The sequence below is a fragment of the Sylvia atricapilla genome, chromosome 13 (genome assembly GCF_009819655.1).
Source record: "Sylvia atricapilla isolate bSylAtr1 chromosome 13, bSylAtr1.pri, whole genome shotgun sequence".
In the NCBI taxonomy this organism is placed as follows: domain Eukaryota; kingdom Metazoa; phylum Chordata; class Aves; order Passeriformes; family Sylviidae; genus Sylvia; species Sylvia atricapilla.
Window position 1 is genome coordinate 6,211,383 of NC_089152.1, and position 288,358 is coordinate 6,499,740.

The following is a 288,358-nucleotide window of genomic DNA, read 5'->3' on the forward strand; positions in this document are numbered from 1 at the left end:
AACGCGAGATGCAAAGTAACTGCCTTACAGACGAAGGCAGCAGAGCTGCCCCCCTTAGCCCAGCTCAGAAGCTGGTCCCTGGGATTTTAACTGTTCCTTTATCTACTGAAAAGGAATGTTGAAAAGTTTAATTGGCATGTAATGAGATAACTATAACAAGTTAATTAGTTCTCAATTAAATTGCGTTTACCATACGTTCTGAATATGTTGTTAGCAATTAACGACACCTAATGAACTTGCAATAGTGACTGAGTTTACCGTGATAAGGGAAATAATAATAATAATAATAATGCTCACACGTGGTCTCAGAGAGCTTTAGAAGCAACAAATGATTTAATAAGTATGTGGTTAAATCACCATATCTTGTGCAGCCACTGGAAGGGAAACATCCAGGAAATTTATTCTGGCACATCTAGCAGGGTCTGGGAGGAAACAGTTGGCTTTTAGGATAGGTCATCTTGAGGAAAAAAACCTCCCTGAGAGCTGTAGATGAAGTGCAGAGGAAAAGGGAAAGCAGAGCTGCAGGAAAAGGTGGTTCAGTTTAGACCTAAGAAAGCATGACAGTTCCAGGTTGGATAAGGCTTTGAGCAACCTGGTTTAGTGACTGTGGTAGGGGAACTGGAATGAGATGATCCTTAAGGTCCTTTCCAACCCAAACCGTTCTGTCATTCTGTGATGATTTTATGACAAAGAAAGATCATAGCAAACAATTGGGATAAGGTAGAAACCCTTGTGGGTGAGAGAAAAGGGTTAAATTCTTTTCCAAGATCACTTCAGCAGGTGAGTATATGGAGTGCAATTTGTCTCTGTGCTGCCAGTTAACCTCCCCTTAATGCTTTGTGCCATTAGAGTGTCACACTGAACAGGCATTAGAAGGAAAAAAAACCCTACAAAGTAATTTACATTTTAATGAATTTTTAATTGAACCAAAATCTGTTGTTTCTGTTTAAAGATGCAGTGTTGACTTTGTGGTCTGTGCTGCTGAGAGCCAAGTGGGATCTTAATGTGATAAAAACAATGATAACGCTAAGCTTAATTAGGTTTGAAAGCATCCCTGGTAAAGTGGTGGGGAATAAAAACGTCACCTTCCCACATGGAAGCCAGGCTAGGGAGAGCCTGGACCACTTGGCCAGCCTGGCTGCCAGGAAGCAAGAACCAGAGCTGCTCTTTCTTGCTTGTGTAAAGCTCAGCCTAGTGGGTTCAGAGAGACAAACCTGACAAACAATAACGTTAGTTCCATCTTTTCCTGCCAGCTTTAGATCCAGCTTTAATGACTGGCAGGACCTCCTGGGGTTTCTCTAATCACTTTCCCCTTCATAGCAGGGTATATCAAAATGCCAGAGCCTGGTTCCATCACACTTTCCATGGCTGGGACTTGGAGATGGGCTCTCATGCCCTTGCCTGTCCTGGAACATGTCTGCAGCAAAATAAACATATCCTCCTCTCTGCATCCAGCCTGCCTTGAGCATGGAGACAAGAGAATTCCCTGCACCTCTATTTAACCAAAAATGCTCCCTAGTATTGAGATGCATGTTTTCTCTCTCTCTGGGGTACCTGTAATTCTGATCCAGACATTGTAAGGCACTTTGTTGTGGTTTTAGGGTCTTGTATGGAGTAATTTGCCAAGTTGACCGTGGCACACACATACCCAAGGAGCTCAATGAAATGGCAGCAAAGCAGCTTTTTAACACTAGTTGCACATCCTCTACTTCCATCTTTCCTCTGGCTGCCTTTGCTCCTGGGAGGATTGCTCTGCTCATAACATGCTCACAGTTTTGCATAATTAAACCTTGGTTTTTATTAGTTATCATTTATTAGGTTATTGTTGATTTGGTTGTGGCATGAGCATAAGCTGAATACACCCCTTACCTCCACAGAGATCCCGAGCATCTGACACTCTAACGAGCCCAAATAAAATCACAGCAATTGAAAACAAGCTATGGCAGCAGGTTTCAAAACCTGTTAAAATCACTTTGTGAGCTTTGTGTTCAATATCCTGCTGCTACTTACTAGGTTGTGCATTTTGCAGCAATTTGCTTCACTCTTGCTCTGTTATGACACTGAATTTATACTGCACAGGAGTCCCTAGCCTCAATGCTCAACTTTGAACTTTACATTATATACCATGTTATTTTTGGCTTTTAAAAGTAAGGTTTCCCTTGACCAATTTATTTCATATCTCCTCCTGCTACCATGGGCAGTAATTTGGTTTCCTGTTAGCATGGGCTGGAAGTATATTCCTTTCTAAAAAGAGCAAGTTTATCATTAAAAACATCTTTGCATGCATAGTGGGCGCAGAAGAATTAAGACAGAGACCTTGCACCTCATCACATGCCTGAAAAACTCCTTATTTCTAGTTGGAAGCAAGGAACTTTTCACTGCTACATCAGTTTTTCTACTGCTGCTGTTTTCACCTTTAGAGGCATTAAACCCCAAACTCACTTTCCTTACCTTGCTGCTGTATCTGAACTGCTTCTCTCTGGAGCTACACTCTCTGAACAGAGCCACAGCCCTGCTCACGTTGCCTTGGCTTGGGAAATTATTCCTGCCTGCCTTTCTGTGCCTTGGAACAGCAGGAGCTGTCAGTGCAGGCTGCCGTTGCTGGGTGTGATCAGCAGAGTGGTCCAAGAATAGCCCTTGGTCCTGACAGGGCACAATCCCAGAATAGCTGGGATGTCAGGAAGTTAGCAGAAGGGGAAAGAAGTCACTGAGAATTTTTGACTTTCAAGGAGGGACACCAGGGGTCCCAAAGCCTCACGTACTGAGAGAAGCAAGGAATTGGGCACAGGACTCAGCAGCTCTTGCCCTCACACATCACAGGGATGTTCAACTGCCTGCGGGAGGTTATTAGGACCTCTCTGGGCAGGGAGGGTGCTGATGTGTGTGACCTCCTCAAGAGCAGCTCTGGAAGGGGTCAGAGTGTTTCCAGTGTATTCCAGTAGTCTCTCTAAACTCTATTTTCATCTTGCCCACTGAGCAAGAGCAGCCCCAGAGCTGGAAGGCTGGGTGCAAACCCAGTTAGCAGAGCTGGGAAGCTCTCAGGGGACAGAGAGGGATGGAGAAGAGGCCTTTTTTTAATTGTCTTTCTGCTGTACTTGTAAAGAAACTGTCCCTCTCTAGTCCGTAGGAACTAATTATCTTGAAATCCAGGAAACAGCTGCTAAATGACAGAGATGTCTTTGCATTTATACAATGATCATCACTGGAGGGTGTGAACTCAGCTCCTGCAGATAAGCCTCAAGTGTGGGAGGGTGCCACATCCTTCTGCTTCTTCCTTCAGAAAGGGTCTTTCAACAAATTGTGTCCTTCTCTCTTCTTCTCTTCCTCCTCCTTCTCCTCTTCCTCTTCATCTTCCTATTCTTCTTCCTCTTTTCCTCTCCCTGTCTGTTGCTGAGGGAAGTTAAATGTCAAGTCACTTTAAAGGTTTTCCATTTTGCCCTGACAGTTGCAGGCACTTGAGGCCATCTGGAGATTCCATGGCCCCAAGTGATGAACCAGACCAAGGGACCAGTGTCACCTCTCAGATGAACCTAAGTGTTTCAGGTCCTGCTGAGCATCACAGAGAGTCTCTGCTTTTGTGACAGGATGAAATATATATATATATAAAAAAAGCTGGCTAATTGCCTTTTTGCATATTTAGGTGACTATGGCCCAGCTCTAGAGAAAAGGCTTTTCTGAATTGAAGCATCTCTCTAAGATTGGGTTTTTTTTACCATAGCTTTATGTAAAATCTCTCTGCTTCTTCCCCACAGCTGAATCAGATCATTGATCTTGCTCTGCAAGCTTTGCCTCTCCCTTTTCACCTGTTCCTGCCTCTGTTCCACACAGCCTGGTAATGATTCCGAGATACAAAAGCTCACTGCCTTCCTCATAATGAGTCCACTTCTGTCACAAAGCCTAATTTTGGGTATCTGGATGGAAAATATTGTCCAGATCCCATTTATGAAAATGCCTTTAATTCTGAAAGAAGGACAATTTTGCAGTTCTATTTGGGAAAAATGAGGACAACAAAGGGAATTTAGTGCAGAAGGGCCTAGAAAAGATCCATTCCACATGCTGCAGGCCACAAAACACTCTTCATCTTCTTTATCTAACTTAATGTCTACAGGAAAGAATAAGCTCACAATGCCTTGTGCTGCAGGAGGTCTCACCCTCCTAAGTCAGCATGTCTGGGAGGGAAAGGAACCTGAAAGATGGATTTACGTGAATGTTGCTGTGGTGGTTTAGGGTGTTTCCCCCTCCTCAGAAGGGCACAAAGAACTGGACCTCAGCTGCGCCCAGGCAGGCTCTGGCATCCTTCTTCATGTGTGAGACAGACCTGTTGCAGAAGAGGCTGAGGTGCTGAGCTTTGGCAGAGAGGCAGCAGGACAGCCAGGGGCTGTAATGTCTTAAGCTGTTTAAGCAGCAGGAATTCACCTGGCAATGACCTCCAGGAGGTCCCAGTGAATAGGAGGCTGTACAACCATGTCCAGCAAGACTTAGGTCAATTGTGATGATTTTGTTCCCCAGCTCTGTAATGTGGTTGGGCATAGAAAAGCTGTCTTTCTAAGTGGATTGATATAATTGACCAAAGCAGACATCAAAAATTCCTAGGAGACCACGAGTATGATCTTCTTTGAATGCAAATAGTTCCTAGCACAGCAGCCCTGACTTTGGTTAGGCCTAATGCAAATTAATAAGCAAAATAAATTATATAATGGATGGAAGAACTTGAAAAAAACACTTCACCCAAGAAAGTAGAAGTGATTTTTTGACAGCAGACTGTCCAGGTTTTTACCAGGCTTCAGCTGCTTTTTGAATAATGAAAGAGATGAACAAGTGAAATACATATGCTTAAATCACAATCCTAATTGAAATACATTATGGTCAAACAGGGCACGTTCTACAGAGGCGGAGATCAGTGTGATAAAACCGGGAACAAGATGGAATAGTGCTTCAGAGGTGTTTAAAAGCTCGTCCCATTCCGAAGGAGTGGCTCACATTTGCAAAACATTTATTCAAGTCTCAGCTGAAAATAAATCCTTGAACGTAGCTATGCTACTGAGGGGTTGCACAGTGGCAGTGGCCTCTTTAATCATTGTCCCATTCAAGCCCTAATCAGGGCAGCATATGCAGGAATGAGTGGTAGGAGCTGAGAATTCACCTCCTCAGCAGGGTGAGACTGTCTGTGTGTCTTCTTTCTAATTAGAAGCTCTATTCAAATGTTAATCAGCAACACCATGATTAAGGAGGATTAAAGAGAACACTTGGCCATCACTTGCTGATGTGGCTAAAGAGGTGGGTTTTTTTGGTTTTTTTTTTTTTTTTTTTTTTTTTTTTTTTTTTTTCATTCTTGTAACAAATAAGGATGTTCTGCTCCTGGTGGAAGTCAATGCTTTTTGACTTCACCTCACCACCGAGGATGCCACCCCTTCTCCAGGATGCTGCTGTGGTGGAGGACAGCTCTTTTACTTCCAAGACCTTCTGCCAACCATCTGAACCACGCTGGTCCTTGGTAAATACTGCTGAAGTTTGAGGAGTGACGAGGGACTCGGCCACCACAGCTGAGAGGCATTTGGGAAGTGTTCAAAACAAAGATGGCATGAGAGAAGGTCACAGGAATAATCTCTCTGCTCCCCTGACGTTAGCTTTGAGCCCTCTCCTTGGTTATTCCAGTGCTTTAATACCCTTCTTATCCCATCTTCTCTGCCAATTTGGGCTCCTAAATGGTTCTGTTTGGATTTTTCTTTAGAGGTAGGAAGAAAAATAATCACTGTCAGGGTGGAATGAAATCAAATGAATCTGAGACAAATGGGAGAAGTCAGTGAAGGAATAGTCTTATACCTGATGGAAATGGACATAACCCTGCAACTGCAAGGAACAAAACCACTGGATATTACACCAGGATGACTGCAGACCAGATGGGATAAGATGAACCACCGAGACAATGGGCACTTCTCTACTCACAATTTCTGCTCTATTCAAAGGAAAAAGGCGCTACATGATTAGAGACCCTGTCCTTCTGCAGCATCCTCTCCCGAGGTGCCTGCCTCACATGCCATGCCTTGCCCACTGATACCACGTCATTCCCAATGCCTTCCATGCCCATAATTAGGAGGAACAAAAAGCTCTCTTGTGTTTGTTTCTTCTGAGGAATAAACTCAGCTAGCATAAAATGAAACCATTTGTCTAATGGTCTTGTATTTGGAAAAAATCCCTTCAAAGGGACTGTACTGGAACTGGCTATTCCTCCAAATACATGAAATGATTTAATTAAAGGTGACAAGTTAAAGAGAAATATTAGTGCATAGTGACCTCACTGTAAGTCTGTATTTTGCCTTTACGAAAAGTTAGCATCAGGTGAGGCTGCCATCCCAGATCAAAAGCCATAACCAAGGTCCCAAGACAAAAACCTTTCTCTGAACTCTGAGGCTGGGGAAACTCCCCTCATTTGCATATTTCAAGGGAAAAAAAAAAAAATAACAAGAAAGAAAAATTGAAAGCAATCAGCTCATTTCTGTGGAGAATTTGGATGCTGCCTCCTGCATCCATGCATAATCCTCAGCACAGCATTCATTAAACCCTGATGATTCATGACTGGCTTCTCCAGCTGAGACACAGGATGGGTTCAGCCCTGAATTGCCCTTGCTGTCTGGAGGCATTTAACTCCAGGGGTGACAACACAGATTGCTGTGAATATTTTGAGGCTGGCTCTGCTCTGTGGCAAAGTTAAGTGTTGACTTCAGCTGTGTTTCTGACAATGCCAAAAATTCAATCCTGCACTATATATTGTATATGATATGTGATTGTTTGGGGCAAAAAAACCTGCCAGGGTCTTTAATTCTTCTGGGTATTGTACAGGAAGGAAAAGTGGTGGCAACAATAGGCTGTGTGCTTGCAGAGTCCTTCCAGGCTGGATTCATTTTTAAAGTAAGCTAGAGGTTAGCTCGGAGTTGTCAGGGACTTTTCAAAAAATTAGGGGTTTTCAAAGCATCCAATTCCCATGTTGAGATGCTGTTTGCAGTCAATATCCAGCCCAAGCCTTCAAATATCAGCTGGGCCTTCAGCACACCTTTAGTCACACTAATAGACGTTCAGTCCCCAGTCACCACCACTGCAAGGGTGACTCCTTGAACTGGAATGCTGTCCCATATGAGATAGGCTGTAATCATGGGAGACACATCTGTGGCAGATCTAATGTACCCAGCACATGCAGCAGCAATAGTGGAGGTCCCATGGAACAGACAGCTGTGTAAGCTTCACAAACTCACAGTCTATTGACCCATGGCAACATCCACATCCCTCCACTGTCACAGCTCACTGGGACCTGCACTGGGGAGATTAGGCACAGCTAAATCAACCTGCCCACATGACAGCACAGCTACACCGAAAAATCTGGGGAGAACTGGAATTGCAGCAAAGTGTGCCAGAGGGAAGGTGAGTAGGAAACAGTTATTTGCTGTTCTTGCAGCAGAAGAACAAGGGATCATTATGTGAAACTCTGAAACTGCCGAGTCAAGCAAATGAGCATTTTGCACACATAGTTAAACTGAAATATACTGCCACGGGATAATGTGGGGCTGAAAATATTCATGGCCAGAAAAACCTGTCAAGAGTCATTAAAAAGAAGGACTTAAACATTGCCTGAAGAGGTGCACAATCCTACAGCCTGAAGGTGAAAGGACACAGAGAGTTGCTTCCTCTCATCCGATACAAGAAGATTCTGCTGCTGTTCACTGTTAGACAGAAACCAGAGAGAAGCTGATGTTTGCTTCAGATGAGTACAGCCATTTTTATATCCTTACTAATAAAAAAAATTAAAAAAAGAAGTTCTGTTCATGGATTTGTCCTTTCTAGGGAAGGTCAGGTTCTCCAGATACCTTTTTTTGACAAATTCCGGAAACTAATCAGATAATCAAATATGCCTTTGACTGATGCTGGACAAGGAGCATCATCTTGGCAGATAGCAATTAATCCCAGGAGTCCCTCCATGGCCTAATGGATTAGCAGGACTCCCAAAGGTCATCTCCTACCAGCAGAGCTCTCCCAGGATAGATGAGCCCCACGTTAGCAATGCCATCCGTGTCCTGACACAGCCAGAGTACCAGTGACTGCTTCTCCTCACTCAGGGTGCCTGTTCCTGTCCTCAGCTCCAGCCAGCAGACTGAGAGGAGCCTGGCTCAGCCTTGCAGCTGCCCAGGTCCCTGACATTTTTCTGCTGTCACCGTGGCTGTGTCTGGGGAGCACAATTGAGCACTCTGCAGAGCTGTCTGAGCCAGCTCGGGTCAGGCAGCATCTGCACTGTTGGCATCTGAGCTGCAGGCACGTGGAGCTCCATGACACCTCCCACTATTATTTCTACCCACAGGGCTACTTTGGTGTCTCTTGCACCTTTGCTGAACTTTAATCTCGTGGCAATGAGGCTCAACATCCCCTTTCTCATGGCTGAGACTGCAAAGGACAACAGTGTTGGTCTGTGCCATCCCTGCACATCTCCCTGCTCTCCCCACAAGCCTCAGTGAGGAACGAGAGTGGCAGGACTGAGCACACCAGGAGTGCAGAGCTACAGCTTCAGGAGTGGCACAGATCAGGGGCAAAGCTCAGCAGGAACCCCCAGCAGCCTGCAGGAGCCCTGCCAGCCTGTCTGGTGCCATGCTGGTCCCAGTGGGGACTTTCTGGCCACATCAAAAGCCCACACTTGGAGACACTGTGTGTAGCTGAGTCACAGCCTGGGCCAGCCTCATTCTCTCCTTGTGTTCGCCATGGACAAGAGTGAAACACTCTCACTAGTGAGCTGGCTCTTGCTGAGATTGAGGTCACCTGGTGCCATTTAGCTTGGGACACCCAGTAGCTAACATTAGCACTTTCCTTAGGAAAGAGACTGGGAAAAGTTGAATTTCTTGTCTTCATGTCTTTTACTTAAAATATGACTTTGCATCAGAACCTTTCCAGTGTTGGGCACTTTCATCTGGCAATAAAATTCTCTTAAAGCATTTAAAATAAAAACATCACAGAGTTACAAAACACCGAGGTTTTGATCTGAAATCATCACATTCCCCCACGCTTAGTAACGTATTCATATTTTTCTTCCTTGCTTCTTTCAGCTAATAGTATCTCCAGAGGGGTTCTTCCAACATCACCTATTTCTTGGCTTGCAAAGAAATAAAAATCCTGATTGATGATCTGCAGGCAGACGTGATGAGAGCATTCCAATCAGAGGCACAGCACTGGTGCCTGAGTAATGGGTTTCCCACGCCCACGGGAGGCACAGCACGTGCCAAGTGATGAGGTTGCTCTTCTAGCAGGCTAAATTCTGCACCATCAGATCTACATAAACAGCCACAAGTTCACGTCACTGGGCTAAAGAAAGCAAATAGATAAAACTCAAAATACCTCCCTTGCACTTGTCTTTCCTCTTGTTAACACCCAGGCGTGAGCAGCAGCCTGTTGCAGCAGGTCATTTGTTTTAAGATTGTATTTGGCTTGACAGGGAGTCTAGACAGAAGAGTACTCAGTTAATCTGTCAAATTCCCATTGCTCTTCCATGCATCGAGCAAATCTTGGATGAGCTGGTGTCTCGAAGGTGAGGCAGAGGCTTTACTGCAGAGCAGCCCAGAGGAAAGGTCCTGGCAGACCATGCCAGAACTCCTCTGGATGCAGGGGAGGAAGGAGCTCATTTTCCTCTGGAGCACAGCTGAGACCTTTCAGGGTGCCACGACCACAAAACCTTTCTCCAAATCATGAGTTAAAAGACTGGTGAAGTTAAAGCTGCTCGGGCTGCTGTGAATGGATAGGTTGCTTTTTAGGGCAGCAGGGTTTTGCTTTACAAAGGTTATAAAGGATGTATCTGTGCAAGGCACTGGGTCATAGCCCAGTGGGACACAGCTGGCTTCCTTTACTGCTTAAAAAAATCAGCAGTAGGATAAAACAGCTGCAGTTTTATTGTAGTGCCCTCCATGATGCTATAATTCTCACTCCCAGGCTGCTCTTTGCCACACTCCTAATGCGACATTTTTTGGCATTTGTAGGTAACCTCTGCCATGAAGTGCTCACCACATGGCTGCTTTCTTTTAGAAACATCCATTGCCACAGTCCCAGAGAGCTCTGATCAGCCAACACAAACCCTTTTGGGGGTCACCAGGGAATCTGGATCCCCATCCTGAATGCATGGTTAAGAAACAGGCAGCCCACCACGTAGAGTGGTTCCACTTTTATGTCAGGCTCCTAACACTGAATCTGTAGTTCTCACAGCAGCAATAATCAGCCACAGAGCCTTGGAAAGACAGGCAGGCAAGGTTCATTTTAGATAAGGGAACTGTGAAAAATGACAGCATGACAGGCAACTGCACGAGGGAGAACTCTTCACACAGTTAAGGCTTTACTGACAAAATGCTGCAACTTCCCAGCAGGAGCTGCTCCAGAGCTTCATCTGCTGGTGTTCCTCAGTTCACACCCTCCAGGCAGGATTCTTCTCCAAGCAAAAGGATACAGGGAGTAGAAGTTATGAGAGATGTGGCTATTTTGGGGCAGAGATCTCTGGAGGTCCTGGAAGTAAGGATGAGCATGCTCATGACACTGTGAAATCTGGTTAGGGTTTGTATTTTGCTTTGTTGGAAGATACCAAGTGCACCTTCAGTGAGGTCAGGAACAGGGTGTTTATCTACAAGCACCTGCCCTCTGTCTTCTCACCCCATTTCTCCCTACCATCCATAAAAATGCACAAAATTTTCCAAAAATTTTCAGGACCTGCTTCTGAGGGACAGTATTAAATCCAGACCCCTGGAGGTTGGATGGGGTAGGGTGCAGCAACTTTCTCCAGCTGCTCCAACTAAAGGGCAGCCTGTAAAAACTGCTTTAGCACTTGGTCAAGGCATGAGAAGCCCACCCCTCTGTCCTGCATGATCCTGCTCATCCCTTCTCTGTGTGGGATCCAGAGCTGGTGTGTGATGCTGCTGCACCCCTGAAGGAACGTGAGCAAAGGAGACCACGGAGGCAGCTCCAGACAAAGATTTTTTGGCTGCATCTCTGAACACTCCTCTGCCGATGAAATATTTATGATGACATGTTGCCTAGCAATGACCAGATTGCCCTGAACAGGCAGAAGATAAAATATACTATGGGATGTGGGAACTATGGGAGAGATTGTGAAGGGAGGTGGGGGTGGGGGTGGGGGGTGAGGGAAAAAGAATCAAAATAAAACCAACTCCAAATGGGCACAGATTTTACTGGGCTCAGAACCTTTTACTAGCATGAGATGAAAAATAGGTTTTGTTCAGTAAAGAGTTGGATTGGTCAGACTGATTTCACCAGCTAGGTAGAAGCTCACAGGGATAAAAGCAGGCAGTCAGGAAGCACTTAGCTGTTATGTAGCAAAATGGTTTATTTTTGTCACTGCTTGGCGATGTGTGTCCAGACAGCACTGTCCTGTGGTGTTTTCTTTCCTCTCCTTGTCAACGTGCCAAAGCTAATTAAAGTGAGCTGGGTCTATCTGTGAAGTGGGATTTACTGAAACAAACTAATCAGGAAGGCAAAAAATAGCATGTATTTTTGTCATTTGGAGGGAATTGGTTGGCTCAGAAAGAGGATGGATGGATGGGAGAGCCGAGAGCTGCCGCATGTCGTCTGTTTTGCCATCTGATTCTCCTCATTCATCCTGGGGTATATGCAGAACACTCTCAGGTTGTTGTTTTTATTTTTTAACCTCCTTGATTTAACCCCATTTCCAGCAAGGTGGAGAGGCAAGAGGTGAGCCAATAGTGTTTCTGATAAACAACCACTTTAAAAAAGCTGGTGGTGTGTTTGCTGTTTGGTGGCTCTCGATGTAGAGGGGAAAAAAGGAAACACATGAGTTCTTTTCCTGTGGAAAGAGATCATCTTGCAGCAGCATTTGTTTACTGGAGCCCTTGCAGGGGCCAGCTGTTAATAGATGGGCTGCATGAGCCTTCTCATTCAATTTATCACCAGTCTTGCACAGAAAGATTCTGCTGCTTTCACGAGGGCAGTCAATCCAACCATCTCACATATCTAGAGCAGCCCTGATTGCTTTACCATCCATTGCCTGGCAGCCTTTATTCTTCCCAGACCCCTGTGGGGAAGGGATGGTTGCTTGCTCCATTTTGCAGATTCCCAGAGGAGTAGAGCTCAAGCCAGACAAGAACTTTTCATCACCCATCCTAACACAGATTGGGACATTCCGTCACTCACCTCAATTCCTTGTGCATGACTGATATCATCCTTTCTCATGACATCCCATCCCATCACCAAGCCATGGAGACTCTTTGGAGAGCTTGATGCTTTTGGGTAAACCTCCTGGACAACTGTTTAATTTCAAATCAGTGCATATCTAGTTGAAAAAGTATAAAATATAAAGAGCAAAGATGGAAGTTTCAGGTAGGTGCTTGGCAGTGTACCAGGGAGGAGAGTGGGCCCACTAACAGAATTAACCTCTCAGCAGGGAAGTTGTGGAATGGTCTCCAGTGATGTCAGAAGAGCCCATGTGTGACCCTCACTGTAATAATCTGAAAACACACCCCAAACAGATCCCCAAATCTATGGGAGGGACTTCTCTGGCCAGACCAGGCAAAGTGCTGTTGGTGGGATGAGTATTTCCCTTGCCCAGGTGTGCTCCTGGGCTCTGGTTCCAGCAGGCTCCTTCAAGCATTTTGTCAACAGCTTGAATTTCTGCACTGCTCTGGCTTCATGGAAGCTTTTTCAGCTTTGTCATTTCGACATTTCTCCTTTGCTGGGTTTGCCAGGTGGAGGTGACACAACATGCTCCAGTCGGGCTCCCAGCACTGTCTCTGCACAAAGCAACCCCCAGGCACCCGCCTGGGCTGCAGCAGTGTTTGCCAAACTTGCAGTTTTTTCCCTCAGCTTTTATCCAGTGCAGATGTTTAGCTGGGCCTTTGGGGACGTTCACTCCACTGCTTGCACTTTGGGAAAAAAATTCCCTTCCTCCAAGGTGGGTGATCACTGAGCTGTACAAAGGCATTGGGATGTCTGTGCCATCCTCTTGCAGCAGTTTTGGGGACAAGGGTACTTCACTCCCTCCCAGGTCTCACCAAGATTCAGCGTGGGGGAACTGATTGCTGCCACCTTTAATGGATAAACCAAGGTCTGTTTAACCTTTGATGGCTGAGCAGATCTGGGAAATAAATTGAACGATCTTAAACACAACAAATGATATGGTGAAAGAGAAGCAGAATGTGATGGCAGGTCCATTGAGCTGCTGAAATGGAGCCAGAACGTGCCCCTCTCTCCTCCATCCAGATAAAAAGCTGTCCATCAGAACAGGAGTTCAGGGGTGGGGCACAGATGGCACATCTGTGTCAGGAGCCAGGCTCATCAATTACCACTGACAGGCTGTCAGTGGAGAGATATTCCCCTTGACACAAAATCAGATAACGCTGAGTCAAAACCACCTCCTTCAGGAGACTTCAAAGGCCTCCACTTCCTGCCCGATGCTATCTCTGTTATGAGCAGCTGGAAGTGTGAGATGCTGTGAGAAAGCACCAGCTCCCCTGGGTTCAGTGGCTGGCTTGGCCAGTGATTTGCTGGATGCCCTTGGAAAAGCCAATTAAGTTTAGGCTGCCTTGGATTTCTCAGTTGTACAATCCAGAGCTGTACTTAAGCATAATTAACTCATGACTTGACTGCAGTTTCGGGCATGTGGTTTGTACGAGGGAGGCATGATGGTTAAAAATATCAGGAATTGAAAGTATTAATAGATTTTTAGGGCCTGAAGCAATGACTCTGCTAATTTATTTATACAGCGTTTGTTCACCAGACCGCAGAACCCCTTCCAGCAGTATCTACACTGCAGGCATGGCTGTGAGTCCTGCCTGTGCAGCTAAAGACATGCGAAGTCTTGACTCAGACATCTCAAGTGACAGAGACTCCACCACATCGGCAGGTCTGCTGTTGGAAGGTTTATTTACCTGCCTCTCTAACACACACCACATTGCCAGTCTGAGCTCGGCTCCCACTGTGATGGGATTAAAGAGCCGTAAATGTGAGCAATCTCCAACCCAATGGAGGCTGCAGGCGGTGACTGAGCGAGCTCTTTGCATTCTGGTGGATAAGCTGAATAGATTAGGGTTTAAGCCACTCACAATAAAGAAGGTTTTCAAGGTCTTAAATCGTTCTGGGAACTCTCTCCAATTTTCCCAGCACCTTTCTTTGAGTTTTAGATGCCCAAACTGAAGAAAGAACCAAACTCATCTCACTGACATTTCATTTAGATGTAACATCTCTGCACTACTTATAATCTCTTTCCTTATTCATTCATGGCTCATATTTGTCCCTTTAGCTACAGTTTTGTGCTGAGAGTTCATATTTGAATGGGTTTCTACTGTGATGCCCTATTTCTATTCAAACAGAGTTTTTGAATACTCTCAGAATACCTGTTTTACAACCTGAGCAATGTTTGGGCATAAGGATAGGATGAATAACTTGGTATTTTGATCTAAGGTAATGTAACAAGCGCCCCAAAGTCAGTCTGAGTTGGAGAGAGGGAGTCAAATTCACAGCTGGAATTGTTCAGCCAAGACTTGAAAGGATACCCTGGATGAAGACTGGAATTAAATTTCAAGGTGGGGTTTGCTGTTGGAGCACATCAAATCTGGCATTAATCTTATGAAATGTGCTTTTTTATTTTTCCTTCACTGTGGCTTTGAGCAAGAACCAGCTCAGGGAATTGCAGGGGAAATGCTGCAGACATTTATTGTAAACCTTTATTTCTGAAATGGAAATGTACGGAGGATTCCTGACCTGAGAGAGTAAAACAAAATACAGCCAGAGGCAGATGAGTTTGGGATACCCAGAGAGGAGAGAGGATGGACAGGGAGAAGTGAGTTTCACTGGTGTGCATGCCACATCTGTTCTTTGCCGGCACCTTATTTAAGAAAGCCTTTGCAAATTGCTGTGGGACCACAAATGACCTCCTGTACATCCAATAATGACCCATCTCAAGTGCATGACTGTGGGGCCACAACATAAGAAATTACCAAAAGACCTCTGACTCACCAGGCTTTAAAAGTAAGTTAGAAGTAAAGTGTGTCTATTAAAAAATAATTTAAAAAACCCGTCTGCTTCAACGTGATAAAGAAGTTATGGCACAAGGAGCATCCATCAACAAAACTGTTGTCCATGGAGGAAGACAGAAATCCGGAGAAGGAATGCAAGAAAGAGGCAGGACAGTGGAAGAACAATGGAAGACCGAGGGATGGTATCTGGGGAAAAAAAAAATCTGTGGTAAGTGAAAGGTATTGCCAGGTAGAAAAAGGAGGTTTCACTTAATAGAATGTAAATGATAAAACCCTAAAATGCCGGGACTTGCTTTACTTAAACAAACAAAACAAAAACAACAAGAACAACAAAAACCAAAGCAAAACAACAAAACAACAACAACAAACAAAACAAAGACAAAAAAAAAAAAAAAGGAAGAGAGGTGACAGAGTGGTAGAGATGCTTGCAGAGAAATCTGGAGCTGAAAATTGCTTGCTTACATGAATGGCTAATTCCACTTAATAAATCCAAGTCAAGATTCCATTTTCTTGTCAAGTGGATATATCAGGCTAAGTAGGATGGACAGTGAGGGAAGAGAGTGGGCAGAAAATAAAAAAGGAAGACAGCAGTCACTGAGTGTGAGGTGTCAGGTGTCAGACTAGGGGGTACACCACAAAAACAACACATTTGAGTGTTTGCTTTTGAAGTGAATAAATGGGAAACTGAGGAAATGGAGATGCAGAGATGAGAATTGTCTAAACAAAATGATGGCTGAAAATCAGGAACTGAAACCAGTGGAAAGGGAAGCTGAAGGGAATAGGGACAAAATCCTATTTGACAAACAGGGAAAGAAAGAAAGAGTGCTGGAAAAGGTGGAAGGGAGAATTTTTGGTGAGGGTGAAAGGGAAGTTCCTCTGCAAAGTTTTCTACTCAAAAATCACAATCAAAGATATAATGAAATGTTTCAGCCTTTGGGAAAGTCCCTGAGGAGCTTCATACAGCATTTTAGCTCCCGTGTTCAGATAAACAAACATCTTCTGGGAGGTTTTGTGCTGTGTATTTGTATAAGCTGAGACAGAGCTGGATGGAGCAGGACACGGCCATGATTTACTGTGTCATACATTAATAGTATCAAATTATGGCTCTGTGGTTATTGGGGTTCATGGTGGAGTGTGTTTTACTCCTGGCAATAAATGTAGTGTTTGCCTTGGGATGTCAATCAATAAACTATCTGCCTTAATTGGTATCGATTTATTCATTCATTATAACACTGTACAATGAAAACCAACACTCTGGCGTCCTCACAGCCCCTGCAGCAACAGAGCTCTCGCCAAATCCATTTTGCACAGCAAAATTCAGGGTTTCAGAGGGGGACAAACCTCTGTGAAACTGGCAGTGACACCAGCTCTCCCCTGGGGCACCGAGGGGCTGCCCTCCATCACTTGTGATTGCTACGGGCAGGGGACTCTTGTTCAGTTTTGCCTCTTCCCTGATCCTCTGCTGAACGGGAAGAGAAAACCTCCCTCTCCTTCCTTTGTCCCTCAGTTCAGCAGAGGAGAGCAGAGCTTTCCCCGAGTGGAGGTGTGAACGTGGATACCCCGTGGGTTCTGAGGCGTGTCTGAAGCCTGCCAAGGTGCTCAGCAGTGCAGTGACTGGCTTCGCTTAACAATGGTGACAAAAGCTCCTCATCCTGCGGGAGCAGCACGAAAACCTGCCCTGCACGCAGGGCTGGGTGGCAGGGACAGAGCTGGGGGGCTCATGGTCTCTCCCAAAAGACACCTGGAGTCTGCTGGGCTGCCGCCTGTACAAGGTGAGAAGGTTTCGTGCCACTTTTGGCTCGGTGGGATGCTGCCACTGTAACAATATCTCGTCTCTTTTACCCGGGAGGAGGCAAAACACCCGAGTGAAAAGGTGAACTCTGACACGGCTCAGATGCTGCTGCAGAGGGGCAGAAAGGATGCAGCAGTGCATCCAGCCTGGGGAGAACAGGCTCAGGATGGGGTGAGGGCTGGTTTCTCCACTGATGGATCGCTTCCTTTTAAGTTAAAAAATGATGACTGAAAAGCAGGAACTGTAAAATCAGTGGGGAGGTTAACAGGGACAATACCCTGTATGACAACAATGAAAGAAAAGCGGACTGATGTCAGTGGGGGGATGGAGAATGTTTTCCAAGGGGGTTAGTTATAATTAGTAAATAAATAAATCTGCGTTTTTTTGCTAATTCCATAATTTAAACAGTGCTCAGGATACGAGGCAGTCCCAGAACTTATGTCATGATACAGAAAGGGGAACCTCTTTTCCTGCCTCACTGGTACCCTCAGTCATGGCTTTGTGCTTTGTTCTGGGGATGCCTCTCCCAGACAGGAATGTATGTGCTGGCAATTAGAGTTAGCACAGACAATTACACTTCTGGGGTTTCTCTCTCGTCTCACCTCATCTGAGCAAGTCAATTAATCTCCCTGCATCTCAGTTTCCCTGCCTGTGAAACAGATAATCATGTGGGCATCACCCAGCGTGGCTTAATCGAAGTGCTGGCATCTCCCCTGGCCACAGAGGTACCGTGGATTCTTTCTCTGAAGCCAAGTAAAACGCTGCTGTCTGACTGGTCATTAAACCTGCCAAAGCACCAGCAGCCTCTGCCCACCCCCAGGATTTGCTGGGTCACCTCCCAGGACCTCCCTGCTGTGGTTCTGAGCTGTGGGAGACCCTGCTAAAAATACCAGTGCTGGCACTTCTGCTCTGGATGCTGCAGTTCATCTATTTTTCTTTCTTAAAGAGCTGATTTTACTGACATTTCTTTTCGGGGGAAAAAATACGAGGGAGGGAGAGTAAGAAATCATTCAATTAGGGATGAAAATAATGGCCCCATTAGGTGGTCACTGCTGGATCAGGCAGGAGGGAGGTGAACTGCAAAGTTTCTAGTGTTGGGAGGTGAGGTGTGAAGGGCTGCCTTGCAAAAAAGTGCCAGTGTGAGAAGAGCAGGGCCACAAAGGGAAAAGCCCCAGAGTGATGGACAAACCACCCCAGATCATAAAACCTCTCCATAACTCCCCCACCCACACTGTTTTTCCTCACAGCACTACAGAACATCATTCTGAGCCTCTCATATGCAGTGAGAAGTGACTCAGGTCCCAGGATGAAAATTTACCAATTAAACAACTTTTCCACAGAGGAAATTGCTGCAGACACGCCTTCCCTCTCCAGGAGATGCCCATTGGTGCTGAATGTGCTGGTGGCCCTGGCATTGGAGACACTGGCCTGTTTGGAGTGGGATGGACAAGCTTAATCCAATTTCAGTTATGTTACCAAGCAGATAGTGCCTGTTAATTATTTTAGTCACTAATTCTCCATGTCACAGTATAACCCATGATCCAGAGGGGAAAAGTTCTGTATCCCATTACCATATCCCTTGCATCAACTAACGACTCCAAAGATAAACATGTTTAAATTAATAGTAATTTCTACGGGCTTTGTGACAACTCTCTTTCCAGCACACAGTCTTTACATACTCCCTATTTTTATGCAGAAAATGTATTGTGTTAAAGCTTGGAGAGCTTTTTATTGGGTATTTTTGGTATGCAATGAGTGCTTTTCTGGCATTAGTCCATCTTATGCCCACTTGGATTTTAAGGAGAGACTAAGTGGCTCTGACATGAGTAGAGGAGGGTGAGCAAATGGAAGAAAGCATAACTGGAGATGATGAACTTTTCAGGACTCAAAGAGGACTGTAAGAAGAACCACTCTAGAGTTTGGAGAATCTCCACATTTCCCAACAGCAATGTACACTGAGAAAAAGGCTGTAGGTCTGCAGCTAGTGATGGGTACACAAGCAGCACATGGCAGCTGTGTCAGGCTGAAGCCCTTCTCTGGAAAATCCTTTGTGTTCTCAGTAAACATCTCCTTCCACACATTACATCAGCCATACTCCCAAGATTTCAAATTTTCATTGGAAAGCCACAGTTTTGTTTATAGAAATCAATTTTTTCTCCTAGTTTGTGGTTTAGAAGTGGGAAAAGGTTGGTTTATTATAAAATAAAAATAAAAACCATTCAAATTCCCGCCTCTTCTAATTTTCTCATCCAGTTCCTGTTAGTTTGTGCATATCCATGTTAAAGCACAATAGGTCGGGTTGTGTTGGGTGGGGTTTGGCTTTTTACAATGCAACCCTAACACAACATTTGGAAGTCAGGCTCTGACCTGTCTGAATGGGTGTGCTGAGCCTTCAGAACAATTTTTGTAACAGGCAGACAGGTGAAAGGGAGAAATCACAGGAGGATTCAAATGTCTCATAAAACACAAGAACCAACCTGAGAGCTCACATGGTGCTGAAACAGATGGCTTTCTGAGAGGTAATCTGTTTTCTCAATTTGGTGCTGTGGAAGGCACATAAACATTTCCTAAGGAGAAGATGACTCCTTGTCTTTTGATAAAAGGCACCTGCCCTCCATGCAGCCGCTACCTGAACAAGGACAAAGAGAGAGAAAAACTGAAAAAAGAAAAAAAAAATTTAAAAAATCATGTTGCGTTCTTCAAGCCTTTGTTGGAAAAAGGATGTAGAGAGGGTGAATATTCCTAATTATTATCTGAGCAGCATTCACAGACAGTAGCTTTGGGGAAGCCTGTGGCAGGTTAAGAGAGCACATCAGCAAGCGCACACAAATGAGAGGGTACCTGCTCAAAGGAAAACAATGCATAAAACATCCTGCTTATGCAAATGTATGATGATGACATTACCAGGCACTGATTAGAAAATAAATCTGATTTGCTTAGGGCCCTTTTTATCAACAATCCCCTGTTTTTTTAAAAGGTGTCTGGTGGCTGTAACCTTGGCTCATTCCTCCGTATTTGGCTGTTCCCTGAGGTGAGGTCCAGTCCTTTGGAAATTTGCAGAGGGAGGAAGGCTCCTGCTCTCAGGGGGTCCTGCAAGTGAGGCTGCAGGCAGGACTGATGAACACGCCAGGGTGGATTTTGTGCTTGCCACAGGAGAAATGGCTCTTTATGCATCCTGTAATTTGTGTTCCTGCTCCTAAGGATGCTCACACGTGCATCAATTCCTCTCCAGCCTCCCCTGAGTCGTGCAGCAGAGGGATAAATACTGAAACAACTTATGGAGTAGGTTGGTTAGAAGTTCACTCCTTGCTGTGTTTACAAAGGTTTAGAACTTTCCCATTTTCACTGCAGGGGCAGAGACATCAGGCCATGGCAGGAATGGGCCCAGACACGAAAGAGCAGCGCTGTCTCCTTTGATGGCATTCATTGTTAGCAAGGTTTTTCTGATAAACACTGGCCATTAGCACATCCTGCAAGTGCCTTTTCTAAGCCCATCTCTTCTTGGCATCCCTGACCTGCAGAGTGGCTCCTAGCTCCACAAATTGGCACCGGATCACATTAACAGATGGCCTCGAGTACATCAGTGCCAGGACTCATTATGCACCTCTTCTTTTCTTATTTTTTAAGAGCTGTGTATGGACTCTGTCCAAGTATGTGGCAACATCTCTCACATCTGGGATCACGGTGATGGCTCCTCTCTTGTATAACAAAGGTGTGTCTCATGTGTGATGTGCTCCACAGTCCTCACTCACACTCGAAGGGAGAGAAGCATCTGTCTGGTTGGAGTAAACAGCTGTGCATCCCTTTCGGGCAGCCTGGAGTGAGCTGCTGGCAGCCAACACAGAATGCAGCTGCTGGGATCCATCCAGTCCTCAGTACACTCCCAGCCCTGGTAGATCTTCCCAGCCAGAGAAAACCTCAAATGCTCCCACAGCTGATATTCCTGTGGCAGCCACAGAACGGGGAAATCAGGGCACAGAGTAAGAATTTTCTGGCAAACAGAAGCAGGTGACCAGCAAAGCCCAAGGAAAGGGCAAATGGAGCCTGGAATCTCCTTCCTTGGTGAGGCTCAAAAGCTCTGTGGACACAATCCTGAGTGAAGTGCTCTTGGGGATGCTGTTTGAGCAGGGAGATTGGACCAGGTGACCACCAAGTCCCTTCCAGCCTTACCCATCCTGTGAATTTGTGATTTTACTGCTCGGGGCTCCTTTCTGGGGTTGGCTCCAACAGCAGAGCTGATCAGGGAACCTCTTAGAGGAGGCAGCTAAAGGACACAGGTACCACAGTCACATCATGATCCAACAAACTGGTTTTGAAGCTTTTAGCTTAGTTTGCTTAACTTCAGATCTGTGTTATTTACCTGATGAAGAAAGACTCATCCCTTTGTCTTCCTGGAGATCATCACGACTCTGCTGCCTCCCCTTTGTGTCAACCTCAAATTTTTTTTTACCTTGGGAAAAATATGTTGTGCACTGATCTGTCAGTCACTTCTTCAGAGATATGGAATCTATAAAAAAGAAAAGCCTGGTTTTAAATGACATGTCACACTAAACTGCCTCATTACCTCCAAAGTGAGATGAAATGCATTCTCTCTACGTATTATTTTTTCCCCTACTTCTCAGTATTACTCTTCATTCATGGGAATGGTGTTTAGCTTGGAAGATTATAGACCAGTCATGACCAAAGAAAAGGAGAGAAAGATTTACTCCAATCATGTCAAAGGGACCTCAGTGAGTATTAACTGATAAAGCATACACAGGTCTGAGCACCCCCTCACAGCCCGCCTGTGAATTTACCCGGCTTGATAAATGGGAGCAGTTTACAGAGCAGGCAGAAATTGATACTGGAGAGGTTTCTATCTGGAATGCTCTGTATAAATTACTGGATGCTTATCTGTGAGTAATTCCCTTGCATATGCTAACTGTCCAGACACTTAGAGCCTATGGCAAAGACATTAGATAACTTTCGATTCACAATTGCCGGGGGCAATCTTCAAGCTAAAGAAATAGTTCGTCTCCTTCAGACCCAAATGATATATCTGTTTCCTAGCACCACAAGTACTGGTCTAGAAATGGATACTTCAGCTACAATTTTTTGAGCTGTCCTTCCTTTTTTTCCTGTGCCTGCAATTTGGATCTGCACTTTGTGTAATTTAGCAGCTGCTACTCCTGCCTTGCCTATTTTATCCATCAGGTTTCTAATGTCCCCATTCAGGTGTCTGTCAGGACAGTTAAAAATATGATTTTTAATATTTCTCTTTTTTTTGTTGCAATGCACGCTCTATTGAGGCCACAAACCACCCCAAGCACCTTCCTTTATTTGCCTGTTTGGCAATTTTGCCCACAGCTCTTCCTTGCTACAAACTTATGTGCTGAGCTGAAAAGAAAATATTTTTCTACTGAGCTTTGCAGTCTTGAGAACAGAATTCATCTGAGCAAAAAGTGAGGCCAGGATGCAGGCAGGGTGAAAATCAAGCAGTCAGTACATAAAGACAAGAGCATTTTCAGCACTCAGACAGCTGAGTGACAAATATCATCCTTTTCTGATATAAGTCCCCCACCCCACCTTAATACAGACATTGCATAGTGTTTGTTTGGCATCACCTGAATTTATAGCTCTATTTTCTAGAAATAAAATCACTATCTCTGCCTGAAAGTCAAAGCAGATTTTTTTTTTCCCTAAAGGAATTGCATTGGCACTCTCAGCCCATCTTGCAGCCCAGTGCCAACCAAGTGCTAATGAACCAGGAGGAGGAAGTTCATTGCACAAAGAGGAAACTTCAGGCTGCTGAAAGGCTGCAGGCCACGTACAGCAGCAGATCTAAACCAAATGGGTGGAACCTGCTACTTCTCCAGCCATCAAGAGCAAAGCCACGGATTCCCATCCTGTTGTGCCCCAGCTCCTGGGCCATGGAAAGTTTGTGCCTCACTGTGAGGGTGAACTGGAGCTGTGATCAGCACACAGCCAATAGCCACAGTGTGCTGGGAGATGAGAGACATGGAACTTCTGCCCCTGCCTGGAGAGACACAGCCCTCCAGGCAGGACAAGAACAAGGCTCAGGGGTCCCAGCTGCTGCCTTTGGTTTGAATCTGCTGCTACACTTCAGTCAAAATCTGCACCTTCAGGCTGAGCTGCAATAAGTTAAACAAGATGGGCTGCACAAGCCTCCTCACCACAGCCGTGAAATAAACTGGAAATTATTAAAACCTTAAGACACTCTTCACCCAGCAATATTCTTTGCTGTAACTTTTGCTGCCTAACAAGCTGTGCTGGTTTCCCTTGGCAGTTATCAGTGAAGCTGGCTCTGTTTGTGTGCTGGATTTGTATTTCTCAGCTCTGGAAGAGGTGCTGACCCCATGCCTCATTCTTGGCATTGCCAGGGTCCCTGGCAGAAAGCTGTGCACAGATCCTTCCACAGAGGAATACTTCATTAATCAAGTGCTGACAGTCCTTCTCACTGGAGTTTTTTTCCCACATGATGGTCAAACACATAATTTTTGCTCCTGAAAGATGCTCTGAAAGATGCTGCCTGCAATCCTGCACCACACATGCCCCAGCAGTGGCAGAGGATCTGGAGCTCAGTCTGCACCTTTGGGGAAGGGAGCAGTGCCTCCCAGCATGCAGCCAGGATTTCATACAGATGTAGAGACAGAGCTTGTCTTTTGACAAGCTCCTTCCAGCTTCTGGGTTTAACAGCTAGTGACAGCCCCTGCCTGCTGGGCAGAGCCCCTGTGAATGCTGTAAGCTCTGCCACCATCTCAGGTTTGGCTGCCTCTCTCTCAAATCCAAAGTTAACCCATCCTTTTCTTAATTTCCCATGTGAAACCAGCACTCAGCAGCTGTCCAGATCTGCAAGGCACAGCTGAATATCTGGAGTCCATACCCCCAACCAGGATGGGGATATCCCAAGATTTTATATGGAGGCAAAACAACTCTCTCATTTTCAATGGCATCCCTGGTATTTTGCAAGCTTTTTTTTTGGCTGCCACTGCACATTGAGCTAACGATATTGGAGAACTGTCAGAACTGAATCCAGCTATGCCCAGTCCAAGCTCAGCACGTGCAGAGATGGCCCAGATTGTTTCTCCCCACATTCATTATGGTCAGTTACCCTCATGCTCAGATTTACCTATTCACACAGATTTCTGAAATCCTTGGGAGGTTCCCTGCTATTGTGGTGTCATTTGACTGCCCAGAGGACCTGAGCTCTTCCCCCTCACTCCAGCTGTGCTGTGAGCAAATTCACAGCTGGAGGGATGCCCAGTTGGGATGGGCATTGGAGGGGCTCAGCCCTCTTTGGCCTCTTGCCCACCAGTTCTTGCTCCTAAGAACCTGGAGGCAGATTTTACACCACAATTACTTTTCTTTCATAAAAAGCTGACATCGTTGATTATTAAAGGTCAGTGAGAGGAAGAAATCTCTTCACATTTGCCTCTTTAGCTGAAATCTGGGAGCTACTGCCCATCTGCCAGGGCAGTGCTGGAGATAAGCCCAAAGTCCAAACTCAGCAGCAAGCTGCAACTCCTCTAGGTCTGGCCAGAGCAAATAACATCTCCTGCCACTGCTACATGCCTGTGATTTGGGTCAAATAAACCTTTTGCTGCATTGCTTGCAACAATTTGCACAAATTTCTTTAGACCCAGGGTCCAACAAGTGCTCTGTGCAGAAGGGAACTCGGGCACAAGTTTCTTCCTCTGTCTCAGCAGAGAAACATTTATGTTTCCATCTCACAGGAGAGAAAATCTAGATGCTATTTTTTCCTCCTCACGGCTTGTTGCAACAAGGACTCTCCCTTTTACCTTTCCCAGAGGGGAGAAGAGTTGCCTTCATTTCTAAATTTAGATTTAATGAGTGCAAAATGAATAAGGCAGCAGGGGAACCTAATCTGGTTAGCAGAGCAGCAGCAGAAAGCACAAGATGCTCGAGTACAGCGTTGGGTTGTGGTTTCCCGTGCTGAATCCACAGGAGCATTGGTTTTGTGGATAAACAGTTGGGTATGAATTCGGCAGGCAGTCCTTACTGCTGGTGATGAGAGCAGAGCTGAATTTGGCCCTGGGCAAACATACCTTCCTGCTGATCTTGCTGCTTGGATGCTGTTTATGAAGGGAGAAACAGCACAGGCTTGAATATATAAAGTCCTGTGTAAAATCATCCCCTTGGCACAGCTTGCAGATGTACTTGGCTCCTACACAGACACCCTCTGGCTGTCCCTGCCACTGTCCTGCCCTCGAGGCTGGGGGGGCCTGGGCTGCCTCTCTCCTCCACTCCTGGAGCTCTGATCATTCACTAATTCAAAGCAAAATTATTTGCTGCACTCATTCAACTCCAAGATCCCCAAAAACCCCTCTATCAACACACCTTGGTTTTGCTCCTGATTCTCCAAGCCCCTACTGATACCCTTCACTCCTGGCTTGCATTATCCTGGTTATCCTTCCCATCCCTCACAGCCCAAAAGGAGCTGAGCTCAGCTCCCCTGCAAGGCTCTCCTGATCTGCAAAATATCTAAATGGGTAGGAGGCCCTGACTCTTACAGCTGAGAGTCTCAGGAAACGTTTCCTCCAAGAACCCAAACATGACAATCCCAAATTTCTTCTTGGGGGTCATTCTTGGGGAGTAGCTCCACGGAGGAAAAGAAAAAAAAAATTGCCAAAATTTGTAACCAAAGTAGCTTCACTGCCCGAAAGTACAAAGAAGAACGTGTACACAGAGATAAAATATTCAGATTCCACTGCAGGGCATTTTAAGGCAGAATTAGCACGTGGCACTTGTCGGAAATGGCAGAGGATGGCTCGTGACGTTAAATAATCAAGGCACTTGCTTTGGTCTCCTGTGAAAGTCAAAACTATCTTCAGAAACCATAAATTCTGCTAATCCTGTGCTGATGCTGCCACTTTCTGTGGTGTCCTGGGGCTTCCTTCGAGGTCTGTGGACCAGAGACACATAAAAGATGCACAGATTGAATTTCAAAAGTATCTCTGCTCCCCCAACTTCTAGTGAAGTCATCTGAGGAGATTGCAATGCTCCAATCCTTTCCTAATTAGATCAGCAGTCTCATCACCTCCTGAGAGGGTTTGGTTTATCCTCTGGCTTTTAAAGGAATTTTGTATCAAAAGCAGAGATCCAAAAAATTGGAGCCTCCTCAAACACAGAAAGAAATGTAAAGAAAATAAAGAGCTTCCCCCATCACAATTTTGAATAATGACAGCTGGAGAAATAACACTTGTTTGTAAATAACCCATGACCCTTTTCATCCAAAGGAATCCTGGTAGCAAATTAATCAATGCTTTTCTCAAGGCATAGAGGGCATTAATAACACGCTTGGCCAGTTTTCTCACTTGAATTTTAACTTTTTCAAGGCTGTGACCACACATTCCCAGAAGAAGAAATAGATAACATTATCTTTATTTTCTCACTAATTTACAATGGACTTATTTTCAGGGGATGGAGGAGATATAATTTATTTTGGTACACACTTTATTTCAGGGGATGAATGCAAACAGAAAGCACCATCAATTACTCAATCAAGCATGGAGGCAGCAAATCAGCTGGGTATGAGCAACAAGGGTCAATTATCCCCCTGTATATTTCTGCAGTATAGAAATTAATACAAAAGCATGGATTTGTGTTTCAGTGCTTTCACATTTCCTGGTATCACACAGGTATTTAATGTTTATTTGTCATTGTTGGGATGAGGGTTCATCTGTACAAATGGGTGTAAGGATGACCCTGGGTCTGTGTCTGGGAGCATTTGCAGGGTGAGCTGAGAGGACAAGGGAAGGGTACCTGAGAAAAAGGAATTGTTATTACTCCCGTTTTACGGGTGAAGAGTGAAGGTCTAAGGGAACCTTAAAGGCTGAGTGGAAGTGTGTAAAGGACTGAGAGGTGACTCCTGTGCTCCAGTCACACTCTGTGTCTTCCCAAAGAGATCTACACCCCAGAAATTCAGCGAGCAGCTGGGAAACTGCAGCTTTGTCCTCTCCACCTCCAACAAAATGAATGGGATTAGAGATGCTCAGAGATAACAGGTGGCCCAGAGGTCACCAGGGAGCCAAACCCTCACATCTATAAACTCTGTGGGTGAGATCTGCACAAGCCAAAATGAGCAAACAACGGTGAAGTGTTTGTGAGGATTTATATAAATGATGCTTGAGTGTTTTCCTTGGGGATATTCCTGCCCTTTGCCACAAATCTTCATACAAATGGTATTTTTTATGTGCAAGACCAATTGTACAAAGGAAAATGCTCAGAAATATGCGTTTGAGTGAGGTTTCACTACAAAGAAATCTTTGTAGTGTATGAAAGTTTCAGTCCCTCAGAGGATGAATTGAAGAAACACAATCTAGGTAATACATTTTGCAAACCAGAAAATAGTAACAAAGGGCTGGCAAACAGCCAAGTGCCATGGAAATGAACTCGAGGACTGAGATACATCACAGACTGTGTTTGAATAAGGAACATTGTCATAAAAAACAAGCCTGTTCATTCATGAATAATACAGGACCAAGGGACAGGTCTGAATTTGTCATGTAAATTATTTACTGTAACTATGAAATGGCCACCTGTCTAGACTTGTTGCAGCATTTGAAACACAGCCCGTTAAATTAAAAAAAAAAAAAAAAAAAAAAAAAAAAAAAAAAAAAAAGAAAATATAAAGTTGATATAGCTGAAGAGGAACTTCTTTGGTCCTGCAGAGTGGGATGGAGCCCTGTCTGCCAAAGCCAGTCTGACCCAAAGCTGATGAGACAGCAGCTCCTAAACACAGCACCTTCACACCCAGCATTAGCAGTTGTTAAAGATGGAATAAAATCTGTGCTGTAAGAAGTCTAAAAGACATTTCTCTGGTTCTGGCTACATCCTTCTACACCTCCCCAGCCTGTTCCCACCACCTCACCTCAGTCAGCTTCTCCATGGTGACATGCAGCTCTGTGCAACCTGAGCTGAAGACAGCTGAGCTGCTCAGGATTTCAGTGTGGTCTTTTATTTCTTGGGTGAGGTTTGTGGGTTTTTTCCTTTTTTTTTTTTTTTTAACCTGTTGCTCTATAAATTGTTTCCAAAAAAACCCCAGCAGATCAATAATGAACAAGAGTTACTTCAGAAAGGCACTTGGCATTCTTGTTTAAATAACCTCTTTTACTCCTCTATTGCCTTGTTTTTCTCAGGGTTGTCATAGAGAGGAAGATATTGATGAGCTGCTGGTGTTTGAGGGAGCATGGATGAGAGCAAAGTCATTTACTCTGTTCTCAGAAGCATTTATTTTTGACCTATTTATCCAGTGTGTGTAGCTACAGTGTCCCTCTGCTCCTTCATGTCAGCTTGGTCATTGGGAAGAGCATTCTGCAGCAGAGGCAGTACACACTCTTGGTGAATGCTGCTCTGCCTGGGACTAGAGCAGTGTCTGTCATGTTTAATACATCCCGAGAAAGCAGACACCTTGTAGCAGGCGAGTCAATAGGTTGTTTAGTTATACAGAGCTTCCAGAAGGCAAAACCTCATTTCCACCTCTCTGAAGAAAGGAAAGGTCTCGGGTGTCTGTGCATTAGATCTTAAGAATGTCCCATCAAAACACAGACTGCTGCAAAGGTTGCTACCTTTTAAGAGAAATGCCTTACTGAAATCAGCAAGGTCTCTGCTCTCTCCTATGAGAAAGGAGATGAATGAAAGCAGGCAGTAGGTTCTAAGACTGCTTTCCCTAGAAATAACCCACAACTTTTCTTCCAAGGTGCATTGCAGCCTTGTTTGCGCTTAACTAGAAAACTGGAAAAGAACTAAAAGGTGCATGATGCCAGGCCAGGCAGTCTCGGAGTTTTAACCATCAAAAGGCTCCTTCAGCAGCAGTAGCATTATGGAAAGTCCAAGACAGAATGTGGATCAAGATGTAAAATGTGTGATGTGGATCAAGATTTAAGAACTCCAGCCCTTCTGGAAGCTACACTCTTTGCTGAAGACTTTCCTCTGGATATTTTTTCCCTGCCATTGCTGAAACAGGCAGTTCTATTTCCAACCCACACAACGCACTTGCCCTCTTCAGGTCTCACAATTCTTCTCTTCCCACTGGAAGGCAGCACTGCCAGCAGAAGAGTTTTGACTGTAGCAGTATATTAACCAAACATCCTAATTAACTGATTCACCCTTTTATTGTCTCGCCTCTCCGCTATCTCTGAGCCTGCTGTGCTTCAACAATGCTTTAAAAATCTAACTTGTTTTTCTCCCCTGGCTTTTAAACACCCTCGCATTCCCATCTGCAGCTTTGTACAGAGATACACATGCAAAAACAAACAAACATGCTTCTTGCAGATCTTCCTTCCCCATCTTCTGAACACGGCCCCCAAAAGGGGGCTGCCCTGCATATTTCTAAAGCTTTAACCCAAGTTATGACCACATAAATAGAGCTCCAGGGATACCAGGTAGTTAACTCCAGTAATGGCAGTAAGAGAGCAGGGAATGGAGGGATGGAAAAGGGAACCAGCTCAAATAGTACTTTCTGAAAGATGATCCTAAATGTTATTAACTTGATTCTCCTCTGCCATCAAAATTACACCAAGGGATCTCCGGTTCAATGAGATTCACACCATGAAAAAACCGACAAAATCCTTTCTGTTAACAAGCCCATAAACTAATGGCACTTGAAAAACTCAGCACACCAGGCTTTATGACCTGCAGTGAAACAGATTAGAAATAATACAAAGGCAAAGAGAACCCCCTAAAACCTTATCTTTAGTGACAGTGAGTGTTCCTGTGCTGAGAAGGCTTTGGTTTTCAGCTCAGCACCTCTTCTGCATCTCCAGAGGCATTTGTTGTCCAGCAGCATGTTTCGACAATATTGGAAAAAAATAAATCAAACTTTTTTTTGTCATTTCAGCAAAGGCTGGGTCATCTTCTGGTTTCATACAGAAATCTAGATGTTTCTCAAGCTGCTCTGCTCCTTTCCAGACTCATTTGAAAGTTGTGTGGGTGTCAGCACTGGATGAGTGCTGATTTCAGTGGGGAATTCGTACATGTCCTGAATGGAGAAGGTGATTTGTATACACCTGAGGCCTGCAGGAAATGGTCTCCAGGATTTCAGGTGAAAGCATTCCTAATTAATCCAAGGGGAAGGATAGCATTCAGCATGCTCTGAGGGTTGCCACAAAACCATCATGGTATCAATCATTCCTATTATTGGCTCAGCGGTCCCTTTCCTCCTGCATATGAAGGGAGGGTTGGAAAGGTAAGTTTAATTCCAGAAACCATCTCTAAGACAGAAAATCAGGATGAGGCTCCACTTCATAGCACACATTTCTTAGACTCCTGGATTTCTGCTTGCTGAATTTCTGTACTCAGCAGCCTGAGGACCTCTGTTCACAGGCCAGCCTGCAGCTTCTGGGGCACATTCACTCCTCACTGCCATCCTGAGTCCACCTGAGAATAAGATAAAAAATTCCATCCCCTTTGCTCTCCCACCTCTCAGCAGAAATTTTCCTAACCTGCTGTATAATGAGACCATTTTTATTCTTTCTGGCCATCTCCTAAAGGTGAAAATCATCCCTCTGCTGAGCATCATCTTCCCGGGCTCAAGGCTTTTAATGAAAACCTCAAATTCCTTTATTTAAGGCCAGTGAGGTGACTAATGGACTAAACAGCCTGAGAGGTGGAGGAAAGGCTCTGCAGAAAAGCATTGTGGCAGCCAGCAAGGTCCTTGTGCTGAGCTAATGTTCCCGACAGCCAGACAGCCCCATGGACCTCAGGCAGGGAGCAAACTCCTCTGAGCTGCACTTTGTTCTCCTCAAGCTGCTCTTTCACACCTACAAGGCCAGTAAAAACACCCCATTCCTTCAGCTGCCCTTCAGCTTTATGGATTTTCACTCCCAAAAAAAGAGAGTTTCGACTGAGAGCTGCTATTCTGAGAACTGCAGGCTGGGCTTCTGCAGGCTGTGCTCAAAGGCAGTGGGACAGGCTCAACCCCTGAACACGGTGCTCCCAGCCTGAGGATGAGCCCTGCTCAAGCATCTTCCCCTGCCACGGAGGGAAGATGCAAATTTGCAAAAGAGCAGACACAAAGCCAATTTTAAAACCAACGCTGGCCTCAAGCTAACAGGGGAAAATGCACCATTAACTTTGATTTTTAAATACATTAGTTATTCTCTCAAAGGCCAGATCAATGGAAAAAGGAAACTGGGCAATGGATAAAGCTTTAATTGCTTAGAAATAGGATTCATCCTCACACTGTCTGGCCAGAGCATGGCCTTCTGCTGGGTGGCTGTGTGCTCCTGCATGCCCTCACAGCAGCTGTGCCTGCTCCCATGTCCCAGACGATCACCAGACCAGTCAGGCACTCAAAGTATTTTTCTGGTGGGGTCTGGATTGGCAAGAGGCATCTGTGAAAAGTTGCAGAAGGTTTATGTGCACTTGTGTCTCAAAATAGAACCAAACACTGAGTTTCAGAATTTTCACAGAAGTGTAACGTTAAGCAGAAAATACTGCTTGAAGGAAATCAAAACATTTCTTTTTGATAAAAGCCCAAACACTCCAATTTATTTTATATGCTGAGGAAATTCAAGCTACAGTTTTCCAAAGAAAACTCTAAATGCTCCAATTTCAACAAGATACTGCGAGCTCATCAGCTTTTGTTTGAATGAGAAAGCACTGAACGGAGATATTCCCACAAAAAGTCATAATTTGGAGGAAATTACATTCTTTTCCCCCCGCTGGGAATACTCTGACTGGCTGTATGTAGCAGTTTGGTTTTGCATTTTGCCTCCAGAGCCAAAGGCACTTGTGTGGAAGGACACCTATTTGTGACAGGAAAACAGAAACAAGAGATAAATGCCCAACTTTGCCTTGCCATGAACAACATGAGATGGGTCCCTGTTCTCTGGCTGGCTGGAAAAGGCTCTTCAGAGAAGGTTTGTGGTGCAGAGTCACAATTCTAATGAACTGTTCTGTCCTTCCAACATTCTCCACTCTGGATCACTGGACTGCTCTCTGCAGTCACACACACAGCCCAGGGCTGCTGCCAGCCCAGGAACACCCCAGCACAAAACCAAAACAGGCTCTGCCAAGCCCTCACAACCCCTCCAGGCCATCTCAGGAGCCATCTCAGGAGCACACAGACCATCTAAAGCTTCAGGAGCTGAGCAAAGCTGGTGCAGAGTGAAGACTTTCTGCAGAGCACATTGCCTGGAGCACCACAACCTTCTCCACATGGAGCTCCCCAGACTTCATCCCCAGTCACTGCCTTAGACCCAGCCCAGGATGGCCTTAGGAAGGCTTCCAGCATCACTGGGGCGGGCACCAGAACTTACCCAAGGTCCTGGAACACCAAGGAGGAGAAAGATCAGAGAAGGCTGAAAGGGGCAGGTAAACTGATGCTGTTGATGCGACCTAACTCTGAGTCCTTTCTAATTAAAGCAGGGCTTACAGTACAGCCACACACAGACCCTGCTGCTAATTAGGGAGGGCTGAGCACCGACACATCAACCTCCCAGTCTCAAAACATTAACTTCACCAGGTGTAGTATCTTCTAGGTGACATAAAGGTTAATAGTCTGCATCCACAACAGAATTCAGCTTGGTAAATACCCAATTAACCAGATTCTGTCACAGGTAGCAGCAAAAATGAAAGGTGTAGGATGGCTGAAGGGAGGCCCTGAAATGCTGGGTGTGATGTGTGCTGCTGTGTTCACCCACTGTGGGGGACAGTGGGGACCTGCCAGGAATGGCCAGAGGAGCAAGCAGGAATGGTGCCTTCAGAGGGAGCTTGCACAGACCTCAACACAACCAGGAGCTGGGCTGAGGGAAAGCAGTGAAGTGAAATAAATAAAAAGATTCTTCGCTGTCAACATTTAACAAAACATTTTTTTCCCCCAGACATCCTCCCTCACTCCTCCTGAACTATTCTCTAAAGCTTGTGTTGTTGCAAAGTGAATTCAAAGCAACAGTGGCTGGATTCAACTAGTGTGTAACAAAATTGTGTTTCTTTTTTTGTTTTTTTTTTTGACTTTTAATCTTTGTTTTGCTCACTGCCTTTCAGTAGAGGGAATTGGAACAGGGAAGAATTAAAAAAGGAACAAACAAGGAATAAGTGAATATTCAACTCAGTTGGAATGCAATTGCCTCGTTTAGCATCATTTTGTAGAAACTCAGGAGAAAACTTCCCTTCGATAAACCAGATTTGAAGCATTTAAAATAAAGGGTCAAAGAACTGATTATTTTATTCTGAGCAGTACAGCAGCTGGAGCAAGGGGAAGTGTCACTGAATCCTCAGGAATGTGTCACCCTCTGGGCCTGGTCCCAGGGCAGCAGGAGCATTGACGGAGATGGAGAAGCTTCTGCAGCTGCAGGGGCTCAGGGTACATGGCAGGGCTCAGCCACTTCACTCAGCTGTTGCTATTTCAGCTAAAAGCTCCTTTTTTTTCCCCCCTCCACAGCTGAACTGATACAAAGAGCGTGAGACACATTCATCACCACCGACACATCCAGCGTTTTCCTGCTCAAATCATGTTCCCTCTGAGCTCCTCCTCATTTTAGTGTCTTCCAGGTGTTCAAGTTCCTCCATTCTGCAAGAATTTAAGATGCTCTTGTTCTCTCTTTTCTTTCTTCATTCATTAAACTTCATTTTGCCCTTCCCCAAAATCTGCCTTACCTTCTCTGCCACAACCACTGCCTCACTGGACGTTCCCTCTGAAGGCACAGAACACATTCATCACCACTGTCATTTCTGGCAGACTTTCAACATCACCACCAGAACCTCCAACCTGAACTCTCAACCCTACTTTTACAGAGACTGAGAACTTTCTGGAACAGTCAGAGCAGCAGCCCAGCCAGCCAACCTGGGAGAATCAGAGATCATCCAGTGACACAGGACAAGAATGAAAATAGTGTTTTTAATATCATTTACAGCAAACTTACAGTATGTATTTCACATCACATATTTCTAAACTGCTCATCTGGAAAATATAAGCTGCAAAAATACAGAACACAGTACTCAAAATATATCGAGCATGTGGCTTCTCTTTTTTTTTTTTTTTTTTAATCAATTGTACAGTGAAACATTTCCTTTTCCAAACCAGGTTTTGGTTTATTTTGGAAGAGCTGCTAAACATCTGAAAAATTACCAGCAGTCCAATTACCAGCACAGTTCAAAGACCTTTCTGAGAACCATTTTCCCTTGGGCACAGCAGGAAAACAGTAACCCCCAGCTCGAGAAGGGGCAGTGGCACGTGGGTTAATCCAGGTCCCACACAATGCTACAGACTCTTTGTGGAGAAGTTCTGTGCAGGAAGATCCTTCTCCACAACCCACAAATGCTGCTCTGCCCAGGTGACTGTGAAGGACAGCAGTGGTATGAGGGACAAACACCATGGACTGGTCTGGTGCAGAGGCAGGCAAATACTCCTCCAATGCTGTGGACCCTGCACAGAGCTCTGCAGGTGAGGTTCAAGCCACAGGTGTGACAAACTGCATGGGGTGGTCTTGTTCTCCAACAAGACAATCAGTGTGGAAGCACCATCCATGCAGTGACGGAAGATTACATCCACACACCAGCTGCAAACACTTGTCAGAGAAGTCCTGAGCTCCTGAAGCCCAGAGAAACTCCCACCAACAACCCAGTTAAAGAGATGCATCAGGATTTGGAGGGCACATGGCGGGCCTGCCTTGTGAAAATGTATTATTTTCTTTATTTACACTATGGAGAAAAAGAAGGATGGATAAAGGAGTGGGTTAAGGAACAAAGAAGGTTCCTAATATTCTTATCAGCCAAAGCTCCAAGCCCCTCAATCTCTGCCAGAGACACAGAGGAGCCAGTGGTCAAGAACAGAACTTTCCCAATCTACTCTGAATTTTAAGCTCTCGAATTTGCTCATCTGTAGCTGCCACTAAGGGCTGTCAGGGGTGGGGGATCACCAGGTTACACAGGCAAGGCATGAGCTGCTGGTCAGCCTCTACAGCAGGAAAACAAGCAAAGAGAGATCAGCCACTGAAACCTTGCTGTTTCTCTACCATGAATGAGAGATGGCCAAGGACTGGCTGCGCAGTCTCTTCTCCTCATGAAACACATCAAGAGCTGCTCTCCTCCTGCCTGTGTAAACTGCCCCCACTCCCTGCCCTCTGATTTCAGATGGTGCTCGTGTCTTGCCTACACAGGGCAAAAGGGATTTTAAAACAGCCTTACTGCAAACACGCCCTACCTAATGCCATTTCTGCATTGCTAGCTCACACAGCTCCAAATGTCCCTGTGCCTGGAATGTGATATAAGTACATACAGCAGGGGAAAAAAAACATTTCTGCAGACTGCATTTGACTTGTATCAAAATCCTAACGAACACATTTATTGTACTTTATTTACATGGTAGTCACGTATAATATAATACAATACAGCGTTCCATTTGCAGTGGTAGGCACTATGGGTTTTAAAATGTCACAGCTCTTCCCCTGCTCCATCCCACCCCCTCCTCCCTATGGATGTGGCACCAAGAGCTCCCTGTTGTGAGGTCCCAGCGCTGCTCCAGTTTCCCTCTGAGCCTGCTCTGGGATGGCTCCTTCCCAAAAGCAGGAGAAGGAAGCTGAGACTCCAAAATTTCGGTGGTTAGAGACCACTGGCAGCCCTTAGCACTCGTCAGGGGCAGTCATGTGCAGCCTCCTCACCATGCTTTGCACCAAAACACTGTGAAGGCAAGGTGGGGCTGTAGCTGAGCTACAGACCCTAGCACAGGGAATAGGCCACCTGTGATCACAGAGCACCGTTTGGTCCTGCTGCAGTAAGACTTCAGGAAAACGGCTGAGTCTCCAAGAAGGATCATCCCGCTCCTCTGATAGGGCAGGAAGTGTCATGGGTGAAGAACAGGGGTAATTTCTTCCTTTCAAGTTCACAGTTAGAGTTGTGAGGCACCAAAAACATAGCACTGTTTGCACTGAGGGGTAAGTGCACTGGTGTTTGTGCGACGCCGTACTGCAAGAGGAAACAGGTTCTGGGGGCTGAGATACCCGTGGCAGGGAAAGATGCCTTTTGCTGTCCCACCCACAGGCAATTCATTTGGGAAGAACTAAGATATGTTAGGCCATATGCAATTCTCTTGTGATGCTCAAGAGGTTTCTGCTTCCGATCCAAGAGCTGTGCAAACATCGCAAATAAAATTTACACCACCTGCTTCACCTCAATACCAATCCAGTTCTGCCTAGGTTCATACCCTTCTGCTGTTTGCTCTCAGTAATTACTCAAATGAGTGCTTTAACCAGTAGGAACACTGGGAGAGGCTGAGAATTTCAAGCATCTGTGAGAGAATATTCCTGGAAAGTGGACTGTGAGTTGGGAGCCAGCACTTTGGCTGTCCTGGAGCACTGTGTGTCCAGCGGTGCTCAGCCCACTGACACTGAACAGGGATCCTCTTATTCAATTCCAAATCATGTATTTTTGAACTAAATATTTCTACTGATGAGAAAACTCCAGCCTAGGGAACTCAGGGAGCAGGAATTTTCCCTGTGAGTTTTATGTCCATCCAGAACAAACCCCTGTGTGAATTACAAGGAAGCTTTTCCAGCTTCTCCAGACTGCAGATGGATGTGCAGAAACAAACCTGCAAATACACTGGAGGCATCTTCTTGGTTCTCTCAGCAATTTGCAAGGAAGAAATAAAAGCGAAAATTCATGAAGTTGCTATAAATTATTTGCCAAGTTGCAGCTGACAAGTTGCTTATTGCTTCCTGCCACTTGCAGACATCAACTTTGTGCAGAACAAGTCCAGCACTAGAAACTGTTTAGGGTACAACAAATCTTTTCCTTCTTAGGGCTGGACACCCTGCTCTGCCACATTTAAGCTGAATAAAGTGGGGAAAACATCACAAACTCATCCCATCCCAATGACTCCATTTGGGGTCACTCCATTCATCAAACAAATACAGATTGAAGCAAGGTTTTGACAAGCAAAACAACAGAAACACTACAAACATCCTGAAGTCCTACTCTTGCACCCATCTAAATGGATCTTCTGTCCACATGGCTTCTCCTGAATTCCCTGTGTCCTTTTGGGACCAAGAGATGCTCAGAGCCAAGCAGCCAAGCCAAGACTGAAGCTGAAAGAAAAGCAGTCCATGTCACACTCTGCCCTAGGAAACATCAGTATTGCTTCTGGGCAGGCACAGCTTCCTTCTGCTGCCCTGAATTCAGGGAACAGACAATGGCCAAAGATTTTACTTGGCATCACTAGTTAATAAAGAAGTACCTCACGTCTAAGAATTGCTGAAAGGCCATTTTTCAGCAAAGCAATTGTATTAAGACTCAGACTGGCTAGAAATATCAATGGAATGATAGAAAACATCATTTGCAGCCTAGAAGTTATAGATTTGGGGGATATAAGCAGAACAAACTAGAACATTTTGAACATATGTATAACTAAGTGGGACCTGCTGGCATCCCAGGCAAATTTAAATGCCTCTCGGTGACTGGATACCTTGTATTGACTTGGTATAGCCAAGTTGTGCTTTGTCATTGAGGGAAGGAAGAACTGTAGCTTGAGTAAGGAAACTGATGGTCAGTTTGGAAGAAAACACCCATAAACCATGGGTCTGGTGGAGGTAGGGCTCTCCAGGAGCACAGAAGGGTGGATAATCCTTTCAGACACACAAAGTGGCTCAGTTACCATGTCCTTTCCTCCTCAGATCAGTCTCAACCATCAGATAAGCATGGCTTGAATCTGGCTCCCACCAAAGGTTCCCATCTCAATAAACTGCTGCCTGTGTTCTACCAGTTGTATCTTGGCTGCCAACAAAACACATGAGGCACAGCAGCAGTGTGGGATGCTGGGAGAGGTGAACCCAGATTTAGGTGAGAAATGCCAGAACCCCTATTGCAAACGAGAGCAGGTCAGAATTATTGCTTCTAATCAGGGGTGCTCTGCCCTATGCACAGCAAGCTTGTGAGCTTTGCACGTATTAATTAGATTGAGAGAGAGAACAACAACAAACCTGCTCCTGTCTGCAAACACAGCTCACAGAAATTAGGGGGATAGATGAGCACAGCTGCATTTAAAGGCAGAGCAGGAGTAAGTCTGGAAACTCTTGTGAATAAAGAAACAAAGCTGTTATCACATCAGTCCAGTGAAGCATTTGCATGAGTATTTTATACTGACAATTCCCCACATCACCTGTCAAGAATAAAGCAAACATCATACCAAGAATGCCAAAGTCTGAAGAAAATACCAAGCCAAACACACCCAGCTGTGACAAACTCTCACAAGGCACCAACAGCTGACCTGGGGGCTAAAGCTTCACAGTGCTGGTAGGCTTCAGGTTGTCGTGGGCTGGCTGTAGAGTGAAACTGCTGGCTGTGAGATGGAGGTGCCTTTCTGTGTCTCAGGACCTCGTTTACTGAGAAAAAAGTGAGTCTGTCTGAGACACAAAGGTGAACCTTAAGCACACTGCCTCCACTGCAATGTGATGAACATAAAACTCTATGGGGATAGGGGAGGGAGTCCAAATCACATTAATTCCCTTAAATTTTTTTTTTTCAAGGAAAAAAGAAGTCAATGCATCTCAGCCATCTGGAAATACTCCAATCACGTTCCAAATGTCTGCAGACCATCAGTTCAATTTGGAAGCACTTTGAAGTGTAGCTAAGTCAGATAATGGAAGCTAATTCCTCTCTGCATCTTTCCCTTCTCACCTTCTGAGCAAGGTGAGACCCAACCATGATTAACAGCAGCAGCACCGAGGAGTTCAGTGCATCACAGAGGGAGGTCCCTGTTAGCTGAATTGCCAAGAATGGAAGGTTTGTGATATTCAAGTGATAATTCAAGTGATGGACTTTTCAGACCCACACTACATCCAAGATGTGCTGGGCAAAGCCAGAAAAATGGATGATTTCTATATGTATTACAAGAAGGTTCTGGGAATGCATCACCTTGTCAACAAGGATGCAGGGAAAACGATTCCAGTGTCATCTGCACCAATTTTAAATTGGGCCCCCTGTTTGATTGCACTGGGGCTATTCCAAAGTGGGATCTGTGCAAGGGGAAGGAAACCCCAACCTGAAGTCATGCAAGGCAACTGGTCAAACCCAGAGAGACTACAGAATCTCAAGTAGTTTGTTTTTTCAAACATCCCATTCCTTAGCAGACAGCCACGTGGGGAACACAGTGCTTGGAAATGCCAAAAGAACATTTCTGCTGAGACTGAGCCCTCAACAAACCCCTAAATTTCAGTGCCCTTGAATATGAAGAAACAACCTCCACCATTGGATCTGGACTGCACAGCTCACACCATGCCCCTGTTTCTGTTCTTGGGAATGGGCATTATTCCATCTCCATCCTTGTTTGTTAAGTTTCCTGCATGGTTAAGGCAGCTGCAGGATGGAGGCGAAGTGCTGACGGGTGAAGGCCCAAAACGCCATTTGGAAAGAAGGAGGATGTCTGACACTCATTTATTATTCTGTAACAAAAATCGGGTTGCAGGCAAAAATGGCTTGTGGTTCTGAAATCAGAAAAAAACAAAATGCCTGCTGGTGTGGATGAAGGGTTTGGTCTGTGTATTTTTTTTAAACTAAAGCTCTGCTCTTAAATCTGTACCAAAGCACTGACAGCAAAGCCCTTCACAATGCAGGCATTAGACCTAACCCTGGGAGGACAAAAAAAAAAAAAAGAGTGGGATGGGGGAAAAGCTTTTCAAACATTCTATTGTCAAAAGAAATAAAATAGCAATCATGCAGGAATTTCAAGTTACAGCTTAAAAATAATGTAAGTAACCCCATTCACCTGCATCTCCCACACATACTAAGGGAAGAGATCAAATGAAAAAAGTAAAGAAAAACAAAAATGAAAATGTTTTGTGCCTTGGAATCCTGTTTCTATAACTCCGGTCAAGGGGGACTTTTGACTCTACCAACAAACCACAGCTCGTGAACACTGGGAGTTTGTTTTACATCATATCAATCAGCATGCTATTCTCCTTCACCTTGGACTTTCAGAGGGGAAAATCATGAAATTGTGAAAGGGGTTATGAAATTTCAAGCAATCAGGCTTTTAGAAAGGTTCTATTCTGTGACATTTGTGTTCGAGTCTGAAAGTGTGTGTATAGTATAAAATTATGAGCTAACATTTGGAAAGACAGCAGTCTAAGTAATAAATCTGCAGAATGAAGAGAACTGTACAGAATGATTTCAAAGGCTTATACTTGACAATTATATATATTTTATGAGACAGTTATGCACCCTGTGCCTTTTTTGAATTCATTGTTTTATGGATGCAATATCTCTATTTTAGCAGACAGGATATACTAAACCAGTGGAATGGTCTAAAAAGCATCATTTACCACCCAATGTAACAATGGCACTGCATAGCTTAATATTTTCTTTTCCTTAAAATTCTTAATCAATTGAGTGATTCTTAACATGGCTGAAAACCAAGAATTAAATATCTGCAGTTAGAATATTTGTTGAGTGTTTGGCACAATGGAGTTTATTTGATACACCCTTTATTCCCTGCCCTTATTGTTGCTGAACATGTAATTCTGTGCATAAGTTGCAAACACACACAGTAAAGTCAGTCAAGTGGAAGCAGTTTGATACTCCACACCCATGTTGCAAACCTGGGTAAGAGCAGTCTGCTGAAAAGGGGCTGAACATGAGTCACAAGTTACCAACCCTCCATAATTGTGCCAGCTCGGGGGTGTCCACTGCAGCAATGGACAGGGATTTGGGGAAGATCAGCCCCTCTGCCACCTGCATGGAAGTGACACCCAACATCTGACTCAACAAGCCAGTTTACTCCTCTAAATATCCTCGAGTTCACAACAGCTTTGAAATTCACACAATAAAGGAACTTTTAATTATGATGCTAACCCTTAAAGCCCTTCTGACATTTAGTCCATTGGAAACAATTATGGTTCTTGGGGAAAAAACTCATCAAATGCCGTTGATTTGCATTGCCTCCCAGCAGGAATGTTTTGGAAAACAAAAACATGCATACAAAATAAGCCCGACCCTCATGCCTCTTGTAATCAGATGACAGTTTCCCCATGGTTTTTGGAGGTTTAGGTAAGACTGCACTGCAAGAGCCAAGCCAAATCCGCTTCTGCATGGATGCTTTGTGGGGAGCTGAATGGAAGCCTGGGTTGCTCAGGGCTGGCCAGCCTCTGCTCCCATAACCCAGCCTTCCAGAGGAACACTGTTCCCACATGTACAAACAAAATGTGGCATCCAGAGAGATTATTCCATCTTCCTCACACAGCTTCCACTGAAAGTCAGCAGAATTTCTCAGGTGAAAAATAAAATACCAGTTGTGAGGGTTGAAGGATTAAGGTCAGAATTCCTCTCATCTTTACACACACACACACACGCACACACACACACTTTAAAGAAAACATCCACCACACAATTTCTAGATTGCAAATTATATATATATATATCTTTAAAAACTGGAGAGAACATAAACAGCCTCTCCACATATATATGTATTCACTGAGTCACATAGAATATGAAAAAACTATATTATGTAAATCATCATATTATCTATAATTCTCCAACTGACAATTGTTTTTATAGAGACACAGTGCATTCATTCTCGTTTTTAAAAACATATTATGTGTCTTCATTGGCTTGGTAGCATATTAGAATGAAGGCGTATGGATAAAAAATGCAGAGGATTAAACAAACCCCTTGAGTCACATTACGTTTGGGTGAATTAAACAGGATCCTTCCCCAAACTAGCATAAATAAATCCTCCTCATGGAAAAGTGTCAGTGATTTAAGGGTTAACATAGATTTGAAAATAATTTCAAAAAACATCTTATTAGAGGAGTACACAGATAAGTATTTGGAACTCATCCCCCTTTAAAAAATGACAGCACGTTTGGCAAGTGTGAGCAAATGTCTTGAACTCTACTGGGTTTGAGATCTGAGCGCAGTTATTCACAGACAGCCACGAAGCTGCAATCTGCGAATAAGCCTGGGCTGGAAGGACTTGGATACCCCTGACAGCACTGCTCGCCACCGGGAAGGTTTCCAGCAGCTTTCAAGGTATTTATTGTGGACTCGTGGCTGGTGACGGAGTGTGACTGCTGGAAAGGCTCCAGCACTGCTCCCTCCATTACAGATGCAGCAGGTTGGAGCAGCACCCAAGCCTGGCCAGCCCTGCAGGGCACCACACACCCCATCTCAACTGGGAAGAAACCCTATTGCTGTTATCACCCTGCTGTTATCACCCTGCTGTTAGCAGCTTGCTGTTATCAGCTTGCTTTCTCTACGCCTCGTGCCCAAGCCTGTGCAGAACTCGAACTCTCCGGTGAACCTCTGCAGATGCCTTCCTTGGAAGCTTCTATTGTCACCAAAGGGGCTGGTACCCAGCCACAAGGGCTCCCTGCTTTCTCCATCACCTTGCAGGATGCCACAAGTGATCCCATTGAAAGATGCTGTTCTTAAGAATCCTGGCTGGGTCTGACTTTGAGAAAAAGACAAAAGTTTCCTGTGTTGCCGTTGCTGTTTTTGCAGTTGTTTCTTCTTTCATTCGTGCTCTCTCCTTGTTTTTATTAAAAAGGACCCTTGTATTATTAATATAGTTCACCCCTCCACAGTCACTATAAAACAGACTCCATGTTTTCACACCACTCGTGGTCTTCAAGGTTATAGATAAATTTTGTCCTATGTGGTTGGTTTTGGGGCACAGAGTCCCGCCCCAGATTGTCTAGGGTGAGAGTAGAGGCAAAAAACTCACTAGTGCTGAGACCACCTTCGTGGTTCTTGATGTATCTTTTATAGTTTTTCCTCAAGCACTGCCAGGTGGTTGTGTACAGGATGAATGCAAAGGACTTGAGGGCAATAGCAATGCTGACATACAGGTATCTGTAGACCACGTTGTCATACAGTGCACAGGCTCCTTGCTCGCCACAGAACGTGCTCCAGAACAGACACGTGGAGTCAATCCCGGCCCCAAAGATCAGTGGAGGTGGGATAAAACCTGCCAAAATAAGAGAGACAAATCATGCTTTTATGATCCCTGAGATAAGAGAGAGAGAACGTGACTACAGTGAGTGGAAAGAGGGTACTTTGTCAAGGTTAACAGTCTAAGCTGCAACCTGTGATTCTAATTTTTGAAGTTCTAAATCAACCTGAATGAAGTTTGTGGATAAGCTTTTAGCTTGGACTTAATGTCTACGGAAGAGATTCCTGCTGATATCAATATGCAGCAAGGATTTTATTCAAGTTTGAGTGGCTTTTATTAAGCTTCTTGTTTGCCTAATGAGACTAAGTGGAGGGGTAAATGAAAGAGGAGGAGGACAGCCTTGCAGCTCACTCTGCAGAAACTGGCAGTTCTGCACTTTAGAGTATTCACCTGAAGGATCTCACAGCACTCCAGTTCAACACCTAAAATCAGCCTCGGCACTGAGATCCAGTTTTGGACTCTAGCCTGACATAGCAAAAGCTTTTCCCTGGAACCAAGGAAAAAAAACAATAGGCTCTAATAGATGTCAAAGATGCCATCTGAAAAGAAGGAAAAATTTCAGAGTGCCATTAAATGAAATATCACAGCAGGATTCTCCCACAGCCACTGCAGCTAACTACCGATGAGTGTTTCTCAATCATAGTTTGCAGCAGAGCTGCAATCTTAAAGTAAAGTAATCACTCCAATCTCATTTAACTAATAAAGGAAATGTTTTTCTTCTCTACTTCCCCCCATCCTACAGGGGCACTGCAGCAACCAACCCCCCTGTTCCCCACTAGCCTGAGGATGCTTAGGACATCCAAGTTCCAGCTTCGCGCTCCCCAACCAGTGCACGTGCAATGAGTGCACAGCACTGGGAAGAAAATGTGAACGTTCTACATAATGTAACCATTTCTCTACCTTCTGCTGTATTTATGGGCAGAGGCTAGAAGCAGATAAAGTCTGAAAAAAACCCTGATTGATAAAGTCACTGCTGTGGGTTAAGACAGTGAGCAAAGGAGAGCATTGCGTGTACTGAAATCCAACAGCAGGCAGGCACAACACCCCCCTGACAGTATCAATGCATCCGTAGGTGCTGTGATGCCTGAGACTCTATAAATACCTGTGAAAGCAGACACAAGGACTGCAGTTTTTAGACAGGAAAGTGTTTAATCTTGGATCCAGTTTCATCATTAACCTGGATTTCCAGGCTTAAAAAAGATACCTTCCTTCAGCTTGTCACGAGCGAAGTAGTGACATTCATGACATGTATCCTAAGACTACAAATAAATTGGTTGTCTTCACTGTTCCCTGTGGTAACTGAGATCTCTTTATTTTATTTTGTTGATGACTGGAGCTCTGTAGATTTTGTTTGATCTTCCTTATATGCTGATAAATGCAAGAATTAAAAAAGGCTATATGGGCTTTTGGTACTCATTTTAACCAGTCATTAATAGCACAAATGTAGTAAATAAAACCAGATGATAAAAAAAGCAAGACAATCTGTTTGTTAGAAATACTAGTTCCAGTCATCATATCTAAAAACCTGTCTATGTTCTGGAAAAAAATATCAGCACCAGCTCTTTGTTCATCATTTCAATGACTGGAAAATCCGGGCTGGGCTGGCTCTGCTTCTAAGTTAAAAGATGCTTTTTTAGTTGAAACCTGTGAACAACCACACACTCAACCTGGATTTTAAAAATTCAGCTGGGCTCCTGCCACAAACAAGCAAGAGGCTGTGCTGCTGACTGCAGTTTGTGTGCCCACTGCTGCTGGATGGCACCTCAGGGGTAACATCTGGAGGTGGTAGTGACTGAGGAGCCACATTCTTTCTGGAGTAACAGAAAACCACATTTGGATCATAATTTTGAGGTGTGAGTCCCTACTTGTTAACATGCTGAGAGATGTTGACACAAAGCTTTGGAGACGTGCAAGCTGAATTTCAGAGAGAGCTGCCATCCCCACCTGCTGGCTTCAGCTGGCCTGCCTGGTGTCCGTGAGAATCTGGCCTGGAAAAAGTGCTCCTTGTAGGACTTGAGGAAGGACCTGCTTCCCTTGAACTTCAAAGCTACTCCCATGTGAATGAAGCCATGTGGAAACACCTTTTGCAATCAGTGAGTATTTTAGGTTGTTTTTAGCAGAGGAGAGGACAAGAGACTCACAGGAGCAAGCTGGTGCTCAGAGCTCCTGAGATAAGCAAGCCAAAGGGTTGCACTGCACACCAGAAACTCCTCCTGAGAGTGAAACACTGTGGGGTTTTGCTGTGTTAGAATAAGAGGCAAACAACATGAGCTTGGAGGAAAAAAAATCTAAGGAAGTGCCCTGGTAAGCAGAGGCTCTTCTAGGATACATGGTGAACACCACCCAGAAAGGATACATCCAGGATCTTAAAGGTCTGAAATTCTTTGCCATTCTAGACAATTCCATTCTGAACCTTTGGCTCCAATGGCACTACTTAACTCTCTTTGGCAAACTGCAGTAATGCTTTTATATGAAGACATTGTTAGGCTGCCCTCTCACAGCAGAATTCCTACGAAATGAGATAATATGTGCAGGAGGATAACGGGAGAATTCAGTCATGTTTCATGTTATTACAGTGAATATTAAAGAGAGTCAATCATATTCTACCTCTTACTGCAAAGTGTTGCAAAATTTTCTGCTTTATATATATATATATTTCATAGCAGAAACTGTAGGGCTGCATAAAAAAAGGTGCTTCTGTCTTACTGAAATCTATTAGGTACGATTGCACCTTCGGGTCTCATACCTCTTGCATTTAATTCTCTCCTTTGGTTCAAGAAGCAGCTATTATCACTGTCATCTTAAGTCAAAGCTTAAAGGTGAGCTGAAAAGCTTTTAAAATAAATCAGCAAAGCTATTCTCAAACCTCAGGCTGATAGAGGCACAATTTGGATACCCTTGCTCATATGGAAAAGTATCTTTCTCTTCATTTTCTGTGCGTTCCAGCTACATTGCTGATATGCTTCAGGATATATTGTCTTATTTCATGGGAATCCCTTAGTGACAGAGCAACACATAAAGATTTGAGTTTAAATTCTCACCATGGCTTCTTTATCAGAGTGAAAAAAAGAAATCTGTTCAACTTAAGCCTGAGCCTGGTTTTAGAGGAATTTAGGATGCTGCTATCTCAGGAGGCTTCTCTCTTTTGAAAGGAAAAAAGAAAAGCCATAAAAATCCCTCCCCTTAAGTATTTTTCTTTTGGAAACAACACCCCACAGCCTTCCTCCTTGCACACTTGCCTGCTGACACTCCACATTCAGCCAGTCACAGCTCAAGTCAGGCCAAAACCCACGAGCAGCACCAACAGCTAAAGAAAATGCTGTGTTTGCAAGGCTTGAACCAGAGCTGACCCAGGTCAACTCAGAAACTTCCCTTTGAGTTATCTGAGCTCTGGGTAAGTTAACTGGATGGAGCTTTTTGTATGGCTGCAGTTACTTCACCAAAACCAGTGTTCATCTAATGTATTTGTAAACTGGTCTGGGAGCACCATTTCCTGTTCAGCTAACAGGGAATAAGGTGTTAAAAAATTAAGTAAAAAACCGAGGTCACTTATTCGAAGCAATGTTTGATACTGCTGGATTTTCAGTCTTGTGCTTCCCAGTGTCTTGCTGTAGCCTAAAAGATGGCACTTTAGTCTCCAGCTCATTCCTCTGGGACCAAGGCAGCCATGCAGGGAAGGTGCTCCCTGTGCCCTGCTAAAAAAAGTAAATTTCACTCCCACAACATGCAGAAACCCTGGGCATGAGATGGTCCCACACAACGATGGATCAGAGGATTATGCCTTGAATCACTGAGACTAATGAGCTGAAATAGAAGAGCTTTAAAACAGGAGCCACCTCTTCCAGAGGGAAAAAAAAAACCACTCAGAAACAAGCAGCAGCCTGGTATGTTCCCTTTAATTCATACATTCACTTTAATTCTTACTGGTCCAGAGAAGGAGCCATATGGGATATGAACCCACAGGAGGAAACAAGGACTCAGCTTGTCTCATTTTCCTGATTTCCTTTCTGAGAGACCCAAAGGAAAGAGGCAAACCCACCCTGCAACATAGGTCCTCTCCCTCAAAGGAAGGTGAAAATCCACATCCCTCTGCTTCAGCAATATGCAATACAGCAGTAACTCCACAAGCTGCTGACATGTTAATAACAGCTACAGAAGAGAAACTGTTTGTGTGGGACCATGGGAGAAACAGTAATTTCTCGTGCAACACTGCATTTTCTTCCATTAGCACAACACAAATAGCAGGAAAAGCGCCTTCAGGAGCCTTGATGTGACATCCCTCATGGAGAGAGCTTGGACCCCAGTGTCAGACCCCACCCAGGACAACCACAGCCAGCAGAAATCAACTTTTGCATGTTAAAAATGGAGTGTTCCATGAGGAAACAGAGGTTGGGAGAGAAGGACATACAACTTTTGCACCTACCTAGCAACCGGAGCAGCAGGAAAAGCACCCCCAGAGCGTAAGACTTGAGTTCAGGGCTCACGGTTCTGCAGGGAGGAGAGAGAGAGAGAGAGAAATCGATTCCTGTTGTTCTGCTTTGATTAACACACCCCGTGGCCATTCTGAGCTGTCAGCCAGGATGCCACCAGCACCTCTTCAAAAAGTCATTAATGGGGCTTTTCTTCAGCCTTCTCCTGAACTGCCTACAGCCCCAAAAGTAATTGCATCGGTGATAGGTTCAGGAATTAGCCAAGTCATTAATAACAACAGCTAATGTTGTCATTGGATGGGGAAAAATGGAATTCCCATCTCATTAAATCATTGTTTGCAAGCTCCCTATCATGTTTTCAAGGCTCCAGATGTTGAGAACTGGAGGGAGAGAATTTTTGGTTCTGAAACTCCCCAGAGTACTGGGAACAAGAGAGGGAGGGAGGATGGTGAACCAAAAGGTTCAGTCAGTTGATTCAGTGAGGAAGGGCTCAACACTAGTTTTCATGCATGTGACTTCAGAATGCCACTTTTTTTATCTTGGGAAGACAGTGTTTGCAGTGTCTTCTGCTACAAACACAACCACTTCTGCATTAAGATTTATCTTTCAAAGGTGCTTTAAAAAAAACCAATCATGGCAGGGGTGGTTCTCTGTATAAATACACTGGAGGTGCATCAGCCAAAACTGATAAAACAGAGCCAGCAAGAGCTTTTAAATTAGGAGAAGATACTTCTGATGACCTGCCCTCCTCTCACACATTCACGGGCCATGTAATACTATATCATGAGTTCTGCATGAAGCCTGTGACCTCAGGATGAATTTCAGCAGCTCTCAGGCAGACCTCCATGCTTTATATAAAGACTTTATGCCAAGAATTATATGACCTTGGGAAAATGTTCCAATGGTTAATGGCTTGGCTCAAATAGGATTCTACAGTTGGGTGGGAAATGAAAGAAACAGAGCATTAAAAGTTTATTTTAATGAAAAAATAGATTATCATATGGAATATTCACAGTAGGCTTTTAATTGGTGGTGATGTCTTTTCATCCACTTTTCTATATTTAAGACAAAGCCAATGTCCATACCTTTAGGCTGGAGTAAAAACTGCCACTTGGAGAAATCTCCTTTTCTCACTGACTAGAGCAGTGACCAAATGACTTGCTCAGACAAGACATTTACTTTGTAGACACTGAGTCCATTTTTAAATAACCATGGGAGCTGCCAGTGTCACTTGTCGCTGCTCTTGACACCAAGGACACGTTCATATGCCACAACTTTCTTTAAGCAGTGGAAGATGGCAGTTGCAAGAGAGCACAAGGTGGTATCTGGCTCAGAGCTCTCCCCTGTACATTTGGCAGCTATCAGTGATTCTGAGTGAAGTTACAAATCTGGATGTGTGAATTGTTTATTTCCTACAGCTCTGAATTGAGTATGTTTAATCTTCCCTTTGCTTTTCTTATTCCCTGGTGGTGTTCTTCCTGGCTTGCTGGGATTATCTCATTTGAAGGCAACACTCAGATGTGTCCATGCAGGATCCTAAAGGTGCTGGCAGCTTCCTTGAACAAAGAACTCTTCAAACTTCAAACTGCTTTTGTCACAATATTTATCATGAGGAATTTGATTTCCCTTTAGCTACCAGAGATGCAAAGAGAGAAATGAACTAGTAGGTGGAATATCTCATTTTGTATCCTGCAGGGAGACATGCCCTCACAGAGCTGTTCTGTCCAAAATCCACTCAAGAGTGTGTTTCTAATACAGACCTTATTGATTGAATTTTATTGGAATTTTCCAGGCAGCAGAATGGATCTGCTATTTATGCCTCTGGTTATTATTCTCAGTAAGTGACAGCTTGGACAGCTAAGTAATTCTGGATAAATGTGGGCTTAGATATATATGTATATCATAAGGTGAAGTGTTCCATATGTCTGGAAAGAACACAAGGTCAGTTATTTGAATGAGCTACTTTTTCCCACCTATTCACATTGGTTTAACTCAGACATGTCCTTCAGACTTCCAAGTTCCTTATGTTCTTGGACTTGGTCCAGGATGAAAGAAGTTAAACTCCAGTCAGGCAGGTATTCACCAAAGCTAGTTTTTGCCACAGCATTTCATCTTTCTGTGGTGTCTATGGTCTCCAGACTATCTCAAAAGGTGATCCTAAGCCTCTCTATAAGCCATTATGTGCTGAGAACAGGGGGTGGCAATTCTGCCCCTCTCCCGATGCAGCTGAACTTCCTTACTACCTTGACTGGAAACTGCACATCTGTATTTCCACGTTAATCTCAGGAGAAAAGCCTCTGCCACCATTCTCTGCAATATCCCTGCAGGAATCTCGTCCATTTGGGGCCCATTCCACCTCACTCCCTCACTTCATCAAAGGACAGCTCAAGCGATTCCTGTTTTCGCTCTAGCAGCTCCAGACTGCAGGTCCTGAACTGAGGCCATGCCATGGCTAAACCAGGTGCTACCAAATGAAAAAAAAAAGTGGCTTAGATAGAAAATTGCTTGAATGGAGGTTCAGCTCGAAACCATGGGTGTGGGTACAGTGAGTTCAGTGTAAAAGGCAGAGGCCAGGAGCTGTGTGGGACCCTCAGCTCCCCACTGGGCCCTAGGGTGCTTCCAGCCCTGAACAGGACGGTCACTGATGGCCCTGCTTGGTGAGAATGAGAACTGATGGCCCCAGTGACGAGGATGGTGACTGGAGCCCCAGTGATGAGGAGGTGACTGAAGGCCTACCTGATGAGGATGATGACGGACGGCGTCTGCGCCATGGCCCCGATCATGCTGCAGACACACATCACGCACAGGAATGTCAGGAAGGCCTCTTCGCACCCAGGGCTGGGGCATTTGCCAGGAACCACGGTGGCGTTTTCGGCAGGGACTGAGGTGAGGCACGAACAGCCACTGAGGTTCTGCAGAGGGGCACAAAGAGTCAGGGGAAGGGAGAGCTGTGATCCCCACCACTGCCCTCTGTAACTCAGCAGCAACGCCAAATCCTCTAATGGTCAATTAAGTAACTCCTAAGTGCTTGTTGGAGGGGGGTTTGGAAAGAATTTCAGGAGCATCAGAGCTGATGCATGTTGCCAGCAAGGGAAAGCTGTCCCTTGGCTTGTTTCTTTTCTTCTGTTCCTTTCAAGTCTCTCCCATAAATGTCACTGCAACAAAATTATTACCGAGTTCTACCTCTTTGGAGGAGAATAAAGAAACAATCTGTGTCTCTGTGACAACCAAGATCCCCCCATTATGGTTCTAATTACTTTCTTATTTACCTCCATCCTCTTGGCTGCTGCAATTAAACTGAAGTACATTACATGCAGGTAAATCTGCAGCCCTGTCCTTGGCTGCAGGTTTGGTGCTTCCAGCACCTCAAACCCTGGGAAAGAGCCACCCACTACGGGTGCTGCAGCTCACCCAGGGCTGAACTACCACAGCCTGGCAGCAGAGATGCTGCTGGACTTCAGTGCACTCCAGGGCTAATAAATGACATCTGGTTCAGAGAGATTTGTGTTGAACTAAAAGCTTGAGTCAAGGGAGATAAACTTTATCAATATGTGATCAGAAGGAGGGTGGAATGACTGCATTTTGCTTTGATCTCTCCAGCAAGTGCAGGATGTGAAAAGAAGCTTTGTTTGCCAGTCACAGATTCAAGGATTTACTTTTTTCCCCTTATTTTCCAACTCACTCTCCTGAATTTCTGAGTGGGGGATGTCAGTGCAATTAAGGCACACAATACTACCAAGAAATCCCTTAACGAGTACAGAAAGAAACAGTCATTAATGATTCATGGCTTGTCTTCACAAGCCCGCTGGGTTTGCAGGTCACATGTTTGTATGAGGAGTAACGTCATAAAATATAACATATTGAAAAGCAGCTGAATCTCCTCCCCTTCCCCTCTACCATGTGCAAGCAGAAATTCCTTTGCTTTTCTGCTGAAGGGGTCCCCTTAGGACCATACAAAAGCACACTTTCTGGTTCACTGCCTCCAAAGATAAGGATCAGCAAGGATATCACTCCAACCTTTCTGACACCCAGTCTATTCCTTCTTCATAGGAGCTGAATCATTTTTTTCCAACTAAGTGCACAGAGGGCAATAGAGACTGTGGTGCAGAACTCCAGGAGAGCTGGAGCAGACATGCAGGTGCCTTTTCTGCTGGCAAGCAATAATTAACATAACAAATTCCAGTGCTGTGAATTAGAAGCTGACACCTGAAGGCTCCAGAATGGTGACAATTAGCACCACTGAGGTGGTATTTGCACACACGAATTTGTAGCTCCTGGCTCTTACTGCAGTGCATTGCTGGCCACCAGCCTGGACAAGGTCCTGTGGATCAAACTTACATGGACCCGTGTAAGTCTGGAAAAGTATATACCTGGACTGAATAACCCTTGGACAAAATTCCCATCACAGTAACATGAAGAATTGGGTGTTTATTTCCCATGGGCTCTCATCAAGGGACAGAAGGTACCTGTTTTGGGCAGTGGTGAGGCAGACTGTCCTCCCACTGGTGTGACTTTTTACAAAGCACAAGGCAAGTCCTACCCTCACTGCCTGAAAACTTATCCCTCAATCCAGTTTTCTGACCACTTTGTTTCAGGGTGCTGGCCCAAAGCAGTGTGAGTGGTTTGTACGAACTACATCAGCTTGCTTAGCACAGCACCTCATCCTTACCTGGGAGATCTTTGATCTTTTATTACTGACACAGTATGCAACTCACAGACATCAAACAAGGAAACATCAAAGATGGAGGTATAACTTTGTCCTGTGGAGAGGCAATTTTTTGCTACCTGTGCCAAACTTCTATAGATCCTCTTGTCTGCAACCTCACTGCATTCAACCACTTGTTATCAGAACCTTCTGCTGCCCAGCAACCTGCATACCCAGATTTATGTGTGCCTGTGAGGCTACACAGATGCAGAGTTTACACCTTTTTTTTACCATCCTGACTTTGGTGTGATTATCCACGCAAATTACCCATGTTTTTAATTACTCATTTTTTAAGCCCTGGCTCTGACAGGGAAGGGACAGGCTGGTACTTCAATGAAAAGCTGTGAGGTGCCAGCAGAGTAACTCCAGGCTGGAATTCATGTGTCTCCAGCCAAAATGCTGAGAGAGTCAATGGCATCAAACAAAAAAGATGCACAGTCCTACACGTGGTATGCAAGGGTCACTCCCAGGAATGGCCTGAAAGAAAAGTTCTTGGAGGAGCCAAAGCTCTGCCTAGCAGCACTGATATTCCTATGGCTTATTGGACAAGGGCATCTCTGGAATCAGCTCAGTAAGAGAGAAGAAATGAAAAAGAAAAAAAAAAACAACTGAGATACACATTGCTTTTAGGGATTGTTCACAGAGGAAAAGTGAAGAGAAGCAGTCAGAAACGTAAAATGTAGTAAAGTTAAATAAAGCATTCAGAGAATTTTATGTCCCAGTAAAAAGCAACCCTTGGCTCATCACAAGCACATAACATTCACAAGACCCTCCAGACAGGTCATTACCTGGATTACGGGTTTAAAACTTGGTTTGGTAATTTGGCTTTGCCTCAAGGCCATTGCATGGCCAAACTGGTCCATAATTCTTGATAATGCCCTTTCCAACAGATGCTATTGCTTCACCAATTTGTGTTCAAAATGTTACTGCAAAAAAACCCCACAAAACAAAGAGATGAGAAGAAGCCCAAGGATGACAACGAAAACGCAAAATAAGAAGGAATGAGTAAGAGAGAGCACAAGAGAGAGTGAGTTTTTTGCTGAGAGGTTTGTGCTCTTGCAGAGCACAAGGTCAGGCAGCTGCAGACTGAAGGGGCAGAGCTGAATTTTCATTACTATGCTCCTTCCAGAGGAGCCAGAGCTTTGCCCTGCACTGCACAGTGTGGAGATTGCTCCCACACTCCAGCCACAGACTCACACCAGCTGTACACTTGCTGAAGGCTCAGTGAACTGGTGAGACACAATTCTGTGTGCCTGAAACAAGCTGGTTCCTTGCTAAAATCATCCTGCTGCCATCTCAGGTGTTGACTTATTGGAAGGAGGAGGAAGAAGAGGGCAGGAGGTAACACCTTCACGTGTCACACTGATGTAGATCCTTGTAGGGCTGCTGAAAGCTCAAAACTGTGGTGTTTCAAAAGGATGCCTGGATCTCTGAGGCTGGAGAGGGAATGGAGGAGACAAGATGTTTATGCAGGACCAGCTCACAGATGATCTGGGAGAGGAGGACGCACTGCCAGCAGCAAGTGTCTGCTCAGCAGCACTCTCATGTGCTTTGTCTCCAGGGCAGGGAGGTTTGGTATCTTCTCAAAGAGGGAGGATGAAGCCATGGAAGGATAATTTCATGTGGTGAGCACTGATGTCCCTGTAGGCACAAACAGTCCCTGTGACGAGGCTCACCTCCCACAGGCTGCACACAGCAGTGGTCACCACACCTGGCACAGCCCCAGGCAGAGAGCAAGGATGAAGGAATCCCACCAGCCCCCACTCACAGGAGCAGCAGGCACCCATTTTCAGTGTAACCCAGAAGACATTAACATTTCAGCAAAAAATTAAAAAGCTGGCTTTTAAGATATTGTTAAAAATTCCCCACAGCTTCTTTATAGAGAGGTAGTTTGGTCTTTAAAAGTTTTCCAAGGGAAATAAACTCTTAGAGAGAACTGAAAAATGCAGAATGTCTTTGGATGGAATCTCTACTCCCCTGGCAACTACTCTTACTGCTGCCTCAGAACAAAACAAGGAAAGAGAGAGAAGCAAGAGGAGTTAAAGGAAAGCTTAAACAAGGGTAAATACAACCAGGATCTGCTCAGAACTGTCTAGAAAACAGATTCAGGAAAAGAGCAAGAGCAAAAAGCCAAAAAGAGTTGGGCAGGGCGAACATGGGCAGATGGAGGAGAGATGAGGAGAAGCAGGATAAAAGAGAAGCTGGTTCCTCAGCTGTCTGGGCAAGGAATCTCTTGCAGAGGATGTGTTCTGCCACTGGAAACCTGTGCAGATCTCCTGTCATGTTCCTTGGTTCTGTGCTGAGGAGGAAGACCAGAGCAGGAGGTAGTGAGATCCCACCCTGCTCTGTGGGTGACCCTGGCAGCTGCTGCTGGAGAGAGTGGGCATTTATGGAGCAGACTGAAAAACAACAAAGCTGTGAGGTCAGCTTTTGGGAGTGCAGCCACTGCTGGCTGTAGGTGAGCCACTCTACCTGACACACAGGAACCTCACTCACTTGAGCTCCCAGAACTGTTCCTACAGGTGAGAGGTGTCCAGGAAAGCCCACTCACCGTGCTGCTGCAGCCAGCAAAGCAGGCAGATAAGTATGTGACCCCGTCTGCCCCACACACTGGAGTGAAGGAATCAGTTTGGCATTCACAGTTGTTATTGCAGGGGGAATATGGGTCCAGAGATGAGGTTGGAGTTGAGCTGTAAGACAAAGAGAGAAAGAAATTAATGGACAGTGTGATATCAGCCAGCTTTTTGAACTGTTGCCTCACAAAGATGCCTTTGAGGGGGATAGTTAAGGCAAACACATTAGAAGAAAGCAGTGGGCAGGCTAGCTGGGTTCCAGCTCTAAGAAATCCAGGCTACAGCCCTCCTTGGAGACTGAAATGCCATGGCCTCAATCTCCCTTAAAAAGTGCATCTAATGCAAGGCTTGGGCTGCCCTGCTACCTCAACAAGAAGCCTCAAGGAAACACAAAGAGATGCTGTGGAGATTGCTCTGTGTTTTTCTGCAACTCTGCAAGAAGCTGACAGGCTGAAGTTGTCATCTAAAGAGTTGCTACTGCATACAGGAGCACTCAGGAGGAAAATACCAAATAACTCTCTCCAAGTCCTGTGAGTGCAGGATGTAACAGGGTTACATGAGCCTCATTTCTCACATTAAAATGGGCCTGCAGCCACAAACACTCTCTCTTCACCATATCTGTATTTCCAGGCATCTAAAACCTGGTTCTACAAATTCTCCTCAGGCACTTAAATCAATGTACAAAGCAGTGCATGTCCCTTACTGCCAGGACAAACCAGACCCAGTGCTACAGAGGTGCCTGTAGGTACAGACTCAAGTCTGGCACCTTTTGATTCAGTTTAACTGAATTTCAGATTTTAGTGAAACTCTGCTCTCATCTGCAGGTACTCACCTCTCTCAGCATGGGTGGCATGGAAACATCCCAGACTAAGAGCCCATACAACACTGCCTTCTCTGTTTGCTCTATGGCTGTCTGTCAAGGACACTAACATGGATTTATGTTGGTAAAGCTCCCTGAAACTCTCTGTGCACTCACTTGTTTCCATAGGGAACAGTAACCCCTGCCACGGGTCCTGTGTCACAGCCCAGGAAGAGGAAGGACACGTAGCAAGCTGTGGACACCAGGTTCACCAGCATGGCCATCCTGATGGCTCCCAGAGCAGACAGGCTGAGCTTCTTCACCAACAGGCCCCCCAGGAATATGCCCAGACATGCACACGGGATTGCTGTCATCCCTGCAAGAGGAAAAAACAGTTAGCAAGAGGAAAGAGCCAGGCCAAGTGAACTACTCTGTGACAGGGCTGAACTCTCCAGCAGCCAGATCTGTGCACTGGCATGAGGAAACCTTGCAATGACCAACTCCTGGAGTAGCACCAGCTGCTGGGGCTGCCCAAAAAAAGGAACAGATGCAAACAGGCATGCTGCTTTGCATGGAGGAACCAGGATCTTCTGCCAGTTCTCATCCATGCTGGAGGGAATGCCAGACTTGCTGAGATTGGCCCAGCCTGACCTAAGCAGCAGCAAATAAAGCCAAGAATTTTCCAAGGTGTCTGGAGGCTTTGGATGAGCCCTGCTGGTGCGGCTCACAGAAGTTTGATCTTCTGAGACTACACAGGAGCAGCATTTGAAAATATGACACTGCCCTAGAAGAATTTTCTTTAACTGTGAAATGCAGAATCACTGCCAGAAGTGACTCCCTTTCCAGCACAGACAGAAATTACCACACTCTGCTTGTTTGAGGTCACTTTTGCTGCCAGATCTTACCCGTCTGAACTGAGCTTAGAAGATAATCCCAGTCCTGGCATTTCTAGACTCCCTCAAAAGCCATGTGAGAAATCTGATTACAACTTTGTTCAAACAAGTTGCTGTGAGAAACACAGAGGTATGCAAGTCTCCTTTCCTACTGTCAGGTCAGAAGAAGGATGTGCTGTGGCTCATGGGTGATCCCCCCTCTTTACTGGCCACCCAGCTGCACCCACATGCTGACTGCCCAGCCAGCTCCCACCAAACAGCTTTTTCCCTTCTTCCACTTGGTCAACAGTGAAGTTACTTTCCTTTGCCAAGCCTTTAATTTTCAGGAAAGATGGAACAGCCTAACAACTTTGAGACCTCTGACCTTCTGTCAAATTGTATTAAAATCCACTAGCAAATTCCTGGGTCGCTGGGGGAAGCAAGACTGACTGCAGGGGACTGTTTCTTTTGAAAAAACCAGGCCAAAACCAGAAGATGTGAATGAGTTTAATAGGGAAATAAACAACTGTCAGGAGAGCAGCTTGCAAACTCCCTGTTAGGATATGAAGATCCACCCATTTCCTGATGTCCCAGTTTTTGACAGATCACTGCCAGCTGCCCATCTGGCGAGCTGTGGTCACAGATCATCCAAGATCAACTTGCAGATATCTTAATTGGGTGCTGCTGAGAGAAGGGTTGTCATAAACAAATGGCTGGGCCTGCCTGGGATGAGCAGCAGCAGCAAATAAATGAATATTCTGCCATCAGTGTTCTGACAGGGAACAAATGAACACTGAGAAATGCAGAACGTGAAATCACAGCAGCATGGAATGGTCAGAGAGAAGGGACATTTGAAAGACAACCAAGCTGCACTAACTCAGGTACCTGAACTGCTCATTTGCAATCTTGTCATTTCCAGCCAAGGGGAAAGCAGTAAGTAACAGGAGAAACTGGGCTTCCTAACCCAGACTGAGATGGGCTGCAGAACTGTGGGGCACCAGAACCATGAGACAAGCAGTTCAGTGGGCCACACTATCACTTGGAGAGCAACTGCAGTCTTGGGGGGCAATCAGAGGGCCAACTTCTGCTGCATGCAAGGCTCTGACAGACTCCTATCCTGGCTGCTGGACACTGGTCCCATACTGCTTCCCACACAACAGGCTTGGCCACAGGGGAAGTGATGGCAGCAGGATGCAGTGGAGAGCACAGCTGAGGAGAAAGGATGGTGGAGATGTGCTCTGGGCTCTGCAGCCATGGCACAGGTGAAGCCCAGCCCTCTCACTCACAGACACATCTCCACACGTCAGACAAGTCACTTTTTGAGACTTGAGAGTCTCAAGAGACCAGCAGCAGTTACCAGCCATGCTGAACACTTTAAACACCTTTGGACTTTGGAGATGTGGCGTCCCCTGTGGTTACTCACCCAGGAGCTGGTTGGCAGATGAGGTGGTGAGGTTGAACTGCTGCTCCAGGTACTTCCCCAGGAAGGCAGCGAAGCCAGCCACCACCGCAATCTCCATGCAGGCTGCCAGGATGATGCAGGTGAACACGGGGTTGGAGAGCAGGTGCTTAGTCACTTTGGGGATCACTAGGAAAGAGCAAAAAACGGAGAGGGGTTTTTGTGCAGACTTTGCTTGAGGTGCTAGAGGTGTCTTTCGCCTCTTCTGAAGGGTAAATTCACTTCACATCAGGAATTATTTCCTGTTCTGCACAGACAAGCTGCTTAAAATGTGGGAACACCAGAACAAAGTGAAACACCCCAACAGTGCCATCCAAAGATTCAACAATCAAGAGAGTGCAAAAAGAAATAATCAGTGATTATTTACTCTTACAAATTATTTTGAAAATAGGAAGAATGAGAAAAATTTCCAATGTTGCTCTTTGTTTCCCCCATAGGGAGGTCAATCAAAACCTGTTGTGCTCTTTCTTCCCTTTCTCGTTTCCGTATCTGCTCCCCATGAACAAAGCTGAGCGAGCCTGAGGGTGCCATCAGTGCTGTATTCAGCATAAATTCTTGCAAGCTTTCAGACACAAACTAGCCCAGCTCACATCCAGCTTTTCCTCCTCCTCCTGCCATCTAGATTTGCTTCATTTTCCTGTTCCAAACTGGCTCAGTCACTGATGGTCACCTTCTTGCAGCACATGTGGGTGTTTTCAGCAAGCTGAAACTCTGGCTTACCCATGGCACAAGGGTCCTCCTGCCTGGGATAGGCTTGTCAGTCTGTGTTTTCCCACAACTTAAACCTTCTCCAGCCAACCAACACCTTCCACATAGACCCTCCCATCCTTAAGAAGGTTGAAGAGGACATGCTGAGCTGCTCACTGTGTAGGACACACACATGTGCCTCTGGTTTCATAATCCCTTGGCTCCCCCCTTCCAAATCATCAGTGTCCAGAGCTCTCTCTCCTCCAGGCCCATCTCAATTTCCCATAAGCAAACAGGAGTTACCCTACAAAGGGGAATCTGGCTAATGAATCAGATCGCACGTTTTCTACTCCAGCGAACATTTTAATTATTGTCGAGATAACACAGCTTGAAGAGGAGAGCATCCCAGTACAGAGGAGAGCCTTGCTTTGTCTCAATACCTCATGACTAATTTCCCCCTGAATTAAATGTGAAAATCATTAAGTTTGAAAATTACCTTGATGTAGTGTAGCGAAGCCTCAATAGACCCCTATTTGCATTTTGAAAATCCATCCCCCACATTCCCTGTGGTGTACCAGGGGCTGGCAGATGATATTTCTCTGGTGCTGGCTTATGTTTCCCCTCAGGATTTTTTTGAACTGGCCTCAGCAGAGAATGCACAGCTCTTTGTCAAGGCTCTGCTTGGGTGCCCTTGGTTCTTTCTTGGGGACAGTGGAACAAAGGGCTATAATTAGGTTTGATCTAACCTTTTTGGAAGAGGTCACTCCACAGCTTCTGGTCTCTTTATATCAGAAACGTTTTTCCAAGCTTTTCCTCCTGCTTTCTGAAGATTTACTGAGTGTAATTAAGGTGCAAAAGGCATAGCAATATTTAGCAGAACAGGGGGAAAAAAGAGGAAAAAAAATACTGTGTGGGAGGAATGGGGATGGGGGAATTCAGACATGGATACATTTCAGAAGCCACCTGCTGCTTCCTTCAGTTCTTTGGTGGCCACCTACAGAATTTCCCCTTCTTGCCAGGAAAAATATAGAAAATGCAAAGGTAGACTTGGCAGTAGTGAGCTTGAAAAGTCATATTTAAGGTATTAATGACTGCTGTGCCTCGGGAGTTCAGTTTGTTCAAGATTAATGGATTCCTTGAGATGCAGCTTTGTGCCAATTTAAATCCAAAGACACTAAGGTCTAGCTTTAACTTTGTCCACCCAACAATAGTGATGATAGCCTGCCTTTTGCAGGAGGGAGTTAAAGATCATGGACATTTATTTCTGAAGTTGGCACTCAACCATCATGCACTACCAAGGTCAAAATCCATCTTCCGTGCTTGGGATGGACAACAAAAATTTTGCAGAGTTATTGCAGAATCTCACACAGGAGAGCAACCCTTCATAAGTGCCTTGTCTGGCAGTGCAGGGCTCCAAGTCACAGCACTTCATCACCTAAAAGGGCTACAGGAAAGCTCAAGAGGGACTTTAGACAAGAGTGTGTAGTGACAGGACAAGTAATGGCTTTAAACTGAAAAAGGGAGGGATTACATTAGATACAAGGAAGAAATTCTTTACTGTTAGCGTGTTAGACACTGGAACAGGGTGCCCAGAGAAGCTGTGGATGCCCCTGGAAGTGTTCAAAGTCAGGCTGGATGGGGCTTTGAGCAACTTAGTCTAGTGACAGGTGTCCCTGTCCCTGTCCATCCACAAGATGATCTTTAAGATCCCTTTTGACCCCAATCTTTCTGTGATTCTGTGATTCCACAATCATTGCTCTTCTTTCCTGTGAATTTTCTAGGACAGCTCCTGTCCTCTGCTGAATGTCTGACCACTGCCTACTGCAACAGGACTCTGTACCATCAGGCAGGTATGGCACAACACCAGTGCAAAGAGTGCACAGATAACTCAAGCAGTGTCTGGCAGCCTCCACCATCTCCTCAGCCAGGGCCAGCTCGTTCTCTTTCATCTTCTAAGGGAAATGACAGGAAGTTCTCTGTAGAATTGAATATCCTTTCATCTTGCTACTGCCATTTGTTAAGATCCATCATTTGACATCAGCTGCTGTTTTATCTGTCCCAGTTCTTGGGGTGAAATACCTCTGAGAAAAAGGTAAAAAGTCAGCAGTGAAGTTTAAAAGTCTCTCAATGGACTAGAGTGACACGCTTTCAGCTGCCTAACATATGGTGCTAGGTATGGAGTAGGAATAGAAATGCCTGATGAGGGACAGTGAAGCCCTGAGGAACACAACAGCTGCAGATGGTGCTCCTCCACTGGAGCCAACTCAGCAGGAGTCATGGTGAATGTTACCCTGCACCTTAAGGGCCCAAAGGTCACCTGAACACTCTGGAGCAGCCCTTTGCAGCTGTAAAGCTCAACTGAAGTCCGTTTGAAAAGTGCGAAAAGTCTTTTGGAGTCCAAAGAGTCTCAAAAATCTACTTGGAGAACCCACAAGCTGCAGCAGACACGGCACAGACAGACTCAGCCTCCCAGCCCCAGAAGGACGAGCTCATTTACCATCCTCATCCTGATGACACGCTCCAGAAACGGTGGCAGAAGAGCGATTCCCACCGCCCTGCCAAGGTGCACTGAGGGGAACACAACACCTCTTTTCACTGCTGAAGTACTTTAATCCCGGCTCTTCAGACCATCCATGCGCAGCGTTGGTCACAGGATCACCCACAGGCTGGGAGGGACCCAGGTGGATGTCCCAAAGCTCTCCAACACCCCCCACCAACCCCCTGACTTCGCACCTTTTCACACTCAAGCAACACCCGTGTCAAGGCATCAAAACACCCTCCCTGTCTCCCTCTGTGGATGACAGGCCAGGGGCTTGACAAATGCACACACTTATGTACACCAAGTAGCTTTGATTTGTCACTGCACATCGGGGAGTACCGGGGATAATTGGCAACCTCATTACATGAGGTTTAACTACTCTCCAGAAACGACAAACTATAATCATCACGTTGGTGCTTGAAATGAATTGTTTGGAACATTACAATCACCAAGGCCCCTGTTTCTGGTTGGAGCACCCTACAGAGACATGTTTTCAATTTGCAGTAAAGATGAAGAACACAGAAAGCAAAGTAATAAATTAGAGGGAGGTTTACAGCCCAGTCCACCTAGGACAGTGTGGTGAGGGAAAGGCAAAATGTAGTATTGAGCCAAAATACCACTTTCTACCACCCATGTCAGCAGCAAGCCTCAGGTCTGAAGAGAAAACAAAAGGCAAAATCTCCACCTGGCTTGAAGGAAAAGGGATGAAAAAAACAGCACAGGCAGCAAGAATAAAACACATTCTGGAAAGAAGTAGCTCCTGTAAAAGATAATATGGAGTAAGGCAAGAGGTGCTGAAGAAACCTCAGGTGAGTTTAATATGCTGAAGTTCCATTTGGCCTTGGAACTTTATTATCATAAAGGATATGAGGGAAAAGGATGACACATAAATCAAAAAAGCCTTCCTGACAAGATGCAAGCTTGAGGTAGCAGTAACATAGTCAAGCATAGAAAGCAGGCCCTTCTAGTCCATCATCCTTCCTGCAACAACAACCTTTACTCGACTTGAGAGGAGGACATAAACCCCCCCACCTGTGACACAGAAGTCATGGAAAAGCATTTTTTGGAGACAGGCTCTGCCTGCTCCTCTGCTGCTCAGCTTTGGCCCTGAGGTGTGCAGGCTCAAGGCCTTTCTGAATTTTTTAACGGTGCTGACAGCAAGATGCTGGCTTGGAAACAGCCAAGAAAAATCTCACAACAATATCTGCACCCTTATGAAACACAAGCCAAAAGAACCTCAAAGACCGACGGAACCTGATGCCTTTTATGATCACCACCTTCTCACCTAAGACTTGGATTTCTCAGCAAGCCTTTAAGATGTCTGCAGGTGGACAAGACCCAAATCCAAAAAGGCATCAAAGCCCAAACCTGGGCCAAAGCCTCACCACTGCAGCTGTGAATGAAAGTATACATGGAGCCCACTCCAACAGACTGTCACTATCAGTCGTGAGAAGCCAGGAGTTAAAAACTACTCCTTAGCCTTTAATCCTGCCCAATCCTATGAACTCCTACTGAGGATTACAGGCTCCCCATGGTTCAGGGCCTCCCTGCACAGCTGGCGGCTTTTGGCCTAGCACTATGTGTCTGCTCCCAGAGAGCACTTTTTGGAGAGAAATCCTGAATTCAGAGTGGCTCCCTCCCTAGGTATTCAGCAGATTGGTACACGGAGCAGGATGGAACTGAACAGAAGACAAGGCAGCTGTCAGCTGTACATCCTAGCTCTCCTACACTTTTGAAAATGAAGCTGGAAGGAAACCAAAATGGTTCCAAATCTAGGGAATTTGCAGTTCTGAAATTCATTTAAATCCACAGTGAGTTTTCTTTTAATTCCTTGTGAATGAGCTTCTCTTTCCAAACCTGGAGGATTCCATATCAATTTCCAACGTTTTAGGGTTTTAATCTCTCTTGCTAGACAGAGCGGCAGAACGTAACGAATTTCTGGTTTAAATTACTGCAAAACAGAATGCATTTAGGGCAGAATGTTTCAGAGGTGTTAAAGATCATGCCGAGGAAGCATTCTGAAATCAAATTTCATCAGAACTGGCCGCTCAATTCAACAGATGTGACATTTCTGCGTGAAGAAAAAAGAAGGGTTTTAATGAGCTATTTCCAAGCACGTCCCAGAGCAGGTGGTGTGTCAGAGGCAGCGAGGGAGAGGGTAGACACTGGACAGACTCGAGCAGAGGGCACAGGTGCCCTGACACAGCCGAGCATCTTCTCTGGCCTTGAGGGGCAGAGACTGCTCCTCAAGGCACAGCAGAGGTAGGAAATCAAAATGTGCCCCCCAGAAGAGCAGAGACTGCCCAGCCCATGCTAAAGTGCTCTCCCAGACCACACAGACAGCACAGGGCTGGAACAACCCTGCCAGGCGGGAGCAAAGAGCAATGGCAGCATTTATTCAGACTTCCACTGCTGTTAATCCTTCACTTCTCTGTGCTCCCAGATGGATTTGCTTTGCTGAACTGAAATACTAATCAGGCAAAGTGGTGCAGCATTCACGTGCCAGTTTAGCCAGGGAAGCAGCTCCCAGGACTGTCCTGAAGCTTTGCTGCCTGGCCCTGTGCAGAGCCCCATGCTGCCTCCGCTGCCTTTGATTGCCTCTTCACCTCATGCTGTTCAAAGGCACCACTTTAATTTCAAATTTACAGCTCCTCTTAAGACTGCTTCTTTCCTGGCATGAAAATACCCCATAGGAAGAGATGCTAGGGATTCCCAAAAGCTGGGCCCTCCCTCCTGCTTAGACTTTGACAGAGATGTAAAAGATCAATACTTGTGAGCCTGTTCCTTTTATATTAGTCCTGGCTTTTTTTGCGTGCTAAGGCTAGAGAAAGCCAAGGAATCTCAGCCAGCCCTCCATCTCACTGATTTTCAGCAGATCTTGTGGTGTCTGGAGCATCCTCCCACGTGCCAGCCGTGCCATGTCTCTAGCTGACAGCCATGACCCAGCCCAGAGCATGTCCCCAGCTGACACTGCCCTGCTCCCTCTCCTACCACGTCCTTGCTCTTGTGCAGTCACTGCAAGCCTTGGGAAAAAATATAAGAAAAAATAATAAAGCTCCTTTAGTAGCCAGAAAGGAGATGCAGTTCATCCTCTAAGGATGTGCTGTTGATACAGATTAAACCATCACCTGAAACACTGCTCATCAGGAATGATGAGGTGTGTTTGCCTCACTTCAGCAACACGACTCTTGACCACATTCCAACTCTGACAACAGTGGCAAGGGACTTGAAAGGAGATGTCAGCTACCAACACCATGTCGTCTGTGACAGCCTCAAAGGAATAACTAATAAGGTCATTCCTTGTCTTATTTGATGTGACATAAATTTTATTTCAAAGTCCATCTACAACGAGGCTCCTGGAATACTGATTGATCCAAAATGGGGTTACCTGCAGTGAGAGGGCTAACGTGGAGGCCTGTGGTGCCTCCTGATGTAATCAATACTTGAAGCATATGGATGTGGCAGTTTAATTTCTCTACTTCAATGAGCAACAGATGCTCAGTGAACCCCCCCACGGCCTCCCTGTGTGCAAGATGCTCAGCACCATACTCAGGCTGAACTGCTGCCCCTCCATGCAGCAGGGATACGTCATATTCTTTCATTTTTCTATATGAAAACCTGCAAATGTTTCCCGTGCCCACTCCAAGAGCTGAGTGGCCAGAAGCAGACACTCTGATGTGTACACAACAAAAGCAACAGAACTATCCATTTGGACATAAAATGGGAAAAGCCCATTCAACAGAAAATCCTTGCAACAAGGATGAAAGGATGAAGAAATTAATTTTAGTGACCGAGTTTCAAACAATTTATCCCTTTACCTTTCTTCTGAATTTCCTCATCAAGTCAAAATTTCACATCTTTGACCTTCCCTTAATGAACAACCACATCTACTATTCAAGGCATTTTTATATATTTAGACAACACTTTTTTCCCCCCCGACGTCTTTTTCCTTCCCACCTGCGCTTCATTCAACTCCCAATTAAGATGACTGCATAGGGCGTAAGTGATTTTGTCCTCATTTATCTAAATGCATCAGGCAGTAATGAAACCTGCTCTGCCACAACAACAGGGAGTGGGAAGCAGCCACCAGTGCCACAGAAACACCCTCTCAGATGAAAGATTTTCCAGTACAGCCTAGAGAAAGGATAACTGCCCACAGTCTCCCACAAAATGCTGGATCCTCAGCTGACTTTAATTAGAGCCACCTCCATTTCCATCACTGCAGGGCCTGATGTGAGGCTTTCTCTCTAATTTGCTACAAATCATGCTCTGCCCTGCCATTTTGCTGCTATTCTGGGCTGCTATCTCCCTCTTCTCATTTCAGTTTAAGAGCTGTGGTGATGCCCAGCACTTACTGCTTTGTATCTGGGATTGCACTAAGCTGAAAGCTCGGGTGCTGGGGGCTCCCAGTTTCTTTTAAAAGAAGAGGCAGAGGGGAGCAGGATGGTTCACTGGGGGAGAAATTCACAAATCGCTCTGGCAGTTGTGCTCCCTCTCATTTTTTTACCAACTCTATAGGACTCTATCATGTATTTCTGAAGCTCTGCAGCTTAAAAAAAAACCAAAAAAACAACAAAAAAAAAACAACAAAAAAACCACCAAACCCAAAGCATTCAAGCAGAACAGTCTCTCCCTCTCAGACGCGGACAAACCCAGAGATAATTATGACAAGCCAAGGAGCGAAACATCAGGTTGCTGATTTCTTGGGTGACTTTTAGGCGGGGCAGAAGCCTGCAGGGCCTCACCTCGCAGCTGCTGGAAGCAGGTGGGGGTGCTGCTGTCCCCGTCCAGGGGGTGCCGCAGGACGCCGTTGCTGGGCTTGGGGCGCTCGCAGTCCCTGTCGGGCAGCATGGCCTGCTCGCTCTCCCCGGCGCGCGCGGCCCGCGGCGGCAGCGACTGCGGGAAGCCGAACATGGGCAGGGACGAGAAGAAGAGTAAGGCACCGCAGAGCAGGAAGCCTCCCCACCACGCTCCGATCCACCGAGGGTCGTCCGGGGTGATGTCCAGCTTACCTGCGGGGAGAGCAAACGCCAGTCAGGGGCTCGGCTGCGGGGAGGGGAAGGCAACGGTGTGGATGATCCCCGTGGGCTGCCAGGGGGGTGTTGGGGCCTTTGTTGGCTGGTGAGGGGCAGGAGACACAAGGTGGGAGCCCACAGTGCATCCCCACAGCTGTAGTGTGTGAGCCACCAGCGCACAGCATCCTCCATAGACAGCCAAGAGATCCTTAGGACCAGCTCCCATCACCTCTTCTATCTATCTATCTATCTATCTATCTATCTATCTATCTATGTACCTAAACACCCAACTTCTGCAAGACCCTGCCATCAGAGCTTCTCCCTAGTGTTTTTGGCTCTTCCAGCTCTAGGAAGGTGCTGTACACCAGTGTCCCCTGTGCTGCCACTGAGGTTTTGGGCATCCCTGTCCCAGTGTGTGACACACACCTACTGGCACAGACCTGCAGAGAGGAGGACACTGCCCCTCCAACCCTGCTTACCACCCTGTTTTCCCAGGAGCTCAGTGCTCCCTCTGCTTTGAATTCACAGCCCCTTTCAGCAAAAAAGAGATTGGTGTTTGGCCTTTAGGGGCACCTGTGACTGTGTGGAGGGTGAAACAGTCCTAAATATTGAAAAGGAAACCCACCCACAGCATCAAATTGTCTCAAAAAAGTGCAGAAATAATCAGAACTAAGGAAGAAAAGCAAAATAAAAGGCTAGAGTATCCTGTAGGCCATCACTCAGCAGAGGCAAAGCCTAAGAAGGGTCTGGAGTCAGTGTGGGGAAATACAAATAAACAGCAGGAGAGGAAAAACTGTTTTCCTAACAGCTGCCTTGCTGCCACAGCCACAAGGGTGCCCAGTGCTGGAGCTGATTCCTGGGGGAGACCCAGGTCCACATGGCTGGAATAATAAGCTCCTCTGTTCCTGGTGACTGTCTGGTTACTGCCACTCTGAAAAATCTCTCTCAAGTGAGGCAATCAAGTTGTCTCTCAAGCAGAGACAGAAGGAAACTCTTTTTTCCTTAGGGAAAATAACACGTAGCTCTCAAATACAGATAAAGTTTGAAAAATAGTGTTGTGGAGGGACTGGATTCTTCTGCTGTTATTTCCTCCTGCCTGAAGTGCATTTTTTTTTCAGGTTCTTGGGAACACAACAGCGTGAAGAGCCAGGCATATCAGTCTTCTTTAGGAATATTCCCTTCCTAAAATAGCTGCTGCAAGCATGCCCTGGCATCCCACACCTGCTCAAAACAGGGAGCAGGACAAGGCTCAACCCCCTGGAGCTTGTTCTCCTTGTGCCACCTCGAGCTGCAAGGCAGAGCCAGATGCAGAGTGGAAATTCTTTCCCATACAAAAACAGAGGCCATGTGTGCCCCAGCTTTTGCATGACGGTGACTGACCACGGCCAAAACCAGCTGGACCCGGAGCTGGGAGCACTGCACCTCTCCCTGTAAAGGGGCTGAGCCACAGCCCTCCCAGCCTTCTCAGCAGTGCCTTTACAGCTCTCTGTGGCTCAGTATTTGTCTGGGGCCTTTTGAGCTGTAAATACTGAGCAATGTCTTAAGTTAAAAATGGCCAGAAGACACCAAATTAACTTTTTAGCTAGGTCAGCATCTTGCTTCTACTGATAACCAGCTGCAGCTGACTAGAAAGCCTACAAGAATAAAGTCAGAATATATTATTCTTGTGGCTCAGGGGCCTTCTAAGCTACATTTGGTGTCATGTTCATTTTTTTCATACACAAACTTGTCCAACTGCTTTAAGAATCCATTTGGAGATTTTGAGCTCCTTATGGTGAAGAGTTCCACAGCTTCACCTGTTGGGAGATAAAATATTTTCTTCTGTACATTCATATTTTAGTGTAAATTATACTAAATGGTCAAATATATAACAGGTTTCAAACAGCTCCTCTGCCAAATGGGGCTTTGGTAAAGCCAAGGAATGAAAAGGGGCCATGAGGTGTTTGACCAAACTGCAGCCAAATGTCTCAGCCATCCCAAAAGAAACTTCTTTCTCCTTTGACATTATTTACATGTCTTCAGCTGCCATGTGCATGTGAGATCAAAAACAGACAGTAACACTTCTGCAGATTTGCACAATTCTGAGTCCTGCAAGGTTCAACTCCATCCAAATGAGTTCTGTGACAACACCACAGGGCTGAAATGCATCCTCTAAGGGACAAAAACCCTGCATAAGGGTCTGTGGGATCCGATGGAGCTGAGAACTGTGGAAAAAGCATCTGAACAGGTGAGGGAGAGGAATGAAGCATCAGGTTTGCCGTGTGTATGCAGAGGGCTGGGGAGCAGCAGAGAACAGCCTGTTACATGTTGCCCTCTCATGGCGAAGAACACACAGTGCAAGGCACCCATAAAAACAGAATTTGGTCTAAATGAACAAAAGGACAAATTGAAAACAATCTGCTTTAACCCGAGTGAAGTCAAAGTGAGCGATAATTATTTAATGCTTTGGAGAAAAGCAATAACGATGTGGGATTGATGCTGCCCGTTCAAGCACGGTCATGGGCTGGGCATGGATCTCGCTGGTGTGCCTCCATCAGAACCTGGATGGTTCCCCCACGCCCTGGGGTGGCACCTCTCCAGATTTCACCCCGTGCTCTGAACACAGCACCCCTGGCACGACAATGCCACAGTGCTATTTCAAGGTGTCCTTTAAGAGCTGGGATGCAACTCATCTCATAGTGGGAAACACAGTAGGGAACAAATTTTCACCATTACAAATCTGTTATTTATCAGAACAGAGCTGAAACCTTTTGAATCATGGTCTTAAAACTCTTCTACAAGTGACACTCATAGATGCAAGAGGCACTGAGGATGGAATGACAAGACAGTTTCCTGCTTGTGAGCATCAACATTTTTGTCCTGATGATAAAAATTTAGTGTATTTGATTTGAAACCAAACCCAGTTCTCCTTACTTGTGTCAATGAAGACAGCATCCACATAGATTTTGGTACAGAAGGAACCCAAGATAAATCCACAGGCTGGTCCAAATACCAGCATCGTAAACAGAATCCCTGCAAGGAGAGAGAAAAGAGAAGATTAGTACCAGGCTCTGGTTATTCATTGCAAGTTGTTCTGCTTGTCTGCTGTAAGATGGTATTACCTTGGTGATGGCAAACAGATAGGGACAGTCCCTGTGTTGAATGCTCCAGGCAAAAGAGCACCCTAAATGTGTTTTGCTTTTCCATATCTCTTCAGGAAAATGAACAGATGGAGGTGTGATAATGCTGAAGGATTTCTACTGAGCTGAGAAGACAGTGTGGACATATGCTGTGTTTTGGTCGGCTGGCTACTCTAAAAGATGTCTTACTCAGCACAAGGTAAAGCAGACCTGCCTTCTCCTCATGGGCAACTCTGTCTTTGCCATCTCCAGCTAAAATCCTGGTAGACAGAATTTTCAGACATTAGGGACAGCACATCTATGAAACCAGTGTTGTCACAGACTGCTGGATAAAGTCCCTTTACAGAAGTAGGAGCACTTTACAAAATCTATGAAGCCCTTCTCCCCATGGGCCACACATGGCAAATATTCATGCTATGTGGATCTTCCAGCCTCTCACAACTGCTTGGTCTTTCTGCAAAACCTGCATGAAATTGCCAGTGTAACACCAGGAGAAGAGCTATTATGAGTAAATTACTTATTTTTTTCAATACAGTATTTAGAAGCATTTATTTTCACTCCCACTTTGGCCTTGAAACAGGAATGCTACAGGCACAGCGCCAGCTCTCAATTATCCAGGGCAGAAAGGCGGGGGGACACAAGGATAATCCAGAAAAAGAAGCAGCAAAGATAACACAGAACATTTGTAAATTAGACAATAAGAACATATTAGGTACTTTCACACTTGGGATAACAACATCATTTGGGAAAAACAACAAAAGGTCCCCCAAGGACCCTTGTAAATGAAATTTCTGAAGGGAGCAGGAACAGACTGAGCAGCGTGGAGCAGAGCAAGAGCCTGCTTGTTCCCTCTGGGGCAAGGCATTGCTGGTGGACACGTGTGCCTGGTGAGGGGGGCACCCCAGCAGAGATGTGCCAGCACCAGTCTTGGTGCCACTGCACTTCAGAGATGGCCCACGAAGGAGCTTATTAACATCTGGGTGCTTTGCTTGCTCTTCTGATCTCTCTGGAGGTGTTGCCTGGCATCTCAGTGCATTTATAAATCACAGCTATCTCAGCCCTCAAGTTCCTTATCTGGAAACTTTTTTGATTCCCAAGTTGCCTCTCTGTGCCTTTCTCAGGAGAAATCAGCAGAGCTGCAAAAAAAAATCCCCAGACCACGATCCCCAAGGCAAACTGCAGCAGCCAACAACAGCTTAGCCAAACAGAATAAACTGGTATGGTCAGAAGACACTTCACCTCCACTCTTAAAATACAGGGTGCAAACGAATTCCTCCAGGTTGTTGGCACTGGGGCTTGGCCGGATTAATAACCAGGGACAGAGCAGAGGTGCCTCCAGCCAGCTGCTCACACAGAAACCTGGCACCTTAAAGCCTTCCCAGCTGCCACCTCCAGCAGCATGAGGGACAAGCAAAGGTGGTGGGAGGAGAAGAAGTGCCAGGTCGTATGAGCAGCAGTGAGGGGTCACTGCTGTCAGGGCAGCAGCAGGAGCTGCCAGCCCCTGAGCAGTCTCTGCTGAGCTCAAAGCTGCAGCAATGGCACTGTGTAACAGCCTGTGCTGCCCGCTTCAATTCGTCCCCAGAGTCTCTGCCTGTGATGTCCCATGTCACAAGGGGACCAGCCATCTCCCCTCCTGCAGTCACCTTGTCCTGGGGGTGTTGGTTTGTGCTCCATGATCCAGCAGTACACTGGGCAATTTGTGCTCCTTCAGCAACAGAGCTGCTTAGGAAGTCTGTGCCTGCTCCTTTGGGGAACTAAAAAGCCTCACAGGGGACATCCCTGGTTACCTGCAGAAACATTTCATGGGACGTGAAATGAGGGAAGAGAGGCTGGGAGAGCAGAAAAAAAGGGATTTCTTTTCCCAGCTCACCTCACTCCCAACTCCCCTCCCTCCCAGTACCAAGGCCAGCCTCACTTGCAGCTATACAGCCTCCAACAGGATTTTATAAAATATCCACATCACTTTTATGGTCACTAGATGGCATCAGCGTTTGTCATTCAGCCCCCAAGTGCCACATGGAGCAGGCTGGGTGACAGTGCTGCTCATCCTCGCTCCCAAAACACGATGGGGTATTGCAGCCCCATGGAGGGTGGCAGTGACACAGGGCACTGTCAGCACCCACAGATCTGCCACACACACACTCAGTCGGTGCCCCTTCCCTGGCTGTATGCAGAAAACCACAGGTTTCAAGACAAACTGTTCTATAACTGTTCAGTTTTCAAGCACAGAGTTGAAGGAGACCAGCATGTAGCAGAGATTGCCAAGGCTACTCCTGTGATGAACGAGACAGCAATCAAACACCTTTGAAAGCTGAACATGAATTACAAATTTCTATGTAAATGTGGTCAAGCACATAAGGACATGCTGGGCCCCATAATCAGCTGGAGCAAGGACAAATGGAGCTACTCAGGCAGAAGGACAAGGGCCAGCCAAGTTCTGGCAACACCTTGGATGCATCAGTGATGGGTTGAGGAGGGATGGAAGTTTGTCTTGTGATGGTCTCCAAACCACAGGGTTTGTCTGACCATGTGTATAGAGGGAAAACCGTAAAACTGGTGTTTGTTTCATGGAGCAAAGTGCAAGACAAAGAGAGTGGAAAGAGATCATCCTTCACTGAAAGGTGAAGAAATATTTTCAAACGCAAAATATTTTCCCCTTTTCCAAAAGCAGAAGAGAGCAGAGATCTGTGCCTGGTGATCCAAGAGCAGCACGGTGATGCCTGCAGAGAGAATGATCTCAGAAAAAGGCAAACATCGAGAAAGCTGCAGCCAGTGCAGGTGCAGACACAAGTAACAAATGAACACTGCCCCTCCTCACACTATTGCATCTCAAAACTACTATGTAAGAAACAAGCCCTGTCCTCAGTTATTAAAATACCACATTTCATATCGTGGCAGCTGCAGGAAGGCACGACTTGCTCTGCCATGTCCTCACTAGAGGGCAATGTGGGATAGAGCATCCACTGAAACACCTATCTAACATCTTACAAAAGCTATTAAATTATTATTCACCTCTAGGCTAGCTTTAAAAAAGCATGTTAATTGTGTTTTCTCTTTTTCTGTAGTTTGTTCTAAAATCAAGAAAACAACCGGTTCACCCCATGCCCTTTTTTATCTTTTTTTGAGACTCCAACAAAATCCTAGGGGTTGCAATAAGAGTATTTTACACTTTAATTCACAAATCAAGCAGATTGTGGAAAAACCCAAGGCATGGACTGCCACAATGGATAGTCCAAGGTCTGTACAGAGCAGGACCATGCTCAAGGATCAATGGAGCATGCTGCTGGGCAGAAGAAATAGGCTAATTAAGCAATAGGCTAGAGCCTGTGGTTGAACATTTATGCGGAATTGAGGAGACAAGGGGAAATTAGGCAAGTTTGAATTAGCTTTAGACATCCTTCCTCTTCTGAGAAATCCTGCACAACTGCTACCACCCCCATTACTAGGAGAACACTTTCCACATCACCCACCTCGTCATGAAACCACAAAGCTGCTGCTTAGCAGAGAAGGAGGTCTTGCAAAAGCACTTTCCCCAGGGCTGGGGCTGCTGCTAAGAATTAAAATGTGCTAAATTTGTGACTAGCTTTAACATCTCTTGCTTGGGCTTTCCCCATGTTTCCCTCTAACTTTTAGGTCAGTCTGGTTTGATGGAGCCAGAGGACAGTGATACCAGGAGCAAACAGATTAAAGGTCTATCCTGGATGCACCAGGCTCTTGGGAAACTCCCACTGATGCCAATAAAACCAGTGATCAGTACAGGTACTGAAATTTGATGGTACTTGTTTAATCTCAGACTTAATTTTTAAAGTTCTTACTAGATTATGGAAGTTCTTAGAAATACTTCAGAGACAAGAATTTTAAAAAAAGTAACTCTGTCTAGGGACAATTCAAACACTTTGTTTGGTTACTCGCAAACACTTCCTTCCAGTTTGTGTCCTTTTAGAGCACAATTAAATCTTAGTTTGAAAACAGCTAATAATTTTCAGTTTACCTGCTCTACTCCCTTCTTCAGTCTCCCTCTCTCCCAAAAAAAGGCAGGGGAAAAAAAAAGGGAACAAAGCAAGCTGCACTGAGAAATCAGAAACATTTTCCTCCCACCTTTTCAAATGGAACAATTTGCCAAATCCTACTTTGTCCTGTCAAATACCATTTCCCCAGAGCTGTGGAAAGGATTGGGACAGAGGCAAGTATTAGATCTGACATTTTGTGATGAGATTTTATCACTAGTAAGGCCCAAGACTGATAATGCAGTTTTCCATTAGAGCAAAGGGAAGGAGCAGCAGCAGGTACCACATCTGTGGAGAGATGGTGGCACAGAACTCCTGTGAGTCATGCAAAGTGCACAGAAACCAAGTTTCAAAGACAGGGATAAAGGCTGCCAATATTTCAGTAATAAAGAGCTGGCCCTTGCTGTTTCAAGTTGCTTTCCAGTAGGAACAGGATCCTGAAACATGAGCAAACCTGTGCTGTTCGCAGGGTAAACCAGGTGAAGCACCAACTCAATCCCTGTAATGAATTAACTGGGGACAGTAACTCCCAGGAGTATTCTCCTGGCTGGAAATAAGGCATGAAGGAGACACTGCAAGGCTGACCAGTCTCACCAAGGTGCAGAGAAAGGCATCTCAGGTACCGCTCCCTGAGGAGTAAGAGCAGGTTCAGCAGCCATGGACTTCATGGACTGAGGAAAAATAAGATGCTAAAGAACACCAAACCATTTAGTTTCAAAGCCTCAGCCTCACCAGGGGCTGAAGACATGGGGAAATTTATTCTGGAGAGCTGCCAACATACGCCAGGCAAAGGTGAGCTGGGTGGGTGAGGAGGAGGAGGAAAAGCAGCATCTCCCACAGTGGGGCTGACTATCAGAGCAGGAACCATCGCAGTGGCTCACACAGCACTTCCCAACCATGGGCAAACCCTTGGTGTAGCAGAGGACATTGCTTTATTTAGCTATGGAGATGTCACTGGTATCTGCTGAGCCCCCTGGAGCCAGGTTGCTCCTGCCTTGGCATCTCCATGGAATTAAAGAGTGTAGATTATTCAATCTGCTCCTAGGGAGCAGCACACCTTCAGCAAAGCACATGGTCAGAGAAATACCTCCACCCCCTTGCACCATCCCAAGGGACACCTCTGGTGGGCAAAAAGCTGATCAGTTTGGAAGGTGTGGGAAATTGCTGCAAAACGTTGTCCTTGCATCCAGTAACTACATCCCTGAGGAGGAAGGGATCAGGGAGCTAAATGTGATCTCTGTCAACTGGGTGGTTCAGTGGTTTTGGGGTATGTGGAAGAGGGCACAGCACAGACCCCATCTACCACAGTCCTGGGAGTGCTGCTGTGGTCATGGCACAGCACCTGCCCAGGAATGACACCCTCAGCCCCCTGCCTGTGCAGGAGCAAGCTCTTTCTAAAAGCACAAAGGGAACTGGCTTTGCAAAGCACGAGATAATCTCAAAACCCTGCTTGTCCCACATTTCCTGCTGTGTGGAGGGCCGGTGTAAAGGGATTACTGGAATATTGTAATTCATGGGCTCTGTGACCTGCCCTTAAAGAGACACCAGCCCAGCACAGCCTGTGGGAACCAAAGGCATCCTGGTACAGGCTGGGGATGCTGCATCCTGCTCCACACCAGGGAGTGGCTCTCAAGGGCTTGGGACAAAGGTTCCACGCTCATACCTGGTGGGCAAAGCTCCGTGCTTCAGTGGGTTTTCTCTGACTTCTACCAGTTGGTGTAACCGCAAAAAAGCACAGTAAGGGTAAGAGAGAGGCTGTTTCCCACCCCAATGGCTTCTTTCTACAGCAAAACCTGCTGGAGTCACCCAGCACTGCCCATCCTCTCCAGCAGACAGTGTGGCCACGAGCTGCCTGTGCCCACAGGAGTGGAGGGATGCCTGCATTCCTGCTCAGCCCCTGGTCTCTCATTCCCAGCTCTGCTCATTTACCATGGAAAGACAGAATTTTTCCTGCCACTCAGCTCTCTGTCTACACAACCAGCTGCCCATCACCACCTCCTGCTCCCTTATGGCTCCTGCTCTGTCACACCAGCTGTAGGAAAGGTGAAGGGCTGGTGTTGGACCTGCGGCGTGTTTTGATTTGTTCTGCCTCCTCAGCGCAGCCACTGAAGTGAAGGGAATGTTCAAACTGCCTGGGCAGATGTTTCCAAGTGCCTGCAGCTGTTGATTAAAGAGGAACAACTCTGGGATAATTCACTTTAATGTTTAGTCTCTGTTCTAATGAGGATCAAAGCATCTCTAGCCCTGTACTGGTGTGAGGTGGGGAGGAGAGAAGAGGTTGGGGGTTCATCCCATTTGTACAGTAGCACACACAACATTTATTAGTTTTGCCTTCAGGAGCTCAACACCAGCAGACTCCTCAGACACCTATTTAGCGTTGCTCAAGTGACACCAAAGACAAGGACAGGTGTCCTGGCAGTCCCAAGGCAGCGAGAGGTTGAAATCCCTGCTCAGCCATCCCCTTCCCATGGACCATTCACTGCATCTCGTTACTTTCCTACCTTTTAACAAAAGCTAGTCCCTCCCTGTGATGTGTTGCAAGATGCATAAATAGTATGCAATGCTTTAGTAATCAGGAACACCAAATGTGTTAGAACAAACTGAGTTTTAGTTCTGAGCTCTTCTCATTGATTCCACTGTTACAGCTCACTGTCTGCATCTCTGTGTGCAACACAACACCTGGAGAAAGATCTGACAGCACTGTCCCAAGCCATCCTGTTTCTCACTGACAGACTTGCAGCTGCTTTTGGGCCAGCAGAGCAGCTCCAGAAAGGCTGCAGAGTGAAAACATTGGATTGAATCTGACTTCTCCCATTTCCATGCAACCACTTGTGATGGGAAAGCCATACAGGGTTTAGTTCTTTCAGCCACTGAAAGAAATTATTACAGAGTTGGAAATCACGTAGCCTTGAACATCTCCCAAACACTCCTCTCCTCTGATCAAGCCCTTCTATCAGTATAGCAAATCAGTTTCAGCAGCCTGTAAAATCTGCTCTTGCTTCATGAAGATCTGAATTTTTAATGCAAGCTACTCACCACTGTATACAAACGCTGCAGAATGACTTATTTTCCCCCCTGTGTAAAAGACTTAATAACTGTAGCTAAAGCTGATTGGGGAGTTTCATTTACTTACTTACAAGAGGCAATAAAAACATGCACCCATGCTACAGATACAACAGAATTCTAATATGATTGTTCCAAAGGCTGGAGAAAGCCCATGGCAGTGGCCTTCCTCATGCCTGCTGGAAAAGACTATTTCACTACTCCAGACAGTTTTTGTTTTAGTCTATATTTAACATTCAGATGTTAATCCCTAAAGGGGTTGCTCAGACTTGAAAGTAGTTTACATGAGAGGCTTCTCCCCAGACCATCAGGGTCCCTTTAAATATTGATTTCCATCAGAATTCGGGATTTCTCTAAGGAAATGTCTGCTGACTTAGAGATGAAATCTGTTTTCTATGAGCAGGCCTTTCGCCTGGCGAACCACCCTGCATTTTCAATTATTACCAAGCCTTAAGGTTTGTTTTATCAGCAAATCCCTGTCCCCAGCACTATCAAGGCTACATGTGAAAGGATCAATGTTATACCAACAACTGACAGTCCCAGGGGATCCTGGTGCACACAGAGAATGTTTGCAGAGTGGCACAGAAGGGGATTGGACTTTTGCATCACGAGCACAAACTCAGCATCCAGCCCCAAATTTTCCACAATGACTATGTGCACTTGCAGCAGCTCAAAACACATTCATTAGCTGCTTTGTGCCCTCATTCTGATGAGCACAGAAGGAAAACCCAAGCTAAACAAAACCATCAAATCCCCCCCGTCAACCCCCCCTTCCCCCCAAAACAAAATATAACCCCAAATCAACCAAAAACCCAACCCAGAGCCCTATGGTTATCAGCTTTTAGGTTCCTCCTTTATCCAGCTGCTGAAACAGGATCATCAAGAAGATGGCAGAGAAACAAATCACATCATGAGAAAAACTCCACAACCCTTAAAACCGTGTTTGCAAGCAAAACTAAAATTAAAGCAGCGAATTTGTGACCTCTGCAAGGTGAATGATGGGGATGTGCTCACTATAGAAATCTTGGGATTAATTTGGTCACAGCAGTTAACACTGGGAACAAAGTATTTCCCTCTCCAGTTTTCCTCCCTAGCATCTCAGTCCCCTCCCAGGCAGTGGAGGGACCTCTTGCTGCATTTCTCTCCTTACTGATGGGAGGCTGGAGAAGGAATTTGCTTATGCTAATCAATCCCTGGCACCAGCCACACGAGAGCTAATCCACTGGCAATCTCCATCAGTCTCTGCATATTTAACCAAAGCAGTGAGCACTCTCAGAGGATTATGAACGCAGTGGCATTGTTGTAGCAGTGTTTTCCTACTTAAGCTATGATCACTCTGATGCCTTGTCTCTTAATATTTACACACACTCAGTGTGCAGAACCACATCAGTGCATGCAAGCACCCTGGTCAGACACTGCCTACGAAAAGACACACAGCACATGGTGATTCAGTGTATCTCCCTGCACCTAGTGCTGCCTCCACCCTCTTCCAAAATGCTCATCTTCACGCTGGTTATTTCTATGAACCACCATCTCTTAAGATAGGCATGTTGCTTAATCCTCACAAAAAAAAGATTTGTCTCCTTCTGCTAAAGGTTTTACAGGTAGTTGGACACGCATTGCAAGAGATTAGAGACTCAGGCTGAGTTAGGAGAAGTCTGGAAAAAGAAGCTTAATAGTCGATTTTTCTGCCACTTTCTGCAAAAAGGCAACGAAGAAACAAACAAAGTATGAACCCATGTCTTGTCCAGTCAGGTGCAACACAAAAAGCCAATGCTGAGCGATCTCTGAAAAATAAGGACAAGCCACTTGTTCCACCTACCCTGCTGGCTCACATTCCTGTCCCTGAAACTTGCTTGTTATCACATCAGAAGGAGTCAGCTCAGTTTAAGAAGTGGGTACAGGCACGTTCCTAACTATAGCGTGCAAATCCAGGGCAGGCTATTTCCACCCTGACGCACGAGCCCATGAGCCACGGCTTCCACACCTCCAACATACACTGCAAACACACCGTGGGCTTGGACCTGAAATTTCCACCTTGCAAGCAATTTTTCCCTTGTGCTAATTACCTTGGGAGGCAGCCACCAAGGAGACTTTGGAAGGAAAAAAACCACACGCCCCAAGTATGGTTTTTTGAAGGGCTGAAGCCACAACACCTTCGAGCTGTGTTCGTTTCCCCCCAGCTGTTAAACACAAACACTCCTTCACCAACTCCACAGCACCTCTGCAGCTACAGACGGGCAGATTTCCTTGTGTTATTGCCCAGGAACTGTGCCAACTGTAGGTTTGTATGGAAATATACTTTCAGGGCACTTTCTCTCTACAGGACTGTAACTCTGTTCTGAGTTTGCTGCTGGATTGTCCCCTTTAATACTGGGTGGTTTTGATCCTGCAGGAGTGTAGGGATACATTAAAGACCTGCACAAAATTCTTCCCAGCCCTCCCTCCCGTGCTCAGACAAGCTGTCCACCTCACCTGTGAGCACAGCCTGTGTTTTCTCAGCAGACATGAGATCCTTTTGAGGCTCTCACACACCTTAACCTCCATCACTTGAATTCTGCACAAGTCAGCACCTCCTTGTACTCTATAATACAGTGGAAAAAAAACCCCAACGGCCCATGTAACTGAGAGTACAATGAGTTACTCACACATGAGTTTCACAGCCTGTAAAATGTGAATTTTGGCATTTGAGAGGTAGGTGCAACACCACCTTCCCTTTTCATTTATTTATTTTCTGCTGTGTATTGAGTTCAGAACAGACACAACGTGTTCTTTTGAGGAAAGAGCTGCCAGAATTACCTCCCTCTCTCTCTAACCTCAGTCTTAGGGATATCCCTTCCCATCCCACATACCTTAAATGAGAACACATTCAATTTCTAACTGAGGTTTTATGTCAGTACAGGTGGCTTGCTGCTTTTCTAAGCAATGATGAGTCAGGAAGAAAAGTTTGGCTCTTTCCTCCCTACTGGACCTCCTACATGTCTGTCTCACCATTTGAGAGACTCTTCGCTGCAAAATTCCTCACTGCTCCTTCCCACTTCTCACCTGACCACTGCAGAGGGCAACTGGTACATTTCTAGTCTTTTTCACACCTCTAAAAGCATTTGCCATTTCTTTCTTGTGCTGACAGCACCTGGGATTTCAAGACCTTTTCTCTTAACATCATCCAGAGAAAGGATTTTCCAGGGTTAGATGACACAGACTCATCCAGCCAGGTCAGGTATGGTGCTGGACACCTCAACAGCCCAGAGCTGCCCAAATCCTGCTCCCCTCCCAGCTGATCAAGCTGTTAGACACACACACACATGAGTAATCCTCCAGCCCAAATACAGCACCTGCTACAGAATGTGACGCTCTGAACAATGGGTGAAAAGTTCAGATTCCTGCTGTTCAGGCATTTCCGTGCCAAGGAAACCCTCCCACTGCCCCACATCACCCCTGCTCCAGTGCTTCCAGCTCAGCTGATGGCTCCCTGGGAACATAAGCAATTCTAACTTATTTTTCTCCTTTTGTTTGATGTTTTCTCAAAAGGTCTTGGAGGGAAAACTCTAAAACTCCAGACCAATTAAAGAGCAACACAATATATAGTTTGTTAATCTGTGAAGGAAAGCGGGAAGAAAAGAGTGTCCAAAATGCAACAGTTCCCTAATAACTGCCAGGGCAGCTCCTACCCTCCCAAAAGCCATCAGCAAAACTTTCACTTTTACAAGAGCAGTTGTCACACATTTTGAGATGTCTCTTCAAATCTCCTTTGCTTGGCTGCTGTGCAGGTACAGACACCGCTGCACGGTGGAGGATGACTCACAGGCAACTGGCACTGGGTAAGCCCATCCTAAATTTCTGAGACAAGGAGAGGCCTGGGAATCACCCATGATGTCAGGCAGGCTGCTGGGAAGCCAGTGCTGATAACACTTATCTGTACCTACCATTTAGGAAAGCGCCGTGCTTTCCTCTGCACAATAGATTAAATCTACCCTGGTAATGGCTGAGCTGTCAGGAAGGAAAGGAAATTGAAAACAAAACTTGTGTTGTTCTGCTTCCTCATATTGCAAACGCCATCAGAAAAAAGCATTTGCTCTTGACAATAGTCATTCTTTGCCCTGACCCAAATCTCACTGAGGTTTAGGAGAACTCTTGCATTGATCTTAACTGGCTTTGGATCAAATCCACTGTTTGTTTCTTAGAGCAGATAAATATTTGTTCTTGCAGACATGTAGGGTGCTGGCCTGGGACCTGCCAGAGTTGGCTTGACACAGACATCTCACACATTGTTCCCACCCATCTCCCTCTGAGGTTCCTCCCTGCAGAGGCTGCTCAGCCCTTGGCCATGCACAGGCTGCAGCTCCACCTGCTTCCCTTGGACAGTGACAGGAGTAGGTGTCCCCCGAGCATCTTTGGGGATTGCTGTGGGAAATGTGGGGCTGGGGCTCTAGCAATGCTTTTGTTTCATGGCATTGCTACTTCTCAACAAGTTCAATGCAAACTTCTCAGCAAGAGAAATTTAGGAAGTCTAAATATATATAATTTATGGGTGGGACAGCACCATGCTCCCAACAAAACCTTCCAGGGCAGGCAGTGGGGGTGATCCAGTCTGACAACCCCCTCCAAATATCCCCCCCAGTTACCCCATGTGGGGAAGTCTGAGGGATGCCAGCTGCCAGTCTGGTCTGGGGGATGGGGAGACTGCCTGGATGCAGGATAATCCCCCAATCTAAGATTACTTCCAATGAAATTGTTAAGCAGTCGCTGGCACTACCAGCACAAACCCTGCAGACTGGATCCAGAGGACTGTGCTCCTGAGAGAGAGTGTTATTCAGCATTTCATCCCTTGTGCACAGCCCTCCCTCCTCTTGCCCAAAGTACAGGCCACATGGGTGTTTTCCTGAGGTTTCTTACAAAGTCAGAAGCCGTGGGGAGCTGCCAGCCTCTTCAGGGCTGCTTTCATAAGAATATTTTCTTTGGTGCCAAGGAGGACCCTGTCCCTGAAGAGTCTCTTTCTGCCCAAGGGAGAGAACAGCTGCTGCTATCATTATGGCCTTGTCTCCCTTAATTAAGCATCCACAGCCACAGCAGAAAGATGAAACAAGGTCCTTTTCCAGCCCTCCAGGAAAGGGGCTGGATGGAGGCTCCGGGAGAAGACAGCAATTCTCCCACAGTAGACCTGGAGTTGCCTTTTAAGTTGAGAAATGAATTAAAAGCTGCTGAATATCCCATCTAAAATCAATCATATCAGAATGGCTCAGCTAAAGGTGTTTCGTTTTAGGTCACCCTTGCCTTAGGGAAGCAACCCGAGTTGGCCAAGTAGGATGAATATAGGAAGGTCCATGATAGTCTCTTATTACTAAAATAGATTATTCAAAATTATTCCTATTACTCCTCTTCAGTGACCTTTCAGGAGCTGGTGTGACTCTGCAAGGCCACTTTTCTGCTAGTAATGGCTTTAATGATAAATACCTAATTTCCACTTTGGTCAGAGATGTCCACCTCTGAATTTGCTATTTTTTGATGGGCTTTATGTTTTCAAGAAAGTGAAGGTGTGGATTTGTTCTGCCTTTTTAATTTTTTTTTTTTTAATTTATTATTGGCTTGGTTTAAAAAAGAAATAAATTTTAATTTTTAAATAAATACAAGCCTCTTAATTCCCTTATCTTTGGCTTCAAGTGTCTTTTCTTTGTAAGCATCCCTTCATCCTGTTTAGAGAAAAATGGGATTGCAACCAACCAAGCAACTGCAAGTATCTCTGAGAAGTATTTCTAAGAGTCATTCTGGTGCTGTCACTCCTGCTCATCTCCAATATGGCTCTATTAATGAATTCATGTCAACTCTCTCATTTCTCTGACTTTATTACCCCAATCCAGCAATCACCTCCTGGAAGATGTTAACCCTTAGGACTGCATAGCCAAATGAACTGCTCAGAAAATTAAAACTAGTTTCAGACAACCATGCTATTCTGGCTGGATCTGAGCTGGACTCAGAGGTTTATAGAACTTGTTAGCACCCACATGCTGCACATCCTGCCAGCTGAACTGCCAGCGCTGCCATTTCCAAGCGCAATCCTGTGAAGCAATCCAAGTTAAGATACTCATACTTTTAAAATAATCCAGCTAAAAAAACCTGCTGCAGGGAGGAATCCTAGAGAGTCTGTGACAGGAAGCTGGAAACAGCAGTTTCCAAACCAGCTAACAGAGCTGCCTCTTTTATCATCACTTCACAAGGTTTATCTCTACTGCAAAGTCCTGGTACATGGAATTGGTAAAAAAGCCTTTGATGGACCAGTGTGCCATTGGAAAAATACAGTGGATGAAGCCAGGAGGCTTTATGAGACTGTGGCTGCTTATCCTTACTTTAATTTTTGGGAGGAGAAAAAAAAAAAAAAAAAAAAAAGACAGGATGTTGAAAATTCTCCCCAGAAATTCAAAATGCATTACGTTATTTGGGGTCAAAAAAACCACAGTCGCTTCCATGTGATGAATTCTGAGAGCGTGTGATACAGACCCAAATGAGAAAACCCGAAGGGTTAATGAAACCACCTCAGACACTTTTGCTCTCCCAGCTCTCTGTGTGGGGTGTTTCAAGGGCTGCCCCATTGTTCCCCTGCAGGCAGAGGGAGGCAGGGGATGCGCTTGGCCAGCCCCCACAAACTGCCACATGTTTCAGCTGCTGTGGCTTTGGACCATGATCTACTTTCATTATTTTTGGCAGAGTTTGTCGCATTCTTTTGGACAGTAATTACATTTTCCAGGGCAGGCTTCCTGCCAGAGCTCGAAACGATGACCAACAGGCCCTTTTTAACCACCTGCTACGATTCCAGCCTTGATTAGTTATTAATGTGCTGTGGAAACCCATTGCAAGAACCACCCTTTCTGGTTATGTGACCAGGCTGGCTTCAGGGGGAGGGAGGCTCTGAAGGAGAACAGAGAAATACCACAAGCAACAAAGACAGAAATTTGGAAGGTCGTAGAGAAACCACAGAGATTTTGTAAATGGTACATGAGTGAGGACCAGTTTTTAAGTGGGGACTTGCTTTGTCCCCACTGTTCCCATATCAGCTGGGACTGAGCAGCTGTGATGTGGTATGAGCCACCCAATGCTAATGATAACTAAAGATAGAAACAAAACTCATTGTAAAAACCTGGGGTCTTTTTCACCCAACAAATACCAGGCTCCCATTTTCTTCTTCTGTTTTAGCTGTCTCTGGGGGATGGGATGCTTGAAAGCACTGGGTTTCTGCAGATGTGTGGACACTTTCTGACTGCCTCCACCCAACAAAACACCAATTTCATGGACTCATTCATATTTGACTGAGAGCAAGGGTCTTAAACATTCTAAATTGTTATGACTGGCATGAATATGTGGTCCTGGAATAGCTCTGTGCTAGATCCAAAGTAGCAACAGCCTGGCCACAAATGTTGTCTGTATTTATAGGTATTGTAGATGCTTATTATGGGATATTGCAGGGAGATATCAAAGCACAGAAGTTCATCTGTGGGTTGGTAGGATGTACCAAGTTCATCCTGGCAGGAAAACTGGTCTTTCAATCAGAAGAAAACCTGCAATTTCCTCCACCTTTTAATTTCTACCTTCTAATTTTTACCATCTCGTTTCCAAAAAAAGAAAAGACAGTTCAGTGGCACAAGGGGAGCAAGCCTTGCATGAAGACACAAGTCACACTGTTTCTTGATGAAGGGAAGTAAGAGGCTATTGTCACTGCATATCAACCGCTTCAGGTATTTTCTTCATTAAACCACAGAGGACAGAAGATCGAGGCATCAAGACACTAAGACACATGACCAAGGATATTTCTAGGGCTTTAGGGAATGAGGATCCTCATCTTCCACCTCTTTTCTCCTGAGCTGGTGCCCAGAAATGCCCAGACTGCCCATGAGATACTTTAAAATCTGCTGTGATGGATCCCTTCTCATAGTTTGTGCAGTCACCCATTGAAGTGGATGTCCTTCTCCTTTTAATAATGAAGTCTTAATTTTATTTTCACTCATCAAGCACAGAAACAAGTCAAGGGCTTGGCACACATCACAGGCACAGAGGACACAGGTGCCTGGCACCTTCTCAAAGCAGCAGTCCTGAAGCGAGTAATCACAAATACACTCAACAGGAATTTCTATTCTTCACAGGTACCAAATTTTAAAGGAAACACGACTGACAACATTGCTGATGTCCTGTGAAAGCATCTAAAGCTCAAGAAAAATCTTCATGAATCCTGATTTAGGCCCACCTTAAATGGCAGACTTCTCTGTAGACTTGGTCATGGGTATGTATTGTCCAGAGTATATCAAGCTCTTTGACAACTCTCTCACTCCTTCAAAGCTATTGGGATTTCTCCAGCCAGGCTTTCCATGGCATCCCTCCCAGCCCCTCAGGCTGCAGGCTGCCAGGGCTGGTTTGCAGCTTCCCTCTGAGTAGATCTCAATAAAACTACCCACAGGATCTTGATTAAAATTAATGTGAAACTCTTGCCGCATGCCACCAAATCTGCATCCTGCTGGAGATCCAGGAAAACTACTGACTTAGTTTTGTAATAAAGCCTCACCACTGGAATGACCATCTCAGGGGAACATTCCACCTTCACTTTCACTCTATTCTTTTATTGTCTCCCAGAGGTTTTGAGTAATAAAGCCAGCACTACGTTTATAAGGATCCAGAGCAGACACACAGAAGGCACTCTGCATTTATTGTGATGAATTCTGCTTTGCAAAGCAGGCATATGTCTGCCAGAAAGCTCCCTGCTCTGCCCCTGTCAGTGTAACCTGAACCGTGGGGAGAAGGGAACTTAGTTTTTCACATTATCCAGTTTTTGCTCCTTTTCTCAACTCTAAAAGCATTTGAAGTTAATTCTTCTCTTCACTTTTTTCCTTTACCTGATCAAATCCATGATTTAATAAGGAGATAAACATCTACAGACACCTTGAAGGCTCCTCAGTGCACAAGGAGCTGCCAAGAGAAGGAAAGCACACCACCACTCACAGCTTTAGAGGTTTAGATTGTTCTGTGGAAGATTTGGCAAAGCAGCACAGTAAAAAGAAAAGATTTTTTCCATCCCTGTGAAAATAATACCTTTACTCCAATGTCGAGACAAATCATCAGCCCTTGTGACTTATTTTGCCAAAAGAAACATTCCCAGGACAGTTCACTGAAATTATTGAAACATTATGTGTTGATAGAGGGGAAAAATAACTACCTAGAGTTTGGTTCATCTCAGTACTACATTATATAAAGAGATCTTCTGTCTCCACCCAAATACATAATGTTGACAGTCTTCTGTTGAATATTTGGACAAATCTGATGCAAAACACTTCAGTTTGAATGAATTTACCTCACGAAACACTTGCCACAGTGAAAAGGGTCCAGCAGACACAAGCCAGCAATTACTGGTTGCAAGGTTCTCTCTGCAAACCCGATGTGTCTTGTCTTCCCAGCAGTAAGGTACAAGGATCACAAGGGGGTTTCTGATCTGGAAGTGACCCTTGTGAATGTCCTTAAATATGGGGGTTACAGCACAAAGTTCTAATCATTGCATCTTGGCGAGACCATGCACAAGACTGTAGCAAGGCATTTGTTTAAAGGAAATTACCTGGGCACTGAAGTCATGGAGTGTTTTCATCTCCAGTGACTAACTGAAGGCTTCAGGCAAATTATTACACCTTCCCACTTAGGAAAGATAAAGGTTTTCTTTGACACTAAATGACCATTAAGCACGTACTACTAATAGGGGACCGTAACCATTCAGAATGGCAATTGAAGAGTGTGCCACGAAGGACAATTAGGAAACATGCAATTTTCACAGTCTAAATAGGTTAGAATCCATCTAGTTCATGACTTCAGTAAGTGTATCACTGCTCTGCACTATTATGGCAAAGCTGTTGGGTCACATCTACTTTATCACCACAGTCAATGCAGGACTGCTCTTCCCGGCTTTTGCAAGGGGATTATTTTCAGGTGTCCAGATGTACAATTCTGCTATGCAGAACCGAGCATTCATGCTCATTGTTAATATGACCTAGTGAGCAAGGGGAGTAAATGAAGACAGGGAAAAAAACTTACTTAATGTTGCATGTGAAAACCACAATTTCTTTCAGTAGCTGCTGCAATACAAAGATGCTGACTGACAGAAGTCTGAAATTTGAAAACCCTTCTGGGGCCACAGAGATCTATGATGCTGTTTATAAAGGATCCTTCATCCACCCTCAAGTGACAACACGACACAGTCACTACTGCAAACAGTGTGTTTAATCCTGCCTTTTGAGTGCTCTCTAGCACTGACCCTGCTTTCTTCACACTGCTGGGTAAGAAACGTGCTGCAACCTCCCCATCTGGCCATGGCAGGCAGTGAACAGAGCCCTGTCCCCCAAACCACCCTGTTGTGCCACTCCTCCTCCTCCACAGCTCGCAGAGGAAAGTGCCTGTGGTCCTGTCACAGCAAGGAAAGATAATGTGGAGAAAATCAGGTCACCTCTTAGTACACAGAGGAGACAGGCCGTTCCACAAACCTTTATAGCCCTTTAATACTGGCATTTGAAGTAACTCTGGGCTTGCACATAAGTGCTGGAATTGAAGAGAGGTTTTAATGTGTTTGAAATGGGGAAAAGGAGTTTGATGAGAGCCATGCTGCACATCCCAGGTACAACACATACAGATCTCCTCACCTGCCGGGCACAGAAAGTCCAGCCCATTGTAGGGGGAGCTTGCCTTTGTTTTACTGTTTTCACAGCTTTTGTCATGGGTGATGATGAGATCTGAAAAACTCTCCAGACTGAGCAACTCCACTTTCAAATCTCCTGGATGCTGCTCACTCAGCACTTCCAGAATAAACTCCCAGTGAGGATTACTTTTTTCATAACCTGCCAAAGCATGAAGAGGCCACTTTATCATTATTAGTCCAGGTATTAGAGTATTTCTTCCTCAACTGCCTCCAGCAGACCACATCTCAATTGTTTCCATTGCCAGGAAAGTACCTGCACCACTCCCTGTCTGATCTCAGATTTTACAAGTGACTATTCCTGAACTGGAACCAAGCCAAAGGTTTCCACAGTTCTCCCTAACTCATATGCAGGCTTAAGGTCTGAATTTTATTGCTCAGAAAGCAAACTGGGGGAGAAAAAAAATCGAAAAAGTAGCAGGAGCAGTCAGAAAAATCACATTTGCTACACACTAGAGATCTACCCCTTTCACTAACGAGTACTTCTCTCTCCACAGAGGTTCTCAGACACATCTACATAAGAGGCTTGACTGAGCTTAGCTCTCTGGAATATGTGTCACACCAGACCCAAATCACAGTGCTGTGATGTCACGGCCAGCAGCAGCTCAATTCCCAAGACTTGCCTTTTTTGCACCAAAATAGCAGTTAAGCCTGAACAGGAAGTTCTGAAATATTCATAACGATGGAATTAGAGGTAACACTTAATCCTCATTACTCACTATTGGTATTTAGGCAGCATACTGTCTGGCTCATGAATAATCCAGGGGCAGAAGGCAAAAGAAGTTAATATATGTGAACAGGGCACTGTCATTTCTGAAAAGTGACTCTGCGCTGCCTGTTGGCTCCGTGTAATCTTTGTGGGCAGAGGCAATGCAAATTCCTCTCCCTTTACCTGTCATTGTAAGAAAAATTAGAGCTGGCATGAATAAAGAAGAGAGCAGACAGTTCCATCACATTCTGCTTGCAGCTACCTGGAGTCTGATTTACAGCGGACGAGCCGCATCGAAACTCCCTGGACTATTTAAGAAGAGTTTGGTGGGTGGTTCTCCATTCCTACAGCACCAGGTCTGCCCAACAGCAGTAACAAATGCTGCTCTAAGACTTAAGCCACAGAGAGATATTCCCTTTCAAGTGCAGCCGTGACCTCTTTTTTATTTCTCATTATGTTTTTTGCCAGGGCAGCTGGCCGAGCCGTCAGCGCAAAGGCATCCTACCTCCTTCCAGCCAAGAGGAGCCACATTAGTAAAGACCTGCTCATATGCTCAGTCACCTGGCTGATTTTGGTTTAGGGATGGATCAGAGGAGCAACTCTGCCTGCTGGCATCAAGGGTCAGCATCTCCTAAATACCAGCTAGAGAAATAAACTGCAGCTGACACAGTAGAGGTTAGAAAGGTCACATCTCTGTGGCCTCGGTTTAGTAACAACACTCATTTCAGAGACTGCACAATCCACAGTCCTTTATCTCAGATTATTCTGGGGGAAAAAAAAGGTCAAAATATTGTCTTTCTTCCCTCTGAAGAAAGAATAAACTGAGAGCAAAATACCTACATCGCTTTCCACTGCTGGCCAACAGCAGAGGAGATAATACAAGCCAAGATTTCTGGGGTCTTCCCAGCACTCCATCACCAAACATCTCACACACTGTGCTGGGTACCATCCTACTGTCATCTTTATCTTCCTGTGGGGAAGGTGCTGTGCTATTATCTTCCCTCTACTTCTAGAAGGACATGAAAGCAGCAGCCAAGCTGAGGGTCCATCTGCCCCCATCACACAGATTCCTTGCCCTTCAGCCATGCTTTTGTCTCTCTCTCTCTCTTCTAGATGTAAGCTCCTGTTTCATCCCACTGCCATGACAAAGGCAACCCACTTCCACTCAACCCATTAAAGCCCTTCAAGAACGGAGGCTGCTGCATTCTCATGAACCAGCAAGCACCAGGGTTTTGAGCAGAAGCTTTGAGTTCACCATCTAAGGAGTCAGCAGGGTGAGGGAGAGAGGGGGCATCCACAGAGGCTCTGTACCAACAAAAAAAAGGCCTAAAAACAGACTGTCAGCTAGTAAAGCCCTTCAAAGAACTGCAGGGAAAGCGCTTTTCCTTCTTATCCTCAGGAGCATAAAGATTCATATTTCAGTGCTGCCACTGTAAATGAGGACACATTGGGCACCACCACGTACTTCACAGGTTCTGCAAGTCATCTCAGGGATGGGGTGACAAAGGCACAAGTTGAGGACTGCCACCACAGACAGGGCTGTGACAAAGTTTTGACTGGAGCACAGTCACTCCAGCTGGCTTCCAGCCTTGCCAGCGCTTGTATCCCTGCACTTGCAGCCTGCCAAGGGTCAGAGAACTGATCTCCAGAGCAACCTAAGTGATGAAGGTAAAACCTGATTCTCAGCTTCTGAGCCCTGGCTTGCATCAGGGAAGTTTAAAGGCAGTTCAGCTACCTGTCACACTGCAGAGCAGCCTCTGTCCTAAAATGACAGGCGATGTGGGCCAGCGCTCAGGTATCTCCATCAGGTACTGAAATGCTCTACAGATGTGGGAGAGCAGGCAGTGTGACAGCCCTCTGGTTTGTGCAGAGGATGCTGCAAGGTAGCAGAGAAAAAAGAAAAGGAGATTCACTCATCAGCATGCAAGAGTGTCAAACCGTCAGAGCCTGTCTTTTCCACCACTGGATTCTGCCCTGTGGAGACAGAGATCCGTAAGCACAGAACAAAGCAGGAGTTTCACCTCTGACATTACAGAAAGAAAAAGAGCAAAAAGCCTGCTGCTTCCTCACAGCTCCTCTGGGCCGTCCCTGTTGTGTGGGCAGCAAAAAGCTGATTGCAGATTGCTAACAGTAGTCGCCACTGCCATCTTCAAAACTGCCATTTGCAAGTGATTAATTAATGCTGCCTGGGTACAGACTGTATTGCTAATTAAGCTAAGGGGGACTTTTCAAAAGCAATACTGGTGAGTGCTACACTGCGCTGGAAGGGCTGAACATGGTTGTCTTTCCCCTCCAGAAATAGGGAAAACAAACAAACAAGTAAAGTATAGACCTGAACAAAACGGGTCCTAGTACATTTTTAAACAGATCACATTTGGTTAATTTCAAATAAATGCTATGCAATTTAATTTCCAAGGCTAGAGGCAAGAATAATACAGCCCTGCTGTGTTGTCTTCATCTGTCTTCTAATAAACTGATTAGAGCCCAACACGTTAAAAGCCCTGTGCACCATTATCTATTATTCAGGTCCCTAAAAGATGTTAATTAACCCGCATGTTCTGAGGAGCTCCATTGTAACACATACAATAGGGAGCCACATGGCTCAGTCAAAGCACGTGTTGCTTACTCGTTTTGACTTAATTACATGGGCACGATGCCAGGGTGGGACTGGAAGAAAAAATACAGTATGGCAGAGACAATGTCCAAACAAACACGTCAGCTTGCAGTTCATTATTTTACCAGTGTAAAACTCAAATAAATTCACCTTTCTCTATTCTTAGCAACAAAAAAAAAAAACCCCATGTAGAGCTTAGTCAGAACTAGGTTATGTCATGAAAACTTGGTATTAAACAAGACAAGTTTGCGTTCAAAAATCTGCACTCAAAAGAGTTGATCCTACCATGAAGAAGACCTGAAAGAAAAGTTCTTTTTAGGTTGAAATGCAAACTAAAAACTAAAGGAATTGTAGAAGGAGATGAATGGGGTTTTGACTCGGCTCCTGGTCCCGAAGCCATTGAGAAATGAGTGGAAAGACTAAGAACAAGAAACATCAGCTTCCACAGCCATGGCATGTGCATGCCCATCACAGATGAAGCTTCTGGAGAAGACACATTACTCAGACTCCCAGCAAGCATATAAAATCTTAAATCTTTCAGAAGTTCATCACAAAATAAAGTCTTTCAGACAGTAAAGTTCAGCACACTTAGGTGATTGAATAATGCCTTCTAAGGTGACAAAACTGTCTCTCCCCAGACTGCAAGGCTTGGGAGTGCATGACAGCTGTAGGAATTACATTTCTGTTTGAACATGGTAAAATAACATGTATTCAACCAAAAAACACTGAGCCACAGCTGTTTGCACTGAAAATTGTATATTTTCCTAAAATCTCCCCCTGAGGTACAAATTCTGCATTTCAGAGCTTTCAGGTCAAGCTCTGAAAGCTGACAAAGCTATAAGCACTAAAACCAACGCAGTGCAAAGGGACGCAATCAGCTGTAATGCTGCTTGATGCATCTCCAACACTGCAGAGACAACATTTAACAGGACAGCAGGTAGACACCCAAACTCCTGCAAAGCCTGACGGTGTTCTTTAAGCCAGTCCTCAAACAGAGAGGTGATCAATGCACATGGGGAAGGTGTCTGGTTTTGCCACCACCATGGGGACTGGTTTTCCAGTGCCTTTGGTTTATGTGGTGGGCACTTGGTGGGTGAGAAGGGCACTGTGCTGTACATCCACACATTGCATGGGTTAAAATACCTTACCCGTGAAACTGAGGTGATGGATATCGACATAAACCACTAATAAGTGCAAACTGCCGTTTTGGGGCCAGCCCAATAATCAACAGATAAAACAAACATCACCCTCAACAGATCAGAGGGGATAAAAGGCAGCACTTTGGACATTAAGCTAACTCACCTCTGTCTTGCAAACCTTTCCCTTTTTTCTCGTTTTACAACACTTTCAAAAGAAAGTAAAAGGAGAAAAAAAAGCCTAAACAAAACCACAGACTTTTATGAGGCTTCAAGGATCATGGGCAGGTGAGGCTGCAAGAGAAGCACTGCACTCCTGGCAGGAATGGATCCTCCCGCTGGGACGCTCCCCAAGTAACCCAGGTAACTCAGCAGGGTTTGAACAGGAGCACACCAAGCTCTTGTTGGAAGGGGTCACGAACAGCAGCTGGCCCCACACGAGCTCTCTGCAGCCCAGCACCTGGCTCAGGGCTTGCTGATAAGGGCAGGACTTTGCTCAGGGGCAGGAACCGATGCTCTCCTCCGGGGCTTCCATGCTCTGTTTCCCTGCCATAAATCTAAGGCAGCTCCATAAATCTGCTAACACAAACTGCTGGTGGGAGCTGTGCAAACACAGCACATGCAATGGGGAGTTTGGAGGGAGATTACCTTTTGTCCATCTCCTGGTGCTGTTGCTATGTTTTTTTTTAAAGCTGTTTCAGAGCTGCTCCATCTGCCAAGCACTTGTGATTTCAGCCAGCATAACCACCCAGCCACTGGGAGCATATTACTTTGTGCCATACAAGACCCTTCTGATGGAGTTTCTCATGTCTGTGGTGTTGGGATTTTGTGCTTAACTGCAGAAGGACAATTTGTTCCTTGTTCTCAGGAAGATGGAACTTGAAGATATGACAAAATTTGTATTAGAGTTGAATGTTAAATGGAAAATCTGCAAAGGTTACTTAACTCAAACTGTCCTTAAACCCTTGTGTGTTCTAGGGAACCAAATATCAGGGTCAAGTTATCCCATGTGTATTTAGCACTGATCTCATTCTTTCCTGACATACATAGAAATTTGGAGAGGAACAGGCAATTTGAGATTCTCTTCCCACTTCCCCTGCTGAATCAGAGATTTCTCTTTACCTGTTCAGCTCTTGCTTTCTCTAAGACAAATGTTGAGCTCTCCCTGCGCTTCCTCTGCAGTCTGAGCAGTGGAGATGGACCACTGGACTGATAATGGGTTTGACCCCTCCTTTTCTAAAAATAAAAGGAAAAAACCCAAACAGAAGAACTCAGTAGTTGCTAATTCAGCAACACAGAAAAGTTCCCATCCAAGGTTTATTCTGCTGGCAGAGTTGTGAACGTGGAGCAGCTTCCCTGGCAGGAAGGGAATGCACCAGCACCACCAGGATTTTATTCTCTCTTATGTTGACCCTTCTGCCCCTCCACCCAGCAATTCCTACTGTGTAGTGTTTTTATGGTCACCCCCTATCAATGCAGATGCCACAAATATGTCTGTGTCTATCAGTGTAAGTAATAGCACAGTGTTAATTGAATGGCTGAGTGTTCATTTCATCACACATTAACATTGCTAAAAGTTATGTAATTCAGTTCCCAGGGAACATTTTACCATGCACTATAAACTACCTCAAGAAAAAAGAAGGCCAAGACAAAGCAAACCAGCTCCTAGCAGCTTCTCCCCTCTTGGAGGGCTGTTATTTAATCAGCTTTTATTTCCATTATTTATCATGTGGAAGCAACGGTGCCGTTTCAGTGGCTGTAGCTTAAAATGTAATAAAATATGGTTGTGACACAACAATACCTGGATCCTTCAGCCAAATCCTGCATTTCAGTGTCAGGATGTACAAAATATTAATCATCTGATGCAGCTGCTGCTGTCTTTGTGAACAGAGCATATATTTCACTGCACCCTGGCACGTCTCTTCTCCTGAGGGCTTTTATTAAAAAGAGCCTGTGAGTTACTGAACCATTAAGGTTTCCAAGCCAGAAATTTGACCCAATATCCAGGTTTATAATGCTCTTGGAAAATATTTAAATCAACCAGCAGACCCAGACCCTTAAATCACAGCAAAAGAACACCTGACACACCATTATACAACAAATCTTTTTTAAGAAGAGGCGGCTGATAAAGCTTAGCTCCTGGCATCATTATTTGCAATGTTTTATAACCAAGGAGGCCAGGTTCCTACTTACGGATTAGGTCACCAGACAGACTCAGAAAACATTAGAGCTGACAAACTCCTTCTCAGACTTCATCTTTGAGTCAGGAGTTTTGCAACACTTTAATTAAGGAGAATATCAGCACAATGCAACTGGGCAGTAGAAACAGTGCTTTGCTTGGAGGGGAGCACTGAAGGGCCATCTCTGATGAGGAGGATGATGATGATGACAATGACCATGCACTTGGGCTGCCAAGGCTGGGTCAAGGCACTGCTCTTGCCTTGGCCTGGCACAGCAGCAGCAGCCCAAGAGATGTGGCCCCAGCTCCTTGGAGCACTGCAGCTTTTGGACAATGTTCATGTGTCTGTTCAGCCCAGACTTTTAGAAATAAGAATACAGAAACACAAAGGAGGATCAGAACATTTCTTTTGGTGTCAGCGTGACTCCTGATGAGAACTGGGTCATTGAAGAAGAGCTATTTCAGCAATTATATCCAATTACAAAAACAAATCAGCATCTAAAAATAAAGCTTCGTGTGCCTGAACTATATTGAAAGCAGATAATTCACAATCAAACAGAAGAGGCCACCTTCCCCAACATGTTGAGTCTGCATCTCTGCTGAGGTGTCACCGAAGTGCATTACTAACCTGGGAGCTGCATGCAAAGGACAACAGCCACAGCTCCTGAGGGATGGTACCACTGTACAGGAAACTCATTCTTGGAGACTTTGAGAACAAAGAACTCCACAGCACTCTTGTAATTACTGCTACTGAACAGAACTTGTCTGCTTTGAATTCACTGCTATAACTAACCCAAGAATTGGTCAAGTATCTGCTACCTCTCTCCAAGCATCTCCCCTCTTTAGACATGTAAAGGATACTGCATTCACAGATACTGCATCCTCCAAGGGCCAAGAAACATGCTCAGAGGCAAATCAGTCCACCTGAAACACAAACCACCCTCTGGTAACATCTGAGTCTTCCCACAGGCTCCACACTCAGCCTTCCAGCTCTAAAAATTGCCATTGTCTCTCCAGAGGAGGACGTCTCAAGGTCACCCTATAAACCAACTTAATTGGACACTGCCAAGCCAAACTTCCTGGTGGAAGTCAGGAGCAAAAATACCTTCAGAATGAGAAGGTGGGAAATTGGGTGCAAGACTGCACAGCCAGCAGTGGGCAGAGCCTCAAAGCTCGTTTGATATATGCAAACATGCCAAAGATCAGACGTAGATTTGAAGCACTTGGAATTGCAAAGCTGGATTGAAGTCTCACAAAAATAATCTTCTTCATGGTACATCTTGTTCTTCCTATTTCTGAATGTGATGGAAACACTGCAAGAACAGCCTCTGCCATCACAGAGCAGCATATTGTATTCCCAGGCCGTGCCGCAACGGAAAGCAGAAGTGAATGGAGCAGAAAAAAGCATAACACTTTGGCATCATCACCCTCAGAAACACTCTTTTTTCTTTTCCTAGTATGCCATTTGAAAGTTTTATACACCCATTTTATCCTCAGAGAACTCCTCTTGAGGACAATTTCAGAGAGAGGACCTAAAAGTGGAATCAGATTTGAGAAATTCATCCATGCTGGGGTGGGTACACCATCTCTTCTTCAGCAAAGTGTGGAGGCAATTTATCTGTGCAAAACCAAAAGGAAGGGCATGGAGGACAAGAGGGAGAGATCCAATCCAGCTGAAGGGGGGACATCAAACACAACAGGAAGAGCAGAACAGCCCTGACACTGATGGGGCATCATGGACTGATGCGGCAGTTGCTGCTCGCACCTGAAGGAACGCAAATTTAAAAGCTGCCTTTAGTGGATGATTATCTTACTTCCTTCCCTCTCTTGCTTTTAGCAAAACTCCTTTCCAATCTTCGGCACCTCCTTTTGACACACAACTCTTACACACCCTGTTCACCTGCCCCTGTATCACACCCTGCTCTGTGCTCATCCCATCTCTTCAGATCCCAGCCCTACAAAGATGCTCATTACATCACACTTGCAGTGTTAGCCAGACTTCCAAGAGCTTACAAGTGGGACTCAATAGCACCCAGTAGATAGGGACTTGCTGGAAATCAGCAAATTCTTCGCACAGGCCTGATTCAGGGTAATTACTAATCACACATTCATTACAGATGCAACCTTTTCTGACCCACTTCTCAACAGGCAACATCTGTCTGCCTGCAAAAATGTGCAGCATTGTGCTGTGACTCTTGTATGTGTAAAAGGAGTCATTATGTACAAAAAGCTCCCCTTTTGGTCAGAAATCTTTCTACAGCTTGGATGGGTTTAGCCAGTCTCTGCCTTTCTTCCTTTGCCAATAGTCAAGGAACTTGCATCACTTGCTCACTGCAACTTCTTCATGCCCATGGGCTGTCCTGTCCCACACTTCATTGGCCACCAAAAACTTGCCCTTATAATCTATGGGATGCTCCTTCCTGGGCCTAAAAAGCAGAAGTGTCAGGGCTGCTTCTGAGGGTGAAAGCTCTTAAAGGTGGAGAGGGCTGTGTAGCATGTATTTCTTTCTATCCCTCTGCAAACATCTCTCAGCTTTAGCCAAGCTGCTCTGTGCTAACTACCTGCTAATCCAAATTTGCTCACTGCTCACAGGTTGGCCACCTCTTCCAAGATCTGTACTAAGGGATATTAAAAGGAAAATGAAACTAATGTATAGCCATTTTGTCAGTGGTTAACACAGAGCAATTACCACAACATTCGTGTTCCATAACAGGCAACAAGCTCTTAACGAAGTGATGTTGTACAGAAGGCTCCTGTAGATCACAGCTGGGAGCAGGGCTGAGAGCTCGGAAGCACTCCTGGTTAAAAATAGGACAGTGCATGGAAGAGGTAGGATTTGTAACTTCTAAAAATAGTCTTCCCTAAAAGGATGCTTTTTACCTCTCTCACTCATCACTTGTGTATCAGACCTTTCAGCAAGTACCAGCTGTTATATCAGGATTTTTGCCTGGGTCTAACTCATTATTTCAGAAACATAAAATCACAAATTAAAAAAAAAAAAAAATTATCATAATGACTCATTCTGAGAACTACATTCACAAATGCTCCCTTCCCCCTACCAGGAGACACATTCCAGGACCATGTGAGCAAGGAAACTCAGTGGCAGTCTCCAAACAACACGGCCTCTGCTTATTTAACAATTTTGGCGAGCCTCTGTTTCCTGATTCAGTGCTTCAGATTTGCAGCAACAGAAGCGAGAGATTACAGAGCAGGTTCGTGTGGAGGCTGGGATAAATGTAGGTCGACCAAACTGAATTTCCTGCGAGGTGCAGGAGAGCAGTGTTGTCACACCATAATGGTCTCCAGCTGTTACGCCACCAAAATACACAGCCAACATTTAAAATACACACAAATAGTGCTTAAAAGCATGTAGAAAGCTGGCTCATCTGACAGCAGGTCTGCAGGGCAGAGTCACTAACACAGGGCTGGGTATTTATGGAAGGCACAGACAGCAATCACTGGGTGACACTGCTTACATGGGGCTGATTCTGCCGTGGAAGTACCTCAGTAAATCAGTCTGAGATGAGCAGGATTAAATGAAATGATTCTCCAAATTCCTGCCTGCCTCTATTGCTCTGCCAGCATCTCTGCTAAACTTGATGTTAATGCATAGCATCAGAGCTGTTTGTTATTCCACAGGAGAAAGGGAAGCCCAAGCTGCACTGCTGGGCAGGGAGAAATGGAATGTGACCCAGCAGAAACAGCATGGAATTAGCAGTGGAGCTGCTGCTCCCAGCCCTGCCACTTGCCCATCCCTGCGCAAGGAAATCCGCCTTTTTGTGCTCTAATTTCCCAGTCGCCAAAGCCAGGCTTCTCTGTTAAGATCTTTCAGATCCATGCATGTTCAAGAGCTAGACTGGTTTCTAAAATGAGGGTAGCAAAGCCTCAGGGCCAATAAATTGCAGGGACCACCCAAGCAAAATGCGTGAGTCGGTGGAATTCCTCCAGTTTTTCATTTGCCCACAGTATCCAACGAGCCATGACGCTGGCAGGCTGCCACAGGACTCTGAGAGCAACTGCTAAAAATTATGGCTTTGGTTTTTCCCTTGGTTTGGGCACAATGAAATAAGAGCACTGAATGTATCCATCTATTTTTAAGCCAGTGCCATAACCAGCAACATCTGACAAAAGTGCTGGGCACCACAGATTTGTTCCAAAAGGAAAAGCTGCCTCAGTCTGGACTGCCCAAAGGATATTATTGACTTCCTCTCAGTGGGCTCCACAGCCCTGACTACAAGACAGGTGGGATTCCAGAAAACACGGGGTATAAAGGCCACAGAATTAGTGTCTTTCAAAACATAGGCTCTAAAGGCTCTTTTCATAGGTGCTTTGACTTAGCCTTTGGCAGAATAGGAAGGAAAGACAAATAGAAACATTTCTCTCCCTCCTACCTCCTGGGCTGGCTATATTTATACTGCCACACAGATTGCTGACAGGTTGGTTCAAATGTCTTTGTAGGAATAACCTGAAAAAGCCTCAATTTTCTCAACAGCCTCCTTCAAGTGACAAATAAAGATAAACTACCTACATACAGTGATACAGCCGCTGTGTAACCAGGACTCGAGGTTTGCACTCATGGTAGACAAGAGATGCATTTGCACTATTTGTTCCTCCCACATGAGCCCTAGGAGGTAGCTCAGGAAAAGTTCACCTGGTAGAACTTGCCTCAGGGGTTTTCTTTTCAGCTTTAGCATTTTACAGGGTAGAAAGGCCCGGGAGCAGCTTCAGACACAAGTTTGTCTACATGTTAATGACAGAACACTGAAAGGAAAAGCACTAGCAAAGCTGATTTATGATGAGCAGCTTTCCTTCTGTGCAATGTCCTGGCTCCCTGGTGAACAGCCTGGCAAAGCACTTTCTAGACTTCAAGTTGCAACTTTCTCCAAGAGCTGAAAGGTTGTTCAGGAACAACAAATAGTGGAGGTCTGAGGAAGACACCTGCAATTGAGCTTGCTTCTTGCATTATGTTGGAAAAAACCCCAGAGCTATCAACTCTGTGTGGGAGGAGACATTTAGCAATTCCTTTATCCTGAATAATAAGCTGGAAGAATCAGAGGGGATTTTTGTTGGTCAAAACATATAATTTCTTGTTCCTGGGAAAGGGTGTGACTGAGGGCCTATGTGTGTATTTTGAGGCTGAAAAACAGAGCAGGTGTCCTGCACAGGTTGTACTGTACCTGTGGGCACAAACACCCACTGCATCTCATCAGATCCATCACTAAGACAGAAGTGACCACAAGGCACTGATATCCAGTGGAGTGTAAAAAGCGGCAAGAAGATTTCTGAATTTTATCTGCCCTTAGTTACAGCAACAGGCAGGTGTTTGGGCAAGCAGCTCTGGTGCTATGCAAATCTGTGGCCTCCCCATATGTCCAAAAGAACTGAAAGAAAATAATTCATTAAAGGATACGGTGACATGCCTTTGATGCTTCCAAAGCTACGCTGTCTGCCTCTGAACAACTGAGTCATACTCACAAAGGAAACTCTTCTGAAGTTTATTTCTCCTCTAATTTGCATCTTGTTTTCTTGCTCCTCTTTTGTAAGTTGTGCTTTGAAAGCACATTTCCCTGCCAGCAGCAGAGCAGAGCTGGGAGGCGAGAAAGCTCCCTCCCACCACCGCAAGGATTCCTTGCTGGCTGCCCACGTGTCTCCCATCGCTGGGCTGACCTGCCCATGGGTGGGCAGGGGGAGCTCCCTGTCAGAGCTCACCCACTACCCACCTTCGGGGGCTCTGGAGAGAGCTCCATTCCCTGTGCTGCGCCACAGCACTTGGAGATGGGTTCTGCTTCATCAGAAGGACAAAAATAGAGATGCTCGCTGTCGACTGACACGCACCCCATCGCTGTGGGGGTGTGCTCCTCTGCTCTCCTCAGCCTGGTTTACAGGAGTGTGGCTGGCCTAGAGCTAGTCTCTGCTAGTCTCTGCAGCTGGCTGAGACTGCTACTCTGAGCTCAACTGTCTGGCCATGACAGCATCACATTCTTGGGTCATAGTCCCTGCATTTGACTGGAAAAAAATAATACATCTATTAGTCAAGACATTCAGTGAGTAAGGGCAGTGAGGTACAGGTCTATGATGAAGTGTTCCATCTATCTAACATCTTTTATACATTGTAATGTGCTTCTTTCATAAATTCCAACATCTCTCTAAGCCAGAAGTTTTACTTTTGCTCTTTCCAAGGGGCCATGCTGCAGTCCTGAGGGTAACAGGGTGGTCCCACTCTATACCTCACCCCTTGTACTTGTGACTGTGGCCTGATAGGATGCGGTTCGAAACACACTGATTGTTTTCTGAAGGGATTTTAAATGCAACAGCATCTCATGCTGATGAATTCCAGGGGAAGAAATGTAACAGACAGGCATAATTTTTCAATATCTCCACTACTGCAGGCCTCTGCTTGAACCTAGAACTCATTTTTGTAGAAAAACCTATTAAAACAACCAGAAGACCATGACAGAAAAATTTTTCAGTCCTACTGTCTGCAGAGCCAGTTATGCCCTCCAAGACTGACTCCTCTGACCTTCACACTCCTCCTTCTGTGGGGTGGACAGAGCTGTGTCCACCTCTCCAAATTCAGGAGTGACCCTAGAACTCAGTAAAACTGACAATTCCCAAAATTATGCCAAATTTTTGCCTGGGAAAGACAGCTTTATCCAGTTCCTCAAATCCCATTAATGGCTCCTTGACTATGGTCTATATATATATAACTCTAAATGCAAATGCAGGAAGGAAAAAAAAAAAGATTTAAAGGAAAAAAAAAGATTTCAAGGTCAAAACATTGTGTTTAATTTTTTCATGAATGCAGTGGCAGCAGTATGACATCCTGCCTTCTGTCCCCACCACGGTTTCTCAATCATCAGAATTCTAAAGGTGTCTTTCCATCTCTCTCCAACGTTCATAGGTAGATACTTGACAATTCAGTAAACTAAACTGAAATGAAGGCTCAACAGAGCACAAAATTTGAGGCTAGTTGGAGCCTCTGAACCAGACCATTATGACATTTTGGGTCAGTGAGTAGGAAAACAAGTTGGGATAGTGAAATGTCAAAGTGTAAAACTGTCAGAAAGAAAAAGATGTCAGAAACAATATACTCTCATTCCTCCCTGAAGATGACTCTGTCTGTGATAAAGTACCCAAATTATTTTACACACCAGAGACCCATGAAGTCCCTTCAGCTGGAATGGCAGCAACTGATATCTCGCTCTGGAGTGTGCACACTGAGGTTTGTCACTCCTGATCTTGTGCTTCAAGAGCTGACTTCGACCATGACATTTCATTGGTAGCACAGAAAAGTTCTTCAGTAAAGCTAAGCTGATTGTTTTACACTGCTGAGAAAAGGAGATGTATTTATTTTGATCATTTTATCTCCTAAGAGATAAAAATAAGACTTTAGAAAAAGATGCAAATATCGAATCACAGATCTTATACATGGATAAGTTGAAAGTTACAGTATTTCCATTAGCTAGGAAAGACAGAACTGCAGTGAATGTGATGAGCATTGAAGATTTGCAACCATCTATGTTATCTTCTTGAACAAAAATGCAATATAGAAGCTACAGTGTTATTGCTAGAAATACTCTTCTCGAAAGGCAGCACAGATACTTGTTAAACCCTTCAGGATAAACTGGCACTCATGTATAAACACAATCAATGACAAGAGATAGAAACATCTGAAGTGATGCATGAGCACTGTGAAATAAGTTGGCCGAAGTTTCTCCAATTAGACAGTGCTGGGATTCAACAATGAACTTCAGCCATTCATTGTGTGAAGTATTTGGTGTAACCTCACTGTAAAAGAGCACATAATCTGCAATTAGAGCAAGAATTTGTCCCTTGACAAATACACATATAATATGAGGAGGAAAGACAGCTTGAAGACTCTTAGAGCCTCAGAAAATCACAGAAGATGGAGAGTTTCAGATTTCAGGATCTGATCATCAATAAACACCAGGGATCATGATCATCCTATGGCTATTAATGGATTTATGTAATGATTTTATGTAAAAATGCTTATGAAGGGCTCCTGCCACAGCCCTGTGTGCCAATCCCACCATGGCTTAACTGGAGCCTTTGCTGAAAGCTTGGCATCAACGCCAGAAAAAATCTGAATAAATGCAAAGTTTGAGTTTGCCCTGGGATGCCCACTGAAGGAGCACAGAGAGGAACATCAGCAGCTGCACGATGGAGGACACTCTTCAGGTCAGACAATCTGGCACCCATGAGCATTAAACTAATTTCAAATAGTTTAAAATGACAGCTGTAAGTTAGCATCCATTTTCTTCTACACATTGACTACTGAAATGAGTAATCCCCTTCTTCAGCTCCCAGGAGAAAGCCAGGACAAATAGACTTTGTCAATCACAATATATCATTCTGCAGCCCTGGCTTCCCTAGAGAACCTCAGCACACGAGTCATTTACTGGATTGGATGGGCTCTGAGCATACACTCTGTTGAAAATCATCTTGCATTCAACCCTGAGAGGACAGTTGTAATAAATATTTCCAAACTCTCATTTCTATGGTTCCATTTCATGTACTTCTGTTAAAAAGATAAAAGGTAAGAGAACAAGTGGAGTTAAAATAGCCACTTGCAGGCAATCCCAGCATTATCCATCCAGGTCAAGGATCCTGGGACATAAATACAATGCAAGAGAGACTACAAAATAATGGACTTGATTGTTTTCAAGTGTATCTATCTCTCTCTAGAAGAACTGCCTTCACATAAGCCCTGGAAATGCCCTCAATTAGCAGAAGCAGCCTTTGAGTGAAACTGTTGAATTTAATCTCAAATCTACAAGTCTGTTCTTTTCTCATGCTTATTCCTTCATCAGAGAAGTTATTCAGAAGGAGAGACCAGCGAAGACAATTGTCAAATACTTTCATCTGCTGAAGTGATGCCTTGGAGATGACCTCCACCCCACCTGTGACCACACAGCCTGTCACCTCCTCATGGTGCCAACCAAAGTGATGCCTTCCCAAGAACAGAAACACCAGGTATATATCTGACAATGTATTACAGGCCACTTAACTACGAGGAAGACCAAAAACCAAGTAATCAAGCAGGGATGAGTCAGCTGCTGCTTGCAGGTAGCTCACAGAGAATAATTTGGTCAATTCTAATATTTATTGTATATATAACACTACGGTATTTCCAAAGAGCTTAAACAAATGGAAGAAACGACTTTTTTGCCCAAATTAATTCTGAAGTTGGAGAACTCACTGTCAAATAATGAGAGCCAAAAGTTTAGACAGATTAAGAAAGCAATTGGACAAAATAAGAAATCTCTCTTCCTGCCCGGTAACACAGCAGACAGAAGAGAGCAGGGTTTTACTTCCCCCACTACGAGATGGAGCAAAAGACAATTCAAGGAGGAGTTAACATCACATCAAACCACCAGCATTCAAAATCCCAGCCCTGGTCAGTACAGGAATTTGAAGAGACAGACACCCAGTTTATATAACCCAAGTTTACTCTGTTGCTTTTTTATTTGCTCAACATTTGGCCCATGGATTTTCCATCATGGAGAAGCTCTTGTGAAGCCACAGAAATGTGACAGCACACACAAGGTGTGCTCCTCCTGGTGATCAAGTCTGCATTGATGGCATTGAGTCACAGGTTTGCTGACATTGATTCTGACAGGCACTAGAGAACCCCAGCAAGCCCCCAAACAGCTTTTGGAAATAAAGAAGTACAGCAATTCTGCACTAACATATACAGGGTGAGCTACATGGTCACAAACAAAGCAGCAGCACAACAACAACCTGGATCCCAGTCCAAAGATGCTCAATCCAGTAATTCAGACACATCAGCATGAAAGCCCTTGAAGTGGATTCTGGCTGCAGCCACCGTGCTTAGAAGCTCTTTTCTTTGTCATTCCCCTCTAATCAAATGTTTTACTTTGCAGAGACAAATTACATTCCTAGCTTTTATTTACTCAGGAACTGCTGTGACCAAGCAATCAGCTCCAGCACTCTTTTGTCAGGTTTAAAATGCTGATGGTCAAATAACACAAGGGGTGATTCATCTTTCAAATACATCAAGCTGCTTGCAATTGCCTGACTGCTCTTCACACACCAAGGAATGGCTGGCTTAGGGGTCTGGTGTTCACAACAAACTGGATTCCTCCAAGTGACTTTCCCATATGTTCACAGCTGTCCCACACCATTATATATAGGCTCTTCTCGACTTTCATTGTGCAGGGGAAGGTAGGGAAGTCATACATCAACAGGCAGCATCTCTATAAAACAGTGAACAGGTTCCAGGGACAGTTTGACACAAACACCTCTCCTGTCACCACCTGCACAAGATGCTGGGGGAGACTCTTTTTGCTCCAAGCCACAGCAACACTGGAGTCAGACACAACTGACAACAAAGTGAGTGAAAACCAGGCTATGAGCTGGTCAAAGCTTTCCCATATCTTATTTAATTTAAAAGAAGTTTTCCTATAAAAAGGTAAAAACTAATTTCTATAGGTTTTTTTCTTCCAAAATAAAAACTTTTTAAGAGACAAAAAGTAATTATCAGGAAATTTGAAAGGGCAAGAGAGACTGTCAAAAAGGTGTTTAAGTGGCAGGAAGAAAACTCTGGTTATCCCCTTCCTACTGCCATTGTGGGAGCACAATGCAATTCACTGGGAGGCCTCAGTCCCACAGACTGGCTGCTCAGAACCACTATTAAAAGTGTCCAAGCTCAAGGTTCCTCTTTCTGTCCCAAGTGCTCCTTCCACCACAGAGGACAAAGCTGATGCACAAAGATCTGGATAGATGTCTTTGTTCCAGCTGTTGAGTGGACAAAGAAATCAGAGCAAGTAATTAGTGCTGGCACAAATGTAACTTTTCTTTTGAGATGTGGACTATGTAAGACAACCTGAAACTCCATCCCAAACTCAAACCACTGTAAAGAATGCACATCAGAGAAGCTGCAGCTCAGCATATTATCATAAACTTCTGCATGTAGAAAAAAATAATAAAGAGAGTTCAGCACTAATTCTTTTCTTTATTAGAAGTCAGTGCAGACCATATGTGATCCAACTTCCTGGACTCAAGACAGCCACCTGGCACCAAAGCACTGAACTCAATTAGTGTGATGGATTGATTTCTCCAAGAGGCCAAATTAATGCAAAGCATTAGTGTTATCCAGCTTGTATCAGCATCTCACAGTTCACAGAGCAGGTGACACCAGCCTGGCAACACTATGAAGAGACAGGGAAAATGTGCATCCCTAATGCTGGCCAGCTGGTCAAGCCCACAGCCAGGATTTGAGGAAACCTCAGGAGGCTGTCATGGGACCTCTGCTCAGGTAGGAAACTTCACTCAGCCCTTGATGTCAGCAGCCCTGAGTGCAACCTGCTAGCAAGTCTTTTCATTATCCTCTTTCTCTTTGCCCTGAAAACCCCATGCCTTACCTCACATTTCAATATCTTGCCAAAAAGGAATTCTCTCCTTCTGCCATTTATGCACAGGCAACACATTTCTCTGCTGCTCATCCTTGTTCTATATTCAGCCTTGGGGTCTCATGTTTTGCTCACACAAGAAGTGCTTTCTGCAGACAAGGGAACTGGCTGAATTCATCTGCCAAACCTTCACAACAGCAGGAACATGGATTACACTCAAGAGTCCCCTGGCAGGTCACAAAGCCTTTTCAAACTAGAAGCAGACAAAGAGCACTTCAGGAACTCTCACGATAAGCAAAAATAGCCCTGGAGACCCAAGTGCTGTAACAGACTCAACAGCTACAGCTTCAAAACTTCAGCAGAATTTTACTTTTCCATAAACCTGAAAGAACTTTCTTTCTTTCTCTGTGAAGTCAAAAGTGGTAGCAAACCACACAAAAAGGAGGCAAGGCAGTACCATGGAGCTCTCATCTCTGCTCAAGTTTGTAGGCATTGCTGCAGTACACTTCACTGTACTACAGATTTTCCTGTGGTATTTTGGCTGCTGCAGCCCCAGCTGGAGTACAAACACGTACTGAAAGCCAAAGAACAAAAAATAATGAAAATAAATCATCATTTCTTAAAAGCTGAAAAAATCAATTTGAATATGGCATTTATGTTTATTTTAATTTAAAGCTATGACAACTGCACCAGCAAAGTTATTACAGCCTCTTCACAAATGGACTGGTTCAGGGCAACACTAAATGTTAAATTATGACCACAGACCTGCAAGACTGCAGGTGCTAAACACACACTCAGCGAGCCCAGCTCATGTTTAAGAGTAAAGCCCTACTGACGTAGCTAAAATTCAAGGGAATAACACAGATTTCCAAAGAACATCAATAAAAATATACCTGTTCTGGTTTTGCTGGGTACACATTGGGCCAAATTAGCAGGTACAGAAACACTGAGTCCTTTACAACAACTGATGCTGCAAACTACACAGCACAGAGGCATTTTGCTCCCACCTGTGAGCTCCAGAGTCCCCAAAGTGGCTGCTCTGCTGTGATTTTGTAGCCAGCAGAGCTTCAGAACAGACAGTGCAGGAAACAGCTTGGTCCTTTTGGAGGAAATTACTTGGGTATCTTATTACAAGAATCATTTCAAGGGTAAATTAATATTTGTACCGAAAATCTGATTTACTGATGAATTGGTATTTTCCCCATATTATCTTTATGACACAAGAAAAACGAAGAAAAATAGGAACTAAATAAAATAGGATTTCACAAGTAGAATAATTTACTCAGGCAAATATATTCAGAGATAGCCCATTAACAGAACGGCTTAGCAAGACCAGCCACGCAGTGATCACCACACCAAGCAGAACAACCCCTATCATGCACTGCATTGTCTGAGGAGATATGGCAGGGGAGGGGGATAAACATCACTTAGAAATAGAAAAGGGGAAAAGCACTGATGGTCGTGTAACTCAGAAAAACACATGGAAGGAAACATTTACAACTTTACACTTGGATAAAGATCACCAAGGCTTCTAACTGCCATGTTTCCTCCTTCCTTCTCCTCTACCCTGAGATCCTTGCTAAAAAGGAATTTACTACTTCCTTGCAGGGCTTTGTTGTCAAGTGGGTTCTTAGTTTCCTCTTTTCAGGTTCCTTCTGAGAACCTCAGCCTAGGGCACATTGGAGCAGCATCTCACTGACACCTGTTGCTCTGGTTCCCTTCTCAGGCTTGCCAAGAGACATTAACTGTATTAGCAAATGTAGATGGGAGGGGAAAGCCTACAGGTATAACCTCCACAGCATCTCTTTTATAGGTAAAAATAATAAAAGCCTATGTGAAACTCCAGTCTCTGCCTTTTTATGTTCTGGTAACACCTGGCCACTTCTGTTAATCCTTTGTTCTTCGGTAAAACGGAAAACAGAAGCTTATCTACAGAGATCATAAAGTAGAAGGCTTTCATCTCCTGGAAACTGCACACCAAGAACAGTCATGACCAAAACATCACCAGTGACTGTTTGCAGAGCACTGATAGGAAAACCCAAGCTCAGCCTTCCCCACAGCACCATCTGCAGAAACCTGTCTCCCAGATGCCAACCCCTCAGCTCTCAGCTTGGCACCACCAGTATCCATCTCTGCTTTGCACTAAGAGTCCCACAGTTCCCAAGCAGATAATTCTTCACAGGAGAGGCAGCTCCCTTCTCCACGTGAGACTGAGTGCCACCATCACTGCCTGGTGCAGATGTCACCTTCCAGACACAGTCTGAGGGCACTGTGCTGACTCTCACTCTCAGATGTAAAGACTGAATTAAAGCTGGGGTTTGGAGGCAGCATCCCAGTTAAGCTCTTCAAAGCTGCTGGGTGTCTGTCTGTAGGATTGGGAGCGTGCTGCTCAACAGGCAGTATCAGGAGCAGGACAAATAACTGCAGCCACAAGCACTGAAGTGAAGACAGACGGACAGAAAGGCTGCAGTCAAGCCTGGGGAGAGGGTTAGTGGGGACTGATGGTTGTGCCAGATGGTTACACAGCAAAGTTTTGCCCTCTGCTGTGGACAACAGCATTGTCCTCTGAGCAGCTCCACTGTCAGTGCAAAATCCACTCTTGTTCAGGGTCCTCCTGCTGATATTTGCAGCCTGGTCCTCCCACAATGGAGCATGTAGTGACATCCAAGCCCAACTGCTGCAGTGGCCACAGGAAGGGGAGACACCCACAAATAAAGTGTTTGTCCTGCAGTTTAGATCTAAATAAGCCATTGGGAAACTTGCCCTGGTGATTCTGGTATTCTCCAGACTCTGTCAAATGCCTCAGTGAGAAGCCAGGTGCCTGGTTCCTATGGATGAGCAAGGTTTCCCTCCACGTATCTGTCTATACAAGCACAGTATGATCCAGGCAGCCTAAAACAACTGCCTTAAGCACCGGCAGTCAGAGGCAGATGTGTCTGATGACCTTGATACTGAATTTTTTGGAGGTCATAGGAAAACCCCTGTTTGAGTCTTAAATCACTCTGATCCTGAGGAATAACTGGAGAAATGGTCCAGTCAGACAAAACTTGCACAGCTGTACATACAGGGTCACAAGAACAATTCCCTCCACACAACAGGGCCTGTGATACAAAAATATCAATACTTCGTCCAGCCCTATCCCACCCAAGGCCAAACTCTCGGCCTCTGATACTGAGGACAACAGAACAAGGGCTCTTGCCTAGATGCACACAAATTTGGGCTCCCATGTAAGTGAAAATCCCAGAATCAACCTACTGCACAACTCGTGTATCATTAAAAAATGCTACTGACTCAAAAAACAAGTTCAGTATGTGAAGATTAATATTTGCAGTGAGTCAGTACGGAATACATCACTGCTCCTCATGCACAGAGGAAATGTTAATCCCACCTTGCAATTCTTCAGCACAAGAATTCCCAAAGCTTCATTCCCTTTGCTGGGAAAGGACTGAACAGCACATTAAAATGGGCTGCTGCTCACAAAAATCTCAGTCAAAACTTCCACCTCCTGTGTCCACATTCATGCACTGGTGACACCACAGTCACGTGGGATGTATAAAATTACAGCTCCAAGATTACAGCCCCAGTGATGATATAAATAGGTGGTGATGCACAGATGACGACAAAGATGAAGGGTCAGGGATTTATGGTCTGTCAGGTGTTGCATGAGCAGATGGTGGCCAACAGCAGCAAAGAAGCCCACAGCCATGCCAGACAGCTTTACTCCATTCATATCTCAAGCTCCACATCTGCTGTACGAGTTTCTACTTCCTGAGCAGCTTCCCAGAATTGGCAGGGTGGTATTTCCTGTGCACACTGTCGGGAGATGAAGCTGCTGCCTGAGCTCAGACATGGCAGAAGGGACGTGTCCAGACCCCAGGATGCACTCTGAAGTCCAGTGCTGTGCAGTGACCTACATCAACCAGCCTAGCCACAGAGGCAGGCTGCTTACAGCTAAATGAAAGGCCTAAAAACTTGAAGATTTGGAGGATTACAAGGGAGATGAGGCTGAGTCAGGTCCTAATCCTAAGTATTTGCTTGATTTTATGTGCTAAAATGAGAGCTCTGTGACACTATGTACTGCAAGTTTTCTAGTTTGAATTTGTTCCCAACCTTGTAGCATTTGCCACCTCAGCCTCTTTTCTTACCATAAATTTCAGCAGTGGAAGATGTCACATCACTGGAAGACTAAGCAGTAAGAGTAGGACACCCTGGTTTAGTTCTTTGGATTCAGTGTTATCTTGAGATAAGAGACCCAAACACGCAAATCCTCCCTTTCCCTCCTGCCCTGAGAACAGCGCTCCTTCATGCCAAGAGTCAAAGCAACAAAAGACCCCAACTGCTGAGAAAAGTATATAAAAAAGTTGCTTTTTCACAACATCTTCTTGACATGAAGAAACATCTTAATGAGCTAAAACAGGATGTTGAGCTGTATTCCAGAGGTGCTGGCAGAATACTGACTGCTCAAAACATGGATGCAGAAATGGATGTAGAAATGGATGCAGCACCACACGGCACAATCAGTCCTGCCTGACACCAGGCAGTCATCAAACAGTCCTCAGACTAAGAAAATTCATTTAAATATCTTAATTAGACACTTTGTCCCTCTGTTTAGTCCCACATATGTAACAGGACATGCAAATTCAAGTCAGCAGCATGGAAAGAGGAGAAGGAAGCTCAGCGGAGGAAAGCAGAGTACACTCAGCCATAAGCTGCCCAACTAAGGACAAGAAATTTAGAAGTGTGAACTTCAGTTTAAGCATCCTATTTCCATCACATTTTCATGGGAAAAGAAATATCTATGCTCTAAAGGTTCAATTACTGACAGGACAGCATGAACATAGAAAAAAACTCCTCAGATTTCCAGAAAAGTCAGAAAACCTTAACTATGGTTTAAAAACTAATCCGCTGCCACCGCATTGTTAAGACCTCGATGAAACTTGTACAGAGTTTTAAGGCTTTCAAGGGAAATTTTAGACAGAGCACTAGCATTTCATGGATCAGACAATCCAATTTAAGGGCTTGCCTATGCTAGAAGTTCACTGCTTTTACTTGCCTGAGGTGGTTGGAGTGGCATCCTGCTCAGCCAGGCACATGCTTCAATATGGGTGCAGTTGTGCATGTAATAGTAATTGCATTTGCAGGGCTTATTCGGTTTTTTAGGCAAAATAAACTATTCCAAATAAGACAGTGTTCCCCTCAGCCCAGCACTGGGAAAACCATGGGTACAAAAATAAAATCCCATCTCTGACAACATGGTTTTTGATCAGTCTGTGTTTTCTAGCAGGCTATATTTGAACACTGGCAGAATCAGGAGGTGAGCAGAGAACCAAGAGAGATGATAAATACCTCCTTTCCAATTTGCATGGATTTACTAGTGCCCCAGCAGTGATGTTTCACAGCGTATTTCCCTCCAGGAGAAGAAGAAATGGGCTGACATCTCACTATCTTTTCCACCCTTGTGCCGTATCACCCCCAAATTAGCTCTACATGGAAATAAACTCTCACCCAAAGCAAATAAAACTTTTCCTCACAGCACAGTAAGTTTTTTTCCAGCTCAAGACTCTGTAATTTTAAATACAAACTTGCTCCCTTTACACCTATTTCTTAACATTTATGGTGTGACCCACAGGCAAAAAACAGGATTCCTGATAACACCAACTCTTCATGCAGCTTTGAACCTTGGTCAGGATGTCACATTCGCAGAGCCCCAGCCAATGATTTATTTGAGCCATTTTCACATGAGAAAACTTGTTTTCTAATGGTGCAAACTGAAAGAGACAGTTTCAAGTCCCTTCTCTTTCTAAACACAGTTTGGAAATATTTTTTTAATTGCTCCTGTATTTTCTCCAAGATGCCTTCAAAACAAGCAGTATCATCTTCTTCAGTCTGACACAATGTTCCACTTAGAAATTTCGAACAAGCAGAAAAATTAAAAAGCAAATAAACACTTGAAAAGATAACCTTTGGGTTAGTATTAGACACCTGCTTTTTTCATCTCATCTCCCACCAAGTCACAGACTCATTTTGGAGGATGAAAGCAGACCAAGTCAGAAACACCATACTTCTACTGACTCCCTGCTTTACCCATTTGGCTGCAATATCTTCTGCAGCTTGAGGTTTGTGGGATTGGTGTGTGTTTGAGTCCAGGCACCATCCAGCCTCCTTCCCCTGCTGTTCCCACTGCAGCACGAGGGTGCCAGCACTCAAGGAGCAGACACAAATGCTGCACGGCACTGCCTAGCCCAAATGCACATCTAACAATGCACATCTAAAAATATTTTATTAGCCAGCATGGTTTCTGTGCTTATCAGTCTTACAGTGCCTTTCCATCTCCAAACACATCCACATTATTTCTTTTGCCTTCCTTGATCCATGCAAACCATTCCTGCCCTTCCCCAGGAAAACCCAGCCAGCAGGGAACACATAACCTGCAGAGTACCATCCTGCTTCGCTTTCTTCTTTGTTGTTGAGCTGCTCTGTGTGTTTGTGGGATCCAGAACACCCTGTTCATTAAATCACATAATTAGCTGTTTGGATCTGCAGCCCTCTCATTAGTCTGCAGTGTAACAACACAGATCAGGGAACAGTTTACAGTCCACGTGCATGTGGGGCTGGGATCACAGCTCAGACTCAGGGCAGGGTCAAGGACTGCAAAAACCATCCAAGCTCCCTGAGCACCCAAGTCTTGCCTGTGCCACAGAGGTGGGCTCACACTCTGCTCTCCAGGTAGAATTGCCAGGTGCACAAACGTGGGCTGGGACAAAGGAGAGCCCAGGCCCCCACAGCACATCCTGCCACAGCTCACACAATGGGCTAAGTCAAAGTTTTCACAACCAGAGCTCTGTTCAAGTCTAAACTTCCTTTTGTGGCTTCTCCTTCTACCCCATCTGCTTTTAGGTAAGTGCAATTCTTCTTATCAAGATACTCATTTCTACATGGGCTTTCATCAGGCTGGTGGATGAAGTTTCTTTATCCTCTGCAACCTACTGGAGTGGGGAACAGAAGTGGCACATGAGCAGCAGACACTCAGGAGAGGGAAAAAAAATCAGAAAACCAAGCCAAGGCTCACTTAGCCTGTTTGGGTTTTTTTTTTATTATTGAAGTAGGTTTTCATTAGCTGATAAACACTCTGACAGTGTGATTATTCCATGAGAAATCATCATGCAGAACAAATCAGTACATCCACAAGGCTGTCTCCATTCTCCAGCCTCCATAGGGACCACTTCCCCCATCGATAAATGTAGAGGGAAAGGAGATATTAATTCTTCCTAGTAATACTTTGCCTTTCATCTGAGATTTTCAAAGCACTCAACACTGGGCATTTGTTTTGTTAATGATTAGAGGACCCAGGAGAGTGGAGGCCTCATTAGGAAATTGATACAGACAAAGCAGCATCATCCCTGTGCTGAAGACTATGGTCTGACCAGGCTGGACAGACCAGGGGCATCAGAGGAAATGAAGGCAAAGGAACCTGTATACAATTATCCACTGAGATCATTAGGAAGACAATTCTGTTGCCCTGAGCCTCAGTCTTACTCACTGGATCAAGACTGAACATCACAGCCAAGCTCCCCACACCAGAGGCAGAATATCCCCACAAAACAGACAGGAGAGACCAAAGGAACTCTGGTTTCCATGAAGCATAAGAAGTCAAAGAACAGTCATCTATTTCCCTGGCCCCTAAAGAAAGTGCCCAGATCTCTCCTGGATAAGCCAAGGCTCAAATACCTGCACAGAGACAGCTCCACCACAAATGCCAGGAAGAAATGTGTGGAAAAGCATATATGTGAATAACAGCCACTTCTCTTTTCCATTTCAGTGTTTCCTCCCAAAGGAGAATGTCGTGTATATTACTTGCATCTATAAATAATTTATGTGTCTGAAAGAAAGAAGGCAAGGTCTTACAAATTTAGGTACCATATGCCTTCATACACATATTTATGTATAGGAATATATATATATATATGCACACTGCTGTCCTGGCACACAGATTTCTACAGACAGCTCATTTCTCTCTCCTCTCCTCCTTTGCAGGATCACAGCAATGAAGTTAGGCCTGGCAACATTAGTGAAGCACTTATTTAATCCACCCTTTCAAATTCAACTGATATCTGCCCAGATAATAGCAAGAGAGCAGCTGAGGCCCCTTTGTCAGCAGCCTTGAAGGAGTCATAAGCAAGAAGATAATAAGAAATCTTATTACCAGCTTGGAGAAAAAGAGAAAATAGGGATTTGGAAGAGACATATAAGCCAAAATTGACCCTAGGCAAATGAATGTGAGTAACGCTTTCAAATGCAGTACATAGGAGAGCCCTAAAATAGGATTTTAAATGTGTACAATGTACCCAACCAATTAAAAAGGGGTTTTATCAGAAGCTGGCCAGCTCTGTCCCTGCCATGACACAGAAGCAAATTTTTATCCTCAGCTAAAAAAATATAATTTACCTTTTTGTTTCACCTCGAGGACATGAATTTTCTTTTGTTCTCTCCCCTTCTGCAGTATCAATGAACAAAAGTGGCATTCTTGGTTTATGTATCTCCTCAGAAACACAGAAACTCTTTGCATATATCTGGAGCTGCTACCTAAATTTTAAAATTCATCCCAGAAGTTGGTTGCAGTTACAAGATGTTTTTGAAATAAGCAATCTTGATGAGCAGTAGCACTACATACTTGTCTGCAAAGTAACCAAAGTTATTTCGTTTCTTGGAATTTCTTAAGAACCAGAGACATGGCATATTTTTATGAATTATTTATCTAGTATTTCTCACAGAATATTGTTTTTTGGCAAATTTTGACCAATTTTTATACTTGAAGCTGGATATCACTTTGAAAAATACCAAAGTTTTGTAGCCCTGCAAAGAAGAGACAGCCACATTAAGGAATCACAAAGTGGGCACCAGATCTGATCACCAGGCTGACCTGCACAAACCCTTCTGGCAGCTATCACATCTGAAATAGTGATTGCTTCACCTCTGTCCTCTTCCCCTAAAATACGGCTGGTGGCACTCCAGGATCCATGTCCCCCCAGAGCTCCAGCAGATCAGGGTTTCACACGTCCTAGATGGGAGAGGAACCTCAGCTGGTGAAGGCACAAAAACCCCTCATCGCTGCCACCTTCACAACCAAGGCTAAGCAATGCTTTGAGGAAAACACTTTCAGTGAGATGAGCCTAAAAAGCCAAAGAGAGAAGCTGATGGCATGTTACTAACAACAGATGGCTCTCAGTAGTGGATCTTCAGGGGAAATTGTATCATTTCCCAGTTTGGGGGCTTGGAAACCTGAGACACCATGGAGGTGAGGTGGTTTGCCAAGGGGCACTCGCAGTGACTCTGCTCTTTCTGATTTATTAATAACTCCATCTACACTGACTCAGCTGGAAAATATGATGGCCTCTAAAGGCAGATGAAAGCTGGTCTATGGCCCAGAAAGATAATGTCAGTTGAGCATATTTCTAAGCCTGTTTCTAAAACTAAAGTTATGTTTAAGCATTCATATGTTATAGCTGAACTCCACCCAGAAGATAAAGTCTATTGTGCTTTGCAGGGTATCCCACCAGAGGCAGAAACAATTGCTTGTTTCAGTTTGGTTTTTAACCTCAAAAGGAGAATAGGCAGCATTTTAAGTTGACCCAAATACTTGGCTTCACATGACCTATTTCTGAGTACGCTAACTGCACAGACATGGTTTACAGGTCACCCAAGTGTGACGCGCAGGGAGGGGAACAGCAGCTGCACAGCAGCCCAGACCCCAGACAGAAATCCCCTCCACTTATGTCTGACCACTGACAATCTGAAGCCTCCTCACTACCACCGATTTTGGTGCAGAATGGACATTTCCAACGGTTTCATTACTTGCAGAGCAAACACACAGGGCACGGATCCATCTGACCCACTGGATGGATATGACAATTCTTCACGAGCTTGGGACATATTCACTTGTGGAATTTCAGCCTAGCCTTATCAATTCTCCTGTTGGTTGAATCTAACACAATAAAAGATTAAGCAAAGTGGCCTCCTCTGCTGCTCTGACAAAGAGGAGGACCTCCAAGCAGTGATGGCTGCAACGAGCACAGCTCACTCCTGCACGTCCATCTGCCCATCCAGGGGAAGGAGAGGACTGCTTAAGGTGATGATGGATCTTCTCTGCATCAGGTTTGGCATTTAAACAACAAATAGGTCAAATTTGCAATGGAAGTATGGACTGAGAGTGTAGGTGTGCTAAGCAATGCAAACACAGCATGTGCTGTTGCAATAGGGTCCTTATAGGGACTGCTATGAAACCCTGCACTGTTCCAGCTCCTGCACCAGCTCTATCCCTGTGGTCACATCTCTGCCCAAATACACTTGAGAACTGTGCTGGCTTAGCCTCAGCTCAGTGCCTAATCAAAATTGAAAGCCTCTTAGAATGACTGTGCTCTGCCAAGACTTCAAAGGAAACGTTAGTAAACTGCAGGACTACCTGCAGACCCAGAAGAACAAGATTTTCTTTTACTGTCATAACTGGAAGTTATCTCTCCCTCCAGATATATCTCCCTAGCAGTTCTCTCCCACAGCTGCTGTGACAACAAGGCCCTTCTGCAGTCCTGAGGATTTGCTTCTCCTCTTCAGTCTCTACAGTTCACGAGCACCAGCTTTAATTGCTGAGAGCATTGGTGGATGTCTCTTCACACACCCATCCCCAGACCATGCCTCACCAGTCTCCAGTAAGCACTTCACAAGGTGCTGCCTTGGATCAGGGGGAAGGGAGAAGTGCAGCACTTCCCCAGCAATCGGATCTGTGTCCTGCAAGTGGATGTTTTTGAATGGTATTTGAGAAGTTACTGCATTCACTGACACGTTTTGCCATTCTTCTATCGACATCTAAATGTCAATAGATGTAGCCTGGCTTCCATGGACATCACTCCACGGGCATCAGATCCCAGAGGGAGGTGACATTTGAGCACAATTCAGGGTAGACAGCAGGTGCCACAAGCCTCCCATATTCTTCTGGAAGCTTCCTGCCCTCCTGACTTTGCACATCCATGCCTTCCATAGAAATTCATCACATGTCCATCCTAACTGCAGCCTCCCTGACCAACCCCAAATTACATCTAATAACCAGCTCCTGCCTAAATGTGATTATTGTCCATGAAGTGCAGGAAACAGGGAACACTCTACAAAGCTGAGATCAAGGCCAGCCTTGATAAAACTTGATAGAAATTATCTCTGGAAATAACTGTAGTGAAAACAGAGGCTCCATAACAGGGTAAAATAGCCTTAGAGCCCTTTAGAGCTCTAAGCTTCTGTCCTACATTTTGTCCAGCTCATGTAAAGCCCTATATACTACACTAGGAGTAAGATGACAGGTAGCAGTTTTATCCAAAAAGCTTTAGATGGATGATAAAGCCAATGCAGGAGATAAAGACAGGAAGAAAAGACAAAACATAGGGAAAAGTAACAGATCAGCTACCACATCAAAGGAGCAGCCCAGCCCAGCCTTTTGAGACAAAGGATCCTCTGTCATCCACAGTGTTTCCAAAGGTATGGACTGCAAACCCATGCTGGTGCCACTGGAGCATTCAGGGAAGCCCACTGAATATCTGATACCAAGGAAGACCCTGAGCAGCTGCACATTCTGTCCTTGTCAATGGGAACAACATTTGGGAATTCCTGTCATGGAATGAGAAGTCATCACCTTCATCTGCACAGAAGGCACTCAGCCTTACTCTCATGGCCTCCAGAGCTGTACAGAGTTGTCCAGAGAAGAATGCAGTTCAAAAAAGGAAAATAAACATCAGCTTTTCTGTTCTGGAGTGTGGTTATTTGCATAGCTGAAGTATTTTTGGCCATATATAAAAATTTGAATTTAGATGTTCCTCAAGTTCAGTTTTGACAATTAGAGAACTTTCATATCCTGACTGACCCTGAATTTTCAGGGAGAGTTATATCAGTTTTGGCTATAAAATACTGATTATCAGCTGTTTATTGCACAAGTGTGGACAACTATCCTACTTCCCTAATTTATCTGTAGATCCCTGAGAAAAGCAAACTTGCTTTCACAGCAGGAAAGGAGACACACAGCAGCACTTGAGTCCTGTCATGACACCAATGAAAACTGGTCAGAGTTAAGCTGGCAGTCTCTCCAGAAGCTTGACTACAGCAGAGGTGCCTGGAAACGAAGCAAGGAGGGGCTGATTTTTTCTGTGCAACAGCTGGGAAAAATGCTACAAGCTTCTTTTCAAGGCCAGCCCTCATTTAACTGAAAAGATTAGAACAAAATCAAACAGTAAGCCACTCTCAAGCTGACAGAGCTGGAGGACAACACATTCAAGCAAGCAGGCTGCATACAAAAATGAGACAGCTGAAGAAGCAATGGCTGTATTTTCCTCCTAGAAAGCAGCCTGGGGAGTTAGACACAGCTTGGCTCTGCAAAACTTTGGAGAGTATCATCTCCCACTTGATGGGCATCATTTCCCACACCTCTCCATAGCAGACTTAGAGAGGAGCTTTCAGAGGATTGCTGTGACACTACAGGGAGGCAGCACAACAGAAAAGCTCCAGCCTGGATGGCAGAATCCCCCCAGATCCCACCCCACAGCCCAGCCCTCCTACGTGTGAAACCGAACTGGCTGGCAGCTCTGCACAGAGTTGTAGGAAGCCAAGGAGAGAAAAAAGTCCATTTATAAAATACCCTGTTTAGGGAGAGCTGCAGCATCTTACGGTTTTACAGAGTAACTGATTAAGCCCAGGCAGGACACAGGAATTCTGCTCCCATCTCATCCTCTGTGCCAGTGCCACAAAGACAAAATTAAAAGCAGTAAATGTGGCTGCTCTGCCTCTTTGGCATGAAGGGTGCCCAGCTGGTGAACTGTGCCACTAACTCATCTGGCACCAGGGAACGTGACTCTTGGGCAGATGACAACAGGAAAGGCACTGACTGCTCAGTCACAGCTGTAGGACCATGGACAGCCCAGTGGAAAGCAGAGCATCTTTCTTCTGCTTCCTCTATCAAATGAGCTGAAGGATCAGGTTTAAAACATGGACCTCAATAGGGACTTTTTGGACTTTCTCACACTTCTACAAGTTTTCCAAATCACATCAAGCACCACATCTCTGTTTACAAGGAAGTGCCACATGTTGAAGCACTTCAGCTTTTTTTGCCTTGACTGCAAACAGAAAACACATGGATAAACTGAATACCAGTCATTGCCATGCCCATTAAAGCATTTGACAGTATCCTAAATGAGAGCATTTCACCACCACAAATAAAACCTTCACTGAACACAGGAAATGCCCAGCCATAGCCCATGACAAACAATTAGTAGCTGGGGTTTGCCAGACATTTCCATCCTATTAGCAACTCCTGCTTTTACCTCTTTGAAAATAGTACTCAAAACCTGTAACACCCTGTAAAGTTTCATAAACAGGGAAAGCCTAATTGAAATAATTCAGCCAGGGCCTTGGAGGAGCAGTGTATCAACTGGATTACAATCCAAGCACTTCTCTAATTCTCCTCCTCAAACATGAGCTCATATTTGGTTGCTAAGGACTAGATAACAATTAATTTTTGCACCACAAAAACCTAGCTGTCTTTTGCTGACAGAGCTTCCATTCTGCAAACTATATAATTGTTGCAGGAATGCAAAGGAAAATAACCAGTGGAAAATTAAACAGATTCTATCAAATGCCTTCATCCCCCTACAAAGAGCAGATGTTAAAACCTTCAAGTGGTGTCAAAATATCTCTCTCAAAAGTGGCAGGTTTTGAATGGCTTGGTAATTAAAAACTCTGAAGATTGTTGGCTTTAGTTCAGCACACTTCACATTCACAGAAAGCCTTATTTCTTCCCTCCACGGTGCCAGATATTGATGCACCGAGATATTTAAAAAGCCAATCAGCCACCAACTTCCACGAGAAAATGGCAAAAACCCAGCAGTGCTAAAATCCCAACATCTGCATAGTCTGTTCACACATCATCAGTCTGCCTGGGTAATGAAGAGACAGAAATTTGCAAAATCACATAAACCCCCAAGCGGCGTTCACACCTTGCAGGTGAGGAGAGGATTCCTCCCCGTGGGCACCACACAGAGAGCAGAGGGAGCCCAAGCAGGACATGGAAACAAGCAAACCCCAATCACTCAGGAGCCAGGTACTGCCCAGGGGGAGCTCTGTTTGGAACATGATGAATAGGAGGCTCCAGAGCTGTCATACTCTGGCCAAACTCCATCGCTATTTTAAGAGGAGATCTGTGTACATTCCTTACAGGATATACAGAGCATTCTGAAACATGCAAACTCCCCCATAAATATGCTATAGATCAAGGACAAAACCGAGTCCTTTTTTAACACCAAACATGTTTTCCACACAAAAGCTATGTTATTAATTACAATTTTTTTTCGTTAAGTGGCTCACACGAAGGGTTAGTCATATACCTCCCATTGACTCTAATGAGAGCCGTATGGTTAGAACAGCAACAGCTTTTTCCAGAACATGGTGGGTGGAAGCAACTCCTATTTCAATAGGCCAAGAGTAGTGAGAAAGACAGAAAACCAGAAAAAAAAAATTCCCCCTGCATGTTTGGAAGGGGAAGAGATGTGGCATATGTGTTCTCTGCCTCGTTTTAGGGACCTGAAATGCATCTTCAAAATAGTTCTGAAAGCTTTGCAACAAGACAATAAAGTAGTTTTCAGAGGAGATGTTGACCTGCTCCTTCCTTTAGGATGAACAACTTCCACACTGAAAGGACAACACCAAGACACAAGCATGGAAGCTGAAAACACATCTTGGGTTTGAGAAATATCTTACAGAAAATTCTATACACTGCCAGTGGTTCAAGGCTGGCATATCTAGATTACCAGAGCTAGAGAGAAAAAATAGAAAGGCTTCTCCAAAGAGTCGCCACATTTCAAACTAACTTGAATTCTGAAATGGAAACTCACCCCCTCGAACCTATACTTGGAAAGAAAATCCCTAAAAAGTACAGTCTGAGATTTCATTTAGGAAAACTGAAAACAATCTTGTAACTGAGGATTTTCAAAACACTTCTGAAGCTCCTTAAAATGCCTAAAGCTCAGCTGTTTGCAAGCCGACAAGCTGGGCAACAGACATGACAACTGGGTTGTGAAGAGTGTTTTGAAGCAGAGGAGCCTCCCATGGTGCACACCTTCGAACAGGGACAGTGGAGCTCTACAAATCCCACCTCCAGAGCAGCACACACACTGTGAGCCTGGAAACCCAGACTGCTCTACAGCATGAAGACACTTCAACTTCGAGCTGCTTTTTTTTTTTGACAGTTCTGTTATTCCATGTGGCCTATTAAGAGTAACCTTAATATTTGTCTAACGTTTTAAAACTCTGTCCAAACATCAGTTAATCCTCTTAACAAATTTGTGAGGTACGCAAACGAGTATCATCATTTCCATTTCATGGATGACAAAGCTAAAACACATAAAGGAAGTTAAAGCCACTATTTCCAAGCGAGCAGGTGAACAGAATGAATGAATGAATGAGTGAGTGAACAGATCATCCTCAAAATTCAAGAGATCCCTTCCTCCAAACAATCACACTTGCAGGTGTGGTTAGATATTCAGGTTCTTGAAGGAGCAGGGCAGGGCATGCACACCTTCGTGCAGAGGGTGATACCTGAAACTTATCTTCAAGAGGGAGGTAAATTCTGCTTGGATTTGATGGCATTAAGCAAGAAGCTGCTGGGTGAGTACAGCAAGAGGTGGGTCCTGGGATATTGCTTCCAGGAAATAATAAAAATTATTCCAACAAGCACCACCTTAAATGTCCCTGGGAATGGTTCACTCCTTAAAACCCAAAGCTCCTATCTGTTGATACATCATTTATCACTGGGGTGGGATGTTTGAATCTCACCCAGCAGTGCTCTCCAGGACAGGGGAAGAAATATTTGCCTATTGCTGTACACAGTGGAGGTGGTCACCAATCTTGTTTTCTTATCTGGTTTGTTTTGAATATATTTGTAAAGGCACTGAAGCATTTGAGCTGGGCATTTTATTGTCTTGCTCTTACAAATCCAAATAAACACCACACCCACTAGAAAAATGGATTAGTTATTAAAAAAATGGAAACATGAACAAACAAGAATTTACTTTTTTTTTTTTTTTTTTTTTTTTTTTTTAAAGACCTCAAAACATGTCCAAAAGTCCTTAATGCCTGAAAGGATAAAACCCCAAAAAGAACAGTACTCCAGAGGCAGTAAGGGCTAACTGATATGAGCCAAAAACCTTTGGTACAGAGTATAGAGAACTGTGAAAAGGTTTGATCATGGGCCAAGCTGTGGTTCCTGGGCTGGTGTGTGATTATCCAGCATGACTTTGCATTATAGCACAAGGGCACAGGGGTGAGCTGTGAGAGGGTGCTGCAGAAAATCACAGGTGAAGAGCCAAAGGCTAAGCATCTTCAACAGAGAAAAACCCTGCATTTCACGCACACAAAGCTTTGAGTTAGGCCAGAGTTTTATATTGCAATGACAGGGAGGAGAAGAGTAACTTAATTGTGGTTGATTCTTACTAAGCAAAAACCTAGTACCTTATATGCTTCTACTGCTGAAATAGAAACAGATTAGATATATCAAATTGATGACAATGACATTTATCTGGAGAGTCAAGACACAAAGTAACAAACACTGATTTGCTGTCAGAAGCACACAGAGCAAGACCTAGATTTTCATAAATCTCAGCTGTTGCTCGGGCAACAGCCACTTTTGAAGAGCTCCCATGCAGAGAGCATTTCCCCAAACCCAGCCTGTGGCATCCCTGACTCAGTTTACTTGCTGCAAGCAGGGATGGGATCCTCAGGGTGAGTGAAAGCAGCAAGTGCTTCACAGTCCCTGTGTGAGGAAAGCCTCCCTGGGGCCGCTGTAAAAGCTGATGCTTCCCAGGGAAAAAAGCTTTTTCTGTTCAGTGTGTGTGAGCAGGAAAGAGCTGGATGAGGTGCGCTCCCTCCCCAGATGCAGGGATGATGTGGCAGAGCTGTACAGTTCCCTGCAGGTGTAAAAGCACCACAGACCAGCCCTGACAACTACAACAGCTGACAGACAAGCAAAAGTTCTTCCTGAACCCTGAGGCTACAGAGGCCCTAGAAAACAGCCACCAGGCAGGAGTAGAGCTTGCATTCCCAATTCCCTGCCTCTGGCTGTACTGGAGTGCACCTTTCTGTCCTCCAAACACATTTAGCTTGGCTGTTTAATTTTCCTCCTTCCAATTCTCACTGCCCATGGGAAGCAGCTCCTTCCCTTGCCAGCCTGTTCCCACTCACCTGATCCTTTTGTTTCAGCTCATTATGACTGTCTGCGTGGGAAGGAGAGCTCAGTAAATGAGCACCAAGCGTGTTATTCTCAGATTTTTCTTTACATTCTGTAGCAAGGTGGCACACGTACATCAGCACGTTTTCACTTTTCTTCCTGAGGAGTTTGGACAGAGGCTCAGAGCTCTTTGGGATGGAAACCTGGTGACAAAACTCTGTTCCAACCTGTTCTGCTCTCAGAGCACAAAGCTGAACTTCTTCCCATTTAAGTATTGTACCCGAAAAAAGGTATTTCTTGTAATAACCCTTAATGCTAAGCGTATATAGTGGCCTGCTTTGCTCTGCTTACTGTAACAAACAAAACCCTTCCATCTTTATTTCTTTCCTCTGACCAAACAGCAATGGTGGTTTCCAGACTTGGACACCATTAGAATCTGTATTCTCCACTAGTCAGTAAAAGGTGCATTAAGAACTGAAATGGATAATAGAGCATAAGTGATTTTTAGGTGGCAAGTCCCACTGGTCTGTACGAAACACAGACAAGATTGGAAACGGTGTGACCTTACATAAGGGCTGTAATTTCAAAAACTGGAACAAGATCTCTAAATAACATTTGCAGAAGAAAAAGGAATTGCAATCAAAAAAGGACTGAGTGTCCCTCTTGCCACAGGTGAGACTACAGCAGGCTTGCAAGGCAGCCTTAGGCTGAGGCCAGGAGACAGAAGGAGAAAGGGATTTAAATGTGGAGCCAAAGCAAAAATACCCAACAAATGTTGCTTTGATTTGCCTGTGCAGCAACACTCCAGTTACCTGGAGTGACCCTGCGGAAGGAGCCCAGCAGCAATGAGGGTTATGGGGAGACGCTGTGCCCAGACCGTCATAGAAATGCAGAGTATTTTATCAGGTTATAAAAAGAAGAAGACAGTGCACAACCATAAAGCAGCAGCCTCCCTGCTGACCCCACAGAGGTAAAAAGGCAGAAAGGCAGGAGGGTTTAGCTGAAATTAAATAGACAGTGGATTAGTATGGGATTTTTATCCTTGACCTGGCTTTCTCTCTTGCAGACAGCTTACACCAAACACATTGGCTGAAGAGAAACCGGCTGACAAGTCACTCAGTTTTGCTCTGGCACAATCAGAGGAAGGAAGGAAGTTATCCATGTTTTACTGTACACAAGGTAAAATTAATTTCCTGCAGTTATAGAAAGGCTTTTCCTTCTTCCTTTCCCTGAAACACCTAGCAGTTCTCCGTACAGCAACACCAAGTCTTGTACAAGTTTTCCTCTACTTCCTCAGGAATAAAGAGGAAACTAAACAAATTTCTGATTTTTCTCTCTTAATTCACATCTTCCACACATCCAAGATTTACATCTGAAAACAAAGAGCTGCAGAAAGTGCAATGAAGAAGGATTCTCTTCTTCTCAGCCACTTCAGAAGCACGCACATGAATCAGAAACAAGCCCTAGGAAGTTTGCTGCCATCCTTTCATTCACAACAGGAGGCTTTTCCTTCCCCAGCCCCTTTTCAGAGACAGAAGCTGCATCAATAACCACTTCATCCTACACTCCAGGATGAGACACTGTGGGCAGCAGTTGGCTTTCAGTTAAACCCCCGTCCGGAGCATTTGCTGCATTTATCCTGGCAGCAGAGCCTGCAGCCCACCCTGTGCTGGCAGCCTGTGCCAGCAAAGCTTGCCTAAAATAGTCCTGTATTTTACCAGCTACAAACCAGTTCTGCTCCAAGTGCCTCAGAGACAGCAGCTACTTCAAAACTTCTTCAGAGTAGGGTAAACTTGCAAGGTCAAGTGTTAACTTTAGGGTTTTTTTTTTTAAGCTGTGGCATAGAAGACAGCCTCAGGCAGCATCCCTTTTCCTCTCCCCATCCCAATCCCATGCTGGCTCTGCATCCCAGCAGGATAAAGTCAGAGAAAACCCAACACTGCTGTGTTCTGCAGCAGTCACCTCAGCCCCTGTTTGGAACCCCAGGGAACAGGAGGACTTTGAGGTCCCCACCTCACCAAACTCGTGCAGGCAGAGTAAGAGGTGGCACTAGGGCAGCTTTGGGAGGCACAGCTCTCCAGCACCACAGGGCTGGGACATGGTGACATTTCTGCAGCGTGAAGGATGGTGCAGGTGAGAGGAACAGCAAGAGCAAGGCAGCCCTTCCATCCCCAGACTAAAGATACACCTCGTTAACTGCTGTACAGTGAACTGAGATTGTCCCTTTTCTTAGTATCTTTAATTTTGAAATAAACCCCAGAAAAACCCTTGCTGCTGCTTTGGAATGTTCCAAGCAAACAAAACTTTGACATACTTCCTTTTGAAGCTTTTTTCCTTCCTTTCTTTTTTTTTTAACCCTTGAAATACTGACTTTCTACTCTGTAAGAGTGCTTGATCTTGCACATATCCCCAGGTACAGTCCTTCCTTATCCTCAACCACTGTGCTCCCCATCAGTTTGAAACTCAACCAGTGTTTCTGGGAAGCTCCAAAGGAGCAGTGTAACACCAAGGCGTGACCTGAATCTCAGGACAGGGTGTTCTCTGAGCAAGCTACACCTGCCTTTCCTGAGAATTTGAAAATAAGGATGACTTAGCTACTCTGTCACAAATCCCTAGCCAGTATTTCATTTTAGTGGACTTAAATTGCTCTGGCACACAATGCAGCTGAAGGAAAAAATGCTCCCCTGAGCAGCTGCAGTTGCTTGTTTAAAAGCAGAATAATCTTGTGTAGCTCCTCAGGACGGATCACTGGGAACTGTGATTCTGTGATGTTAACAACCCATCCCAAGATGACACATGTAATCCTTTGGCTCTAAAACTGACTTTGGCTTCAGCAAACTGAAGCACAAAGGGGACGTTCTCCTTCAGGTTCTGTCATCCTTAGCAAACAGAGTCCAGGAAATGTTTTACTCACTTCTGCACTGCAAACACCTCTAAGAGGAGGAGAAGCAGCAGACTAAAATCCCACGGTGTGACTCTGAGGACAGATTACGGCTCTAACATTTCTGATGGGGGGTAGCAGGGAAGGAGAACTGCACGAGTGCTCGTCTCTAGGGCTGTCCCCCAAGCAATGGCTCAAGATTTAGCTCACACGAACTGCTGGAGCAGCTGAGCTTTCTGGGGTCAGAGAAGGAAATTTCAGTCCTTAAGCAGTTTTGCTTATGTGAGTCAGATGCTCTTGAAGCAATCTGTGTACACATGTGCATTTTCACACGCAGCCCCCTTGCCCACACATGGATCAGCAGCAGCACGTTCTGTCCTTCCTCCAGCTCCTTAATGCCAACACTGTGACTGCAATTCAGCCCTGTAAAAAGATGCTCTTACAAAGCAGGGGGGAATCGATATGTGACAACTATAATTCTCTGCTCGATAATTACACAGAATTTACACTGCTGAGTAGGCTCCCTCCATTGATTTTTACAAAAATATTTACGGCAGCAGGAATACAGGTGTAAGGGTAAGTTCTGAGGCTCTGGCTTTTCAGTGCACTGATTTCAAACAAATAACCAATTTCATGCTGAACAATGCTTTAATACCTTCATTCAGAGACACACCTCCACGCAGACCATGCCTCTGCATACAGCATTCTTCTCTCTCTCCATTTCTCTTCCTTTGTTCAAAAATCCCAGTTTAGCAACTCTTAAGTACTTAACACAGTCTCAGTAAGAAATGAGTCATATTGTAAAGGCCTTGGGTCCAACAAGAAAAGACAACATCCCTGGAATTCTGTCAACCAACTCCACCCAATGACACAACTTAGGGGTTGTGAAGATCTGCCAGAATGTCTCAGTGCTAGACAATGCTCAGGCTGTTAAATACACTGTCATAAGAAAAAAACCAACCAAATCCATCCTGACACCAAAAAAAAAAAAAATCTCTCAGACTGTGTTCTGCAAAACTCACCTCAATTTAAAGGAATAAAATCACCATTTAATTACTTCCTTGTTGTTGATGTTGTCCAGAGGGAAAACAAGATGAGCCAAGAATCTACCTCTGCTTTTCTACAAAACACTGGTGTGCAGCAGCTTCCGTGGACTCAGCAAAAGATACTGCCCTTTCTCTTTAAACTTAGAGAGGAAAGTGTAAGCCTTCAATCCAAGAGCAGAAAGAGCAGAGGTCTGGACCCAAACTAATAAATCCCACTGGTATACAAAGATGAAGGGGAGGTAGCTATATGGCACTCTCTATTTTCCTCTTCATTGCAATTTAACTTTCTAATTTTTCATGTGATGTAAAGAAACTGTGTTTTAATTCCACGAGAAAAAACAAAGGCAGAAGGTCAGTACTGCATAAAAAGTCACACTTCTCTTGGTTTTCTCTCCTGAGAACACTGATGCTACTAATGCACCATGAATTTCATAAGAATGATTCATTATCTAAGTAATGAAAGATTAAGTTTTTCTTTCCCCCTCCTTAAACTTCTGCAAGAGAGGGTTTTGCAGGAGTGTGATCAGGGTGACTCACTGCAGAGGGCACAGGGGCCACAGCTGGACGTGCAGCAGTTCCCATCTTAGAAACCTCTTCCAGGGGCTTTGCAGAGCTGGGTAATGATAAATGGCAGATTAGCATCTGACATGCTAGAGGAGAGCTTGTAATTACCAGCAAAGAGGAAAGGCAGAGCAAATAATTGCCTCTCTTCCAGGAGACAAACATTAGAAAGGTTTATGGAGCAATGTTTTCTTGGGGTGGCAGTGGCCCCTTTCAACACCTCCTGTAAACCCTTCTTCAATTTTCCCCATGCTGGGGCCACTCCAAAGCCACAAGATAAACTGTCACGGGAGCAGGGAAAGAACAGTAAGAGGAATAAAACCTGGATCCAGGCTACAGAGTAATAAATATTTATTGCCTTTCCTTTCTGCACATTGTGGAAACAGATGCAAAATGAAGTTCAGTGACTTGTGGGAAGCGAGCCAAACCCAACTTTGCTGCTGCTGCAAACAAGCAGAGTCCCAGGAACGGCTCCTGGGTACCTTGCTAGTGGTGCAGAATTTGTCTGTCCATCCAGGATCTCCTAATCTCCATTGTCCTGTTCCACTCCACATGTGCCAGTCCCCCCAGCACCACAAGCTCGGGCACAGCAGATCCCTCTGCCAGGCAGGACAACACACTGACAAGCGGCCCTCTGAGATGTGGCTGCTTAGCCCTCAAGTATTGCAAAGAACTGTAGCTGTTGCTGTTTTGTCAGGAAGCCAAAATTTTAATAGCTTCTTTTGTCCGAGGCCCAAACATCAGTTCCTCTTCTCATGTGATGAGAACCTCTCTTTGTACCTTCACCCGGCGTTTACAAGGAAGCCTGTTTCGTTCTCTCAGACCTTTTTCAGCACAACTGTGTGCTAAGGAAACGGTTTGTTCTCTTGTCTCACTGCCAGAAGCATGCGAATACTACAAAGAGCCACACAGAAAAAAAAACCCCTCTGTTTTGTTTGCTGGCTTTCATATTTTTTCCTAGATTAAAGGCAGGTGCCACCATCCAACATGCAGCTAAAATAAGAAAGGCAACTACAATATATAGGGAAGAGCCTAAGGACCAAAAGATGCCACAAAGTTTAAATATAATAATCCCAAAATCAAACTTGTCTCATATTCACTAACATGGCTTCAAAGAGATGGGTGGGAGTCTTAATTTCCATCCTTTCTTAGTAAATTTTGGTTCTTCTGTGTAGTCACTTTAAAACTACCACTTCCATCTAATATCTTAAGCTCTTACAGGCTCCTACCTCACGAGGTGACACAGAGGCACAAATGAATATTTCCAGTTATTTAGCTGATGATGCATTAGGCAGGGATTGGGTCTGGAAAACTCTTTGTGAGCAGCTCAGGCTTTAAGCACCCCATTCATCAACAGCGTGGTGAAGTTCAGGCTAACCTTACAAACCAGATGGGGTGAAGGAGAAGGATCCTCCTGAGTGGCCATTCTAAACAGTTTGACTAAGAGACCACTACGTAACAAGAATTTTGATGTTTCCTCAATGCAAGAACAGGTGAGGAGACAAAACAGGCTATCTATAAATTTATCAGGATGCATTTCTTTCCTTAAATGAATGGCTGAAGCACACCCCAGGTTACCAGAGGGCATCAAAGAAGCATGAAATGTGAAGCAATTCAAGGAAAGAGTGAAAAACCTGGGCAGGGCTTGGCAGGGCAGACGCCAAGCAGGTGTCCGGGCTGGAGAGGAGGAAAAGCTGAACACACTGACTTATAAAAGTCTGCAGGTACAGTGGGAGCAGCAGGTGAGACAGGTCAGTGCTGTTTCACAAGCTCACAAGAGGCCTCTGCAAACAGCAGCACCTGCCAGACCGAGGGAGCTGCTGCTCTGTCCTCATGGACACCCTGGCCACTGTTTCCTAATGCACTTTGGATTTTTTTCCTCCTCCTCCATGTCTGTAACATCTCCAGTTGACTCAAAAAGCTATTTTCTTTTTGTAGAAATATGAAAGCTCTCCATTATTCAGCACTTATTCCACATGGATGAAGGTCCATGGCCTCCTTAAAGAGCTTTCCTGCAGTGTGTAACACTAATAGCTGCACCAGGATGAAATTAATTTCATTTTCCGAGATCTTACTTCTGACACTGAACAAAGTGCGTGGGATGGGAAGGAACAGAAGTAACAATTCCTTGCATTCCATCCTCAAAAGGAATTACACCTCAGGCACAGGGACCAAACCCCACAGACCACTTCTGCTCTCTTCTCCAGGGCATGCAAAGGCTCTGGATTGAGCTGGTCCATGCTGGTCAGCATAAATCCCAAACTCCTGCATACTTGTAAGGCACAGCCAGGACCCTTCTGTAAATGACATTCACAACATGTGAGCGAGTTGGCAGAAGACTTGAGGAAGTCTTAAAAATGCTTAGGAGCTTAATGAGGTTAATTACTAGGCAAAAATATACTTTAGTCATTAGAAATAAAACACAAGAAACAAACTGTCCACTCAAAAGAGTGGAAAATGAGAATAAATTGCAGAGATTGGTATCAGGTCCCTCTGTTCTCACTAAGTAAAGTGGCTATTTCCCATTATATGCCCAGTCTCAAGGGCTGGGCCCTAAAAGCTGCATGTCTGATGACAAGAAAGAAAGAAAAAAGGGCTGACCATCACATCCCCCCAACACAGGTCTCACTGCAATGGTTACAGCATTCAGAGCCTGTGTGAACCCTCTGCCAAATCAATCCATACCAGCTTTAATCCTTTCAACAACTGATCTTCTGAATCTGGATGCTTTTGATTGAATAAGACATGGGGACACCACCAGGTCTGCTGGGAGTTCTATGGGATGGGACATCCCCCATTAGTCATCCCCAGCCAGAAAAACATAGAGCCAGACCCTTACTCAGGAGCACCTCTCCAGGAAGGCAAAGAAAAGCCACCAAGCCTATGAGGCTGAACACACAGCACACTCGGGGTGAAAAAGGAGAGAGTTCGGCAGGAGGGAGCTGCAAAGGAGAAAAGACTGAGCCAAAGCAATGTAAAGATTAAGAGGAAGGTGGAGATTAAACACTGTTGTGACCTGCCCATTTTCCTATGAATGAAGAAAGGGTACATGGAAATAAAACACCAGTGCCCTGCTTCGTGCTGTGCTGACCTGCCCCTGTTTAGGCTACCAGCATCAGATGGTATAAACAGCCCAAAGGAGATTTGCCATCACGGTGTAGAAATCATATGCCATTTAGAAACCCTGGAATTAAACTGACTTTACAATTCAACAGCAAGCACAGAAGGAAGATAAATAAAAAGCCAGTGGGTTAAAAGTCAGGATCTCCCTCAGTGCTGGGAACACAGTTTGATTTTAGCTGTGCTGCACAGCTCCAAGACTAAAGCTTAAGCTGTGATATTAAGGTTCATACGGCTGAGAAGATATTGGCATTTGGGCAGACGTCAGCAATTCTTTCAAGCGAGTTACAGATACCAAGGGCTGGAAAGTCAGAAGCATTTCTGCTGTGTAAAATGCGACATGCCAAGATATTTATTCTGTTGCAAATGACGGTTCACATAAACCTTGAAAGACGGGGCTTCTTGCAGCTGAAAAATAAGACACCCCATCGTCCACACACACAGGTTTTGGCCCAGGTATACTGCTGCTCCTGCTGTCTGCTCCCCCACTCTGTGTTGCCTCACAGAGCATTTGGGACTTGCACAGGATCCAAAATTCCTTACACCATGTGAGAGAAAAATTATAGGAAAATGCCTCTACATTAGTTATAACAAGGCTTGTGAGCACAGACTGGGTGATGAGCGCATTCCACTAGCGCTGAATACAAATCAGAGGCAACACACAACCACGGATCGCCTGTTAAGTGATCAGCTCATGCCTGCACTCCCTGGGAAGGGCTCCTTGCTCCTGGAAGGGCACGTGGAAGAAGCAGGACAGGAGAAGGGCAGCCCAGGACACGCTGCAGAGCTCCCGGCAGGAATGCTGCCAGTTCCCAGGGCCGGCCAGAGCGCTGCCCGCAGCGGCTTTAGGGACCCTGCGGCCAGAGCTGCCCAAACCAGCTTCCTTTTACCCTCACTGAAAAGAACAGCCTTTGTAGCTCATGGCCGAATATTAAATGTCACTTTCATACTAATTTTCAAGCTTGGACACAAGTGTTTGTTTTTCAGGGAACGCTCCAGAAAGCCTCTGCCTTCTGCACAGATGGGTACAGCCAAGATCTAGAGATGATGAGACTTGGTTTTCCTCCTTATGAAATTATTATATCTGTGATTTTTCTGAATATAAAAGGTTACAGCTAAAACTCGGGATAATGAAAGCAGAAGTTGACTTTCAGTTAAAAAAAACAAACCAACTAACCAGAATGTTGCAATTACTTCTGCCACACAAAAAAGCCTACTAAAGGCATCCATCTATTCAGAAATCAATATTCAAGTTAAATATTTGACTAGTTAGATTTTTTGCAAGGCTTGTCTTATTGGGTTTTCTTCCTTTCTTAAATAAACTCCTTCCAGTTTGCAGCTAGAAAACCCTGCAATGGTGGAAATAAAAGGGAGTCAGTGTATTTTGTTAAGATTTAGATCACGTCCAGCTCCATAAGAAGTGTAGATAAACAGGAAGGAGGAACTCAGCCAACAGGATTTTGGGCCTATGACATGGATGTCATATGTTTAAGAAACACTTTTAGCCTTCTTGCCATGATTCTGAGTACCAGAGAAGGCAGAAGATCAAGGCACAGCTCCTGCCCCATGTGCTCAGGCTGGATGTGCAAGGACGCAGTCACTATTACCTCCACTGCACATTAGGCTCTGTGTAACCCTCGAAATTGGTCAGGACCAGAAGGCACTGACAAACCTTCTGTTTATTAATTATTTTTCTGCTCTCTAGGGAAATTAATTTTTATTTTATTAAAAATAAAAAAGAACATTTTAATTTCCCTTGAAGAAACACGGAAAATTATCATTGCAATATAACTTCTGCATTCTGATTTTTTTAAGTAGTCTACAACTTCCCCTGAAGGGTTAGTGTCTGTCAATGGAGATTTACTTGGTTAACAGTTGTATGCAAGTGGAATTAGACCTCCATCACCATTTCTGGAGCATCCTGGGTACATGCACAGCATTGCACAAATGAAGAACTGCACCAGACAAATAACAGGTCGCCCATCCAAAAGGGCTTACATTAATTATGTTAATCCAGTAGAGACAGAGGAGTGTGATTAAACAGTCTCTACTGCCTGGGATTTGGCTGTTATCCAGCAGTAATCCTGCACAATCTGTGTTTGAAGTGTGTGTGTAAGGAGTATAGTCTAACCACCTCTATTTGAAATCAAAGACTTGTGTAGACAATGGCATCCCTAGATGCAGGAGCAGTTCCTGGAGAGCAGCATCTCCAGAGATGAGCCCCAAGGCCCCAAGCTCAGCTCCAGAGCAGCCAGTCTCTCCCTCGACTACTGTGAGCTTAAGAGCACTGGGGACTTGAAGTTAGGCAGCAACTGTAATTAAACCCAAAAGCCTCGTTAAGGAAGAGCAGAAGGAGATGCCAGAAACAAACCTGGTGCCAAACCCTAACATGCAGCTGTTTCCTATGCACCAGCTACACGGACCCCTCCACACAGGGACTCGAGGTTAGGTTTGAACTCCCTCTCCCAGAGAGGGAAATCTCTGTACAGGAGGTGGCTCATCCTCCTGCTGCACAGAGCAGTCTGTTAAACCACAGCTCCAAACCTCCCCTTTCTTTCAGCTGTAACACAGTGGTTATGAACAAAACTGGCTGGAAAAGGGAAACTGATTCCCGTGCAGTAACACAGCCTGGGGCACCAATGGAGCTACATCACAGTCTCATCACGTTAGTGACCAGGAGCAGTCCCTTCAGGCAACTGAAGCCACTTGCTGCTGAACAGGCAGGTAGTGACTAAGATGCCCATAACTGGGGGCAGTAAGCCTCAGCGGTCAATCCTGGACCTCCTGCTTCTCTCCCAGTGCCACTGCTTAGACAAGGAGCAGAAGGTGCAGACCCTGCAGAACTGAGACTGTGCCTGCTGTGTGCCAGCTCCCCACACACCTGCCTCGCCCCAGTGATGCCACCAAGCACACTCACTGTCCCCAGAGGCACCGATGGTGGCACATGGCGTGACACAGCCCTGACTCTGCTCCAGCAGACCCTGGACAGGGCTGTGAGGACCCTGCTGATATATTATCCACCTGCTGTAACCAGAGCCCAGCTTATTTATTTGCTCCGTCTCTGGCAGGCTGTCTCCCATCCAGAGGCATCTCCAGGGAAAAGAAGCAAAAGCCCCAAGTCACTGCTCACAGACACCGGGAGCTCTGTCTACCCACTGAGGAACCTTCTCCGGCCCATTCAGCCTTGAAAATCACCTTCGGCAGGCAGGCAGCAGTTCTGTGCTACCCAGCACACCTCCAGAGGGAAGCTGGCAGCAAAAACAATGAATCACCTGCTGAACTTTAACTCGAGACAGTGAGTGTGAGCGTGGACTCCACTGTGCTGGATGCAGCTCTGTGGGCTGTGAGGAGCAGAACCAGAGCCACAGCTCCTGGGATGTGAAGTGGGAAAGGTCTGCTTCCAAACATCAAAATCCACTTCTACACTCACAACTGACAGGGAAGCAAATTCTTAAATCTAAAGAGATTCACTTAAACTAATTCCATTCCTCTCTCCTGCATCCCTCTGAGATCAAGACACTCTGAGAACAAAGGCTGAGGTCCAAACACTCCTTTTCCCCACTTTGCACAACAGAAAATGACAAGTGAAAATGCAGGTCTGGAGAAATGCTCTGTTTCCAAGTCTCCTGGACAGAAAACTGTGTAGTAACTTCAACACAGTCACAGAAGATGAGTCTACAGGTTATTTCTGAATTCTCAGTCTCATTTGCCAACTGAGATGCTACAGACAGCAAGTAATTTCTCTGTCTCAGCAGGGGAGACAAGACAAATCCGTAGACAATGCGAAGAAATGCTGCTCAGGCAGGAATCAAAGAGTCAATCCTTGGCAAGTGCCTGAATAACAAAGTGCAGATCACTGCTACACAAGTCTGGTTTGCAATGTTCCTTTCATATCATAGTAGGAAAACACACTCATACAAGTAGGGAATAATATCAAAATGTACCCATTCTACTACTAATTTTGTGGTGGATAAACTCACCGCAATCATAAAACCCCCAGACTTAGGGGTTTGCTGTACCTGTCACTCCCACAACCTCAACTCAAAGGGCTCTTTGATGATCTGCTGACAGCTCCCTTGTTCAAGGTTGGCATTTAGTTTGAAAAGCTCAACATCCCCAGCATGAAAAACAACAATGTTTTCCTTGGGTCAGCAAAACAGGGCAAATGCAGCTTTTATTTTTCACCCTAACCCTAGCTGGGAGAGGCATGGCATACATTCAAGTATGGCACATACATTCAAGGCACAAGTACTCTCTGCCACACGGCTGGGAATGAGTTTTGCTCTGTAGCTCCGTAACATCATCCAATTCTCAGCTGGAGGTTTTCCAGTTAATAAAACGGCCATATGGGGCATTAAAAACAACCAAAAAAACAAAACCAAAAAACCAAAAGCATTTCCTTCCTTTGCAACCTCCAGTCCCAAAAATCCCTCCAAAAAACAAAGAAAGGAGAAAAAAAAACCAAAAAAAAAACAAAAAAACCCTAAAAAAACCCAAACAAACAAAAACAAAACAAAAACAAAAAACCACAACCCCCCCCAAAAAAACCAACCAAAAATAAAAACAAAAAAAAAGAAAAAAAAAAGAAAAAAAAAAAGCCATCCAAAAAGTAAAGCAGCACCCAGCAGCGCTCCTGAAATTCAAGAGCATCTCTTTTTCTTCTCACAACCCTTTTACCCACGGAAAGCGCTATCAGCACCTTTGATCGGTGTGCTGCGGGCAGAAGACAAACAATGATGGGTTGGAGACAGCAATTGGCATTTCAGTAACCACTGGATCTCTCTCTGGGAACAAGGCTTCTGGCACAGTCGCTTCAGCTCCTGACACCACCCACTCTCACCATCAAAACACGCTGTTTATTCCCCAAAACAAGCCTGTGCCAGAGAACCGTGCTCTGGGAAGAGGCACACACCGATATCCCGGTGAATGGTGGAACAGTTGTGACCCAGAAAGGCTTAGCACAGATTCCACTTACGCACTTGGCTTCCAGGTGGGTGTTCATTATTTTAAGAGCTCGAATTTTAACAAAAAAAAATTGGAGTCTGTGGATGTGAGACTCAATGAGGATGGCCCATACCGTGTTTCTTCTGTATTGCCTGAGCTTGTCTTCACTCTGGTTGCTTCAATACCTGCCCCAACATCCCATTCCCCCCAGCTTTAATATCCTCCTGCTCACATCGGCACTCCACTGCCCTTTCACCACCATCCTTATTCATCTCCCTGCCGAATGCAGCCGTCGCTCAAGCAGATTTCCCAAATCCTTACCCCATCCTAAGCCACCTCCAACAGCTCCCCAGTGCACTGTAGATTCAATTTCCAATTGCCTCCCTGCGCTGCAGTGAGCAGCAAAGACTTTCTCGAGCATATCCTTAGCCAGCTCTACACCTCCTCACTTGCCTGCTCCTTCCTCTGCTCCTCTGGCTCAGCTCTAGAATTTACTGCCCCTCCAGGGCTAATAAAAACCAAATTTGCTGATTTTAAGGCAGAGAGTAAGTCTCATCTGTTTACTCAGACTTTGAATACCACAGGACAGCGAGACTAATTTATTCAGAAAGCTTCACTCAGCTGCTCTCATCTCCACATCACCGCGGTTTTGGGAGGGTGCAGAATGTGAGATGAACTCAGGGAGCCACACATGGGAGCATTTTACACAGTAATGCTGGAGACAGCACAGCTGCATTTTCACTTCTCTTGTTTATCTGAAATTTTCACTTCAACAGGTCTTTTATGGATCGGCAAAAACCACTTAAGACTGTGTTTTTCACCTAATGGGATTGCCTGTCCTGATTTTTGCCAGCTGTGCCAGCCTGTGCCATATCTCCCTGCCCCAGAGCACTTTCTCACCAGTCCAAGGAATTCCTTGTGCACTCCTATCTGTGGAGGGATGTTGCAAGACCGGGGTGATGAAACGACTGCTAATTCAGCAGATTTTTCATAGGCAGATGCTACTTCTAAGATATCTTTGCTTCCAAGAGAAGCTTCGTGCTCACTTCACCACCTTCACAGCCTTAGAGCCAAAATCCTAAACATCCAATCAAGAAAGCAACAATCTTGGGAACAAGAATGCACAACCTAATTCAGAGGTGAGAAAAGCCACAGGGAACTGTGGAATTTGCCACCATTTTTATTGTGCAGGCTGTAAGTGAGCTTCAAAGGTGACCGTACAAATCTGGGATGTGCATCCCTGAGCTGCTGGCTCCTGGGAATGAGTTACAGAAGAGTGAAGTGTCTGACTGTCCTCAAAATGCCTCTTGCAGGTCACCAACCACTATCACAGGATGGCTTGTGCTGGAAGGGACCTTAAATCCCAAACAGCCCTGCCATAGGCAGGGACACCTTCCACTAGATCAGACAGCTCAGAGCCCCATCCAGCCTGGCCCTGAAGACTTCCAGGGACTGGGCATCCATCTCTGTGCAACCTGTACCTCACCGCCCTCACAGCCAATTTTTTTTTCCTAATATCTAATCTAAACCTGCTCTCAGTTTGAAGACATTAACCCTTGTCCTGTCACTACATGCTCTTGTAAACTGTCTCTCTCCACTATGCAAAGACACTGTTAGTCTCAATTAAATCAGCCAGCTCTTGGAGGCAAGTTAAACATAGTTTGCAGAGGTGGAGCAGGCTAGTGCTAGCAGACAGAAAGCCAGGATCTGTAACTCCTCTGACACTAAAAAGAAAGGAATGTTTGCACCCATGCAAGATACATACACTGCTTTGTAGGAATGTAGTGAAATGCTTTAGTTCTCACAGCAATTGCAGAGCACTGGAGTCAGAATTCCTGGGGTCTATTCTCACCCTCTAACTAACTTGTTTTATAACCCTTGAGACATTGCTGAGTAGGAGTATTTGCTTAACCTAAGCTTAATTTAAGTTTTGCTCCTACTTATAAATCAAGTACCTCCAGGACTCTATGCTCCTAATGAGGTGGGGTATACAATTACAGAAAAGACTGTTTCCGTTTGATAGGGAAGTCTCACCAACACATGAAATGAAGGAAGGTTTGAAGGGACAAGATGTTATTTTACCAGATCAGGTGACAACTGGGAAACAAAACGTAAATGTTCTTGAGTATGATTAGTCACACTGGTCAGAACAAGATCCACCAAGCATGAACATGTATGCATTAAATAGGTGTTATCTCTCCCTACAAACCTCTTACCCTCTGGCACTTGTGGGAAACTCTTAACAGAACTCTTACCAAGAACCACTGCAAATAATTTTGTTTCCTGCAATGCTGCTTCCTGTGGTTTACAACACAGAGTGCTTGTCTCCCACCAGTACCCCAGCAGCATGTTTACAGAGGACTTGAAGACGTGCACGGAGATAAAACACAAGTGCAGTAAAACATAAGTAGGCTTGCATTCCAGCAGTGAGAGTCTCTATATAAAATACTGAAAACACACGCATCTCAACACCACAAAACCAACAAATGAACAGAAAGCTCAGAGGGAAGTGACAGCTCAGGCCAGTAAAGCATTCATCAGTGCTCAAGACACCTCAGAAGCATGGCCAGTAGACTCTGTAGTTCCCTTCTTGCATGCTACCACCCCTCCAGTCTCTAACCCCAGCACACAGTTTATAGCTGTGCTGAGAAAAAGCTCTCTGTAACAAATCTTATTCTTGTGATGATCAGTCTGATTGAATTAGGACATCCATATGTTGTAGCTGATGGCTAACAAGATAGAGGTGGTTTTTCATCACATGGGTAATTGGTCTCCGCAGCAATTACTAACACAGCAAAGTTGTCCCAAAGTTGTCTTTTTCTCTCCTGTAATATTATTTCTTTCGAACTCCAATAAGCAGTATCACTGTCTTGTACAAACAGTTACAGTGGGACTGGTTTGTCTAACACTGAGGGCAGGAATGTACAGAATACCACAGGGAAAAGGTGAGGAAAGCAAAGGGACAGAGAGGGGAAAGAACTGGTGCACAGAGCATCTTGCTCTTCTACCAGTTTGAACACTTGAATGTTCACTATTGCTTTAATCTGCTGCCTTTAGCCAGACCCTGCTCCTTGTCACAGGCACAGCTTTGTCTGGCTGCACTCAAGAGCTCTGAGGTATTAAGTCAAAGAGCAAAGTCACATGTTGTTAACTTCTATCCAAGAAACTAAATCTCACATTTTCAATGGTTAATAAAGGGCCAAATTTGGATAGTCTCCTCTGTACAAAATCCCTATTATTGACATCAAAAGGGGGCTTAGTGGGAGCAGGCCTCCCTCTTAGGAAAAGCCAAATACCTCATTAGCAGCATAGTTAATGGAATGGCCATACCCTGGCAAAAAGAAATCTGATAAAGGACTAAGTCCTTTTCAAAAGAGCAAAGTTCAAAGAACCAGTTTCTGGAGCAGCCACCGACTTTGAACCAAACAACCAAATTTTGAGAAAGCAACACCAGAAATTGTCCAAAGCCAAGGAGAAAGTGCGTAGCTTAATAATCCCAATTGTGAAACAAATCCATAAGGTTATAAACTTTCAACATTCACCAAACCAAGGAAGAGCTTCCACTGCACTGGCTGCTAAGATGAACACAAAGGATGCTGAGGAGTTTTATTTTTGTTTTACAAGGTACCCATCACTTGTGGCCACACTTTTTCCTCCAGGCTGGTGCATGAGAGGTAATCAGATACTTGTAGTTAGTGAGGCTGCATCAATGTCCCCACAGCAGCCCTGTCCCAAGTCCCACACTGCTGGGCCATCTCACACCCCCACAGGGCCTGGCACAACAGGACAAGGGATAAAGGTTTTACACACTACAGGGTCAATTCTGACAAGATATACGGAAGAAATGCATTATGAGGAGGGCCATGAAACAGTGGCACATGCAACATTGACAGAGAGGTGGTGGAGTGCCCTTCAGAGTCACCAGTGCCCAGCAAAGCCAGGATAAAACCACACTTTAACAGCTTTGGCAGCCAAGTGCTGCCAGGCCCTGTGGGTCAACAGAACTGCACGTTTGTGCCATGGCACTGCTTGGGACTTTGCAAAAGCAAACACTTTTAGGAGGTTAGTCAAATAGCACTTATTTGATGCCCAAAGGGTTTAAGTATCAGCTTGCCCAGAACTCAGCTCAGACCTGCAGCAACTTCTCCAAAGGGCAAGAAAACTTGGTTGGGCACTTTACCCAGGCACAGGAGAGGCAGCTGTGAAAGAAGGAAAGCAGGAACTTGTGTGAAAGAGCTCTGCATTCTCCTATACACTCATACAAGCACCTTGTCCTGCAGATAAGCCAGTAACACCCAGCCAGTGTCCTGAATTCTGCTGGCAAAGGGGAAATTCTATGCCTTGTCCCACCATAAGAAACAGAGCCCCAGCTATCCTTGGTGGCAGCCTGTAAACTGCAACCAAAACATCTGGACACTCCTTACGTGCAGCAAGTTGGGGACCCTCGGCCAAGTTCCCAGGGGAAGGGCCAAGATTGGCACACACCACTTCTGCTTGTGCCATCAAGGAGGCACAATACAGCCTTCAGCTTTTGACAGGGGCAACTCACCACCTTCCAATCTATTTAATTAATTTTATGAACCTTAGGACTCTGCGTATGTGCCATTGAAATGACAAGGGCACTGCACTAGAGAGGCTGCCCCAGGAATGATGTACCTCACTAGGCTCTCCCAGCTGATGACTATTTAAAACACACTACAGAAAAAACCCAACACACTCAACAAATGGAGTGATTTTTACAAGACATCAAAGTCAGCAAAATCCCAATTAAGGCAAAAATCAGCTGCAGAGTACACAGAGAGCACAGAGTAACATGGAAACAGCTCCCACCCTCAATATGCTTTCACACAAGTCATTTGGTTGGGCCCGAGCTTTATTTACTCAGCTCATAACAACAGCAAAAAAAAAAAAAAAAAGCTATTAGCAGAAGGTTAAGGTAACTGAAACAATTGCTGTAAAATAATGGAGCCCACAGCAGTTAGGACTTTGTGCATATATTTATTTAATTGAATAAATACATCCATTCAGCTACTGCTTTTCACAACAGCCTTCCTGCCTGCAGTGGGAAAGGTTATTCCCATTAATTGATTATTGTTACTGCTCTAATACACCCTACACACTTGTTTGTTTCCATTTAATTTTCCAGGGTATTACCACCAGCACCGTAAAAGGGGACATATGTAACAGAGCCAGCCCCGCTGACACACAGCAAATGAGAAAAACCCATCTCTCCCCAAAGGGGCATAATTATAAAAGGCTGCAGGTTATCGATGGATCAGTGGGTTAATACCAGGATATCCACACGAAGCCGTGTAATTTAATCTGATCACAGGCAGTCCACGGGGAAGACAGCCCAGAGAATCTGATGCAAAGACACCTCTCAGTAATGAACAGGCATCACAGCCCTCGCACTGGCAGCAGCACTCCTCGGAGCTCAGCATTAATAGTGTGCCTTTCTCAGCCCATGGGAGACTGTGACAGGAAGGAAAGGCTCTCCAAATCACTCGTAGGAGGATGCATTCACCGAACAAAAGCATTACAGAATTCCGTCTTCAGGCTAAAAATATTACACACCTATGAAGCTGCCTGTGCCAGCAAGGAGAAAAGCAATTCTCGCTTCTGTGCCCACGTGGGGGTGGACAAACTCACCAGGCAGCTGATGGGTAATGGAGTGGGCACAGAGTAAATACAACAGATAGGAGGCAGCTACAATCCACAGCAAAAGACCTCACAAAACAGGCTTTAAAAGGAAAAAGGGTAAGGAATGCACAAGGCTGGCAGAGCCTTAGATGATGAGCTCAGAGGAGCATGTTTCAGCAAGAAGGGCTAATGTGAATCAAGTACCCATGTTGCTTGCAGACCACAAACAAGCACAAAAGGAAGGAGAGTGGCCAGGTGGGAAATGCTGTGAGGAGTGAAAGGATCAGCAGCCAGGATGGGCAGAGCTGTACAGACCCCTTAGGTGGGTCCTAAAGGCCTTCCAATCAATACACATCAACAGATGGCCCCAAAAGGCTGATGATATGACCTGTATGCTATAAACACACAATTATTCCACTGCCTGTGGTTTAGAAATATAGGTTGACATGCAAGTCAAGAAATTTGAGAGCTTTGAAAAGGATAAGACTGATCAAAAATGCATGCATCCTCCCTGTAAGAGACTCTTCATCAGGCAGAGAAAAAACCAGCAAACCTCGAACATACAAAATGTTCACTTAAACTCTGATTTCAGCAGCTTATGGTGATAACTTGCCATTAACTCACCAGCATAGATACTAACTCTCAGATTTAATTCTTGTCAATTGAGAAAATGTTTCTGTTTCTCCAAAGCACAATGGCTGCTATCATTTTGACTGACGTAAGCTACCATAAATGATTTTTCAAATGGACAAATTTATCCCTGGAGACAGCAAGATTCCAATTAGGGCATGTTTGTCTTCCTCTGCAGCAAATCTTAAGCTGGTGCTTAAAGCAAGAGAGAAGGCACCAGAAGCTAGAATGAGCTTTCTCTCTGTCATCATAAAACAAAAAGTGCTTCTACACATTTGATGCAAAATAAGCCCACACTAACACAAAGCCAGCAGCTGCAATGCAGGGTCCTGTCCCTCTAACAGGGTTAGTTAAGGGTAGATGTGGTTAAGGACACACCATTCTGTTGAGCTCTCCTCTTACACCAAGGGTAAGAGCTGGAACAACCATATGATAAAACCAAAACACACGCTGAAAAGGCCGAATAGATAAGAAGGAAGAAAGCAGCTAAACAGACGCATCCAGCAGAGCTGAGTTATCCATTTTTCCATTCCTCTGCCCTGTCATGAAACAGACCAAGGACAGCTCTATGCCCCAGAGGATGCTGTGCTCAGATACACCCTTGCACATCAATAACTCGGGAGCACTCATCACTCCTCAGCACATACTCCTTGACTTAAGATTGGTCCCTTTAAGCCATTTTTCATGTTACTGCAATTCAGCAAGGAGCTCTCAGTCACTGGTCCTGAACATGTGGGGTTATGTGCCCACAATACCAAACACAAAGGCAGCTTCAACAAACGCAAAGAGAAACTCTGAAATGCATTAAAGATCAGCACAGTATTCTTCTGAATGAGCCTCACGATCTGGCAGGGCTCCTTCCAACATCAATATCAATTTCCTCCATCAACAGGAGACAGAATAATAGTGACTTCCTCTGTTTAATACAGCCTTTAATTGTCCCAGATCAAATACTGGCTCCCAGAGGCTATTCATTCTGCACTATAGGTAACTGTGTCCTAGACAAAGATGCAAGAACTTTTATCAGCAAATGTTAAACGCAGCAGGAAGGCCAGAAGGTGTGTCTCAGGACTGCTAAAAACATTAACCAACCACATCACTGCACTGGCTCTAATGGAACTCACAAAGCACTGCTGGGAGCAGCATGGGCACTCCAGTGACCAGAAAACACTTGCAAGCTCCTGCTTATCTGAGAGGCAGAAAATCCATAAAACCACTGTCAGATCAGGGCTTTTCCTCCCTCTTTGTATCAGCTCCATGATGTCTCTGATCTCCCTCCTAATGACAAAATCCTCACTGATTTCAAGAGAACTCAGCAAGACTGAGCAGCAAAAGAACTAAAAAAGGAAATGCCAAGTGAGTCATTAGTGGGTGGAGAAAAGAACCGTATAGTAAGTAGTCTTCAACTTTTACTCCTTTAAAATAAGCAGTGTCACAAATTGAAGGAATCCTTTGACACTAGTGAAGATGGAGCAGTAGCAAGCCCTGCACAGTCTGCAGGAATGATGAATTGCTCCACTCAAAGGGGTTACTTATGCCAGATGCCAATAAGCACACAGGCAAAATTAATCTCCTTGCTTGGAAACCTCTAGATGGGAGTTCCAATATTAAATACAAGATCAGACTCGGGGAGAAGCAAGCAAACCAGTACCAAACCAGAAGATTTTCCCCAAATTCAAACTAAGAAAATTCCTTTTTTTTTTCCATCTTTTGGCTGCTACTGTCAGCATTATGACCTTTGAGTCAAGCAGGTGCTCAGATGCTGGAATGGGAGGAGAATTTCTTCCCCATCATTAGGTTTCACTTGACCAGCAACCTGTTCAAGTGGAAGATGTCCCTACCCACAGCAAGGGGTAGGATCTGCATGATCTCTGAGGTCCTTTCCAACCCCAAGTGTTCTATGACTCTATGATTAACTAGAGCAGGCATGGTGCCATGATCTCTCTAACCCTGCTACAGCACCAATATGTTCCCTTTGGAACATACTATGGTGTGTACTTTCACACACTCATCTCTTTGATTCATTTTGCCCTGGGTTACCAAAACACAGCCCATTTTCCTAGGCCTGGTTACTACAGCAACAGAATCTTTTTGAGTTTGGTTGCAGCACATTGCAGGCACCAAAAAAAAAAAATAAAAAAAAATCTGCCATTAGTTCAAGAAACATGAAGTTGCAAGTCAGCAGCCCATGCAGAGAAATATTCCTGTAGTATCTCACTCCTGCCTCTCCAATTAAGAAACTCTAAGAAACCCCACCTCCTTGGCAGAGCACAAGCCTGAGCAACCTCTGACTTCAAAGGATGCACAGCAGAGGTGTGCTGCCCACAGCCTCCTGTGTGCCTGTCACTGCAGAGAAACCACAGGAGAAATCTGATGGGCTTCAGAGCCACAAAAATATTACACTCCACAGATGCTATTAGTTCCACTAATGATTAAAGCCAAAGCATCACTTTAAACTCCATATGGTATCACATCTGCATTCTTCTGCACACACGAGTAATAACACACAAAAGAGAAGGTTAAGGGGGTTGTTCTTGGGGCTTGGAATTTTTTTTATATAACCAGAGAAGCTGTCTAGTACTGTTATTTCACTGCAAAGTGACCGTAATAGGTATTATATTATTACAACATTTAACTTTCATACAACTCAGAAGGAAGGAAAAAAAACCTCTCAGTGCACACAATTATTTCTATCTAATTCACTGCCTTGGGACACAAGGGTTTTTATTGCAGAGGTGAACAATGACTAGTCCTTAGCTGTCAGCTTGAGAGACTGCTTCTAACCCTCAGCTACAGTCCAGCCCAATGCAGCACACACTGCCTGAATAAGCAATACACTAAGGACAGCACAAACTGGTCAGTCTGATCATTTCTCAGAAGCAGCCAGTCATTCTAGAAAGTTCAGCCAGACTATTATCACTGTTATTAATTAGTTCCTATCCTGAGAGAACAATCTATGCCTGATTTGCCCCTAATTTCAACTAAGGGAACTTACCCAAAAACATTTCATCTGGTCACAAACAGCCCCCACTGAGTGAGTGTGCTATTATGAGAAAGCAAACTGATATAAATATAGCACAATGACAGTATCCACTCTGCAGTTATTTCCTCTGCGAAACAGAGCAGAATGAAGTGGGTAAGCTGCTCAGCCAGCTTTCTTCTAAGGCCACTGAAAACTGCCTTGATGACATCAACAAAAATAATCACTTAAAGACAAATCTGAGCAAATAATTCTCAAACAACATTTAAACCAAGCAATCTGACCTCCTCTCAAGTATTCACCAATGTAAGATGACACTTCCACTTGTTTCTTCTCCATTTATATTCATTCATGGAATAGATTTTTTCCTGGTAGCTTTTATTTTCACTACCCAAATTGATTGCAAGTTGATAGACGAATTAATCACCCAATATCTGAAACCCTACTTGTGATGGATAGGCTAGGACAGGGCAGAAATTAAATACATTGCTGGTTGAGCGTGCATACACAGGCAATCCTCTGCAATCCATAATTCAGATGTAGAAATTCAGGTTATGATTTCCATAGCTATAGCCAGAAGGCAAACAACCCCAAAATGCTTGGGGTTTTGTGGTGGGTTTTTTCATTCTGGTTTTTTTTTTCTTTCTTTCTTTGTTTTTAAACTCTACATGTAGTAACAAATATGGCTAGACAACATCCTTATCTCTGCAGAAAAAAAAAAAAAAAAAGGCAGCATATAGTAAGCAGAAATCATTTTCTGGAAATATTTTCCCAGCTACAGTTGAACTGCCAACTTTAAACACGTTATTTTAGCATACAAGATGAATATAGCTCAGGAAGAAGAAGAATCACTTTTCCTAATCCTCCTCTCATGCACCCTCCTCCAGCCTGTTCTCAAGACATGAAGCATTGCTTAAAAAATGCCCACGGAACAGACTGAAAGAAGTTGCTGCTCCTCTATATAGTTATTTATAATAGATAATCTTAGAATCACTCTTAATTCCAGCTCATCATTTATGGTGTTGGCACAGTTGTTCCAGTGAATTCAGTCTCATTATTCACCTTTGGGTCGTACATTATCTTGTATTTTATACATCATCCTTCTTTCACCAGTGGATCCCTCACAAACACTTACAGAACCAAGTGAAGATGAATAATGACCCAAGGACAAAGCTCAATGCTGAAATACTATGATTTTATGGCCAGCCCCAGAAAAGCAGGGACATGTTTTGAATACACAGACGAAGCTCTAACTGAAGCAGCAATACATCCATGAATGCCACGCTGTGTAGTGACTTTCCACCAGGCTTCTGCACTATGCCAAGACATTAAACAACACTCAGGAAGTCAGCAGGACTGCTCAGCTTTGCTGTCAATGGCCATACTCAGCTTGGAAACTTGATAAAATGTGTTTGGGAAAAAAACCCCATACCCAAACAGGAATAGGATCACCCATTCAGTTGAAAGTCACACCAAGGTGGGGGTGATGGGACAGGTGCACACTTTTGGGTACCAAGATTATACTAAAAAGTGCAGAAGGGTCTCATTAATGGCAGCATGCACTCCACTGATTTATTCCATTGGAGCAACTTACCTAGTGACAAGCTCTGCAGAAAGAGGAATGGGTTTTTTCAATACATTTTTTCAAAGAAAACTTCACCAACAACACCCTCTTTAAATCTGCTTGCTGGGAGAGGAAACTACCGCTGAAACCCATAAGCACTTTACCCCAATAACTGAGATGTTTCACTGGGGAATCAAAGGCAAATTTCACAGCACGATCATCTGAAAGAATTTTGCAATATGATCACCAGAACCATGAGTTCCACTTCAAGCTCACTGTATCTCAAAATAGACCCCAGCAGCTTCCACATCCCATTCCGTTACAGAGATCACATTATCGAGGGTCTGCCACAGCATCCTGGGGCACAGCACTCACTCTGTAACTGGCACTTCCTTGCTAAACTGTGACAGTGGTAGTGACAACAAGTGTGTCCTCTCAGTCTCAGACTGCAGTGATCACTCACACACATGCTTTGGAACAGGAAGAGAAAGACGGTATCATGTAGTGGAAAAAAAAAAAAAAAAAAAACAACCCCAAAAAACATCAACACACACACCACTTGAAAATTCTTCAGCTAAAACTGAGCCATAAACCACCAGCGTAAGAATTTAAAGCAATCTGGGCAAACACAGAAGAAGGAATGAGCATCTGCCCAATCATCATGGCTGTCAACCTTTACCACTGCTACAACATAAGCAAACACCACCGTGTTTCCCTGCTGCTTGATGCAGAGACCCATGCCAAGTTACCTTCACAAGCACAGCAACACATGGAGAAGAGGCCTTGAGGCATCCCTTCCACTGGCATCAAACAGGGAACAAGAGCCAGATGCCAGCCCACAAGGGAAGCCTCCCGCGAGGAGAAGTTCAGAGAGCCTTACCTATGTACAGGGAGGAATCTTTCCTCCTCACGTGGTCATCGATGTAGGAAACTCCCAGGGGCTGGACAGGGGTAGCACCAATGCCCAGGAGGACCTGTGCCCCGATGAGCAGCAAGTACATCATGTTGGTGGCAGTCCTATTCCTGCAGATAAGGTCCGGGTCTGGTCTCTCATCGCTGGTGGACCCGTTGACAGCACACACATCCCTCCCTTCAGCTCCCCAGCGGATTTCTCCCGACTCGTACTCGTACTGGTGGGTCAGGAATTCAGGCAAGGCAGAAAGGAGGGCACCCAAGGCCATGACTATCCCTCCACATCCTATCAAGCGTGGCCGGTGTCCTCGGGCCCCGAAGTAGCTGACAAAGAGGATGAGGGCCAGGTTGCCAATCTCGAAGCTGCTGGCAATGACGCCCACGTCAGCGCTCTGGAGGTTGAATCGCCGCTCCAAGGTGGTTAAAACACTCACCTGCAACAGAGAAATCCAGAGAAAATTACATTCCGTGCCTCCCGTTCTCCCCATCTGTACTGCTAAAGTGCAAATTTCCTTAACTTTTCCTTGGAGCTGAAACCATACCCATCAAGGACATCCAAATGACAGTACAGTAGCTGACCTCCAAGCATGACCTGACTGTCCAAATACAGCCACACCAGCAGGTCCTAATACCAAGTGACATTTCACAGCCTGCCACCTGTCCAAGCACATGTCACTTCCGAATTCCTGTGCCCATCAGTGTGTATTTTGGACGCCTGCAGACACCCATGAGTCCATGAATCGTTAGCCTGGCTTTGGGCTCCCTTTCTGTTTGAAGGCACAACCTTCACAGTGCACTGTCCCACAGAACTAAGGCACAAACCACACTGAGCTTCACATCCTACCAAGCACCCAGCCTTTCCCCTGGAATGAACTGCAGTTAGGGAGCAGCAGAAAACCCTTCAGATTGTTTGCCTGCACACCAGCACAAGGCCATCGAGCCACTGAGAGACAGCGATGTACAAACAGGCAGTTTAGCTGCCACTGAATGCTTTTACTCGAGTATATAAATAAAATGCTGATCAAAGGGTTTAAACTGTTTGTGGATTAGCTAATGACTGAGATCTTCACAGAGTATTTTTGAGAAGACAGGCCAATTACGGTTTACATAGAAGATTTAAATCCACCATGAAGAAGGGATGATTTAACAAATTGTGGGTATTTAACACTAAGAAGAGAGAAGCACGTGAATAGTCTTCAAATATTTAACACTGCTGCAAAAAGGAATGACCTATTCTTTGAAGTCAAAACGGACAGGACAAGAAGTGACAAGTTTTAACTGCAGCAGAGATGACTCAGGTTCGATACAAGGTGGGGAGAAACCAGATTTTTCTCATAGGGATTGTGAGGCACTGAAATATACTGCCTGGAAAGGGTGCAGAGGTCTTCAACAGAGCACAGATCAGCATATGTCAGAAAAGACACAGGTATGACTGATCTTGCCGTGGGGCAGGAAGATGAACAAGATCATCCTCTGAGAGCTCTTCCAATCTTGATTACATGGTGCAGTGAAACACAATGTGGATTTTCTGCAACAGTCACAGCACTGATCAGAGCATGAAGGATGAACCATTAAGTACCTCACTTGCTGTCAACCCCACTCAAGGGAGAAAACAGGGTATTCTCATGTCTATGGCAGTGTCCTTCTTTGACAGTAAAAAAGCAACAAAAGAAATCTTGAACATGTCACAGAAATGCCAAAAACTTTTACCTTGAATAAAAAACAATCTGTTTTTTCAGACTGCAAAAGATGAAGGTATTTAAGGTTGTCCTAAAAGAGGCAGGTTTCTCTATTCCAAAAAAAATGTGATAAAGACCTCAGAGCAGAAGGTAGCCCCTGGATAGAATAAAAATAGCTTCCCACTGGAGGCACTGAAAATCTTTGCTGATAAACCTCACGAAGCAGAAGCCAGCCTGACCGACTTTAAAGTATTCTGACAGCAGTTCTTCTCCAGCGGCAGTTTGCCTCTGCTGGGGTACACCAGGGCACAGTTGGACAAAGACAGCCCCACTGGCAACAAAACGGAAAATGGAAACAACCCACTTCTGCTGCTTTGCATAAGCAAAAGCTCCCAAACCTGACTGTGATAAGCATCCAACTCAAATCTCCAAAACTGGACTCAGTTCATATTTTCTGAAAATCCAGCCTTCTCATACAGGCAGCTATCATTTTATACTACCACCAGTGTAATCCTCCCCAGCTAAAAAGCTAGGGAAGGCAAGGAGAAAGAAACCTAAAAATCAAATCCTATGAACAAAGGCAGTGCAGGAACAGTAATTCCTCCCATGCCAAAGCCAGGTGTGTGTGCCAGAGACAGAGGAGCCTGCCTGCAACGCCAGGTGCAGGTCCCAGTTGGGATGGAAGAGCTCCATGACTCACGAGGGACAACGGTGTCCTCTGAGCGAGGGCACAGCACAGCCTGTCCCTGCTCCAGCAGCCTGGAGCAGTGCTGAAGCTCACGTTCCACAGGGACACTGCTGCTCCCAGCCCTTTGTGGGAGCTGAGCAGGCAAGCACAGACATTGCTAGAAAACATGATGCTGGTGTTTTCAACAGCAAGGCACGTCACGGTCTGCGTCCCTACAGACAACACCCCACAGCCACAGGCAGATCCACCAGGCACCCATGGGAGAGAGAACCATGGATTGGATTGGAAAGGACCTTAAAGGTCATCCATAGTTCCAAACCTTCCACCACAGATAAGGATTTATCATCGATGGTTTTATTGCAAGGTGTGGTCTAACGGGGGTGGTGTTGGGGTCCCGTGAACACCAATTTTAACACACTGGGGAATCTCTCCAAGATCAATATATAGCTCTAAGCATGCAAAATGATGTCTGTGGTGCTCATTTCTGAGCTGTACCTAGATGGGAAACTCATGATTACTCATTACAGCTGTGTAAACTGAGGTAGAGAGCCAACTATTAATGAGGCAAGTACAGTCAACAAAATTTATTTCTGATGGAATAATTTAAGCTGGAAGATTGAAAGCCAACAGAAGTGATTTCCCAAGGCCAACTGGTATTAACTAGCTTTGGAAGTCTCCCACATTTCGACCTGGCTGCCAAATTTTAGGCTTTTACCATACATATATACAAGTGGCTAGAAAGCAGGATGCTGTTTAGACACGTGTGGGTGGCAGATCTCAAAAGGGTCAAATTTTGGACAGTTGGATTTCAGATACAAAACACCGCACCATTTCCAGCTGCAATTCACAGTAACAGAGACAGTAAATTGGTGACAAACCACGGAACTAAAACCAGAGTCCAAATTCTCACTCCACTCTTATTCCAGTGGGACTTCAGCCATTTTTTTCCTTTTTACAAAAGCTAACCCACTCACAGAAGGGAAAAAGAGTCTCACCACCCCCTAATGCTTTCTTGCTTTACTTTGGGGAAAAGACTGAAACAAAAGCAGGAGGAGGACAACAACATAGGGCAAATTCCAACTCTCTTGATAAAAGCTGGCAGTTCTCCTTATTCCTCTGGCCAGACCACACTGCATTTCCCAGTTTGCTCCTTCTGGCAGTAGCACTGCTACCCAGTGCTACCAGCTCTGCCTTTGCAAAGTGGGTTATGAGGAGCAGAGGGTATGGTGAAAGAACAAATCCATCATACCAGCCTTGAGCATCCAGAAGAAAATAGCATCCAAGTACAAAATGCTGAGACCAGCATCAGCAGAGCCTGGCAAAACTGACAGTCACAGTGAGGGGAAAAAACATCTCTAAATAAAAATAGTGCTGGGAAATAAACTGTCAACATGCAGATTCTTAGCCAGAGAACAATGGGAATACAACTGCATTTTATCCAGGGGGGCTGCAGCCCAGCCAGCACAGCCCAAACTCTTACTATGACATTGGCTGTGACCTTACAAACACCAACTACAAAATCAGCATCAGCATATCAGAGATGTTACCTGCATTTATGCAAAATAAAACCCTGCCCGTGGCTAAAATCATTCCCCCACCCTTCAAACTCCACTTCTATGGGACTTGTGCATATAAGCAGTAAACTTGCAGTTTCTATGTGGCATGTTCCCAGTGCCCTTGTAACTGTGGGATTAAAACACTGTATTGCTCATATTTCCTTCCTCACAATCCTGTTCCCCAGCGGATGAACCAGCACCAGTCCCAGACATTCTTTATCCAGAGTTACATAAAATGTTTTAAAAGACACCACAGGTCCCTGTAAAATACTGATGTCACGTGAAAAGACTGTGAGGACTATAAGAAGTCCCTGTGCTGATGCCAGGCTGATCACTCCAGAGCACAGCCCACGTGGATGCTGTTTAAGGGCAGGGAGGTGGGCCACGGGATGCTGCAGCAGCACAGCAGCTTCAGATGGACAACCTCCTGCTGAAATACAGGAGGGAAACACCAGGAGCCCACAGCTGTGAAGCTGCTACTTTCTGACTCCTGTCAACTTAACACAGCTGCTTAGTCAGGGATGGAAAGATTCGACTAAGAGGGTATTTAGTTAAAAAAAGCTTCTGACCCAAGATCAAAACGTTTACCAGGAAGCAAAGACAGCACCCAGTAAAACTCAAGCAGACAAGATAGAGAAGATCATGCAGTCTCACCCCAAGAAGTCACTGGTGTGAAACCACCCACAGGACCAGGCACAAGGACAGAGGCAGGCCAGCCTCTAACCATGGCACATGCAGCACCCAGGAAAATGGGAACAGCACTGACACTACAGCTTCCTATGGCCACGTGCCTGCCTGCCACCCTTATGTGCTCACATCTGTCCCTCAGCAGGTCACTGGGGCTCTGACCAGCCAGTATTTTAACTGCAGCACTGCACTCAGCCTTCTGTCATGCCACCTTTGCTGCCTTCTTCCACAACTCCCATTTCACCTACTCCAGACATCTCCCCCTCAGTTTTTGGCAGCAGCTCCACTCAGATGTAGCTCTTACACAGATCAGCTGGGTGGCTCTTGTTTCTCCACAAGCTCATGCTCCTCCAGACTGGGTCTACACCAGATCAACCAACAGGACCACTGGAAATTACACCTGTTTGGGCACCTGCACACCTTGCTCATGCAGAAAGCAGGCTGGGCATCTAGAAAAGACCATGTAACCCAGCCTCTTGGCTTTCTGTGAACACACTGCAACATAGAATAACTAGGAGTGATTAAAACTTGTAGCATGCTTGCCATGTCCCCTTCTCTCACTGAGCCAAGGCAGGCTGCACACACATATTTGGATCAGATGACTGACATCAAACAGGCCTGGGCTAAAGGGGCCTCCTAACACCACCCCAAAACACTCTTCAGTGATTGAAAAAGGAAAATATGTCACATAACACACACAGTAATAAATGACCCACATCAAAAAAAAAGAAGAAATCAATCACCACCTTAAAATTTTCCAGCCAAAGTAATTTGTATTGCAACTTCTGTAACTAAATCCACGGAAGCATATCCCATGCCATTGTGGACTTATTTCAATAATACATGTTCACATTCATCATTCCTGTCTGTCCCAGATCTACAGACCTTGGCCTTTCTGAACCAAGGTAAATTTGTTTTCTCTATAGGCTGTTTATTTTATATTAGTGCTCAGCAAAAATACAATCCACAGACCTGCTTCACCCTATTGCCCCACTTTATCACTAAGAAATGAACTGAAGGCTGGGAGCACCATTATGGAGTCAGAGACACAGTACACTAGAAATGAATATCATATTGTTCGTATCTCCAATGATCAAGTCATATTCACCCACAGAGTGTACAGTTAAGTTCATTGTATTAATAATACTGGGTTATATATAGAAAACACATTGACTTTATGCCTGAAGGGCCCTTTCAAAAGGCTTCTTTTTAATGTAAAATACATTTTCTCAGTTATGTGGTAAGAGATTGGACTTGAAGAGACATGTCTGCAGTGCTACAGGGTGTAAAATAATTGCCTGGCAACTATGTTCCCAAAGGAAAACAAACGCAAACCATCTCCCACAGTCTCCAATACAGAGCTGGGAAACACAAGGTGCCTTGAAGAGCCAAAGGGACCATGCCAGAAGTGCCACTCCTTCCAGGTGCCTCCACCCACTTCTTCAGGTGTCACCTCGTCCTCTCTTGCAGCAGCTGTGCAGGATGGGGCAAATGTGATCCCATTGCTGGGAGACTCTAAACAGCCCTCCTCCTGTCAGGCTGGTCCCCAGGGGCTCAGTCACCCTCCTGCCCACAGCCACCAGGCTCAGGCTTCAAGCCTAAGGGAACGATGCTGATCCTCTGCTCTGACATCCTCCTGCTCCACAATTCCAGCACTGAGATAGATCTCTTGTGGTTGAGCCAAACTTTTAAAAAGGCAGCCACCTCCTTGGCATTTTTCCCACTCCTTCCCCATTGGATGGCTAGGAAGAGAGCAACCTTAATTCCCTCTGCCCAAACCCAGGCAACAGCTCTTCTTGCTGCTCTCACCCCACTGAAGTAGGGAGGGCATCAGGACCTCCTGTCTCAGGCTGCTGATCACTTGTTTGAACACCTCTCCTGGTCCAGTGAAGTCACTCAAAACTTGAAATACATTTTCACTGCAGATGCCAACACCTGTGCTGGCTTTGGGCACACAGACACAAGGGAAAGCAGAAAAAGGTGATGATATGAACACACCCACGCCGGCTCTGCTCACGGTCTGGAAATCATCTCTGCACAGAAATTTGTGTTCACATGACAGGGATAATGGATGTCACAGCTGAACCCCTGCTGAAAGTAGGGTGTTATTAGCTTGGCTCTTGCTGCATGTGCCTGTGCTGTTTCTAGGCCAGCACTTGAAAAATCTGCAAGTTACTGTACTGGTGCCATGAGGAGTTTGCAGGTTGGATCTGTGCCTTACTGGTGTGAAAAAATCATTTTATATTCTACTGACCAGCTCTGAGGTTACTGACACAGTCCAAATCAAGCATACATTCAAGGTCAGGATTTTCAGAGCCTGAGAAGAGAGGGTATTGCACCATGCAGCAAGAGAAACAGCACATCACACTCCTAGCTGAGGCAAGGCACACATTTTTGGCAACTTTCATCTCTCTGGCATCAAACAGAAAACTATCTTGCAATCTCTTGTAGCCCATTGTGCATCTCCTCACCACATTTCAGCAGCCACAGCATCCTGTGCCACTGGCCCTTGGCCAACACACAAGACACAAAACAAGTGTACCTGGGCGCCTTCTGCAGGGTTTCACAGCTGTGCCACAAACACAGCGAAGCTCCAGGCAGCTGCACGCTGCAAACAGAGCAAAGAGTACTCAGCACCCACAGAAGATATCCTGTTTGGTCAGAAGCTGATACATCAGCGCAAAGCCACAGTTTGTTTCGAAATAGCTTAAACCAGAAAAAAGCCACGTGCTTCTGAAAGGTAAACGTGCATTTTTCACTACTCTGGTGACCACATACGCTGCATGAAAACCTAACCTCTAACCCATGCACTCACTGCAGCAAACAGCAATGCAGGCAGGGCTGTCAATACCTTCCTTTTGCTTCCTACAGATCCTGCATGGGACACAGAGGGCTGACCCCCTTTCCCAGCTCCCTCGAGGAAGGGAAGGCGCAGTGCCCCACTTACAGTGAAGTGAACAAAAAGATCACTGGGGTGTTATTTGCAGCTACCCCCTCACGTTCATCATGGAAAGTCAGCCTGAGTCATCAACAGCTCAAAGCAGACCCAGGTACAGAGCCAGGCCACACAGAACTGCCTTAGCAGAACTTGAAGGGGTTTTTCTGTTGCTCTGAAACAGATGCATGCCGCTGCCAAAATCTAGTTTTTTAACCTTTTAAAGGCCCAACCTACAGTGATATTGTAATCACAACCAGAGACTTGTGTCCACACGAGCTTTCTGTCTCCAAGTCTGCTGTTCAATACTGACCTCACCGTGTGAAAGCAGGTGGTATTTTAGTCCCAGACAATGTATCTACATAAAAACACCCAGTGCCAGAATCCATTTTTAGCACAAACTTTCCTTGAGTAGCACACTTACAACCAACCAAGCCAGCAGATATTTGAATCCGTACTTATTTTTAAATGTTATGTCATTTTCGCTGGCGGCCAAATAACACATCATAAACATGCAAAGAAGCACAAACCTCAACCCTGTAGCTGCATTTCTGCATGCTTTAAAAACTGTAGGACAGAACAGCGCTGCCGGCACATTTCAGACCTGGAGGATGAAGAATTCCTTGTGGAATAAGTGCACAGCAGCAGGGGCTGGTGAGCAGGGGCAGCCAATTTTTCTGTCAAAATAAACAGCCAGGAGAAAGCTGCTGGAACATCTCTGACACATTCAGAGACACTTTTTTTTTCCTTCCGTGGCCAGCAAGTAGGTGTACAAAGCCAGATGAAGAGGAATTCAAAGTGTGTCATTTAAATGTAGGATCCTACAGCACTCCTGGCCACATAAAGAACTGGCAGTAAAATTCATACATGAGTCTGAAACTCTGCGAACTGGGCACCATCATGCTCAGTTCCAGCTGAGACGAGGAGATTAAATTCATGTCACTGGAAGACTCTTACCAGGAAAAAACCTTTCCTATATACTATCACATGGACTATGTACTACCACTGGAAAGGCACAATTCCAAGCTGTCACACTGCAGCACCCTCCCTTCTCCACCTCCACAACTGAATGCAGGTTTGCTTGTTCAGCTAATAAAACACTTCCCAACACTTCCCAACACAACTTCCACGCCTGCAGAGAAGGTTTTCTACTATAAACAGGGCACCCGTCACGCAGAAACCGTAACGCAAGCCTGACAAGGAAACCTGTCCCGTGAAGGGCTTCATGTTATCTTAATTTATAACAAAGAACTGAACTCGGGGCTGCACCCGAGTTATGCCACAGTGCAGATGAAGAAGCAAGGCCTGTGGAGATGGTTGCTGAAGCATTCTCAGCTGCCAGGCATGAACCAGGGCAGAAGTGACAGAGGCAGGACACTCTGAGGCAGCATTAATAAAAGCTTTGAAGGAAGCTGAGTTTGGTTTTCATGGTTGGAAGGTAACAGTGATTATATAAAGGCTATACACTGGGAGAGGAGCTTTTCCAACAAGTCCTACTACTTTTCTCCTCTTCTGCTCTGGCTCTGCTGATATCTCTCCTGCTCTGCTCCCTATCCAGCAGAAAGGATGCCTGGCTGCAGCAAATAGGAACTCGGCTTAGGGAGAAGTCTGAGGCTTTTCTCATCAACCAATGCATCAAACGCTTTAATTTAGTAAGCCTTGGGACACAGGAAGCCATTTAAAACGGAAACAACAAAATGGCCACATTGTACTGCCATTCCACAGCACTTCGTAACAACTCATAAAAGAAACACTGAATTACTGCAAACTTCTGCACGTGGACTTGTGGTCTCTCTGGTACCCAACCAGCAACACCCCAAGCCTGCCCCATTGCCACATGTGCTGCTCTCTTCTCCCCACTCACACCCCGCAGCCCACACAAGCACTGTCCGTGTCATCCTGCTTATTTGCTAAGTAACACCCTCCCACAAAGCTGTTCACAAACCCCTCATTTCTGCTTTCACCGTGTCTCTGTGCAGTGCCAAGGGTACAAACACGGGCCATGTGCTGGCTGCTGCCAAACTTCCCACTAAAGGGAGAGGCAGGCTGGGAGGTGAGCAAGGAGGGCCATGGGGTAAGTCATGGTGTGAAGGTGAGCTTGAATCTATTTCCTGTAGAATTGCCAGACCCTGAAAAACTTTACTGAGCACACAGGAGGAAAACAGAAGTTCCCACCTCTTCTATTTACCTATCAGAGTCTGACATGAGCAAAGGCATAATAGGAGAGGGGTTCCCACAGAGGATCTCTGCCACAAGGGACATACCAAATTCTGGGAGGAATCCACCCTTCAGGCACCAGAGAGTGGGAATGGTTTTGCACTCAGTATTCAAGACAAAGCTAGAGAATCCACTAATGGTTACTGCAGCCAGCATGAATGCTCTCTCTTCTCTCCTTGAGCTTTCCCAATCTACATTCTGACAACCTCCACAGCCATTACAAATCCCATGTTTTCATCTCCTTCCAGTTCTTCACTCATCCTTTGCAGACAGCTTCTACATGAAGTTAATTCTCTTTATACTCAGCTTCTCCCTGGTTCCTGCCTCCCTGAGGTACTAATTACAATACAGTTTATTACCCAGGCACATAACATTTAGACTCTAATTTTGCCCTGCTTTAAAAGAAGCTAGACACTACTGAGACAGTCCACTGCAGTCAGTAACAGGGAAGGATATTTTTCAAAAGCACTTTAGTGGCTATGGAACAAGACTCCCATTTTCAAAGAGACACTTGGAGTAAGTCACTTCTGTCAATGACAGGATGGCTCAGAAAACATCCTTGAAAATAACACCCTTGGGCTCTTTTAAAATCCATCACTTACCAAAGAGTGAGTAAAGCAGCCCCAAGTAGTCTTTTCCAGTGAAGCCTAAAACAGCAAAAGGCTCAATGTTTCAGCCCTGACATTTCAGGCAGGTGTGAAAGAAACAGGCGTACCATTCAGCAACAACGCTGCATCATCACAGGTAGGACAGCACAAAATTACCACCTCAATAATTAATTTAGTTCAGCCTATTATGATAACTGCTAGAGACCTGGTTCAGGGCCCAAGCCTGGGGATCACTTTCACCCCAGTTACCATCACTGGAGCAGCTCAGTAGCCTACACCACAAGATGACCATGGAACCTGACAATAACACAGCTAGCACATTTGCTGATTGAAAGAGAAAGCCCAAAGAAGGCCTGGAGATGTCCATGACAAAGCCAGGAAATGAGCCCTAGTCTGCACCTTCCCCACAAAATACAAATAGCAGTTGTTCCTCAGCCAACAAGCATCAGCCCATAGGCTAAGCTGTCCTCTTCCAAGTCTGCCCCATGACACACTGTCCAAATGCAAATAAATTCAGATTTCTCTGGGTACAAATATTAGTCTTGACTGATAAAGAGAGTCAGTTTGGACATGACAGGTCTGGACAGCCAGCTGCAAAGTAAGAGCTTGGCTTGAAAACATTCCCCACGTGTGGCAGGAATGTTCCTCTGCTCCTGCCACCATCGACAGAATCTACCAAGCCAGTATTGGTTCAGAGGAATCCTCTGAACCTCTGCTGTTCATCATTTAATCTCTCACTTGCTTGACCAGTGGGGGCAAGGAGGTGGTCAGGGAAACACACAGTGACAGGACCCCTGGAAATATTCCATGAACCTAATATTTTGGGACACTGTCTGGATACCAAGAGTTCTGAATGCAATCAGGATGCTGAAAATCAAATTGAAAGTGTCTGAATCTACGCACTATGCACTACAGGGGACAAATAAAGAAGAAACCAAATGTTATTGTAGTTTCATTTGCACTTCCAGTGTAGCAAAGTTCTGTGCACCTCTTAAAGATCCCACTCCTTGAAGCCTCAGTGTGATGTCTAACAGAAATCTATAAAGACTCAATTAACAGAAACTTGAGTACAAGCACTGGGGTAAGCAGACACACTCCATCCATGTCAAAAGGCCTGGTTAGCTAAACCTGAAGACCACACTTTGCCTCAAGCTATTTGCTGAATATTTTTGTCTGCTTTGACCAAGCACTCCCCCAAACTGTAATGCCAACTCAGAGCAAGTCAGTTTGCACATGGAGATGCAGAAGTGTTGAGCTGGAAACATTGCAGGAGAGCTTGGGGAAAAATCTTCCATGCACAAGACCATACAACCTTAAACCAAATCCCAGAAAGAACTCTGCATCCAGATTTACCTCCCAGTTGTTACCCTGCTAACCAACTGCTCACTGGATACCTGCCCACAGATACCAAAGATGCAGACCCTGAGCACTGTTCAGGGATAGACTTCAAAAGTTTTCAATCAGAAAACACACAGAACAAATTCTAGACGCTGCATCCAGTATTTCCCAAGAGTCATTATATACAACTACACTAATTCATTAGGGATCTATTGAAACAAGGAGGCAAAATAAAAACTCTGACAAAAAGCTTGTCCAGCATTGAATTAAGCTGAATAATTCAAATCGATAAATGCCATCTTAAATCAGGGAGGCTACACCATAAGGCCCAAATGCTTCCACAAGAAACAGCAAGAAGAAATTTGAAACTTCTGCCTTCTGCTAAGAAAGAGCAAGAACTGAGACTAAGAGCAACTCAGTAGCCTTGATGCATCCTAATCTATGGAAAACACTGAACTTCTGTACAGGGCCAGCATCTGAGAAAGCTTGTGCAGTTGTGCCAAATGACACAGCAAACCCACAAAACCGTGCCTCTAGCACATGGCTTGCTAGTGTGGCTTAAATTCAATAGCCATCAAATAACTCCCAAGCCAATTTTGGAATCCATTCATTCACACAGTGATTGTCAATGCAGAAGCGGCCTCAATTAAACCAATTAGCTCATGGAAGCTCATGGTTTATCTAGCTCCATGGAATACTTGAATACTTTCAGCATTTGCTCTCGAGCTCTCTGAAGCTGGTAGGTTTGAAGTCCAAAGACTGCAGGAAAGCTTTTCAGTAACCCTAAGCAGCTCCCTTGAGCTACAATTTTTTAGTAGTATTAAATATCACAGACTATAGAAAGAGAACTAACAAAACCCCAAACCCAACCTAGACTAGCATCTAGGTTGTACTGTGACCCAAGGGCTCAAGCAGCCCTGTGGTTTTGGTGTCACATTTGGATATCAAAAATAGACACTTGTGGTGCAAGCACTCCTCTTTGGAGCAAAGCTGGAGAACACAAGGCAGGTTCCTGCAGGAACCCAGCTGAGCTCAGTGGGCACTCCTTGCACTGAGCACCTTGGATGAGACCATCCACAGGATCACCCAAACAGCCATCGCTGCCCTTCACAAACAAACACCCCCAGACAAGGCATCCCTTCAGCTGGAGCTCCTGTCCCTCAGCCAGCAGCTGCACTGACTTCAGACATAAGGACCTGCATTATAACTAGCCATAGGCAGCAGGAAACAAAGTGTGCATCTCATGCAGAGGCTGAAAGGCCCATTGTAATTAACCACTCTCAGCCCTGTACGCTGGACAAGACAAAAACAAAACCCACAGTTTTCCTTTGCTGGTAAGCCCTAAAAACACTGCCCACTATTTCTCATAAAGGGCCTGTGCATCCAGCACTTTCTCCATCACAAGCTAGAGCATTTGGCACAGGCTATGGGAAGGTTAATTCTCACAAAAATCACATTTTACAGACAATGCCTGCAGGACAGAAAGAACACCACCATGTCACACAGAAACGCTTCTCCTTGGGCTGAACCTTGCTGCCCAGTGGGACACCACAAAAACTGATCACCAAGTGCAGGCAGGACCCAAGCACAGGAGAAAGCATCTACCCAACAGCAGCCAACATTTCTGCAAAGAGCACGTCAGTGCTCAAACACAGTTAATGGTTTACTGTAGCTCACAGCGAGGGTGGATGCTCTCCCACCAGAGCACTGTGAGGATCTGGTACAGACATATTCCCAGAGAGCCTACAGGGGGAAAAAAAGGGGGATGGGATGGGAGGAATATGGTGTTTTGATTTTTGGCTTAGTTTTAAACATCAAAATCTATTTTAATTGGCAATTAAAATGAATTTTCCCAGGTCAAGTCTGTTTTATCCCTGACAGTAATTGCTTTATCTAAACCCACAAGCTTTTTCACCTCATTTTCTGCCACCAGCATGTTGATGAGGGAGTGAGAGAGAAGCTGGGTGGGGATCTGGCTGCAGACCAAGGTTAACACACCACAACATGTCACCACGCAAAGCAGACAAGAAAAGAGATAAAGCTTGAAGAATAACTTGGACAAAATAGCTTTCTTAAATCACAGCAATTACAGATCTTCTTGCAGCTCAGTGAGATGATGAGAAGCAAGCTGTAAGATTGAAAAACTGGAAGTGGTTAAGCTTTTCCTCTTTAAAAATCAAACCTTAGTTACATACTGTTATTTTTCTATTGTTTCCAAATTAGTGGGTAAGAAAGGATCCATCCCTAATTTGGCACCTCAATGCATCATCATACAACACTCAGATCACGTTAGGATCAGAAGTGAGCATGTTTCCAGCAGATGAAACTCATTAGCAGGGCACAAGAAGCAGCAGGACACCACTGGGGGCATTCCCCTTTCATGTTCTTCAAAACAATTTTCTTTCAGTCAGTATTTTAGCTTCTCTCTTGGCAAGTTTTAAATGCTTGCCCTCTTCTCTCTTGGCATTTCCCAGTGCAGACAGGCACACGTGCACAAACACCTCTGGGATTTTTCAGAGGTACAGGGACTTGCCCTGCTGCTGTCCCAAGCAAGGCACATCCCAGTCCTCCTGCATCTCCCTCCTTTCCAGCCAAAGTGTGAGCTCCAGTCCACATTCCAGCACCAAAACACTCCCAAGCAAATCCCTGGTCTCCTGCTAATGATGTGCCAAACTATGTTTGCATGAAGCTGACAAACGGGAAGAGGTAGCAACTATTTTATATCCTGCTTTTCAGAAACTAAAACAAGAACTTCAGACAATCTTTCTGCAGCCTTTCCTGGTAAAATTCCACCAGAGAAAACAAATACCATTCATTGTTTAACAGGACAGGTAGCAAAACTATTAAGTTAGCAAAAACTATTATGTTTTCTCACTCCCTGCTATTCTTTTGGAGAATTAAAGGGATGAAATAAATCTGAAACTACACAAAACTCAGAACTCTGTCCTGCTGTGGCAAATGAGCCCATCACTGCTATCCTCTGGCCGTGCTGTTTGAACATACACATTCCAAGAAGACTCCAGGAAAAATTGTTATCTTTCACCTTAAACATTAATTCATAGAGTAATTCCTCTGTTTTAGGAATGCAGAGGGCACTACTCCCTGTCACCCTCCGCTGTAAAGCAATTCTACGTTGTTTCATGAAGTTCTGCAGGTAAGAAAGTGTTAAGCATCACCTAATCTACACACATGCAACACTCGTTTCAAGGCTGTTTCTTCTATATTGACCCAAACCCAATGCTGATTTCAATTCAGCCAAAAGTCTTTCAGTGGAGGACTGAAAAAAAAAATAAACAAAAACAAAAACTGTGCCACAAATATACCACTATTCGTCTTTGAAAATGAAAAGTGAAACATTTCTGAAAGGTTTTTGTATTCTTCCACACCCACACCACAAATCTCTTCCCAACAGCCGAGTTTTCTTTCAGTTTCCTTATGGCAGAGTCTTAGCTGTCTTAAAAAAAACCAAAAACCCAAAACCAAAACACTAAAGAAAATATTGGATTCAGATTAAAACATCAAAGCACCAAAAAACAAACCTGCCACAGTTACTTCAGAAACTGGGTGAGTCATGAAAACCTCAATACAACTGAATTATTCAGGTTCTGTCAAAAACTTCACTGTCATTTGATGGATCACCATAAAACTAAATTTTAAGTCTTTTTTCAGTTTCAGTAAACTAAGGAGTTATTAATTATACCAGTGAACAGCATGGTAAGTATTTCGAAAGGACACTTCAATATTAAAAATAAGCCAATTCCAGCAATCCTTGCCCAGGAAACAGATGTAGCATGGAATAACAACTCCTGTGCTCCCACACCAGCCCTCACAGCCACTTATCTAAGAGCCACTGTGCCTGAAAACATGCAGAAAATCATCCAAGTGATAGCTTAACACCAAGATGGTGTTAAAAAAATACAGGGAAATCAGCTGGCTCCTTGGTGAGGTTTTGAAAGACTACTATGAAGGGAGAGGCAACACAGGGGAAAAACAGAAACCAAGGCAAATTCCTTTCCTTCTTGAAAATAACAATGATGATAAACATCCGAGCAAACCAGAAATAAATATTTTGCTTTTACACTGCAGCCATCTAAAATAACTGACTGTGTTCAGGCACTGCTGCAATAGAAACTCAGTAAAAGGTCTTCAACTTCAATACAGTGGGCACTGTGCAGGAGGGAGATGCCTGCCTCACTTCAGCAAGGAATACTCAAGTGGAAAAATGCTGAAGCACGTCAAATCCAGAATAAGGCTGGGGGGAAAAAAAGGTGCTAACTGGAGTGTTGCTTCAAGTTTGCCTGCTTTTCATTGTTTGCATTTTGTTCTCACGCAACTTCAAGTAAACTGTATGTTTTTAAAAATTGTATCTTTTGTTGACATACTTCTCCTCTCTAGAAAAAGAAAGATGATTGATGGTGATGTTCACCAATGAGGTCAAAGAGGTGGCTACCTGTGCAGCCAATCTTGGCCTGTTTGTAAAATTGTATATATCGAGAGAGTCAAAAAAATAAAGAAGAGAGTTTTCCTGCTTGACCTCCTGCTGCCTGCTTCGTCCTTTCATGCTCCTAACAGCAGTCACACTGGAGAGCTTAGAAAATCTGATTTTAGTTCTGAGGTGTTTCCTTGTTTGCTGAATGAGAAGAGGCAGATCCAGACCTGTGCTCTAAGTCTTTGCCTCTGTATGATTACAACTGCATACCTGCTTAACATCTGGGACAAAGGAACATTCCTTTTCCCCATCCTCTCAAACAGGAACAGCTTGGATGCAGGGACCACCTCTTTGAACACTACAGAAAGCCTCCCATCACAGGGCTGAGCCCTCCCAGCTCTGATGGGAGGAGGGACAGACACTCCAGGAGCTTCCTCAACAGCCTGCAATCACTATTGATCCTATTGACAGCACATGGAGCAGGGCAGTGTGAAATCTCTACTCAGTGGAGCAGCCACCACTATTTGTTTTGCACTCCCTGGCTGCAGACAGAGTGCCTAGTGGTTGTTCCAAGGTGACCTGGAGACGGGACTCTTGGGGTTCTAGTCCTGGTTTTGCTGCAGAGCTATAATGAAGCCTTGTAAATCAAAATCACTGGCCCATTTTTCTGTGCAATAGGAAAAATTAAGCCTTCCAAACTTCACAGGAGCACTTAAAGGAGTTACTACACGAAGTACTCTCACGTTTATTTAAACTGCTTTGGATGATGCTTAAAATACAGCACTTGTAGTTTCATCTGGTGTTGATCAGGAGACAAAGCTACACTAATTCATCCAAGGTGCAACCTCACCCACTAAATAGTTTGCCATTGTTTGATCTTCCTGTGAAGGAATAGCAGGAGACCAAGGGGTCTACAAGTAAGGATTATAATACACAGAGGACAAATTATTCTTGATGAATTGCAGAATAACCCTTCTGAAGCAATAAATTTACATTGCTGTAGCAGGACAGAAGTTGGCTTTTGGTCCTTAACAATATCCTGTAAGTAAGGGAAAACAAAGCCCATGCAAACCCCTTTCTGGGATACAGGGAGTATCTGCTCTGCCGTGCAGAGAAGGGCAGGGATCAGAGTTCCACTGAGCTCTCTCTGGGACAGGGGCTACATGACCACTAAAAGTGTCACACTGCATGAAGCACAAATGGCACAGCCCTTCAGACCACTGCATTCTCTGCTCTAATTCAAGATCCCTTTAAACCTCAGCTGCAGGAATACTGCAGGCCATTAAATCTGTCACACAGGCACCCTGCAAGAGCTAGAGGGGTTCTGGAAGTGAAGGCCGGCCAGAAGAAATGAGACACTGGTTTTACAACAGACTGTAACATTTGTAACTGTTCTTTCTTTCAGGGCTTACAAACATCACTTGACCCTTACAGAGAAATGGAAGAACTGCCAAACTTTCTGCTAAAACATAACAAAAACACTAAAATCAATTAGTCCACATTTAGACATCAAGTGCATTTTGTCTTTAAATGCATTTAAGCAAGAAGACAGCAGATTGTAAGTTGCAAATTGCACATAATACATAATGTAAGAGATAATAAGCGCGTTACCTCTACACCATTTCATCTATTAGTGCAGATTAAAAAAATCTTTCTTCTAATCAACACATATATGCCAGTTGCAAGTTTTCTTGGTACTCAGAAATCCACACTTGGATTGGATTTTGTTTCTATAACTTATACAAAGTTTTTATGTTAACGTGTCCATGCCACACTCCTGAAGCATACCCCACAGGAGCCTGAGAGCATCAGAACCCAGAGCTGGATTTGGTTTCTGCTCCACCCTGCAGTCAGAGACCCCCAAAAAATATCAAAAGGCTTCTTTGAGAAGAAATATGAATGTAGTCAAGAGATCTAGTTTAGAATAACTTTCTGTGCAACTCAGCTGCAGAACAGACAATATTCTCTAATGGGAAAAGCACACTAGAAACAACTTACCAGAAATAACATTGCCAGCAAAGATATATTAAGAGAAAATGAATGGTAAGCAATAACCAGCCAATGCCTGGCAATATTCATCCCCACTAAAACGTTTATTTTCACTCCGTGGGTTTCTTCCCCTTCAACTGCCCCAGTGACAAATAAATTATGAACATTACAGCTAATTTATTACTAAGCACAGCTGAGGATGGAGAAAAAAAAAAGCAGCATTTTCAAGCTGATTCTTATTCTAGGAAAACAAATACTTTATTAAAAACAATAAGAAATTAAAAAGGAAAAACTGCTCTTGTAGTTAAATCTGCCCATGCCTAATCCATTCAGGCTCTGCCGCTGCCAACCAATCAAATGCTTTATCAATACCTTCAGAAACAGAATCAAGCTCTTAATCTCTGCCTCAGTATCCCTACCTGTGACACTTCTCCCACACCGTCCATTCACACTGCAAATACACAGAGGCAAATTCTATTGTGCAGCACCAAGGACAAGAGAAAGCTCTGAAGCACTGCAGTATTCCAAAAACTGACTTTAGTGACATCCTCTGTGCAGATCTTGCCAGATTTCAAGGAGGGTTTGATCAGGTCTGTACCACAGAACACAGAATTGTATTTGTTATATTTAACATGAGAGAGGAATGGGCTGCACAGCAAAACAACTTAAAAAATCCAAGAGCCAGATTCTGCTGTTAACCCCTCAGTACCCAGCTGTTCATCACACAGGGTCCCTCCTATTTCTTTTTGTTCCACCAGGAACCCTTTGCTGGTTAACTTCTGTATTTATCTTTGATACTTACCTTTTCCCTGAACATGGAACTTCAAGATTTTCATTGGTATCTCAAACCCCAGCAGCAATAAAACCAAAACAGAAGGAGCCTGTCTCAGAGACCACATACACACACACCCTCACCTGGAATCACACAGCACTAATTTTACTGCAGACACTTAGTTAAGAGAGTTTTTGCAGGCTGCAGTCAAAGACTGCTGCATGGGCAAAGCTCTCCCCAGGAAGTTAAGCATGGCTCAGAAGTTTTCATTCAGCAAAACAAGAAACAATTTGGCATTCATTCCCACGCAAACACCAATGCACCCTCCTTGGGAGGGACCAATTATTTTCCTTTCCATCCCATGCTCAGGCCAGTCATCTTCTATCACTTGATAAAACACATGAATAGCTGCATTCAAAGCTGTAGCAAACAGAGACAGCTCAGTAAAGCTCTGTAAAAACAGCTCCCCAGAGCACACCACAGAATTGGTTCCCAACACGCTTCCCATATGCATGCCCTTTATCTAAGGAAGCCCATGACTTTGGCAGATGTTGGATGCTTGCAACTAGGTCAGTTTGAACCACAGTGAGCCGAGGCTAAAGGCTGGGGAGAGAAATCAAACTGTGCTCCTGCTCCACAAACTGTGGCTGTCAAACCCAGAGCTCTTTACCTTCTGCTCAAGCAGTGATTTCACCACTGGCTAGGCAAAAGATTTGACTGGCAGGGTGATGAAATGCCTCAGCGACGAACCGTCAGGAGCACTTGGAACGTTATTACCAGTAAAAATATTCCAAAATATAGTGCACGTAGGAATGCATGGGGAGGGAGGTAGACAGGCAGCAAAGTGCTGCCAAGGTATGTGAATCAGCCTTATCGAAATCCTCATCGCTGCACGGCTGGCATGACTGATCACACTGCTGCATCCACCCGAACAGGCACAAGGCTCCAGCTGGAGAACACAGGCTCCAGCCCTTCCCTCCTGGTGCCATCTGCACCAGTCACCCTCAGCTCTTTAATCCACTGCCCAGCACTGCAGGAGAGCAACTGCAGGTGGAAATCAGCTGGGCTTTTAAAAGTTGCAGTGAAAATCCTGAGGAACTTCTGCAGCAGGAATGCCTGCAGACTACAAGCAGCGTTTTCCCCACTGCCACTGCAGTTGCTGGGAAATTCAAGTTTCCAAAAAGCACGCAGGAGTAATTAGATGAAGCCAAATAAATGTGTACACAAAACCTTACACGAATATGCAAATAATAGGGTGTATTCAGCAGCCCCAGAAATTAAAGCAGCAGCGCAGGCTTGTATTTGCATAAACTATGCAGGATATGGCACCAAGTAATTTTGGAACATGTGCATTTTGCAAACAGCAAGCATAATAATAGACAAATATTTTGGAACGTGACATTGAGCAAATACTCCCTAAAACTTCACACGAAGAACCTCAGAGACACCGCATTATTTAAACACAGACATCTACTGCTGGCATCCTGGGGTATTTTCACTGCTGAGTTCTGTGGGAAAAGGATTGGACTTTATATAGATTTTTATCAGCATTTATTATTTATAAAACCCTGTTGGCAAGCACAATGTTTTATGAACAAATAAAAGTGAATGATCCATGCTTAAAAACCACATAATGAATGAATGTATACTTTGTACATATGCGTGGTACATTCAAGCGGTTGCTGCTAGTCTATTGCACAGTGAACATGGAAAAGGGGAGGTTTTTTACATCTCTAAAAAGAAATAACAATAGCCACTTCGAAATGTACTGACGTGAAAGCCAAGCCCAATCCAAACTGAGCTCTTCAATCACTCCTGAGAAGCCAAGCCCCTGGCAAGCTGAGTTTCTGCCCTCATGGTCTCCCTGTGCAAGGCAAAATCTGAGGAAACCAATTTGTCGCCGTATAAGGCAAGAAAAAAAAAAAAAAAAAAAAAAAAGGTTTCTCTTCCTGAGTTACAAATAACTAGGGAAAGTCACACATGTGGCCAAGGAAAGCAGAAGTATGAATACAGAACTCCCTCACTGCTGACAGGCTAAAATTAGTAGGTTTATTCAACTGCCCAGAACTACACACTGTGCCTGTCCTATGCAGCATCTCCCTATTTGTCTGTTTGCTCTCCACTTTGTCTCGCCGGCTAATTTGTCCCTCGGGGAGCAGCCCAGCAGCCAGCGCCGAGCCCCACTCATCCCGGAGGGCTGAGCAAATGAATATCCACTTGCAGCTACACCCGGGCAACTCTGCAGTGCCTCCAGTGATTCCACCCCATGGCAGCACCCGAGAACAGCACTCGGCCCCACGGGACACTCGGTAAAATGATTAAATCCCTCCATGCTTTCCACCAAGCATCTTTGCTGCTCCTGCTCTCACTCCTCCCCTGCAGCACCTGTAAGCACAGCGCCGGGCAGATCCGCTTGGATCTGCTTGGAGCACAGATTCGCCCTCCAATGACAATTCCACATTTGCATCTGTTCATTGTATGAAGAGCTTCGTGGTATTTGCAATGACGGCAGATAAATTATACAGGGAACAGAGGAACACTTGCCCAGTGCAGCTGGGCCACTGCTTATGCATGCTAGGGATTGTTTTGAGTTTAGTTTGCTCTTTTCCTTTCCCCCCGCTGCCCAGTTTTCTGTCACTGCCTGTGCATCCCGCTGGCCGTGGGGGACACTGTCACGCTGCTCAGGACACAGACCTGGAGAAAGGCAGAGAGCAGAGACAGCAGCACCTCAGCCGAGTTCACCCCTCGGAGGAGAGAGGAGTCCGGGAATGGCAGCGGGAATTTCCAGCCGGTGGGGCTGGGGTGCGGGAAACACTCCAGAGGAGCAGCAACGCTGCTCCGGTACAAAGCGTGCCGCTTTGGGAAGTTGGGGAACACGGGGAAAGAAACGCTAAACTGGCGAGGAGTGAGCAAGGCAAAGGAGCTCGAGGAAAATGCCACACCGGGGACTAATGGTGCTGATCCCACGCTCCAACAGCCCGGTGAAGCACGCTGATACACAGTCCTCCAGCAGATCCATACACTGCTGGCACACCGGTGCCCACTGGGTGACATCACCCGTGGGCTCTTCCTTGGATATTACTTTGAGGAAGGATTATCCCACACTCATTCACACTGACAGCTCATTTTGCAAGTAGCTCATCGGAAACAATATATTTACTTACTAAGGTGTTACTCACATAAAACAGGAATGTTCCTGTCAGGCTCCTACAAATTAAGTTATATCCACATATACAGGGTATAGAACTGCTGAATTTATCTCATCAGATGTGATGCAGTTTCCTTTGGAATTACAACTATGCTTCAAACTAAACTTACGTTTTATTATATGGAGATGAATTCTAATTTCCATTTCATATTAACAGGGAATATTAACCATGGTTTAGTCACATACCTTGCAAAATTATAGATCACGTTCAGTACAAATTTGCATAAGTAGTCTGAGCATGTGAGAGAAGCAATGCTAAATACTGAATACAAGTACCAAATGCAGAGTTCTTACATTTACTGTAGAATATATTATGTGTACGGCCTCAAAAAGCCTCAGATTACGAATACATTTCTTTTCCATGGAAACTATAATTCTCAAATCCAGCAAGCTATTTTGAGAAATTTAAATCAACTATACACTTACATCTGCTGGAAGCAGAACATTTCCACAGGCTGTACACTTCAAGGCACAAGCACAGCCGTATGGACATCTTCCCAACTCTTCTACTACACTTCTGCCTCTGACACCACACCTCACTATGCAGATTTAGCGCTAAAGTCTTATTTGGACTGTTCTGTACCCAACACCGGCACTTTCGGGGCCGCTGGCCGCTTTGCAACCGCTGCATCACTTAAGAGGATGAGGAAAAAAGCGGTAAGGCGGGAGGCACGAAATAAACGCCCCAGTAGCTTCTGCCGGCATCTATTCAGTGTGAAGTGGAAGGGCTGGCGCTGGAGCCGAGTGCCCGGCCGGCCGGAGAGCCGCGTTGGTGGCAGCCCGCCCCGGGCACGGCCGCGCTCCGGGCGCTCGGGAGTCCCGCGGACCGGCCGCACAAGTTGGGCGCCAGCGGGTGGGTGACCCCTCGGCACTGCTGAGTCATTTCAGCCGCCGAACGCCGGGCTGCCCTGACCACCCCCGGGCTGGGGGGCTGCCCGCAGAGCCGCCCCGGCGCCGGGGAAACTTCCCCCGCGCTCCACCGCGCACCCCGCCCGCGGCTCAGCCCCGGCGGCGCGGGGGGCTGCGGGCCGGCCGCACTCACCAGGTAGGCTCCCACCGTGCCCTGGGCCAGCATCAGGGCGCACTCGGACACCAGGAAGAGCTGGATGCTGGAGAAGCAGGAGACCTTCCTCCGCCGCCTGCGCTGCCGCGGCGCGCCGGCCCCCGGGAGCTCGCCGCCGCCGCCGCCGCCCGCCGAGCCCCGCTTCCCCGGCATCCTCCCGGGCACCGCCGCTCCGCCGCCGCGGGATGGCGGGCCCCGCGGCTGCTCCGCGCCTTCCTCCTCCGCCTCCTCCTCCTCCTCGGGGTGCCAATCACAGCGGCAACCCGCGGCTGCCTCTCCGCCCGCGGGCTGCTGCCATGGCCAGCTCGCCGCCGCCTCCGCCGCCGCCTCCTCGCTTCTCCCCTCCCCTCGCCCGGCCGCGCTCCCTCTCTCCGCCGGCTCCGCGCAGGCCGAATCCGCGTCCCCGCCGGCGAGGGGCGGGGAAGGCGCGGGGCTGGGGCTGGGGCCGGGGCCGGCGGCGGCGGGCGGGGCGGCCCCGTCCCGGGCTGAGGGCACGGCGGGGGAGCGGCCTCAGCGCCCGGCCCGACCCCGCTGCCCCCGGGCCCGCAGCCGCGGGCGGAGGCGGCGGCGATGCTCCGGTGCGGCTTCTCCCCGCAGGCTGAGGGCAGGATGCCCCGCGTCGGCCCGCCCGGTGACTCCCTGCCGCCGCGTGTCCCCTGCTCTGTTCAGTTCTAGGGGCGCCTTTACGACGGCAAACGGGAGCCCCACAGAAATAAAACGTAAGAAGAAACGAGCGGCGGGAGGTGACTTGCGTCGCACTGCCGCTGCCACGTGTGCCAGCCTTGGCCGTGCTTCGTGTCCGTGCCGCCTGCCTTCCGTGGTGCCCTTTGTGCTCAGCCCCACCTCGAGTTCTAATTTCAAGAGATATCTTCTGTTAAAAACCACTAATCTTCACTTCTACTATTACAGATCGCATTCCTTGTCAGCGTAATTGCAAAGCCTGATCTATTTCACTCTTCACATGCACTTTTCTTGTTCATTTCTGGATCCACACTGGGGGCTGCTGTTCTACTTCTTGTGTTATTGAACTCCCAGTTATGTGGAACTTTAAATCCATGATCCCTTTAGTACTGGGATACCCATGGCCTTTGAGAGGAAAAAAACTCTGTGGAAACACAGGCTACAGCTTTCAGAAATATCCCATGATTTGCATCCTAAATTTCATTTTCCAAGGTAGTTGAGGCCTTGAAGCTCCTGAACACTTCGGAAGATACCTTTGAAAATGAAAATTATAACCGTTCTAATTTTCAGGGCATAAACCAGTTAGCACCAGGAAGTCAAGGGAACTGATACTTTGAATGATCCCTATTTTCCTGCCCATAATCTTTTTGAGTTTCTTCTCCCAAAATATTATCACCTCTTGGGGGCTTTTTATTTTGGCCTCTTTTTACATGAGTAACCTTATTAAACGCGATGCCGAAAATCTCTGAGCAGTGTTTCCACCCAGGCTGATGAATCTTTACGTAGACCAGCTGGTGCACATGGTGGAACTGCAAACCATTGCTGGGGAGAAAATGGAGAGACCTGGCACACTCAGTTGGCTGCCCTTTGCTCATCAGCTGCCAACAGGTCCCTCCCATGCTGAACTTTGTCTTGCCACAGCTTTTCCAGCAGATCTGGGCCACATCAACAGTTGTCAATAGTCCAGTCCACCTCAGAGACATGGTCTCCAATATTAATGGCCTGAGGCATCATTATCAAATATTTAGTGAGGAGAACAGTCTGGTGCTTATAGATAAGTGGTATTCATTTTAATGAGATACAGATCAGACCTCCAGACATTGCACGCCTCACAAGATTCACATTAGAAGCTACCTGAGGCCTCAACTGCCAAAGATTTTGCATGAGGCCATGAGAAACTGGCTCATCCGTACAGGTTTCTGCCAGTTCCTAAGGTGTTTGTTTTCCATCCTGAAAAAACTGGTTCTTCCACCAAAGAAACCCCAAAAAGGCAAGTTTTCCAGAAATCTCATTAAACAACAAAAGTGCTCATCTCCTTCCTGTAATGTTTATTTAGGCGCCTCTTCTATAAAAATCCTGAAGTTGGGAAGCTAGCAAAGTCTCTATCTCTAGATGGGTAAATGCACAGACTAATTCAATTAGCGTGGCTAGACAGATGCTTTGCTCCAGGTGGATGCTGTAGTGCGTTATAAACAGGATGGACAAGTTCACAGACTTTTAAATAGGTGAAACCAGAGTGGTGTCTCTTAAAATACTTCAACACACAGAGTTATGCTAGAGGAAGTCTTAAAATTTAATGAAAAAACCCATCTAACAGAACCAATACACATTCTTAGGGCATGCTGAGCTTTTCAGTCATCTTTTGCCTGCTCTAGGTTAGATGCTAAAGGCAGCAAAACTCTGAAAACTCATTTACTCACCAAGTATATATCTGGAGGCAGAAGTAAACTTCTGCATGTGCTACTGCAGTTAGCAATAGTCACGTTGATGCTTTAAAGCTCTTGAGAATATATACGTATATATAATATATGCAAATGACATCTTGTGTCTTGATCACGTCTTAGACATCCTTTTGGAAGAGTTTGTCCAGGCTGATACACTGCTTGTCTTTCACAAGGCAAACAGCTGCTAGAAAAATTTGACTCTAATACTAATTATCTGAAACATCTGGTTGCTTGGTTTATTGCAGCAGAATACAATTTTCAGTACGGTTTCTGTCCAGAAGAGACAGAATGCCTAGATTTTTTCTTATTTATGTTGTATACTCACACTTATTTCCTTTAGAAAAATTCCTCCTAGGTTGCTCTGATGAAAGAACCGGTGAGGGTCTTGCATCTCCACTGAAGTACATTGGTAGACCTGTGTTTGGTTTTTTTGCCACCTCTAAGCAGACCACATTCCTGAGAGATCTCAGTAGAATGCTTCAGGAATGGATAAGTGACCTGGTTGGATTTAATAGTTAATTATTGCTACACCCAAACAGCTTTTCTGGCCTAAATTGATTCAGCTTTAACTACTAATGTGTGGAATACTAATGTTCTTGGATTATCATTAGCCTAGAATGAAAAATTACTCTATAGCTAGAAAATTCCCTTCTCCTCAGGGCTCAGCAGTTTTGCCAACACAGTTCTTGGCTGTTCCCACAACCAAAGCAAGCATTTCTCCCCACAGTAAAGTGTACTAAAACATCTTGCAGATACCTTGTCAGGTTTTTATAAACACTCCGACGTTCATTGCTGGGAGGCAGTGTGCTGCCCTAGATAAGGGTGGGCACTCCAATCTTAAAAAAGACAGCTCTCTTGAGACTATTTCATTACATCCTGTCTCTGGACATCTCCTTGCTGAGTACCTCTGGGCTTGTGTCAACGTTCACCTCTGGGGTAACCTTAGCAGAAATGATGCCTTAAGTTTTGCTTTCATGGTTTTCTAAGTTTCTAAGTGTGCAATTCTGAGCCTCATGTTAAGTGCTAGTAAGCTCTCTTCAGAGAGTAGGTAGACAAAACAAATCCTTTTCCTGCTGAAGACCAAGGACAATGAGTACAAGTTTCAGGCCCAAAAGCACAAACAACAGTGGACTGAAGAGAGATAAAAAAGAAGGATGAGACTTCATAGCCTGAAGCTGTAATTGGACAATTAAACCCCAATATGCAAATGGCATTTTCTTAATCCATCAACATGCTGAAACAATTCCTGCTTTAGTTCACTTTTCCCATCTCTTGTTCATGGTTAATATTACTGCAAATTAGCTGTGTAATCATGTGTCTTGTTACTAGGCAGGCATAACTTTTTTGATTCATGTGTAGAGTCATTGTCTGTGGTATATGGGGTGTGTGGCACTGAAGAGCTGAGAGAGAGCTGTGTAGGGTGAGGACCTTAGTGAAGTACTTGACGGGTATCTTACACCTCAGGGGGCAAAAGTGCAAACTGAAAATCTAAGCTTGACCATCAGCAGCGTGGGTAACAGGAGAAGGATCAGGAGAGGATGATTTCCCTTCAGAAGAGCTGGTGGAAACCACTCCTGTGAAATGTGCCAGCACAAGCAGCTGAGCTGTATCATTAGGCATCTCTACAATTGCCATTGGAATCGTATTCCCAGCCCTTCCAGACATATTTTGCAGTCCAGGAAGCTAATGTATGCCTCACCCACACTGGAGCACTGTACCTATTGCTGCTGAGGATATAGCAGGGAAAACCAAGAATAGGTGCTAAGAGAAAACGATGGTCTTACAGAAGACCTGTAATATATGTTTAAAAAAAAAAAAAACAACCACAACAACAACAAAAAACCCAAACCTCCAAAAAAGCCCCTGCAACCAAAGCAATGACTTTTGCTACCAAAACTTCTCTGGATATTCTCCACAGGGTGACTGCACTTCATTGCTCTCCTTTCCAGTGCTGTAGGTCAGGAGCAGCTATTGCAGTCTGACACTCACCCAAGTGTCTGCATGCTCACCCCTCCCCGTAGCTATGGTTTTAGACAGGTGTTTGTGCAGTGTTGGGGCTGCTCTCCTGCCCCGTGGCCCTGGGTGCCAGCCCGGCTGTAAATCGCTGCTAAGCTGAGATAATTGCAAGGGTGACTGAGGAACAGCATCGTGAGAGGCGCCCTCGGGGTATGCTTGCCCCAGTCTGCCGGCTTGACTCTTGCTCTGCCCCTTGCTCCGGCGGGGAGGATGCTCTCACCTGGCTGCGAGGATGTCACAGCGCTGCATGAGGTACGGGAGAATAATGTCCCTGAGAGGTTTGCATTCTGCTCCGTTCAAAATCCCACCAGTGAAGTTAAAAATCAAGCACAGCTGTCTCAGATACCAGTCTCAGACTACACCCATTTGGGTTTCTTTCCAGGATAGTGTATCCATGTTCGGGCCAGTTTTCATTTGCTTTAAGCCATTTGGATGAAAGGAGAGCTCATGTGCTGCCAAAACAGATTTGCATGTAACGTAAATCATATCCCCTTGGCACCAGATCTGCACCCCTGGCTGGTCCTGCTTGGTGCATTTGTCTGAAGGAATGCTTACATAATAAGAAAATAAGGAATAACTTCAGATATGTTCAAAATACAAGGAACAAAATGTAAATAGATACGAGATCCCAGGGCTTTAGCCAAGAGGCTTTTCCTTGGGATGGCTATGAAATTGTGTTTGGTGATTGTCCAGTGTAAAACCCCGTGGAACAGCTGGCACAGGAGGGGGGAGACAGGAAGGGATTTTTAATCACCTACCGGTGGAGAATGGGTGTATAAGTGTGTCCATCAGCCAAGGGTGTATGGCAGCAGGGAGAACTGAGACTGGGGCAGCTTGTGGATGTATCAACAGCTGTCATTTCCAAGATACCGTGACACTAACAGTTTTAAAGCAATTTCTTTCTATAAACACTTCTGACTTTACTGCCTTGCTATTTTGAGTCCTGCTGGAGACTTGGACTCATTAAAAAGGCATTTCCTTCAGACACGCAGATTAGATAGCTGTTCCTTCCTCCACATGATGAAAGGATGGAGAGCACCTCACTGAAGCTAAAAAATGCAGAGAATTAGGACACATTAGCTTAACAAGAGGTCAAGGTTCACCTTGAAATCTCTATCTATAAAAAGAGTTAAAAAAGAGAGGAGATTTCTAAGAGCAAGAGTTGGGTGTCTTGTCTACAATCCACATTGCATAAACCTGGCTCCTAACCTCTAATTATGGTTTCTCAAATAAATGAGAGTTGGATCTGAAGGCAGCTGAGTAATCTCTAGTGCCATTGAGTCCATGAGACCTGAGGGGATGCAACACTTTTACAGCAGAACTAGGCACCCAGCAGGATCATGGTCTAAATGGAAATCCAAATGACTTTTGAATTAAAGCAATGTCATTTAGCAAACACAGTATAATTGTGGAGTACCTGCAAATATTGACATCAGCCTAACGCCTCATTTAGTAGGAAAGTTAATTTGCAGAATCGGAAAATGAAAAGTAAATTACTGGACAATAGACTGCTGCTTTCCTGACTATTAATCAGCATCTTATAAAGCAATGCTTCTCCAAACTGTAAGTCAATATACAATAAAAATATTTAATTTCTTTCCTGTAAGGATGAGACCTTGAAACTCCAATTCTAGAAGATAATTCTATTTAGTCAGTCGAGAAGAGGAATGTCATTTGTATTTTATACATTGATGTGCATTTGTGAAACAGCTAAGATATTCAGAGTAGTAACACCTTATTACAAATGCTCTGCTTTCCTGTCACTGTCACACTCTGGAAAATATTCTTGGCCAGACCTGTCCATGGCTGATGATGCAGCAGAAGGCAATGTTCCCTGGAGTCTGTAAGAATTCGTCTTCCAGGTGGTGGAGTAACACGAGGAGTGATGGTGACATCTTTTGTGTAGGAAGTCACACCAAGCTCTCACACAGTTGCAGCTGCTGGTGACACACTGACACTCCTGGCCAACTCTGAGCATTAGTATTAGCAGGTCAGCCCAAAGTTCATCGCTGTGATTTCATTTTGACCCCTTACTTTGGATCTTTTCTGGTGTTAGCTGGACACAATTTGCTCCTTCTACATGTCCACCCTTCAGTAATTTCATTTTCATAGCGAAATGTAGCAGAGCTTTTATATGAAATTTTGTGAAATGCTTTGGACCAAGGTATCTATAAACATTTGTAAGCAAGTGGAGTTCCACCCAGACATTGAACAATTGCTAGATAATGACTTGATGGACCCAGTACTTGTAAATCAGACTGTCCTCTTAATAAAGAAGTTGTTCACAGTGATGCTCAGTGGCGTCTTGAAATCCAGCCATGGGTGCATGGGCTGACATTCCCTGGAGTTTTTTGTTTACTGTCCATGACCACATTGTCAGTGGATCTTGCAGCTTGGCATGAGCACTTTCAATCAAACATTGCCTGCTTTCAGCCCAGTCATATTTTTTTTCTCTAGACATAATGTTGAGCACTGTATTTGTCTCACAGTACTAGTTCCTGGGTTTATTGAAATGACTGTTGTATCTCTTTGCAGAATAGATTTTATTAACATCTCTGAGCTGGTAAAAACCTGGCTTAGTGCTTTTCTGGATTAGCCGTTTCTTCCCAATGGAAGAGAGTTTCCCGTGTGATTTTGTGGTGAATCTGTAGTACCAAGGTCTCTCTAAGACACACTGTAGTCACAGATGAAGTGAGCCACTGTGAGGGGTGTTCCATCTCTTAGGCTGAGGTAAAGATGTTAAAGGTGTTCATGGGAGAGTGGGAAGCTGAATAATTATACATGATAATTAAAATAGTGGCCTATGTTATCCATGAAAGAATCAAGGCAATCAGCAAACACAAAGTAGGACAGTACAGACAGAAATGGGAGGAACTTCACTGATGGCACTGTAATGTTGTGGAACAACTCCTCTAAGCAAAAGCAGCTCCCATAAACCAGCCTTTTTTTTTTTTTTTTTTTTTTTTTTTTTTTTTTTTTTTTTTTTTTTTTTTTTAGGCCAGAACCAAGTTCTCTCACCCCTTCAGCTGATGCGTGACCCCAGTTCAATTCAATAAGTTCATCTTAGGAGCAGCTAACAGTGTTGTTGGGTGTTACTTTATCTACTTATGTAATTTCAGTTGGGTGAGCTTGATGTAAAAGAACACCCTTTTGTCACCTTAGCTATCCTGATGCCTCTGGGTGCCATAAGGTCAGTCACAATCTTTTTTGACTGGACACATTACCCTGAGTTGAGTTGTAATCTTTTATGTTCATGTTGATAAGTAACAATGTGCCTTTGAAAAATGGCAGCAATATGAGTTTATAGTGAGCATTTTGGCCAAAATTAAATGTTTTTCTTTTGTCTTGTACTCTACTGTAATAGCCTGTTGTAATTGAGTTTCAGCATTCTTGACAACATTTGGTCCTCAAAGGTTTGCACACAGACTAATGGAAGCAAGTAGGAGCATCAAGAATGGAACTGAATTTTTTTAAAAACTTGCTTTATTGGGGGTTTAGTGGCCTATTGTGCATTATTGGTTCAAGCATTTAGAATTAAGAGAATCTCTAAATTATTTCATGTCTATGTGAAACTGAAATGTTTATAACAACCTCTTGCAGAACGTAATGTCTGAGTACACAAACTGATATTTAAGGCAATGGTCCTCTGATATAAAGACTCAGCTGTGAGGGGAGCCTTTACTGAAGTCACTGCAGAAGACCTTGCAGAGCATTCCTGAGGATCTGCAGGTAAACTTTATCCAAAGAGCACCTGAGTCTTGCTGCATCTTTTCATCCACGTGGTCCTAGAGGCTGACCTTCCCCTTAGGAAGGATCCTTGCAGTGTTTGGTATGAAGGAGTGTAATATCTCTGAAGCAATGACAAAAATGCAGGACAGAGGAATGCAGGGGAGAGAGGAGTTGTTGACCTCACTGGAACTTAGTTAAGTCAATGAAAGATAAGGGGAATTCACTTGCTCATGGCCTGACCTCCAGCATGAAAACAGGGCAATGCGATGGGTGGTCAAAGAATAAAAGCAAGTTATTTGACAGTGCCTCAGTAAGTCAGCAAAGAGTTGCTCTACTTGACCTTGAAATAAGCAAGGCCCCCAAGGAAAAAAATGTCCCATTCATTTACTTACTGTGAAGCAAACAGAGCCCGTATTTTGGTTAACAGAACAATTCTCCTGTAAAAAAAAAAATCAGGATGTGGGAAAGGAAGGTGTCATTAAAGGAGATTTGTGAGCTTGATATCTTGATGCTTCTCAAATGCAGCCTCGCCTGATGCTAATTCTAGAGTGTTCAATAAGCATGGAGAAAATGGAGCAATGAGGAGAGGAAAAGCCTGACAGGTTCTTAACAGTGTTACATTCCTGCTCCACTTTTCATTGCTATTTTAAAAAGAAAATAATTGGGTTACAGGAAATATCCTGAAAGCTCTCACATGAATGTTTGCTGTTTGGGTAGAGTGGCCTGCAGATGAGCCCTCAGCAGTGATTTTTCATTGAGAAAAAGACACAGTTTCTATCTCTTACATTTTTGTGGTGTGAAGGGTTGTCTACAAGCAAGAATGGCATTCTGCTAATGCTGAGGGTGTAGTAGTGGAGGTTTGGATGCTAATTATTATCTCACATCAGAGAATGGGATGGCTAGTTCAAAAGGATTGTAAAGTAAATAATCTCTCACTACTTATTTAAATGTCTTTCCCTTCTAAATCAAGAAGCTAGTTCTGGGCTTTTATACTTATGGTGGGACATCAAGAGATGGGATTCACTCCGTCACTAAAATTGTTCATCTTCCCAGAGGAGACCATATGTGCTTACCCAGGAAAGTTACAGACAGGACCTAATCTAGAGAAAGAAATGATCTTGAGATACTGTTTTCAGGGATATTCCCTACAGCTCAGTGGAATCTGATGCCATAAGGACACCACAACCCATGCTGACACCACAGGAATGGGAGCTGTTTCCCACTGCCTAACAACAACCACTTGAAACTATCATTCAGGATCTACCTTTGCACCTTAGCTCCCTTCTCTTTTCTGAGAGAAGCATCTTAACTGTCAATTATGAAGGATATGTTTGGCTGCATAATTAGGATGAAGGACAGTTGTTCAGAAGGCAACTATTATTTTTATTTTTCTCTGGTAGTATAAAACTCTCCTGAGAATCAATCATAAATGTCTCGCCGGTGATTTATGACCAGTATGGGAAAGCTGAGAGATGGCTTGAATGCAGATTTTGTTATAAATTATTTCCTTGAATTTTTGTCCCAAATGCAATAATTTACTATTATTAATAGTCTGTGCACATCACATTGAAGCAAAATGGAGCGTGGCACCATAAGACAACCAGTGTACTCAACAAAACTTCCTTGCATAACTTCCTCCATGTAGACATGTGTCATTAATCTTTTGACAAGAAGGATCTTGATTATTTCTTTTCATACAAAACTAAAAATGCCTTTCTGTAACAGAGAACTGAAGTAGTGCATCTGCTGAGAGGATAAGATTCGAGGTCTTTATAAAAAGATATGGCTTCTTAAATATTCAGCTTTGTTGACTTACATAAACTGCAGCAGTGCCCACCTGGTCTGTTGTGGACTGAAGTTGTGGAGGTGCTGCTGTCTCTGAATAAAGGCTCAGTCTCAGCTCTCCTCTATGGGAGATTGTTTTACCACCTGGACAAGACAATATGATAATGATTATTCAAGAGAGTGATTGTCACTCCAGTCATTCCATTGTATCAACATGCCTTTTCTCAATCAAGCTGAACAGACCCTCCATGAGCTATTACTGTTGTTTGCTTGAGAAAAGCTCATTACCAGAGCTGATCAGGAGAGATGCTTCAACCATAATAAATACATGTATTTCTGTGAAACTCAGCTTTTTATGTAGTTTTTTATTAAAAGCAGTATGTTTTGATTACTAGACATTCTATTAGAGTTCTCCTTTCAGTAAGTAAAAATTACAATGACAATTTTAATACCTTTATCTATAATTTTCTCTCTGTTTTTTCTGGGAAGGTCAATAAAAGTGTAAAAATGTATCCATTTAACATTTCAAAATGAAAACAGAGACTTCAACATATCTGTCAAATTGCTTTCTCTATCTTGATTATTTAGGCATCAGAATGGATCTTACATCTCCTTCTATGCTCTGAATTAGCCTGATACCACCGACATAACCACAGTTTTCACATCCTACTGAGATTTTTGTGGGTTTAGGTTTCCTAATAGAAGCATTAGAGGGACACATTTACATGCTGGCTCTGATTTATGAGTCGGTTTTATTTGTGGGGAGATTAAATTGTGGTAGGTTGGGTCTGTTTGGGTTTCCTCGATAGCCTCTGATTAGTTTTAATACAGGTAACCCTCACAGTAAATCAAGTGTCTCAGCTGATCTACAGCAGAGAGAAGCTGTGACTCATTACCTGGTAGAGCAGCCTTTCCTCAGACTGTAACTCATTAAACTGAGGGAGTTATTTACGATCCTTGCAGCCACCCTAGCTGATGGTGTCATTTAGGAAGCACGGATGATCCATATGGAATGTGAAATATTTGATGGTTCGTAGATAACTCATTAAGGTCTGAACAAATTCAAAGTATGCTTTCCAGAGGAAAGAAAGCTCATCTGGGTGATGAATGTGGCCATCAGTGGGCTCCAGGGGTCACCTGAAAGCACAAAGAAGGTCCCCTGCCTTTGCCCAAGGTTGGTGTACACAAGGTTTTCATGGAAACTTGTTAACTCTGTGACCTGCAAAGTGTAATGAAAAAAGCAATTTTTTTTCCAAGTCAAGCCGGTAAGTCCTGTAGAAACAGCACAAGAAGAGACTCCAAGCTGGAGTTGTGAGGAGCATTGTTGAAAGGAAAAAAGTTCTTGAGCTTGGAAGTGTGGTTAATGCAAGCCTGAGGGCATGCAAGGCTCAGACACTGCCCAGTGCTTGTAGAGCATCTGAGCCCAGGCCTGAGAACCCAATTTACAGCAGCAGTGGGGTCAGTTTGTCATCTCTCTGTTATTCAGCATCTGCAATGTAATTCTTTATACTTCTTTCTTTCTGTCACTCTTTGGTGTCTATGCTAATGAAGCATCAGTGCTCACAATCACTCCTTGAATTCATTCACCATCATGCCATTCTTGAAAACTCCTGGCTGCACCATCGTATTTACACTTCAGCAGCAACACCAACCCCCAAATCCTTCTGTGTCCACCAGCCAGCTGGCCCCCCTCTCCTGAGCAACCATGCAGCTGTTCCAGGAGGATCCTGGCCATCCTCTTTGAAATATGTTTTATTGTCCCTTGGACACCAGTCTGTCACTTGGATGGCAAGCAGTCTGGGACAAGGGCTGCACTTGTGCTTTCTGTTAAGTGGCTAATGCATGGGGGAGGCAGAGTGGGATATTAAATAATAATGACAATAATAATACATCTGATAGAGTCCTGTTCCACTTTAGCACTAAATGGAAAGCTGAAAGCCTCCCTATGGATCTTTTCCATCTCCTGCACCAATGGTTGTAACAGATGCATCAGTTTAAATTTATGACTTGCATGACAAATAAGACTGATACATGTGTTTAGAAAATCTGTGCTCAACTGGCATGTTTTGATTAGGTGCAAATGATGACACTGCCGTGTGTGTAATGCAGCTTATAAAAGGCATAGATGTGGTCCACTTTTTTAGTTGGAGCAAGACAACATTGATCTGTTAATGTGATGTCTGTCCTTTACCTCCAACTTTATGAAAACCTTACAAAATAAAAAAAAAAAAAGCAATGAACAAAAGAACTTTCTCTCCTATGATTTTAAAAATACCTACAACAACAAAGAATTTGTAAAACCCAAAAGAGGAATGAGGAAGCACTGAAGATGAAAACCACTGATCCATTTAAGCACAGATGAAATGATTTGACAATGTACTGGAAAGGAATATTAAACAGGTACAAGCTATTAATTTTCACTGAGGGTCAGCCTGGGAGCTTGAGTAGCACCTAATATTCAGGTTAACCCTTCACAGTGGGAGGAGCTCACCATCAATCACAGCTTCTTACTCTTCTGGATGGATGTTGATAGAGCTCATGTAATAACTGCAAAATGTTTTGGGCAGGTGATAATGTTTGTAGAAGGGAAGGATAGTTTCAAAGGTGGAAAGAGTTCAAAGATTACAAAGAAGACTAGCAAATGGCAAAATTAGCATGGAAAAATATTGATCCCTTTCATTTATTTCTCACAGGGAGAGGACATTGAGGGTTGAGACCGGTCTCAATGAAAAATAGTTTCTCCTATCAGGGCCTCTCATGGGAGCAGAGACCTTCCAGCTTACAGGTCAGCTGCTTATATGGCAAACTCCCTGTGGGCTGGGCTCTCCTGGCCATTTTTAATGTCTGTGTATCAAGTGTTTTCCATCTTGAGCATAACAAATGTGAAGCTTTTACAGGATTTCACAATGTCACTGGCTCATCCCTCATTTTGAGTTTCAAACTCCCTGCTCAGTGCTCTTGGAGAGGAATGAGGTTGCTGGAAAAAGCTGTGCAAGCAGTTAATGTGAGGAATTTCAGCCTTGATGCCTCTGTTCTGAACACTCCTTCACCTAAACCAGAGCATTTACTGCCTCTCAGCTTCCTATGCAGCCAAATTTTTGTCCTTGTCCTTTAAAAAAACCCCAACATTAAACTGTGCAACAAATCACTACACTCATCCACAGGGAACAGTAAATGCCCATACCTTACTTCTTCAACAGTCCTACTGCCAGTGCTAGAAATAATGATGTGAATACCTCTAGATCAGCAGTTTCTGTCATGATTAAGGCTATGAGAATCACCATAAAGGTCACCATATGATAGACCACAGGCCCCCACAAGCCAGTTTGACTAACACGTTAAATATTGGATTGCAGCTTGGTCAAGTGACTTGATGTAGTGTGAGAAATGAAAATCAATACTCACCCTGGTGAGAAATGATGGAAATGAGCATTCACCGTCAGCCACGTTCAGATGGCTGCAAGTCTGGAATGCCATATTTTCATGTTTATAACCTAGATGTTGCCTTAAAAATTCCCCTGAGACTCAGTAGTAGTGGCAACACTGAGCACTTACTTCTTCAAGCCTCTTTTCAGCTTTATCAATGTCCTTCATTTTTGAAGCAGCAGTCTCCTCTGTGGATGTCTTGACCCATCCTGCCCCAGCCATGAGGGAGGGACCTGATTTGCCAGGCACCAAATCCAACAGAAATAACTATACTAGGGAAGATTCAGTTCCTGGAAAAAAAAACAGCCAACAAAGCTGATGTAGCTGTTTGGAGGGGATTGTATTCTGTCCCTCACAAGAGAAATATTCCAGGTACAGTGAGACGAATTTTAATGACTTGCACATCATGTGGGACAAAAGCCTTTATTCCCCAACCTTTCTCCTTTCCCAATCTTCCCCATTTTTAACACATTCATTACTGTTATTATTGTTATTATTGTGGATAGTATTATTAGTATATTTTATTCTCTTTGACTTATTAAACTGTTCTTTTCTCAACCCACAAGCTTTACCTTTTTTTGATTCTCCTCCCAGTCCTGATGGGGTGAGACCATGATACCACGTTGCATTTTGCTGAATTGGAATTAAACAGGGATGCTTCTAGAGGAAAGGTTGATGTCTTAATATCTTCTCTGTTTGGTCTTCAAAGTAAGTTCAATTTTACTTTTTCACATCTTATTTTTGTTTCAAAGGTGCACCAATTGAACAAACAAAGAGAGTTTCAGATTGATCCTATTATCTGTTTATAACAGGCTGGTCTTGAGTTCAGAATCATCACTGTCTAAAAGAGCATTGAAGTTGTAGTCATGAATACTGGAGTGTGTTTTATGTGCAACCTTCTGGTCTTGAGAGCAAAAAGAAGTGCTTCAGCTCTTTTAGCATGTCTGCTCCTTGAATATCTATTTTCCAGGTCGATCTTAAAAGCAACATGTTTCTTACAAGAGCAAATCCAATATTGAAGTTGTTAAGTCCAGGCAGCTGCTTAAAACTTGGCCCTGTCTGAAAAATAATTAATAATAAGAAATAAAATTGTGTTGTGTAACCTTTCTGTAGAAGAAGCTGCTAATTGGTAGAGATGTAAGTGCAAAGAAGCACTCGGAAGGAGCATTGATTACAAATTCCCCTGGGATATGGCTCGCTAAAGGTCAATCACTCCTTCTATTAATTGCTTTAAAAATAAGGCTTGGAGAAAATTGCATATGAAATGATGGTGGGGTTTTGGCAAGCCCTGTTGTAAACTGTGGCAGTGTTTCCATTGGTTTCAGGAGGAGAAAGTTGTGCCATGGCTTGGATGGGCCCTTTTATTCCACCTGGGTTTGTCTGAAATTGGCTGGTGAAGAGGTGAGCGTGGCAAAGAAGTGCCAAAACCACAGGTCTTGTTACCGACTGCTGTACTGAAAACACATTCATTTCAAACACCTCAAAAAACGCAGGAGAGAAAATTAAGTCTGGGTATGTTTCATTTCTCCAGGCAATTTTTCTTCCTGGGTTACACAAATCTATTCTTTTCGGTTGTTTAATACAAAAAGTCACAGAGTGTAATTGTTGAAACGAGCGGTGGGAAATGCAACAGCCTGACAAGAAATTACATGTCTTATTTATCTCCACTGAAGTTACTCCTGCAGGAGCTGGGTGCTGGTGGAATGGATTGCATTGTAGTGCCTCTGATGCTGGGCAGGGGTTACTTCCCTCAGCTCTGCAGCAGTTTCCTCCCCACTGCAAATCCTAAAGGTAAATGCAAACCTGAATTAACCTATGAATCTTGCCAGAGACTGATGCCCCTCTGCGCCCTTGCTGTTAATGCTGAGGCAGAAATGAAGCAGGTCAGGCAGAACTGGAGCTCTGTGGGTGGCCTCCTGACTGTAGGAAAAATTAAATCAAAGCTCAAGGAATAGTTATCCCTGGGGAAGAGGGTTGGTGCTTATAAATTTTCTCTGTAGATGCCTGAAAAACTGCCCAAGCACGATACACAGTGCACAGCCCCACCACAATGAAATAGAGATGAAAATAGATAGGGCAAGAAGAAATAATGTTTTTAGTACATTTATTTCATGGAAGTGGCAGTATAAAATCAGATCCTGTTTAACCAGATTGGAATTCTTCTGTGCAATGATTTAACAGCATGCTGATGTGCTGATAGCATTTGCCATCAGCTTAGCTAAATGCTGGTACATGGTGCTCCAGTCCTACAAAAATTCACTTGTTTTCACACATAGCTATCTAAGGGCATCAAGACTCTTCTGAGATGGATGGCTTCTTCTTTTGAAGACCCTAGCTACTATTTTGATCATCACAGTGTAAAAAACTTGAAGAGAATTTAAATTAGATTAAAATTATTTCTTCATTTTGCTGTCATTATGTATGTTGGGAGTAAGGGGAATGAGCAAATAATGAACAATATTGCAATTATACCTTCAGAGGGTTTGGCTTATGTAGGGCAACTGGGCCAACAGATGGTGAAAGCAATTTGATGTACAAAAGTATGAAATAACTGATCTGGACAGAAGGATTAAAGTGGGGTGTGGGTATAAATTGAACATGGATCATGAAAAGTATATTGGACTATTATGGGAAATCACTGCAGCCTGAGCACAGATGCTGCAAAAGGCCAAATCAAACTGCACTGGCACAGCAATAGAAACAAAGAGAAAAGGTGAGAGTGTTATTGTTTTAGTCCTTTGTCAGTTGTGCAGACTTTGATCTGCTGAAAGGAGAGAGCTGCCTCGAGGTGCTGAACGATCTGGTCGGGAGCAGAAAGTTCAGAGGGGCTGGGCCAATTTGCATGGCAAACTACAGGGTGGTGTGCTGATTTGGGAGAAACACCTTTAAGGAAGGGCTCCATCAGGGCATTGCATTCCTTAAACTAGCACTGAACCAGACAGAACATCTTACTAATGTTGGCAAAAGAGCCTGGGTGAGGCCAAAAGGCCAGGCTGCTTCTTCTGAAGCATAATGCAAGCACAAAATAAGTAAAATGAGGACACACGTTTGAGAGTACTTAATGGGAAGCACCAAGTTTTTAGTTGATAATAGCCACTTAATCAAACAGCCTTCTGTAAAGTCTTTCTAATCCTCACTCATCAGCAGAAGCTGTGCATCACCGGGGTATTCTCAGGACAGAAGAACAATTTGGCTGACAAAGAAGACTAAAAGCAGGACTAAAAGCAGGCAATTCACACCGTGCTCCTGTCCCTGTTCCCACTGTCTAAGGGAATGTGTGCCCCTGACAGGGATCCCCAAGGAAGTGCTGTCCAAGTTGGTTCCCAAGGTGGGCTGGGCATGGTACATACCAAAGTGACTGCACAAATTTGGGAGTCACATCCTGCATCCCTGCTCTGCCCTGTGCTCTGGGCAGCAGGGCACCCCAGCCTGGATGTGCTTCTGGGATGGCCCCATCAACCCAGCTAACACATCTCTGTTAAAAAAAAGGTGTTTACCTGCGTCAGGTGGGTGTTGTGGGGCAGCTGACTGGGAGAGCAATACCCACCCCAATCCCTCCCCGTTTTTAGGGAAGAATGCTTCCTGATGTCTCCTTACCTGTGCATGAGACTGCAGAGCTGACAGCAAAATACAGGCTCTGGGCAGCTTTTGCTGTGGTCCAGGGGGAGAATTTGGGGGGCCACCACTGGACAAGTCCATAGAGAATGATCCCTGAAGGATTCCCCAGAAGGGAAAGGAGAAGTCTGTGGGATACTGAGTTGCTGAAGTAGCTCACTGTTGCTCTGTGTTCAACAAATGATAAATTGAATATGCTGCACCAGAAAGCCATGACCAACCCATCTGTTAAAACCCAGAAATACTCTCATGTTCACTGCAAGGCTCTTCTAACACAAGTGTGGTGCCATGGAGTCCCACTGATCTGAACTTTCATGGCATTGCCTTCCTACCTGGGGAAGATAAGAGCATATGCCTGCCCTGCACCAGCAGGACATCCCAGTTTTCCTGATTTCCTAGCTGGCTAAATTGCTTTTGGCTGGACATGTGGTGGGCAGAGAATTGCTTCAGTTCATTTGCCACCCATAACCGAGCAAATCAACTCATTTACTCTTAGAGCTCCCATTAGCAGAACTGATGGAGAGGTGTGAGGAAGTTCTTGTTTGCTTTTTCATCCACTTAGTCACACAGTCCAAAACTAAATTAAACCTTCACCCTAGAAATTTCCTATTGTGAGAAATGTCCTATTGTGAGAGGCACTTAATTCCTGCAAGGCCCTTGGAGTGCTGAGAAGTCAGAACAGCACAGCCTAAAGGGCTGAAGCACAGTAAAACCCTGACTTTGGGATTTATTGGCAGAAATAGAAAATAAGAGTGTTGGAGAAAATCAGTTTAGAGGAAGTAAAAATGGATATTTCAAAAAAAATAGTTTTCTTCAGCTTTGGATTATTTACCATTATAAAATTTTCTCTCTGTTAAAAAAACACTTCTAGGTCAATTTTTCAGTAAAAATTCCTGTCTCAGCATGAAGAGTCCAGTCTTTTCAGCTTGAAAACATACCCTTGCAACTGGCATGCCTGCACTGAAATATGTTGTTTTAAAAATGTGTACATGAAAGTCAATACATAAAAACTGCTGTACTCATTTTTTCTAGGCTGTATTTTTAGCCTAAGTAAGCTCACATGCATTGTCTCACTCCATTTAAATTGCTGTATTTTAGGGAAATTTTCTCTCAGAAAATAAATCAGCTGGATCCTTCTCTGGAGCCCCTAAATTCCGAGGTTCCAATTTTGTTTCATCTTCATTTTTATTCCCTTGTTTTGGGAATTTTGGGGCTGGTAGACTGGAGAAATTTTCTGAATTGTTTGACCATTTCTTGCTCCTCCTCCTCTCCCCCAGTCTGTCTCCACTCTCCCAAATGGAGTGGATGATCTCCACTCTCTCAAATCCCAGAACTTGCCCCGTCTGGAAAGAATGCATCAATCTGGAGCACAGGCCAGCAATATATAAGCCAGGAGTAGGAGTAAAGTTATTGTAATTGAGGTGGAGACCTGAAGGGATAGGTTAATGTTAGTTAGCTTTGAAAGAAATTGCAAGAGTATATTCAGACCTTACTAGTAGATATTCCTTGGGTAGAGAATATGTAAGAGACCTGAAGAGTTAAGTTGAAAAATAAAAACTTCAGCAAGGGCTACTTAGGTCTTAGGAAGGACAAAGGATTTAATTTAGAGTTAGTCTGGTACGACTTTTCTGTTGGAGAGATTCTTCCTGCACTCTTTGCTCTCAGGGCAGGATTCACCAGTATGCCAGCTCCCCATCCCTGTCTGTCAGTGATACATAGAGACCATGACAAATACAAGCCAGGCAATGATGTGCAGGACAGAAATTCCACTGTTGTCACTGAACTGAGACCGAGGTACCTACACCAACAGAGGAAACCTGCTGCATGGGTGCCAAAGCAGGTACTGGAAGGAATTTTAATGTCTTACATGTGGCATCTGAAATGAAGCAGCAGGGAAAGGCTGGTGGCCCAATGTCCAGCAGACCAGAACTTGTAGCAGAGGAAAAATACCAACAGTTGTTCTACTGAGCAGGAGTATCTTCTGGCTCTCAATTAATTTCTGTCCCTTCATCCTGAATTTGGAAGACAAAATAGGGTGTAACCCAGCAATTGTGTGGCAGTTCTTGCTCCGGTGTCTTGCTCCCCCTGGGGAGGTGCTGAGGAGGGTCCAGTGGCAGCAAAACCCTGTGGATGTGCTGCAGACCCTGAGAAAACCCTCAGCCCCAGGGAAGGACTGAGTTGGTCTTGCTTAAGCCTGGCATGGCTTAAGCCTCTCAGCATGCACAGTGTGGATGCTTCTTTAGCTCTCTTTTTGTGCTGGGATTGAGGGTGTCCTTGTCCCCAGTGTGAGCGCCACTCGGTCAGAGCAGTGCCATGTGTCCCAGTGCTGGGGGAGAGGCTGGGCACTGTACGGGGTAAGCATCAACCAGTGTTCATCCCCAAAACGCGGAGGCAGGGGGAGCAGAGGAGAAGATGTGACCTCAGCAGATGCTCGAGAAGGAGAGGGGGAGGATGTGCACTGCAAGGAACCAAAGTTAGCACAAAAGAGAGAGTGTTAGCCTCGTCACGGTAACAAATGCATTCAGATCTGCAGTGGGGGCTGAGAGCAGCTCTGCTCTCCCAAACGCCTCAGCACGCTGCCCTGGAGCTCTTCCCTTCAACTCATCCCACCTCAGCCCTGCCTCCTGTGCCACCACACAGACCTTTCCTCCTCCCCAGCCTCTGAGTGTGCATCCCCACCTGGGCTGGTCCTCCTTCACAGCAAGCAGCACTCCTGAAGCGTTGTGCATCTTCACAGCATTTCACAAGCACCAACATATATCACCTCTCCAGGCCAGCAAATGCTCTTCGACAGAAATTTGTGTCGTGCAGTGTTAGTGGGAAAGGTTTGCAATTTTAGTAGGAAAGGTTGAAAGAAAATGGTGTTGGCTCAGTGCTCTTGCTGGCAGAAAGCCAAGTCAGCGTGGAAAATCCAGACTGGGTATAATGAGAGGAGAAGATTTTGTGCCCTGTTGGTGAAAGGATTCTGATTAATTGTTAAGGAGTTGCTTATGCAGTTTCTTTTTATCCATAGATGTCTTGCAAGATGTGACTGTTAAAAAATACCCCACAATTAAAATTAAAAAACCCATAATTTTTGCCAGTATTCAGTATCAATAAAATAGTCTACACAGTCTTACATGACCATACTCCCTGATGTCAACAGAGATGAAGCACCTGTCTTCCAGAAGAAACAAAATGTTGTCAAATCTGTCACCTTTAGCAGACAGCAGCCTCTTTTTTTTCCCCTGCTGTCTCATCTCTGAAGTATCTCTTGCCTGAATGACTCCAGTTTTGATGATTAACCAGCCCATTTTCAAACACCAAGAAAATGCCTTTCCCAAACAGGGAAGGATCTGGATATTAAGTCCAGCAGCATTGTGCTCAAATACAGACCCATTACTGCTGTTTGTTAATCATCTGGGGAGACAGTGTCTGCAAACAACTGTGCAGGGACTCTTTACATGCTTTATAGAAGTGTTTATAGCTTCTTCTGTACTTTCAGTGAAAGGCAAAATCAGTGTTCATTGATACACGAAGTCTTCAGGCTTCATTTTGGAATTTTCTTCTGCAGCATAACAAGATGTACTGAAAGCACTCTTGTGTGTTCTGCTGTACCTCCTCAAACTCCTCTTCTCTGGCAGATCAGATGGATGGGGGGCTGCAGCCATTTGCATTTTTAAATAAAGTCAAACACTGTAAAGTGGAGCTTGGCTTTCTACAACAGTGTGCTGAGCAGTTGGATTTGGCTGTACTTTGAGAGGGTTGAACTCTGCTCCAGTCTGTTGCTGCCTCTTTCCTGGGCACACTTCCTAGTGCTCTAATAAATACTAAAACCATGGTTGTGCCTTTTCTTCAGCTGAAATTTGGATTTAACTGACATCTGGTGGAATCTGACCCAAAGGTTTGACAGAATCCCAGAATGGTCATGGAAAGGAGCTGAAGGACCATCTGGTTGTAACCCCCATGCCATGGGCAGGGACCCTCCACCAGACCAGGCTGCTCAGAGCCCCATCAAGCCTGGAGATAGTTTGGGGTCAGGTTAGGGGCAAATATCTAGGTATAAGGATATGCAGACAGAACGATCTCAAGAACCTTCAGAAGCTCAGCAAGAAGCAAACAGAAAATCATAATGTAATAACTAAATAAAAGCCAGCAAACAGGTGCTGAATTCAAAGAAATCAGAATAAATGTATCCACAGGGGTCAGCTTAGGGAGAAGCCATGCAACTGGAGTGATGTTCCTGCGCTTCTCCTTTCACCCTCTATCGTTTTGCAGCTACAATCAGAAATGATCCTCCCCCTTTCCCAGGCTGAATTCAATCTCCCACCATGTCAGCAGCTGGTACCTCCTCGCCACTCACAGAGACACTTTGGGCACTGCCAAGACTATTTGCATTGCCAGAGGAAGGATTCTTATCCACTGAATCCATGAAACCTGTGTCAAACTCAGTTGTCCTTCCAATATTCTGAGCACTTTACCTCTGCCTGTGTCTGAGGAAATAGGAACTACTTAGTGGCAACATGGCACAATCTCTACACCATTGCAGCAGGTTTTGTGTGCTCTGGGTTGGAGTCACCTGAATGGGAACCTGGAACAGCTGCAGTAGCTGTTTGAACTTGTTGATGCATGAATTTTGAGCTGGTGAGGTACAGAAAACCACTCTCCCTGTCTGGAAATGTAGGGACAGTCACTAAGGTTAAAAATTCTCTAGTGGCATCATTTGGGCTCGAGTTATAAAACAACTACAGTGTTAGAGGTGCATGTGGAAATTTTTCAGGTGACCTCAGTGAAGTTTGCATAAGTTCCCTTTCCAGTAATGCTTTATCCAAACACATCCTCACACATGCTACACAAATCCTGGCAGTTGGCCTGCTGAGTGGAGAGGGCTGAACACATGGCAGGCACCATGTGTGTGCAGTATTCTTTGCCCCAAGCTGCTTTGCCCTAATCCCAAAGATTTCCAGAGACTTGCAAATGTTACACTAGGTTGGCCATTCCCACCCTACACAGTAATCCAAGTTTTCCCTCCAACTTCTGCCACTATTTTTAAAAAAGGCTGGAGCAGCTCCTATCTATAAATACTCCACTTCTACAGCAATATTTGAAATTCCAGCTAATCAAATTCTGTCTGTTATGCCACTATATTGTTTATTATGCATTAATGCTTTTCAGCATTTCATTTCAGCATTTCACCATCTCATTTCTTTCCCTTCTTGTTATTGCTAGGTGACTCTTGCTAGGACACAGACTGTGGAGGTTTATGGAAGAAACCTGTGTTTTTCCCAAACCAAGAGTCCTGTAGCTCACAACCTGCAGCGTTTCCAGGATGTGAAATAACACAGTCAGCAGGACAACATGTCAGTCACTAGCCCAAGCCAAAAATAGCATGTGTAAGGCCAAACTCAAAGGGCTAAAATGGTGCTCTTAGTGCAGATGTTTAAAAGCTTGTGCACTAGCTCCAGGGTTGTTAGCCAGCCTGGACCAACTGCAAAAGGCCTCTGGGAAGTATTAAAAGTCTTGGCTAGCACGCACACTTCTCTGTTGGAGGCACTGGAGATAAGTTTTACTTAGAAATGAAAGTGGTAACCTGTGCTGAAGTCTAGCTCAGAGATGTCCTGAGCCAGAGATCCTGGCAGCATTCCTGATTTGGGCCAAGTACTCATTAAATATTACAGGAGTTTGATCTCAGAAAAGGCTAAGCAGGGGCATTTATGGCTCGAGAGAACCTTAAGGAGGATGGGGTAGAAAAAACTACTTCAGAAATGGAAAAATTCCATAAGTAAGAATAATAGATGAGAGGCTTTACAAGTGTAAAAGAAAATATATTGACAAAATATCTGAAGAAAGAAGAACCTCAAGATTCCTGGTTGAGATATCCCCAGCGGCAGCACTCAGCACACAGCAATCCCAAACTCGCTTTGCATCCACTCCAACATCCATGGATACACCAGATCCTGACACGTTCTCTGCAGTGACAGGCAATATCCACGACTTTGTCTTTTCTCCCATTCCCCCTACTTGATTTTCTGAAAACATGTCCTGATGAACAACCCATCCACCTTTACTGTTTCTGCCACACTTTTATTTCTCCACATTCTCTGGCTACAAAACTTTGTCTTTGGCTTGTTACCATGGCAAGGAGGTGCCCTTCTGTGTCGTTCACTGTGAGAAACCTGAGTCCCTAATACTCCACATAACAATTTTATAGCCTAATGTGTGAAAACATGAGCTCATTGCAAAGCAGAAAGCCAGCATTCACCCTGAGCTACAGATGATTTCCTCAGTCGTGAAACCTTTGGCCAAGCAGCACCACCTTTTTTTTTTTTTTTTTTTTTTTTTCCAATCATCACAAGAAAAAAATACCATTGAAGCTTTTCCCAAGTCCCAGATTCTACAAGTAACAGGCTGGGAGTTATTACAAGTCTCATTAGTCTCCATGCTCTCCTTCCCACACCTATGAAGACCAGCACGTTATAAAAAGGGATGGTTGGACTCAACAGTGAATGAACAATTTAGCTGGGTAAAGAACAGGGAAGGAATAGATTGGGATAACATGATGGAGGAAAGCAAAATGAATTTATTTTCCCCAACCTTAGCTGAAATTTGATGAGTGCTTGGATTGGGTACCTACTAAGGGAATCCCCATGGTGGTGTGTTATCTTGATCCCATGAAGAACAAGATTGTTTTGTTTTTTTCTGATAACAAACAACCACTGTAGTATTGGAAATTCCAACCAAATATATATAATTATTTTTAGTTCTCTCTGGCATAGCTATGTGAGAGCTCTACCAAGGGTAGATCAGAGAAGGCAGGGTATTATGGAGCTATTTTCTTGCAGAATAAGGCAGGAAGCAAGAAATTATCACTGTTGTGTCTGAAAAGATCAGGTTAAGTGCTGGAAGAGAAATCCACTGAGGAATTAATTTGTAGACTTTGCAGAGAGTAAGGAAATTAAATCTAGCTAAATGAGTTATTCATATTTTTTTTTCCCTTAACACTAGTAAGCATTAAATCTTGAATTGGGAATACAGTGGGGCACTGACACACCATCAGTGTGTTAACTGGCTCATTCATGCTGGAGCAAGGCTGTGGGTAACAAGGAGCCTCCATTAACAGCTGATCTAAAAAGGAAGCAGTTTTAGTCAGCATGTACCTTTTCCAGGCACTCCTGGAAGTGTAGCTTGTTTGAGCTGGGAGGGATGTCCTGGGAGGTCAGGAGGTCTCTCTCCTGATGGGGTTGATTCTAGGAATGCTGTCTAAGGATTTTACCCTTCCCAATACATTGGTTCTGGGTTTGTGTCATCACCTGAGCTACTACCTACATTGTTCTGATTGGTTTGGCACCTGGAAAAAACTGTTTTCACAAAGGAGGAACCAGCAGTACAGTGTGGTGCAGCTGGTGTCATCCTAGGAGTGAGAAAGAAGACTGGCAGAAAACAAAATTTTGACCTATATAGAGCAACAATCCATCTGTCCAGGGAAATATTTCTATACTTCTTAGAATCAGCTTCTTTACCTGTTGGCATTCTGACAGAAATTTTCAGTGCTTTTACTAAAAGGATATTTTTCCCCCTGCTAGAGCCCTTTCCCCCAAGATTATCTCCCAAAACATTGTGGGAGATAATCTAATAGGGAAGGCTTAGCCACCCAAACTTGCCATTCTCATGTGGTTTTCAGCAGCCTCCTGGGAGCTCCCTTAAGGCTGCTCTGCTCAGTCATTACATTGCCTTCCTGGCTGGGTTTTTTCCTCCCCTTTTTGTTTTTTCCCCATTCGGCTGCTTGCAATTCACATGAACTATTGTATTAATAAACAGACCTTTCCCTTCACCAATCAGGCAAACATACGGGATATGAAGCAATAAATGACAAAGCAGCCCCACATCTTTCACACCACCATTGGCCTTCATGTCTTGCAGGAGAGGAATTTATTCCAGCTGGTTTCATCATGGTTGGGTGATCTTTAGTGTTAAATGCAGGGCAAAAGCTAAAGATCATGGCACCAGAATCCTTTGTACGTAACGTTACAAATGACTCGCCTGCAAATGGAACGAAATGTCAGAAGATCATATCAAATAAATGAAGATATCACCACAACTACTCATGTGGAGCATAATGTCCCAGACCTTCTCTCTATTATTTCAAAAGCACTCACATTTCAAAAGAATGGGGATCTCTTTTCTCTTCCTCATAGGGGAAAGTGACGCTGTAGAATTGAAAACACGATTGTGGTGCATGCTGCGTGAGAAGCAGTCACTTGCTGCCTTGGAAACCTTGAAAAGGTCGTGTCTGATTCTAGTTTCTCTTTCTCTCGCCCTCTAATTATGTAAGCCCCACTCATTTAGGTTTGGACTCAGCCTGCTTTTCTTCCTGGTATCCATTACACCATTAAGCTGTTGCAGTGACAGAGTGACTGACCCGGTGGGAGGGTAAAAATACCTCGTGGGTTAATGGAGGAAGCAGGATGTTTTCCCTGGATGAGCGTGGCTGTAAGGGGGATACAATGGAAGACATGCTCCTCTGTTCTGTGGCAGTGCCTGTGCTACAGCAACAACCTCCCCTTCCAACATCGTGGGGGCTGAGCTGATAATTTAAATGTAATTGGGCACCTCTGATTCCGTTTAATGGGGCTCCTGATAAATGGCTCTCCTGCCTAATTGGTACAGTTACCATAGGAGGGCTTGGCCCAAAGTGTGAAGCAATGCAGGCCCCTAACTCCCACTGAAATCAATTACACTGAAATCAATGAGAGTTAAACAGCTGAACAGCTTTTAAAACCTGGCCCTCAGTGCCCCCCAGGGCTATAATTTATCAAAACACCAAATAAATGGCATGCCTGGTTGATTTCAATGGGTGTGATTGGTTTATAGGAGTTATTACTGGAAAACCCCCAGCTTTTAATACACGTCCCCTGTTATTTTTCCAGAATTTCAGTCTGTTGATGCACAAGTGCAAAGCATATGTACTGGATTTTGACTCTGTTCCAGGAAAGCTATCAGGTGGAGTCCAGCATATCTTTTGATTTTGACCATGATGAGGGAGAGGAGAGAGGATTAGACTGACCTCTGCTCTCATCCCATGCAGCCATTTGTGCAAGCTCTTATCAGGGCAATTGATTTGAGGAAAAAACTCTGCAGTCTTTGCCCATCAAGACTCTCCCAAACATCACTGGGCATAAAATCAGCAGTGACCTTGAGGACAGAGCCTTTTCTGCACATTGCTGTGAAACTCTCTGCACACAAACCCAGGACCCTGCCACAAGTGCTTCATTCTTTAAAAGATAATTCAATTAGCGTGTTCTGGTGCTTGCTGGCATGATCTTATTGCTCTGTTACAGCGTCTAAGCAGGGTACCTTATCTCTTATAACTGTTGTGAAGTGCTTCACTGTTCTGCATTTCACAGTAGTACCAGATACCAAACTATGTCTCTGTCCCTACATCCCTGAGAAATGGAGAATTGCACCAGGACTGCTACTGAAAGGACATTTTCTTCTGCAGGTGTCAGTATTTAGGAGCATCCTGCAGTGAGTGGGATGCTAATTAAATCTTATTTATGTCCCAACATTGTAACACATGACCATTGTGTTTGATATGTTAATTGTGGGACATTTCAGTACGTTTTCTGTCCACCCTTGTATTTTCTATGCGTGTTGATCCTTTGGCTGCAGAGTCTTCTCAGAGGTTGTGAGTTGAGGGGCAATTAGAAATTCTCTTTCCTGATGTGAAGGGAGGGGTGCAGCATGCCAGGTGGCCTTGGAGGGTGACCATCCAGACTCACCTTTTATAATCTCAGAACCTCCGGGATGGCAGAAATGTTATTTGTAGACTCTGATGAATGAACTGAATTTCTTCCTTTACAAGGGTGCCTTGTAACCTGTCAAACCAGATGTCAAGTGTCAATCTTTCAGAGTGTGACAAATAATTCCCATTCTGAAATGGCTTTATGTTGCTGATCAGAGTGTTGATGGGCCATCAAAGACATCAAAGACATCAGGTTCTGACATCTATTCTTGATGACAATATGTAAACTCTTCAGTGATCTACATATTGGCTCAGGGACTGACTTTGTTCTTTCCTGCTCAGAATAGCAGTATTTCCTCACTCCTCCAGAGAACGACATGTTTCTCACTTTTTTTTTTTTTTTTTTTGTGGTGCAGCTTGGACAAAAGGCTTGAAGGTGTGAAAGGAAAGCAGCAGCACAAAGTTGCATCACTCATTCCCAACATAACTCGTGTTGGCAGTGTTTGTATTGCCCTGGTTAAAGATGCCAGCATGCACTTGAGTTTGTCAGGCTGTGTGGCACGATCTCCTCACAGCTGTCCTGCCATGGGAAGCCAGGCTTCTTCTCCTCCCAGAATACCCCAGATTGTTTTTACCTGTGCCAGCCAAAAGTTTGCTCCAGCCTAGAGCAAGGCACTAAGGAGACAGTGTGGTTAGTCCTGAGGACTGGCTCAAATGCCAACTGAAGCCCCAGCTGAAAAGGATGAATCTTACATTCCCCAAAATAGTTGTTGGATGGAAGGCTGATAGAGGTACAAGTAATCTCTAGGTGTATTGCTTGAAAAATCAGAACATTTCATTCCATGTGATAAGAGCCCTTGGAAAAGAGACTCCTGCCTCTTTGGAAATCACACTTAGAGTTCTGCTGAAATGCTCTGTGCAACTGGTACTGAGCTGCTGCCAAGAGCTGAGATCACAGTTCACCTGGCTTTATTGGAGTCACACGCTTTTTCTTTCTTTCCTTCTCCACCCCTTATTTCTTCATGCTTCTGTGGGGTGACAGATGTGGTCTTCCATGTATTTTGATCTGATATTCCACAAACTGATGTAGGTCATACTCTTCCAGTACCAGCAAGTGAGATGTGTCCATCACTATCTTGCCTGTTAATGACATTACACTTCCATGAAATTCCTTCAGATCCTCCCCACCTGTACTTTTAACAGACCCCATGTGGTGCCTTCTCTCATCTCTTTCTCTTTGCTCCTAAACTGATGCATTTCTGACTCTGGGAAATGTCTTGGTGAATTTCTGTATTTCCTAGAATGACCTTGTTGGCATTTTGACCACAGTATGTGAAAGGCCTGAAATGCTTGTAACCTTGTAAAAACGAAGTTAATAAATATGTAAATCAATCTATGTTTATTTATAGCCTGGCAGGACTTGAGCACCAGATTCCAGCCAAAAACTCTGTTCTCTGTGGTTCCAAATGGCTTAAAACTTCAGAATTTCAAACACCAGGAGGAGATGAACACATACAAGATGAACAAATACTTCTTTTTTTTTTTTTAAACTGAATTACCCATAATTTCCTCTCTTTAATTTTTTACTTACATGTTTACAAGGCGTTTAGCAACACACTATTAATTACACAGAGGTCACTCAATATAAGGAGATGTAACTCCACTCCTCTCCATGGCAGTTCACAAAAGCTCCACTCAGGTGGGAGTGGAGCCCACGTTAAAGGTGCTGCCAGGAGGGCCACTGTGTATGTATGAATTTATTCAATTCTTTATTATAAAGTATGCCTGGGTCAAAGGTTTACACCAAGGAGTGAAATTGAATCAGCTTAAAAAAGGGAAAAGTAAGAAGTCTCAAAATAAATGCAACCCAGTCCTTTCAGATCCTGTTTATTTACTTTTTGTTTGTGGGTGGTATTTCCTTCATTGCCCATCAATCATGCCAGCTATTGATATTTTCTCTGTCAGACACTAACAGTATCAGACTGACTGACACTATCTGTCTATTGACTGCCTCAGGTTTTCAACCTTTTTGGATTTGCAGCCCCCCTGAGCATTTTCCAACTGAGGAATTTAAGCCAACTGACATGGATCATTAGCTTGAGTTACTCTTCATGAACCTGTCAGAAGTAAACTAGAAACCTCAGAAGCCTTGGGTAGATAACACTGATTGTGTAGGATAGATATTTACATAACGCCATTGATGTCTCAGCTATAATCAGTCTCTAGCTGGATGAAATAATCGATAAGAAACCAGGCAGAAAATGCAGAATGAGATTGTTTTAGGCATTAAGAAGCCAGACTCATAGGTGGATCCATTTTCTGTCTCTCTGGGATGAGACAGAGTTTCTGAGGGGCCCTTCACCCACTCAGGAGGAGAGCCCTGATGCAGGCATTTTTGGCATGCTGGGTGAGTGGAGAAGGATTTAGGACAGCCCCTACAACCTCTTGCAGGTTTGGGAGATATAGCAGACTCTAGCTTGGGTGGATCCAGTCTCTGTATTGAGTAGTTAATTCTTGGGCTTCAGTACACTTTATTTAGCACCTGAAATAATGTTGGAGACATATTCTCTCAGGTCCCTCACTGGAAACTAATTATACTCTCATAAGCCTGCTAATTTAGTGTGTGCTCCCAGCCACTCCAGGCAGGCACCACCTGATGTGCAAGTTATGACTTGCAGAACGCTTGGGGACTTAATTTTCAGAGATACCTTTGTGCCATGGAAATCAGCAGGACCCCTCATATTGCCCTTTTTTGTCTTCACATCATTGCTCAAATAAACACAAGAAAATTGTGTAGTCACACGTAGAGACTCAGCATTTGTAGGTTTCTCAAATGTCAGGCAAGTCCACCTCTGCTGGACTGAAGAGCTTTTTCCCAGACAAAACCTACAAGCCAAAACTTCAATGGAGGGCAATTTAATAGGTGTTCTTCACAGTCAAGAAGTTCAAGGGCATGTGGATATATGAAGTTGTGTTGGTTTAATTGACAGTTTAACCTAGTTTTGTCAAACTAATTATGGTTCTGTGAAGGTTCACTTTTCCTCTATTTCATGTAAGATTAAATTGCTGAGTATTGCTGATTCAGGCTGGAATATGATAAAACAGTTTCTAAGCAGATCAACTATCTTGATATGGTAGGAGAGAGCACTGAAGCTTGTATCTGTCTTGGTTACACTGTGGTAATTTGTGTGTAGACTAATCCTGGGAATTTTAAGAGCCATTCCTTTGTGGATACCATGCCCCAGTGATGAAAGAGGAAAGTCGCTGTCCGTTCATGTTCCAAATGTTCTTATGAGATGTTAATGAAGCATTTCATCCTTTAATGGGACCACTGGGATTGTGGTTGTCTATATTTTATTCTAAATGTTGTTCATTTTCCAGGGATCAATACCTAGTTCCTAGAAAAGATACAAAAAAATTCCAGTAATGAAAGGGAGAGAATTACTGTGTACCTTGAGGGCTGATATGTTGGTAATGAAATCTCCTCTGCAGTGTGAGCCAATTTTAAATTCTCCACAACACTGAACTTCCTTTTCAAGATGCAGAGCAGAAAGAAAAATCATGTAATGTAACAAATATCAAGACAGAAGGGGGGCCCAGTATCTTATCACATTCATATGTGGGACTCAATCATTTAATAACTCAGCTTCAATGGTGCTCTGGCAAGTGAGATAAAAAATCCAAGGGGCCACAAATATCTCAGAAAGTGATGCCAGGATTTGTTGCCACCTACTCTGCTTGATCTTCTCCAGAAGGGACTTGGTGTTTAATAGAAGCAGAAAGTGTACTAGACAAAAGATTTTTTTTTTAGCAAGATCTTGCTTTGGTCAGTCGGAATCCAGTTTCCATTACTTCAGGGCTTGGCATGAACAAAAGCTGCAGAACTTAAACAGTTTACAACCCACTTGTTGCATTTTTAAAAAGCGCTTATATATTTTCTGTGCTGTAGTAATCTGGTTTTAATTGTCTGGATTTCTTTTAGTCCAACAGGCTCCCACAGAAAAAAATTTTACCCAACAGAGGCAGCTATAAGAACAGATCCAGAAAGTGCTGTGGGAAAAGCCATGTTTTCCATGTGTCATTGCTGAGTCCTGTCCCCAAACCAGGTTCATGTCTATCATCTGGCTCTGTGAACTTTTCACTGTCATACAGCAAATGCACTTTTCTTTTCCTACCTCAAACCATCTGGAAAAGCTGTTCCCAGCTGCTGTGTAAAACATAGTAGGAGAGGCTGTGAATTTTCAGAAATACTTTTTTTTCCCTGTGCTACTTTTGGCTGGAGTAAAGTTTGTTTTCTTCGCAGTAGCCAGTATAGGGCTGTCTTGGATTTGTGCTGTGGATAACTCAGGGGTGTTTTTTTCTTGCTGAGTGGTGCTTACACACAGTCAAGGCCTTTTCTTCTTCTCAGGCCACCAGTGAGTAGGATTGGCCACAGGGAGCTGGGAGGGGACACAGCCAGGATAGCTGTCCCCAAGGGATATCACAGACCATATGGAGTCATGGTCAGTGTATAGAGCTGGAAGGAGGAGGAAGGAGGGGACATTCAAAGTGATGGTGTTTGCCTTCCCACATCATCATGACATGTGATGGAGCCCTGCAGTCCTGGGGATGGCTGAACATCTGCCAGCCCTTGGTGAACTGGCAAGTGAATTCCTTGTTTCACTTTTTATTTGAACACACAACTTCTGATTTACCTATTTACCTGTCCATCTCAATCCACAAGTATTCTCACTTTCAGTCTTTTGATTCTCTCTTCCATCCCACTGGGTGGAAGCAGGAGGCTATGTGGGGCTTAGTTGCCATTTGGGGTTAAACCACAGCATTCCCCATCAAATATTTTCCAATTCAGCAGAAAAGTAGCACCTCAATCTGCTGTAATTCTCAAGCAAATCCACAAGCTATCCAAACAAACCTTCCTTACCAGCCTTGTCCAAACTGTGCCTGGTTTTGTGTAGGGCTGGCTCCTCAGGAGGCCTTCTGGCAGCCCTGGTAATGCTTTGCTTGGCAGCAGCTCTATTTTAGATTTGTTTTTATTAAAAAATATGGCACATACCCCAGAACGAGAATTTCAGCCTCTAAATTATGGTGCTGCACTGATGTGGTGGCTGCATTTTTTCTAACTCCCATAACAGGATCCTTGTACGTGTGGTTAGGAACACTTCTTGTAAAGATTTTCCCCAGTTACTTGAGATTTCAGCATTGGACACATGATTTTCCTGCACTGGTCTTTTTTTTAGGTATTACTAAGTGCCTGATTGTAGTTGACAATATGCTGGATACTGCTCCACATACAGCATGACAGGAGAGCTTGTAAGGTGTGAAATGAAACTACATGGGCATGGAAATACAGCAGAGATATGGTCTGCTCCTCTCTGCTGGAATTAGAAATGATGTGGGTTTGATAACCTGAAAGGAATCCTGTTCCCCTTATTTCTGGATGACAAATGAAATAATGGTGTTCTCTATAGTGTTCTAAAAGCCTCAGCTTTGATCCTACCAAACTGAGCTCATGGTGACAACCTGTCATTCAGGAGAGAAAGGTGGGTCTGTGAATTGTGATCACGAGGGCGCATGGGTTTTGATGTACTCCAGGGTACAAAAGGTGGAAGTGAGAAAATCTAAGACAGGTTTAGTAAGATCTCATCCCTGCCTTCTCCAAAAAAGGCAGAGTCCCACTGCAGGTCAATGCTCTGCATCGTTTCCCCCCTCCCTTACTCCTAAGCAAGGTGAGCTCTGTTTCCACCTCCTCGCAGAAGATGCAATACAGAATCTCTTTTAGGCCCGGAGATGGTTTCTCATTGTTGTCTGTGGAAATCAGATGATTTGTGCCCCATTGTAATGGAAATAGCAGAGCGTTAGCTCCAGCAGCCATCCAAGCCCAAGAGGAGAGCTGGCAACTTCCCCCTGACATTTCCAAAACAACTTGCTGTATTTTCACTGCTAAATGATGCTATGGACAGAAGCCCTGAGACCATTCTTCCCCTCAGTTCCAGGGACGGGCAATTAATCACCAGTGATTACAGGTTTTTTTTCCTGGCCAATAATTGCAAGGCAATTAAGTTTGGGGAAGGGAGAGCGGGGTGGCAGCGTGGATGGCTGTGCAGAAGGAGACTGTCAGCCCCTGGCAGTGTTGAACTGTCCCACATCACCTGCGAATTTCAGTTACCAAAGCATATTTTGGAACGCAGTAATTATGCTTCCACCTCAGTTTTCATCCCTTTCATTTGTCGCTTCCATTGAATGTCAGGCATTATGTGTCACGGTTCAGAAAGACTTGAGAAATCCATTAAAAGCTTCCACAAAGAGAGCAATTTTTCAGACAAATGTGCGATGAAGAAACTGGTCTCCTCTGATGATTAATTCCAGTAACCATTCATCAAGTCAGGTGCCAGGCTTTGCAGTAGGGTAGGAGCATTAAGAGCTGTGATGAGTAAGGTCTTCTAGCCCTGAACCTATGAACTAAATACATCAGCAAACTCTCAGGCAGCAGCTAGCAGAAATACAACATTAGTTTTAGTCACTGTACTGTTAAAACATGTATTTTCACTGGCAGGCTGCAATTGCCAACCCTTCATAAATATTTCCACGGACCCAGTGCCATAAGCACCACTGGTTTAGCCTTAATCCCTTGGATTGTTGTAATCTTTCATCCTCAGGAGGATTCCAGCGACCCCACACCCAGACTGTGCCTGGCTGATGTCAGTGGGAGTTTTGGACAAAACCACTGGAGGGGTTTAGTCAATCAGATATGTAGCCATGCTGTGATAACTTCGAGCTATAGTTAGGTACTGGTGGTGAGTGTTTAATCCACTGGGTGATACACAGTGCAGAGGTCAGGGGTTTATTGCAGTTACTCTTGAGCTGGTTTAGCAGCTCAGGCTGTGCTTTGCACTGGAGAGGAGCACTGGTTCCATGCTTTGTCTGTCATTAGCAGCACGGTGACCCCCCAGCATCCAAACAGAAATGCTCCTCCTTGAAATGTCACTTCTTGTCCCTCTCTACTGGACTTAATTTTGTACCACAGAAAGGAATGCCCCAGATTTCCAGCTCGGAGTATCTGTTCAGTCAGGGCTCTGTGTACTTATCATAGGAGCTGGAGAATGGACTTTCTGACTCTGGCTGGGATGAGTGATCTGTTTGATGAAATGTTTTGAGTACATGTGCTGTAGGGTTTTCTCCCTTTCACTCAACTTCCCAGAAAAAGGAGCCACAGGGAATGAGGAATCCTGCCAGCCTGTATTCCTGAGCCTCCTGCCCTGATCCCACATAAGCCAAATTTCTCTTGAAGTTACACTTGGGTAATTCCATTGAAATGAATAAGATTTTTACAGTGCGATCAAGAAGAAAACTTGTAATACAAGTTTTTTTAAGATACACTTACTTCATTCTCTTTTTTGCTGGCAAAAAGTTGTATTTAGAATATTCTCCTTCACTCTTGCTCTCTTGTGGGTGTACCTCTTGTGAAACTTTCCATTGTTGGAAATGTCTGTGAAGAAAAGACAAAAAGAGATAAGCTGAATTACTTTTCTTTTCCTTAAAAATTTCCTCTGCAGAAGAACTTGCAGGAATTGGCAAGAGAATATGAGATTTTAATGCTGCCTTTAACCATATGTAATTATAAAGTTGAGGTATGGGTGCCTTTGGGGTATCAGCCTAAAAATGAATAGCATTTCTGTCAGAGTAGCAAAAGGAATGTTAAATTGTTCCCTAGTGATGGAGACCCAAGACAGAGAGAAGTTAAATGATGTGCTCCTCATTTCACAGCCATGAACACACACACACCCTATCACAGAGAGCTCTGGACACCAAGCCATGGATCAGAACATGGGCCACTGGCAAGACTTTTTTTGTGGTTAGTCAGCTGCTACGGGGAATAAGCCAAAATACCCATTTCCATCCAGAAGACTGCAGGAAGCCAGTGTTAATCTTGAGCTAAATTGCTGTATTTGATCTGTAACTGTGAAGCGAGGTTTTGACATCATGTTGATCCAAACCACCTCACCAGCAGAAGGCACCTTGTACAGGGGCTGCATTGACATTAGAGCCCAGCAGAGCCAAAACCCCAGCAATTGCTGGGCAGTTGATAGTAACAACAGCAGCAGGACCCTCATCCGAATTCTCATGTGGGACCCTGCATGGCTTTGCTGGAGGCTGTGATGTGGCAATCACACTGTTATCAGAGCTAAGATAACCAAGCATGGCAGAAGGAAGAAGAAAGTGATTACTCATGAAACGAACCAGCAAGGACAGGAAAGTTGCACACCCCTGTTACATTCCCACAATCATCAGATAACTTCTCTTTTTTACTGTCAATTTTACCTCAGAGCTTTACAGATGAGTGCACAATACTGAAAATGGTTCCGTTAATTTAGAATAATTTTTTTAATTCACTGACCTGGCAACAAGTCTTGGAACTATAACCATGCAGCAAAGGCAATCTTTCTTTGCTGTCTGAAGTTTGAGAACTGCAAACCACAGGTGCTCGTCAGCCTTCTTGATATTTATTTTTAATTGAGAAAAGGAACATAGTGCTTTCAGGAAAAGCAAACTCCATCTCTTTCCTTGAAAATTTGTGCCAGTGTCTTTCTTCTTGTCTCAATATTAATCTGTCTCTAAAATGCAAGATTATTAATTTCTAAGGATCTAAGGATATTTTCTCCATAGTCTGGCCTGAATTTGGCACTGTATTTAATAGATCAAGCTCAAGACAGAGCTCATTTTTCATAGAAGTTTATCCTTTCTTCTCAGGACAGTAAAGCATATCTTCTGCAGCTGACCCGTGTCAGGCTTTATCCTGAGACTTCTCTCACTCAAAAAAAAGTTTGCCTCTGGCTGTCTTGATTGCTTTCTTGTTGACTTGTTCTCTGTTCTCCTGTGAACACAACTCCTCATACTCCTTGTTCTTCATCTGTGAAATCTTTAAGAAACAGAATTAAGAGGACGTTAATACAGTCCAGTCAAGTGCTCCATGTGTAAGAGATGCCAGAGTTCAGCTTGCCTAAGCAATCCTGATTCAGTCCTTTATATATGTGTTCCTTTTTCTACAACCTATTGAATCCTCTGTTCAATATGTCAGTCGATCTCCAGGGAGGGCCCCATCTCAGGCTGAGACCAGGAGTCTGTGCCAGCAGAGCAGTGCTAATTGGAAGATGACAAATGCTTGCTGATGGACCTCTGATGATGGTTGTGATCCTGGATCCCTGCCGTCTTCTAGGATGACCAATTTATTTAGGCTGACTCAGATAATTAAATGCACGAGTCAATTTTTCCTCACTCAGCCTCTATTCTTCCCTCATGCAACTGCAGATCTATGAACTTTCCTTGCATTGAGTTGTCCCAGGATTACCTATTTTCCTTGCTCAGGAGGCACCAGGTTAAGTCAACTGAATATCCGGTCTCTTTGAAAGGTCACAAAGGGGATCTGTCCTTCACAATATCAATAGATATTCCCTACCAGTGATGGGAAATGTGCTACCACATACTGGAGGCACTGCATGAGTAGCTCAAAGGATCAGTGTGTGATGTGAGGAGGACAGTCAGTGAATCCATGCCAAATGCTTTTGGCAGATTAGCTCTTGCTTTGAGGAACACAACCTCAACACTTTCCTGTAAGATCAGGGAAGCAGTGCCATGATCATAAAATACAACCTGTCTGCTTCTCTGTTTAACAGCTGTCTTTCCACCCTAGGCACAGACACTGCCTTCATTTCAAAGATGGTCCATCCACAGGGATATGGCCTCAGTTCCAGCAAATGGAAATTACTGGGAATTCACCCTCAGGACTATGTCCACTCTGTTCCAAGTTCCAGAGCTGGAAGAATTTCCTCAGGAAAGAGGAGAAACATTCCTCCTTCAGCCTCTCCAGAGCATTAGTGACACAGCAGTGTGCACAGCTGTGGGACTTGGGTACATCTCTCTGCCAAGACCCCTGACCCCTCCTTTCCTTACTGTGATTCACAGAACTTTGCCCTCTGATTTGCAGCAAACTGAAGAGAGCAGCAGAGAGAAGCTCCCCACAGCTGCCAACCCACGAGCAGCCCCTTGCTCTGCCTCCCACCAGCCATGCACACACCAAGGACATTCCTCAGACATTGCTGGGTGAATCAGAGAAGGAAGATGCTTGAGAAGAAAGACCCTGTAAACAGTTTACAGGAACAACAACAAAAAAAAGGGAACTCAGCTCTTCAAGTAAAATAGCCACCTTAGAGAATAAAATTGTTCATTAATTTATTTCAGGTTGAACCTCTATACAAGTTTATGCACTTATTTTGCCTCACAGAATCATTTCAAGCATCATCAGTTCTCAACTAACAGGAGGTACATTTTTAGCAGTGCTGGGAAGTTCCTCCCAGCTGCAGGAAAGAGTTCACAAACCATCACTGATTTTACACTGTAGGCCCTGCTCATAGCCAATATTTCTGCTACGCATCAGCTCCTGGTCATTTTCCTTTTCTGCTGCTCTAGTGCTCTTCTCCAGAGGTACCAGAGCAACCATGGGCAGCAGGTGGTGGTCTGAGCTGAAGTGCTCTGGGGAGACCAGCCGAGGTGTTTGGCAGATTGGGATTGAGATTCCCGGTCTGGAGGAAGCTTCTCTCAAAGCCCCCCCGTGCCCACTCACTGTGACCACCCTGCAGACTCTTTCGCTTTTTTGTGACAAGAAAAACTGACGCCAACAGTGCTCAGGTCTTTCCTTCTCCCTTGGAAAGTCTGGTTCTTACAACCAGATGGACTTCAACATCTTGACACTTCCCTTGCAGCAAAGAATAATACTTAATATACAAAATCCCTGCACTGGCATTTTGAGAACATTTTTCCAATAAAATAAGTCAAAAATAGAGGGAAATTTCCAACTGATAAAATTAGCCCAGCCTGTCAGTGCTGCTGCCCTAAAACAATCAGTCATACCTGGGAGCTAAGCTCCCACGAAAGACAATTGCATCTCTGTGTTGGTAATGCCTTTTGTCACTGCAGTATGTCTTTGAGGTACCTCTGGCCCCACCATGGCTGGTTTAACATAATCTCTTCTGATAGCAAATAGGAATTTTGGCTGTAGCCAAAAAGGCATGACAGTGTTGCTTTCATGTTGGTACCATCCATGCAACCTGATATAAGCAGAAAAATATCACTAAGAAACAATACATCAGTTGGGCTTATACTGTCACAAAATTTTTTTAAAAGGCACTACCACTTTCTGATGACACTGTCAATAAATGCTGCTGTCCTGGAGCATGAGTAGTACACACACAGACAAGACAACGCTGAGGATAACAAAATGAACTTGCAATAGCTACTCTTTGAGTAATTCTGAGTCATCACTGGTTATCTGGTGTATGATCAAGGGAGGAAACAAGCAGAGCCACGGTGATTTATGCTCCAGATGCCACAAACTCTGCCAGGCTCAGGCTAGTGTGACTTCCTCAGAACCCACTTACAACGGCTGCACATCAGGAAAGAATTTGGATTAGCACATTGAGGAATTAGTGCTTGCCAAAAGAAAACAGAGTAAAAACTGGGAAAGGCACTATTTTGATCCATTTTGTGATGTGACATTTTTTAAGTTCTCTCAGCAACAGTTTGGTGTTTGACATCTGATGCTTTCTAAATATGTCGCTGTTTGTGGCAGGTTCAGAGAAAACCTGTAATCATCACAACCTCTTTAATGCAACACAATGAGATCTGACTGTAGCAATAAATCATAACTCATCCTATTCTATTCTCATTGATTTTGGTGGAATAAAGGTTTTGCCCAAAGGAATAAAACCACATGAATACTTTGTTAGCTTCTCATCATCTCTTTCTCAATTCATTACTATTTTGCTTTCTCCTTTGATGGCTGGTCATGGAAAGTAATTCAGTAAATAATTCTGGTGAAGGATTCATGTTGTTCTTTTTATATGCAAGAAAACTATTTGGGATGCATCTGCAAGGAGATCAGCATGGGTTTTAAATCTTACCAGATTTGTAGACAACAGGATACTGGTTTTATCTCTCAATTGGCTGAGAAATATGTATAATTTTTTACTTTCAGGTACAAATATTTCCATCTGCATGAAAATTTACTTGGTGGGAGGCTCCATGTGCATTCAGTGCTCAAGGGATACAGACCATGGAATAGCAAAGCTTTTTATATTAACTCTTTCTGCTTATCTTTAGCTTGACCCTGCCATCCCTGTCACAACTCTATTCACATATATTTCAGGGAATTGTTGAGGAAATATTAGGGTGCAATAACAGAATTTTTCTTCCAAAATCAATTTCACAGCAGTGAAGAGTGATGCAGCTGGCTGAGCTAGAAGTGATGGCTGCCACAGTAAACCAACTTTAATTTCCTCCACAATTTCGTTTTTTCACTTTACTGGATTTAATACTCTGGCACAGAAAGACAGATTATTGGGAGATAGGCTCAGGTGACCAATGAGAATGGGGAATGTGTTTGATTAGGTTTCTATTTAAGGAGGGATATTATTTGGGAAATTGAGTCTCATTCCTTGTTAGTGACTGATTCTAGCTTATCAGCAAAAGAGGTTTAAGTAACATTTCAACTACACAGCTGGAAGTGCTACAATAACCCTTGATTTTAAAGGAATAATTATTGCATCCAGCTTAGACTTAAAAATGGAGAAAAACAGACTTATAGGGCACAGCAAAGGAAATCTCATTTTGCTTTTAATTTGAAAGCAGCAAGGAGAAAACATGGTGTCATGTAGCTGACAGTGGGATCCTGACACCTGAATCAGAGAGACCTCAAACACTGGCACAAAGCAGCTGCACCAGTTCTGTGCAAACTTGTGTCTTCTAGGTGGAGAAGGGCAGAAGAGGCATCTGGTACTTCCCTCACCCCATTTCCTACAGCCTCCCACAAGCCCCTCCTCTCCTGGTTAAGATAGAGGCCATGCAGTTCAAAGAAAATGAAAAGGTGAGTATTGCATCTTTGTTTATCAGTTGTCACCCCAGATCTGGACCATGGGGAAGTCTCCATCAGGGTGAAATCTGTCTCTCAGAGCCTGTGATCCATCAGAGAATTCACTGACATAAGGAATGCCCTAAAAGTATCCCTTTTTATATGTATTAAGCTGCAGGCAAGAGGTTAAGAGGAATATTTTTAAAGCAGAGCAAAAGACTTAGTGATGGAACTTCTGTTGACATTAAGTCCCACACATTGCTTTGAAAATTTACCACCTAAGAGCTACCTTAAATCTATAATGCAGTAATGGTATTGAACGAGGCAGTGACATGAAAGTACTGGCTTAAATCTTGGATTTCCATAATTCTATGAAATGGGATGATGGCAAATCTAGTGCTTGGTCTTGATTAATTATGTGAGAGGGATATGCTGGACTGGCCGGCACTGTCATAGGCAAACTGCTTATCCAAAAGGTGATGATCTTTTCTTTTCCTTCCTAAACACTTCTTAAATGCTCCATCAGCTCCATCTGAATAGGCAGAGGGTATCTCATGGAGGTCACTTGGAGGGAAATGTTCCCAGAGAAAGCAGGACCAATCTTCCCTAATACCCACAGGAATCAAATGCTGTTTTCATGAAGTAGAGACCTGCTAAATTATTTCAATTTTATAGAAAAAGTTGTGTTCTTTTTCTCTGAGAAATGCAGTTAAGATTGGTTTGAAGCTTCTGAGAAGCTTAATGAACCGTGGCTATGCCTGTAGCTTTTTAACATTTGAAAACTTTTGTTGCTAATTAACTTCATTAATAGTACTTAGAGGCACAGTAGCCAATATTTACCAAGCTCTGGCATTACTGCAAAGCACCAGTGGAGCCAGTGGCTCAGCAAATAGATTCTCTACAGAAAACTACAGAGCTGAACTCATCGTGGTCAGATTATTTCTCCTCTGCATTAAAAACAAAACAAAACAAAAAAAAAAAACCCAAAAAAACAAAACCTCATTGATGCTGTTTAAATAAAACCACAGTGGTGCTAAATGGATTGACAGAACTTCCTAATCTTGCTGGGGCTGTTAGTGAGAGCTGCATTTCCACATGGAATCGACAGTGTGTGCAGGGAGCTGGGCAGGGCAGTCCTGCCTCCCCAGGGACCCTCAGTGCTCAGAGGAAGATGCTGCAGAAACATCCCTTTCCAAGTAAGTCCCCAGACAGGTGCTTGGTGGCCCTGAGGGATGTGGCTCTCGATGCCCAGGTGACTTCAGCACCCATCCAGCAAAATTATTGACCATGGGTAGTGCCCATGTCACTGGGTGCATCCTCTGGGCACAGTGGGAATGGGGGGTTTAATGAGACCACCCTGAGCAAAACCTGCTGCTTCCCTGCTCAGCTGAAAAGGGAAATGCTCCAGACTCACTTTGTCCTGACAGGAATGTCCTCTGAAAAGGTAGAAAAGTTTCTTGGGCACAACTATCTGAAGTCCAGCTAGTTGGACATTACTGCAGCAACAAACTGACCTGGAAAACTCCAGAATTGTGAGAATTGTGTAGATGTTACAAGAAAAGTAGCTGGAATTACTTCTTCAAAAGGTTTTCACAAATTTTCCCCTATTCTTTCTTTTCCTGTTTTTTTCCCACTTGTTTTGTTTTGTTGTTTTGTTTGTTGTTTTCTTTTACCTCTTTCATAACCTCTTTCATTTACAGTGCATCCTTCAGGGGACACTGTTGAGCTATTCACTATAAATCTAAAATATATACATCTAGGTTGGTATATATATGGAAATAGATTAGTCTCTCTGACTTATATTTCTAGTCAGTCTGTCCAGATTACTGTGCTCTACCAAGGGAAATCTCCTGAGCTGAAAAAGGTTGAAACTATGTTTTGGGCTTTTTTTTTTTTTTTTTTTTAATATCACAAGAGCATTTCTCTTGGTATGATGGCTCCTAGATGTTTCTCTCCAGCCCTTTTGGCTTTTTGGCTTTTACTGCACTGACAGGATTTGAGAAGATTCTGAAAGCTTCCAGGAAAAAAATGGCCGAAGGCCCCAGGAATACAATCTTTTCCTTCTGGTTTTGCTCTCCCTTTTATTTTTTTTCATCCCTTTTTTTGGCATGAGAGTACAAATCCCAGGGGATTGCTGAGATGGTGAGGGCAACTGAAAAAAAAAAAAGGAACACCTTATCAGGCAATAGCTGCACAGGAAGGTTTTTAAATTTTTTCTTATCTTCATGCTCTCATCTACAACACCAGATCCTCTTAGGTTTTATACCAAAGGGGTTCTCTCTGAGGACTTCATCCCCTGGTGTATTATATTGTGGATGGCTGAATTCCCATTAAGAAATTAAGATTTTTACTCTTATTGCCCATGAGGATGGGAGGTAGGAGAAAGCTGGAAAGACAGGGGAAAAGATCCTGTTGGATGACATGGTTTTGGGCATTGCTGAGGGTCCCTGGGTGCTCATCTGGAGGAGTTTGGCTCAGTCCCTCAGTCTCATGTGTCCTCTGCAGAGGAGAATCTGTGCCTTCAAGGCCACGTCAGCATCTCCCAAGGTCCCTCAACACTCCCTGCCACTGTAGTTGGGATCATATTCCACTCTGCATGAAAAGCAGAATAGGCCTGTGCAGAACTGGAAGGTTGGATCTCCAGGGAGCAAAAAACCTCCAACAATGGTTTGAAATGGGTATAAACACTTTTTTTTTTTTTTCTTTTTTTTTTTCTTTTTTTTTTCTATTGTGAAAAGTTGGAAGAGTTTCATATTTTTCTTTTTTTTCTGCCTGTGAGAAATATATTAACTACTGACTTATTAAACCCCAGGGTGCATACTGGTACTTTCTTAGACAAGAACGGAAGGATCAATATTAAATACAGTTTAAAATAATCTAAGAGGTATGCAGTAGGAGGACAGGATCAAAGCAAATGGCAGTAAAGTATTGAAATAGATTACAGAAATGAATCAAGAAGAGTCCTTATGCAAAAATCATCTTGGGGCCCAATTCTGCTCCTGCCTGGTCATCACCAGCCAAATTGCCAAAGTGATTCTGCGGTACTCTGCACAAGGCATCTCCTTTCTCTGCGCCCAGTGGTGCTGCAGACTCTGCTGTGAGCAGGTTGGGACCACAGCTGTCAATGGGAAATGGAAAAGAGACGAGTTGCTGCAATCACAGGGCTTGAAAATGTGCCTGATGTAAACATCAGCAAGGCATTTGGTGCGCTCCTAAGGCTTTTCCATCACTGGCCAACCTCCGTGTGCTGTGAACAGGTCTAAGGCTTTGGAATGGTTTAGCCATCTCTAAAGGGCTGTAGGGGTTTTATCCCCTTCAGCTCTCTAAGCCTTTAGTGCCAAATCCTTGTCCCTTGTAAGTCTCCAGCAAAAGCACCAGTAGTTTCAATGGGTGCAGGATCGGGTCCCTGGAGCACTTTAAGTAATTTAAACCACTCTAAATCCTCGAAGCAGCTTAAGTGATAAGCTACTTGTTCCAGAGTTTTCAGCTTGCGGACCCGGCTTGTAAAATACTCCAGGCAGCTCATGGTGCACTTGGCTCTGAGCACACACAGATGCATTGCTTTGGAACCAGAGATAACGTGGCGAGACCTTGTTATCAAACCCTCAAAGTGTTTCACTTTCAGAGAAACTGGGACTTGGGCTATTTTTTAAACACGGTAAATAACTTCCAACAGCCACCAGATGAGATGCTGTTCCCTGTGCTCAGACAAGAGAGATAGGGCCAAAGGCTCTGGATTCAGAATCTGCTGGTGCTGCATTCCCAACCACTCTTTGTGATATCAGGATCACCAGAGGCTCTTTAGTGCACTCTCATTTTGAATGATGATTGGAAAATAGGATAAACTTGGAAAACTCTTCACAGAAACCCTTGTGTATAAAAGTCCCTTTGCATGACACACCCTGTAAGGAAACCTGTGTCCCTCAAACCAAGTGACCTGGAAGTTTCCAAGTGAAAAACACTGTGCAAAGTTCCCTGAGCCTTTGATAACAGCATTGGTGCAAGAGATGAGGGAGAGATTTCCCCCTCCTCCCAGCACAGGTATCTGTGGGCCAGGGTGAGGTGTTGCTGCAGGAGGGAAGCTGAGTCCTGAAGCTGCTGCCACCCACAACCAGGGGTTTCTATTTTCCCCAGGAATGCTGCACTTGCATCACCTCTTCCATTTTGTGGATCAGGAGGGAAATCAGGACCCTTCAGGGTGTCCCTGTGGTGCTTGGGCAGTTGTCAGCCCTAATTATTAATGTTTGTCTGAATGAGTGCCCTCACTTCCAAATTAAGTTTGACATGAATATATGCTGGTAGAACTGGATGTGTCTGTGGCTGGTGGGAGACAGATATTTTGTCAGTCCATGGGCAGTGGTGGCATTTGTAGGTCAATATTTTTCACCTCATGAGGAAAAGTCCTGCTGCTCCCAAACCCCAATTCTACATGACATGACACCTCCTTCCCTTTGTATCAGAAGTTCTAAAGGAGCAGCAAGTCCTCTTGAAACTTGCAGGGAAGGAGGAAGAGGGCACCAGTTAGACACAAAGCCACAAACCTTTGTGAAAGCTGATGATAAACTTGTGTCTGCAGGTTAGAGAAAGGTGGGAATCAGAAACTTTACCGTTTTCTCCAAGCTCTGTGAGAGAGAAAGGGGCCAAGCACTAAAGGGGAAAAAAAGATATTCCATCTGCAACAGTTGCAGCCACTTTGGAAGCCCTAGAAGATCATCAAGCAGCATTTGGACAGGACAGCTGCAAACAGGCGTCTCTAAAGGGAAAGGGAGGTAGAGGAGCCAGACAAAATCTTCACTGCATTCCCATCCTTTCATTTGCATGGCAGCACCTGGTTCACACTTGTCCTTTCATCTATTTTTTTGCAGATCATCAAATCAAGGCAACTGTGGCCAGGCCTAGTCAAGGGGATATTTTAGGGAACTTGTTAAGTCTTGCTGAAATCACAGCAGTTTGCTACTTAGGGCATAATGAAAGAGGCTGAGATGTTGTCGGAGACTTTAACCAAGCTGTCTCCCTGGAGATGGATGTTTTGCCTCCCTGCAGAAGATTCAATGTCCTTGCAGTAATGTGAGAGGCTCTGGTGGTGCCCGGTTCACATCTGAGCTCCAGGAGCAGATACAAAGGCTGCAGCTCTCAGTGGCTACCACTGCGTGAAATATTTGCTGGCTCTGCTCTACAGCACCATTCCCACACACCATCTCAATAGTTCTGTCTTTTAGCCCATCTCTCCTCCACTGCTGGTCCAACCTCCTTTCTTCCTCTGACTCCTACTAATTTGAGGACACTAGAAAATTACCTTCCAATCTTGCACATTCCTCTGGTGCCCCTCTTTCCTCCTTCCTCTTTCTTTCCCCTCATACTCATCACCCTCTGTGTTCCTGCTCTCCTGTTTTCATCAGCCTCTCCCAGTTAAACTCTCTTGGGTGTCTAGTTAAATATGATATACTGAATTACAGCTGCAGATCACAGCCCAAGACACCTGGGTCTGATTCCTGCCAGTGTTCATGAGCTTTTGTGACTCAGCCTCTTTCTGATGCTCCTTCCTCATCTATGAGCTAAAGCTGGAAAAAACATTTAAATAGGGGCCATGTGTTCCGTGGGTTCCGGGCGCAATATAAATCCAGGGTATGATTGCTGTTAACCTCTTCTGTGAGAAGTTGAACTGGCCAAATTTTTTGGTGGAGGCCACTGGCTGCCCTTCTTGGCTGTAGTATGCCATTTTTCCTGAATTTATTCCCCCCTTTTTCCTCCCAGGCTGTGATGTGCTTGGCACAGGAGCTGCAACCCATGCAATATTGTTATTAGGCAATAAACAGTGTCCACAAATGATTTAAACACAGGCAGAGCTGCTGATACTGATTTTTCTTAAGCTCTATAAAGAATTGCATGGAGTGGTATTTTTTTGTGTGTGTGTTTTTTGGTTTTTTTGTTTTTTTTTTTTTTTTTTTTTTTTTTAAATGGGAATTATTAGGTCATCCATGGGGGAATTTTCAAAAGTACCCCTCTGCAACAAGGCAAATAGTGAAGCTTTTGATTTGCAGAGGCTCTTTGGGGGCTCCATGCCCTGGGCTGCCTCTGCCAGCAGCACGGGAGGGACAAGGCACTGGCTCTGGGGGTGTAATTTCTCTAAATTCCCCCTAAAATGAAAACAGAACTGCTGCCTTGCTGGGGGAGCAGAGAGTAAAGCCTGCAGAGGGGATGAGGAACAGACTGTGCAGACACTGATCGATGCTGTAATATTGTCTGCTCTTCTCCCTGGAGTTCCATGTGGTGAACAGCTTCTGGCAGAGTCCTTCCTCCTCTCCTGCCTGCTTTCCAGGCCCACGGGTCTCTCTCCTTCCCTTTCTCACTTTCTTCCTGCTGGCCTGATGTTTCCAGCCCTCCACTTCCCAATTCTCACATCCAATCTTCCACATCTCATTAGTCCTTCAGGACAGAGAACATCCATCTGACCTTCCTTAACAAGCCAATCTACACTGGTGGACTTTGCTCTGGGTGAGGAACACTCACAGCTCTTCAACTCATACTGTGCACCGGGTGCTTTCCACCCTTCAAGCTCACAACCTTTCAGGAGGTGAAAAACCTCCACCAAAGATTGGTGACAAGCAGGCTGGTTGAGGGAGGGCTCTTTAACCACCACTGTTATCCCTGTACCACTTGTCTTAGTGGGGTACCTGTAGCCCTCTGAGTCTTGTCCCTAAAGTCTAATAAAATAACAAGAAATCCACTTTGCATTCAGATGTTCTCTCTTCAGATTAATTTACAGGTTGGGTTTTTTTCTCTGTGAAGAGAGATAAGGAAACATTGCAGAAAAATGCCTAAGGTATATATGGGAATTGGATGCCCAACCCTTATTAAAAGTCAGGAAATCTGGTGCCTAAGAGTGGTTCATGTCTTTGAAACTCTCTCCTTTTGATTTCAGGAAAAGGGAAAAATGAGTGTGTCCTCCTGCCTTGAAATGTCTTGGTGAAGACAGAAGGCTTTCAAAGCACCTTTGTGACTTAGGAACACTGAACACAGAGATTTAGAAACCAAATCCCATTTTAACAGTCATCTGCACACCTCCAGGTCCAGCTTGGAAAGCTGCTCAGAAGGTGCCTCTGCACGTGCAAGCCTCTCATCCTGCACAGCTTTTTAAAGTGACAACTTAATGCACTGGAAAGCAGAGATCCTCTGGGTGTTGAGTGTAATCTCCTGGATGCCGTCCTCTGCTCCGATGAATGGCAAAAAATAAAAAATAAGCTCCTTTGCAGAGCAAGATATCTGAAAAGCAGGTCTAAACCCCGGACTGTGAGCAAAGCCAGTGAGAATTTGCATTATCCACGAGTGGAGAGAGGTGCAGGAACATGGGAGCAGGAGAGAGGAGCTGCAGAAGCTCCTGGCACCACACAAAAGAGAAGAGACCTGAGTGTCTGTGGTCAGGGACACTTTCAGCTCCCGAGGGTCACTTGAAAAGAAGCCTTTTGTAATAGGAACTTAATTTAATTAATCTTGAAACAATCAGAAGAAAAATCACTGCCAGCTATGTTGCTTTTAAATAAGGATTTCAATGGGCCAAGATTTAGCATCCTTTATAGACCCATCTGCCTAAAGGCCTGTATCTTATCTGATCATTTCCATGGCAACAGCTCTGGGATTAGAAAGGGATGAATGTTTAGGAATAGTTGCTGGAATTTCATGGAAGATGATGAATTGAGGATTATTTCACTACCTCCGTGTTACCATGGAAATGCACATTTACAAATTGCACTGGATTTTAAACCCCACCATTATTAGTATAAATTTGTGCTGCTTTCTGAAAGAGCTCCAGGAGCAGAAGGTGCCTCTCACCTCTCCAGCCCCACTGAGACCAAAAATGACTGTGGTGGCTGAGAAAGAAAAGGGAAACAAGTGTCAGGTCTTGGGCCAAATTTTTCTTATTGGATAAACTCCTAAATGAAACCCAGATAGTGAAAAGGGTTAATTTTTTTTTTAAAGTGTATTTCACACTATGGAAAAGCCACCAATCAAGACCAAACCCCACTCTCAACAGATATATAGTGGAATTTGATAAATGGATGAACAGGTTTATGAATTACCACACACAGCTTAGGAGACTTTTAGTCTTGCAAACCTAAGGTTATTTCTAAGACTGTTTTTATATTGCTTCTGTGAAGACCTTATTTTAAGTGTGAAACAAATCTACACAGTCTGTTTTGTAACCTATTCATAAAATATTCCATATTTTAGTAACCTACTCTGTTCTACCTCTGGGACTGAAGTAGGACTTGAGACAAACTCCTACTAAAGCCTTGGAAAACACAGTTCCCAGCCTTGAAGCCCTGAGCAAAACCAGAGAAATATTCCCCATCCATACATAAACCATGAAAATTCAGAGGGTCAGATAAATAACTTCTGGAAATTCTTTTATCACAGACACACCTGGTTTTTGTAGGGCCTGAGGAAGCATCTTACCATACAAACAACTACAGATATCAAAATAAAGAATGGCATAATAACTCCAAGAAGGTTACTGCAGCTGATCCATGAATTTAATCTAAAGGGGCCAGAACATCTTTGAAGAAAAAACTTAATATTTGCAGCAGCTTGAGAAGGAAGTGTTATTTGTTTTATTTTTTGTATCAGGAAACTGAGTCCAGAAAAAACTGCCCTGAGGCTCAGCAGCCTGGCTGAGGATGAGGCATTACACAAAACTCACTGGCACTTGCTGGTTATCTTCAGTGAGGGATGGGTGTCATAATGATGGGTGGGGTAGTGGTGCTTTTTCTTGGGGGAGAAGCAAAGGTGTCCTCTAAGGAGCTGTGTGCCTGAGACTGCTCCAAAACAAATTCATCTGCACTGACAGACCTGTGTGCAACAAATCGATTTAGTCTGACATCCCCACTGCCTAAAACTGGGCAGAAACACCCAGGGCAGGGTGTTTCCAGGTGAGGCCAACTTCTGTTCATCCAGCCTCCATCTGGCACTCTGTTATTCCTCATGGCATTTCAAAGATCCTGGGCTTGCTGCAGATACACCGTTGGGGATCCAAAAGGCTGTGCTGGCTCTCCTAGTGACCTGGAAATGAGATGAAGGGAGAACACCTTCCCCACGGATGGCACAAGAGGCATGTCAGCTCACACCCTCTGCAGACATGCCTGTGTTGCATTTTTGGTGTTGAGAACGAGTCAAAACCCAAGAACACAGAGGCTCTGCAGCCACGTTCCCCAGCTGACCTTCCCATGGCAGGGTGAAGCACTCAGTGGTGACCCAGGCAGGAACTTGGCTGTCATTTTTGGGAAGTATCATGGTGTGGATCTGCACTGAGGAGGTCACTGCTAATGCAGCACCTTTGCAGGGCTCAGCATCCTCCCAAACCCGCTGGTGTGTGGAGGGGAGACCCTCCTCCCTGGGTTCAGTGACTGATTGGGGTGTTGACATTGCATTACACTTAGCAACAATTTATGATGGGATTTTTTTTCTGTATTCTCCCTTTGCCACCTCTTTCTTGCAATCCTTTTGCTTTCTTAAGCTACTTCTTTCTTTCATTTGATGGTGGTTTTTTATTGTTTGTTCGTTTGTTTTGTTTTGTGTATGAGACAATTTGCTTGTGGGCCATCCCTCTCTGGGATAAACAGGGGACAGATCTCCCCACCTGCCTGCAAACCCTGCTCCCACCACTGCCACATTCAGCCTCCTGCAGACTTTCTCACCAGCAATGAGGAAATTGCTGGAGCAGCCAAAGCTGCAGAAAGGCATCGAGGATGCATGGCATCTTCCCAAGGGTGAGAAAATCAGAAGTGAATCGGCTCTTTAGAAAACCTCCACCCTTTCCTCTGAGATAAGCCTCACAGCTGGACATGGACCCAGACACAATGAAGGAAAACAGCCTGGCTGAGGTGGGGTTTCCTCCTGCCCTCTGTCCTGATCTTTGGGCATGGCATTTCCCAAGGGAGCAAGTCCCTGCCCCACGTGGATGTGCTCAGACACCCCCAGTGCATCTTCCCAGAGTGATCCCAGAATCCAGCCAGCCACCAGCACACTAAACCTGTGCTGCTTCAACCCCTGCTTCAATGCCACTGCACACTCGGAGGAAGCTGTACAAGATTTTAGGTGTCCAGGGAGAGAGAAATCCTTTCAGCAATGAGGTTTTGCCTGTGGAAATGGGTGGTTGCTGGGCACCCCACACCACTGCCAGAGGGCAAAGGGAGTGAGCAGCAAGACAAGTTCCTTGCACACTTCTCAATTGCCAGCTCTATTTTTGGCTGCTACAAGCTGGAGTGCCACAGGAAAAAAAGAAAAAGCCTCATTAAAACTCTAGCAATGATATTCTTCTGATTTTCTTAGCAGCTTGATGACAGTTCCTAGCTGCTGGAGTTTCAATATTGCAGGGCAATAAAAAGGATATTTTGAGGGTGGGAAGAACAGTCAACAGCTCAAAGAGCCTTTTCCTTCAGTCCTGCACAGATAAAACATTTGCAACTCTCCACACACCAGGAACCAAACAGATCTCAATTACTGAAAACATTGGCTTTGAAATCAGTGAAACCAAACCAGGAGGCAGACTGTCTTAGGGGTGAGGGGGCTTCTCTGCTCTTAGCAGGGATTTGGGACCAACCTGAACCCAACCACAACATCTTCCAAAAACTTCTTGAAGTCTTGGGCAAAGTCCTTCATCTCAGTGTGCCACACTGCTGTTTGTTGCACAGGGACAGTGGTTACCTCACCCCTGCCTTCTGACCTCAGTGTCGCACACACACCCCCCATAAGACAGTCAATCCTCCCTTTGTTACATGCAATAAATAAGCAAACCTCTTTTTTTTTTTTTTTCTCTTTTTTTTTTTTTTTCTGTGAGTTGCTTTGTGCAGAAAGGATCTGGGATGAAAAATACGCATTTTCACATGAAGAGGTGATCAAATACCTCTGAGATGTTTAACCTTGGAAGATGAAAGAGTTCCCTAGTTGTTGTCACCTTCCCTAAGTCGTTATCAGAGCAATTATGTGTGATTTAGTAGTTTGCTCCGTTGCAACACAATTTTCTGTATTGTCTGAAATGATAAATGGAACCGCAGACCTGGCCCCTGTATGACTTCTTTGAATCTGCTGCATGGGACAGGTGAGAAATATTGCAGCAAGATAAAAAAAAAAAAAAGGTGCTGGATGATACATGGGAATGAGCTGATTCCTGAAGTTTTCCCTACATGTCCTTAGGAGTCAGGAAATTATCAAGAGGGCAAGAAGCTATTCCACAGGTGAAATGGGAGAGCTGTTTGTGCCATTGTTGGACAGATGGGATCAAAGCGCTGCTTGGGCACAACATTTCTCTTGATGTGCCCTATATTTCTGAGGCAATTTCAGGGCTTTGTTTGTTTTTCCAGTCCTTAGCAATTTAGAATTTAAAAATAACTCCCAAGTTCTATTTGTTCCTTTGGAGTCCTCAGGAGACCACTGAGAGCTTTCCCCCTCAGCTAAAACGGTTGTTCTAAATATCCTCTCCTTTTCTAATTTTGTTTTGTTTTGTTTTGTAAATGAGATGGCATCCTTTATGTATCATAACTCCAGGAGCTGGATCCCACTACAAATTTTAATGCTCAGGGTAAAAATGTTGTGGATTTCCAGCTCTGGTAACCTCAGTCAAAGAGAAAGCCCTCACTGAATGGCCTAGAGACATCCAGCAATGCAGAGCAGACAGGGTTTGCTTTGGGGAATAACAAGAAGACACTTGGCAGGAAAGAACCACCTTGAGATTTACAACTGCAAATTTTCCTCCTTTCAAACACAGACCTCGTGCATCCCACTGCAGGTTTCCTGTACTAGTAACACTCCTCCAGATTTTGGATTACTACTGTAAAACAGTCACACCACCACAGGAGTGACTCCACAGTATTTTGAGGTCCTGTACATCCATGCAGAGAATCTGTTACATTTAGACAGTGACATTTTGTCCCTACAATGACTATACAAGAATGGGGATACAGAAGGCAGGGACTGCAGGGAGTTGCCCTGTTCACTGATGCTGCACAAAGCCAGTTATGTTATAACTCATAACTGAGAAGTCCCTGTTCAGTTCTTGAGGAGAACAACAGCAAAAGAGGATGTGGGGTTCAACACACCCCCAAGGAAAGCCAAAACACACTGCAGGCTGCTTTGCAGTGCTGGAGGCCAATTGAAGGAATGAAAGGCAATAATTTCACAGAAATGAATGACAAAGCTCCTGGTGACATAAGGGATGCTCAATCAGGAAAAAAAAAAAAAAAAAACAAAAAGTCAGCCTAAGCCTTGAATTTTTTTGTTTTGTTTTTCTCCTTTCTGTATAATTCCAAAAATAGCCCTAGGAAGTAGAAGAAACACGACTCAAAGATATACTTTTCCTCTTAAGACCCAACTTCCTTCCTTGAACAGTTTTGGAGAAATTTCAGCTACACATGTCTGTGAGCAAGGGTTTTATTTGAAGCTGTCCTATTGTTAGGAAAACCCCATCAAAAAGCCTGTGGCCTCTACAGCAGACATCCTGAGTCAGGCAGGTCAGGCCCAGAGTTCAGGATTTTGTTCTTTTAGGATGCTATTGTATCCAAGAAAGCAGGATGTGAGACTCACCCTGGCCTTCTGCTCTTTAGCAAAAGGCAGGGACTCTGCAAGGTGATTTTCTGCACAGGAGTGAGTTCACACACAGACCCCAGCACAGGAGTGAGTTCACACACACAAACCCCAGCACAGGAGTGAGTTCACACACAAACCCCAGCACAGACAGTGAGTTCACACACAGACCCCAGCACAGGAGTGAGTTCACACACAGACCCCAGCACAGGAGTGAGTTCAGACACAAACCCCAGCACAGGAGTGAGTTCACACACACAGACCCCAGCACAGGAGTGAGTTCAGACACAAACTCGAGCACAGGAGTGAGTTCAGACACAAACCCCAGCACAGTGAGCTCACACACAGACCCCAGCACAGGCAGTGAGTTCACACACAGACCCCAGCACAGGAGTGAGTTCAGGAACAAACCTCAGCACAGTGAGTTCAGACACAAACCCGAGCATAGGAGTGAGTTCAGACACAAACCCCAGCACAGACTGTGTTTTCTGGCACAGCCTGTGTCATTTGGGCTACCAGGCAGGGCAGCCTGATCCTTGCTGAGTGAGGCTGCCCGGCAGCAGGCACAGCCAGGCTCCACCTGAAGTGAGAGAGGGCAGGAGCAGCCCTCTCTCATCCCCAGCTGGGGGTGAGCATCCTCCAGGAGTGTACAGACAGCTTCAGACACACTGAAGGAAAAACCCAGAGTGCAGGATTTTGAGATGGAATTTAGTGTTTTAAGGTTGAAGGAGTTGAAGAGTTTCCAGTAGACCTGGTTTGGGGTGAGGACTTTTTTTAGCAGGAAGGCTTAAGCCATTTCTGAATTATTACTAGAATACCTTCTATTACTAACAATGATATTTTTGTACTGAAAAATGAGATTTAGGTGATGTAGAAATGTTGGAAGCCCTTGGACAGTGTCTTAGAGCTCAGATGAAGACAAGGATAGCATTTCAGCAGGCGAGCAGGGCTTCAGAGATTACAGGGGTTTCCCATTCCTCTTCCAGACAACTCATTTCTTTTCTCTTTTTATTACTTCTGGTGTCAATTCATCCTCCTAGTGAGGCCAGAAGGCACATCACAGGGGAGCTGGAGCTGCTCTGAAGGAGCCGTGGCTGACTCATCTCTGCACAGGGAATCCCCAGCATTTACATCTCTGAGACTGAGCAAACGTTAATTTCCACGGGCAGGTTAAATTCTCCATAAGTAAAAAAGACAAGTAATATTCTGTCTCAAGGGCTCTAATCCACCTGGAAGTGTGAGACCAAGCAGAATTACACCAGTCAAATACTGAGTGCTGTTTCCATTTTTGCCCAGGTTCTGGTCCTTTTCTCATTTTATCTCTGTTCTCTTTCGCTTCTCCACTCCACCAAGTGGCAAAATTTTATCCTTTAAAGGAAAAAACCCAGTTGGCAGAATCCAGTGCTTGTAGGAATGGCAAAATTAAAGTCAGGTAAGCAATACTTCCTGAAAAGGTACAGAGATCAGGAAAACCTCACGTTTTTCAAGTCATAGCTTACTCCAGCTTGCTGGGTTATGTGTCCCTCTACTCGAGATCATAGCCAAGCATAAGGATGCTGGAAGCAAAATATCACAATGTTCAAGCTAAAAAAAGCCTCTTGATGCCATTCCCAGCCAGCAATGGTCATTACAAGCTCTGAGAAAAGCTAGATCGTCATAAAATGGGCCCAAAAGATGCAATAAGAGATTTAGCAAAGGACACGAGAGAGAACCTTAAGCCTCACTTTCCTGAAGTTGAGAGATCCCTGAGAGAATCTGCAGCGATGCTATTACCCAAACCAATCCCAAATCGCTCGCCTAATGCTGGTAATTACTGTCCCTTTTGATTTATGAAGTATCTCAGGGGCTGTGACAGATCAAGGTCATTTAGGAGTGGCAACGTGCTTCTTATTGCAGCAGTTTGTCACTTGTTGAGGAGGAGCAGAGGTGAGCTCAGGATAAGGCAGAGTCACATTCAGGTGTTTGTGCCTCTGGAAGGTGCCAGCAGAGCTGTGTGCAGCCACTGCACTTCTCCTGAGAGCATCCCTTTCCTCCAGCCCTGTGCAGCTCTGGGGATGCTCAGCATCCCGGGGCCACCTGCACACCGTGTCACTTGGAAGGGAACAGACGTGGTGTAGTGCTAAATCTCCAGAGGCCACCCCTGCCACTCTCACTTTGCTTTAGCACAACGTCTCTGCCTCTTTCTGTGTCCCTTGGTAGAAAGAGAGGTGGAAATTCAGAGTCGGATCCAGTCCTGTACCACATGTCTTGCCTACACATCCCGGACTGGATGGCAGTTCTGAGAATAACAACTCAGGCAGGGTCTTTGGCCCTTGGTCCCTGCTGCCCTGGAGAGTGTGGATGCTGTGAGTAATCACTTAACACACAGATTAAAGGAACAAAGAGCTTTAAGAGCAGAGCTGCAATCAACTGAATTTAATTTTGTAGCATCAAGGGTAGAGCTTACTGTGAAATCAGGGAAATAGGGAGATATCACTGTCAGTCCTTCACTAGGTCTGTAGTGGAAGAAGAGAATTCCTTCTTCCTCAAAACTGGGGCTTTTGGCTTTGTTCCCTGCAGCAGATCCCTTCTCCTTGCTGTGGAACAGAAGCATAGACCCAGAACAACTCAGGGGCTCCAAGAACAACTCCAAAGGGTTAGAAAAGCACAAAGATAAGTCACTCTGATATTGCTGAGGTACTGAACAAGCAAACAGTGGGATTTTTCCTTTTCACATCACTTTTCTAATGCCTTTTTTTTTCTCCTTCCTAGAAACACATTGCAAAGGAGAATAAACATACCATTCTCACAGCTGAGGTGCCAGCCCTCAGCTCTGTTATTTAGAGCTTATTTGGTTTTATTTCCATAAAATTTCCATGAAAGGTACTAGGAGCTTTGGACAACAAGTATTTGGGGGAAAAAGCATTTATTTTTCGGTTCAGAGCAATTTCTTTTCCAAACACTCACTTTTGTTTTGCAGTTGTACTGGTGTCATTCTGAAGGAACATGAACATTGATTGCAAAGAACAATTATCTGAGCTTTCCACAGCAAGGCAAATCTAATGCTGAGTGTAGGATTTTCTATCTGTACAATAGTTCACTTACATTATACCATATCTCCTTGTAAGGCTGTACAGAGTGCTCAAAAACTTCCTTCTGGGTGGGTACAGAAACTGAGTCATGCAGAATAATTGCTATTTAACTCTGTATTCAGCAAGGCATTTAATGAGATGCTTAAGCCATTCTGTTTCATAAAGCATTTAAGATGTCCTGTATGGGATAAGCCATCAAATTGTCAGTTGAAGAATGTATTTTCCAAAGCACTGAGCACTTGGGAAGCTCCAGCTGAAGTCAAGTGTGGCCTTTAAGATAAATGTCATCTTTTTAGTTCCAGCCTTGTATTTCCACTGTAGTGAAGGGAATAGGTAAAATATGATAAGCTCAGCAGGATTTACCCAAAATTTGAGGGCAGGGAAGAGCACCACAAAGAGAGTTCCAAATTCAGCTGTTGGAAGTCTGCTATCCATGTGAGCACAAAGGGCTTTTTCTGATCTGAGTGGTGACATGAATCTAGAATTGTAGCATATCCTGAGTTGGAAGAGACCCACAAGGATCAAAGTACAACTCCTGACCCTGCACAGGACAGCCTCAAAACAGGAAAGAAAAAGGAAAAGCAAAACTCCTTTTTACCAGGCTTTAAACCTAGAAAGTTCACTGCAGCTTTTTCCTTATCCTGTCAAGTCTAGCAGAGCCTAATTCGGAAGTTACATCTTTCAGCAGTCTCATATTTTCTGAAGAAGCACCACAGGGTGATGGACCTGTACAGAGTAATCATATTTTCTCCAATATGATAACTCTGCAACTAAGCACAGCCTATACTCTCTTCAAAATGTCAGGTGGGTAAAATACTCCCCAAATTATATTTGTCACTATCAAACAAGACAGTGTTTGCACACTTGGGAATAAAGTGAAGGCAATTAACTTCTCATACACTTGAAAATATGTTCCACTGCCACCTGATTACTTTATCTTCATTATTTTTAGCTGTAGAATTATGTAAATAGCAATTTAGAGAGCCCAGAGGATTCTGAAGATTCACTTTAATGACTCATAATTGTTTAATTGGACTCTAAACTGGCCCCTGCAGGGAGTTGAGCACAGGTACAAGTGTTACTTCATGTCCCAACCAAAATCTGCTAATTGCCAGCTTTTGTGCACAGCAGTTCAGCGCTGCTGGGGATTGAACCTGCATGAAAAGTTCAGCTGCGGAATGGATTGCAGAGCCTGTAGCATCCAGAGAGGATTTCCAGGAATTCACAGAATCCAAGCACAGGCTGCATTCTATGAGCAGAAGGCAGCACGTGAGGGGAAAATGTGTTATTAGTGAGAAAGGAAAAGGTTTAGCTCAGCTATGTCACAAACTCCATCATATGGAAACATCACATAGTTATTTAAGAAGGGAGGAAGGAGCATGCCAGACCAGTTTCTGGCGGATGTACCCAGTGCTTTGGAGATGTCCTGTGACAAATCCAGTTCCAAGCAGAACAGAGGTATTTCCTAGATGCTGGCCAAGAGCCCCCTAAAAGAGAAATCTTTAGGTTCCCCACAGAAGCAGCAAGGATTTCAAACCACAACCAAAACGGGCAGATCTTGGCTCTGAGCTGAGGCAAGGTCAGAGGCAGCACTGAGCTTTCACAACCCAAACCATCTTCTCTGCCCTCCCAGAGAGGAGAAATGGGGAAAGGAGACAAATCATTGCAAAAGGGCAGCAGATATCCAAAGGAAAAAAGGCAGAGAACCTGAGATTATTCCTGCAGCAAGACTAACTGGCTTGACAAATGAAACATAATGGAAAGTGCCAAGTCTGCTCCACTCTCTGTCCATCTCTCCCCTGGTCGTTTCATTTGCCCTTCTTCCTCTCAACGGAATAAAATGAAATGCATATTTTACTGTAAGCTTCTTTACAGTGCAGGCTGCAAGAGGCTTGAGGACTTCCCTAGGGGGAATGAGCTAACCAGAGATTGCTTCATCCTTTAATTCCAAAGGCCAGGGATTTTCATTTTCAATTTCTTTTTATCCAGGACTTCTTATTATGTTCAGGTTGCTACTCCACGCCCTTTACTGAGTGACAAGCGTGCACTGGAAGGTGACAGACAGACACCACATGTGTGGCCAGTGGTAGAAGAAACATATCAAAACTCACTTTGCAAATAAGAAGATCTTGATGAGTTTCTGGATTGTCTGATAAAGGTTTGTGGGTTTTGAGCCATACAGCTGGGCATCTCGCTGTCAAATGTGACTAAAAATATCACTCAAAAGCATCAAGGGCAGCAAGAAGTCAGGTGGGGGGTTATCAGTACCTGGTAACCAGTTTTTATTAAACAGAAAACTGAGCTGGTGATTTTGCTGATAGTCTTCCTGGTACTTTATGACCCTCCAACTTCCATCACCTGGTTAGATAGGACAGGGCAAGAGAAGTATGTCATAGAGATATAGGATTCATTGCTTGGGTATCTTCCTTTCCAGAGCATCTTCCTTTTCAAACTACCCATCATACATCATATTTGCATAAAAGGAAAAAAAAGACCATAATTAATACCATTCAGTGTACCTAACCTTAAATCCATTACTGGCCAGGCAGGCCAAGCCTGAGGATTCTGTGTTTGCCTCAGAGACAACCAGGAGGTTTCCCTCTGTAGATTTCTGTGACAGAGTCCTGGCTCTGAGCTGAGGTCGTGACAGAAGACATCACCCACTGCAATGCCATAAGATGTCACACATGTCCAAACCATCGCCTTCCTCTGTCAGTCCTGACTGGCAACACCTTCTCCCATCAGGTGGGTTAATCATACTTCTAACTAGAGATTGGTCTTTTTCCTCCCTCAGTTATATCAGAGACCTTTGTAATTTATTTCAGTCAAGAGGAATTTTCTCAGGATTATTGTGAAGTTGCAAAACAGAATATTAGAAACCCTTGACTGTCAGACAATACTCTGCTGAGATGAAAGATCTGGGATAGAGCCACTTGAGAACCAGCGTTTGAGACAGTGGTAATTTGAAAGGACAAAGTAGTCAAATCCTGAACAACAATTATGCACTTCATATAAATGTATGTACACTGATATATTAACACACACAATGAAAGTGTAATTTTATGCGAGTTATTGTACTTCTCTGTTGGCTTGAGTTAAGCAGAGGTCAGCATCGTGTGCTGTTTCCAGAACTCACAAGCATGGCATAAGTATGCAGAGGGGAGTTCTTACTGAATGTTCTTTCCATAATTAATTCTCAAAAAAAATTTGTTGCCTGATCATCATGCAATTGTTTGTAAAACAAAAAAGGAAGCTACAATCAAATTATAGTTCCATGAATTGAAGATACATTGCATCTATTAGTTTATGTTTAAACAATAATTGAATATGTGAAGAACTAATCACTGCGATGCTGAAAACATCTTGCAACCCAAAAACTGAAATCCTTTTTGTTTTAGTTCAGAGAAACTTGGATCTCCCCTATGTATGAGAAGTGTCTCTTAAATTCCTTTTTAAACATGTGGTAATTATAAACAGATTGGCTTGTTGTGAGTTTTAAGGAAATGACAATCTAGTGATGTCCAGAAGATTTTGCTCCAGATTTTCAGGCCTTTAAATATTTCAGTCAGAATATTGGAAAGCCTGTGAAAACCCTGAGCTTTTTTCAGCCTTCACTAAAACACTCCAGCCTAGCACTCAGTGTAACTGAAGAGACTTTAAGCAGCAAGGGCAAAGGAAGGACACCATACAGTAAATATGTAGAAATGTGTTCTGCCTTCCAGCTCTGCTCTCTCCCATGGCTCTGGACCTGTTAGATACAGCTGAAGAGCCAAACTTAGCTGGAGCCCACCTGGCTCAGCCTAGACTAAAGCCACCATCAAGCCAGGAACATTTTCCCTCCATAATCCTTTCAAGACAGTGAAAACATTGTGCAAATAAAGAGAGCAGAAGTGAAGCTGTTTGGTGGCCAAGCTCACTCCATTTGCTTTCAGCTCTCAATTACAAGCATCACATCCAAGAGCCAAGTAGCAGCAGAAACAAAAGCAGCCAGCCAAACCCTGCCACCAATTTTCAGAGTATAAATCCTAAACGAGTCAATAGATTTATACCAGTATAATCCCTTTGTGAAAGATCAAAATAGGAATAAAAGGCTGAGATCTTCCATCCATTTCCTCACTAAATTGGAAACAACTTGGGTGCCCATCAAAATGAGGCTCCACATTGACACAACAGAGCATCTGCTCCACTTTCAGAGCCCCAAGCTTGGTGACACCCCTGAAGTCCCCACTGGCTGTGCTGAGCTGAGCCTGCCAGGGTCACTGGCAAGACTCACAGAGAAGCCATTTAAATGAAATTATTCTGGTTTCACTAAGTGGAGGAGGAGGAAATGAACAGACTGGGCAGCCAGGCCCTGCCTCACCTGTGCAAACCTTTCAGTTTTTAGCACCATTTTCTGGTCTGTGACTGAGCTCCTGACCCAGCAGAAGCACAGTGCACAAAGTACAACGGGAAAGTGCTGTCCTAAGAGCATTAGCATTAAGTACTACAGGGACCACAATCACCAAGAGCCTCACCCATCAGCAATGGGGTGAAACTGATAATTCCTCAAGGTCTTGTGGCTGTACATGTGCTCTGATTTCTTATGATACGCCAGCACAGCTGCATTTCAGAGAGCGATAAGCCGAGAAGTAATGAGGGTTATCCCATTTTTCCATCTCAGATCAAATCCTTGATCATTCTAGCTTAGGACAAAACTGGCTCACTGATGCAGACTCTTGATATTTTTGGTCAAACACCCTTGATGCACCATCTTGCAGTGTTTACACAGAAGCAGGCCTGCATGGCAAGGCAGTTCCCTGAAGCATAAGATTTGATTAACCTCGTTAGCTTGCCTTGCAGAGCTGCAAATGTTGTCAGACATCATGAAATTATCCAGCCCTATTTAAAACCCAACTGGAGTGTTTGGCCTGCTGACCTCCCCCAGCAACAAATTCCGCCAGTAAAATTAACCACAGCTTTCACAGCCCAGAGTGGCTGTGAAGTCCCTGATCCCAGCTAGGAGCATCTCTTTAAGCTTCACCTATGGGAGCTCAGGGTTTCTCCTGCCACTTTCCCTTTCCCCATTGAGCCCCCAGACAGTCTCCCTTCCAGTCCTTAAAAGCAAAGTCAGTCCAGACTATCATTAAAATTACTAAAGGCAATAAGCAGCACCATTAAAATGATCACAAACTGCATGCGCTTGAAAGGCAGAGACAGAAGGATTAAAAGCACTTTTCTCCAAACCCTGTCTCAAGGGTTATCCAGCATTATTGGGGCTGATACAAAGGATCTTATCTGCACTGATATCCAGGGAAATACAGATAAGATCAGGCACCCTGGTAATACAAGCCAATATGTGTATTGACTTAACTATAATAATGCCTTCACTACTGACAAACTTCGGTTCTGCTCTAGGTGGAGACCTAAGTAGGTCTTGGCAGAGCAGTAGACCTTGCCTGAACTGGAGAATTTCTTACCTAAAGAACAATCCTAGAAGTCATAGGAAGTTCACAGCTGGGCTTGATCTTAAGGGTCTTTTCCAACCTAAATTATTGTACACAAAGAGTGATAGGGGATTGCAAGCACTGAAAACACTCACAGCTGGACACTTCCACATAACTTGGAGCCCGTTACTCCCCCTCTCACCGATTTTCACTCCACAGCTTCCCCTCTGGTTTCCCCTGGATGCTCCTTTGGGCTCTTTCAGAGCTGCCTGTTGCTTTCCCTGACTCACAACAACAATAAGCATTCCAAGCCCTTCTGCTGGAGGAACACACAGTGCCAATTACAGCAACATCATCCTTCTTAATCAAGGTTAATTTCGGTGGGTAACATTTTTCTCTGTTGGAATATTGTCAGGTGTTTTTAGATCTCCAATTTTATATAAATTTAGCCTCTGAATTCTCAAGGAGAGAGTTGCTAAGGTAACCAGAGCCAGCCATATTGCTGTATGTTCTCCCCATGGAGCTTCATTAGGGCCAATCAGTCATTTCCAGGGTAATAGAATATGTTGCTTTCAGAGATAAGGATACAGCTTTTTATAGTGTCAGGGTATTTTTATTAAGCATGTTAACCCCTTGCCCTCTTAAGAATCAGGCACTGGCCCTTTCCTTAGAACTGTAATACCCAAGAAATGAGATTCAGGGAGACTAATTGCTGAACAGTTGAGCACCTACGGCCACATCAGAGGAAGTCAGCATGCCTGGAGTGTGTTGCCTTTTGATAAGAAAGCCAGGGGTGGTTGGGGATTGTTTTCTGCTGGCAAGGAGCCAGATCAGCTTATATCCCAGTAGCCAGGCACAAAGCCTGCTTCTGAAATAGATCTGACCTGCGTGAACCAAGGGGTTTGGTATATATGTTTCTTGTTCCAGTCTAGACATATGGACTACCTGCTATGTTTGGTCTCTCGTGTGAGCATCATCATCTTTCACATCTAAGAGCTACTTTACACCTGTTCTTAGAATTTATTAGCAGCTGCTTTGGAAGGCTGCTTAAAAAAAAAAGCACAGATCAATTCCTAGAGATGAGACTCAGATCTACTTCTCCAGAACCTAAAAACTTCCCAAATTTCATCTATCTGAAAACAGCACAGCCAAGATCTGCACCTTCTCTAGTCAAAAAGACTCTATCTGTTGTTCTCATAGTCCCTGTACCAATCATTAACTATTAAGACCAGCTTTGGAACCCACGTATTCTCTCTCATTTCATATGTACACTGCCTTCAAAAATTCATTTTCTCCAAGGCTTTCCAGTCAGTACTAAGGAAACCCCACTGTAGCAGAGCAGCTGATGTTTGTGAGTCACACTTGCTGATCCATCTCCTCAGTCTCTGCCTTCAGCATGGAGCTGCTCCAAGGTTATTTCTTCAACTCTAAGTAACAACACATTTATCCATGTGCCTCTTGCTCATCCACAGAACCAAGAACACCTGAACAGAACATGACTTGACCTCACTTTTGCAGAAAAAGATTGAAAAAATAGTGCTAAGAAACAAAGCACATTTGCTGCCAAAGTGGTGAAAAAACCCCAAAAAGCAACACAACTCACTGGCAGCTTTCTGTATCTCAGTCTTCATCCAGTAGGACTCCCTCAGAGTCCTGCCTGCAGACCAAAAGCTGCAGTCATAAGACACCAGAAACCCAAAGGGAAAATCTTCCCCTCCTTCCTCCTCCGTTAATCTCTTTGGAGGTTCCTCCTGGTGCAGAAAGATACAGTTACACCTCATCACTCCTGCTCTCCTGAACATCGTGTCCATCTTATTGAATAATGGATATAACACTGCAGTCAGGAAGGACAGCATCTGTCAGCTGATACCATGTTTATTGTTTTCCCTTGAAAGAGTCCATTATTGTAGTCCTGTAGCAGGTTCACTTACAGACAAACAGAAGCTTTACTTAAAAGAGGCAGGATCTTTTGTGCTGGAGAAGTAGAGACAGCTGGGCACTGGCATATTTTTGTCATCTCATGGTTTTTGCTTGCTGTTCTATATTCACTAATAGGATAGGAAAAGGTAATTATGTGGAATTTGAATAAATTAATGAGATAGTGGCAATAATTTTAAAAAGATGCCTGAAAAAAACCCTCAGCCATTTGCAGCACAGAGGTATTTAATAATCATTTGAGTTAAAACTCCACTTGTCTCAACATGAATTCATAGTTGAAACAAGCACATAAAAACAAATGAAATTCAGAGCAATCACCACGCTTACATCTGGTTTGAATTTGTTACTTTGAAATAGAAGTGTAGGGCATGAGCACACATTTGAATACAAGAACAGCAGTGGTGACACCCAGACAAAAAAAAAAAAAAAAAGGGCAAAGTTTTTTATTTTGGTAGTTCTTTGCTGCTTTTTTATCTCATTCTTCCTTATGACAATGTCTCACTTCTCTCCTAGAAATGGAACCTGCCCCTGTAAAAGACTACAAAAAGAGCCTATATGAATGAACATAAAGCATCATTCCAAGGCCTTAGGAGTCCAGTTACCTGTGCATAGTTGTCACTGCAATGGAGGACAGGAGTTGGGTGTCCATCTGCAGGTGAAGGATCAGCTCCTCACCCCTCTTCTGACTCCCCTTGAGGTGACTTGCAGCCTGCATGGGATGTGCAGTAAGGAGGGTGAGGATGAACACCTTTCACATGGTGGCTGCATCCCACCACGAGGTGTGAGATAGGGCTGGCATGATGTGAGTGCAAGTTCAGCACCATCCCTCTTTCAGTTTTCCAGAGAAGAAACCCACGAGCAAAGAAAAGCAGAGCCATCTTCCTCATCAACATTACCAGCACTAATGAGGATGTTTAGCTTGCAAAAGCTTGACTGCAGCTGTAGTAGCAGAGCTCAACTCAGACAGAAAAAACCCAGCAAACTGCAGGAAAGGTGCTCCCAGCCCAGGCTCCAAGGGAATACCTCTCCATTAGTAATCATTAAACAATGAAGGGAGAAATCAGAAACAGAACCCATTCTGCTTCAGGTATCTATGCTCAACTCCCTGATACAATGGCTACCCAAGTTCTCTTTAGCTGCTTTTCACCAGTACTCCAGTAATCCCCAGACAGACATGGAAATCCCAGGCAGGCTGCAGCTGCTTTGTGGGGAGCAGTTTTGTGAAGCCTCCACTCCCTTAGACTGTCTCCTTCAATAGCAGGTGATGGCTTTTCCTGCTTTGCAAATCAAAACACCTTTGTAGCAAAGGAAAAAAGGAAGCAATAAGAAGGTAAATTAACCCCCTGCAGGAAAAAACCTGTGTTCCTGGGCCTGAACATCTGCCATGGATGCTTTGTGAAGCAGCCAAGTTCTATTATGAGTATAATCAGCCTCAGAAGCTTTGTAGGGTGAAGCTGCTTGGCTTGAACTTGAATCCTCCGTGAAGCCCTCAAAGCTCATTGGAAGCCTTTTTGAACCTGTTTTTCACATCTTGCTTACCAGCCACCAGCACTTCCCATTTGTCTTTCACTGAGGGCTCAGTCCAGTGCCCATCTGACCCCATTTCCTCCAGGACTGTCCCTTCCACCTGAGACACCCTCAGACATCCCACACCACGTCTTGGCCACCTGTCAAAGACTCTTTGAACCAAGGACTGCAGGCACCTAGAGCTCCCTTCCCTACAAAGCCACCTCCCCCCTAGTTCTGCCTGCTGCTCAGCTGCATCTCTGCAGATTTCCCCATCAGCTCTAATAACTGTCCTTCATCAGAAAGGGACCCAGGATAAATATAAACTGAAAAGTACCACTTCAATACAAAATGCAGCACAGCCCTCCTCTCATTTCTACTCAACCAATCCATCACAAAACCCCTTGGGACAGTAGGATGTTCTTTGCAGCTTGATGCTGTGGAACAGGTAGCAAAGCCCACAGTAATGATGTGATTGACGTCAGTTATCTTGGAGAGAATACCCATTAAAAGGGTTTTTTTCAGCCCTTGTTTCAGTACAAAAACAAGTCATCCCTAATTGCAGTTATGCCTGTACCAGCTCAGAGAAGCATATAAAATCTCACTTTTCTGCTAGGTGAAAATTATTTTTCTCATGAGGCCTAAAAAGTATGATAACAAGTTAAATAACTAAACACAGGCAGAGGAGAAGACAGAAGTGTTTGGAGGAAGTTTAACTCATTGGAAACAAAGAAGAGAAAGTAAACTATTAATGCTTCCTCTTTTCCAGATGTGGAAGTAAAAAACCACCCCACTTTCTGGAGCTCTGCATATCACAAATGAGGCTTCTTAGGCACCGTTACTCAGCTGGAGGTTAAGAACAACTCAACAGCTGTTTAGGATTTTGAGCATCCTTAATTCCTGCTGGAGTTAACATCATGCTGATAAGCACCAAGAAAGTTTGAAAGCTTATGCAAAACTTGCCCAAGTAAACTAAATAAACTCCTTTGATCTGCAAGCCACAGCAGGAAAATCACAGCGAAATCAGTTTTCCTTCTATTCCAGCACTTGTGCTTCTGGCTGGAATTAGAAAAACGCGCATAAACAGAGCTTCTTCTACCCTCGAATCGTGATGCTTGTCAGAATAAGTGCCACCTCAGGCCACCCTCTTGTGGCCAGGGAAAATTTTGCAGCCACCTTGTGCTGCTTTTCCCATCACTTTGAGGAACCCACTCCTCCTGCCTGGGGAGTTACTGAACCTGTGCTTTGAGCTCCTTCTTGGGCTCCACCCCGCTGCAAAATGAGCCTCCTGAGGAGATGCAGCAATTCCAGCAAGGAGCTGTATCTTCAGAATGCTTGGGACAGCAGATTCCCTGGGGGAAGGTGAGTGGTAAATGTTGGGAGCAAGAGGAAATCTGTGCTTCCCTCCAAGCACATCACTGCACCCTGATCCAAACCTCACCACACTGTCACTGTTACCTCCAGAGAGGCCAGCCTGCTCCTGCCTTGCCTGGAGCTCCCTTGTGAGTGACCTGCTCCAGCCCAGGATGTTTTGTGGCTCCCAGCACACACTCCACCCTGCAGCAGGGTCAGGCTGGGTGAGGCTGAGCTGCTCCTCTCTTCAGGCTCTTCAGCACTGCAGGGTGTGCGGCCCCTGAGTCACACTCCGAGCACTGAGTTCAGCTGCCATGAGGAGGAAGAAAGAAAAAAAAAAAAAAGAAAGAAGTCTTCCAGGGGATCAGTTTCTTTATCTAATTTGCACTGAGGGGAGGTAGGAGAAGCAGGGGGAGGGTGATGCTGAGAGCTGGTAGGTCTGCACTTTTCTGTAGCAGGGTCCTGGTTAGATGCAGCATCAATTCCCATCCTAAACCTCTGCCAATGTCTGTTTTCATGTCTGGATAGCACACCCAATGCATTCCCCACACTGTCACCACATCATAAATGTGTGCCTTTAGCCAAAGGCCAAAGCAAATTAGAAATTAGGATAAACAGCCTTTATTTTTACTTAAACCTGTTTATGTGGTTTTTTGTAGAGCAATAGCAACACTGCAATCCTTTGCACAAAATACTTATTAATAGCAACAAAACCAAGTAAATAAGGCAGGAGAAACAACCAGGGTATTTTATTGCATCTAAACCTCCTTTTGCATCATTCATATTTATACAGGCCAGACACTGATTTTCTTGGTCTGCCAAGCATGGCTGATAGATACACTGCAAACACAGAACAGACCTTTGCTCACAGCCAGCTTTTTCTGTGTCTCACTAGAGTGCTTTTGTTTTATCTCTCTCCACACCTTTGCAAGAGATTACAGCTCAGATGGGTGGGCAATTGTTAGAGGAAAAAGAACAATAAGCAGTCGGGCCAATCTGAGAGAAGGATGCAGGCAGAGCTAAGGCATAGAGACATCTCTATTGGATTTAGGCACTAAGGACCAGGTAAAGCTTGTAAAGACTAGCACCCACAGGAATAGGGAATTAATGCCCAACTCCCTTTGAAAAATATTAAACCTTTGCCAAAATAAAGGGGAGCAGATAGGAAGAATTTTGTGCTGGTGGTAAAAGGGTGATGTTGCATGATTCAAGGCTGTAGCTTTTTGCTCCCTAGTCCTCTTTGCACCTGAGGGGAGCTCTGGACCAAGGCCTCGCAAGTGACCAAAACTGCATAAGAGCCACCCCTGTGGAAAGGGTACATCAAGGTGGTGGTGCATGCAGCTCCTCTAGTCCATCCAGCAGCAAGGTCAGAACTTGTATCTAAATTCGTGCTGCCTTTTTCTCAGTTTGCAGTTAGTCACCCACCTGAGATGCTCTCCCAGAAAACCTTAAAATAATATTTTTTTTTTTCCCCCAGAAGAAGTAATCCTACCTTCTTTCCACCTTTTACTGCATATCCTTATGAGTTCAAGGCACATACAGCTTTTAAATACTCCATCTTTAGGAATCTGGGCAGCAAAAAGCAAAATTCTCTTCAGAGATTTGTGACTCAAGATGTCCTCAGTCTTATTTTGCTCTGTGTTTGATTTAAGCCCCTCACAGACAACACAAAGTGAGCTGCCTGGTGCTGCAGAGATGGATAGATCTGTTTGTACAAGACTTGGACAATTGCTCAGATAAAATCTTTGTCAATACTCTCAATTGTCACATCCACATTGCATGCACAAATAAATCCTCTCACTGGTCCATCTTTCCTTTTGCCGTTATATGTGGTGTAAGGATAGAGCAACACGTGCTTTAAAAGAGCCTGCTGCCACAAATTGACACTGCCAAAACCTAATTCTCAGAGGGAGAGAGAGAATAAAGCTAAGCAAAAAAAAAAAAAAAAAAAAAAAAATCTGATGCTTTACACCTGCTCAGTGCTCTCTCAAGATCTCCCAACATCAGCAGAAACTGCACACACGGAGCAGAACTCTTGGCTCTCGTGTCAGGAGACCAAGCACACCAAGGGAAAACTTTGAGGGCAGCATGTCTTCAGAGGAACAAATGCAGATTTTCCTGCTCCAGAGGCCGCAGAGCCATTGTACAGCAGGCTAACAAGGTGCTCTGCAGAACAGAAGTAAACTTGTGTTACACCATTCTTCCTCTAGACTTCATCACTGGGGATGGAAAATGGGGTCACTGTTCCTGATGTGAACACAGAAATTATTATCCTGGCACTGTCATGTGTCAGCTCCACATGTAGGGCAAGCAAAGCCCAGGACCTGCTCTCTGCTCTGGGAGGATCACCTCTTTGAGGGCTGAAGTCTCAGCCTCGGGGAGCAAGCAAATTTCCAAGGGGATAATAGGAAGCAGCTGCCCAGCAGAGAAGCTGGTCAAGCCTAGATTTAGCAAAGAAACATATTTCCTGTCTCCTTCATCTCAAGTGCCCAGAAAGCAGACAGCAGATCAGTTAACAACCATCCCCAGGAGAATCCTGCCTTCCTGTCTCTGTCCTCAGGGAAGTGCAACTTCTGAGGGGGAAAGAAATATTGATGCTCAAGAGCTACAGGATAAGAATAACTTGAGCAAAGGTCTCTGCTTTTCCCTCAGATTAGGGATTTCCCATTACACTGATTTATCCCTTTTGCCAAATCTCACATTCTCATTTTTCTTAATTATTCCTGACAAGTCAAAAGAGCTATGAGGCCTTCCATAAAGAAATCTAAAAGGGCTTTCTCACACTGAAGAAAACAGGTTAAGCTCAGTAGGATATGGTGCTAGGAAGGCAGGGAGGGCAAAAGGGGAGGGAAAGAGGCATTTCTGCATTGCCTTGTAGCACTAAGCACACTCTATGGACATGAGACCTGATCCCAGTTCTTTAGGGCATTATGACAGTGGGGAGATGGTAAAAATGTGGCCCTGGCAGCAGGTCATAGCTCATTCCTACTCACAGGAAGGACAAGAAAGTAATCACAGTCAAAATGCTTCACAAAAAATCTGCATGACAGCCCAGAGTGACACAGAAATCCCCTTCCCAATCTCTGGCTCTCCAGTCTAAAAAATATCCATTCTCTGGAGCTGCTTTGGTCTAATTTGCCAGAGGCAAGCTGCACCCAGCAGCTTCAGGGGGGACTGAGCACACCACTCAGTCTGTCCTGGGCTTGTTAACACGGGCAGGCAGCACACACAAATCAATAGCCAGGGTCTGAAGTTTCACAGCAGGTCATCATTTGGTCTGGTAATAAATCTTCCATGGTTTATTACTGGGGACAACAGAAGTAGAGGGAAAACGTAGTTTTCACCCTAGCCATGACCAATGGGTTATAGGGAAGGAATGTCCAGAGTGATGGTCTGAGTTATTTTGTTAGGGAACACATTAAACACTGATTTTGTTCTCTGCAGGAGGGATGCTGTCCAATGAAAATGTCAAAACACAACAAAATGAGTTCAAGAAATAAAATAGCCTGGAAATAGGGAAAAGGATCCTAAGATGACACTGTTAGGATATTCTTTGGGATTGGTACCATCCCTGTCCCTCTTTCCTGTCCCCTTTGAGTTATGGGGAGAAGAAGTAAGCTGTCCAACCCTCTAACCTTGGAGCTTCAGTGAAGTGAAAGGGATTTTAGCCACCCCATTTTCCATATGGCTACTGCAGCACCTTTGCTTGCATTAAATTGGAGCCACAACTGTGCAGCTTTCCCCCCTCTGGCACCCCAGGGGGGTTCAGTTTAAGGTTTAAGTCACCCATGTGTCAGCATCCCTCACGGCAACAGCCTACCTGGCACAGTGTGTGCTAGGGACAGTGAGAGAAAACACAAATAAATCTCTACAAGTTTTATTGTCTCTGGAAAAGTGTTTGTTGGACAAATCTGTGCATGCATAAAGGTCCATTCCTTACTTAGCTCTTCAGGCAGCTTTTAGTGGGACACACTTTGTTTGGATAAGAAAGAATATTGTGACCAGACAGCTGGGCAAATATTTTACCTTGGGAAAACCCCGGCTGGCATTTCTTGCCCCCTCACTCCCCATGAGCAGGAAGTTTTCACGGGCTGGCTCTCCATCTCCAAAGCTGCCTCCAGCCTTGCACTGCGCACACAGAGGAGCTGCAGACCCAATGCACTACAGGGTTAAGCAGAAGACAGACTGTAAAAGCAATTCCAGCCCTTGCTAATCCCATCCACTAAGCTGTGAGTCTGTTCCCAAGGTTTCCCAGCACAGCTCACTGCTGCATGTGCCTTTATATTATAGCAGAGCATTTTATCTTCAGGCTGAATTTTTGTAGGGCTGTTGAATATAGTGATGTTTCAAGCTGCTCTGTCCAGATAAAGGACTAGGGCTGGACTTCTTGCAAATGCAGGATTTGTGTCCCCAATCAGAGTGTTTTTCCTTCTGGCATGTGCTCAAAACGCCCATAACCTGGGAGAGCAAAAAGAAGTTTCCAGAGTAGGATCCCCTAGATTTTGTCATCACAGTTTGATCTATCTGGTGGTCTTTCTGCCACTGAAAACAATATAATCTCAGGTATTTAGATATGGTCCTTTCTCTTCTGAGTTCACTCCCCAGGGACTCCAAGAGTTCTCTTGGAATCTCCCTGACTCATGTGCCTTCTGGACTCAGGGTAGATGTCCCCTGGCAGCCTTGTACTGGAGTAGCCGTGCTGGGGATGCTGATGGTCAGACTCTGATCTGTAAGTGGGAAATACTGAAGGAGCCAGGAAAAAGCAAAGGCTCATGACTGTCTCTCACCCAGTTGATCTGGTTGGTGGGGACTCATATTGACTCAGAAAGCTCCCAAAATGCTTTTTCCATCTTCTTATTCCAATACCCCTGATTGCATCTTAGTCATGGCTGGAAATGCTGGCTTTCTTTCCTCCCCAAATATTCCATTTACTCTAACAAGACATGCATTGCACTTAATTGTTTATCTGTACTGAGGCTGTAAACTGTTTAAATGATTCATCCATTAATATTCAAGGTGAATGCTGCTTTCCCACGTTTCACTGTGCAGAAAAACAAGAGATGCACGTGTTATTTTAATGAATCAATAATTACTGCTCATAAAATGTTATTAAGATAGGGCACACCACTATTTATTAGATAGTTATTTTAGGTTGTTTTGCCTAATTTGGTGATAAAAGCTGGAATTTATCTGTGAAAGGAAGGTGCTTCTCCGCAGACCATTGCAGGTTTGTTTCTGGTACCTACATTGGGAGTGCTGCACTGGAGCATCTTCAGGAGAGGCAGGATGCCGGCCCCCAGTAGTGATATGCAGGCAGGGATTTTTCCAACCCGGCCTGAAAATAACTTTATTTAGACCCGGTAGTTTCTGGGAAAAAAAAAATAAAAATAAAAAAAAGGGAAAAGCACCCCCAATTTCTTGCTCAGGCACAGCACAGGGCGGCTGGACAGCAATCATCTCTCTCAGCACAGCATCTTGTTTCAGTCCCACTCAACCCTTCCCTCTTGCTCACTCTACACACTGCTCACTCTACACACTTGGCAATGGGACCCCTCTGTGTTCTGAACAAGGATCAATTCATCGTGTGCAATAGCAGTCAAGCCCACTCCCAGGGGTAATTGCTGGGAACATTGGGATTGAATAACTAAAGTCCCATTTAAGTGACAGGAATTCTGCCTTTCGTTTCAATGTGCCCAGGATTTACTTGCAAGAAAAGAGGGGAAAGTTCCTAAGATTTCATTCAATTTGGATAAGTACCAAGAGTTTGTTTGGTTATCCCAGAGTCTTTTATCTGCAGTAAATACAAAAAGAAAAGGCCTTTGAGAAGACAGATTGAGAGGGTGTTAAATAAGTTGTTACCCTTTCCTTGTTCGGAGTGCAAGCAGCCAGTTTTCATGGATAGAGGATCTAAAAGGCTGCCTACATACAATCAAGAAGTAAATTGTATTTAAGACTTTAATGACGGAAATTTAACTTGCTTCGGGCTTCCCCTGGCCAAGCCAGTGGATCGATGCATGAGGGTCATGCATTATTTTAGCTGAAGTGCTGTTGACAAATGGTGATGAGTTTGCAGAGAATTATTCAAGAGACGTAAACAGCTACAGGCAAGGAGTGTTTTTCCTTTATCAGAACCTGCCAAAATTTAATTCTGAGAAGCCTGTGCTTCAGTGAAGCTTTGTTTTCTGACTTCTCACCTCCAAAAGTCCCCAGTTTTTGCCCAGAATGGAACTCTTGTGATGCAGACAGTGGTCTGGTTTCAGTGTAATTCTTCCCTGCTCTGGTGCCAGAGAGGTTTGGAGACTGAATCAATATTTGCAACAATTACAAAGGAACTTTACCTTCAAGCCTTCTGAGTTCAGCTGGCTTTTAAATTTGTCAGAAACAATTCCCCACCATCTCCTTGCAGGTTTCAGATGGTCCAATTCCAGCTACCTGTGCAAAAGTGACTCTGAATTTGCGTGACGTCACTTTAAAAAAGGAGTAAAGAACTTCCAAGAAGCTGAAACACATCTACACAATATCATTTCAGTCAGATGCTCTGAGCAACAAATATTTTCATGCAGCTAATTTATTCTCCTTCAAAAATGTCCCATGGGAAGAAATATCATACAGTTGATTGTTCATGAACATTTAAAGAGTTTCCTATCTGGCAATTCTTTCTCCTCCTGACAGAATATCAATCCAGCCATTCTGTCAGCTCCTGTGCTTTAGTTTAGTTACTACCACAGTTACTGCTACAGCAGTAAAATTTATTGATCAGACATTCTTGGTTTATAAGGTAGGAATGGAGGGCTGTGACTGCTCATTCCCCTACAGCATGCAGTAACTGTCTTTGGAGGTGAAGAGCCTGGAATGTTTATGGAGCTGCAGACTGCATTTTCCAAACTGGGCATTAGGAATGACAATCAAAAAAAGAATCATTGAGCAAGGGGAGGGGAGAAAGGAAAAAAATGATATTTGGGGTCTCAGTAACCACTGTTCACTTCTGGCTGTAGATATCACTGTCTGCTCCTGACAGTGTAGAACTAGCAGTGAGCTCCATGGGATTCTCCCTTTCCCTCCCTGCTTCAGCTCGTTCTCTGCCTGGAAAGTGCAGCACCAGATGGAAAAACCCATTTGTGTGAAGTAACACAGCTGCAGAGCAGAGCCATTGGGGTGAAGGTCTGCTCTGCTCCCAAGGCCAGGGCACTGCTCTGCATCCTGACCCACAGCACCAGCACCATCCCCAGCTCTGCTGCCGGCACGGAGAGCGCCAGGGAGCGAGGGGCACTGCTGCCTTTTGGCAGCTGTTGTCTCATTAGTTCTCCATTAACCATCAGCAACAACATGTGATGCATTCCTACACCCCTCTAGCTGTCGAAGGTATTAAAATGCCCAGTGCCATCTGACTGGGACTGTGAAAGGCAGTGGTGGAAAGACAGGACACATTAGGCAAACTCAGAAACCGAGGGGCCAGCTGGTGTCTTTAGAGGGTGTCATTTGTAAGGCACAAATGGGTCTAAGTGAGCACAAGGGAGGCTCTGACCCTGAGCACTGAAGCACGTACTTCTCTTTAAGGAGTTAGTAATTCCACTAAATTCATTGGCAACAATATTTTTGACCAACTCTTTTCTGTGTCTAATGTTCCCTAGATAAAAAATAGAAGTGATAATATCAGCTTGCCAGTTGTTGAGGCTTACAGGCTAAATGTGTGCAGAGTGCTTTGAGATAGGAACCTAGGAAACAAACCCAAAGGGGACTCCAAGGGTACCAAATCTCTCATAGGCACATCCACCACTTAATATCTTTGATAAATTTAGCAAGCTCCATCCTGAAACCTGTTAAATTTCTCACCCAAAGTATTTTGGCTAGCAAACTCTTAACAAATGTTACCTTCCTGAGGATTAGAAGCGGGGCTGTTAGTGTGGGCAAATGATGAAAAGAAAATGCATTTAGGAAAAGATTATCGGCTGCATTATGAGCCAAAAGGAACAAGTGTGCTCTGAACAGTCCATTTGCTTCCTGCCTGCTCTGGGCACTGTTCCCCTGTCCTCTTCCATGGTTTATGTCACTGTTTTCCTCCAGCCATTATTGCCCCATTACTCCTTTCTGTTGTCTGCAGGCTGCTCCCTCCCCACCTTCTTCCTACTAATGTTTGAATCCTCTCCTCCTCCACCACTCGATTTTGAACATCAGAAATCCAGTCCCCCCCCTACAATCCAGGAACATGGGCATTTACCCTTCTGCACTGAGCTCCTGGAACCCTGTCAGCATTCAGCCACACCCAGGGTTGGGGTCAGGAAAGCTTCTGGCTGCAGAGAAGATCCTCTACATTGCAGGAGACAGCATTTCTTCCCTTCATGCTGGCTGATGGAACGATCTGTATGGGGTAAAAGGAGAGCCTGATGGAGGAGTGTGGGAAGAGTGGCTGTACCAGCACCCCCAGGCTGTCAATAACCATCAGGATGATGGTGACTGAGCCAGCGTTGGGAACCACAAAAGCAGGAAGGAGCCAAACATGCAGCAATGGAACATTATTTTTCTTCTCTTTCCAGTAATTATTTCCTAGGATGAGAATTTTCTTTTGCTCAACATTTTAAAATTGAGGCCACTCTTTGTGCAGCGGTCACAATCTGCCCAACATTCACATCTGATGGTGGGGACAGGACCTGCTTTTGGATATCATCCATCAATGACAGATCCACACCACTGTGTGATGGAGGGCAAGGCAGGGAGGAAGGAGAGGGGGGGAATGGGAGGTGCAGAGGGCTGGTAAACAGCACACAGAAATCTCATTTTCAGTTGCCAGCTCAAAAACAACCCCAGCTTGCTGTGGCCCAAAGCCATTTCCTGTTGAGTGTAATGACTTTGGTTCTTGCTCTGCACTTATTATACAGGCAACCAAAAGAAAACAACAGCAAAAAGCTGTCTTTGAAAATGAGGCAGGCACTGCTAACAGCAGCTATCCATCTTAGTCTCCATTTCCCCCTGGAAACAGATCCCAGCAATTAGCAGGACACCCGCATCTTTCATGGAAATAAAAAACAAGTTAAATAAACTCCAAACCTGCTTCTGTCTCTCTGTGAACATCAACAGAGGGAGTGAAGGGACCCTTTGAGCATATGCAGCCCAGCCCCTCTGCAGTGGGCAGAGACATCTTCAGCTTGATCAAGTTGCTCAGAGCTCCATCCAGCCTGGCTTTGAATGCTGCCAGGGATGGGGCATTGGGCAGCCCACGCCAGTGTTTCACTACCCTCACTGAAAAAAAACCAACCCCTTCTTCCTTGCATTTAATCTAAATTGACCCCCCGTCAGTGCAAAACCATTTCCCCTGTCCTATCACAACAGGCCCTGTAAGAAGCTTTTCCCTACTGATACAAGTTTGTGCCTGGATGCTGAATCTCCAACAAACCCACCCCAAAGAGACAATTTGCTCCTTGGCAGAAGCTCTATGACCACCCTGGTGTGGAGCCCTCCTGCAGCAGCAGGAGCTGCCCTGCAGCAGCTGTCCCCAGGCTTCCTGTGTGAGCTCAGGTCAGGCCAGTGAACCAAACACCCTTAATCCTGACCTGGCAGTGTTTGAGGGAGTCTCTGTGCATCTGTGCCCTTTTCCACACAGCACCTTTACTTTTTCTCCCCAAGGATGAGCTCCAAACTGGCAGCCAAGAGTGACAGCGAATTCTTTCCTCGTCAAACAGCTGTGCTGGCAGTGCTGATGAATGTTTCAGGATAACTAACATCCTCCTCATCTCGGATTCCTCTGCACCTCTTAGCCTGTTCATGTGGAAATGGCTTAGCCCCGGATTTAAACAGGCTTCTTTCCACAGACTCACTTTCCCTGGTATTTGTCCACGTCATGGCATGAATCCATGTGAAAGAAAAAGTATGTTGAGGGTAATGGAGCAGAAGGACAGAGGGTCATCATTATTTTTTAAGCCGCCTCGAGGATTCCAAAGAAAGTACTTCCAACTGACAATTATGTAGGCATTTTGATGTGGCTGCCCTGCGGGAGGAAGTTTGGCTCCACCACACCTTCCCCTCGCTCAGATTGCTTTCACCTGAATTTTAATCTTCTGAAAGACTCTTCGGACTTGAGAAAGATAAAAATCAATAAAATGTTTAATGTGGAGAGATGGCACAGGGTGACCCTTGAGTGCTGTTCTTTGTGTGGATGAAAAATGCCTCATTTAAAGTTTTTCGGTTCGTGGATCTCCCCCCAGCAATAAATTTGATTTCCTGCCTTTCAGATTCACTTTTGATTTCAGTAGAAATTGGCTCCCAGAAGCAGGGCAGGGCAGGGAGATGGAGCTGGACTGACTTGGTGCACAGTCACTTCCCAATCACCCAAGAGAGGTGTAGCTGGTGGAGTTTTCCAGCAGCACAGACCGGCTTCTCCATGAATAGGAGAGCTGGCATGATGAATACTGAAGCTTTCATCACTACCAAACCATCCACAATAGTTGTTAATTCCCTCCCAGCTGAAGAGGTGGTGTGTAAAGGACTGGAGCTCTTCAAGAGATGAAAAGATATTTTGTCCCCAACAGAAAGCAGCTGATAATGAAATAGAAAAGCACAGCCCACAACATGCTGATCATCTGCATTTGGATTTTTATTCCCTGTCCCCTTAGAATCTTGTTTTAGTATTGTCCAAAGGGAGATCAAAAAATTTATGCCGTCTTTTATTATGTCTGTGAGTTTTTGGCAGTGAGCCTGTATCTTGCAAACTGATTTTCTCTCTGATATGAGGAGTTTGGCTGCTTTGAGCTCTTGTATTTGCATTTGCTTTTGGTCCAGAAGAGACAAGAGCAAGAGAAAAGAACTCACCTTGCTGTTTCAGGTAATTGGGAGCCAAGCAGACAGGCTGGGGCTCTGCCCAGAGCTTTTCACTGGGACCCAGCCCACACAGGGCTTGGTGCTCTCCTGTTCAGTCAGTGGCATGATCCCTATCATGATTCCAAACCACTTCAAATAACCTGTCTGGATCTCTTACAATAAAGGTCTTTCCCATCTTTTTATATGTTGAAATACCATGGAATAGTTCTGCAAAATCTGCAGCCTGGAGGAAAATGATGGAAACAGAGATTTTCCTTCATTGCCAAACGGAGTGAAACTCACTGACTCTTATGATATGTCATGTTTTTCTCAGCACTCAATCTCCTGCAGATGCATGATTAGATAGAAATCTTAGCTACAGGATTCAACAGAAAAGCTTGAATTCCACGTTAGCTTTTAGGAAGCAGAAGGTGCACTAAAAAAAGTTAAAATATCACACTTTCTTGGAATCTGACTCATGTGTTAGGGATGGTAGATTCTGGAAATGGTTAATTAGTAGAAACACTTGGGATATTCTCAGCTAGAAAATCTTCTGTGCCAGGATCACCAAGGGCTAAGGTTTAATCTAATAAACAGCAGCAGTGGGAATTATGCTCCCTGCTGTATTTCAATATCCAGTGAGCCATTGCTTGGGTGTGTTTGGATACCTCCACAGCCTTGCACTTATGGAGCACAAGGGGATTTACTTTCCTTTAAAGCCATAATCTGTACCTCTGGAAGGCACAATGGATTTCAAAACATTTTGTTAATATACTACAGGTTTCAGGGGGGTTTTGTTGGGTGGTTATTGTCTTTTTTTTTAACTTATTTTTGAGCAAATGCTCAGTACCTTCAATACTCACTGAATTTAATTATTTGTGGTTCCTGCCTACAGAGGACTCACCCAAGTAATGAGCACTGGACCATCAGTTCTTGGGTGTCCTGCACCAGAATGTCCCTCCTCACCAAAGGATTGTCCATCTGTTGCTGAGAGTGGTGGTTAAAGATCAAAAGGTGTACACTAAATCTTATTTCTATTTTCTCAGGAGAAGTTCTGTGTAAGTAATCAACGGTCTGCAAGTGCAAGAGATACGTAGAAAGGCTGAGTGACTCCTAAAACATTGGATCAATTAAAGATGTAACCAAACCAATAGAGGATGGGTGAAAGATTTCTTCTCTTTTCTTTATAATATCAGTTTAAAACTGAACTGCAGCAAGTGAAATAGGAAACAAAATCCTTGACAGTTCATTCCTGAGCTACCCTTATGAAACACCAATCCTGTCATTTATTTGCCTTGTCCTTGATAAATACACACAAAAGAAGGGAAGATTTTACAGCAGAAAATATCAATAATGTCTTAAGGGAGTCAGACAGAATTGGTTTGTCTATTTACAAATCAATACATAAAACCCTCCATAAAGCTGGTACTTATTTGACTTTGATGCCTGAGCATTACTGAGGGTGTCAAGGTTTGCTCTCTGTGCTGTGTAATGGCACAGAGAGGCAAAGCTGTCATGCTGTGTTGGGTTTCTGGTTTCCCACATGTGTCCTTGTGCCAGCACAAGCCAAGAGGCTCCATGGGGCCATGGGCTGTGGAGGTGTGCTGAGCATCACTCCTGATGGGAATCCCACAGGGATATTCCTCCTCTGCCCTCCCTGCCCCTCTGTGCTGCCCTGATTGCTGCACTGAGAAGTGAAACAGAAGAGCTCAGGCCCTCCTGGCATCAGCATCTCCTGGAATATCAGGATTGTGTAGAACTCTGTCATCTCCTCTGCTGTATTCCCTAGGGCTTGGAAATAAGTGAAAAAGGCCATGCAGACTCAACAGGGACAAGTGAGGTGGGTCAAGACATTTCCATAAAGCACAGGGAAGATATTGGCTGTAACTTCTGCTTCCACTTCCCTCAGGGAATGCCCAGATCTGTCCCTGGAAAAGGAGTGCTTTTATATCTGTGCAAGACTTTCACTGGGAAAAGATGCCCAGAAAGCCCAAGGGCATCCCCTCCTGCAGTTACCTGGACTTCGAAATATTTCCCAGGAAAGGAGTGAGTGAAAATGCAGAGGGAGAGATGGTACCTTTCATTAAATCAATGGAGCAGAGCAGTTGTGGAGCAGCAGAGAAACAGCAAAAGGCAGGCAGCCCCTCTGCAGGGCTCAGACAGCAATGGCAAACCAGATAAACACAGTCACTAAACACAGCCAAGACCCCAAGCATCAGTCTAAATGCTACAATTGCAAAAATATTGCCCTTAACAATTTGAAAACGTCACTTTGCAGGATGTACAATTAACCCTAAGAAATCAGCGAGAGAAAAACTGATTGGGTAGAAATTCCATAAAATGGGGGTCAACACCTTTTCTGTTTTCTCCATCAAGATTTAAAAAGACATAAAATCAGGGATATAAAGGCCAGCAGCAAGGAATAAGACTTTTTTTTTTCCCCCTCAGCCAGCAGTAAACAACACACATCTTTCAGAAAATGAGACGTGTCCCAAGGAATTTGAAATGGATCATTGCCTTTTATGAAACATTAGATGTGTCTGGAAGTTAACACTGAAAATTAGAATGCAGAGAATAGACAGACCACAGAAAAACATCATTAAGTGCAATGTATTGACTTTCCTTTCACAGTGGGGATAAGAGCATTATTGTTTAGGTAAGTGAATGGGAATTCAAATGGGAGACCAGACCAAATCTACCTAGTTTTGGTTTGGTTATTTTTTTACAAGAAGAAATTTCCTGCAATGTCCTGTATTACTGTATTATGCATTACTGCCTGGAGGAAAGTTTCTCTCTAAACAAATAGATGAAAATATTTTGAGAGAGAGCACAAAGGAGCTTAGAGCAATGAGCAAAAACCAAATAGGCAGTGTAAGCATGATTAATTTGTTTCTGCCTGCTCCTCCATTCAGAGAGGGATGAGCTGGGGGAAACATGGTTTATTTGCAAAAGGAACAGATTTCTATCATGAAGAGAATGGGGGCAAAACTGCTTTGAATTATTTTTCTTGTCTTTTGTGCAACAAATTCTCTGACACAAAGATGTAAAACTTAAATCTCTCACATGCTGGAACGCTCTCACATTGCTATTTTCATCTCTGGGCTGTGCTCAGATGCCTTTGTTCTCCATATCTCCCTTCCCCTCTTTGTGTGCTCTTTATTTATGGTCTTCTACCTGTTGGTTAACAAATTACTGTGCTACATGAATGGGAAAGACTGGATGTCTGATAAAGGGCTTCGATGAGCAGAGATAGCGCTGCTGGCTTGTTCTACAAGGTGCTTCCTAAACAATTTGTGCCACAACAGGAACAGCCTCAAGTTAACAACGTTTTTTGAGTCTTAGACATCGCTGTGAATGGTGCAAAGGTGAGGGGGATGAGTTGGAAGGTGAAGGCTGCAAAGGACTGTGTCCTGTTGGCTCAGCTGAGCGGGTGGTGGATGGTGCTGAGAGGTCAGGGACTGACTGCCCTGAAGTGGTTCAGCTTCTCAGCCTGGTTTTGCTGCTGAACTGCAGGTGTAAGAACCATGCCCCGAATGCAGGAGCAGGAGCTCAGTGGTTTCAGGTGACCTACTTTCCACCCAGCCCTGTCCTCATGAAGAAGAAGCTGTGGTGTCTGACTTGGACCACACTTTGTGTTGCAGGAATTTTCCTGAATCCGACCCTTGGTTTGGCTGTGCTGCAGTTCCTGGGTGAGCAGAGGAGATGCTGCTGTTCCTTCTGCTGCCCAGTGAGGCTTCCAGGGCAGCCCCACCTATCTCCCTGTTCCTCAGGGGAGATCTGACTTCAGCTCTGTCCCAGCACAGGTCCTTCCAGGCTGTCACCGTCTCCTCTGTCCTTTTCTATCCAGGTCTGTGATGACTTGGCATTTGTACTGACACTGAGCACTGGAAATATATTTGTGCTCTGGATTCCATAGGGATTTGGTGTCATTTTTTGTCTTGTTAAGAGATTTGCTACTCTTTTTTGTCCCTGAGGATAAGTCCTGATGTGCTGGTGATAGGTCCAGCAAGGGCAGCTCCCAGATGAGCGGGAAAACACGTAAACACCAAACACGTAAACACCAAACACGTAAACACCTCCAAAAATTTGGAGGAAGGGAAAAAATTTTTCTCAAGGTTTGTGTGCTTTTTGGAAGTGTAGAACACCAGTAATTTTTTTTATTTTAAACTACAGTTAACCTGTATGGGGTAAGATGAAAAGAGGTTGAATGCACCAGCCACAGGACTCTTGGTTATGGCATTTTTGTTCTTCAAATCACAATATAATCAGCTCTAAAGAAAACAGAACCACTGAAAACAGTTTTCTGGGGACAAAGTGAATTGCTTATTGCTTGGCTGTGGTTTAGACGTTTGCTCCCTTTTCCTTCCCCCATTCATTGCTAAGTTATGTCTTCCCTCCTGGTAATTCAGAATAAACACCTCAGGGACTGAGGGAACGATTGAAAAAACATGAAAACGTTTGAAAGCCTTGACTCACTGCCAGCAAACCACCTTCCACTGCCGTTAAATATCTGTTTGCATTTGAATATTTGATGGAATCTGGTCGAACTCAAATGAAACTGTTGCTGGGAGAGAGATAATGCTACGGCAATCTATAGTAATGATCTGAAGTGGTGCCATTCACAGCAATGGCCCTGCTCTGGCTGCTGCATTGTTAATGAGAGCACAGAACACACAGAGCCCACTAATGACAGGGAAAAACCTGCAGGGAGCTGGGCACCCGCAGCTCCAGGAGGCCCTCAGCTCCCATCCTCTGTGCCAGATGTGGAAATTTCCACACAGGGATTTCACACCTCCCTGCCCCATTCCACTGGGATTACTGAAAGCCTGCTTCTTCTGCAAGGGGCACACCAAGGAAGAAGTTGAAAGGCAGGATTTCCTATCTCCTCTGATGGCTTCTGAAATGAGTTTGCCTGCAAACCACTAATCCCTGTGCTACTAAACAGTTTCACTCTCCCTACTGTGACAGTTTTCCCTCCTGCTTTTCTCGAACAGTTACCACAGCCAAGGATGGATGAGTTATAGATTTCCTCCCAAAACATAAAACCCTAAACAAAATGACAAACTCACTTGACTTAGTGGAAGATTCTAAGATTAAACCTGGAGCTAAAGCCGATCCAGAGGTCATCTCTGAACTCCTGCAGTGGCTAAAGATGTGCATCGTTCACTTCTGAGCTGGGTGAGATGCTACAGAGGTCACTGAATTGGGGAAGGCACAACTGGTGAGGTGACAAACGGTGCCAAAATTCTTCCTCAAAGAAAAGAGGAGCCAAAGGAGAAGGGTAATCACATCTTTGGAGCAGCTGGCTTCATGCCAAGGGAAAAAGAGATGTTAGGCTGTCACCACTTCCTGCAGCACTGCTGAAGGGGTATTGGCAGGGAGAAGAAAGCAGGCTTTGCCTCACAAGCTCACCTTGATCTTCGGAGAGATTGCATTTCCATGAGGTGTCCCTTCCTCACAGGTGTTCCCAGCTGGGTTTGCTGCCTGAGCACTCAGTACCACCTCAAAGGGGCTGGTTGTGGAGGCCTCTCATTGAGCTGCTGCCAGCCTCAAGGGGACAATTCTCATTTCCCCATCTTTTCTCCCTGCCTCCATTCCAGGTACGGCACCACCAGTTAAATTGCTGGGAAAAGCTGGGACAGGGGCTCTTCCCATTGGGTGTTTGTTACTGGCTCTGTAAACAGAGGTGAGGAGTTTTCCACTCCAGCTTTCCTTGGATGCAGGAGAGGATTTAACCAGCACAGCGACTGCCCAAAGGGAGATGCTCTTACCTCAGCAAAGAGCTGGTGCTGTACCTGCAAAGAGTCCATGAGAAGGTCACTTACAGATCTGCTCCTTGAGAGGCTTCCCTGTGTCTTCTGAAATATCCAGGCTCTGCCCCTCACCTGGCAGGGAATCTGAGATGAGACAGGTCCTGGTCTAAGCTGATCTGGCTATTTGGGCACTGGTTCCCAACAGCTGAGACCTGCCATCAGAACCAAAGGATGACATTTCTTTCAGCAGTCACCATTTAAACCCAAAGTATTTATTCTTATTCAGGGAAATTATTAATTTAAAGAAGAAATTGTTAGTCGATCAGATTCTGAGAAATAGCAGTCACTCAGGACTTGCACTGCTGATCTCAGCCCTGTGCTGGCATGTGGGGTGTTTATTCAAGCTTGACCCTTGAAAAGGGTCACCAAGCCCCTGTCCCAGGGTATTTCTGTTTGCTTTCAATTGCAAATGAACATTGGATAAGGACTTAATCTCCAGTTTGCCTTGTAGAAATTGATTTATCACTTAATAAAACCCTTGCTGTGCTGGGGAGAGAGCAGGCAGAGCCTGAGCAATAGCTCTATTGTGCTGTCAGTATAAATTAGAGCTAAAGATGTTAGTCTTTAACTACAAGCTTTGGGGTTTCTGTGTTTTCTTACAAGTGCAATTTTCAGCTGACAAAAGGCATCTTGCACAACAGATTCTTTCCTGTTTAGGGTTTCATCCCACACAGTTTTCACAGCCTCGCTGCCCTCTGAATCTCCTGCAGGCAGCAACATGCAGAGGAGAGGGGATCAAACTACAGGAAAGGCAGAGTCTGCTTTCTGGGCTGGAAATTGTAGTGTACAGCTATTGATGATAATTATAGGGAAAAGGCTCATTGATTTTCACTCTTCTTTCTGAAAAACTGAGGTTTCAATTGAACCAGGGAAAGGAAAAAGTAATAAACTAAGACGTCTGTTCTACTTTATCTGTTATTAGAGAGGATAGAGCTGGCTTCAGGTGTCTGAGAGAGTCATGTTAATCTCCAAGACAGAGTTAAGTCTGAAGAAAGAGCTTTACTTCTAAAGTACAGACTGGCTTTTTTTTTTATTAGAATCTTACCCCAGGCTGGGCAGCTGAAATCTGGAATCAGAGTTCATCTGCTTTGTAGAGATGGCCTTGTGCTGAAACAAAGGTTCAGATGGAGCCAGGAGTAAGAGCAGGGTGCAGGGACCATGTCTGGGTTTCATCCTTTGGGAATTGCCTGAATGTGCTGTCAGTCTCTTCCTCTGTAAAAAGACTAAAAGATGATACAGTGAGCAATGCTCAGTCAGTAATATTGAAATGTCAGATATAGATAGATGGATGGTATCAGCTCTCCCTAAAGCTGAGAGCTCTTGATCTCCTGCCTGACTGCAGATGGAAGGATCCTGATGTAGCTGTTGGTCCAGGCTGGACATCCAAGGGGACAGGGAATGTCACAGTGGCAGCCTGATGTTTTTATGCAGAGGAGCTGAATTAATATGAGTGGTGGCTATGAATCCAGGAGCTCAGGGGTTTTCCATGTCTGAAGGCTCCTGTCTCTTTTTAATCCTGCAGTTTGTTAACATCAGTTTTGTCTTTTGCATTCAGCTTCTGAGAAGCTCCCATGAATTGTAGATTCCATAATTCCTGATTTCACCCAGTCCAGGACTTGGAGGTGGCTTCAACCAGCCTGTAACTTCCTCGGCAAAAACAGAAATTCTATAATATAATATCAACCAGGGCTTATGCGGTTAACTTATTATGGCATAAAAACTCATAGAGGAGAGGAAGATTTATTTATAAGTTAACATTTTTATATACACACATGCATATATATATTCATTAACTTGCTAGAATGTATATTGGGAGCATTTAATACATTCTTCAACAGCTGAGAAATTTCTGTTCGGCTCATGAATTCATCACCACAGCGAGTGATAATGAGCCTTTTGCTGTAGGATGCAAATCTTACAGCATCCCTGCACCCCTGGTGAAGGAGGGCCTAGGAATCCAGTCTAGATACTAAGGCTAGACTGAGAATGGAAAAAATAAATTAACCACTGTCATTTTTGCTAAGTGTGTCTATAATGAACTGTATGAAATTTGAAAGGTAAAAGTATTTTAAACAGAAACAAAAATGTGGATCTGATGTACTTAATTACTGTTAATCAAAGAAGAATTAGCAAGAATAAGGAAAAGTTTTCTAACATTTTCTTAAATCTTTCATACAGTTTCTTTGCTCCGGCAGGAGAGAGGACAAAATGTTAGGAATATCTTCCAAGTCAATTTATTCTAGAAAAAGAAATTGAATTTGTATATTTTTTGCCATTATTTCAGAGTACTTTTGGAATATCTTATTTAGCTCTTTAGTTATTTCATTTGTAGCAACATCTTTTCTTTATTCTTGTAATAATTCACATCATGATGATCTTGGAAATAGTTTTCAAAATCACTTTGGTTATCTTTGTCATGATTTACCAAAACTTTTGCACTCAGTGCATGTTGTAATCTACAAATTCACATTTAACAAGCATTAGAGATTTTTTACACAAATAAAAATCAAATAAGTGAGGGTGTGAGGTTTGTATGTCAAAGGTGATTTGCTTTGTGTGGAAAAAAGAAAAGGGCGGAGGGAGCTGCCCAGAGAAGCAGCCTGTCAGCAGCACCATTTCTTGCTGTTATGACCACTAGTCACCAAGATCCTCCAAAATCACACCTCTCCTTCTGTCTTATTTTTCAAACAAAATGAAAATCTATTCTTTTAAAGATGGCTTTACTGGTCTCTATGATCGTTCCCTCCTCTTCCATTTGTTTTGAAAGGAAAACAAAATTTGTTTTGAAAAGAAAACTATTTCTTAATAATAATAAAAAAATACAGATTTGTGTGCCAGTATGGTATTCTGGTATTCTTCAGTATTCTGCACAAGGAAATCCTGACCATATTCCTTTTCTTTTTTTTCTTCTGTCTTTTTTTTTTTTTTTTCTGTAGGTCAAAGAGATCTTTTCCTTTTTGAAGTTCCCCATTGCCTTAATAACACTTAACAGAAAATTTCCCTCCTTGCACGAATAGGACAGACATTCCAAATCTATCAAGCTGAAGGGAAGGCTGCAGTCTTTCATTAGCTGCTGAAGAATGCACCATACCATCCAGCTTCAAACATTCTGTCAAAAATATAATTAAGCCATCTTCTAAGTAATAATAATGATGTTGTCTTGTATTTTCCCAGAAGCTTTTATCCCTGCAAAGAATATATTTCAGAACTCACAGACCTCCTCCTGTCTCTCTTTATTGAAACAAGTTTTGAAAAAAAAAAAAAAAAAAAAGCCATAGCTACTTTGATGAGATATTTATTTGTGTATCTCAGTGTTTATCAGTGAGATCATTTTAGTAAAAAACACATGGTGGGGTCGTGTGCATGTATATCCATGAATATGAGTCAGGGCTGGAACTTCTTTCTCAAATCCTTGAAGTGCACCAGTCTCTTGTGCCACCGTAGAGGAGTTTTAACCCAAGGAACTCCTTTGTTAAGCAGAAATTCAAAATGTGCTTCATACCCTCCAGGTGCTGCAAGAGTACCCCAAACTCCTCCAAACCGGCAACAATCCTTTTTTTGTTTTGTTTTATTCTTCTTCTTCTTTTAATCCTGGAGGACTCCCATTTTTCTAATTTATACATCTTTAGGGGCAGGGCTGTGAGTGCTCAGTGCAGAGACCCGAGTGGACAGGAGCTGGCAGCAGGAGCCCCACCAGGTGTGTTGGTGCCCAGCTCACATTCCCATGGCATCTCTTCATTCCTTCATCTCAGCTCCTCTCTCCCTGCAGTCCCTGGGAGAATGATCCCTTCGAGCAGGCAGAGCAGGAAAATCGATATAAAGTATGCTCCTTCTATTTTGTTTACTTATTTGCTTTCATCTTTTTTAAGGGAAGTTAAATAAAAAACAAAAAAAACCACCCACAACAACTCTGTCTCTTGCTTGGTTGTCCCTTATGAGGGATTTTAAGGTAATCTTTCATCAGCTTGCCTTACCACCACAGGAAAAAATCTCCCTCTCTTGCATTCTTACTTCAGGCAACTGAAGCATGAAATGGGAAATCTCATCTGCAGTGGAGAGCAAATGTGTCACCTTATTTATTAATTTCATGATCAGATGAAGGTTTAGATTTATTGGACAAGCCCAGCCAGAGTGTTTTTGAATAAAAGCAAGAATAAAGACTAGCTCTGGAGAAGGTTGCTGAATGCTTTCTTTTGATTATTTACACCGAGATGAAATGAAAAATGTTGTTTAAAATCAAAAATAAAAACACACCAAAACACTACAAACCCAGAATGCCTTATGTCTTTTTCTGTCCTGTGGGAAGTTTTTCTCCCTTTTTCTTTGCCAAGTCTCTCCTCGTGGCCTTGGTCACTTCACATTCCAGCCCATGCCTCTACCTGCAGGTTGTGGAGTGCTGTACCTTGGATCTGTTTGATTTAGCTAAACTTGGCTGCCAACAAATGATGGGTTGAAACCTTGGAGTCCTGGCCTCAGGGTGCCATTGGCAAAATGAGCAGAATTTAAAATATTTGCAAAGTGCTCACATAGTGCTGTGAGCTCTCAGGCACTCTGGAAGTGTCTGGTATTTTCTTTGCAAATGGGATTTGCGTGTAGCTGAACATTTAAAATCTTGCAAGAAAAGGTGAAGTCACCACAGCCTGGCAGGAGACAGAATAAGAAGCTCACATTTATTTCACTGCATTTTGAAAACAGAACACATAAGTACTCTCTTTCAAAAATCTACATTTTCCTCTTTTCTACAGCAAACAGACACTGAACCAGTCTCATGTAAATTAGAAATAATAGTAATATATGCAGGAGAATGGTGAAGGAGTACCCTAGGCAATGCTGGAGCCTGAGATCTCAGGTATAAAATCAAGAGAACAGGAAAAGCAGAGAGGTGGACCAGGCACGGATGTTGGCTTGGGCGGGTGCATGTCCCACAATGATGTTCCTGCTTCATTTCCCCAGGGCTGTTAGTGGATTATCTAATGATGGATAGGTTTTAATTACGAGTGGACATGTTTTCCAACATCTGATCTCCATCCAGATGTTAATTCAGAGAAATATTCTGGTCTGGTTTGTGCAGGGGAGTTGGCTAAGGTCATCTTGGCAGTCCCTTGTGGCACTATAATCCATAAGCCTTGCCAATAAATCACACCACTGCTCCAGTCTTCCCTGTGCAATCACACATGCAAAGGATGTGATGAAGAGGATCAAATCTAGCCCTGATTTTTGTTCAAAGCTCTCCTTTTAAGAGGAAATGTGTATAATGAGTGATTCACCCACCCCACTTGACCCACCATTTAATCAATTAGGGGGGAGATACAGACTGTCCTTACGGATGTGCACATATGCAAATCGCCTGGTTTATGCCTGTTAAGGCAATTAATCTCATAGGTACAAAACAACTATGCTGTAAAGTTTGCTTTTTCCTTAAGGGGAAGCCTGTGGCATTTAAAAAACACGCATTCAGAATCTTCAAGCCGTTGGTTTTGGTGATGTTTAAGGGATGTGGGGCTAGAGAGTTAACTGAGTTAGATGGCTTTTCAGTCGGCATCAAAAAGAGCAGGAATGAGTCCCCGTTTGACAGCTTGGAGATAAACTGTAAATGTGAGACATAATTTATATGTATTTTAAAAATTCAACAACAACAGCAAATAATTCAAGGGACTGTAGCCAGCTGGTCTTCCTTCTAAAACTGGATACAGCAAGCAGGAAGTTTTTGCACAGCGATGATGACATGCAGAAGCCTTCTATATAAATTTACACATTTATCAAGCCTTTGTGGAATAATAAGCTACAATCTAGTCAGCCTGGGGCAGTCTGCTGTAATTGTTATGATTTGTTTTCCAGATACAGTACAAATTCCTTGGTAATCTTTCCTGAATTTTAATAAGGGGAAGGGAAGGCTTAATTAAAGAATCCTTTGTACCTTCTATGGCAACTGCCATCTGCAAGTGCTTCCTTCTGGGTCTTATCTCCATCGTACAGCCCCCAGCTCTGCCTTTGTGCCTGCTGCTGGTAACTTAGACTCAAGGAGTGAAATACCCACACTGAGAGGGTTTTGAGAAGCATCAACCACTTTGGCATCTTCAGTGGAGAGGCAAGGACCAGAGCCCTTTGATCAGCCCTGATGCATTCGAGAATTTATTGAAGACAAATGGCATTTATTTCCAGACAAATTAATGGCATTTATTTCAAGACAAATTAGGGAATACCCAGTTTACATATGAAAGAATCACAGAACTTTTTTTTTTTCTTGAAGGGGTATGTATAACACAGTTGACTTCTACTGAGAGTAGTCTCTGGTGTGATAGGGCCTTTTGTATGTTGATATAAATGGGCTTTTATTTTCACAGTGAAATAGAGAAATGTATCTACCCATAGAAGCTGGCAGTAAAGAGGTGAGCTTCTCAGATACAAGTAAAATGGATAATTTATTTGGAAATAAATCCTCCCTACCCACAGTTTCAAAAATAAGCAACTTGTATAATAGAAGTTTGTAATTGAGGCTGGATGCCCCAGCTTATAAAGTCCTGAAAATCTAAATACTATGATGGATTTCTTCACAAGTATGACCCAGAAACTGGCTGGGATTTCAGAGCAGGACATGTCTGACCACAGGCAAAAAGAATGCTAGAAACTATCTCTCCTTGACTTAATGCAGAAAGACCAAACACCAGAGGCATCTTATGGAGCCCTTGCTCCCTCCTTCAAAGTATACATATTTTTATGTTTTGGGTTTGTTTTTTTCTGTAAGAAATACATAAAGATTTTGCTGTAAGAAATTAAAAGTTTGGCCAACATCTTGTTATTTCTGTTAAATGATGCCTGGTATAGCTGTGAAAGCTTTACTAATTTCCTCTCCTTGTTACATTCCTGCTCCCTTTTTTCCTATCCATCTCTCCTATATATCTGTGGGCTGAGAAGCTGCTTTGGTATGGGAATCCTCAGCACTGAGTCCTTTCCTTCCATGTTAATCCCCCTTAGGAGCAGCCAGGATGTAATTATTAATCAGTCACTGGAGAGTCTGGAATGTAATCTTTAGATAACATCCCTCCAACTTAAGCCTGGCCTTAACACGAGTTTTTAGAGAAACGTCTTGGGATTTTGTGTCTTCTGTTACACCTTGATATGATCACACAGGAATCCCCATGGGAGTGGAGAAAAACACTGGCAGAGCTGATAGCCACGGTTCCATTTCTTCCTGCCTGACTGCACACATGGTGGGATGCCATTGCTTTAGCTGATGGGCGTATGAAAGCCTGAACTGTGGACAGAGGGGTTAATTTGTTGAAAGAACAATTAATGCCCTTTGTCTTTTTCCTCTCCTCTTTTTATCCATTTGCATCAAAACTCTACCAAGCAAACTAGTTTCCTCTACGTCTGGAAAAATTTCAGTTTGTATTTTATTTCTATTGCACTTTTGTGTCCTTCCAGCTCTGTTAGCATAGATCAAAACAATCTAGGAGCATATGTTCCTATCAGATTTAATGTGTAGACTTTCTTAAATCTCTCAAAAGACCTTTCAGATCTAAGCCTGCATTTAAGCAAGCAATTAATTATTGCATACCTCTTCCAATGAAAACACAACTTGTTTTCAATTTAAACTGCAATTCTGGCTCTTTTGAAGTTCCCTGTCTGGTCCTTCCAAGCCCGGGATTGTGCAAATTTGATCTCAGACAGCACCTGTCAAATCATCAAAAGGCATTGGGGAGCCTCCACGTGTCAGGAAGAATTTCCAGTTCTTCACTCACCCCCGTGGAGTTCAGGGACCAACAAATTCAGTCACGCACATCAGTGTGTGCACACCACTGAAGTAAAACCTTTCTCTAAAACACTTAAAACACAGTATCTTGCCTAAAAGGACACAGCCTTCCTAGAAACACAGGGGGAGGACATTTAATTAATCCTCTGACACTGTGAAATGTCAGGCAGGAGGGAGTCCTTGGGGAGGGAGAGGATTTGGGAGCGAAGTGTTTCTTGTCCTGGTTCATGAGTCAGGGACAAAAGCCAGGAGCGATTTTCTGAAGAGAGGAGGTATCTCTGATTCAGCTGTCACGTTGTCAACTGCTCCTGGCAACCCAGTGCCCTGACAGGGCTGGGAAATACCTCCCACCAGAGCTGGGGCTGAAATATGTCTTTCTGAAAAGCAACCCCAGGCGGTCCCACGGCTTGTCATGCAGTAAATCGAGTTCACCGTGCACAGCATCACCTGCTGCCAACCCAACAGAAGGCACCAGAGCCAAGCACAGAAAGCCCCATAAATACACAGAAAGAGCAGGGGATTAACATGGGGCTTGTTGTGTTGGTTTTTGAAGGACGGTGTGTAATTCATCACTTGGGGGCAATCATGAGAGGGATGTTTGAATTCCTCAGAGAGCACAGAGCTTATAAATAATAATGAACAGAATAAAATGCAAATGGCCTGGAAGGAATCAATAGTCATGAATGAAATCAGCCCTCAGTTCCTAATTAAAATGAAAATGAGATGCATATTCAATATGTGCTTAATAGAATATACATAATATGAGCATCCTGAGCTAATGAACAAGATCTTTCCATCATGCAGATACACACAAGCAGTTCCCCCTCCTAGGAAGAGAATGCACCCAGCCTTACCATACCTCCATGAATTGCTATGTATATATACATATATATTGAGGATAATGGAAACAATGAACTTTTAACCTCTGTTAGGTCTCAACCACAAACAGCCACAAGAAGAGCAGCTGTTGTTTCTGAATATCCATGCAACTGTGATAGGTATTTTGCATATTGCTCCAAGATTAATTGAAGCTTTTGTTTGTGTCGGAAATAGTGTGTGCCAAGCCATTTTGCAGTAGCTGATTAGGTGCCCACATGCTAATTGCTCTGATTCCTTGGTACCCCTTCCTGGGACCTCACTGACCCACGCAGAAGAGAGGGAGCTGCTGCTCTTTGAATCTAATTACAAACAATTGAATTATTTCCTGCACAGGGCTGAGCTGGGGATCTCATGTTATCTCAGCAGAAAGCAGATGTGCACTTCTGTGGGGATGACTTGCCCTGATATGCTAAACACTGGCACACTCCCTTGCAGTAAGAAAAGAGCTCCCTGTTTAAAACCAGATTTTTGGTGGGTTTGACTTGGAAGAACGAGCAGCAGAGACAGGAACAGCACTGTCACGTGCAGGAGGGTCTTGGCTAGGGCTGCAAACATTGGCTGTCATGAACACAGCACTCCTGAGACATGAGCAGGAGATGCTCCATAGCCCTGGGACCCAAGGAATCCTGACAGCTGGGTAGGTGTGAGGCACCATGGCTCATGTAGGATCACCTCCCTGAGGTCCCACTCCTCTTGTGTTGGAGAACACAAATTAAAAGATGTCCAGTTTGCTTCTGAAATGCTGATTGCCCTTTGCCATGCTGGGTGCCTCACCCAGCAAAACAGAATTAGACATTCTGCTCTTGGCATAAAACCCAAAAGCCAAAAGTCCTGATTGGAATTCTGGTTCAGTTCAACCTCTCTGCCTCCAATTCCTCATCTCCACCCCACATCTGTCCTGAGGGCTGAGTGTTTAACATTGCAACGTTTTGAAAATGTTCTAAATGTTCTGTGCTAAATCCTATCTGAAAGTACCTAACTGTTAAACAGATGGAGCTTATTTTATTGCTTTGCAAAGCAAATGTCATCTGTATTGAATTTCTTGCCTTGTCTGCTAACAGAATTCTTCTCTCTGATTTTATTTTTCCATTCCTGTGGAGACGGGTTTGTTGGGGAGGGAGTCGAACACAATAATTTAAGGGCCAAAAATCTCTTTCTTGCTTTAGTATCCAGCATTAAAGTTACTGCCTCATCACTACTGAGCCAGAATCCCAACTGGATATCAGGCTGCTGAGGTCTTTATCCCAGACCCATTACTGGATGGAAACACACTCTTCCGAATCTGCACTCTCTGACTGAATGGGGGCACTCATTGACAGGGAAAAAAGGTGTGCTCTGAGTGTAGCAGGGAGCTGAAGTAAAATCATGCCTCCCTTAACACAGCAGAACAGCTCTTCTGACACACTGAAGGCTCTGCTAAGGGCCACTCAGCTAAGCCAAGGGCCATTAAGCTGCCATAGAAATCCCTGTGGGTTTTCCTCATGGGGAAAAATGGCTGAGAATCCTCACTGGTGTCAACTGAGAGGCTGCAGCTTGTGATCTGTGCCCCTCGCTGAGAGCTGAGCTCGGGAGGATGCCTGCAGGGAGCTTGCAGTGCTCCTGCCTGTGCTGCCAGCAGGGATTGCCCTGCCCCATCAGACTCTGTGCCTCTGCCCTGTCTCAGCATCTCCACTCTGGGAGCACAGCAGGGCCTTTGACCAAAAGCTATTCTCACAGCCAGCTGAGTAATCCTTCCTGTTGTATTCCTTTCTCTTCCAGCAGATGGTTGTCTGTAGCTGTTCCTTGGTAATTTTTCTCCTTATTTACTCGCTCCAGGCAGTGGAAAGCCAAAAAAAAGGGAGAACATTGAGCTGATGGACTTGTCTTCATCACTTGGCCTGCATCCTGTCACCCTGCTTCCCAGACCTGGTGCACTGGGTTCCAATCCTTCCTCCCTACAGACCCCACAGCCTCTGCACCTTCAGGAGTGTGGCTTTGAGTCATAAGCAATAAACCTGGAAGGACTTGAATCTATTCTAGGCTGCTGCTGCCAGGTGCACGAGATGCTATCTGTTAGATTTTACTTTCCCAGAAATTCTTCTGATTCATAAAACATTCAGGATTGTGGAGCCCTATTTTGTCAACTCTTTCTTTCCTGCTGTGTAGCTTTTGGCAGTGGAAACTTGTATGAATGACTACAGAGCTGGTCTTCTTTATTAATATCTTGGTTGGCCAGAACGTTGTTGGATAAGCCACGGATAGTTCTGGGGAGTCTGCAAGACATCAGGAAGTGATTTTCCAGATGAGAAGTACAAAGAAAGAAGGAAAAATCTGTTTTGAGCTATACACATGAATTCCCATGGATGCAAACAAACAAAATGGAGAAGAATTGATTCAATTAAAGAGCATTCAAACTTAAGCCTTGTTTTAGGATTTTTTAAGTGACAACTCATGTAGCTACACTGCACTTGGATTTTTTTTTCTTCATATTTCTTTCTCCCAAGTAAGACAATCCCTCGGTTATAAGGATCAGAACACTCTGAAATAATTGTTGAGAAGTAATTCCTCTTGCTATGCCCCCTGGGGAGCAGCACTCCAGGGTGAATGCTGGTCCCAGAGCAGCTGGAGACATCTCATCTCTCAGGATGTGGCTCTCAGCATGTGGCTCTCAGCACATCCCTTAGTGCTGGGATGAAGGGGAGGAGAACCACAGGGATTGGTCTGGAGCATGTGTTGTTGGTGCTGTAAATGTGAGGCCAGGCTCAGTGCTGGCAGCTGGCAGTGTCACAGCGTGCAGGGAAGTCCCACATTCCTGACACCCCTGTCTGGAGGGGACACATGACAATGCAGCTGAGCCCTGGCCTGAGGACCTGACCCCACACCTCCCCTACCAAAGAGCCACTGCTGCTGGGGGGTACCAAGAGCAAACTGAGGGGTGTGAGAATGGCTTTGCATGAAATACACTGGTTACTTAGCTGAAATATCCTTCTTTTTTGGCACATCAAATATTCACATGTGATATATCTATTTCTAAATCCACCTCATGCTATTTAGGATGAGGGCAGAAGACATTCACGTTATGCGCAGAAGTTTATGGAAGGGGGATTCTGTGAGTTTTAGGGAAAATTGTCACCATAAAACCTGATCTAGAGTCAGTAAAACATTCATCATTGTCACCCCTTCATCTTCTATTTCTACACTTTGTGTGAGGATTATCAACTTTTCTTTTCCCTACACCAATGCTACCATCATCCTTTGCAAGACTTTTGTTGCAGTGACAGTATTAAGAGCAGTTTAGAAATTGTTATGATGGTTTCAGATTTTTTTAAGCACAAAAGATTTTATTTTAAACAGTAAAATTACCAGATGGGAAGCTAATTTAATAAGTTGATAATATCTTTTCATTTTAATTAGAAGACTGCACGTAGAGCTGTCTTCTTGAAATACAACCCGACACAACTGCACTAATCCTAAACTGCCAGATCTGATTTTGTTTTCTGAGTAGGAACTAAAGAGTACTTTAATTTCTTTAAAAGTACATTGGAGAAGATACCATTTCATTTATGAGGGCATTCTTTAAGGAAGATGACTCAGGCACTAAGAGACATGGAAAGTGAAAAAGTTAAAACCAACTGAGCTGAAAAACAGTTATGACCACTAAATGAAATAAGCAAATAAAAGCTGCAAAGGAAAAGCCCCGTTTTGCCACATAAACCTTTGTTATTTTTCTACAAGCCATGGGTAAAATGCTACTGCAATTCACAATACAGAGCTTTTTTTTAGTATTCTGCTCTGTCTACACATATTCCATGGCTGGGAGAACTGGGCTTTATCTCAATATTATCAAGGTATTTCCATCTTAAAAATAGTGTACAAAAACCAGACTGACTGGAACTCAATACATTATTCATGGAGAGAACAAATACCCATAAAATTTCACCAGTGTCTGATGAAAATTAAGATGTACACTCTGGAGAGAAGATCATGTAGAACCCCCCCCTCCCCAATAATAAGTGAATATTCTATTTTTACATATACCTTCTTCCTAACTCTGTTTCCAGTGAAGGAAATAATAAATTATTTTTAAATTCCATTTTTATCTATGAGGCAATCTCAGAAACTTATTAATGGACAGGAAATGTTGGCCGATAGTAATGTGGTTAAGAAGCACATTATTTTATAATCATTTTATGTGTGTTCAGGTTAAGATTTTAAGCCACAGAAGAAATTATTTCTCACTCTTTTCTTATCAGAGTACCTAGAAAAATTCAGATGGGAGATAATACTTGCTGAGTTTAACATAGGGAAAAGGCTGTGGTAGAACATTTCACAGGGAGGTTTTTGGATAAAGTTGCATGAATTCTTTTTTATGTGGTGGAGAGAAAGAAAGGTCCCCACCTCCAGATATGTTTGAGTTACAGGGACAACAGTGATTTTATCGGGAGGAAATGGGAGCTAAGGAAATATTCCTTGTTTCTAAATAAAAACATCCATTTTCCCCCCACCTCCTAATGAATGGGATGTAGTCAATATGAAATATTGTTCTTCAGCTGCCTCAGCATGCATGTCTGCTACACCAGCACTTTCTTGGCTTGATTTCATTTCAAAGCCCATTCAGACTCTATTCTCCCTGTGCTATAGTTCTGTAACTGATTCAGGTTTCAAGTAATATTTTGCTGTTTTCCCTCAAGAGTAAAAAATCAGAGCTGGCTCCTGTGGGCAGTAGCTGATTTTCACATGAGCTAGAGGCAAACCTTAGGGTTCATTCCACACACTCTCTTTTGTAAGTGTGTCTAGATTGATTGAAACATGCAAAAGAGCATCACCTACTCCTGTCATCAGCACAGCACTTATCTAGGAAAAAAGGCTTGCAGATGAAAATGATCCTGGGAATAATTGCAAATCCAAGATGAAAAAAAGTCAAGTGACCTCCTTTTAAATACCACAGAAACATATTGGCAAACCTTTACCATTAGACTGGAAAATAAATATCCATCCACTCACGGTCAAATTTCAAATGAACATGATCTAACTAATCAATTTTTGTTTATTTAGCATGCTCTAACTACTCAAGTAAATCTAAATTAATGGCATGAGTAATTGGATTCATTTAAGACCTTGCATTTCCTTTCCTTATGCTCTGCTGCTCGCTGCTGCTTAAATGGGAGCAGCCAAACCATTTTCTTCTGTGGGCCACACAGACAATACACTGCTAACCAGAATTTGGGTCCCAGGTGCCCTTTTCAGAATTATCCTCTCACATGTGGCATAGCCAATGATTAAATCTGGTTTTAATCTGAGATAGTTGAGAGCTCCAGAACAATTCAAGCCCAAGATTTCCAGCAAAGAAAAGAAGAGAGACTTCACAGTGTTATTCCCACTAGTGGGAGGTTAGTTTGAGGTTAACAACAGGACTTTGGAGGCCGTGGCATGTGGTATAAATGTCTTCTGGCACACAGCTGAGGCTCTGGGCTGTACCTCAGCCCAAGTGGGATGTGCTGTGTCCTCCTGCCTCTGCTGGAATTCATGCAGCAAGACATTGCTTACTGGGGATTGTGCTGGAGCCCAGGTATACACGGGGTGGATTTTACACAGGTTGAGGTTGATGGTGGTTTGTACCTCAGGGCCTGTGATCCCTTCTTTAATGATCAAATCTGCTCTCCTGCAGGCCTCCTTTCTCCTCCCAGCACATGAAACTCCTCATGTCTGTCGTGTCCCATGAATCCATGTGCTGTGGTGGTTGCACACATGCACAGTGAATATCTACTGCACTCTTTTCTGGGAATATGATTCTGCAGCACCACTGGCAACACAGGGTGACTACAGCAGCTTCATTTGCTGTGTAGCAGGTAATTTGAGTCAGCCTTTGTGTTAGGAGCCTGGAGATTTACATGCTTAAAGCAAGTTTGCTTGGCAGGAATTTAAAACATTTCTTATGTCTTGGAGGAGTTTTTCCATTTATAGTTTGCTAAAGTGGGGTCTAAGGAAAGAATCACTCCATTTTATCTACTCTTGTTTAAGCTGAAGTGGTCTTATAAGTCACAGCCCATTCCTGTCAAATCCTTTTCTGCCACACTCATGGATGAGATCCTAAACCCCACCTTGCACCAGTGGCCTCCTCTCCTCATACACCCTGCAGCCCCTGGCACTCCTCTCATCCAGCAGCTTCTTAAACAGCAACTCCACAACCTGCTTCCTACAGCTGCTCTGTCCCCTTTCTGAGCCCAAAGCACACAGACTGCAGGCTTTCAGCTTCATTCCACAAACACAGAATGCATCTTCTTGCCCTTTCTTCTGCTTCTGCTCTAAACAACCTGTTGTAATTTAGCTCTGGGCCAGCCCTTCCCTGCTGCTCCTTTCTCCTTGAAGCTCTCCAGCAGGTTTCAGTCCAGCCTGGAATCATCTTCACTGCCATTCTCAGGAAAATGCAGTGACAGGAGTTGATGAGCACACCTAGCATGGTTTGCAAACTGCATCCATCCTCTGATGTGGGAGGGGAAATGTCTGCCCAGAGAAGCTGCCTCTAAATCCATAGTGCCATCCCTTCCACAGCCTTGACTGCAAAAATTAACTGCTGTCTCCCTTGAGTCCTCACTGCCAATGCTCATGCACAGAGCTGCTGAGAACTGGGGAACTTTCTTTTCTGGAGGTGAGGAGAGGGAGGAGGAGAGCTCCTCCACAGCTCCTGGGCACCATTTAACCCAGCCCTGGTAATTGCTGCCCCTGTAATTCAGTTACTCTATTAGTAATCAACTATTACTCTATTAGTAACCAACTGCATTCCTCTTTCATCCCATGGTAAAGAAGGCTGGTGCTGCCTGTTGCAGCTTTATTTATAGCTTCCCTACATCCCCTGCTCTCTCTCACAGGCAAACCAAGGAACAAGCTGCTGCATGGAGAAAGGGAGTTCTTTAGGTAGGGGCTGGGATGTGGGGTTCTGATAATACTGTGTCACTACCCAGAGAATATTTCTTAGAGACTGTCTCCTCTCTCTCAAGAGGCTTTTTTTTTTCTTTTCTTTTTTAATAGATTAGGCCTTTTTATGGAAAGAGAACACTTTTCGCCTAAAAGGTTGATGGTTTTGCAAGACAAAGTTGGATCCAAAAGAGAAAGAAAAAAAAAAGTTACTTCTACCAGAGTATTTCTGGGAGAGAACAATGGCCTTCTGGACCCTCTCAGGAGTCCTGTCCTCTCTGTGTTGTGGTTAAAATTGCTCAGCAGGGATGCAAATTCCTGGAGCCTGGACCCCTTAGCCCAGATGAAAGTGGTGTGAAGTGCGTGAGGGTGAGCAGGCAGGACAGCAGGAAAAGGGAAAGGGGTTTTGGACCAGGAGCAAACAGAGTTGTTAAAATGGCATATTTTCTAACTAGCAGCAGAACTGCTGACTCTGGTTTAGATTATTGTTCCTTGCCTTCCATGAGCACTAATAGGCTATAAATAAACCCACAAAACCTTACTGCCAGGGAAAGCTAATTTCTGGTACATTTACTGATGTTTAGGGCTTTCTTTTCACAGCAGATGAAATCACTGGAGTGTTTGCTGTGATTTGGTGTAGAGTAGCTTAAATCAGAGCTTTGCTTGGACCAGCTCCCAGCATTGCCTTTGTTGTTGGATCAGCAATCTGAGCGTGAATTTGCAAGGGGCCAAAGGAATTAAGTGCCCACACCGACCTATTTTGGTCATCAGGATGCCCACATTTATCTTACAAACGCAATCTTTGAAGAACTACACCCTGTTTTCAACAAGAAACCTGCTGAACAGACTTCTCAACCAGGGAGGTTTTTTCCCCTTGGTCTCTTTCTTACTTGAGTTCTTCCTTTGGATTTTGGTTCGTGCAGCAGGGGAGAGGTGCCAGTGTTGAGAACACCTGAAAAGCAATTAAAGGCAGCAGCTGCTGAGGGACTGCTTCTTTATTGCCCTCCACTGAAAAGGTTCATGGAAAACTATTTGCTTTCCCTGAGCTGCTGAAGAGAATGTTAGACAAGTTGTAGCTCTGTGCAGAGGTTTGTGCCTGCTCTAACCTCTTGCATCCATTTGATATCTGCAAATCTATTGACAAATTATTTCCTATCTGCTTTTCACACTTGCTGGATTGCTGGGTTGAGAGAGTCTTTATTTCTTTGCAGGGCTGAACTGCAGCCAGCTAGATTAGAAAATGTTACTTTCTGATTGATTTTATTTTCCCTTTTAGCTGCCTACAGAATGCTATACCGAGGTGCGTAGGAAAAAAAAATTCCACACCAGAGATATGATTTTTCTATTAACCTTCTCACCCCAAACTTCCTCAGAGATGTTCATTCTTCCCCTGGATTTCTATAGAATTTTCCCATAAAAGCTGAAGAAGTTTGCAGAAATCAGCCATTCTTGAGAGAATTTCTTCCTCCTGATATATTTATACATTGCTTTTAAAATCAGAGGCCTTGTAAATACACAATTCCACTATAGATGAGGCCTTGTAAGGCTCAGCTGATACATTACAGAGCCTTTCTTTACCCGGCTTTGGTGAAACCCAGCTCTGCTGTGTTACTGGTACAAGCTGCAGGAAAAGGTGTCCAGGAGCTGGTATCACACATGGTTCTCTGTAGAAATCTGGTGTCTGACAAGAGCTGGACTGGTAAAGGAATGGTACTTTGGGGACTGGGGAGTCACCAGCCCATGGGGAGTGAGTCTGCAGCACTTCTTGGCCAGGTTGACCAGTAAAATGTCGTCACTGGTCCGAGCAGGGATGTGAAGGCAGGCACAACTAATCAAATTAATTTGAAATATGGAAAAAATCCATTTCCTATGCAGCAGAAGACAGCTCTGCAGAGGAGTTCATCCCCATGCCAAAGGGAGGGTTCCCACATTTTGATTGCATGTGTACTTGAAGAACAATAGGCAGAGTGCTGCCATTAGAGAAGTGTTTGCAATCAAAGCAGCCTAATGCAACCCTGTCTCTTGGGGGTTTTGTTGTTTTTTTTTTTTCCTTTCTTGATATTTGTTCTTTCTCCCACTCTTCCTTTGTGGTTTACTGTGTCCTTTCAAGCATTCATTTCACAACTGATAAATAAGGTTTTCTACTGACTGGGTTGCAGTGGCAGTCAGGCCAGGATTTACACTTCCAGTTTAATAAAACCAGTGAGAATGATTTGTTAAATCAATGCAGGAAAAATGCAGGAGGCGAATTTCAAGGATCTCTGAGTTCATGGGCATGATTGCATAAGATGGAAGTAATAACTTGGATATCTTCTGATATAAGCAATGTTCTCATGACCCTCACACTGTTACAGTGGTCCTACATTCCTTCTTTATAATGGATCGATATTTATTGCCTAGGATTTGGGATTTTTGAAATTTTTGAAATCTGGAGAACTATTAATTTCAAGATAACTTATGGCTACACATAAATCTAATGATTCCAGACAGCTTTCAGTAAAGGGCCAATGTGGTAATGACTCCCTTGAATTCTGGCTATGAATTTGAGCAGGTTGACTTACTTCTGTTCTGCAGGCACCCAACAAGTTTATTAATCTTACTGCAACAATTAGTATCAATGCTTTGTGTTATTAACTATTAGTTTAGAAAGCTGTGGATTCAGAAATCTCTCTAGTTGTTAGTGGTTGCTGTGGAGAATGGACTAGACCATGAATTTACCAAGTGTGTTTGATTTCACACTGCTTTCCTTCTCCCTGGTGTGTTACTGATGGTGTTCTGTTGCACTCATTCTTCGGAGAAGAAAAGAATTCACCAAATCAAAAAGTTTTCACTGATGTCCACATTTCAGTGTGTTGTAATGCTGTTATTTTTCCCCAAAATTTTATCCATCTTTTGTATAGGATATGTGGGCCTTTGAGGATAAACACAGGGTAAAAAAAAAAAAAAAAAAACACAAAAAAACCCCCCCAAAAAAAAACAAAAAAAAAAACCACAAAAAAACCCACAAAAAAACCCCACCAAAACAAAAAAAACCACCACACGGTACTCTGAAGACTCTTCAGTGTTAGTTATAACAGAGAGCAGAACTGCATGTAGGGGCTGTAAGGAGATGTTTAAAAGAGATCATGATTTTGCAGACAGATGCCTTGAGAGGTTTTCTTATTCCAGTGCTTTTAAAATACTTATTTCCTTTAAATATATACCACACCCCATCCCATGGCAGCTCAGGATACAGGGGCAGATATACACAGACACTGTTACCAAGGCAGCAGCAGCACACAGACATTGGGCTGCTACCATGACAGCAAATGCTATATGGTTTATATATATATATTTATTTGTGTGCAAGCATCTGTCCTGGCTTTAAGCCTAAATCCCACAAGTCAATGCCAAAAGCTGCAGTGATTTAAGACCATGGAGTTAGGCTAAATGTGGTGAAAGATAAGCACATGCTTAAACCTGCTTCTTGATGGGAACCTTCTTACCCAAATAAAACTGGGAGGACCAGGACAGTCAGAAAGCCAGGAGCAGTCAGATCATTCAGGGAAAATGGGTGCAAGTTGTGACACCCCTTCTGCTTCCCAAGCAAACAGGGCCAAATCCTTGGAGCCAATGTAACCTACAAGGAGTGTCTCAAGTCAGGGTTTCCCTTGGCCATCTCCAAGTAATACCCAACAGACAGTGTTAATACTTTCAAATTTTGACTCCATCCCAGAAGGCTGGTTGCATTATATTTTTGTCCAAATAGATACAAATATTGCCCCTCATTATCCATAACCCCTGAAATTTTGTGTGGTTTGATTTTTTTTTCTTCAAATAATTAAGCCTCTTTTCTGCTGGCAGCCATCACATTTGCCTGCATGAGGCCAAGTCTTTCCAAGTTTATTAGATTTACTATTTCCAAGAAATAGCTTTCGTAACCAGAGGTACCCATTAGTTCTCCAGCTATTTCCTGTCTTATCCCCAGGTTGTTGCCCATGCCAGACTCCCATGCAAGGGTGGTCTCATGTTACAGAAAGAGCCTCCTTCTCTCTGGAGGACAGCAGCTTCTCTGACCCCACACAGATATAATGATGACTTTAAAACGCAGAGTGCAGCAATTACCCATGCACGTGTCACGAACCAGGTCCACAGAATAATTTACTGTCTCTCTGCTTTTAATTTTGTCCTTGTTCTGCATCTTATAAAGGTCCCTGTCATGCTGCCAGCGTTTTGGTGCCTGTTATTTATTTTATTTATTGTTGAGAAATGAAAATATGTGTAAATCCATAAATAGCTAATACAAGAAATATTGCTTCTGTGACATAGGTCTGAGTTTTTCATGGCTCTTGCATCAAATGAATGGTCCAATGGGTCAGGCAGCTTCAGCCAATCTCCCAACACCCCATGACATTTAAATATAATTTAGCTTTCAGGGTTAGGGGGGAAGAGGGGAGGGGAAACTGAATGAGTTATGAAAATACAAATTAAACTACACTACCATTGCTTTACGACAGCCTGTGCTGTATTAAATAGCTGACGTGTCTTTTCCAAGACCTTGTCTTGTTACTTTTACATTTATGTAAACTTACTTCAGTTAAAAAGAGAGCAGGAAAAGAAAAATCAATTGAAACAGAAGACAGAGATTTAATTTAGCTGGGGGGAAATCAGATCAAGGAAGGCAAATGATGAAGATAAAAGTAACCCCTGTCCCAATGAAGAGGGAGAGTGGCTGACTGATGTTCATTAGAATTAATTAACAGCATTCTGCTCCACTGGGACCAGGGGGGCTGAGGAGGGTGGGATTTGCTGCTGTTCCAAGAATGAACCAGAAACACAGACAAAAGGAAAAGAGATTCAGGAGTTCCGACCCTTTAAGGCTACAGTGGGTTGGTAGATCTAGATGTGGATGGACAGAAGTGAGGTGGTTTAAGCACAGCCTTTCTTCACCACAGCTGTGGTGGAAAAAGGCAGTGACTGATGGATTATTGTGCTATTTCCCAGTGTTCCTGGGAAAATGAGGTTTATGTGATCCACACTGTGTATGCAACTGTCTGCCTCTGTCTCTGCAAAAATCATAATGTCCACTGGCTGATTTGAATGAGATACCTGAATACTCTGAAGGATCTTAAGTTCCCAGAAGAAAATAGGCCAGCAGGTAGAAAAAGCATCTGTGTCTATGTTCAGGCTGGTACTAGGAATGAACACACATTCCTTGTGAGACACTAGAGAATCAACCTCAGACAGAGCTACTATTAACATCCCAGCACTGCCAAGCCCACCACTAACCCACGTCCCCAAGGGCCACATCTACACATCTTCTCAATGCCTGCAGGACTGGTGACCCCACCATGGCTCTGGGCAGCCTCTTCCAGTGCTTGACAGCCTTTGGTGAAGAAATTTTTCCTCGTATTCAATATAAACCTCTCCTGGCACAACATGAAGCTATTTCTTCATGTTCTGTCCCTTGTTAGGTGGGAGGACAACCTGACCCCCACATGGTTACACCCTCCATTCTGGGAATTATAGAGGCCAACCAGGTCACTCCAGAGCCTCCTTTTCTCCAGGATGAACCCCCCCAGCTGCTCTTTATCAGACTCATGCTCCAGTCCCTTCACCAGCACCATTTTCTCTGGAGACACTCCAGACCCTCAAAGTCCTTCTGGTAGTGAGGGGCCAGAACTGACCCCAGGATTCAAGGTGAGGCTCACCAGTGCCAAGAACAGAGGGACAATCACTGCCTTTGTCCTGCTGGCCACACTGTGGCTGACACAAGCCAGGATGCTGTCAGCCTTTTTGGCCACCTGGGCACACTGCCAGCTCATATTCAGCTGCAATCCAAGACGATTAAACCCAGGATAATTCAAATACCAGACACAAAATGGCAGGAAAGAGGTTTCCTAAATTCATGTGGGATTTTTTTTTCTCCTCATCTCTCACCAAGAAGTCCTGCCAGGAAGCCTGTTCATGCCAGCCCCGAAGATCCTGTGCCTGAACTCGGTGTGTGCTAGAGGAGGAGAGGCAGCCAGCCAGGGAGCACAAGCAAACCAACAGACCTGCTTCCAAAAACATGGGAGGCAGCTGAGTGTGGAAGGACACAAACTTTGTTTGTTTGCTTTGGATTGAAAAGGAAGGCTCATTTTAAGCTTCATAGGGTTTTTTTGAGGGATGGAAGAAATCATCCTTCACCAAATGCAGGGAAAAACTGACTTTTCAAAACCTGCAGAGGATCAGGGCTTAAACAAACAGAGCCTCTGAAATTAAATCATGCAAATGTACTTGACAGATTCCCTGTTCAGAAAATGGTGCCCAAGAACAAATAGTTCTTTGGCTGTTGAAATGTTACAGGATATTGTAAGCCTAAAGAGATGAAAATAAGCCACTGAATCAAGACATTCTGCATCCCCTGAGGTGCTGTGCTCCTGCCCTGTGGGCAGGGGGTCTGAGCACTCTCAAGTTGGTGATGACTGAATGATTTATGAAGTCCCTTTTTCAAAGGATGCCTTGAGAGGTACATCTGTACAGTGATCCCAGTGAGCCGTGGCATCAGTCTCTGAAGGTTGTTCCACACGTTGTCTGTTCATTACATAAAAACAGAGTGTGGGCCAGAGGAATTTTGTTTACTCCCTCTCCCAGCACTTTAGAGAGGGGACAAATGTGAACAAGGTACATGGACTGCTCGATTCGGTATTCATTGATAAAGAAAGGACCAAAGGGATGGGGACAAACCAGAAGATCATATTGATGGCCTGCTTAGATCTGTCTCTCCAAACCTGCTGCAACCTCAAGGCTCCAGAGCTGATCCAGGTGAGCAACCTGAGTCCATCAGATTAGGGAGATGTGATGCTGTTGGGGAAAAAGGCCTCTTCATTTGACTATGGAACAACATAAGAAATTCCTTAGCTGAACACTGACTTGAAAAGCAGGAAAAGGAGGAAGAAGGGGCAAGAAGCCTCCTGGACTGCACTCTGATAATCTGAAAATTCACCAGGCGTTTCAACTATCAAGCTACCCTAAAACACATGAGCAGTATGAAGCATCAAAGTAGAGTGAGATCTGAATTTGATGGGTCAATCTCTTCAGTGATTTGATTGCACTAAATTCAATCTTTAGTTCAGAGAGGTGACACAGAGCTGAAAATTGAAGCTCAGCTACAGAAATTGAGTCTCAGGAAGGCAAGAAAGCATCAAGGCATAAAGGGAAGAGAAAATAATTTCTTAAATAACTTCCCTTTTGATTCCTCTAGCTAAAGCCAGTGTTTGCCAAGAGATAATCCGTGCATAACTTTGCCTCCTGTGCTTTGGAATGGGAGTCACTGGGGGCCAGACTTTGAAACCCCAGCACCCAGCAGCCAAGTATGAACTATATGGCTGAGGGATTTTTTTCATGACTGATCCTGCTGGCTGTTCTGGTAGGAGGGGGAGCCCTTCCCTCCTTGGGGCAAAGGAAAGTCAATCTGGGCTGTGATTTGCACACAGCAGAGGTCCTGAGGGCAATGGTCAGTGTGTGGCAGTTTGATGCCACAGAGATGTTCACCTACCAGGAGCAGGTGCTCACTTATCACTGGGGCTGAAGAGGGAATGGATTGAAGATAAACAGCTCCCAATGTGTTGGCAGAGACCCCAGCCAAACTGGAGATTGTCTACAGGCTGCTTTCATTTCCAGGACTGTCACCTATCTTGGAACAGTTGTTGTTCTCCAGGAGCCAAGGCCATGGCTCTCTGTGGTCCTTGGAGCCAGTTCATGTCTCACTATGAGGAGCTCTGCTTTGTCCTATGAAGACATAAAAATTCGGTCTTTTGTGCACTCAAAAATATTCAAACAAGAGAAACACTGAATTCAGCCCTCTGCAGGAGCTTTGGGATTTCCTCCCTTCCCAGCCTGAGAATGCTCTTGCAGGCATGGTAGAGATTATCAGCAGTAGCTACAACAGTATTGATGCATTATATTTTAAAACATTTTGCTTGAAGCATTCTGCAAAGACCAATATTACGATAATAAGCAACAATTTAGAAATTATCATCACAGTGGAAAACCAAGATAGATACAACATAAAGAGCCAAAGGGCATCATTAGAAGAAGGGGGAGGCTTCCCTCTGGAATGCAGCCACGATGCAGAAAATGCCTATTCAGAATAAACTTTCACCTGATCCTTCTTCCCTTCAAGAAAAATGTGCATTAGAATTTAATGTTGCAATCTCTATGTTAGAATTCAAAAAGCAAACACAGCCATGAGCTCCTGCTTGTTCTGAGATCTCGTTTGCCCTACTTCTCTCCTTAGATCTTATTCATCTTTAACAGGTTGTAAAGGAAAACACAGCTCTCTTGACTGCACAGGAGTCAAAAAGGTTTTCTGCTCTTGCTTAAGTGAAAGATCCGGATTTTCATAGACTTGGGCCACAGTTTTACTGTGTATGACAACATAGTCCAACAGCAGTGACACAACCAGAGAAGAATAGCTTTAAAGTATTACAGATACAAATTATCATACTTCTTATGTTACTGTGACTGTACAGATTCTTACAGCAATAAAGGTTTTTCATTAAAGCCCATTTTTAAGTGAACATTCATTTGCACTGGAGGGAAAAAATGTTAAAGACATATCTGCTTTCCATAAAGTCTGGGCGTATTATAAAAAATAGTTGCAGTCCTAAAGGAGAATATTTTAATTTTCAGCTGGAAAATACTGGCCAAAGTGCCAAAATCTCAGCTCCATACAGAATATGAAAAAGAAATTAAAACGTTTGGTGTAGACTTTTCCTCTGGGTCATATTTACCAGGTCACTACAAGCTACATTCCTTCTCTTCCTGGACTGCTTCAGGACATCCCTTCCCAATTCTGCTCTTTCCCTGGAATTTCTCAGCTCTACAATTTCAGCTTCACTGTCCCTCGATGCAGCAGGAGCCTGGCAAAGCCCCAGAGGCTGATTTGGGGCAGCAACTCTGTCGTGTTGTCAGCTGAGAATCCTTCCACCAGTCCTTCAGCTGAGCTGAAGGTGTCCTTCACTCTATTTACAGGGTTCAAGGTTAAAAGATTTAATATTCTCAACAGATGTCTCATTTCAGACCTCCCTAAGCTTAATCCAGTAAAGCTGAACTGGGTGTACAAACTGTTCAGCTCATGTGAAACTTCTGATAGAACATCCAGGATTTTTTTAAAGAACATGGGACAACCATGACACAAATAATTTTGCTGCTTAAGCATTCTTCCTATTTAAATGTTTTTGCCTTGCATTCAGATTGAATTTTTTTAGTATTTTGACTTTTTTTCCAAGTGTTTTCCCCAGAACCACATGCAAATCTAGTGGCCATCTGTATTGTAAATCTTTCTTTTGTCCTAATATATTTTAAAATTTCTGACAGACATGGTTTTCCCCTTTGGTCTTTTCATTCTCACAGAAGTTTTTCACCATTCTTGATGGGAAAATTGATCACAGCTCTTATTTGTCACATGTAACACTCTGTGTGGATATATAACGTGCATATATATATTCTATATGCTTAGTTTCGGGCAGCTGGCTGCCAGCGAGATGCCCTTAGCCAAGGCTGTTGGGTGGTGGCTCTGGCCTCATCTATTTACCTCTACTGAACTGTGTCTGGTACTTCTGGTGATTGTGCTGGTCATTGAGTAAATGCTGTAGATAATTTCAAAGTAATTGGCAAAAAAATCTTCTGGAAGCACTAGGACTGATCCTTCACGAGGCAGCAAAGTCACCTCTGAGTGCACCAAGGGCTGTCCTTCCTTCTCATCCAAGTGGCTGAGCACATCTCTGCCTTTAGCAGCTGCATGTGGGAGGCAGCTGGGCTGTCACGGGGTGCTGGGGAAGGCTGACCAACAGGCCACAGGTTCCCTCGTGCCACATTGTGAGAAGCAATGTTCCCATTTAGTCACTCGCACTCACTGTCTTTCAAGCCTCATTGAACTCCAACAGGGGTAAAAAAGTCTCGATGACGAATGTGATCTTCATCTGCAGGACAGAGACGTTTAGAGGATGTCACTGCCATCACTCTGGCTGGGGGTGAGGCCGGAAGAACTCCTGTCAACCCCATGATGAAAACAGGATGGAGGAGCGCTGCTAACAACAGGCAGCCGTCAACACTTCCAAAACTCTGCTCTGAAATAAGGCCACTGGGCTGTCTCGAAATCCTCCTGTGGGTGTGTGTGGTGCTGTGAGCTGCAGGTCTCTGGGTATTAGGGGCTGTCTGGAGCAGTGAGGGGCCCTGCAGCTGCCAGACCCCAGCTGAGGGTGGCAGCTGTAGAGGCATCATTACTGCCCACCTCCCACTGCTCCTGCTCACAGCTACAGCCGCCTCGGCTCCGCTTGCTTTATGTGTGACATAATTTCCCCATAAAGGAGGGCTGATTGTAAATCCAGATGGAAATGGATTTGCATGAAATGCACTTTAATTAATTAGCTAAATGTTAGCGAAGTGCTTTGAAGATGTAAAACTCCATACAAGTGTTCAATGGTTCTAATAATAAAATAACAATAATTAATTTCCCCAGGAAGCGTGTGTACAGCATGTGCTCAGAATATTCCTATCCAAGAACATTAAAAAAAAAAAATAACCCCACTTTACCTCTGACATTTTATTGAGGACTGAGTACTGCAATAAAATAAATTAATTCATTTATTCATCCATGGAGACTTTAGTTTGGCTCTAGTTTAAAAAAGAAAATAGCAGCCATAGTGCCCATTAGTCAATGTGACAGAACAGAAGTATAATTTAAAGCAGTTAAGCAAGACAGGGCTGTTTAGACACGAGGCATCTGATAAGGGGACCGAGTATCTCTGCTTTCAGTTTTCCCCTAAAAGCAGTATAGCCCTGCAATGAAGTGGCCTGCAGTGACTCAGAATCTGGATGTTATTCTGAGCACATTAACTGTGAAGAAGCAGGCATAAACCTGGGCTCTTACAGATGCTTTTACACATTGCTCCTGGATGGAGTCTGAGAAATTTTGCTCCTTTCCTTGGAAGGAGTGTTCATGTCAGTGCTTGCATTTCCTTGGATTTGATCCCTGCAAACATTTGGTCAGATTAATACACGCAAGAAGTTAGTGAGAAAAAAAAAACCAAACACGTTGCAAAAGATTCTGTGAATGTGCATTTACCAGAGGATTTGCTTCTCCAGCAAATGCTTCCAGCATTTCTTTACAGCAAACCTTTGGCTCAAGAGCCAACCTTCCCTGTGCTGCACCACCAGGATTGTGTTCTCTAAGGTGAACTGGGCTAGATTGTCCTCACTCTGAAGGAAGGAGTTGACAATGCAGTGCTCCTCCTTCAGCTTCCTGACAGGTTTTCACTTGAAATCACTCAGACTTGTTAATTTACCCATGACATCCCACCAAACACATCTGCTGGAGCAGGTCACCACAGAGACTCAAGGGCAGGGCAGAGAAGATCTGAGGATGGACTGATTTCTCCCTGCATTTTTCATGCTTTTTACAAGTGCAGAGATGAGTGGTGAAAGTTTGTGTCATTAATCAGTAGCTTATACCCAGGGCATTAGGGATTTTAAAGCTGAGAAGATAATGTGACAAATGAAAAAAATGATGTGAATTAGCAGAAAACTGACTTTTCCCCTTGATATTAATTCATTTCTGTGGCAAGGGTGCACTTTCATAGCGCAATCAAATTCATTAAGAGGTTTTGATGGATATGGAGAGACAAGAAAACACCATTTATCACTTGAAAAAGCTTCACAAAGCACAAGAAGGGCTCCTTTATGGAGTCATAACTGCAGGAGATGTCATCTGTCAGGGAGCCTGCATGATGGCTCTCCCTCCCCAAGTGGGGATGTGCAGATTGCAAGTGAGGCTTTAAACTTTTCTCCAGAGCCTGAGTCCAGGAATTTGTTTTTAGCGTATCTTAGAAATAAAATCAGAGAGGAAAAGTGAGAGAGTTGAGCTGCTTTCTGCAGAAGGACTCTGCCACCCAATTCAGCAAGGAATTGTGTGAAATTCACCTTATTTATCTGTCTCAGAGCAGAATTTTATGACAAAAGCCATCTGTTTTGTTCCCAGGAGTTATGTAGAGTATTATATAACAAGAAGCACTAGAATGAGACACTCAAACAAAAACAAATCTGTACTTTATCTCCCTCCCTATAAACAAATTGAGTGAGAGCAAATGATTTTAGATGTATCTCTAACCTCCTTACCAAAGCAGAGGAGATATTCATGCTCCACCAGAAGTAAAAAGAAACATTCAAAAGAATAGCTGAGGCCAGCCATTTTCCCTAAATACTTAGCTTTTGCCAAAACCTGGAAGATTATTTGACAGTCATCAGCATGAATTTTCTTGAAGAGGATGCCTGGAGTAAGTAGAAAGACCTGAAGGTTTTGAGCATGCAAAACTAATATAACTTTACCCTGACTCTGAACTCATCCTGCTTCTGGAGAGAAACGATGGGGAATTTGAAATTTCCATACAATCTCAACACCTTGCCTGAATAAAAAGAACACGACTGACCTGCTGCATTTGACCATTATGTTACTGAAAGATTCCCACCTATGAACTAAGGGATTTAGCCTTTGGAAAAACTACTCGTGAAGGTTTATATTTGCAGAGCTGTTTCCTGACCTTTTCTGTAAGCCAACATAGTCACGAGCAGTAAGATCAAAAGCCTGATGAATGTCTGATGTGAAGAGAAAAGAAAAGGCTTCAGGCTCTTTCCCTTAGAGACTGATGAACACTCATTTCCAGTTAATTTAATAGGGTATATGCTGAAAAAGGGACTCCTGTATACAGTACATTGAACACAATCTCTTATATTTTCTCTGCTTAAGTGGTCTGTTCTAGTGAGCCTCTGTCTTAGCAGACACTAACTATTATGTTTGTCAGATGAATGTACCTCTTCAGGAGCTCAGTTTGCAGGCACTGAGTGCGCTTCAGACGTCAGATGTCGATTCGGAATGGATACAGAAACCCAGAGCCCTGCCTGATTTGGGACAATTGCAAGAGGTGACCTGATCATTCTGTTCCTGAGCCATCATTGAGGGCTGTTTTTTGGTATAATATGTTTGAGCCATACACCTCGAGAGAGCAGGAGTGATCCTGGGGGGAAGAGCCCAGTGGGACCAGCTCTGCCTGTCAGCCCCTCAGCACTGACTCCTGCACAATTCACAGGAGAGAGGAACACACAAATGCCTGTCCTCAGTGGTAGTTCCTAGCCCAAACCTCTCTATACAAAACCAAAACTCAGCTAAATTTGACAAAGGCATCTTCAAAAAGCTTTTGGGCCGGTTCCTATGTGTGGAGTAATAATCTGTCTCTATAGAGAACGACTTTGGGAGGGACAGAATGAAAGGGAGGAGGGAAAGAGTTGACATTATTTAAAGAAATCCATTTAGTGCGGCTAAGCATGTCATCTAGATCTTCATTTTGCAGGTGTGAAGTAAATCTAAGAAGATTGTATTTGCAGTAGGCAAGAGCCCATGCTCAAGCCCAGGTATCTGCATTAATGTCGCCAACTGCTTTAGAGTTTTCTTTGCTGCGACATTATTACAACCCAACCCTTTCAGCTGCTAATTTCCTGTGCTTTGCAGGATGCAAGGTACAGGGAAGGGAGGAAATTCTTAGAGGGGAATAGAGCACTTTACTGAATTTTACTGCAGTAAGTAATTACAAATTTAATTATTTCATATACTCTCTGCCTTTGATGGTTATCATCAACATACAAATAGTCTGCAACAACATAATTTCTCTGGCAACAGCAAATAAAGAATCAAATGGTGATGCCATCAACTTTGTCATGTGTCCCTGCTTCTTTTGTCAGGTTCCTTTGTGGAACTCAAGTTTGTGTGGACCTCTCCCCTAAATCCACTGAGCAGAGTGAGGGCCACAAAGCAAAGTGTTCTCTGTTCCTTTAGGAGCTTAAATGAAGGCTGGAAGAATAATAGAATCATAGAATGTCCTGGGTTGGAAGGGATCCACAAGGAGCATTGTTAATCTATTTCATTGTGGCTGGGGTGGTCAGGGCTGTAAAATGGTTCAGTGCCTAACTGCAGTTTTATAACCCTCTACAGGAGACAGAGTGATGCCAGAAAGCCTCTGCATTTACCACTGCAGAGGAAGTGGAAGGAGACATGCTCCTAAAGGTACAGCTTACCAGGGGAAGCTGCAGCAGCTGGATCTGTGCTAGCAACGAGCTCTTCCCTCAAGTTCAGCCTAGCATTCACCCTCCCTTTTCCTGAAACTCAGACAATTCCACGTTGGATCAAACACATGTGAGATGCTTCCAAGCTGGTCTCTGACAGCTGAAACAGCTCCAAGGATACCATAGACTGCTTGTGTCATAGCAGATCTGAATTGCATGAGGAGGAACTGAGAGCTTGCCATCATTACCCTCTGCACATCAGGAGTGAGAGGTTGCTCTGCAGATGTCTGCCTGTCCTGTTCATTGCTATCACTTCATTGTTTCCTTCTCCTCCATTCTGTTTTCTCTTGATTTAGACTTCAGCCATGAGCACTTTCATGCCACCTTTCCTCTCAGGGATCAGGGTAGGATGTGGCCCCTGGCTTTAAACAGCCACCCTACCCCACAGGATACCTGCTGTGCCTCACGGGCACTGTCCCCCTTAACCAGCTGGGACAGAACTTTGGCTCCAACCTGAAAAATGGAGGTGCCAGCAAAATGAGGAGCTGCAGTTTTTCTTCTCTCTAAATCCTGTTGTTGGTCTCAGTGGTGATAAATCAGTGTTTAAAACACTTTAGCTTTTCATCATCCATTAGACTAAACATCCGCTACTCATCTATTTTCCTTCTGCAGTATCATTGTCTTCAGGAGTCGGAATTAATTGATTTCTTTGTCTTGGGTTGGGTTTCATAAGAAGACTAAATATTCCCAAGAGATGAAAACATGAACTGAGTGGCGTGTGTGTGTGCAAAGCAGATTTCCATCTAGATAAAGGGGAAATGAGAGTTCAATACAGAGCTACTGTCATAATCCTGGAGACACAGGAAAACCACAACATTGCCATATGTGCAGCATGGGAGCAGGTTGCTCAGAGAAGCTTTGGGGTTGCCCAACCTTTGGAATTGTTCAAAGTCAAGCTGGATGTCCCTGCCCATGGCAGAGGGTTTGGACTAGATAACCTTAGAATGACCCCTCCAACCCAAATCAGTCTGTGATTATATGGGGCCTCTTAGATAGGTACAAAAATATCTATTTTATAAATAAAGTAGAAATCCATGATTGAAGTTAAATTGTTTGAGAGAGAACAAACAACAGATAAACAACTAATCCTTAAGAAAACTGAGGAATTCTGGATGTCACTCATGCTCTCCTTTCTGAACCATGTTATCATCTGAATGTGTAAGAAAACAAAATCTACAATAAAATAAGCTTCAATCACAAGTCAGTGAAGCTGAGGGGGCAGCAGGTCTCAAATTTTCCTCGAAAATCAAAACCCAGAAAGACAAGGAAAGTTCAATTTCTGTCCAGTAAAATGCCATTATTGTGTCTGACAATGACAGGTTTTGCATACACAGACACACAATGTGCATGCACATGCATACAAAGTTGCTCCATAATCACAGGTTTTCTGGCTTAGTCTCAAAGCTGACATAAATGAGAAGACCAGGAGCCTCTGTTCTGCTCTTTTATGGACTATGAATAAGAAGATTGCACTTGTCCTGATGATCTTTCCATTTTGCCATCATTCATAACCATCAGACAGAGTGCCCCTCACAAAGAAAGGACACATCCCTACCCAGGAGTCTGTCAGAGTCAACATGTCACTCTAAACATACCCACAACGACCCAATACATGTTTTTCTCCTTTCCTTCATTAATTTGCTTTGCTCTTTCCTTTCCATTTTCACCTGCTCATTGGATGGAAATTGCACTGCTAGGAAGGGAGGGACACCAGCTGCTCTGAAACTCTCTCAATTCATCTCTCTGAGGTCCTGAATCAGTCAGGTGCTTTTGTGCATGCTGAACCATGAGCACCTGCTTGAATCTATCCTTGTTCAGTGAAACATTTAAAACTCATTGTAAGCCCCACTGAAGCCAAGCAGAGTTAAACACAGTTAATGCCATACTTAAAATTCAGCCCAGTTGTGTAATGCTTTGCCAAATCATTATTTGGCACTGGATAGCAATGCAGGCCTAAGTGACCTCCAAAAGGCTGCTCATTACAGCTGTTTATAGCAGTTAGGGACAAATACCTTAAGGTGCAGTTAAGGAAATGTACCCAGCTCCAGATCTTTGTCACTGACAAGCAAAAGCTCGAGGAAGCTGAGAAGAAGAGGTTCAATTTGTTCTCCAAATGTGACATAAGCTCTGAGGAATAAGTGCACAAAAATGCTGCTTTTAAAATTTTGAGGTTAGCAATCATTCACATCTGCCATAAAAGCCAGACAATTTCCTTATACTTCATTTTAGCTGCCTAAAAGCTAAATTCACATGTTACAAAATCTGAAGGTATCTTAGGGATGTTTGCTTGTAGCTGCCTACCTACAACTTCCAACACTTGAAAATTCATCATCTAATAAAATGATTTGAGTGGAAGCCATTCAGCGCCTCAGTTACCCTCTTGACTTTTCATGACCAACTGAGATAACTCATCACTACCACAAACAGTGTGTGTGCACCTCACCATCAGCAGAAACAGCCCCCTGGAGGGTGTGCAGTGGGCTGGTTATGAGAGTATTTGTGCCAGAGTACAGGGAGTGAGGAGTCCAAAGCTGTACCTACAGCTTTATGCTTAAGAACATAAAGGCACTGAAACTGCCTGACTCTGGTCCACAGAAAATCTGTCTGAGCCATCTGTTCTCCAAGAGTTTGTTGAGCAGTGCACAACTGGAGTGGCAATGCCTAATGGGAAGATGAAGAGAGCAAAGTAAACAGCTCGGTCTCTGACTATTAAAAACTGGCTTTGGTTGGGCTGCCTGGCTGAACTGCCAAAGGTTCAGCTATTAGAGGGCTCAAGATGCTTATCTAAAAATAGGTTTAGGGCTTTTTGTCAAATTTTAACACTTTGGCTCTTTCTAACCTGCTGTAAAATCTGGCTGATCTTTGGATCTGCCTGGAGCTCTGTGAAGATCAAACTAAGGCAATGAGAGCCACAGAAAAACAATAGATTTAGTGATGGGAAGTATTTAAGCCTATCTTTTATTTTCTTTTAGATGCAGCCCCTAGTACTGATAGCACTGGAAACATCTGAGAGTTCTTTCAAAGTGCAAGGAATCTCTCAGGTCAGGTGTTAAATGGAAGAAGCAAGACCTCAGCACCAGCCCTGCTATCTGCAGGTGGAATCCCTCAGTGTCCCACTTCTCCCTGCTCTGGAAGGAGCCTTATGCCTTGAAAGAGCTGCAGTGGAGCACAGCTCCTCTGCCTAGCAGTACACTCACCAGAGGTGACCCTGCACCATCTCCTCCATTCAGAATATCTGCTGAGATGTTCATATTTGGCTCTGCCTGTGTGTGAAGACTTCTCCTCAGCCAGGACCTTGTGAAGAGCTTTGCTGTACAGCATGAGTGAAGGCCCAAACTGGTGAAATGAGTGGTGAGACAGGAGGCACAACCTCCACAGGAGGGAAATCATGACAACACAGCTTGCAAAGAGCAGCAGACGTCCCCATGCTCACCCAGAGCTTGCCAAAGAGCTTGTTTGTTTGAGTTCCCTCCGTTGCCATTTTCCGTGTATGTGATTGCTCATGCACACAAAGCCAATGCTCAACACACACACGCTCAAACCCAACCACACTCTGCTCCTTCTGCCAGCTGGAAAAGGAAGACTGGAGCATTTCTTGTTTTCCCTGTTTCTTACCCCCACAGAAAAGTCTGGGATACCAAACAACAACCTGTGTAGGGAAGATAGAGCAGTTTAAAATGGACAGAAGTGCCTGAAACAATCTCGTCTGCTGTGGCCAGAAGGAGCTGCTATTTCCCTTCGATGCCTGCTGAAGCTGTGGATGTCTCCCTCAGCCTCAGCAGTGATTTTCATTCCTTAATTAATCAATTACACATGTAACTGTGGTCCATTAGCAAGGCAGATGACTGTCTTCAGATGCTGATTGCTGGTTTCGGAAGAGCCCAAAAATATTTCAGTAGGATGAATAAATTTCCTCTATGAGGTTTTAATGAGACCATTTAGCTTTTATTCCTTTTTTAAAAAACAAGAACTGAAATGGGCGTAATAAACCAACTCCACCTACACGATGCACAGGGGAAAAACAAGAGGCCCCAGTTTTAGACCCTGTCTGCATTTAATTGTACTTGGAAGAGTATATAATGGAGGACTAATGGTACCTATGTGTTCAGCTCTCTGAGCAGTGCAGAGGGGATGATTTCCTATACACAGTATGGCACTTTGGTTGTCTGTTTTATAAGATAATGACCAGGACACATACATTAGTAATAGACTGCCATGGTTAGTATATCCTGAGTTATAAACCCCAGCTGGTCATGATCATAATTATTAATAATAACAGTAATCTGCATTTCTAAATTATATCTGACCCCAAGAGCTACCGGGGTCTGTTTATATAATATACACATTGCAGTAAGTCTAATTTCATCTCTCCATAAATATAGGGGCATTTTTTTCAGAATGGGGACACATTTTCAAAGAAGCAAGAATTCAGTTCTTAGAGCAACTCAGTCTAATGTGCTGCACACAAAAACACAACAAGGATTTCGGTACCTAATTTTCTGACATCTTCCCATAGTATGCACATTGTGTCTGTTCATTTCATTAATCTGTTATTGACAAGAAGAGCTCAGGACTTTGATTTTAAATCTCATCTGAGAATCTGAAAGCCTCTCCTCTCCAGCAACTGCTTGCCCCTGGGTCACTGCTACTATTATAGGATGATTTATATTTACATATTCTGCTTGGAGGCTGCATTGTATTTGTTTCTCTCGTTTTTCTTCCTGACACTGAGGATAAAAACAGCAATCAACATGGGACATCAGCAAGGGCTCACAGCTGGCCCCATCCCCATTACCTTCAGCCTTTCTTAATGTTTCACTGATTATTTTCCAAACCAAGAGGCTTAAGCTGTGAAATTCCTGAAAAATTAGTTCTGAGCTTGAGTGCTAAAAATACACATTTCGTGTAATGCTGGAAAGAAGACAGGGTGATCTCCACTCTACATTTGCCAAAGCATCTCTGAAATCCAAATAAATTAAACTTCTTATTCAATCAGTGTTGCCAAGTGGATGGGTACAAGCAGCTCCAGTAGTGAGCAAGTAAATTGGCCATATTCTGGATTTATTCTGGTAGGCTTTTTGCTAGCAAAGGAGGCATCACAGTCTTTTATTCCTGCTGGACCAGGGTCCTACATCCCCCTTGGACACATCTCCAGAACTCCTGTCCAAAGCTTTCGAGTCAACTGGGCTTTCACTCCTCTTTCCTTTAAGGATATTTAGATTTGACTCAGGAGTCATAAGCCAGGAATACATAGATAAAACATGCTCAAAGCTGGGATAAATGCAGTAAGAAGCAATTTGCATTGTAAAGAAGTTTTATAAGTATGCAGCCTATTAATAACTGCCTCCACTTGTGACAAATGTCACTGGGCTGATTTGAGCTGCTTTGGAGGCAGAAGAGATACAATTATCTATTACCCCAGAAGAAACTCTCAACAAATTATTCACATTTGAAGGGTGCTAGGATGGTGTTTTCTTTTGTTCTGTTTACCTGATGAGAATTTTCAACCCAAAGGTCCTGGTTTTTAAAGGCTTCAGATCAGGGTCACTTCTGCAGGGCATTTGCATCTCCCCAACCCATCAGCCCTGTTGCTCTTTGTGTTGCACAAACTTGAAAGCAAAACATGAAAAGAATTAGAAATCAATGGAGAAGATTTGGACATTTATCTAGCTTCAGAGCTGTGATGGCCAAGGAACAGCTTGCTGTGGCACCTGGAAAGACAGGAGGCTGTGAGCCCTCTTCAGAGCAAAGTTTTGCAATTACCTGGCCCTCATCACAGTTTGACACTTCTGAGCTGTCTCCTATAGAAGAAGGGCTCTTACTGAAGCCAAGGCATTTGGAGGAGAAAACAAACTCCCACAGAGGCAGAAAAATTGCTGTAATTCACCTGGTGAATTCACTCTCAGCAAAAAGCCCGTGAAAAAGATCCCATTACCCTGTTCTTGAGCTGGGGAACAAGGGGAATAGAACTGGTCACTTCTCTGGATGTGACTGTACTTGGGGCATGAAAGTCAGACAGCAAAGCCAACAGTGGGCATTCCAGCTCCCTCCATCTGTCCCTGCAGATGCACTGGAGAGCCCCATCTCCTGCCACCTCCCAGGGGCTGGCTCTCCACATCCCCACTCGTGGCCTGCAGCAAGCTGAGAGGGGCCTTGCTGAAATCAATGAACTTGGTTCTTTGCAGGACTTGGCTTCCAGCAGAAACAGTCACACAAGGTGTTGTGACAAGACCTCACACCAACCCCAGTCCAACCAGGCACTGACTGCAGCCTTAGCCACATGGATGATTTTGTGCCCAGTTACAAAGGCACCAGTTCCTCAGTGTCACCCAGCCCTCCCCACCTCCCTGGCACTTTGAGATGCAATAATGGCCCAGTTACCAACACCTTCACATTTTCTGTTTTGTTACCTCCAGTACAAATATCAATTACGTAGTCTGACAAGGAGAAAATGAAATTGCAAAGTGTTAGGCTGCAGGTATTTAGTCCAGTGATTGGGGCTGTCTTTAAAACATTGTAATGACACCATCCTGGATGGATAAGAGAGAGATGGGGTATTGTGTGCATTCCTACACTTTGAATTTAAATTAAAATTTGCGGTGATTTAAGATGTTATCTCCTTTGAAGGTCTATACTTTCCTTGGAGAGAATAATTATTCTCAGCTAATAATGTGAGTTGCTAGGCTAGCAATTAGTATATTTGCAACAGGGTAAATTTGCTTCCTGTTGACGAAGACTCAGGTGGGTTATTTACTGTCTGATAATTTCAATCTGGAATTAATCTTTGGCTTGAAAGGACACCTATTCTTTAAAGCTCATCATCCCCTTGCCCAGCTTTTGCTTATGCCTTCAGTTTCGAAGGTACATTTTTCTTCATGATTTACAGAATTCATTACCAAATGCTTGGAAGTCCATCAGCCAGGTTACCTTGATAATTTCTTTTATGAATAGTAATAACAACAATGTCAATAAATAAAGCTAAATCATGCCCAGAGGAAAACAAAGTAGTCACTTGTGAATTGTGCTTGCAAAGATTGGTAGTTAGAAGGTAGCAAGGACATAAAATGAGTAGGCAGTATTATCCCCCACGTCTCCTTCTGAAATCAAATTAATCAGGCCACCACCCAAGGACTTTATTTGTAAGTGTAATGCCAGGAAACACGTTCTTGTTACAGAGTCTAGGGGGAACACAAGA

The 288,358-nt window shown here is 44.3% G+C and overlaps 1 protein-coding gene and 1 long non-coding RNA gene across 2 annotated transcripts; both read right to left on the reverse strand.

The window, feature by feature from the left end:
* Nucleotides 1-40,388: 40,388 nt before the first annotated feature.
* Nucleotides 40,389-169,660, reverse strand: SLCO3A1 (solute carrier organic anion transporter family member 3A1). Its single transcript, XM_066328287.1, has 10 exons — nt 169,409-169,660; nt 146,229-146,694; nt 68,714-68,812; nt 65,531-65,797; nt 57,524-57,688; nt 55,406-55,604; nt 54,408-54,546; nt 49,888-50,063; nt 47,145-47,209; nt 40,389-42,736 (listed from the first exon to the last, which is right to left on the reverse strand). Exons 1-10 carry the CDS (start codon nt 169,580-169,582, stop codon nt 42,357-42,359), a joined length of 2,130 nt encoding a protein of 709 aa, XP_066184384.1. The 5' UTR covers nt 169,583-169,660; the 3' UTR covers nt 40,389-42,356.
* Nucleotides 169,661-194,143: 24,483 nt separating this feature from the next.
* On the reverse strand, nt 194,144-194,993 carry LOC136366773 (uncharacterized). Its single transcript, XR_010744574.1, has 2 exons — nt 194,541-194,993; nt 194,144-194,424 (listed from the first exon to the last, which is right to left on the reverse strand). It is a non-coding gene; the product is annotated as an uncharacterized lncRNA (long non-coding RNA).
* Nucleotides 194,994-288,358: the final 93,365 nt, after the last annotated feature.

What these genes read in the sequence shown, in the direction of transcription:
- SLCO3A1 (XM_066328287.1), bottom strand. Translation starts at nt 169,582, where the DNA reads ATGCCGGGGAAGCGGGGCTCGGCGGGCGGCGGCGGCGGCGGCGAGCTC. An exon ending in AGATTCCTCCCTGTACATAG is followed by an intron (nt 68,813 to 146,228) that starts GTAAGGCTCTCT and finishes CTCTCCTTGCAG; the next exon opens with GGATTCTGTTTACGATGCTG. An exon ending in ATCTGCCAACCAGCTCCTGG is followed by an intron (nt 55,605 to 57,523) that starts GTGAGTAACCAC and finishes TTCCTCTTGCAG; the next exon opens with GGATGACAGCAATCCCGTGT.